Raw genomic sequence first — 288358 nt, 5'->3', positions numbered from 1 at the left:
CTGGGTCAGGCAAGTGGCCCAACTTACCCAACATCCTGTTCTCAAGGTAGCCAACATTCTAGGAATCCACATAGACTGCTTCTGGGTCTGGAGGTTCCATGCAAGCACCGGAAGAGCCCCGACGGATCAGGTCAATGGTCCATCTAGCCCAACATCCTTTTCTCCCACAGAGGCCAGCCAAATGACCCCATGGGGATACCCCAACCTGAGCACAAGATCACTCTTTGCCTCACGTGGCTGTTGTGGGGATTAAATGAGGAGGCCAAGAACCATGTGTGCCAGTTGTCCTTGTGAGGGTGGCGAGACTGAGGGTGGCAGTGTGGTGTAGTGGTTAGAGTGTTGGGCTAGGACAACTCCACTTGGCCACTGCATCTCGGCCTAGCCTACCTCACAGGGTTGTTGTGGGGGTTAACTGAGGAGAAGGGGAGAGCAACACTTGGAGCGACTTGAAGGAAAGGTGGTATATAAATGAGAACGAATGGGTGGATGGATGGATAATATAACCTCATTTAAAAAAAGAAAGAAAGTGTGGGGGAGAATAACACATGATGAACCTATGCTCATCTTTGCTTGCCTTTGTCTTCCAGAGTGCTGAACAGGAATAAGATTGAGTGGATCCAGGCAGGGACTTTTTCCGACCTCAACAGCCTGGTGGAACTGTAAGTGTATCCGGCAAGCCTTCACGATAACCGGTCAGGCCAGCCTAGCCAGGATGGTTTGTCGCTGGAGGGAGAATATCCAAGTGGTGCCTCCCACTGACACCTGCTCCACGTTACCTAACCTGAAAAGGTTGATCTGGATTCATTTATCTTGACATTTCTACATTGCCCTCTCTCTGCTGCCCACTTACATCTTCTGGCTGAGAGTTGTTAGGAGATTCCCTAGTCCCATTGCAGAATTACAGTTCCCAGAGTTCCCTGGGAAGAGAGGCAGGGCAGTGTAGTGCTTAGAGTGTCAGACTAGAACCTGGGAGAACATGGTTCAAATGTCTGCTTAACCATAAAGCTCATGGGGTGTAATCTTGTGGGCTGGTTTCTGCTGATATTCGCCCGACCTACGCAAGGTTGTTGTGGAGATTAAATGAGGGGCAGAACAACCAAGGTCACCACACTCTATCCCAGAGAGAAAACTGGGATAGAAATGCAATCCATCCATGGGATTGCTAAACCTCTAGAAATGCAATCCATCCATGGGATTGCTAAACCTCTCTAGAAGGGGAATGGGGTGGGACTCTTTACAACTCCCAGCACACTTAACAAACTACAGCTCCCAGAATTCTTTGGGGGGGAAGCCATAACTGTTTAAAGTGGTATCGCAGCGCTTTAAATGGATGGTGTAAACATGGTCTTTGTCTCCAGCCCTGCTGCTCTCAATGACCCTTTATGTCTGAGTGGGGAATCTGTCCTTCCTGCAGCGGTCAGCCTCTGCTGAGCTGCCTTTTCCAAAACTGAAATGACGGCAACCAAAGTCTCCATCCTTTCAAATCTGGAACCTCCAGGCCGTTCCACTTCTCGGGAAATAAAGTACTGAATGCAACAGACCTTACCTCCAAGATGCATGCTGCTTACCATGGAGATAAAATATTGGTTTCCCTGGAGCCACCACCAAGAAGCCCCAGTATGACCGGCCCCAGGTCACCCAGTGAGCTTCATGTCTGAGTGGGGATTTGAACTTGGGTCTCCCTAGTCATAGCCCAGCTCTCTAACTACTACACCGTACTGACCTATATATTAGTATCAGGTGCAGCAGTAAAAAAATGTGGTACGCTGACTGGCTTTCCATGAATCAGCACTTCTCAAACTTTCCTTTCTTCTCTTCCAACAGTGACTTGTCCTCCAACAGGCTGAAGGATCTCCTGCCGTCATCTTTCAAGGGTCTGCATGAATTGCAGCAGCTGTATGTATCTTGAAGATTTTTAAGTGGAGGTTGGGGAGCTGCTCCCAGGGATCCTTTAGCTGTGATTCCTGCATTGCAAGGGGTTGGCCTTGATGACCCATGGGGTCCCTTCCAGCTCTGCAGCGCGATGCTTCTATATGAAAACAATGTAAAAAAACAAAGGTTTGATGATGGACAGGGCAGTAGCATCATAGAACAGTAGAGCTGGAAGGGTCATCTAGCCGAACTCCTTGGAATGTAGGAATCACAGCTCGATTGACTGTAATAAAACCTCAAAGCAGTTTGCAAAACCATCTGTCTGTAAGGCATCAGATGCTTAATGTTACTGCCTTCAAATTCATTAGCAAGAATAACTTAAAGGTGCACAGAAACGAAACGTCAAAGTTTTCAAAATATCAAATGCAACTTCTGAAATTTGTGCTTTTATAAATTATGTTTATTAAGCAGATTCCTTTCAAAGGCATCACCCACCAATCTATGCCTTTCCCCTCCTTGCAGGAATATTTCAAATAACCCTCTGCACCAGATCTATCCAGATGAATTTGACGATGTCCCTCTCCTGCGCTCTCTGTAAGTGTCCCAAGCAGCAAAACCCTGATTGGTTGGTTTTCCTGCTGATGCAAACCTCCTTAAATCCAATATTCTTGAATTTGTGAACCTATGGAAAGAAACGCAATAAAAAATATTTATAAAAAAAAAAAAAATCCTTCCTTGCAAGAGCCAGCTCACCTTTGTTATTGCTGTTCATTTTGTAGGAGCTTGGAAGGACTGGAGATCCCCAACATTCACAGCCGCATGTTTGAGAAGCTCACCGATCTGCATCACATGTAAGCCACCCTTTCAGGGCTTCAAAACGCAGTGTGGGGCAGCCCCCTGACACAGGGCAAGCACTCCCTACAAAACAAGCTAGTAGCAGTTGCAATTTTCTGAGTGGGGCAGACTGCAGGACTGCAGGGCTTACCCAATTTCACTTCACTTCAGAGTAGGGGAGCCCTCCACATCACCCCCATTTTGCTTGTTATTTACTGCTGGCACCGTCCCTAACAGGGGTGAAAATGTAAACTTTGGGGCCCAATGACCTGGACGTACAAGTAAACTAAAAAATAAAACATACAGTGACTCCATGGCAATTCCCTGTGAAGTTCCATGACAATCTTCCTATATGCATAGAAACACAAGGTGTCATCAAGAGCTTCAGTTCACGGTGGCCATGCCACCTGCAGCATAGGGAACAGCAAGCATTCCTAGTGGGTGGAGCTTAGGCAAGAAGGTTTTTTTTGCCACTTATTTTTCATGCAAACTTAACCCTAGGGTTTAGGGAGAGGGTATGTGTGTGTGTGTGTGTCTTCTTCCATTGTGCACCAAGAGATAGAAGAAACTTGAGTCATGCGATACTTTGCTCCACCCCTCATATCATTAGGAGAAGGAAAGTAATGTGTATAGGTAGGAATGAGGCAGGGGTTAGTTACCCCAAACTTCATCAGAAACCAGGAAGTTTTCTCAAAGAATTGTGGTTGGAAGGTACCCCCAGGGAATCGCAGCTTCTCATCATTAAGTGCTGATCAGCAAGGGAATTCTCACGAAAGTGTTTCTTGCATGGTTGAGGCCAGGTGAATTCAATCTTCTAGCTGCAATTAATAAATGCAATTAGTAACACCACCACCACCACCAATAATAATATTTGCATTGGGTGAGAAGACTACCTCCCACCCTCTCAACTCTAAATCTCCTCCTCCGCGGCAGCTACTTCAAGAAGTTCCAGTATTGCAGTTTTGCACCCCACGTCCGTAGCTGCAAGCCCAACACCGACGGCATCTCCTCCTTTGAGAACCTCCTGGCCAGCGGCGTCCTCCGAGTCTTTGTCTGGGTCGTCGCCTTCATCACCTGCTTGGGGAACCTCTTCGTCATCCTCACCAGGTCCTTCATCACCACGGAAAACAGCAACCACGCCTTGGCCATCAAATCTCTCTGCTGTAAGCTTGGAAGGGCTGGAGAGGGGAAGTCAAGTGTTGAAGTGTCATCTAGTCCAGCTGGCTGCAACTCTGTGAGCTAAGATCAGGCTGAAGAAGAGCAGGGCAGGGGTAGTTTGACAGGCACCCGACTGTCTCCTCCTTGCCTCTCCCGCAGGTGCCGACTGCCTGATGGGCATCTACCTCTTCTTCCTCGGAGCTTTTGACCTCAGGTTCTCGGGAGAGTACAACCAGCACGCCCAAGCCTGGATGGCGAGCACAGCGTGCCAGCTGGTGGGCAGCCTGGCCATGCTCTCCTCCGAAGTCTCGGTGTTCCAGCTGACCTACATGACCCTGGAGAAATCCTTCTCCGTCGTCTTCCCCTTCAGCCACCACAGGGCCAGCAAGAAGCGGACTCTCTCCACCCTGGCGGTCATCTGGCTCCTGGGCTTCTCCCTGACTCTGGTGCCCTTTCTGTGCAAGGAGTCCTTCGGGACGTATTACGGGAGGAACGGTGTGTGCTTTCCGCTCCAATCCGACGGGACAGAGCGCCACGGGGCTCGGGTTTATTCCACGGGGATATTCCTGGGTAAGCACCTCTCACTCAGCTGGAGAGCTTTACAGATTTGGAGGGAGGGGTGGGGGGTGCCTATGCTGCTGTGTTGGATGCCAGTTTTGTTAAGGATAATGGTTGAATTTCCTGAAATGGGGATGTTTACTTACGTTAAATTTCCTTTGGCAGTAGCTCTCATGTGATTGGCTGGCTGTGAGTCATGTGAGAGAGCTATTCCATTCTGTTGTGACTGTTATTCAAGTAACTCTCGTTTTTAACTGTCTTCTCTCTCTACCCGTGTGAGGGAGAATGGTTGCTGAGAGAAGTTTCTCTGGATACTGCTGAGGACAATGTGTGTTTCAGTGTGATCTGTCTGACGTGAAACAGACAGAGGAAGATCCCTAAACGTTAACAGGGAAAAACCTGTGCAGGAGCTCTTTATAAGGAACAAAGTGAATAAGAATGAGAATATTGTAAATATGTTCTTCACAGTTACATGTTTATGAAAGCAAAGGGGTTTTTTTACAAGTCAGATGTCAGTCAACGTACTCCCAGATTTAAAACATGTTTCAGCTTTAGCAGCCCTGAGTGGCGTCTGCAGAATTCAGAGCTCTTTGAGCAATCTGTCTCCCAAAAGCAGTGGTTCCACACTGTGCTCCTATTAAGGCTTCTCTTATCCCTTCCGCCCAACAGGTCTGAACCTGGTTGCCTTTGCCATCATTGTGCTGGCCTACGCGAGCATGTTCTACTCCATCCACACCACAGCAGCCAGGACAGGCGAGCGCAGCGCTGTCTCTGTGGAGGTGGCCCTAGCCAAGAGATTCTTCTTCATTGTTTTCACCAATGCTCTTTGCTGGATCCCCATCTTCCTCCTCAAGCTGCTTTCGTTGCTGGACCTGGACATTCCAGGTAGATGCCTTGACCTTACTCATCTTAGAAGCATAGAGTTGTAAGTGGGAAGGGACCCCATGGGTCATCTAGCCCAGCCCCCTGCAATGCAAGAACTGCAGCTATAGAATCCCTGAAAGATGGCCACCCAGCCTCTGCTTAAAAACTTCCAATGAAAGAGTCCATCAACTTCCAAGGGGGTCTGTTCCACATCTCGGTCAGGAAGTTCTTCCTAATGTTTAGTCGGAGGACAGTTAAGTGTTCAAAGCCCTAAACGACTCAAGCCCCAAATACCTGAAAGGCCACATCCTTCCCTACAGATCCTCTCGGGTGCTGAGATCAGCAGAGGAGGCTCTCTTGCTAGCTTCTCCACCCTTAAAGGCTCAGGAGGTGGCAGTCCAGGAGAGAGTCTTCTTTGTGGCAGCCCCTAAGCTGTGCAGTTCCCTCCTCCCAGAGGTGCACCTGGCACCTTCATCGTACAGCTTTTGGAGGATGCTGAAAACACACCTCTTTACCCTGGACTTTGACATTTGAGGCACACATTTTAAGGCCCACCTTCTGTTTGAAAGCTGTTTTTAATGTTGTGTTGTAATGTTGTAAGACTCCCTGGGACCACAGGGTGCAAGGCGGGTGATTATATTAATATAAACTCCTCTTTCTGGACAGGCACTGTGACCTCTTGGGTGGTCATCTTCATCCTCCCCATCAACAGCGCTCTGAACCCGATCCTCTACACCATCACCACCACCTCCTTCCAGGAGAAGCTCAAGCAGTGTCTTCAGAAGAACACACCATCTCTGCAGGATACGCAAGGGAAGAGCTTTGTCTTGTTAACCGTCCACAGCAGCACCTGACATTTAGGCCTTGGGGGGGGGGTTCTTAAAAGATGTACAAGGACACTTGAGCAGGCTTCCCGTTTGTCCAAAGTGGCAGGGACTAGAAACTTTGACTGCAAGCAAAAGGGTCCACGTTCATGCTCTCTTGCACCCCCTTCTTTTTTGCCCTAGAACAATTCGGAGGCCTTCCTTGATTTCGCCAGGGGATTTGCAGTCAATATTGCCAGCGGTGATATGCAGAAGAAAGTGCTCCAGGAGTCAGATGAATGGGACAGCATCTGCCCAGTTTATTGAAGAGATCAGATTCTGTGGGGATTCCTTTGCCCTCCAGAGTGGAAAGCACATTCGTCATATGACAAAATGGTGGTGGGTGGACTCTCCTCCGTTGGAGGTTTTTAAAGAGGCTGGATAATAATCTGTCAGGGATTCTTTAGCAGTGATCCCTGCTTTGCAGGGAGTTGGACTAGATGACCCTTGGGTACCTTCCAACTTTACGATTCTGTGAAAGGGGAGGTATTTGCTCTTAAGGAAAAAGAAAAATTAGGAATCCGCTTTAGGCCAGTATCTTCCTGTTCACCATTCAGTGTCAGGACAGGGCGAATTGATGGAGCACCTCTGGATTTAATTCCACATATGGAGGGGGGAAATTCAAATTACTTTGGACTTTGTGTGTGTAGGTTTCAGGACTCTTTGATTGTGAGAGACCTTTGGCTGGTACTATAGCCTTCCTCTTATCTCCTGCAAGCACCACTTCTAAGCAGGCTTAGAAAGCACCATCACTGCAAAAAAGGCAATTGTCCATCATTTGTCAGCTCACAGAAACTCCATCTTCCATGTGACAACCCTTTGGATCTTTGAATATAGCTATCATCTCTCTTCTCAGTCTCCTCTTTGCCAGGGCAGACATACCCAATTCTCTCAACCATACCTCACAAGGCTTGGTTTCCAGACCCCTGATCATCTTGGTCTCCCTCCTCTGCACACATTCCATCTTGTCAACATCCTTCTAAAATGCTGGTGTTAATAAGGTAATTCTCATTGTCTGTATTATTATTTTTTGCATTTCATTTCCACTTGACCTCACTTGACAATTCCATCCCACCGTGACTCATAACTGCGCTTCACACACCCAACAAAGTGATTCCTGCACTGCAGAGGGTTGGACTAGATGACTTTTTGGACTTATTCCAACTCTATAATTCTATGAAGTGGACCATAATCCGCAAACACTTATTGCAAAATATGTTTCTTAAGACTTTAAGGCAACATAATACTCTTATTTGGTTTTGCTAATTATTACATTTATATTTACGTAGATACGCATCTTTACGTAAATATGTAAAGATTATATACCACCGTTATCTTCCCAGGACCTCAAAGTTCTTCTTCAGGCAGCAGTTAAAACCATGGCACTCACTCCACCAGGAGGCAATGATGGCCATCAACCTAGATGGCTTTAGAAGAGGATTAGACAAATTCATGGAGGAGAGGGCTATTGATGGCTATTAGCCACTATTTTGGAGGCAGCGATGCTTCTTTATACCAGTTCTGGGAAGCCTCAGGAGGAGAGTTTCGCTCTTGTGCTCAGGGCCTGCTTGTGTGCTTCCCATTGGGGAATCTGGCCACTATGAGAACAGGATACAGGACTGCATGGGCTCCATATACTAGCGCTATTTTTATGTTCTTAAAACACGGAGGGGCAGGGAAGAGAGCAAGACAGGAACTGGATACGAGTGCATTTATTCCAAAAGCTGCAAAAGCAGTTCTGTGAAGTGTCACGATCTGAGCAGCCTGGGAAAGTGGGGGTGGGGTGCGTGAAGACAAGGCATGGCTGGACTCTTTCTTCCTTTCTGAGCTCCTTGTGAGCTCCCGGTGTGTGTGGCGCCTTCTGCACATGCTCTACGGTACCCGAGGAGCTAGAGTTTGCCTCGTCCGCAGCTGCCACTTGGGGAGAGGCTCTGCAGGGCGAAAGGCAGATAGGGGAGATGTAAGGGCGGAAGCAGCGCCATCTTGAGAGAGGCTGTGCGGGCGAAGAGGAGGCCGGACTAGGAGGAAGGGCGGAAGCAGCGCCATCTGGATGAGGTGCCAGTCGCGAGGGGCTTCTTTGGAGAGGCAATGTGAGCCAGTGGGAGTGGCGCCATATTGACGCTGAAGGCGTAGACGCCATCTTCGGAGAGGCTCTGGGACCGGAAGCGGGGAGCAGAAAGGGCGGAAGCAGCGCTATCTGGATGCTGAAGTCGGCGCCGACATCCTAAATGAGGGTTGGCCGACTGCCCGCGCCCGCCATCTTGTTTGGGGCCTTCTTCCTTGACAATCTCCCACGCTTCAGGACGGGGGGAGGTGGGAGGGAAATAGCCTAAACCTGACCAGCAAAGTGGTCTAAAACCTGCCCCCCCGGGGCTGAGGTCCTTGCACTGGAGGCAGGCCGATGTCCCCATATTCAGAAAGGGGGAAAAGGAGAACCTACCATTCAGCTTGATGTTGATGCCAGAAAAGGTCCTAAAACAGATCATTAAACAGTGATCTTATGAGCACTTAGAAAAGGATGCTGTGATTACAGTGGTACCTCAGGTTACAGAAGCTTCAGGTTACAGACGCTTCAGGTTACAGACTCTGCTAACCCAGAAATAGTACCTCGAGTTAAGAAAATTGCTTCAGGATGAGAACAGAAATAGTGCAGCAGCAACGCGGCGGCAGCGGGAAGCCCCATTAGCTAAAGTGGTGCTTCAGGTTAAGAACGGACCTCCAGAACGAATAAAGTGCTTAACCCGAGGTACCACTGTACTAAGAGCCAGCATGGGTTTCCCAAAAACAAGTCATACTAGACCAATTTTTTCTTTTCTTTTCTTAAAAAAGTTACAAGGTTGGTGGATCTGGCGAATGCTGTGGGCGTACTGTTTCTTGATTTCAGTAAGGATGTCAAAAAAGCCCCCCATTATATTCTTGCAGAGAAGCTGGTAAAATGTGGGCTACACAATGTTATTATTAGGTGGATTTGTACCGTATATAGTTGACTGACCAAACCCGAAGAGTTCTTCATCATCCTGGAAAAAAAGGGGCAAGTGGGGTGCCACAGGGTTCTGTCCTGGGTCCATGGTTGTTCAATGTCTTTATAAATGACTTGGATGAAGGTATTGATGGCATGCTCATCAAATTTGCAGATGACACCAAACGAGGAGGTTTACCACAGCACCATTAAGACTCCATTAAAAAAATGTATGCGTTGAACACTGTTGCATTGCATAGATATTCCACTAGATGGCAGCTAAGCTTTTCTAAAGAATATCCCCAGGAAAAGTAAAAAGGTTCCAAGTTTTGAGGGTGGAGGAAAAACCTTCATTTTCTACTGGCTAGACAATTTATGCCTGTGGATATTAAGGCATTGACTATGTCCTATATCTTGTAAGATTTCAAGGCCTGTTCTCCCTCTTTTAGAAATTATAGCTCCCTGAGGGTTGGTCGTACCAATGACTGTTCCGGCACAAAACCCCAAGTTGCAGATATGTTACCCTTCAGGCAGATTGCACCAATGGAAATTTGTAAGGTTATCAGGCTGTTGGTGGCCTAAGTACTGCAGTGTCTCATCACACAAGGTCAAAGTCAACAGGAGAGACGTTTGGATTGCAGGCAGAGCAATTGACCCCCAGTAAGCCAGATTGCCCCCTTCTGTAAAATATTATGCCAATGGGGCAGAAAGAAAACCATTGCACATATGCAATGTCCACATGTGTGCTTATGACACAGAATTTATTGCCACACCTGTGTTCTCCCCTCTCCAGCTTGCTTCTCTTTCTCCCCCTCACCATTTCTCTGCTTTTGTTCTTCTGGGTCTCATTTGCACCTTCTCTTTTCTTTCCCGACGCATCAATCATGGGCAGATTACAATGTGGAAAAGCAGATGGGAACCTGGGTGACATTTCAGCACATTGCCCCTGCACTCACAGGCAGGTGGGAGTTGTTTGCTTCCAAGCCAGCCATTCCAGAGGCCACTTAAATGGCCAACAGATTGTCTCCAATGTGAGTTGACGAGGAGCTGCATCCAACTGCCCAAATGTAGCTAGCAAAGGGTCACCGGAATCTTAAAACACAACTGAAGCAGCAACATCTTGCACTCCTAGCCAGCCCTATCATTTGTGGGCCACAGGCAGCCGATTAGTTGCATGTTAGCTGGGTTTGGCCTAATTACATTCTGTCCTTTTTTTCAACAGGCTGTTGGGCAATGAGTGGAGACGGAGGACAAATTTGCTTTGCTTTGCATTTTAATGAAAAGAAACCCTTCTGAATTTGCATTTCTCAAGCCAATATACCAACACCAAAAGAGAAACATCTTTAAAAGTTGCACTTGTACAAGTTTTAAGATGCAATTCTCCAAGCAAACAATATATACAAAAATGCATCTGTTAGGGGGAAATATGCATAAAAATGTGTGTATTAGTAAAAATAACATACAAAAATAACATACAAAAATGCACTATATTAGGGAAATTGTTTGCAAAAATGTATATCAATCAAAATTAATACAATGCAATAAAATTAAATATAATAGAAAATGTATTTATGAGGAGAAATCAATTCATGAATTTTAATGATTTTTTAAAAAATGCAGGTACCTTCAGAAATGTGGAAAACTGAATTTAAGATTGGAAAAATGAGAAAATTTGAGCACCAAAATTGACAGATCTGCCTAGCTCCCTCATAGACAGCAAATGACCCCTCTAACACACCCCATCCCTGGTTACCCACCCTTGCTCTGTGCCAGCAATGGGTGCCTGCAGCCTTCCAGTTGTTGTTGATCTGCAACTCCCATCATCCCTGCCTGTTGCCTCCACAGTGGAACTTCAGCTTCTGCCTACTGCACTCCAGCTCCATCACTGAAGGCAGCCCTGTATAGGAAAGTTTTTAATGTTTAATGTTTAATTATGTTATTGTATATGCTGGAAGCTGCCCAGAGTGGCTGGGACAACCCAGTCAGATGGACAGGGTACAAATAATAAAATTATTATTATCACCATCACAGGCACTGGCTTAAATACCCTGCTCTCTCTAGAAGGCTGAGATTTGTGCACTTCCAATGAGGGCCCAATGAAAGTTATCCAAAATTCTGCAGTGCACTTTGGTGGAGTGCAGAGAATTTCATTAGAATGGTAAAACGAGAAAACTGAGGTCAGTGGCGGCAGTGTCACCAGGTGCAGCACAATTGGATGAGGTCCGTGGAAAATGGCCTCCTGGGCCAAATTAGGACCTGTTCCAGATCTAACTAGTCAGTAGACCACAGTTCTAAAGGAAGGCAGGGGACCATCTTGGAATGGGGCTTAACTTAGAGCAAAACCATTCCATTACCTTCTATTCTACCTAACCCAGAGAACTCTTTGTGCTGTATTTCTTCTGTTTTGTGCTACCACATCAGAAGACACATGTCATTTCTTAACGCTGTGTTACAAGCCGCAGCCACTATAAATCTCTCCCTGCCCCACCCTCCAGAGGTACCATTCTCCACCTGAAAATATTATTAACTGCAAACATCGGGCTTCCTTTCTGTGAATGTCATTTTCCAGCCATGTTATTTCTCTCTCTCTCTCTCTCTCTCTCTCTCTCTCTCTCTCTCTCTCTCCTCTTCTGCATTGGGAAAGGGGGAATTCGCTTGACTTTATTAAAACAAATAAGTCCCCTTCCTCATACAACTTCCGACTCAAATACCCCTTTCTTCCTGAAACACTGCAAGCATGCTTCACATTCTCTCCACCTCGCAGGTCTGTTTCCCAAGAAAAGGAGAAGGGGGGCGGGGAGCCAGCTTCCTCCTTTCATTAAAAGGTATAAAAATGTCAGTGCCACTGAAAATACAATATCTTTATTCTCATCGTCTAGGAGACAGGATGTGGAGAGGGTGTTAAGTGTCAGCGATGTCAAGTTTTACTTCCTGCCCCCTAATCAATCCCGCATGAGGCCTGTCCTTCCAGGTAGGCTTTGCTCAGGCCCCGAACCTGACCTGTTCTGGGCCCCTTCGACTTCAGTCGCCTGGAGGCTCAGGGGAAAGGGACCTGGGCAGGTATTAGTCCCAGGCTGTCTCACCCCAACTCCAGGGTTAGAAATATGGAGGAAATTTGTCACGATCTGTTCAAATGGCTCAGGGATTATTTTCTGGATGATTTCATAGTCTGGCTATTAGCAGCTCTGAAACATAACGCCAGCGCTTGGGTTTGGCTCTCAGGAAAGGGGAACGTAGGACGGGGCTCAAGGTGAAGGAGCAGAGGTGCGGAAAGAACGGCGGCAAACTGAGGGCAAACTGTTTAGGAGCATAGGAGGCTGACCCAGTCACACCCTTTGTCCCTCTCGTTCCATATTGTGTACACTGACTGGCAGCAGCTCTCCAGAGTTTCAAGCAAGCGATAATTCCCAGTCCTACTGGAGATTGAAACTGGAACTTTTTGTGTGCAAAGCAGATGCTCCACCTTTGGCTCAGCTCTGGTTATGGTCTGGGCCTTCAAAAAGGGTTATATCACAGTTTTATCAGTTACAACATGTCGCATTCTCTCTGCCTCTCCTTGCCCCAATAGGAGTGAAGATACCATGAGTTGTTGGGGTTCAAACAAACTAATCCACTCTTTCTCCCCACCCTGCGTTTTCTGATTCTTTATTTTGCAGCAGACGCTCAGCACATTACAGCTTCTGGAAAGAACTGAACAGGCTGAGTTATTACTGGATTGTGCTTATGTATTTTTTTTGGGGGGGGGGCTGGACCTCCCCCCTTTTGCTTCTGCATATCTCAAGATTGACCCGAGCATTCGCACACCTCGCTTTCGTTTTCTCGATTGTCCCAGTCCTGAATCCACAATTAGGGGGAATGAGATGGTTCAGAAATGCACCATTGTTGCTAATGAAATGTTACATCTGCAGTTGCACTTGTTGCCATGCTATAGTTTGTATGCACAATGCAAAGCTAAAAACAACAACCCGCCTGCCATCACTTGCCACCTGCCTGCCACCCACTGCCAACCCCCCTGCCCTGGGATTTTCACACAACAAATCAAACTGCTTACTCTGAAGATTTCAGCAATGTACACTGTTGACAAACTCTATCTGTTGTAATGCAGTGGTACCTTGGTTCTCAAACTCAATCTGTTCTGGAAGTCCGTTCGACATCCAAAACGTTCACAAACCAAGGCGCTGCTTCTGATTGGCCCCACAAACAATGCCGACAGCCGAAACAGACACCCGGCTTCCAAAAAACGTTTGCAAACCAGAACACTTCCGGGTTTGTGGCATTCGGGAGCCGATTTGTTTGGGAACCAAGGTACCACTGTATATGTGAAAGGTTGGTATCTCCCCCCCCTTTTTTTTTTACTTATAGCTTGTCAAAGTTCCTTAACAAATCAAACAAGAAACAACTGTTTATTTCTGTACAGCCACATTCATATCTCCGAAATGAATACGACTGGCTGCAGGCACATTATAAGGTGCAATATTTATTGTGCTGTTTTCTGTGTCATAAATATCTCCCTCATTAGTGCTGAGGTTTGGAGCAGGGAAAGAGGGTGCAGCAGGGGCAGAGTATGCTATAGCAGGCAGGAGGGCGCATGTCAAAGCCCAGAGGGTCAAAGCAGGTCACAAGCCAGGTCCTTGTTAAATGTTTCCGTGTGTTTGCACAAGAGGCGAACTGGCCACATTGGGCTGCAAAATGAGAATCGGGTTTCACGGTGGCAGAGGAGAAATGTTCAAGAAGGAAACTTATAGTTCCACAGCCATGAGAAAAGCGTGATGTAATGCGAGCGGCATGTTGATGCATCGCTGTCCTTTGGGAGTTTGAGAAAACAAGGTCTGCAGCCGCCCGACCTCATATTCTTCTGCATCCGTGGCCTGTCAGCAGCTAAGGTCCTTCAAGATCAATGCCTCAGCTCTGTGACGAAGAACTTGCATTTCTCTGTATGTAGGCCTTAATTTGAACCAGGCCCAGAACTTCTTTTTTTAAAGGTGGGACTCTGTGGTGGAATATATAAGCAAAATGAAGAAGAGCGGGACAGGAAGGCTAGCTCACCTATTCATGATATGTGTTGCTTAGGGACATGAGAAGCTAACTTAAAGCAGGCAAGACTCTTTGTCCACCTCTGGCCTGTTAACATCTACTCTCAACGGCACCAGATTTCTGGGGTGGGATCCTCCAGGGCAATGGAAGCTGGTTCACTAGGGTGCTTTAGGAGCCAACTCCTAGGGGCCAAGGTCCCTTCGGCTCCCCAATAAAATATTAGAGGGGGCTGGGCCCCCAAAGTTGACAGGCATTACCATTTAAATGGTGGGTGTGTGCGCGCCATGTATTGTGATGGATTATGCGGGGTGGGGCTTACCTCCCCCTCCTTATTTTATTTACATTGGCACCCATGTTGGGTGCATTGAGCAGTGCTTCACAAACACAGCTTTAAGGTGCTGTGATCCTTGCGGCACATGTTGAAGGATTCAGCTACGTATATGGTGACCTATTTTATGTCTGTGGGAAATGAGAAAAGATAGGAACCCCCCACTCCCAAGTGGATGTGTGAAATGCCCCTTATCTTGTTAAGTTGCATTGCGAGTTGAAGCCCTAAGTCGAGCCAACACAAATAAGTAGCAAGATATGCTGTTAAGACCCTGGGATTTTCTCTGGAGATTATGCAGGCAGCCATACATTCAGTGGAAGTGTAAGACTATCTGCTGGGGGAAAGCCCAGATCCTGCTTTGCGTTCAGACCACATTCCACTTGTGAGGTCTGATATTCCTGCACTCAGAAGCCATATGAATCGGTGGATATTGTTACCTAACGTTCTCAGTTCCTGCGGCACACCTATCTGATAAAAATATTATATGTGCACCTAAGGGCCAAAGTTAATACCTCACGACGGCGTCCTTTGCTGTACAAAGAAGGTGAAAATGATTGACTAGGCTCACTTGGCCTAAGAAACCAAAACAGGATACAGTCAAGGAAGCCTGCTAAGAAGAACAAGAATTTTTACAACTTTGCAGGGCCTGGAACGAGGGGGAGGAATTAGCAAAGACCTTTAAGCAGTGCTTTTGAAAATGTGCTCCAGGATACCGTGCAGTTCCGCCCACAATTATTAAGCATTCCTCAATGAGAAGATCAGGAATTCAGGAAAGACCGCCTCATTCCTACAGTTCCTCCCCTGCGGTATACATCTGTGGTCAAGTGATTTGCACTTTCTAGGGTGTACTTGCCTTTCATGCCACCTGAGGGTGGATCTCAACATACGTAAGAACACAAGCAGAGCCTGCTGGATCAGGCAAGTTGCCCATCTATTCCAGCATCCTGTTCTCACAGGGGCCAAACAGATGCCCCCGATGCGAAACCCACGAGCAGGACCTGAGTGCAACAGCGCTTTCCCTTCTTGCAGTTTTCCAACAACTGGCGTTAAGCAGCATTGCTGCCTCCGACTAGAGGCAGAGCATAGCCATCTTGGCTAGTAGCCGTCAGTAGCCCTCTCCTCCTCCTCCTCAAATTTGCCCAATCCTCCTTTAAAGCCATCCAAGTTGGTCTCCACCTCTGCCCCCTGTGGGAGAGAGTTCCATAGTTTAACTACGCGCTGTGTGAAGGAATTATTTTGTCTGTCCTGAATCTTCCAACATTCAGCTTTATTGGATGTCCATGAGTTCTAATGTTATATGAAAGGGAGAAAAACAAAAAAAAACCCTCTGCCTTCTTTCTCCATGCTCAGCATCCTTTAATGCACTTTTATCACATCCCCTTTTACTTGCCTTTTCTGTAAGCTAAAAAGCCCAGAAAGGGACGTGGGTGGTGCTGTGGGTTAAAGCACAGAGCCTAGGGCTTGCCGATCAGAAGGTCTGCAGTTCGAATCCCCGCGACGGGGTGAGCTCCCGTTGCTCGGTCCCTGCTCCTGACAACCTAGCAGTTTGAAAGCATGTCAAAGTGCAAGTAGATAAATAGGTACCACTCTGGCGGGAAGGTAAACGGCTTTTTCGTGCGCTGCTCTGGTTCGCCAGAAGCGGCTTAGTCATGCTGGCCACATGACCCGGAAGCTGTACGCCGGCTCCCTTGGCCAATAAAGCGAGATGAGCGCTGCAACCCCAGAGTCGGCCACGACTAGACCTAATGGTCAGGGGTCCCTTTACCTCTACCTTTAAAAAGCCCAGATCCTGTAAATGCAAGCCGCAAAGGCGGCTGCATCCTGCTCCTTTGGGCTAAATGCTAGCCAAGCCCCTTCTCCATAGCCCTGTGCCAGATTGCTGCAGCGTGGAGCACATTCTCACAAGGAAGTGGCGCTTTCAGAGTTGTGACCCAAAGGCTGCCTAGATGCAAAGGAAACGTGAAGAGCACCCGACATTTGTTCACTAAATCAAGGCCAATCAAAAAGCTACAATTTCATAGCTCATTATTCACAGGCTTGTGTGGGCTGCAGCACTAGCATTTGGATTTATTTTTTAAAAAGCCAATCATATGGAAGCAATTAGTCAAAACTTTGTTAAGAAAGAAAAGCGGGGGAAAGCATTAAGGTGCTTGTAGCATTAAAGCTCAAGTGATCCATAAGCTGGGACCATAATTCACCAACACTTAATGGCAGTTACCCTGCAGATGTGCTTTTTATACAGAAATATCAGCTTACCGCTTTGAAAAATTAGCCCACTGAAGGCTATCGGGCTTGAAGCTGGCTCTGGGGGATATTAGATGTTGGCTGAGCAGCCGTCTCACTCCAAAGGGACAGCAAGCAGAGGTGGAAATTTGGCTTCGGGTGGTTGTTAGGAAGGGAGTTTTGCTCCTCACAGGTCTGTGACTTCCTTGCATTTCAAAACGGTAACTGAAATACCAAAATATATATCCCATCAGTTGCTTTGCATGCTGGATCCTTGAATTCCCCAGCTCAGCCTTTCTCGTTCATCATTCGCCCCTGGGAGATTTGCCCCAGCTCCCGCAGCAGAAGTAAATGCTAAATGCTGTAGCTAAGATTACAGTGGTACCTCTGGTTATGTACTTAATTCGTTCCGGAGGTCCGTACTTAACCTGAAACTGTTCTTAACCTGAAGCACCACTTTAGCTAATGGGGCCTCCCGCTGCTGCTGCGACGTCATCACGCGATTTCTGTTCTCATCCTGAAGCAAAGTTCTTAACCTGAGGTAATATTTCTGGGTTAGGGGAGTCTGTAACCTGAAGCATATGTAACCTGAAGCGTATGTAACCCGAGGTACCACTGTACAAAAGTGTTTCTCCACCAACATGATAAGAAGGGAAATTCACATACCCCTCCACCCTTCCTCATCCAAGTAAAATACACCAGTTGTAGTTGAAAAACCTTAATTTGGCTTGGACTCTCCCATTTGTTTGGGTGCTTACATGTTCAACAATGCTCCGTGGGGTTCGGCCCCTCCATCCTTCTGCTCCACCATCGCTGAAGAGGAGGGAGGGTAAAGAAGTCCAGAGATTCAGTTCAGTTTGCTTCTATAGTGGAATTTATCCAATTCACACTTTCTGAAACAGTATGAGAATGGAACACACACAGGAAGAGGACATGGTTCTGTTGGGCTTTGGATGGGTTGATTGACACAGAAGGTTATGAGTATCTCACCCCTCCTTATAAATCTTTGTGCACACACCCTCTCCATGGCTTCTTACAGAGTTAAAAGGGGTGTGTGTGGGTGTGTGAATGAGCAAAAGAATCCCCCCACAAGCCATTTTTTCTGTGGGAGAGAGATGCTGGAGACAGGGGTGGGACCTGTTGGTTGTGATTATTGTGATTGGCTGAGCTGAGAAGATGAGCAGAAGCATCCAAGAAGCCTCTCAATCAGTGTATTAATTAGGATTGTGGGTGATGGGGGACAAACTGGACTGTGGCTTTGGAGGTGGGCTTTTTTTTGAGGGGGGGGTTCAGAATCTTGGGAGAGCTCTGCCCTACTTTGGCCTTAGGGATACGAGTGGGAAAACCAAGGATTGCCAATAGTCTGCAATTTGGAGGAAGTGGCCACTAAAACCAGGTCCATGGAAATAATGGAAAATATAATTGGAATCAGAATTGCTGGAGAGGATGTACCTTTCAGTTCGAGACTGATTTATTTCATGTATGAATAGCTTCCCAGAGGCATCCAGAAGTGGATTAACAATAAAAAACATATATAAAAACAAGGGCTTTCCTTGTTGTGTCCAGGGCTTTTCATATTCACTTAAGCTCCAAAATGCTAGGAAATTGCAGCTGCTGAGAGCCAATCCCTTAACAGATGGATAAGGTATAGTGTCCTGTTAGTTGCAGCTTCACCACCACCTGGGAGACGAATGGCCATCCATGGCAAAGTGGGGTAGGCAAGCCTAGGCCCCAGAGTTGTCTGTTGACACATGGAGTCTACACAACTAATGCAATTATGCAACTGAAGCTACCATTCCACATTGCAAGTGCCCAACTTGGCTGCTGATGCTATCCACTTAGGACAATAATAGTTGGAAGGGACCAGGAAGTGACAGGGTAGAAATGAACTAAAGGGGAGTTTTTCCTGAGAGGGAGGAATTAGTATTTCCGATCCAAAATGACCTCGCACACAACAGTTGGCATGTCAAGTTGTTCATGGATGTGTGTGTGGAGTTCAAAAGCTATGCGTTGAATACGACAAAGTCATTGCACCAGTGGAATATGCTTTCTGCTCAGATCTGAGGACCTGCAGGATGAGTAGATGGAGGAGAAGTTCAGTTACACAAACGAAAATAATCCCACTTGCGCAGTGAGATTGTTGGATACATTCTTGTATCTGTACCAGGTGTTCACCGACTGGCAGATTTCACGGGCTGGTGAGCTCCTATCTGGACTACTGCAATGTGCTGTCAGTAAGCCTACCCTTGAAGACAGTCTGGGGGCTGGAGTCAGTGCAGAAGGCAGCTGCTTGAGTGGTAAGGGGGCAGTCCAGTGGGACCATGGGTCATTGATCCTAAAAGCACTGCATGGGCTGCCAGTGAGCTATCGGGACAATTCAGAGTCTTAGTACCAGTGTATAAAGTCCTAAATAGCTTGGAACCCAGGGATATAAAAGAACACATCCCCCAGTATCAACCATCTCAGACCCCACTACCGGCAGGTAAGGTTATGCCATCCCCGGAGGCTGCCAGGTTGATGTTGACCCATAAACAGGGCCTTTTCAGTGGTGGTTCTCTGCTTGTGGAATGCCCTTCCTTGGTGAGGGGTGTCTGTCTCCATCATTATTGACTTTTGGGAAGAATGTGAAAACATTCCTATTTACTCATACATTTGGTGGCTAAACCACAGTACTGTTCCCAGCAACCCTGAGATCACCGGACGAGAGAATGTTTCCAATTGTTTTTATATTTATTTATTTATGTGCTTGCTTGTTTATTTTAAACACATTTTAATAGTGATGTGTTTGCCACCCTGGGCTTCTTGGGGGGCGGGCGGGGGAATGGCAGGAGAGAAATGGAATAAATAGGGCATTTTTTAAAGCTGGAACTTGCTGGAACTCAGTTCCTGCACCTCTCAGGTGAGCACCATTGCCATCTTAAGAGAATGAGGGAGGCGTTCATGGTGAGTCCTGGCACCTCCTTTTCTAGAAACATATCACTGAAAATTAACAATATTGTATTGAAAACGCGGGTGGCGCTGTGGGTAAAAGCCTCAGCGCCTAGGGCTTGCCGATCGAAAGGTCGGCGGTTCGAATCCCCGCGGCAGGGTGCGCTCCCGTTGTTCGGTCCCAGCGCCTGCCAACCTAGCAGTTCGAAAGCACCCCCAAAAGTGCAAGTAGATAAATAGGGACCGCTTACTAGCGGGAAGGTAAACGGCATTTCCGTGTGCGGCTCTGGCTCGCCAGAGCAGCGATGTCACGCTGGCCACGTGACCCGGAAGTGTCTCCGGACAGCGCTGGCCCCCGGCCTCTTAAGTGAGATGGGCGCACAACCCTAGAGTCTGTCAAGACTGGCCCGTACGGGCAGGGGTACCTTTACCTTTACCTTTATTGAAAACCCAAAGCACCTCCATCCTCTTGGAGGTGAGTGTTTTCTAAACTCAGACATACTTTCCCCTTACAGGGAAATGCAACAAAATGGAACCCCAGGAGTTGCCATAAACTTTTGGCCTCACTGGAATCCAAAGATGTTTTAGATCAAATAGGGACCAGGCTGCCTGCGGATCTCTGGTCCAATGTGGTGGTGTGTGAGAGTGGACGAAGCCAAAGAAAGACCCAAAGTTTATCTCCTCATGCCTTTCAGTTATGGGGCACAGTTATGGGCCTTCCAGTCCCAGGCACTGTGTGGAGGCCCTTGGTTATTTATTTGTTCCTGTAATTTGTAGCTTTTCCTCAGCAAGAGCTGAGATCACGCTCTTGTCTTGCAAATCCCTTTGAAGAACAATAAAGCCCAATATATATCTATAATGCACACACACACATAGTTTTGAAGGGGGACAGATGTAATCTTATCTGGTGCTGGCCTCACAATAACAGGAAAAGGCAGGGAGGCCTGGAATCTGAGGGTGGAGAAGGGTTAAGAGCGAAGGCTTGTAATGGTCCCTGAGAGAGATCTTTAATCAGAGGCCGGCTGCTGAGTTGGCACATAGCATTCTGGTTTGGAAGTTCTCTTTGAAGATGGAGGAGGAAAGGAAGCCCATGGCGGATGGTCAGGTTAGGAGCAACAAGGGGAGGAACCAAAAGCTGAAGGTTGCTTGGCCTTTGCTAAACGAAGGAGGTAGGCCTAACTTGCAACTCTTGCGAAGTCATCTTCTTCTTGGTATTTGCTCCCACAAGGGCAACTTGGATGGCAATGAAACAGGTTTGGGCAAATTCAGGGAGGATAACACTGTCATTGACTACTTCTTTTAGCCAAATGTTTTTTTATTAATTTTCCAAGTTTTAGCAAAAACATTGTCATTGACTGCTATTCATCATGGTTATGCTCTGCCTCTGCTGTTGAACGTAGTATGCCTCTAAAACCAGACAGAGGGCCTTCTCGGTAGTGGCGCCCGCCCTGTGGAACGCCCTCCCATCAGATGTCAAAGAGATAAATAATTACCTGACATTCAGAAGACATCTTAAGGCAGCCCTGTTCAGGGAAGTTTTTAACATGTAACGCTGTACTGTTTTTAACACTGATTGGGAGCCGCCCAGAGTGGCTGGGGAAACTCAGCCAGATGGGCGGGGTATAAATAATAAATTATTATTATTATTATTAAACCCTGTCTTTTCAGCTTTAGGAGTCAGTGTGGTATAGTGGTTAGAGTGTTGGACTAGGACCTGGGAGACCAGCGTTCATATCTCCCCACACTTGGCCACAAAGCTCACATTTGTTGCTTTAGATTTTGATTAAAAAGCAATCTTTAGTGACTCATCTGCGATCGTATAAAGGTTGCTTTTTAATCAAAATCTAAAGCAACCAAGAGATTTTGGTTAAAAAGCAATCTTCATTACGATCACTAGGTCAGTAAGTTACAGTGACTTTGCAATCAGAGTTTGCAAGTAGCAAGGCAGCAGCAGACTTTTAGGAATTAACAGCGCAGCAAAGGACTAGGGGTATAGGTGTGTGCACTAGGGACGCGGGTGGCACTGTGGGTAAAACCTCAGTGTCTAGGAGTTGCTGATCGCATGGTCGGCGGTTCGAATCCCTGCGGTGGGGTGCGCTCCCGTCGTTCGGTCCCAGCGCCTGCCAACCTAGCAGTTCGAAAGCACCCCCTGGGTGCAAGTAGATAAATAGGGACTGCTTACAAGCGGGAAGGTAAACGGCGCTCCGTGTGCTGCGCTGGCTCGCCAGATGCAGCTTGTCACGCTGGCCACGTGACCCGGAAGTGTCTGCGGACAGTGCTGGCTCCCGGCCTATAGAGTGAGATGAGCGCACAACCCTAGAGTCTGGCAAGACTGGCCCGTACGGGCAGGGGTACCTTTACCTTTTATAGGTGTGTGCATTGCTACACATTCACTGCCCTGTTTAGACTGGATTGCTGAGTACAGTCGTCAAGGACGTGTAGCCACCCATGATCAGCTGGAGCAAAGTTTTTGCCACAATGATAGAGCTTGGCAAACAAGAATTTCTTCACCTAGGGTGCAAAATACCACCATTTAGGGGTCGGGTGAGCCTCTTGAGGTAAGTGGGGCACCATCACCTTAAAGATCCCCTGGTAGCCACCCAACACACTTCATTGGTGAGGCAACTCAGAGAAGGACTTCCGAAGAAGACCTCAAGTCCAGGCAGGTATATATGAGAGAATGTGATTCTTCATTTAGTTTTGGTTCGAATCATTTATGGTTTATCCATGGCATGGTAGGGAAGCAGCACTTACCTGACCTCCCAGAAGCTGAGTTACTGCTTCTTACCAGGAGGGCGGGAGGTGCAAGGCGGTGGGGAGGTTGGCATGGCACAAACACACTAGCAGAAGCCCCCCGTTGCCTCAATCTGACTCTCTTCCTTCAGGTATGTAGCAGTGACTTACCTGTTGGGAGGTCAGGTTGGCGCAGTTGCCTTACCATGCCATCCGCTGCTGGGTTTACTGGTCTTCTCTTTGAGGACTCCCTGTATTTGAGCTGAGTTGTGCTGACTCGTTCTGAGAAATAATTGATCACCACCAAGACCAGAGCTGGGAAGAATCTGAGTGGTTGCAAGGACGGAGGCTGAGTGTTAGTAGAGGAGAGAGAATGTGAGGCAGCAGGCTGTGTGTGTGTGTGTGTGTGTGTGTGTGTGTGTGTGTTTGTCTGTTTGTCTGTCTTCCCAGCTCATGTTAGGACTTAGGAGGCTGAATGCTTACAAGGCGATGATCCCACCGCAATTCAGAGCAGCCATGTCTGAGGTTCTGAGTTCCACTTCCTGATATAAGCAAGGGAGAAAGTGTCAAAGCGAATGAAGCCTGGCTGAGGCAGCCTGGCTCTGAGATGCTTTGCAGGTGCTCCTTTTCGCAGAGGAGGACAGATAATGAATAAAACGTGGTTGCTGCTTTTCATGGCAAGAAATGTGACAAGCTCAAAACCTTATGACTTGGAGAAGCAAGTGAAATATGACTTTGAGCTCATCCGAAAAGTGCCTAACTAATCCAAGATGTTGCTCTGTGTATTCCTGCTGATGCGGGTTATTGGTTGGAACAGTTTTACAAGTAACTGGGATGGGGGGGGGAGGAGAGAGAGAAAGCTTGAGAAGTGGGGGGGGGGGGTGCAATGATTTTTTCTTTTAAAAGGACAACAAGATGTGGACTTTGAGCAAGGATGTTATAATATCAGGCATTAAAGGTGGAGTCTCTCCCTCCCTCCCCTTTTCTTTTTACATGGTCATAACCCCATTGCCTGTGAGCCCAGCGGGAAACCATAAGATAAAGACACAATCTATATAAAATTGTTTTACGTATGGAAATCACAAAGCAGAGGCCTTCCAAAAATAGACATAACAGGGACCCACAAAGTCTCTGTATTCTCAGAAGTTGCTCTATTCTCCAAGCAGGGGCCAGGAGTGTGTTCAGCTGCCAACCTGAGTGCTTTGCACATGAGCACAAGATGCCTCTAGATGGCTTGTTGATGGAACATTCACCCTGACTTGCTCCTGCATAAAGCTTCCAGAAGTTAGACGATGCTTTGACTTTCTTGAGCGTTGGTTCTGATTTGTTTGCAGGGAAGCTGATGTGACAACAAGCTTTTGCCCTGATTCCCTTGTGCTGTGATTCAGCACCTTCCCATTAATCATCCCTTCACCCAACACTCCTTCGTGCATTTCCCTTTCCTAATCTCAAAAAAGTGGATTTATTGTGCCAGCGTGAAATAATGCTATAATCTACTTCAGTTGCCCAAACCTACATTTCTAGCATGTGTGTGAATCCCCTTTGCAAAATGAACAGAACTGGACAGGCAGTTCAACTGGGTCTGCTTATGTTTCCATGTATTTGTTCCTGGCATTGCTCACAGATAAAGAAAGACGTAACAGTTTAAAATGTGCAATATATCCATGCGCTATACATTTATTTATTGATTGCATTAATATCCCACTTTTTCCTCCAAGTTGCTCAAAGGTGGCATACAAGGTTCTTCCAATCCTCATGCAATCCTTACAACAATCTTGCGAGGTAGGTTGAGCTTCCTGGCCAAGTGGGGATTTAAACCCTGGTCTCCCAGATCCTAGTATGATACCCTACACCACACTGGTTCACTAGCATCATACCACTTCAAACAATAATGGATTCCCCCCAAAGAATCCTGGGAACTGTAGTTTGTGAAGGGTGCTGAGGGTTCTTAGGAAACCCCTCCATTCCCCTCCCAGAGTTACAGTTGCCAGAGTGGCTCAAGAATCAATCCTTCTTTCCAGGGAACTCTTGTTCCTGGTCCACCCTCCTTTTTCAAGAGCAGCCTGTGCTTTGAGAAGATCCTATACATCACTATAGTTTTTCACAGCAGTGGCTTCCATTTCTCCTTTTTAAACGTGTTCCCCTTTTGTCAGCATAGTAATAACATCTCTCATGCTTTCCTTGGGGACCGTCTGCTCCAGTTCTCCTGGACACTGTTTATCATCTGGCGCGTTATTAATAGCAATTCTGCCTGTTGGGTCAACTGAGTTCTCCTCACAGAATGCTTTGGGTTATTCTAAATTGCTCTGGCTGTGTTGCTTTAAGAGCAGGGCTCATTCATAACCGCATTCCCTGGTGGACTGAAGCCCTGACCTTTTGAGTATTTTTCAGTTTGATTCTTAAACAAACCTAGGCCACTATACGAAATCATTTTCTTCCAATCTGCCTCAAAACCCTTCTCTGTACTTTTTAAACCCAGATGGCCTTTCTCCTGTCAAAAGTATTAACTGTCAGGCTAGTAAATGCAGCTGCTACATGAGGTTTTGGATTCTCTGCACTTAGAAGGAACCTTTAGCCCCCTTGAACTGGGAGGGAAAAATATATATGTCTTGTTACCAGTTTGTGAGGTGCCTGGACTCCCCTTTCTAATTCTGGACCCCCGCTTTCTAATTCCAGGGTGCCTGATATTGAATTTAGCATGTTAAAATGTTTAAAAGAAACAAGCTGGGCTGGAATCTTGATAAAGTAATTGCCTGGAGAGATGAACCATTAAAAGAGACCAACAAATGGGGGAATGGCCCAGGAAAAAGGCCCTTGACAGAGACTCTCTGGGTTGGACAGCAAAGGGGGAAAGTTTCTCCCTGAGGCGAGATATAGCAGAGAGAAAGGGCCAGAGTTTCAGGAGGGAGAGGCAGAATTGTAGTGGCCGATGAGGTAGGCGGAAGAAAAAATAGTTGCATTTTTTTGCAAGCAAGGAAAGGTGGGGTGGGGGGCAAAGCAGAATGACTGCTGGAAGTTTTTGGATCAAGGGCGCCGACTTGCCCCACACATGGGGGGGGTGCATCACGTGACGCATCATGTTACACATCACATATCCCGTACCCACCTAGCGTGTGAGTGATCGTGCGCCGGGCTGGGACTTGCAGGTGTCCCGCCATCCTGATGCCGGCACTCACGCGTTGGGTGGGGAAAGGGGCTCAGCAGCCGCTTCCCTGCACGACATCAGGTGGGCAGGGGGAGGTGGAGTGGGACCACAGGATTTTGGGAGAGCCCAGCTCCCTCCTTGAAAAATTTGGGGGGACTAAAGAGCCCTCAGCCCCCTTCCGGCGTGCCTGTTTTGGATTCAACATGGCAGCCTTGAGAACGACAAGAGAGCTGTTGCTGTGCCTATAAGAGAAACAATAGACCCTCTTGGAGTGTAATCCTGGGCATCCCTTCCATCTAGACCTGGGTTTCCCAAACATAGGTCCCCAGCTGTTGCTGGACTACAACTCCCATCATCCCTAGCTAGCAGGACCAGTGGTCAGGGATGATGGGAACTATAGTCCAAAAGCAGCTGGAGACCCAGGTTGGGAAACCCTGATCTAGATTCAGGTTGGATATATGTGTAAATAAACCATATATCATAAAGACACCGCAGTCTCCGCTGTGCCTCATTTCCAAAAGGAAACACAGACCTTGAGTAAGCACTCCCGAATCCCCTGGAATCCTGCACCACTCAAAGGTTAGGGTGCCATGCAACAGTTTAAACAAAATAAGCAAAGTTATTTCTGATGAGGCTTTTTGTGGTGAAAGAGCCACCCCATTCCTATCAAAATCATCTTCACTTTACTGTGTCATATTCAGAGAAATTTGCTGATGAAATTTCATGAGGACTTTGCAAACGTTTGAGAAAATGTGGCAAATGGAACTTGAATAACTGGAAAAAGTGATACAGAGACAGAAATTGAAATGATCAGATTTATCTGCCCTGCCCTAGCTCATTGCACCTGTGGCCTGGTGGCAGATCCTGGTGGGTTTGTGTTATCTAGTTTCATCTAGCAGAGGCTGTTCCCCCGCACTCATGGCAAGGAGTCTGTGTACCAGGCCTTTTGGCCTTTTCTGGCTTTCTCCTGAAACCCTCCAGTGACGAGAAGCAGAAACGAGATCTCTGAGGGGGAAAATCTACTTGCCGGCTTCATTTTTCACATGCAGGAAGCCACAAGATGGGAAGCAAAAGCCAGCTGCACAGAGAGAGAGAGAGAGGGAAAGAGAAAGAGAGAGAGATGCACAAGGAGGAGAAACTTCCCGAGTCAACACAGGTCTGACTCCAGCCAATAAGGAGCCCTTTCTGGGCTCCCAACAGAAACCACGATACTCATGAGCAAGTCAAGAAATTGTAAGCACCACAGAAAGCTAATTCCTCGCCCGCCTGCCCCTCCAGCTCCAGCTGCTGTGCCCGAGATGCCTGGCTGTAACCTGTGCATTTGTTTCCCTTCCCAATGCGCAAACCCCAAGGCCTTCCAGACGTGCTTCCAAGAGTCCAAAATAGAAAGTGGAAGGAAGTGACCTCCACGCAGACAGGCACTCTCACACAGGCTTTTCCCACCGCAAACCGTGCCTGGAACTTGGCAAAGCTTCCTCACCTCTAATTGATTCCAAGTGCCTCAGGCCGGCTGCTAGGAAAATTTCCTGCTCTCAGCTGAAGGGAAAATGGGGAGTGGGAGAAGCTGTGTCCCCCCCACTCTCCGCTCCCAGTCTCAAATTATTAAAATATGTTCCTCATTTGCCCCTGATCACATCTAGTTAGTTTTCAAAGGGTGTTTGTGTGTGGGGGGGAGAGTTTTATAGTTGGCGATGCTGCTCTAGCTCGGAGCCAAGAGGAAGGCTGGCCCTTGCATTTCACAGGGGCTGAGAGGGGACTGAAGGGGAATAAGTCTGCCCCATAGACATCCTGCTAGTTGTGGCAATGTTTGGTGACATAGGGAACAGTGGTTTCAGATTTCCAACCCCTAGAAACCTCTTTCCACACCAGCGTATCTGTCAAAGTAGCTCCGTCTGCCATGAATCTTGTGCATGTTGCAAAGGATTCTGGGATATGCTCAAGGCCACTGTGAGTTGCAGAGCCAGGAAGTAGGGACTCAGCTATACAACTGCAAATATGATGTTTTCAGTGTGCTTTAAGTGCGTTACACAAATGTGACACTAGATGGCGATGGTGAGCTGATGGCAAATTCAATGTACCCTTGTACATGTACATGTACCCAGTGTAACCTTGGCTTAAGAACTTATTTTGTTCTGGAGGTCCGTTCTTAACCTGAAACTGTTCCTAACCTGAATCACCACTTTAGCTAATGGGGCCTCCTGCTGCTGCTGCGCCACTGCCGCACAATTTCAGTTCTCATCCTGAAGCAAAGTTCTTTACCCGAGGTACTATTTCTGGGTTAGCGGAGTCTGTAACCTGAAGTTTCTGTAACCCGAGGTACCACTGTATTTTCCAAAACGCTTTAAATAAAAGCATTTTTGCAGCGTTTTTTTATATGTGGAGTCCAAAGGAACTGGACGCAGTGGAGGCGGCTGTTGACTAGTCAAATCCCAGCCTGATCTTCATTCATTATAGTCTTTCTGGCTCAGAGGGGAATCACTCCAACTGCTAGCCCATGTGTCTCACCACTAGGGGGCAGCAACTAGGACCAGGGCTGGCTCACCCATGAGGCAAGGTGAGGCGACTGCCTCTGGTGGCAGGATTCACAGGGGCAGCAGATCTGGCCTCCAAGGAATGCATCACCCATTGCTGCTCCTACGGCGACAGCAACGGTTGTGGTGTGTTCCTTGGAGGCCGGATCCTTCACTGCCTTGGCAGCCCACCCCCAAGGGCAGCCTCTGGGCAAATAGGAATCACTGCTGGTCTCTTCCTAAACTTGTTTCTGATGTAGAACTTTATTCCACTCTTGTTCCTAAAGCAGATCTTCACTCATTCCTTTTTCCCTGGTGTGGGAGGCAGCGGCCATTTTGTGGATTCCCTCAGGGGCCAGCCCTGACAAGGACAGCTGCCTGTTTCATCAAACTGAATTGCTTTGGCAATGGCCGCATTCACACCCTGCATTTAAAGCACTCTGATGCCCCTGTAAGCAGTCATGGCTTCTACCACAGAATTCTGGGAACTGTAGCTAGTTGGGTCCCAGTTTACGTATGAAGCTCCGCACAATGAAGGCATTAAACTGGGCCTTCACAATTGGGCTATGGCGTGCCCAGTACTTGGTAGTCCTTGTTATGTACTGAAGTTCTCACCCTGGGCCAGCAGGGGGATACTGTAGATAGTTATGCAAATAAGGGATCGAAAGTGACGTTCAGTGATTGGATAGTTTTAGAAAGTTGTTACAGTAACGTTGTACTGGAGCTCTATATAAGCAGGCTGACTGAACCCTTCAGTTCAGTTCTGTTCTGGCCTGTGAATAAACAAGAGCTGTTTGAAGAATCGCTGTGTCATCTGATATGTTCACCCACAACTTAACAGTCCATGCCTTTGTGATCTTAAGGAGAGAAATATTAACCAAAACACCACCAACACCGTTGGTTTATTGAGCCACTGTTGGGTCCCCTACGAAGTTGAGAGTTGGCATTTGGCTTGGCGAGTCCCAGACTGTGCAGGACTGTGTCAAATGTACATGGAAAACACTACACCTGCGTCACACCACTAGTAATGGGAAAGATATTCAGTTGGAGTCCGATTTTAATGCAAACCTACGTAATTCACACTTCCCACAATCAGTGCTTTTCTTCTAGAAAAAAAAGATGTCGGTGCTGCCTGAAACAATATGCCTGAACTAGCTACCTTTGGAAAAGCACAGGATTCTCCTATTGCCGGGCCTGGACTGCCCCCTTCCCCAACCAACTGATTTCGCTACTTGATGGCTTTTGATCTAATTTCATTCTAATTTACATTATGAACTACTGCTCCCTATTTATTTCTTAATATGGCAAATGAAGATGATGTAAACAACCTATGCACTTCACTCAGTCACTGTCACGGTTATGGCTATGTCCCTCCCCCTTTGATTAATTTGTACATCTTATTGATTTTTTACAATTACATTCTCAAAAATTAATAAACACATCTCTGAATTTTGCAGTGCCGTGCTCCAACCAAAATATATTTAAAAGTGCATACTTTTAGGAAAGTATGCATACAAATGGAAAGAATGTGCAAAAATATATTATATTAGGCGGCATTCCTTGCAAAAATAAGTATATTAGGAAAGACGCATACTAAAATGCTGATGAGGACTTTAAAAACTGGTGCACAAACTGGTGCAGATATGTAGCGAACTGAGTTTAAGATTGGAAACAGAGAGAGGCAAAAATTGGCAAATTCACCCTCCCCTCCAACACAACACATCAAGGATGCTCTGTGGCACTGCAGACTGGTAGAGTGGAACTGGCCACAGTAAGTGACTACATTACCCAGAAGGCCTTGATGCTGCTTCCTTCCTCTCATACTTCCATTGAGCAAATAGCTGTTCACTGCTGCTCTGGAGAGAAGGAAAAAGTGTCATAAGCATTTGGATCAGATTGGCTCTTTCGAGCATTCCAGGACATCTCACATATCTTGTTACAGGCAAAGAAGAAGGGGGTGGGGAAAACATTTTTAAAGAAATCCCAAGAGGGCCCTGAACAATGATCTAAATTTTGATTCTGCTGCCAGGATTCAGGCTTGAAATCTGAGGTGTCGGGAGTGGAAAGAAAACAGAAAAATTGTCCAAGGAAAGCAAAGGCTGAGAAAATTTCCCCAACACTTTCAACAGCAATTCCTTCCCCCACTGGGACTTCTCATAAATGTAGTTCTTATTTCCTAGGGAAAACAAGCAGTGCTCTCAACCAGCGACAAGTTCCAGGGTTCTTTGAAGTTAGAAGGCGTATAAAACTGCATGTTTGCAGTGGGGGGAAAAACATGCCTTCAGAAGGCTCATCAAAAGTGTTTTCAGTCCAAACCCATACAGTGATATCCCAGCAAATAAGGAAGTAAGATTATTGGATTGCAGGGGGTTTGACTAAATGACCCTTGGGGTCCCTTCTGCCTCTATGCAGTGGCGTAGCGTGGGGGGTGCAGGGGGGGCCGGCCGCACCGGGCGCAACATCTGGGGTAAGGGCAAATCCACAGGTTAGGGGGCGCAAATCCACGGGTTAGGGGGCGCAAATTACTTGCCTTGCCCTGGGTGCTGACAACCCACGCTACGCCACTGCCTCTATGATTCTCAGAACCAGTTTGTTGCATTGTAAAGGTAAAGGGACCCCTGACCATTAGGTCCAGTCGTGGCCGACTCTGGGGTTGCGACGCTCATCTCGTTTATTGGCCGAGGGAGCCAGCGTACAGCTTCCGGGTCATGTGGCCAGCATGACTAAGCCGCTTCTGGCGAACCAGAGCAGTGCACGGAAACACCATTTACCTTCCCGCTGGAGCGGTACCTATTTATCTACTTGCACTTTGACGTGCTTTCGAACTGCTAGGTTGGCAGGAGCTGGGACCGAGCAACAGGAGCCCACCCCATCGAGGGGATTCAAACCGCCGACCTTCTGATCGGCAAGTCCTAGGCTCTGTGGTTTGTATTGTAGTGGCATGCATAGCTGTGGCCTAATGCTGGTGAAATGTGGGCAGGTGCTGTTTTGACACACCCACCCCTCTCAACCCTCCATCCACACTTAAGCAAGAGGCAACATCCAAGTCCAAAGTCACATCTCAGCCAGGAAAAGCTACCTGGGGTATCCAGCAGAACCAATGAGAGGTGTGGCCTGGGGTCAGTCTCAAGGACCAGAAAGAGACCTGGGGGCCGGATTCATCCCTTGAGCAGAGGACCACCATCCCCACCTCTGTGCTGGACCATGATGCCCAACTCATTGATGCTTGCAATGTAGAAATGCACCACTCCAGACCCTCCAAGTGTCCCTATTTTCATTCATGGATTTACAGAAGCCATCCCAGTTTCTGATTTGATTCAAGGATGTCCTGCTTTTCCTTAGGATGTCCCTATTTTCATCAGTGAAATGTTGGAGGGTATGGAATTATGTGACCCCCCCCCCCAAGCCAAGGAGATAAGTCACTATACAACCTTTAGAAGACATCTGAAGGCAGTCCTGTATAGGGAAGTTTTCTTAATGTTTAATGTTTTGTTATGTTTTTATATATTGTATATTGGAAGCTCCCCAGAGTGGCTAGGGCAGCCTAGTCAGATGGGTGGGGTATAATAATAATAATAATAATAATAATAATAATAATGGGACGTCCCTTTGTTGATCAGAGAATTGTTGGAGGGACGCGGGTGGCGCTGTGGGTAAAAGCCTAAGCGCCTAGGGCTTGCCGATCGAAAGGTCGGCGGTTCGAATCCCCGCGGCGGGGTGCGCTCCCGTTTCTCGGTCCCAGCGCCTGCCAACCTAGCAGTTCGAAAGCACCCCCGGGTGCAAGTAGATAAATAGGGACCGTACTAGCGGGAAGGTAAACCGTGTTTCCGTGTGCGGCTCTGGCTCGCCAGAGCAGCGATGTCACGCTGGCCACGTGACCCGGAAGTGTCTCCGGACAGCGCTGGCCCCCGGCCTCTTGAGTGAGATGGGCGCACAACCCTAGAGTCTGTCAAGACTGGCCCGTACGGGCAGGGGGTACCTTTACCTTTTTATAGCACTTTTGCTACTCTTTACCTTTTCGGACTATATGCCACAGTTATTAAACGCAGTCCCGCAGTTGCATTCCTGATGAATCTTCTTGCATCTCTGGTGGGCTATACTTTGCTTTTATCTTATCAGCAGGAGATACTTTTCTCAAACAGTGAAAGGGCAGGAAATGGAGAAGACTTTTTATTCATAGGCAAAATCACTCACCAGGTTGCTGTGGTGGGATGGGGGTGGGAGACAGACATGAACAGAAAGGGGATTTAAAAAAATAAATAAATTAAAACCCACCCCACCAGCTTTCCTCTTGATTCACAAGACATGACCACCTAGAGGTTGGTGTTGCTGCAGGAAGTCAAGGAGGTCAGAAGGAGCCAAATTAACCAAGCCGTTCTGAAGGTGCTGATAGATACCAATAAAGACCAAGCAGGTTAAAAATGTTCCAGGGCAAGAAGAGGTTCTTCTGCCAGCGACAGATGCATCTGGGCTGTATTCCTGGCTGGATCATATATCTGACAATATCCTCCCCTTAATGCTTTGCAGACCGAAGGTATATTATCATACCCCAAACATGAACTCTACGGGGAAATTATGTCAAGGAATAACCAAGGAAGCTGGCTCATATAAAATGGGGAGGAGGGTGTCTCAGAGACTCATCAGAGGAGGCTGGCTGTAGCTCATGATAAGGACCAAGAGATGGTGCTCTTTGACTGCAGGACTGTGGGAAGGAAACCACACAGGGTTGCTGGCACATGGGGTGGGGATGGCGAGAATGTGTGCTTCTACAGGACAGAAAGGAAGAAGCACATGCATGGCAGCCTGGGCTATCTACAGCCCTTATCTCTGTGCACTCAAAACTGGCTTTGAATCCTCATATGCGATAATCCCCTCAAGTTTTCTTTTCTTCCGGCACAGACAACCGATTCCCTAAAGAGACAGGAAACCAGCCCCTTCTTGTAACATATGGCGGCGCATGGCACATGACTTCTAATTCTCTCTGCCATGTGCTGAGCTGTCTTAACTCAATTATGTTAAATCAACGCAGCACTTGTTTTTTCTCCTGCTAAAGCTGCTGTAATGTCTGTGCTAAGCCGGAGAATCAATAGCGTGTGATTTTGGAGGCTGGGGCTGGATTTTGCCTGTTGTGTGTGCGTATGTGCGCGTGCATGCATTATTATTATTTTTTTAAAATGCATTGTTTTACCTTCACGTTATTTTGGCTGAAGCAGACTGGGCTCAGGAAATGAGCCAGAACGGCAGACATTTACTCTCAGAAAGAAAGAAAAAAATCGGGAAAGGGAAGCAGTGGCTGGGGACAAAGTGGAGTTTCTCAGACTTTGCGGAGTCCAGCTGTCTAATGGAATTCACGTGAAGTTATGAAATCAGTGAGTGCCGTGCCGATAATTTCTTCTGCATTTCCCCCCTTCCGGCCGGACTCCATCAGTTAATGAGAAAAGAAATTGTGTTCCAAAAATTTCAAAGAGGACGGAAAGTTTTGGCAAAATTCTCATGGGTGGGAAGGAGGTGAGGTTTTAGTTGCACTTATTTTCCTGTTGAGGTGCTCAAGGGCTTTTGTGAGCCCTTCCTTCCGTTCTATGAACCATCCCTCTGGCACACAGCATTCTGCCACTTTCCTGGGTACCTGTGGTTCCTAAGACCTCACATGTCCTTGTCTGGGGTTTCCTGCAAGCAGGGGAGTGTGAGAGACTGCCCCACATGGTCCAGGCAGCCAACTGTATATTTTTTTAAAGTGCTTTTACTTTTTTATCATCATCATCATTTTTAATTTTTATACCGCCTTTCTATCTTACAATACTCAAGGCGGTTTACAAGCTGAAGAAACAAAAAATGTACATCTTATAACAATCTAAAGCAATACAAAAATGTGATAATAAAACATAACTTTAAAATAGGCAACCTCCATCAAAGAAGTAACATTCAACAATCGTTAAAGGTAAAAGGGGCCCCTGACCATTAGGTCCAGTCATGACTGACTCTGGGGTTGCGGCGCTCATTTTGCTTTATTGGCCGAGGGAGCCGGCATACAGCTTCTGGGTCATGTGGCCAGCATGACTAAGCCCCTTCTGGCGAACCAGAGCAGTGCACGGAAACGCCGTTTACCTTTCCGCTGGAGTGGTACCTATTTATCTACTTGCACTTTGACGTGCTTTCGAACTGCTAGGTTGGCAGGAGCAGGGACCGAGCAACGGGAGCTCACACCGTCGTGGGGATTTGAACTGCCGACCTTCTGATTGGCAAGTCCTAGGCTCTGTGGTTTAACCCACAGCGCCACCCACATCCTTACAATCATTAGAATAGTATAAAATAATAATATCAGCATAGAAAAGTTAAACAGAAATCCACTCAACAGTTACAATAATATCTAAACTATAATCAATAAACAACGGCAAGCCACAGTACATAAAACAATACAATACACATTGAGAAGCAGAGAGTGGGGCAAGGCAGGTGGAAGGCAGCCTTGCCTGATGGAGTCTCTCCATCAGTGCAGAAATATTTATTTTAAGATAAGAGGAAAGATGCTCCTTAAAAACAAAATCAGGGTGCATGAGGGATGGGGGAGAATTTATATTCCATTTGCATTTAACTCACACTTTCTGAAACACTCTGCAAACCAAAGCACTGCCACCCTCCAGAGTTTGCACTTCTCTGAATTTTGCAAAGCAGTTGTCCAACTAAAAATTCTTGTAAAAATGCCTATTTTAGAGGGAAATGTGCCTAAAAATGAATATGTTAGTGAACAGAATGTACAAAAATGCATCAGAACAGGGGGAATTGCTTGCACAAATATGTACATTAGCCAAAACTGCATCCAAAAATGTGTTAAGAAAAATTTGCACTGAGATGCTGATGGATTTCCATGGGGATTTTTGTTCTAAGAATTGCAAATTGCTCTCATGATCATAGTGTCTCTCCTGGCCCAGGAGGGAAAAGAGACGGTGGAGAATGATTGGAAGAAATTTAAAATGTATCTTAAGAATTGTTGTAAAATTAATGAGTGCTAAAATGTCAAGGGTACAGGAAAAGGAGGATTACAGCTGTAAATGACTTTTATGTAAGAGAGAAGGAGGTAAAAAATGAGTAATCAGTTAAATTAAGTGAGGACTTGCTGAAGAAAGGCTGAAACAGGGATGCAGAAAGGGGAGGTATGGGGAAGTCGAAGAAGCAACATTTATGAAAAGAAGGTTTTGAAATTATATGTGTTTATGTGTTTGTTTGTTTGTGTATTGTGTATTGTATTGTCTTTATTATGTGTTGGAAAATTAATAAAAATATTAAAAAAAAAAAGAATTGCAAATTGCTGCTGAAATGTGGTGAAATGAATTTAAGACTGGAAAAATGGTAAACCAAGAGAACCAAAAATTGACAGACCCATCCATCCATCCCTCCCTCCCTCCCTTGTGAGCACAATGTTCTCAGGCACTGAGTCTCCAGCCTCCCTGGCTCCCCACATTTCAATTTAAGCCAAGGAGAAGATGTCATTTAGTAATTCCTCATGCAGAACTTTTTCAGATCCAGAAATGTGGGCAGCGAGGGAGACTGCACAACACTGCCAGAAAAACACGCAACCCTCAGCCACTCTTCTCTGTTAAGATGTGCTCAATCCTGCATGCCCTGAAATCCTAAGTAAATCTGGAATTTCCCTGCAAATGAAGCAGTGAAAGAGAAGCCCTTTTCATGGGTGAAAGCAACATTCGAAGCCAGCTTCCTTTACTGGATCTCCCTTCTCAACTGCTGAAGGGGCAAGAAATGATTGTGTGTCCGATCCCCTGGCATACTCAGAGGCAGGGTGGGGCAGGGAACAATAGTGTTGGGTTTCAATGTATGGAATCCAGTTTGCAAATATTATCAGGCTATGATGAAGATGCCAAACATTCAGCAATTATCTGGCAAGCATCCTGAGTTTATTTGAGGAATATTCAATGTCAGCCTTTTATTTTATTTTAATGCTTTATTGATTTTAAAAACAACAACACAAAACAGTCAACACAAAGGGCTGTCAGATTGCTTTGGAGTGACCCAAAGTTTTTTGGCACCAGAGGCGAAACGCCTTGATTCTGCCCCCACGAAGGGGGTGCAAATTCTGCAAGGCGTTTTCCCTCCTGGGCCAGGCAGGAGGGAGGAGATCCTTTCCAGATCCCCTCCTGCTTGGCCCAGCAGGGGCTTTGCCCAAGCTCCTCCCTTCGTGCTGACTCACCAGGAGGAAAGGCGATCCGCAGATCCTTGTTGCGAATCCCTCTCTGCCCCTAGAGGCCGAGGAAACCGGCAGTAGAGATGGACGATGGAATGGGCACCCCACCCCTTGAGGAGTGCCGCCTGAAGCAGTTGTTTCACCCAGCCTCATGGGTGGGCCAGCTCTGGAGTGCTTTAAATGTATAGTTTGGATGTGACACCAGTAAGCTGTGTGGCTGATAAGGTATCTGATCCTGGCGTAAGTTCAACATTCTAACTGCTACCACACCGCATGGTGTCTGTCTGTCTGTGTTGTTGTTGTTGTTTTAAATTATTGGTTGACTGTGTTAAATGATACATTTTTTAAAAAAATAAATTTTATTAAGGTTTTATCAGAAGGTGGTGTGGTTGCTTGTGAGTAAACAGGCAAGACTCCGACCTGTCATTTCCAGACTTTATTCTTGGTGCAACCTATTTACAGTAAAGAGTGTCGTAAGTTCATGTCTGGCTCAATCGCTAGCAGAATCTGGGAGTAGTTGGTCTTTGTTTGGATTTGGATTTGATATCCCGCTTTATCACTACCCTAAGGAGTCTCAAAGCGGCTAACAATCTCCTTTCCCTTCCTCCCCCACAACAAACACTCTGTGAGGTGAGTGGGGCTGAGAGACTTCAGAGAAGTGTGACTAGCCCAAGGTCACCCAGCAGCTGCATGTGGAGGAGCGGAGATGCAAACCTGGTTCACCAGATTACGAGTCTACCGCTCTTAACCACTAGACCACACTGGCTCTCTTTGTACCTCCCCCAGCATAAAAGTTGTGTGACCCCCCCCAGCCTTTTCCACCCCTCCCTGCGCCGAAGCCTACTGTGCAGAATGGGTGCTGGCAAGGGCATACTTCCCGCCTCTCCGGTTTGCTCAGGGTCGGTGTCGAGGCTCTCCCTGGCATCCCCTGGTCCCTGCACCTCTTCTCCACTGGAGGTGGGGCTTCCCTCCTCGCCGGAAGAGGAACTGCTTCGCAAGATTTTCGGAGGCTCCCTATAACACAACTGCCCTTCCATCTCTCGCCTCTGAGCTGATGGCAGTTCCCCGACAGGTTTATAGAGAAAAATACAAAACTTGATATATTTCCCCATTTTAAAACCAAACCAAGACTTTTCAATAGATACAATAAAAACACAGAAAGTGGGGATGGGAGAAATAGAGGAAATTAAATAGAAAATAAAAATAGAAAAGAGGTTAAAATAGAAAGATAAAATTCAGAAAGTAAAGAACTTCTGATTCTTCATCTGTCCGCTATACAAAAACAATATTCACTTTGTCCAATCCAGTATAACACCCCACAAAACCACATTCTATAAACAAACATTATCTTCAGTCCTCAAATCCAGATGTCATGGTTTCATTTTCTTTTTCACGCAAAAAGTCTACCAGAGGTTTCCAGCCTTTAACAAATGTTAGCAATGACTTTTCTCTGGTTAAACATGTCAATTTCGCCGTCTCAGTGAAGTATTTTAAACACTGGCTATTACTGAAATTTGCACTATGAAATCCAGATTGTTCATGGAATCGTAGGATTGCAGAGTTAGATGGTACAACAAGGAGACAAAGCCCAACCACCTGAAATGCAGGAATCTTTTGCCCAATGTGGGGCTTGAACCCATGAGCCTGAGATTAAGAGTCTCAAGCTCTGCCAACTGAGCTTCACACACACACACACACACACACAGAGAGAGAGAGAGAGAGAGAGAGAGAGAGAGAGAGAGAGATCTCCCCATATTGGTAATACACTGCACTGTTTCTTCATCTGACTCTTGTATGCTTATGATGCAACAAATAGACTCTGAATAATGTCTCATCCACCAGCTATTTTTGGCCATCTGCATAAGACAAGAGCGTTTCAATGTCTGCGCATGATGATAGTGTTGGCTGGGAAAGCCCATCTCACGCGGAGCGGCTAGCTCAATCGAGCCAATATTTCTGGGCCTCGCTCTTTGGGGTCTGAATAACGTCCTGCCCTCTGGAGCAGCGATAAGACCGAGAGGCAGAAACGATGACAGAAGTACAATTGATAAAATGCCAGGCGACGCTGGATCGGTGCCAAAGACAATTCCGACAGCCACATACCTTCATTTCATTCATTAGCCGAGCAATTCTTGAGAAATGATATAATTTCCTCCCTTCAGAGGGACTTGTGTGTGTGTCAGAACTGGGAGACAAGCAAAGCTTCTATCTGAGAACTATCGAGGGCTTGTAGGCTGGGGTCAAGGCAGGGTGGGTTCCTTCAGGATTGGCAGGACCCTCAACCAGGTGCCTCCCTCCAGGAGCACCCCACTTGCCACACGAGAGGGGTGGTGGGCTAAGGGGCTGATCTCATTCTACTGTATGAGGGAGCCGGATGTTTGCATGTGTGTCTTTATTTTTCTTTAAATGCTGTGCAGTCAAAGGGCTTGGTTTGCCCACAGCAGTGCAAAACTCTCATGCCCACATCCAGCTCAGCAGCACTTCCAGGGAGACCCACATGACATGGCAGTGTAGTCGCTTGGGCACCCTGGAATGTGCTGCTGGGTGGTGGCTGCTGGCCTGCCAAGAACTTTGCTGTGAGGGCCTGTGAGGCTGTAACGAAGTCTGGCCCTGTGCATGCTCTTAGCATCCCAGGACTACATGCATGCTTTTGCTCTGTTGCACGGCACCCCAATCTCTGAGCAGTGCAAGATTCTGGGGGTTCTACGTGCTTACCCAAGCTTTGTGTTACCTTTCAGAATTTAGGCACAGCAGAGGCTGTGGTGTCCTTAGGATATATGGTTTATTTAACATACAGTCATACCTTGGGTTACAGATGCTTCGGGTTGTGCGATTTTGGTTTGCGCACCATGCCGAACCCGGAAGTACTGGAATGGGTTACTTCTGTGTTTCAGCGCTTGCGCATGCGCAGAAGCGCCAAATTGCGACCCGCAGGTGCGCAGACGCGGCACTGCGGGTAGCGGACACTGCGGGTTGCGAACGTGCTTCCCACATGGATCACGTTTGCAACCTGAGCGTCCACTGTATATGCAACCTGAGTCTGCGATGGAGGGGTTCACAGCATTAACATTAAAGGGTCTTGTTTCTTCCCAGAGCCACAACCTTGGAGGCAAAAAATATATATCAAACATTGCTCTCAAACCCTGCTTGCCGCTTTACTTCTAGGTCCCTCTACTGCAAACTCAACTCTGGCTTTGTCTTCAAACTAACTCTGAATTGAGTGACCCATTTGCTGTCTGGCACAGAGCCCCCTTTCCTTTGTTCCCTTAATGGCCCATCACCTCCAGGGATTATCTTACCTGGAAGCTAGCCTGGTCTATATTTTAACTCTTTCTGGACCTAGGGACTCAGAAGGCTTGATTAAATTTTGACTCTTGCTGGATCCAGGAGTTTGAAGGGGTCCGGCCAGTGGCGTAACATGAGGGGGATAACAGGGGCAGTTTCGCCTGACACAAAATTGTTAGCAGAGCAAAATTTCAACACCCGGTGCTGCCTCAATACAGCAATAATAATAATAATAATAATAATAATAATAATAATAATAATGGCTACACACTACCATCGCTGGACACGATTGAAAATGGCTTCTCCAAGAGAACCAGGAAGTGACCTCACCAGACAACGGAACTCCTCTTCTTTTCTCATCTCTGTGGCTGTGATGTCCTGGATGACGAGGATGCCATTAGGCAGTTGAATGCGCATGTGTACTCAGATGTTTCCCTCTCTCCCACCCCTGCCCTCCACTTGGCCCTGGGTGCTGGCAACCCACACTACACCACTGGGTCTGGCACCCCCAAACTCATCACAGCTTCCTAGTTTGCCCATTTCCGATTTGAGTGCAACCTTAATGCTGATGAGTTCAGGAAAGCTTCATCGGCCAAAGAACATGTTACCCAGGAGGCCTGTTGGATTTCCTAATGCTTTCAAAAGGCAATTAGTCCATATCTCCCATGCACCCTATACCCCTCCCTAGCCAATAACAGTTTGGCAGGTGCACTTTAGATGGGTAAAATAGAAGGATCAAGACACCCCCTATGTGTGTTCCTGTTCTGATCAAATGCAACGCTCACTGCAGCTGTCTCGAAATACAAAGCAGGAGGCAATCCAGCCATGGGTCTACCATCCAAAGTCCTGTTTGGAGACCTCACTCCCTTTGTGCACGACCCAAATTTATGTGTGTTGACTTGGAAGTTCAGTAGGATGTACTTCCAAGTTAGTCTGTATCAGAATACAGGCTGGGTGACATTAAACAAGCTGTCTCCCCTGCGGCTCCCACCATTGCCAGAAGTTGCCCATTATTTTGTTGACATGCCATTGTTATCTCTCGCTGCAGGAGCTGGAAAATCTCTCGTGAATATTTTTAGGAGTAATTTAGAGAAACATTCCATCAGCTAAATACTCGCAGATGATCGGGAGCCCAGGAATACTTGAATATTTGCTGCTCTTTGCAGAAAACAAAAACAACAACAAAAATCAAGAGAAAATATTTTGTTTATTTAATAGTATTATTTACAAGTCAGGCTAGCAGATGAGTCACAGTTCTTTCATGCTGGAGATGGGTTTAATGGGAAGATTTGCCCCTTTTTTTTTACCCATTCCCAGCCAGGCAAAGGCAAAAGCACTCACGGAGGATGCCAAGCAGGGCTGGAGAATGGTGTAATGCAGGAAGAGTCCCGAGGGCCAGACAGAGCCGCAGTTGTTCCCTGGGGCTGAGGTTCTTCACCCCTGGATTATACTCCCACACAGATTAGAACCTTGAACCATGTGGGTTCTAGATTGAATGGGGAAAGTCTCCACAAACACAGACTCCCTTCCCGCTGTGGACGTTTCCCTGCAACACATGGGAAATGACAGGGCCGGTGAGAAGATGCCAGAGAGGGGTTGGCGGTAGCAAGCGCATAGCTGTCAACTTACAGATTTGAAAATAAGGGACCAGCAGCCTTGAAAATAAGGGATCAGCAGCCAAAATAAGGGATTTTCCAAGGAGCACAGGTATGTTCACCTTCTGAGCCCCTCCGAGCCAAAGGCAGAAAGCCCAGCCAGCAGCCAAATGAAGCCTCAAGCGGTGGTTCCCACAGCGCAGCAACCCAGCAAAGGGGATGCAGCAAGGAAAACCACCGTCACCTCTCTGCTGGGAAGTGCTGAGCAAAGACGAGTCCCCAGGCAATGCGGCCGATTTGATCGGCACAAGGCATGCAAGCTCCACCCCCCTTAGACTCCTTATTGGGTGAGCAACGCAGCCAAGCAAAACAGTTGGAGCCTCCCTCCTCCCTGGCCAGCAGGGAGGGAGGGAGAGGAGCTGCTTCCTTTGAAACCCAGGAAATTTAAGGGACATCATCAATAAGGGACAGCAGCGGGACACGGCGCTGGGATAAGGGATTTTCCCGCCAAATAAGGGACGGTTGACAGCTATGAGCAAGCGCCTCTTCAAACTCCCCAAATTGGGGGGGGGGGAGGTCTGGCTGGGGCTAACTCAACATCCACAGGCACTCCCAGTTCATTTCTCTTCTCCAGCTGTGTTCCCTTTGCTGGCTAACAGAAACATTCATCCCGACATCCTTCACCCAGGCCTTAAACAAAGGCATGTCAGCTTGGGGTGAAGTCTGCAAAATCATTCTCAGTGGAGGGAGACATGGCGATCAGAAGTGTTAGGTATGACTGAAGTTCAGCCATACCTTGTTTGTGTGTCTTTAGAAAGAAAAATGGAAAATGAAAGGTGTTACTTGACTCTGTCTCCCTTGCCAGCTCCTTTGGGGATTCCCATAGACCCTGGGAGGGGAGATTATTGGTTTGTTTTGGCTCTTGTTTTTATTACGTATTTTGTGTTTTCTATATTGTAATTTTATGTTATGAACCACCCTGAGATCTGCGGACGAAGGGTGGTATATAAATTTAATAAATAAAATAAAATAAATTATATGTAAGGCACACACAAAAGGGTGTTTGTTTTTTGGCGAGTGTGTGTTTCTCTCTTGGTCAGCATTTGCCCATGTTTGTTATGGAGAGAGACCCTTCTGTGAGTTGTCACCATCACTTGGGCAGAATTCATTAGCTGAGGCATTCCATTGGCTTACAGATAAGGGCGAATTCTGGATCTGAGTTTCTGCCCCCAGCTGGAATAAATTTCAGCTCCTGCCTTTGCGAGTGGGAGGGAAGGAAGCTGGGAGAGAAAGAGAGAGAGACTCTGCACACTCCACAAATCTGTAGGCTGGAGCAATTTATCGTGCGCCGGCTCTCTGTATGTATAACGGTCTTGGCAATCGAAGGGAAGCCTGCCTGCCAGCAGAAAGCCGGTCATGCTCTACCCAGGTGTAAAGTGAAACAGGCGAGTGAAATTGTGGCTCTATGATGCGATGGGAAATTCTTACGGATGCAGCATCCACCTCTCTCTTTAATTCCCCAAATACTTGACCCCTCTGGAAGCTAGCCTCAGAGATGCGCCGAGGTGATAAAACTCTTGCCAAACCCTCGCGCCGCTGTTGTCTGGTTCCAGCTGGGCTCACGGGATGCTCAGGCCAGTCAGACTCATCCTTGACTAGTCCAAAACGGCCCAGCTGTTCCCATTAACTGTTGTTTGCATCTTCGAATGGCAGGCATGCCAGAGGCCGCTCTGGAGATTACACCCAGCAGCCTCTGACACAGACCAGGTACTTGTTAAAGATGTAGAGTTGGGGGAGAGAAATGTCCCGCTGAATGGGATGCCAAAGAACTTGGATTAACCGCTGCGGAGGCCAAAGTTATCATGACTAATGGGCGCAGATAGGCCAAAAAGGAATTAGGAAAACTTCATAGAGGGCTGGATAGTTGGAGCTTCTTGTCTTACCTAGGACTGTGTCTCAGTCTACCTCCCTATTCCCTCCACCCATCACAGGAGCAGATGAGGCAGATGGGAGCCAGGATGACACCACAGTCACTGAAAGATGATGTGGGTGGGAGATTGCTAAAGGTAGAAAAAGGTAAAGGACCCCTGGATTGTTAAGGCCAGTCAAAGGTGACTACGGGGTTGTGCCGCTTGTCTCGCTTTCAGGCTAAGGAAGTTGGCGTTTGTCCACAGACAGCTTTCTGGGTCATGTGGCCAGCATGACTAAACCGATTCTGGCTCAATGGAGCACCGTGACAGAAGCCAGAGCGCACGGAATCACTGTTTACCTTCCCGCCGGAGCAGTACCTATTTATCTACTTGCACTGGTGTGCTTTCGAACTGTTAGGTGGGCAGGAGCTGGGACAGAGCAATGGGAGCTCACCCCGTTGCGGGGATTCAAACCGCTGACCTTCCGATCAGCAAGCCCAAGAGGCTCGGTGGTTTAGACCACAGCGCCACCTGCACCCCTTTGGGGGCTTGCTAATGGGCATCTGGATGGCCACTGTGAGGACAGGATGCCAGACTAGGTGGGCTCCCTTCGGCCTGAGCTAGCTACAGGGCTCTTATTATGATATCAGATCATAATATGCAAAAAGATTCAGCCACTGGGGCTGGGAAAGTCCCCTGCCCAGGGTTGGCCCAAGGAATTTTGGTATCTAAGGCTGGTATCCCACCATTGCACACACAGCATCTGACCAGGTAGGAGGCTGAATGGGTGGCACTGGGTGGGAGAAAGCCCTCTACTGTACCTGTGGGCAGGGGGCAAGCCGAGGGGCACAGAGCAGGCGATCAAGGGGGAATGGTGGGAGCTGCTGTCATCTCCAGCATCTGCCTTAATCTGCCTAATGGTAGGGCAGGCCCTACTGAATTCAATGGGACTTACTTCTGAGTAGACACATGCAGGGTTGTGCTGTGCTGTGTCTTCTTTGCTCGTCCCCAAGACTGAAGAAGCTGGATTGCCCAAAATGAACAAGATGTTCAAAATGAACAAAAAATGAACTTAGTTTGTCTAATTCCTCCAAGCCACCCAATAGTCCTGACAAGGTGGGTTGGGGAAGTGTTTTTCCTGGAACAGCGGGGCAAGCAAGGGGAAAATGATGGAGAATGAGACAACGCGATCAGTTCACAGGGTTCCTCCTGTGTTCTAAAGAACATGGGCAGCCTCTTCTCTCTGGGAATTAGTCTGAGTGGGTGAACTTGGCTCCAGCTAATTCCCAGACAGAACTTTACATCACAGATATACAAAACCATCATGTATTGTTTAACACAGTGACAACCTCCAACCCACCCCCAACAGGGAGCCCAGAAATGTCTACGGGAACATTCCCCACCCTCCACCCACAGGCTTTGGAAATGACCTTCATGTGGGGCTCCAGCCTTCATGGAATTATAGCTGTGGGAATCTGCACAAGATTCCTGCTGGCTTATGTCCATCAGGAATCCTGTGTGTGCTGACTCAATGCCGATATGACAGGGGCGGGGAGCCTCACACATGGTTTCCTTTTTCTTTTGGCAAATGTGGCCTTCCGGGGCTTGCTCTCTTGCCCCCAGGACCACTCCCAGTGGTCGGAGGCAGCCTAGTCAACAAAGCCAAGTGTCACATCTGATCCCTGGGACATTGCACATAGGGGAAAGCAGCATTTAGGCCCCCTACCCTTGCATTATGACATCCAGCCTCTCAAGGCAAATACCTCTCGAGGCAGATATTTGCAATCAGTTTGCTAGGAAATTCATTGCCATGGGCTTCCAGTGGGGAGGGTGCAGTGAGGTGCTACTGCTCACCTCATCCCAGTCGGCCCCTTCGCTGCTGCTTACCAGGAGGTAGAGGAAGGAGGGAGGCAGTGACACCCCACCGCCATGCCATCTGCCACAGTCTACAGGCTTGCATTGTAAGTTCCTTACTTGTCTTCCACCTATGGCATGACTATTCCCACCAGTTGCTTTTCAAAGATGGTTGTCTTGAAGGCGCTGCTGTCATCTGTAGAGGCTTTGGGATCCTCTGCATTGCCTTCTTCTGCCCTGGGCAAGATGTGGACAATACTGAGTACATTTACTCAGAAATAAGTCCCACTGATTTATAGAAAGAATGTACAGGAAAACCCATTAAACCTGAAATAGCTCACCTGTTGTCTGCTGCAGAATTTCATCATTCCCATCTGCCTTCATTCATATTCCTTCCACACATGGGGAACTTCTAATGCACCCCAATGCCTGGCTGAAGAGGCAGGCTGTTGTTCTCTTTCACAGAATCATAGAATTGTAGAGTTGGAAGGGACCCCAAGAGTCATCCAATCCACCCCTCTGCAATGCAGGAATCTCAGCTAAAGCATCCATGACTGATGCAGACCCTCCAAGTGTCCCTATTTTCCAGAGACATCCCTGACTTCCCTTGATCTGGACACTGTACTTCTGTCCAGTGCTATTTTTCTAGAAAAAGAGGTTCTCTTGTAATGCAATGGTGCCCACACGAGAGGCGCTGGAATTGAGTTCTGAATGAAAAAATGCCATGCTTCTGTTGATGACGAAACTTTCCTCTTTTGGAAGAAGCTTCCAAGGTAGCAATCCAGGGCCAGCTTACCTGAGGAATATGCCCAAATGAACTTAGTGGGGACTTACTTTTGAGTTGACATGTATAGGATTGCACAGTTCTTCAGTATTCTCTTCATAAGGGTCTCAGGGTCCCATAAGATATTGAACCACAACTGAAGAACCATTGACCTCCCGGCATTATTGAAGGCAACCATGAACCATAGAAACTGCAAGGATTGTTTCGAGTGACCCTGGGGAGCATTTGAGCTAAGCGGCCTCTGATGGGTGGCATTTGCCAGCCCATAAGTTCTTAGAGAAAGGGAACGTATTCCCGCCCCAACCTCTTAACAAATAACAGAAGGCAATTCTTAGGAAGACTTGCTAAGCTGTTGGCTGCGAGTCAGGGAGCATTAAAAAAACATAAAAAAACATTTATTTTATCCAATTTCTCTCCAGAGCTTTGTTTGACATAATTACAAATGGAAGAGCTTATTGTTAGTCTCCATCTTACACTGTACAGGCGCAGGACTCTCAGAGCTGCGCTTAGCTCTTAGATTACTTTAGAGACTTTGCGTTAAAGAGACTTGATAAAGCCAGGGTCAAATTTGGGCTTTGGGGAGATTTAAGCTATTAATAATGTGGAGGGAGTTGTTAAGATAAGGCTCACTGGAAACTGATATACAACCATTTTGCATGGTGGATAAAAAAAAATACGAATTGGGAAGTTTCAAGTGCAAAGAGTGTCAGGCTGGTGTCAGGGCCAAATGTAGCCTCTGTCTGGCCCCTGGGACTCTCCCCAGGCTGTAACCTCCCCCTCTTATTCCCAGGCAATGCCCCTCAAAAGTGAGCCCCACTTCACACCCTCCAGGCTTGGCTCTCTCCTTGAACTCTGACCACGCATCTTGCTTGCCTGGGTGTTCTCTAAGCCATGCGCAGAAAACTGTGCAACCAGGGCAAGGACACTGAGAGAAATGTAATGTGTGAACCAGCAGGCCGTGGACAGAGTCAGCAGGAATCCTTGGGCTTGTGGCTGCTGGATAAATGGTTGCCGGCCAAATCCAGGACCCACCCGTTCACGTTGCTCCTGCCTTCCCTTGAATCACAAATCCAAAGCTGGTGCTGGGACACGGTGTTTGGAGCTGTAGAAGGGGGGCCTAAAATGAAATGAAATGAAATATGCTGCCAAGGGGGTGGGTAAAGGTAGCTTCTTTTCACTGTTCCATTCCATTCCATTTATGTCTTCGTTCTCACAGCCAGAAGCAGTCCCTGAGGCGATTTGCAGGGACAACCTGCAACATGTATAATAGGTAAAGGTAAAGGGACTCCTGACCATTAGGTCCAGTCGTGACCGACTCTGGGGTTGCGGCGCTCATCTCGCTTTATTGACCGAGGGAGCCGGCGTACAGCTTCCGGGTCAGGTGGCCAGCAGGACTAAGCCGCTTCTGGCGAACCAGAGCAGCGCATGGAAATGCCGTTTACCTTCCCACCGGAGCGGTACCTATTTATCTACTTGCGCTTTGACGTGCTTTTGAACTGCTAGGTTGGCAGGAGCTGGGACCGAGCAACGGGAGCTCACTCTGTTGCGGGGATTCGAACCGCCGACCTTCTGATCGGCAAGTCCTAGGCTCAGTAAATTTTACTGTTCTTGTCATTGTTTTCAAGATGTATAATACAAACCCATGAAAACAATGACAAGAACAGTAAAATTTATGAATTGCTTCCTATGAGACATCTCATATATCAAACAATGGGGTACATAGAAACAGCTAAAACAATATTTCACATACTTTTTCTTTATACATTGAATGTTCATAATAACAATAAATGTCCATCTACCAACACCACCCAATGAGATAAAGCACCCCCCTGCCGCTCAGGGATGGACAAAACAGTCTGTTTTCATTTCCATGCAGTTATCATTTTTCTAGTCTCAAATTCAGTTCTCCACATTTCTGCATTTTCCCCCTCAGGAAAATTTGTTAGCATTTTATTGCAAACTTTCCCCAGACACATTTGCTTATGTGATTTTCTCTGACAGAAATCCTTTGGCAAGCAATTTCCTCTAATATAATGCAAGTTTCCCCCCACTTATTTGCATTTTTCATGTACACTTTCCTGTAATACACACATTTTCACACACATTGTCAGTTTGGAGAAACTGCACCACAAAATTTAGAGAAGCACGAATTTCAAAGGCAGGCTGGATTTTGCTTTGCATATTGTTTCAGAAAATGTGAATCAGGTAGGTTTGCGCTAAAATCCCAGCATAACTCAATCTCTCTCCGGCATCTCCACATGTCACCTGGTTCCTCCTTCAAGAATAGCAATGACACGTCATACACAACAGTTCCTCTGCAACTGGATTCAACCTTTTCATCGTTTTGTTGTATAAATACAAACAAGGCATTACATTGTCAAATGGTTTCCTTCTTGAGACTCTATGGGTAACACTTGTGCATTAAATTACACTTTCTTTTCAAAATGTGGGAAGTCCACCCAGGGCTGGAAGAAAAATGTGAGAACAGCTGGTCAGGGATGAGATCTTTAAATCCCCAGGTGCTCTGTGAAAAATAAATGGTCCGCCTCAAAAGCTGTTGTTGTAACCAGCAAGGCAATCAACCCTTTGGTGATAGAAGACTGTTTAGTATGAAGATTTGATTCCAGCTTCTGGTCTGATATCCAGGCTTCTGTTTGAGAGCTTTTAGCCTGAGCACATTGCGCTCGGAATCACTTTGGGGACACGGAGGCTGATAAATTATCTGGGAATTTCTCATGTTAATCCCATTCTCCCATTCCACCGTGGTCTCTCTCTTCCTCCCTGAGAGCCTCCCCAATCTAATGGGATAATGCTTCTGATCAATTCCCTCTGACTCAAAGGCCATGTGGACTTTCTCAGAAGTCCTAACCAGGTTGAGACTCTAGCCCTATGAGCATGTTTATTTATAATTTCCCCACTCGCTGTTAGTCTTGGCTGCAGCCTCTGCTTTGGAAGGAATTTCCAGAGAGGATGAGGCCAGAGTGACTGGCCTGGGTCCCAGCACCCTCTCGGCTTGTTTTCGTTAGAGGGAAAAGGCTCAGGGTAAAGGATTCATTGGCTCTGAAAGATCATTCTTGACATTATTATTATTATTATTATTATTATTATTAAATTTATATACCACCCTATACCTGGGGATCTCAGGGTGGTTCACAGAATAAAATCAAGATATAAAACCACAAAATACATAAAAATAAAAACAACAACCCAATAGCCCCCCCCCCAAAAAACACATTTTAAAAGGGTATAGGATGTAAATCAGATCAACCAAAGGGCTGGTTAAAAAGGAACGTTTTTGCCTGGTGCTTAAAGGTGTCTAATGAAGGCACCAGGCGAACTTTCCTGGGGAGAGCATTCTACAGATGGGGAGTCACTGCAGAGAAGGCTCCGTTCTCGTGTTGCCACCCTCTGGATCTCTTGAGGAGGAGGCACACGAAGGAGGGCCTCAGAAGATGATCTCAGGGTCCGGGTAGATTCATATGGAAAGAGGTGGTCCTAGAGGTATTGCAGTCCTGAGCCATTTATAGGTCAAAACCAGCACTTTGAATTGGGCCCGGAAGCTAATTGGTAGCCATTGGTAAACCCCATTGAGTTCAGCAGATCGTACTCCCCAGCTAAATGGACATTAAAGTTACCGAACAGTGATGCAGTTTCTGGGATCAAATTCGTTTCCACCTAACTTGAAACGGGGTGCAAAAATGCCCAACCAAATTGTGAAATTAGGCAGATGGCAAGAGAGCTTTGCACCCCGATTTCTGGGTCGACCGGCAGGTGAGTCCCAAATACGGGTTCTGTCGGTGGTTCCTGCCAATCAAAGCTTTGGAAAGGGCTCCCCCCGCAGCCCAGCCTTTCTCATAATAAAATAATAAATCTGGGAAAGAAAGGGGAGAGTGGGATTATTCAAGAGGGCTCCATCTGTGACACTGCTAATGATTTCCAACTGTCTCGCAGCCGAGCAAGAGCCGCTATCAATCACAGGGCCAGGGAAGCTGTGTAACGGATACTACACAAACACCACATTTTTCTGGGTCACCACAATGCTAATACTTCCATAAACATCAGGTTATGACACGTCTGACTTCATCTCCATCAACACAGGGTGCTTGGGATTGAACGCAGCCTTGGTGGGAAGAGCCTGAGGCCAGCGTTCCTGGGGCGAGGGTGGCTCAGGAGCAAAGCACCCGTGGATCCTGAAGCCAGGTCCCTCAGCACCTCGTTCAGCTCTGCGCCCACTAAGCCACACTGTCTCTTGCATACCAATTTTCAAATGATGTGTCAGGAGAATTGCTAGTGTTGAGGAGGAGGGGGTCCCCCTGCCCCTTTCAATCCTCTTGTCTTTTCTCTGGTTACTTTGTGCTGCCTTTGACTCCCCCCAGATTCCAGTTTTAGGTAGAAGATGGAGCGTTAACTCCTCACAGGGGTGTTAGGTATGGAGGAAAAAAATGATTTGGTTTATGTGTTAATGTGCACCCACCAAGTTTGCACTTCCTGAAACAATACACAAAACGGAACGTATCCAACCTTCAAAATTAAAACTTCTCTGAATTTTGCAACGCAGTTCTTCCGCCACAAAATGCATCTATCAGCGAAAATGACACACAAAATACATGATATCAAATGGCTTCCAAATAAATGTATATGAGGAGAAATGAATATTAAAATGCTGACCGAGACTCGCAAACTGATGTAGAAATAAAGCGAACTGAACTGAACTTTGCAAAGAGTGATCATAGGGAATTATAAGGGAGTTTTCAGAAGCACTATTCTAAGAGAAACAATTTGCAGTTTGGGCACCATGTTTCCCAAGCTCCATAGGAATCCACTCTAGAATTCAGTTCCCATGGAAGAAAACTAACATGTCTGAATTGTCCCTCTTCCGTTCCTATATCACTTTCTTAACCCAAGCAAGCTAAAGGCAAAAGAGGAGTGAACTGCTGGGCAATGAGTCCACACAATTAACTGGTGAAGCAACCCTTGGAAATGGATAGCGCTGGCTTATTAGCAGATGACCCAGAGCCATTTTCCAGCTTAGCTGGAGCCCATGAAGGGCGCCAATTTTTGTTTTATTGTGTTTATTTTAAACATTAAGAGAATCGAATGAAAGCCCAAGCTGAGGAGGACTCAGATGTCATATGTGCAAATGTCTCAAGGTGCTGGGAAAACAAGCCACAGAAAGTTGGTCTTCTATATCTCACCTTCGTGCATAAGCAGTTTTCTGTGTGTGGATGGACGAAATGTCTGGGAGGGTTTGTTTTCTGAGAATTCAAGAAGGTCTTGGCATTCTTTACATTTTTATTTTATCTCTCCTTAAAACTGAATGACAATTGTTCTCAAGGTTTCAACAGGGTTAAAATTTGCACTTGGTTGCATTGGAAATTGAGGCAGAGCGTTGTAGTGGTTAGAGCACTGGACTAGGACCAGGGAGGGGGATGATGGCCAGAGAGAAACACAGGTTCAAATCCCCTCTCAGCTGTGATGTTGACTGAATAATCTGGCAAATCCCTCTGAGAGAATGCACTGTAGATCACCAGGTGACAGCAACAGGTCAAACTGGGAGCCAGAAACCTCCATCAATCTGTTTAAAATCCCCAGAGAACTACAGCAGATCCCAAATCCACCTTCAGCCCACCCCCTATTCTGGAGCAACCAAAGGAATCAAAACAATTTCATGAATATATTAAGGAATATATAGAAATCACTGTGGATAATGTTGGGACAACCTTGCCTGCCTCTCAACTATTTAACAACAGCAACACCACCGTTTTAATCTAATTTGGGCTGCTGAAATGAAAACTTGCTGGGAATAGCCTTTAGTGTGAAATGACTTTGAACTCAGTTCTGATGAGGTGGCCATGTGCCCTACTTTATAAAGGGCAAACATCCTTTTAAAGCAGTGGTGGCCAAACATGGCCCTCCAGCTGTTTCAGGACTACAATTCCCATCATCCCTGGCCACTGGTCCTGTTAGCTAGGGATGATGGGAGTTGTAGTCTAAAAACTGCTGGAGGGCCAAGCTTGGTCACCATTGTGTTAAAGGGTCATTGAAGAATAGCCCCCTATTTAAATGTGTCCTCTGTTTGAAGGCATCCAAGTGCTTTTTAGAGATAAAGAAGAACTATAAGAATGGAGAAGGAGGGGGATTGCCAAGGTGCCCATCAACAGTTAGCAAATTGGCAGCAGACTAAGCAGGGAGATGCAGAAATCACCCAGTCGCTCTTTCCGTCTATGGTGAGATGTATTATATTTCTGCTTAAATGACAACAAGAATTTTGAAATGTGCATATAAACACATACACATATACATGTGAGGCAATCCTCTAATTAAGGAACAGCTTCTCTGTGTGATGGACCACACCTACGGAGGCCAAATTTCAGCAGTGGATTTGTATCATTTGTAAAACATTTTACAAATGGAGACAATGGCAATATAAAATATTATGCTAAAACCCTTAAGCCTCACAGCTATTGCAGGAATGTTGCCAGGGGGTGGTGGGAAATAGAAGCCCTTCAAAGTTATGTTTGTTTTGAAAGGATCAAGGCCACTTAGGTGACAAGGGGATGGGGCAACCCAGGAGGAATTGGATTCTCATCTCAGTTTCATGTGCTCAACAGAGTTACAGCAGTAGGAAATCTCTAGGGGTATCGGAGTGGTGGTGTAGGCTTTTTCTGCAAGGCAAAAAGATCCAAGGAGATGTGTAAAGCAGAACCAGTTAGGGGAGGGGCCTGGGGAGAGGGGTTGGGGGTCAGGCAGGGACAGACCTGAGGGCCAGGTTGAGAGGCTTGGAGGATTACATTTGGCCCACAGGCCTCAGTTTCCCACCCTTGTTCATGGACTGGAGTTGAAGTCAATGTCAGTGCTGGCTACAGTTTTTTTGTGGGAGAGAATCGGGCAAAATTCTCTCAGTGGTCCCTCTGTAAGTTGCTCCCTCCTCTCTGCTGCCCATCTGCCTGTCCTCTCCCACCTTGGACCCCGTCTCCAGGACAGAGGAGGGCACCAGGCAAATGTCCTCCATCGTCAGTCTTGCCACTGCTTCATATTCCAAAAGGGCAAGAGAGGAGGCAGAAACATCCACGAGGCAGAGATGGCACAGAGGAGCTCACTCCTCCTGGCCGAAGACTCCTTCTATCTCAGCTGGGGGAAGGAAGAGGTCCCCTCCCTCCCTCCCTTCCTTGCCTTAGCTTCATGTCCAGGTATTAAAGGTTCAAGATCCTTCTCTGATGTTGCCATTGGTTAACTGCTCCAAACACACCTTTCCCCACCTCCACTCCAGGTTTTCCCTGAATACAAAAGCTGGATTGTGTCCTTTGCACGTCACAGTGCTTTCTTGCATTCCTGTACTTTTTGTTGCTTCTCTTCCTAGTTTGTGCTGATGGTTTTATTATATATATATATATATGCAATATTTGGGGGGGGGGCATTTTCATTTGCTTAGAAAGTGGGATAAAAATGGTCTTACATAGGTTTAATTAGAGGAGGAGGAGGAGCGGCAGGCTTTGGGGAGTCAGCAATCGGCCCCTTGCCTCTGTGTAGCCTTGGTTGGGGGCCCTTTGATGCTGACCCCCAATTCTGACTCCGGTTGACAGCTCTGGACTCAGTGGTGAAGAAGACGAAGACGAAGACGAAGACGAAGAAGAAGACGAAGAAGAAGAAGAAGAAGAAGAAGAAGAAGAAGAAGAAGAAGAGGAGGAGGAGTTTGGATTTGATATCCAGCTTTATCACTACCCTAAGGAGTCTCAAAGCGGCTAACATTCTCCTTTCCCTTCCTCCCCCACAACAAACACTCTGTGAGGTGAGTGGGGCTGAGAGACTTCAGAGAAGTGTGACTGGCCCAAGGTCACCCAGCAGCTGCATGTGGAGGAGCGGGGAAGCGAACCTGGTTCACCAGATTACAAGTCCGCCGCTCTTAACCACTACACCACACTGGTTCTCACTGGTGAACCTTGTGTTTAGAGTTGGATGGCCCTGGCGAATTGAGGAGGGCTAATTAAGGACCAGCCCAACAGAACCACTTTGCCAATGAATGAATGGGAATGTTTGCACAGTGTAGTGTGTGTTGCCAAAATAACAATATCCCTCTTCTTCTGCATACATTGAAGACGTGATCCCATTTGGAAAGCCCATCTCTTTCCCTCGAATTGTTTATCAAGAATTGGATACCATCTCGCCTTGCATGAGGAAAAGAATATTTCTGAGCTCTCCTCGTGATTGAACCTGACACTCAGCAAACTCCCAGGCTGCATGCATATGAAAATTCCCTAGATCACTGGCAGGTCAAGGCAAGCCTCACAAAGAGCGTTCAGTGTAAAAGTTGCATTTCACACGGTTCACCTGGAATTCAATCCTCCAAACTGGAAGAGATGATAATCTTTGTTTTCGTTTGGAATCACCACAAAGAATCCATTGCCTTAAAAAAAATAAATGTTAACCCTCCCAGCTGAGGCCTACAGAAGCACCATATTTCCACAGAGGAAAAATGGTAAGGCCTGAACAACTTGTGAGTCTCGATCCAGCAGGCTGCAAGCAGCCCACCTAACCAGAAGTGGTGGCCTGCAAACCTATCCTGCCAGGGCGCTTAGGCCCTGGCAACTGCCTGAGTAAGGCTTGTGAGAGTGCTAGGCCAGACAGTCTGCCGTTTCGCATATTGCAGCCACTGAAGTAATGTGAAATGTTGGGCAATGTATTGAATAATGAATATACAGTCGTACCTTGGTTCTCAAACGCCCCGGAAATCATACGTTTCACCGGAAGTGAGTGTTCCAGTTTTCAAATGTTCTTTTGGAAGCCAAATGTCTGACAGGGCTTCTGTGCCTTCTGATTGGCTGCAGGAACTTCCTGCAGCCAATCAGAAGCCGCGCTTTGGAAGTCAAACGTTTTGGAAGTCAAACGGATTTCCAGAACGGATTCCGTTCTACTTCCGAGGTACAAGGCCAAATGTATATGAAGAGGCCAAATGTAGACAGGTAGCCTACCACCTGTGGAATACTTTCTGCAAAAAAGCTCACCTAGCATCCATTTTACAATTGTTATAGGAGGAGGGTGTTGCTTTGAATGATGCCCATGGGTTCCAATCAAGCCTGTGATTTTGTAACTATAGTTTTGTAACTATAGTTTGAAGCAGAAAGGACTGTTGACCTAGGACTCAGCTACATTTGTAAAGATAAAGCACTTTATATGAGTCATAACACCATGACACCAGATGGTGCTGTGGAGTCCCATCTCTCGCCAACGGGATTTCCCTGTATGAAGTTTACAGTGCGTTTAACTGATGTGTCTAGGCCACAGGACAGATGCAGGGGGAGGGCTGTGCACAGCCCTAGTTTATATAGGATATTTTAATGTAAGTTCCCTCAAGGCTTCAGCATAGGTGACGGTGCTGGGCTATGGAGATCCTTCAGCAATGTGTCCTGATGGAAGGTTGGTTGGATGTGGCAGTGATCCATGTTTAGAAAACCAAATGGTTGGGGTGGTATTCGCTGAGGAAAGGAGAGGAGCTTATGCGATGCAGTTGAGCCAGGGAGCAACGTTACTCGCTGTGGCGCTGTGTGCAGTCTTCTCACTAGTGCTGCGCATGGAAGGGAAACGGAAGCTCCAGATTGGGGTCAAGAAGCGGGTGGACAACTGCCCCATCAAGTCCCGCAAGGTCTGCCAAAAAAGCTGAAAAACATCTTCATGTATGCGACAACGGCTGCGAGAGTTTTAGTAGCACAAGGATGGAAGACAGAAGAAACCCCAACTAAAGAATTAGGGGAAGAAAAATGGATGGACTGTGCAGAACTGGCAAAACTGACATACAAGCTATGGGACAAGGATAACCGTGACTTTAAAGATGAATGGGAACCCTTTACAAAGTATTTGAAGACGCAACAAAGCGAACTGGACTCCTTAGCTGGTTTTGAATAAACATTCACAAACTTTTTATTGATAATTATTACTTAAATAGTTTGAGGATCAATACAACTGTGTAACATGCAGAAAATAGCATTTTTAGAGAAATCAAAGACTGCAACTGAGGGAAGTCGGGGGGTGGGGGGTGGGTTCTGTGGGGGGAGGGAGGGAGAGGGAGGAAAAAAGGGGGGGAAATAAGGATGATATGTTTCTAGATAATATGTTTTGTCTTTATTTTGAATAAAAAAGTAATTAAAAAAAAAGTCCCGCAAGGGTGATGTGCTCCACATGCATTATACGGGCAAGTTGGAGGATGGGACAGAGTTCGACAGCAGCCTGACTTGTCATCAGCCATTTATCTTCTCCTTGCGGACTGGACAAGTCATTAAAGGCTGGGATCAGGGCCTGCTTGGGGTGTGTGAGGATGAGAAGAGAAAGCTGGCCATTCCCTCTGAGCTGGGTTGTGGGGACTGGGGAGCACCACCCAAAATCCCAGGTGGCGCAACCTTAATCTTTGAAGCTGAGCTGCTGAACATTTAGCGAAGGCAGGAATTGTAACGACCTCTCTTCGGGGGAGAGGGCACGTGGGCAGGGGAGGTAATCTCGAGACGCGCCTCAGGATTTGTAGATACCGATGGGCCAAATAAAAGCACAGACCAGAAAAAAAACCCCAAACGGTTATAACTATGTCCTGACATTGCTTTTCTTAATTTGTGGGATGTCGGAGAGTTTAGACATGGGGCGCTCTGACTCTATGGGCCTGCTTTTACCCAAAGAGAAGAAAAACTTCCCACCCAAAAGAAAAGAGGGGCGCATTTTTTATTTTGCTGGTGGGAACCCTGCCGTGTCTTCACTGCCACCCTTCGCCTGAAGAAATGTGCCAGACATGATGCTCTCCTCCCTCCCTGCTGTCTCATAAATGGACTTGGCCTACAGACGGGGGCTGATCCGTCTGGGCAGGAGGGAGGGCGAAGCGGACCTGATAACAGGGCCGGAAACCCATCAGAGACACCCGGCGGCTCTCGCCCTCTGCGCCTCGTCAAAATTACCTGCCAGAGGAGCCTCCGCTCCAGGCCTGCACCTTGTCAGCCCTTCTGGGGAACAGGAAACAGCTGCTGGGCGGGGAGGGGGGGGAGTCTGGAAACATCAGTGGAAAGCAGGGTGGTGGTGCTGAGGGAAGAAAGCCATTCATAATTTTTCCTCATTACCCAGCGTGTTCGGGAGAGGATGGGGCATTTTGAAGGGACAGCGGTTGTTGAAAAATCCTCTGGCACCGAGGAGAGAAGCCGTATCTGGTTGCTATTAGCTCAGCCAGGGATTCTCTCTGTGTGCATGTGTGTTAATTGGGCAATTCGTTTTTGCTTTTATTTTAAAAATGTGCCCTTTATGTGGATAACTCAGTGATAGTTGGTTCCCCTTGTCTGACAGGTAACCAGTCTTTTGGCACCTCAGGCTCTGCTGTTGGCCAGGGCCACAATCGCAAGGCAACGGGAGTGACAAGAAAAACAGAGAGAGAGAGACAGACAGACAGAGAGATTGGGCAGATCACAGAATTGGAGAGTTGGAAGGGACCACTAGTCCAACCCTTCAATGCAGGAACCTTTCGGCCAACATGGGGCTCGAACCCATGAGCCCGAGATTAAGAGTTTCATGCTCTACCAGCTGAGCTATCTATTCAGCACTTGAGTTGTTTTTTTGAGCTAGATTTTTGCTGCCCCTAGGCATTATGGGCTCCATGATCACTGCAGATGGTGATAGCAGCCACGAAATTAAAAGATGCCTACTTCTTGGGAGAAAAGCAATGACAAACCTAGACAGCATCTTAAAAAGTAGAGACATCACCTTGCCAACAACGGTCCATATACTAAAAGCTATGGTTTTCCCAGTAGTGATGTATGGAAGTGAAAGCTGGACCATAAAGAAGGCTGATCGCCGAAGAATTGATGCTTTTGAATTATGGTGCTGGAGAGTCCCATGGACAGCAAGAAGATCAAACCTCTCCATTCTTAAGGAAATCAGCCCTGAGTGCTCACTGGAAGGACAGATCCTGAAGCTGAGACTCCAATACTTTGGCCACCTCATGAGAAGAGAAGACTCCCTGGAAAAGAACCTGATGTTGGGAAAGATGGAGGACACAAGGAGAAGGGGACGACAGAGGACAAGATGGTTGGATAGTCTTCTCAAAGCTACCAGCATGAGTTTGACCAAAGTGCCTGGCGTGCTCTGGTCCATGGGGTCACAAAGAGTCAGACACGACTAAACGACTAAACAACAACAAGGCATCATGGCCAATGTTCAGGAAAGACGGGAGATGTAGTCCATAGAACATCCAGAGGACACCACTTGAAAGAAATAATAGCCAGCTTTTGCAAGATTTTCTTTTGTTTAAGCAAACAAAAATCTGCTCTAGAAGCTTTTGTTCAACCAAAACAACAGATGGTCATGTGTTGTTGTTTTTTTGCAAGCGTGGCATAAAGTGGGGTGAATTCAGACCCGAGGTTCAAATGTGGCACTCCAGGTCTCTCTACTTGGCCTTGGGAACTTCTCCAACCATGAGGCCACACTGTGGGCCCATAAAAACACAGAGCCCTCCCTGACGAAGGTGGAGATGCTGTAATTCCTTTTCCCACAATGCTCATGTTTCCAGGTTTTCACTGTGAATCCTTCCAAAGAAAGAGAGGGAGACAGAGAGAGATGTTCCTCACATCCTCTCTTGAGCACAGCGCTGCTCTGATTTCACAGCCTTCCTCTGGCCAAATTCTAAATACATCTTGAATGTTTTAGACAAGATACTTTTACAAAAAACTGGTTCCAGATTTTAAATCCCTGTATGTAGCCCAAGTTCAAGGTCCTTCTGCTCCACTAAGGACCAGTTCTCCAAATCTCAGTATTATCCTCTTTTGAGGAGGATTTATAGCTCAGTGCCAGACAGAGAATGACCCCGGATGCCGCTTGGCTTCCATTCCATCAGTTACGCAGTTTGTCAGTGTGGGTGATGCTGCCTTGTCCAATTCTTTCTCTCCTGATTTTAATTACACAGTGTGGGCAGTTCTAGGATATAGTCGCTGTGAACTGCTTGCCTCACGGTCCGTTTTAAACTCCTTTTCTGTTATGGTAGACGTGGTTTGCACTTGTGAAATCCACATTGCAACCAGCCACTGCACCAACATCGCAGAGTAGGGAACCGTTTCCCGTTTGAGGGCCACATTTCTTACTGGGAGATCTTCTGAGGGCCACGTGCCATTGATGGGCAAGGCAAATGCAAGAGTAGGGACTCAGCTAGACTGGGAATGAAAAAGCAATGTACTGTACGTGCGTTGTAGGTGTGATATAACATTGTGCCGCCAGATGGCGATGTGGAGTCCTGTTTTTCCCTACCTGTTTTCCCTGTTTAAATTTACAATGCTTTAAACTGAAACGCTTCTTTGGTGTGTCTAGATCCAGCCTAGGTGTGGAAATGAATGTGCATTTTAGCATTGCCCATTACACACACACACACACACACACACACACACACAGAATTGTAGGGGAATGTTTAAAGTTTTTTTTAGAAACAGTCACAGATGTTCTATGTGTGCACCCTTTGTCACATGACACACATCAAACCGGTAATCCATTTCTGCCCAAACACGACTCACCCTACGCGTTGATTTTCCTGGGCTTCATTGAATGGCAGTGCAAACACTATAGACTTTTTCCGCTTCATATGGTCATCCAGGACTTCTAAGTTTGCACAAACAGCCTGTAGTTTCAGGGTTTTTTTTACGCCAATTGTAGATACATTTTCTGCTTGGAGTTTTTTCCCCCCAAATCGCGACTGAAATGCCATCGCACAACAGTTACAGATTCTATTTTGCTCAATTCAAGAACACAAAACGCCTTCTCCATTGCAGACGCAGCCATTTTGTCTGACTAGTCACGTGACACGCACGCTATCGCCTATGTCACTTCCCTCAGTAGCAGAACACAAACTTTATGAGGACATCTACCTCAAGGTTAACAGTTGTGGTCCATGTCATCTCCTGTTACTGTCTTATAGCATCTGGAAACTGTATGAATTATGAACCACCCTGTATATTTAAAGCACCATAATACCACTTTAAACAGTCATGACTCAGACCTTCCAAGTGTCCCCTGTTGCAAAAGCTAGGTTCCTGCCCCTCTCTCTGCCAAGCTGTGGTGAGAGCCCATGGGGTCCAAGGCACCCACACAGGGTCTGTGTTCCTTTGGAGAATAGAAGACTGCCATGCTTTAAGAAATATGGTTTATTTACCTATTTACACCTTCAGTCCGCATGGAGGGAGTCCAGATCTTACAGCAGTGCAGGGAATCTTTTGTCTCCCTCTCCAAGACGGATCTCAGCCTTTCCTCCTCCTCCTCTCTCCCAGAAAACCCCTTGCTTGAAAACTCCCTTTTCCTGTCCCCTCAAACATATACCTTGGTATAACATCTCACCCCCTAGGCTAAAGGATTCCTCTCCTCAATGGTCCATCAACTCCTTGTGTCATGTTAGGTTTTGCTCTTCACTAAACCAGCCTAGGTTTGCATAAGCTAGCCTAGGAATTCCTTTGTAGCTTGCATTCTCCTTTCATATCACAAATGATCCAAACCCTACCTAGCATTTATTAACTTCTAGGGTTTACCCTAACTCTGTAACACCCTATTTTCCAGTGAAAGTCCCAGATTTACAGAAGCCATCCCAGTTTCTAATTTGATCCTGGAATGTCCTGCTTTTCCTTAGGATGTCCCTATTCTCATCGAAGAAATACTGGAGGGTATGGAGTTATGCGACCCCTGAGCCAAGCAGATAAGTAACTACCCAACCTTTAGAAGACATCTGAAGGTAGCCCTGTAAAAGGGAAGCGGTTTTTTGTGTGTGTTTGCTAGGAGACCCCTATTCCCCACCCCTAAGAGCTACAATTCCCAGAGTTCCCTGAGAAGAAGGATTGGTTGTTAAACCACTCTGAAAATTGTAGCTCTGTGCAGCACGAGGGGATGTTTTTAAGAGGGAGAACTCTTGTTTTAAAGTGAGAGAAAAAGACAAAACAAAAGCAACGGGCATCTTAAGAACATCAACAAAAACCCATTGCTTATTTTGGTGTTCTTTTTACATCAAATCACAATATTAAAAAAGAGAGAGAGAAAGAAATGGTCTTGACATGGGATTTCTAGCCAGGAACCCAAAATAGGAGATTTCTTTCATCTTGAAAAATGGAGATTTGTCCCACATAATAGCGTGTCAACAACAGAAAAGTTCCTGGAATTCCTCCCACACAAACACCCCCCAAAAAGGGCCTGTGCTGCAGTGGATGCTCCCATTTCCCAGCCCTGGTCAAATGAGCACATCAATTAAAAGCAGATGGACCGAGGATGTTCTTATTGTGCAGAGAGGTGATGGTGGAGGAGGGGCACAGACAAGGGGCTTATTATGGCAGGAGGGAAGCTGTGCACCATGTCACTGGGGCCAAATGGCGACCTCGTCCCTCGTGGGGGGCTCGGACTTATAAAGGACTCTGGGAATAAACTCCTAACCAAAACCAGATTGGGGCTGGAGGTGGTTTGCTGGGAGAAGGGAAACTGCGTAGAGACACCGAGTGAAGTTGATGAAATATATATATGTGCATTCATGGTTGAGGAGGAAGAGGAGGAGTGGAGAGGGGTGAACTACTGGGGAAAGGAGAGCTGATCAGAAGCTGTGCTATTTATTATGCCTCTGTTCACAGCTTCCTAAAAGATCCCTGTGGCTAACCTTGGCTCTAACAGAAGAAGTTAGCGGAACAGAATCCCAAGGGTCCCTGCAATCTTACAGGACCGGTTCATTGTCGTTTTTTTTTTGCCAGGGGCCAGAGGAATAATCAGATCTCCATCTCAAAGTGCAGAGAGGTTGCTTAGACTTTGGATAGGGGGATCAGATGTCAAATGCCTGCTTCGGGCAGAGCCGGCCCAACCAGTGGATAGGGTGACATAGCTGCTTCAGGCAGCAAAGCCCCCCCCCCCCCCCAAGCAGGTTGTCCTGCTGCCTTTGCTAGGCAGAGAAGCGGCACCACTGTTGGCACTGATTTTCAGCAGAGCTGGAAGGAACCATGGGGGTCATCTAGTCCAACCCCCTGCAATGCAGGAATTTCAACTAAAACATCAATGACAGATGGCAATCCAACCTCTGGTTAAAAACCTGCAAGAAAGGAGAGTCCTGTGGGATTGGTTTTAATAGGTAGAAGAGGATATATTAATTGCAATTTCTCCCTCCAGGTGCCCACATGTGTGAGCTGAACAGAGTTTCAAAATCCCATCCTTGGCAGCAAAACTGAGAACATGGGAATTAGGCTGTAAAGCTTTGTTTTGAGCAACTCTAGCTATGAAATAAGCTGGCTCTCTCTTTCTTACCTTGCTTAGTAAGCAGGCAACAACCTGGGAAGTAAGTTGAAAAATATAATTTTACTTATGATCTTGCATTGGTTCACGGCAATGCCAGCAGTAAAAATTATGCAGGCAAAATGCTTATATTTACAGGTGAAGCTGCTTTCCAGACCAGGGTCTTTGGGACAGGACTCATTGAGAAATTTCAGACAGACACAAACACACACACACACACACACACACACACACACACACACACACACACAGAGAGAGAGAGAGAGAGAGAGAGGTAGGTGTGTGTGTGTGTGTGTGTGTGTGTGTGTGTGTGTGTTTGTGCATCTGGCCCCTTCAATGCACATCTTTCAGCAAATGCTGAATACACCCCTATTTCCCCGGGATTTTGACACCTGAGGCATTTATTTTTGGGATCCACCCTATTTCTGTGTTTGTAAGTTGTTTTAAACTTTCCAATTTCGTGTTTTAACTCTTGCAACTTACCACAGGACAAAGAGCAGGTAATAAATAAACAATTGCAAATTACATATTGTACCCTCCTGCAAAACACACACACATTTTGTTAATGGTGCCTCTGAGTCTGCAGCCTGGCATTCATAAACACTGCAGATCCCTTCCCAGCTGATCTTGGAAGAGGGAAAATTGGGGGATTAGCCCAACTAATCAGGTGAGCATCTTGATGCACCTAATTTGTCTTCCTTTCAAGGCTGGGTGAGGGAGACCCCAAGTGGGATTAACTGCAATGATAAGCAGAGGAGGCTGCCGAGAGATTTGTAGATCCCCTCCCCTGTTCTGAACTCTAGAGTGTGTACGGTTCCACATTTGTTTCTTATTTTACAATCCAAGCAGTAATTACGGTTATCCTTTATTTTCTTAAATGGCCTCTTCAGTTCAAATTTGCCAGCTTGTTCTGAGGAGAAAAATGATTAGAACTTTTGGGAAATCTTCTAGGGTCATCCTTAGGCGACTGCTGATGGCCAGCTATTCTCCTGCTCTACAGCAATGATTTTCATGTTGTCTTCCTGGGTCCCCTGAAAGCTTGGCAGAGGTTCTTAAAGGACGGACAAATTGCATGTGGCATTAAATGTGGCATTGCCCCGCCAGGGAGTCCTTGGCAGCAGTGGCATAGCACGGGGGCTGAGGGGCCGTGGCCCCAGGTGCATTTTTTAAAGGGGTGCAGCCAGGCTCCCTCATCACAGCTTGGCTAGTCAAAACATCTGGTCACCAAATTGGATGGCTTTAGAAGAGGATTATACAAATTCATGGAGGGGTAAGTCGATCAATGACTATTAGCCCAGATGATTATGCTCTGCCTCCACAGTCAGCTATGCTATCAGGAGCTGATGGGAGTTGGAGTCCAACAACACTAGAGGACCACAAGTTCTATAGACAATACTAAGGTAGAGATGAACCATTGATCTGTCCCTCCTATGACAAAGCGCATCCATCGGGGTGACCAAGGCTATGTTAAGTATAATTGTTTAATTCCACTCTGAAATGGACAATGCTTGTATGTGTATTGCAGTTAAAAGTGGAAAATTCCACTAAAGCTTACTGAAACTCTCTGAGCTCTAACAGGTTGGTAATTAACCACTGTTGTTCTCTGCTCTTTCACGTGAGTGTTTAACCTTAGATCATGTGACTAAGGTATTCAGTTGCAAATCTCCATCTTGAAGGGAGTTGCCTGTCCAGTCTTTCTCTGAAAGCCACAGAGAACAAAAGGATGTGATAATGATTCCTCTTGAGGAGTGCATAGCTCCTGTTTTGAAGACATCCTGGTTAGTAAAGCTTTGAATGATATTTATGGGAGTGGACAATTTTTATTCCAAAAGGATTCGGTTTTAAGCATCCAACTGCTTCAAGCTGCGCAATATTAATATCTGCAATAGACTGATTCAGTTCTGAAACTGAGTCTGAACCCAGATTGTAGTGGATCTGGACAATCAGTCTCATCAGGGAATATCTGCAATTACTCCACATCCCCCCTCTACCCCACTTTGGCCCAGAAAGAGGTGTTGGCAACTGGTCTACAGTTATAGTCAGCTGGGTCTGGAGTAAGCTTTTTGAGGAGTGGACACACTACGGCATCTTTAAGGGCAAGAGACACCACTTGTGGTTATACAGAATTGTGAACCATGGGAGACAGAGAGGAAGAGAAGGAGAGATTTCTCTGAAAGCCCTGGAAGGTATCCTTAAGTGACAGCAGCCGGAAAGGAGGCGAATTTCATTGTCATGAAGGGGACGGCCCACTCCTGCTAAATGCTAAGTACCTTCCTCTCCTGCAGGTGGCCCTCGAGATTTGGAATTCATGCAGCCAGCACATTTCCACCAGGTGTGATTATATTGAACCCATATTTCACTTTAATAGAGAAGGGGGTGGGGTGGAGAGAGAGAAACAGAGACCTCCAATAAAAGGGCACTTAGCAAAGCAGGCTCATTAGAAAGAGATTATCTCTGCCAGCTTCCTTCCCAGGGACTTTTTTTTTTTTTTAGGGGGGCGGGGTTGTTGCTGAAGCAGCTCAGGCCCAGCAAGGGATCCTTGCTGCTCACTTAGAGACAGGGGAGAGGGAGAGAAAGAATGACAGACAGGCCTAAGGAGCAGGTTGACACCTGCTTTGTTCTTCTGTGTGCAAGAGAGGGTGTGTGTGTGTGTGTCCCAGATAAGCAGGCCTTCATGCACCCACAAAATGCACTTTCCATTTTTGGAGAGTAAACCCGGGAACAAATGGGATCTGGCCATCAAATGGAGAACCAGTGCTGCCAATGAGCTCAAACACATACCCAACCTCATGTATTCATGTCTACAGTGGATTGCAATCTACACAGTGATGACAGAAACCCAGGCAGAGTTGCTCTTCTCAGGGGCATACGGGACGCCCCAGGTGCCACCCTGACGGGATGTGTGTAACAAAATGGCGGGCGGCACACTGCGGGGCCTGCAGTGCTCATAAGCTACATGCCTTGGCACCCGCAGGCTCCACACTTTCCGCCTGCTGCCTCCCCCCCCCCCAGCTGTAGGGTGGCTGAGGCCCCGTGGTGCATCCTGTCCCTAAGGGCCCTGTGCGCCCTGCCCCACCCCTCTCTAAGGGCACCGCGTGCCCCATCCTGTCCCTATGGGCACTGCACCCCACCTCTATGGGCTGTTCACCCCATCTCCGCTGCGCCAGGTGCCTAAGAGGCTTCCTCCACCGCTGGCTCTTCTCCTTCCCTGCCCCCTTCTCCTGTGGGAGAGACAGACAGACAGACAGACAGACAGACAGACAGACAGACAGACAGACAGCTAGTAAATGCAGCTGCTTCTGCTGCTTCCCAGGACTGGCAAAAGCCTCCTTCTGCATGACCCTGACTTTGCCATCCCAGTCCTGACTCTGCTCCAGAGAACTGCTGCCTTCTCAGTTCTGAACGTTCCTTTTGCAGAACTCTTGTGGGTGGACCCACAGCTGAACCCAAAAAGCCAGAAATGAAGCTGCTGTTCATTAAAGAGGAAAAGAAGAAAAACCTCAGCAGTCTTGCACACATGCAACACAAAAGTCAGATTCTATCTTGGGTGATTGTGAAGATCTGTCAACAGATAAGAGCTCCCTGAAGCAGAGCTGGGTGTGAAACAGTTTGAGGCTAAATAAACTCTCACCTTCACCTGAAAGTTGGACGGATTTCTGTATGTTTATTTATTTGTTAATTTGTTTGCTGATAAAGCACAAGGTCCCTGGAATAGGTGGAGCCTCTCAGGCCTCTGCTCCAGAAAAAATTGCAAAGCCAGGTGTGAGCCTGGTCATGTGGTGTCCAGGGTCTCAGCTACATTAATAAAGAAACAGTGATTTGAATGCGCTATAAGCATGCAACACCAGATGGCGCCAGAGAGCAGGAGATTTTTAAAACGTGGTTTTCCATAGGGATTTCTTTCTTTTGTTATGACGATCTAATTTCTGACTTATTTATAGTGGTTTCTCCCCTGTGTCTGGATTCACCCCCGGAGGAGAGTCAATCATAACATCTCTGTATTGACCCTGGCAGAAGAAGCTGTTGGAGTATAACACGGCCAACAGCTCTTGCTTGGGGTTCTCTTGGTATAAGAGCAGGAGAGAGGTATGTATTTTACTTTCCAGAGGGCTCTTTGAAGGAGCCTCCTATCTTAGGTCCAAATATGCCTTAAAGTAGCTTCTTGAGGGAGGGCTTCCCTAACCAGACTTGGCCCCCGGACAGCAGGGTCAGCAGACACACAGATACTTGGTCACAGCCTTTCCCATTCTGGTGTTGTAAATTTATTTAAATGATGCTACTTATTTCTAAATTAGCACCTATACATATTGTAACCTTGCTGGGGCATTTGTCACAATATACATTCACACATGTGATTTTTATCCAAATCTGTATCCTCTTGTTTTGGCGATGTATTTCAACTTTTAAACAGTAAGTAGCCATTCTACCAGCTATAGGTAAAGGTAAAGGTACCCCTGCCCGTACGGGCCAGTCTTGCCAGACTCTAGGGTTGTGCGCTCATCTCACTCTATAGGCCGGGAGCCAGCGCTGTCTGCAGACACTTCCGGGTCACGTGGCCAGCGTGACAAGCTGCATCTGGCGAGCCAGCGCAGCACACGGAACGCCGTTTACCTTCCCGCTAGTAAGCGGTCCCTATTTATCTACTTGCACTTTGACATGCTTTCGAACTGCTAGGTTGGCAGGCGCTGGGACCGAGCGACGCGAGCGCACCCCGCCGCGGGGATTCGAACCGCTGACCTGATGATCGGCAAGTCCTAGGCGCTGAGGCTTTAACCCACAGCGCCACCCGCGTCCCTTCTACCAGCTATACCTGACCATAAAAAAGGTAAAGGTACCCCTGCCCGTACGGGCCAGTCTTGACAGACTCTAGGGTTGTGTGCTCATCTCACTCTATAGGCCGGGAGCCAGCGCTGTCTGCAGACACTTCCGGGTCACGTGGCCAGCGTGACAAAGCTGCTCTGGCGAGCCAGAGCCGCACACGGAACACCGTTTACCTTCCCGCTGGTAAGCGGTCCCTATTTATCTACTTGCACCCGGGGGTGCTTTCGAACTGCTAGGTTGGCAGGCGCTGGGACCGAGCGACGGGAGCGCACCCCGCCGCGGGGATTCGAACCGCCGACTTTTTGATCAGCAAGTCCTAGGCGCTGAGGCTTTTACCCACAGCGCCACCCGCGTCCCATACCTGACCATACCTGACTCCAAAATGCCCCGTGGCATTTGAGGGGGACCCTTGTATCTGATAAGGGTGAGGTCCTCACGTCACCATTTCTTTTCTCATCCAAGAAACTTTCACGGTTTTTCTGCCTTGGAACAACACCCATTTCAGCCATGCTATGGGCTTTTTCGCTCTTGCAAAACAGCCACTTGCCAGACGAAAAAAAACAAGGCAGGCTATGAAATCGGAGCCGCACAAGGTGTGGAGCGAGAGCACGGCCGGGTGTTTCACGTATGCAGAATCACACCCATCTCTGCCAGCGCTAAAGTGTTGTTTTGCTTCTGCTGCCTGTGGTTTCACTGAAGCGGCACTTTTGCTAACCAGGGTGACGCTCGCTGCTGGCAAGATCCTGCGGCAGAAGGAAAAGCTCACTGAGCCCTGACTGAGGCCGCATCCAGCACGACATATTGAAAGCGCAATGATGCCACTTCCCAGAAGAACCCTGGGAAATGTCATTTGTTAAGAGTGCTGAGACTTCTTAAAGGAACCCTTATTCCCCTTAAGGAGCTACAATTCTCAGAGTGGTTTAACAATCAACCCCTTTCCCCAGGGAACTTTGGGAACTGTAGTTCTGGGAGGGGAAAAAGGAGGTCTCCTAAGAACTCACAGCACCCTTAACAAACCACACATCCCAGAATTTGTCTGGGGAAGCCATGGCTATTGTTATGTACTGAGTTGAATAGGATCCAAATTGCAGCAGTCTGATTGGTCCTAGAACAATAGGATTCAGAATGCAGCAGTCTGATTGGCCCTAGAACAATAGGATTCAGAATGCAGCAGTCTGATTGGCCCTAGAACAATAGGATCCAGAATGCAGCCGTCTGATTGGTCCGCAGGAGCCACCCGATCCAACTCCAGGTGGAAGTGAATCCGCAACCTGATTGGCCTACAGGAGAATCCCGGAATTAGCCAATCATGTGGGGCCCATTGTGTAAATAATGTATATAAAGCAGACATTTTGGGGGAACTTCCTTTCCTCCTCACTACTATGTTCTGAATAAAGAGCATGAAATCCACACTCGACTCCAAGTATATTTCAGCTATTTAAACCGGTAGGATGCTGCTTTAAATGTGCAGCATGGGCTGTTACACTATACTGTTAGTTTTGTGACCTACGAACAGGGTCTACAAAGCACAGTGTCCTCCTAGAATGGCAGAGTGTGTCAGGTGGATTGGAAGGGACCATTGCGGAGAGGAATCAAGGAATGCTGGGGTGGGAATTTGCACTGCAGAGAAGGGAATTCAGCAGAGCTCAGTGGCGGCAGAGCAGTGAAACAAATAAAATCAGACTAGAACTGACAGCGCTGTTTTCAAAATTCCCCAGTCATCCCACCTCATTCTCAGGAACCACCTGCCCCCTGGTTCCTGCATATTTCATTGGGCAACGATATTGTCTGCTTGTTTCCAGTGCACATGCAATTCCTAGAAGGAGCCCCATTCCTCGAAACTGCTTGCTATGATGTCAACCCCTGAGAGATCCAGAGAGATTCTTTTGAAACGAGACGGGTGGGGAAGAAAGCACAAACACAGAAAAAAACTTTGTTGGGATTTTTTTTTTTTTTAATATACATTTTGCAACACTTGTGATTGTTTTTCTGTGCCAGGCTTTGCAAATCCATCTTCTACCCCCTTCACATCTACAATTGACTTCTGCTTTTGAAAGCAACTCACTTCCCATTGTATAAGGAGGTCCTAGACTTTTCCTTTCTTGCACAAGGAAGGCATTAAAATGACACTCTAGGTGCCTTGCTCTTCCGATAAATGACACACGAGGTGTGTGTGTGTGTGTGTGTGTGTGTGTGTGTGTGTGTGTGTGTCTGCAATGATTCTGGTCATCTCTCAGGGCAGTGATGGGGAGCCCATGGCTCTTCAGGTCTTGCTGAACTCCAGCTTCTTTTTTTTAAAAAATATTTTTCATTGCGTTTCTTTTCATAGTTTTGTACATTCCAAATGGTACAGAAGAAACCAAATACAAGAAACACTTTTTTTGATTTTTTTTTTTTAACAAAAGAAAAAGAAAAAACCTTAATAAAGTTATAGATATATAAACATTCCACTTTCCGTATATCCCCATTGGACTTCCCCACACCTTCCAAATCTGCGTTCTTTGTAATAACAATATCAGCAATTTGTTACCTTATTTCAAACCTTGTTACAACTTTCAGTTATTATGTCTCCGTATTCAATATGTTGTATCTCAATTTTAATACCTTTAAAATAAACATAATATGTTTGGTTCACTTATCTTCTTTTCTCATTTGTGACTTATTTTACCATTTGCTTAATCATATTTGCTAAAGCATAACATTTCCAATAACATGCACTATCTTAAGCTGAACTCCAGCTTCCATTGGCTCCATCCAGCAGACCCAGTAGCCAGAGGAGATGAAACATAATAATAATAATTAATAATTTATTTATACCCCGCACATCTGTCTGGGTTTCCCCAGCCACTCTGGGCGGCTCCCAACAGAATATTAAAAAACATCAAACATTAAAAACTTCCCTAAACAGGGCTGCCTTCAAATGTCTTCTAAAAGTCAGACAGTTGTTTATTTCCTTGACATCTGATGGGAGGGCGTTCCATAGGGCGGGCGCCACTGCCAAGAAGGCCCTTTGCCTGGTTCCCTTAACTTTACTTCTCACAGTGAGGGAACCTCCAGAAGGCCCTTGGAGCTGGACCTCAGTGTCCAGGCTGAACGACGGGGGTGGAGACGCTCCTTTAGGTATACTGGGCCAAGGCTGTTTAGGGCTTTAAAGGTCAGCACCAACACTTGTGTGGCAGACAGCCCAAATCAACAGTTCTGGGCTAGATGGACAAATGGTCTGAGCCCCTGGCAGATGTGAAAGTAGAGTCAGGCAGGCTGTCTTTCATTTGAAGTTTTTAAACAGATTCCTTAGCAGTGATTCCTGTATTGAAGGGGGTTGGACTAGATGACCCAAGTGGTCCCTTCCAACTCTACAATTTTATGATTCTGTCTTCCTGGCAGTGAAATAATTTCAGGTTCTGGGCTAGGCCTGCCCACCCAGGTTGGCTATTGGACCCTTCTAGACAGGAAGGGCTGTAAAGAGCTTCCTGGTTGGGCTGGGTCTTTGATAGACCAACATTTGGAAGGTACCATGTGAGGAAATGCTGCCTGATGAGTGAGTTCATGGCCACAGGATCTGCGGAATTTTGTTACGGAAATTCACTTTGGGGTGGTAGTATTACATGTGTTAAAGCTCACCCACACTTCTGTGGTTTAGCACTGAGTTTCTGCATATTGCTATTTGTTCTGATATATCACTGAAGGGCAGGTTTTCTGGGGCAAGGGGAAAACCACTTGGACCATTGCTTTCTGGGCACAGGACAAGCTGAAATGTGGATGAGACTCTAGTTACGCACACATTAAACACATACATATTGAATTCTTCCACTTGATGTTTCCCGTCAAGAGGGGAAGAGGCTCAGTGGTGGAGCATCTCCTTCACATGCAGAAGGTCTCAGGCTCAGTTTCCAGCATCTCCAGGAAGAGTTGGGAATGTCTCCAGTCTGAAATGCCTACTGCCTGCCAGTGTAGGCAGAACTGAGCTTCCTATGACCCATTTCTCAGCGTATTCTTAATTCTACAACACTTTCCTCTTCCAAGTCTCAGCGTTTCCTAGACCGTTATATTTTGGCTTTGCATTTCAGCTCCACAAGAGGGCGTCTGATCTCATGAAACAATCACAGTTTGGCCAGGAGACCAGCTAATTGTGTTCTACGATAAATTATTATATGAAATACTCGAGGAATGAAACAAAACGAACATCCATTCGGGACACGTGTCTGTACTCTGTAAAGATGTGTGAAAGAGCATCAGCCTCTGAATAGATAACTTTTTTTGCAGCTCGTTTCTGTTTCTTAACATGCATCTCTTTCATAGGAGCCAACTCCTGGGGGGTCCCTTTGCCTCTCCCATAAAAAATTGAGGGGGTGAGCCCCCCAGTTGATGGGCATTGCCATTCAAATGGCATGGGTGTGCCCCATCCTGCGATCAATTATGTGGATCGGGGCTTATCTGCCCCCCCATATTTTATTCAAGCTGGTACCCCCATCTTTCCTAACCATTGGCCATGTTGGCTGCAGCGAATGGGATTTGGAGTCCAATGGAAGGCTGGGAATGGAGAGGCTGCCTGAGAGCAGGGTGGCCCACTCTCCCCCTTAACTGTGTTCCAACCTATGAGAGCCAGTGTGGTGTAGTGGTTAAGAGCGGTGGACTCGTAATCTGGTGAACTGGGTTCGATTCCCCGCTCCTCCACATGGAGCTGCTGGGTGACTTTGGGCTAGTCATACTCCTCTGAAGTCTCTCAGCCTCACTCACCTCACAGAGTGTTTGTTGTGGGGGAGGAAGGGAAAGGAGAATGTTAGCTGCTTTGAGACTCCCTAGGGTAGTGATAAAGCGGGATATCAAATCCAAACCCAAACTCCTCCTCCAACTACTCTTCTTCTTCTTCTTCTTCTTCTTCTTCTTCTTCTTCTTCTTCTTCTTCTTCTTCGACAGCAGGAGAGGGGCTTAGGGGTTGCACAGCCCAGTGATGTATGAGGACCAGAGGAAGCCTTCAGGTCCCTCCTTCTGTTGCAATTCATCCCAGAATCCTTGCAGCAGAACCTAGGATGCCATCGTTAGTTGGGGAAGCCTTTTTTCTCTCTCTCCTCCCTTCCCTACCTTAAGGCTCAGGCAGCTCACACCTTATGAAGGGCCCGCCTGACAGGGAACACACGGTCTCCGCTGCCTCCCTCCCGCTCCCCCCAGCTTCTGCCTTCCCCCTCTGCGTCTCCATCCTTGGGAACCAGCTGCAGCGTGTAGGATGGAAACGACCCTGTCACAGCTGTCTCCCGTGTGTTATTGTTAGCGTTACATTACAAATCCCGTTTCCATACCGAGGTCTCGTGAGGGTCATAAACAGGAGAGGTCACGGCCCTGCCAATAAACAGAACCCCGATCCCGAGCACGACTCCAGCCCTGCACGTTTACATGCTGACATGACTGGAGGGCTGGCCTCTCCGTTGAGAACCAAGAGCTTGGAGATGGCGCTCGCTCCTCAAGCCCCCGGATCCCTGGCCAAGGCATCAGGGGCCTGTTTCACGCCATCATTTCTGACTAAGGAGGCTCAAAGGTTTCGCTCGGTCCACATTTTTGAGCAAACTTAAATGTGTCCGGAATGGAAATCAGACCAGCAAACCAAATTGGCATTTGCTGCTGCTGTTGTTTTCAGTCCACAAATAATTGATGGAACCCACCCCCCTTTGGCACTGTAATAATAATAATTTATAATAATAATAATTTATTATTTATACCCCGCCCATCTGGCTGGGCCTCCCCAGCCACTCTTTGTGTTTCCTTTGCAATGAATAGGGTGGGGTAATACAGTGGTACCTTGGGTTAAGAACTTAATTCGTTCTGGAGGTCCGTTCTTAACCTGAAACTGTCCTTAACCTGAAGCACCACTTTAGCTAATGGGGTCTCCCGCTGTTGCCGCACAATTTCTGTTCTCATCCTGAAGCAAAGTTCTTAACCTGAGGTACTATTTCTGGGTTAGCGGAGTCTGTAATCTGAAGCATCTGTAGCCTGGAGCGTCTGTAACCCGAGGTACCACTGTAATTATAATAGACTCCTAAAATCCCAGAGCTGGAAGGGACCACGAGAGTCACCTGGTCCAACTCCTTGCAATGCAGGAATCTTTTTGACCAATGTGGGGCTTGAACCCATGGCCCTCAGATTATGAGTCTCATGCTGTACCGACTGCACTATCCCACAGGCCCCAATGGACAGGGAGAGATTGCAGGACTACCAGCCCCAGCCAGCATGACCAATAGCCAGAGATGGTAGGAGCTGGAACTCAGCAACATCTGCAAGGCCATCTGGGTACTGCGCCCCTGCCTTAACGACCCCACAAAAGCTGCTTATGAATCTTTGTGGCTTGAAAGGAAAAGTTTACCCCTAATTCAGGTCTGTGAGGTTGTCTCTCCATGATGAGGATGGCTGCACCCCACTCTAAAGGCCTGACAGGGAAGGGAGTAGTCAGGGGACAGGTGAATTTGCTTCTTTTGTTTTGGTAAGAACATTTGTAAGAACTCGATTTTTCAGCGAGGCAGCACCACACTTTGGAACTCTCTGCCTATTGATATCAGGCAGCTGCTTTCACTGTATTGTTTTCGGAGCCTGCTAAAAACATTTTTTGTTTAGACGAGCCTACTCAGGTGTTTAGAAGGTTGATGGGAGCTTTAATCTGTCCTTAGTCTGTTGCTATTTTTTACTTTTTGATAGTCTTAAGTTTTGTTGCTAATTTTTCTCAAGGGTGATTTTATTGTTTTATCTTTTTTTTTGCAAACCTATGTTTGTTTTTTTAACAAACAAATAATAATAAATGCAGAAATCGCACAATAGCAACACATGCAGTTGGGTGCCACATTCTTCACTACTATGTGCTAGTTTGTAGCAGTTGATTCTGTAAGTGGATGGGGAATTTTTTTTTGGGGGGGGATGAAAAAATTATTTATTGAAATTCATTAATGTCATTACAGATTTAACTTCACACATACACATACTATATATATATATATATATATATATATATATATATATGCAGGTTTTGGTGTCCTCGGGTATCTTCCCGTGTAAAAGCGAGGACACCAAAACCTGCATTCCTGTACCCGTGAAAATCTACGAAAGCATATATATATATATATATATATTCTTAAATTACTTTAACTTAGAATGTTAATTTGACCTTCTAATTCCACTTAGATATCAGCTAAGCTAAAATAATATAATGGTACATAAAATAAAACAAAACAACGAAACAAACTAAAGTAAAATAAATATAGACTTCCCATCATTTCCCGATATAGTTGACATTTATGATTTTGAATGTACTTATAATTATTACCTTACATTTAATATACTTTCTAATACTTTCTTACAACCTAGCGTACCGATTTTCCTTTTTTCTTAATATTTCATGGATGGGGAAATAAGTGGATAGGGAAGACGGCATCCTGCTCCTCTGCTCTGTCCTGAATCTACGGCCAACCAGCTTCATTGTGTGGCTCCAAATTCTAGCATAAGCTCGAGGGCAATGAGGAAGAGGCAAAGATTGCAGTATTTCTTTTATCAATTATCTACACAGGGTGGGCGGGTCTCTAGTCCTTCAGATGTTGTTGCGCTCCATCAGTCAGCGTGGCTGAAACTCAGGGGTAATGGAAGTTGAGGTCCAGCAACATTTGGAGGTCCAAAGATCCCTCCCTCCTTGATCCACCCAGTGTGCCATACCAGCACTTGAGGGGGGTGGAGTGCTGTTTTGCTTTGAGTCATGTTGTGCTGCTCTTGCGTGGGCAGCTTGCAGAGCGCACCTGTCGCTGTGGTTTGGGAGCTTGCAGGTTTGATCATTGTGCAGTGAGTGGGTGGAGAGGTGCAGCCGTTGAGGGTTGGGGGTGGGGAGGAATGGAGAGGGTTGGACTAGGTGGCAACTTGCTCCTCTCCATTGCTTATTTAGCTGGGAAAGCAATTAAAAGCACAAGCATCTGGTTAGTTCGTCTCTACCGGTATTTCCCAAACTTGGGTTTCCAGCTATTTTTGGACTACAACTCCCATCATCCCTAGCTGGCAAGACCAGTGGTCAGGAATGATGAGAACTGTAGTCCAAAAAACAGCTGGAGACCCAAGTTTGGGAAACCCTGGTCTATATTCACCTCTTTGCCCTACTCCCTGCTGCAGGGATGTGGACCTGGTGGCCCTCCTTATGGATTTGGATTCCTATCAGCCCCTGCCAAGATGGCCAGGGAGGATGGCAGCTGTAGTCCAGAGGCATGTATGCCCTGTAGTTGTTGTTTAGTCGTTTAGTCGTGTCCAACTCTTCGTGACCCCATGGACCAGAGCATGCCAGGCACTTCTGTCTTCCACTGCCTCCCACAGTTTGGTCAAACTCATGCTGGTAGCTTCCAGAACACTGTCCAACCATCTCGTCCTCTGTCATCCCCTTCTCCTTGTGCCCTCCATCTTTCCCAACATCAGGGTCTTTTCCAGGGAGTTTTCTCTTCTCATGAGGTGGCCAAAGTACTGGAGCCTCAGCTTCAGGATCTGTCCTTCCAGTGAGCACTCAGGGCTGATTTCCTTAAGAATGGAGAGGTTTGATCTTCTTGCAGTCCATGGGACTCTCAAGAGTCTCCTCCAGCACCATAATTCAAAAGCATCAATTCTTTGGCCAACAGCCTTCTTTATGGTCCAGCTCTCACTTCCATACATCACTACTGGGAAAACCATCACTTTAACTATATGGACCTTTGTTGGCAAGGTAAAGTCTTTGTTGGCAAGATGTACGCCCTACATCTGCCCTATTGCCTAGGGGGTACAGGTGCAAGAGGGTAGGGCTCATTTGCCTTGGGGAAGGAGGTGTAGCTCACCGGCCAGAGCATTTGCCTTGCATGCAGGCTGTCCTGTCTGAAACCCTGAAGAGCTGCAGCTGCCAGTCAGTGCAGACAATACTGAGCTAGATGAGCCAATGGTCTGACTTGGTGGCAGGGAGCTTCCTAGGTTCCTAGTAGTTGTGCAGAAGAGGTAATTTCAGCATAGACAGCTATAGTTTCTTCTTCTCTTCTGCACCAGACAAATCTTCTAAAGGAGACAGTAATGACCTGTCTCCTGCTATTATGCCTGGAAAACTGGGTCACAAAACCACTACCATTTACCCGCACAGCAACCCTGCAAGGTGCATACAGGGGCTGAACTATTCATATTTTAATTGTGTGAATCCATATCTATCCATCCATCTAGCAGCATTGGGATCATGGAGAGTGCTGGGGGTTTATTAAACCCTCCCAGTTCCCTGCAATAGCCCTGAAAGATGTCATGGCCCCCTTGCATCAGGACAAAAGCCTCCACCCAAAGCGAAGGGAGGGACAAATGGCAACTCTGGCAGCGGGGTGCAATTTTCATCAGGACCACAGCAGATGGGAAAGGGTTAAGCTCCTCCCTCCACTATCTCCTTGGCCTGATGCTCTGCCACCCCAAGGGACATTCAGAGGGTTCTGTTTGGCTGAGCTGTGAGGTCAGGTCAAGTCCTCTTCTAGGCCTGCTTTTCCTCCTGAAGTTTGCGTGTGTGAAAGCTCCTCAAGCTAAACCACTTCATAACTCCTGAGGTTTTGACAGGGTTTAATAACTCAAGGAAGTTCTAACGGTTAAAGGTCCGAAAGTGCAAAAAATATTCTCTCTCCCTCTCTTTTTAGCATGAGTAAACAAAGGTGCCCCCTTTGCCCAGGCCGCAAATACACCGCCCATGACCCTCTCCTGCTCTGCCCCCGCCTGTCCTCATGAAATAGATGTTGCCAGCCATCATTCTAACAGCCTCGGTATAAATGGGGCTATTTACGGGTGGAAACGAGCTTGCGGACATGGGAACTGACAGAGTGGAGTGTTTTAGACTAAATATTGGTTTAGAACCAAGTCCCACTGCAATTAATCCGTACACCCTTTTTATAAACAGTCTTTCTCTCTCTCCCCCGTGCTTCAACCAGCATTTGAGTGGGAAACATCGTCCTGTTTCCACCTCTGTTCAAAAAGTTGTGTCATCGTTCTAGTAAATGCCTAGCACTGCACTTTAAAAATAGACACTTTTAGGGCGCATTGGCTGTGGGTCAATTGAAGAAGATGGCAGGAAAAATGAAGGCAGAGGCGTAGCTTTCTGCTGCTGCATCGTTAAACAAGTAGCGCCAAGTACATCGAAGAGGGTCCAGAACAACAACAAAGCCTCCTTCTGTGAAAATGTTCAGGTTTTTGCATGAGCTCACGTTGGACAAAGCAACAGCCATGCACCATCCTCTGCACGCTGATAAATAATAATAGTAATAAGGATAATAAGGATAATAAGGATAACAACAACAATAATATAATAATATAATATAATATAATATAATATAATATAATATAATAATAATTATATAATATTTATAGCCCGCTCATCTGGCTGGATTTCCCCAGCCGCTCTGGGCGGCACCCAACAGAATATTAAAAAACACAATAAAACATCAAACATTAAAAACTTCCCTAAACAGAACTGCCTTCAAATGTCTTCTAAAAGTCAGATAGTTGTTTATTTCCTTGACATCTGATGGGAGGGCGTTCCACAGGGCGGGCGCCACTACTGAGAAGGCCCTTTGCCTGGTTCCCTGTAACCTCATTTCTCGCAGTGAGGGAACTGCCAGAAGGCCCTCGGTGCTGGACCTCAGTGTCTGGGTAGAATGATGGGGGTGGAGACGCTGCTTCAGATATACTGGACCGAAGCCGTTTAGGGCTTCAAAGGTCAGCACCAACACTTTGAAATGTGCTCGGAAACGTACTGGGAGCCAATGTAGATATTTCAAGACCGGTGTTATGTGGTCTCGGCGGCTGCTTCCAGTCACCAGTCTGGCTGCCGCGTTCTGGATTAGTTGTAGTTTCCGGGTCACCTTCAAAGGTAGCCCCACATAGAGTGCATTGCGGTAGTCCAAGCAAGAGATAACCAGAGCTTGCACCACTCTGGCGAGACAGTCTGAGGCAGGTAGATGTGAACAGGATCTGTGCATGACATTCAGTGATATTTAAATATTGGGTATTTATTTGACAACATTTGACAACTGGCATGCAGTGGGTTTCAGTTATTAGCGGTGGTGGCTGGTAGCCCTTGGACCTGGTGGGACAGCTATCAGTGGCCTACCTGTGCCCTATATCCCTTAGCTTGTCCTCCATCCCCGCCATGGCCTCTTACAGAGAAAAGGGGGAGGGGAATGAGTAAAAGAACCCACCGCCCCACAGAAGACATTTCTGTGGAAGAGAGATGCTGGAGGCAGGCATGGGAACTGCTGGTAGTGATTATTTTGATTGGCTAAGCAGAGGACATGGGCTGGTGGATGCCAGACCCTCCAAGTGTCCCTATTTTCCAGGGACAGTCCTGGATTTACAGAAGCCGACCTGGTTTCTGATTTGATCCTGGAATGTCCCGCTTTCCCTTAGGACGTCCCTATTTTCATCAGAGAAATGTTGGAGGGTATGGAGTTATGCGACCCCCCGAGCCAAGGAGATAAGTCACTACACAACCTTTAGAAGACATCTAAAGGCAGCTCTGCATAGGGAAGTTTTAAAATGCTTAATGTTTTATTATGTTTTAATATATGTTGGAAGCCACCAAGAGTGGCTGGGGCAACCCAGCCAGATGGGTGGGTTATAAATAATAAAAATATTTCTTTTATCATTATGGAATAGGACGTCCCTTTTTTCATTGGAGAAATGTTGGAGGGTATGGGAGGCTGTTTTAGAGCACCTGAACTAAATACAAACCATAATGAAAGTTCAGCTGACCATACAATTTTATTTTGACCTTCCATCTTCCTGATCTGGAAACTGGTTAGGAGAAAAACGTTCAGTTCTGGATAGTTGGCAACTCTAAATACAGTGGTACCTCAGGTTAAGTACTTAATTCGTTCCGGAGGTCCATTCTTAACCTGATACTGTTCTTAACCTGAAGCACCACTTTAGCTAATGGGGCCTCCCGCTGCTGCTGCGCTGCTGGAGCATGATTTCTGTTCTCATCCTGAAGCAAAGTTGTTAACCCGAGGTAATATTTCTGGGTTAGCGGAGTCCGTAACCTGAAGCGTATGTAACCAGAGGTACCACTATATGTTGGAAGCTGCCCAGAGGCTGAACTGGGGCTTTGCCACTACACGTACTTGGCAACTCCTACATCCACGATGTTGGCTGCTCACTCCCAGTGCCACCTTCCTTTTGTCAAAACCTTCCCCTTTCAGGCCTTGAGAAAGGCTTTCCCTCGGAGGGACACAGTAACCACCATCCTGAAAAGGTTGTGACCTTTCTTTTCTTCTCTCGATTGCTCCCCGGGGAGCAGAGATTTTCCATGGGGCGAGAGATTTGTAACAGAATCCAAAAATAACAGTGTCCCATCACACAGAGACTTGTCACTCAGTATGTTCTAAGTCATGCGACTCTAAATATTGCAGCCAGTCAAAAAAAAAAAAAAAAAGGAGCTGTGAAATTAAAGGGAATGGCAGCTCCTGGGAATTATACCCCAGAAGTTTATCACCGATGGCAGTAATGGTTTAACTGCTGAAGCTGTAATAAAGAGAGTGGATGATGCCAGGATTATGAAGGAAAGCCTTTGGTGCTTTGGTTACAAATAGGGACAGGAGAGAATTTGATTCCACTTGCATCGAAAGGCAAACGTCCCCAATTCACACTTCCCAAAACAGGACACAAACTCACTCAGCCAGCCTTCTCTGGATTTTGCAGTGAAGCTCCGCAGCCAAGTGCATGCAAAAAATGCATTTGCTAGGGTAAAGGTTGCAGAAAAATGCATGCATTCATGAAGACATCATTAAAAAGTGCATTATATTAGGGGGAATCGTGTTGCAAAAATGTGCACATTCAGGACAGAGGAAAGAAAGCCCTTCTTCATGCAGTGCACAGTTAAACTGTGGAACTCGCTGCCACAGGAGGCAGGGATGGCCACCCATCTGGATAGCTTTAAAAGAGGATTAGACATATTCATGGAGGAGAGGGGGCTTGAGGGCTTCTAGCAGCGCTGTTTCCAAATGGAAAGCACAGGAGGGGAGAGATCCTGCTTGCAGGTTTCTCACAGGCATCTGGTTGGCCATTGTGAGAGCAGGATGCTGGACTAGATGGGCCATTGGCCTGACCCAGCAGGGCTCTTCTTATGTTCTTCTTGCTCCAGACCTGCAAGGGTTAACTGACCATGGCTTTACTGCAGATAAGTATTATTCAAGGCACAAACCAAGCCCCTTCCAGCCTGTCAGGACTAATTGATGCATCCTCCCCTGTGGCCCTGAGCTCCTCCCTCCAGTCCCCTGGTGCCCTCTTGGAAATTAACCCCATCACTCTGCTCATTCCCCAAAGGTGAGAGGCGTTTACAGCTGGCAACTTGTTGTCAGGGACACCATTAGGCAAATGTGATGGGAAATGCAATATTTAATAGGGGCAGTAATGAGAAAAGACCTTTAGAGAGGAAGGACAATGGGAGCTTCAGGGAGAGAGGGAGATTTCTGCAATTTCGTATCAATCTCCTCCACTCCTCATGCTGGTCGTAGGAAGCAAATTCCCTCTTGCAATCTAGATACAAAGAGAAGAGAAAATAAGAGAAGAATTTCCTTAGGCTGTGAAATGGCAAATGGGGGAAACGCTGGTAATATTCCATAATCTTGGGGAGGTATGGTTTTGGAGATTCCCATGGTTCCCACACAAAAGTCATTTGGCCACTGAAGTCCTTGGTATTTTGATTTTGGAAAGAGGTTTAGAATCCACCCAAAGCCCCAGAAACAAAGCATCTACAACCCCCACAGCCCAGCTGAAGAATCTTGATGTGCACAAAAAGGAGGGGAAAGACCAGCAGAACCCCAAAGTGTTTTTGCCCTATATTAGACCTGGAGAAGTCTCCTTTTAGGGTGCTGCTGTCAATATACTACATCTAGGACTGCACAGAAACAAATCCCCAATCCTCCTCTGTCAATACAGCATGGACAGTGGTGTAGTGGCGGGGGCACAGGGGTGGTTGCCCCAGGCACAAAATTGTTAGGGGTGCAAAATTTCAACTCACGGTGCTGCCTCAATACAGCTGCATGCTTCTGTTGCAAGGCTCCATTGAAAATGGCTTCTCCGTGCGAACCAGGAAGTGACCTCTCCAGACAATGGAACAACTGTTCTTATCCCTGTGGCTGTGATCTCCTGGGTGATGTGGGACACCAGTAGGCAGCTGAATGGTCATGTGTACTCTGACCATTTCCCTCCTACCCATCCACCCCTTCCATGCGACCTTGGACACTGGCAACCCATGCTACACCACCGACCATGGGTGAAGAATAGTCAGTAAACATTGAAAGCCAGCATTTCAAATCTGGAGTTTTTAACATAACAACCAATATTTGACTAGGGCCACATTCATGCCATGCATTAAAGCACTGTGATAAACCACTTTAAACAGCCATGGCTTCCCCCAAAGAATTCTGGGATTCTTCAGTTCCCAGAGTGGTTTAACATTCAATTCTTGCCCCATGAGAACTCTGGAAATCTTAGCTCTGTGAGGGGAATAGGGGCCTTCTAATGAATGAATGTATCAGCCATAAGGAAGGCTGATCGCCGAAGAATTGATGCTTTTGAATTATGGTGCTGGAGGAGCAGTGGCGTAGCGTGGGGGGTGCAGGGGGGGCCAGCCGCACCGGGCGCAACATCTGGGGTTAGGGCAAATCCACAGGTTAGGGGGCGCAAATCCACGGGTTAGGGGGCGCAAATTACTTGCCTTGCCCCGGGTGCTGACAACCCACGCTACGCCACTGTGGAGGAGACTCTTGAGAGTCCCATGGACTGCAAGAATATCAAACCTCTCCATTCTTAAGGAAATCAGCCCTGAGAGCTCACTGGAAATACAGATCATGAAGCTGAGGCTCCAATACTTTGGCCACCTCATGAGAAGAGAAGACTCCCTGGAATAGACCCTGATGTTGGGAAAGATGGAGGGCACAAGGAGAAGGGGACGACAGAGGACGAGATGGTTGGATAGTGTTCTCGAAGCTACCAGCATGAGTTTGGCCAAACTGCGGGAGGCAGTGGAAGACAGAAGTGCCTGGCGTGCTCTGGTCCATGGGGTCACGAAGAGTCGGACACGACTAAACGACTAAACAACAACAATGAATGAACCATAGCTCCCACAGTTCTTTGGAGAAAAGCCATGGCTATTCAAAGTGGTATCAGAGCGCTTTAAATGTATAGCCTGAATGTGGCTTACACCTGCAGCTACTATGCAACAGTTTGCAGTATCTGACAGTGCCTGACAGGTGACTTGCAACAGAATTGAGTTAACTCCTGCATTCATTTCATGCTTTCATTTAAACCAACCAAATGGGACCACTTTTGAATTTTTTGATACCTGGTTTCAGTTCTGAAATACAATGTGTAACTTTTCCAGAAACGTCATTAGAGTTCTCACTCACGCCTCTACCTAGAAAGGTGGTCTAAGCACTTGATCCAAATCACTCAGCAGTGGTTGCTTTAGCCAGGCATTCCTCTGCCAAAACAGCAGCAGATCAGGACCACAAAAGAGAGGCGAGCCTCCGCTGCTCCAGATGTTGGACAACAAATTAAAGCAATTCAGCAGGACAGAAATAATCGGTTCCACATACACGAGACAATGACATTATCACAAGACAATAAAATGATAAAAAATGATATTCTAATATAATTTTGGGGGCGAAACATATTAAAATGTCTTTTTAAAAAATATTCTTAGAAGGCAAAAGGGAAGAGAAGAGTCCTTCCTTTCTTCAACTTTAGAATTAATGGTGGAGTCCTGATTTTTTGCATGGAGTCCTGCATACATCCGCCACCCTCTGCTGGGAGAAACAGCTGCTGATGTATTAACATGGCGTATGCAATGAAGCCAGTGGCGTAGCGTGGGGGGTGCAGGGGGGGCCGGCCGCACCGGGCGCAACATCTGGGGTTAGGGCAAATCCACAGGTTAGGGGGCGCAAATCCACGGGTTAGGGGGCGCAAATCCACGGGTTAGGGGGCGCAAATTACTTGCCTTGCCCCGGGTGCTGACAACCCACGCTACACCACTGAATGAAGCCCACACCTTACACCAGAGCTTTCCAAACTGTGCTGTGACTCGTTTGTGTGTCGGTTGCAGTGTGTAGGTGTGTTGTGGGAACGCACCCCGCACTCTTCCCAGGACTGGAAAGGGGTTGGTTTAAGCTCTGGTTTGCTAGTAAAACTGAGATACCGTGTCACGAAATGCAGTGGCGTAGCGTGGGTTGTCAGCACCCGGGGCAAGGCAAGTAATTTGCGCCCCCTAACCCGTGGATTTGCGCCCCCTAACCCGTGGATTTGCGCCCCCTAACCTGTGGATTTGCCCTAACCCCAGATGTTGCGCCCGGTGCAGCCGGCCCCCCCTGCACCCCCCACGCTACGCCACTGACGAAATGGTGCATGAAAAGTTTGGAAAGCTTAATTCACAATTACTTAGTTTCTCCGCATGACTTCCAACCTCCTCTTACCCCCCTTTTATTATCACTGCTTCAATATTCCTTATCTCCATTTCTTTCTTTGTTTTATCTCATGTATTATTTATCTAATTTACAGATTGCAGAGTTTAATCAAAGCACATCCAGGTTTTCACTTATGGACAATGTTTAATTAAATATTCTTTATAAATTCCCCATTCTTTTTTATCCCTTTGGGTTGGCTGTCTCCTAGTTGTCTCAGTCATTTTTGCTAATTCAAGATATTCTAACAGTTTCTCCTGCAACTCCTCTTTTGATGGTGTCATTTCACCTTTAAGAAAAATATTTTAAAAATACAAGTCTTCTTTAGGAATTTAAGGATTTATACCTCTTTGTTTATTTGGTAATCTGTTGTTTCCTTTGTACTTTATTTGGAATGTATAATTTTTACCATGTAAGAAAATCAATAAAAAGCATAAAAAAGAGAAAAGTTTGGAAAGCTCTGCTTTAGACTGTAAGCTTTCTTAACCATCACCTGGTACATTGATGGTACTGAATAAATACCTTAGCAGACAGGTGGTATCAGTACTCTTGCTCCAGAAAGTCCTGACCGGCTGGATCTCTGGGGCACATGAGTCACAAACTGCTGCAGAATTTGCAGCCTTGGCAATACTTTATTAATATACAGTGGTACCTCTGGTTACATACACTTCAGGTTACAGACTCCGCTAACCCAGAAATAGTACCTTGGGTTAAGAACTTTGCTTCAGGATGAGAACAGAAATCGTGCTCCAGCGGCACAGCAGCAGCAGGAGGCCCCATTAACTAAAGTGGTGCTTCAGGTTAAGAACAGTTTCAGGTTAAGAACAGCCCTCTGGAACGAATTAAGTACTTAACCCGAGGTACCACTGGATAAGGGTGCGTGTGTTTGTTTTGTTCCTGTACAAAGGCTCAACTGTGGGTCAGGCATCGTAATTGTCTTCTTGAGGACCTTTCCCCAAGTAAACAAGCTTCCCAAGGTTTCTCTTGTCAGCTTCTAAAATATGTGCTTACAAATCAAATCCATTCACCAGGACAATGCTGACAGCGACGGGGATTTCTTCGAGGATTCTGACACCCATCTGTCTTGGAACTGTGTTCTCAGAAAACTTTTCAGGAAGGAGGTCTCCTTCCTTCTCCTTGCCCCCACCCTGCCCTCGGCTGCCCCAGCTCTGCCCCTTGAAACCAGCTCCTTTAAAGAGCCACACACTGAGGAAGAGGCTTCCTGCAATTCTTCGGCAGAGGGTGACTGATTTGACCTCATTTGCCATATCAAGAGAGCGGCTGGCAGCCGGGATGCCTCTTGCGATGTGTGTACAACTTGTTTCTGACCTCGCAAGTGCAAATCATCCTGAGCCAGCCTAGGCAGCAGCCTTTCGTCTTCCTCCTCTATCTCCTTGAGTCAAGTTTGCTTCCTTTGACGTCACTGAAAGGCAGCTTTGAGAGGTCCGTGCAGCTTCCTAGCTGCTGTGTCAAAAACAACGCAAATTGATGGCGAACTCAAAGGTCCATTAGTGGTTTTTTTTGTTTTGTTTTTTTTATAAGATAACTTTAAAATAAAATCCCTAGTTTGCTACATTCCCAGAGTCTCAGGATGGATAACACCTATTTTCCCCCCTTCCAATTTTAAAAGTGCAACATCAGTCCTCCTTGGGTGTTCAGATTATTTCTTAAATTCAAATGTTTCGGGGGGAGCAGGAAAATGGGGGTTCAAGGTCCTCTGTTCCATTGCAACCTTGTGCAATAATGTGTGTCCCCCCCCCACCAATAATCACTATGGAGGTTCCCTGCACATTTCAGAACCCTGGAAAATTTATTTTTCACATTGGATAAAGAAGCACTCTTGTCTGAGAAGCCACAGGCCACAAAGCTCTATTTATTTATCTGTTGCTCTTTGTTTACTGTATTTAGATATGATATCACTATAGATAATATCTATTAAAATGAGATGGGCATCTGTCAGATGTGGTTGAAATCTGGGCATCTTGACGTGACAGTGGCAAGGATGGATCCGGTGAGCCTGTTGCTCTGTCACCAAGAACCTGGACACCTCTTGGGAGAGGATAAAGGACATGTTTCCTTTGCCACCTCCCCAATGAATGTCCCCTGAATCACAACCAGCTGGAGCAAAGGATCGATCGCTGCAGTTCTGCAGCTCTTCCCTGCAGCTCCAACCATTGTCTGCTCACATTGTCCTTCCCAACACCCGCCTTCCTTGTTTCCCTCATTGTTCACCAAGCCTGTCCTTGACCCTGGTGTATTTATAAAAGCCATTTCCCGCTGTATCATTGTGTGCTTAGCCGTCACACGACGTGAGCTCCGCTTCCTGATGGGCATCAGCCTGGGCTTGACTCCTCACTTCCTCTGCTTCCTGTTTACACAGCTTTGGGAGGGGCTTGCGGTGGCCCCTCCTCAGGGGGTTCCATCAGAGATTTCCAAGAGGGAACAATGGAATTGTCCTTGGCGGCCTTTGGCTTGCTTTTACATTCACCGCTTTGAACATCCTTTGGCTGCATTCCCTATAATTTTGCGTGTGTGGTTGGACGGACAGAAATATTCATGTTGAGCCACCTTGGATTTTTGGGGAGGGAACCAACTCCCTCCCCTTAGTATGGAAAAGATAGCTACACTATATACATATATTTAACCTCTCTATTGTGTGAAGGCATTGCTTGTGTGGCTGCCAGCTTCAATGCCATGTATGGAACACACATCTTACACCAGGGAAGGAGCAACTTCAGGGTCAGCTTCACCCATGCCACTCTGAGCTCTAATGTAGCCTTCCAGGCCTCTTTATCCAGCTCTTGGGAATCTCTCCAGGCTACACCTGACAATGATCCTGCTCTGAACTTTCCTTGAGCACAGGTGTCAGTAGGAGGTTGCTTACAGGAAAGTCCATTGGAGGACATCATTGGGCTTTCAGGAAACATGGACACCCAAAAGGCATGAGAGGGCAGAACAGTGGAGAGAGGGTTTGTAGAACGAAAGAGAGTACAGTGGTACCTCAGGTTACAAACACCTCGGGTTACAGACTCCGCTAACCTGGAAGTAGTACCTCGGGTTAAGAACTTTACCTCAGGATGAGAACAGAAATCATGTGCTGGTGGTGTGGTGGCAGCGGTAGGCCCCATTAGCTAAAGTGGTACTTCAAGTTAAGAGCAGTTTCAGGTTAAGAATGGACCTCTGGAATGAATTATGTTTGTAACCAGAAGTACCACTGTACACCCTCAAAAGCAGCATTACAAAACAAACAAAACAAAACAAAACAAAACAAAACAAAACAAAACAAAAAACAAAACAAAACAAAACAAAACAACACCACACCCAAGGGAAATTAATCCAAAAATTCCTTCCTTTTTGATATTTGTCCAAGTGCAATTTCTCCTCTCATTGATTGACAGTGGGGGCAAAAGTCCAGCCTGCTGTTCATCTGCATACACAGCCTGATCCTTCCCCATAACGTTGCCAGGAATCTGATGAGCTTCCGATGGATCTCAGCATTCAACATAATCTGGAAGCATTGCCTCCTACAGACTTGATGCCGCCGTACAGATGTCATTGGAAGTTTGGTCTTTTTAAATCACATCTGAAGTTTCAGTTGCTTTCTTGACAGATGCTGCGTGAGTCGGCTGCTTGTCTTGGCAAAAGCTGGAGCCCTTTCCTGCCCAGTGCCTCGTTCGTCTGCTAGTCAATGTTCTCTCTCCTCTCAGTCTCAACAAGCCACACTGTCATGTTTCCTGCAGGCTACACTTGTCCAGTTTCATCCTTGGGCCCCTGAGAGAAGGAAACATCATTGGATCTTTGGTGACTGAGGATGAAGGTGAAGGGAGATTCCAGGCACGCAGTTTTCCTGGCATAGTTGAAAATGGGTTTTTACCAAACACAGCCCTCACAGAAGACATAAAAAGAGCCATGATGGATTGGGCCAAAGCGTAGGCCAACACATGTTTTGGGGTGCAGCACAAGATCAAGGACCCCCCAAAATGCCTTTTTCAGGGAAAGACCTTGGCCTGAAATCGTGTGAGATCAAGGCGCCCAAAATGGCTGCCGTGCTCTTTCAGGAAAATTGAGATGTCCCAGCTTTTCTGAGGCTGTTGTTATATATGCAATTTCCATGCGGGGCTTGCACATTATCCCTCAGGTGAAAATTTCCCCATCACATTTCTAGATGAAGATGCACAAACTTTTCTTTTTCTTTTTTTAAAAAAAATCAGACCTATTATAAATTACAGCCAATAATTATTATTTTTTATTTTTTTAAATCCTTCCCTCAGACTCTTCCCTCCACACCCCATGCGCAGCAGTCTTCTGGCAAACAGCAGGAAGTGCCCCCTCTCAAGTTATTCGTTAGTCAAACACTGTTCAAATAATAATTCGCTTTGTCCTTGGATGGTGTCCCTACAGAATACAGCCCATCAGTCCAGGTGGGGGCATCCACTTTTACGCCCAGGCATCACTAGAAAGACATCTCTGCCCCCACTCAGATCAAAACACCCGGGTAGCAAACAATAGCCTTACGTCAAATGTGAGCCAGCTGGGAGAGGCCGGTGGCCCCCCCTCCCTGGTGACTTGCAAAACCAAATGTTTGTTTCCCCCCACCAAACTGCTGATAGAAAGCCATGGGCCAAAAGCCCCACCTGGAGCCTTCAGATGTTTTCAGGGCTGCGGCCTCTGGGGCTGTCAGTTGACACGTATTCTTTATCTTGCTACGGCAGCCGACACAAACGCATTTCCAGATGTTTCCTAATCCATATTAGGCTCCTTTTGAGGCCTACTACAGTTCTTGGTATAAATAAAGCACACCAGGGGGGAGGGGAGTTGGGGATATATTTCTGCTGAGTCTGATAGAACAAGAAATTTGTCAACGGTTTCGGACAACAACCTGCCATTCCAGGGACACAGAAGTGAAAACTGTTTTGCTCAGGCAGAAAATTAAAGGAAAGCGTCAAAGAGAGATTCGGTTTCCCTTTCAAATGTTTTCAGTGAGGACATGTTTCACAAAGGATCAGATTTACATTTAAGGATGTCCAAGGGTCGGATGGCAATCTTTCACTGCTCAACTCTGAATATGTAGATACAGTGGTACCTCTGGATGCGAACGGGATCCGTTCTGGAGCCCCGTTCGCATCCAGAACCGAACGCAACCTGTGTCTGCGCGTCTGCACGTGCGTGGGTTGCAATTCGCCGCTTCTGCGCATGCGCGTGACGTCATTTCGACTGTCTGTGCATGCGCGAGCAGCGAAAACCGGAAGTAACGCACTCCGTTACTTCTGGGTCACTGCAGCACGCAACCTGAAAATACTTATCCCGAAGTTACTTCAACCTGAGTTATGACTGTACTGTCAATTGCTAAAGGTATGCATGTTTCCTCTGTCAAAAGGCAGGAGTTTGGGGTCAAGGGCTTCACTACTATGTCTCTCCTCTTCTTTCCTGCTCATCTCTCCCCCTCACTGAGATTAGCCTCTTCCCCTTCCAGTGAGCAGCAACAACATTTGGCATCAGGCAGAGGCATAGCAAGGTCAGGTCGTACCTGGTGCGGAATTTTTTTTGTGTCACATCCCCCCCAGTGGAGCTGGCCCAGTCTCCAAAGGCATCTTTGCACCTTGCCAGCAATGTCCAGCCAAGCGAGCAACAGCTGTGGCCGCGGGACCTTGGGAGTTCCCTTAGTCCTGTGCCCTGGGTGCATCCAGCGCTTTCCCCACCTGTCTGGGCTGGGTGGTCAGGCTGGTTCCGGAGGGGCAAGTGAGCTCCCTATGGAGTGCCTTGGCTGCTAGAGGTTGCCAATTTCCGAAAAGCCATGGGGGCAAGGGCGGGGGTAGGAGTTGGCCAATGGCAGCGCAGTTCCCCCCTTTCCCCAACAGCTTGGGATAGGCTTGGGAAGTTGAGAGTCGTGGACAGGTGGCGTGCTGAATGTCACCCCCCCTGAGGATGACACCTGGGGCGGACCGGCCCACCACACCCCCTTCCTCCATCACTGGCATCAGGTAGCCAGAATGTGCCACCACCCTGCCCAGAGGTGCCAACTTGAATAAAATATTGGGGGGGCCCAGGTAAGCCCTGTCTTGTTCTACATAATCAATCACATGATGCAGTGCATGCACAGCATTTGAATGGCAATGCCCAGCAACTTGGGGGGGGGGTCTGGCCCCCTTAAATATTTTGGGAAGGCTGAAGACCCCTTGTCCTCTGGGAGTTGGCTCCTATGACCCTACCCGAAGCACCCCACCAACTGCTGCCATATGTCCAGACATAGGTGTTGGAAACAGTGCCGGAAGTGTAGTTTTTCTTGCAAAATTCATAAAAAATTGCTGGAAAACCATTTTTTGAGTTATTGGGGGAAAAGCTCAACAATTTCGGGCAGAACAAAACAAAACAAGCTCAACACCTTTTGTGTCTGGATTTTCACTCTTTGAAATATGGCAACCTTAACTGCCCTCACGAGAGAGAGCGAGAGAGAGCTGGAGTCTAGCAACATCTGAAGGGCCTCAGCGTTCAGTTTAATCCACTCAAATTTCACAAAAAAGCTACAAAAGAAAGGATGCCATCCAAACAGGATCCAAAGGTGACTATAACAGGTCTTCTGGTAATGCATATTTCACCAAGATACATGGAAAATTCAGCACATTTCAAGTTCTATTTTGACACTGAGTGTACTCTAACAGAGGCAGCTCTACCTTCAATTCAAAACCGATTTCATCAACTTGTTTTGTGTCAGGCATCAATTTTCTATGCACCTATCTCTGCTGCCCTTGACTCAAACAATATGAGTCAGATTCTCAGAAATCATCTCAATACAAGTTAGAGATGAGCTTGCAGTATCTCCAAATCTGGGAGAATTGTGTACAGCTATTAACCAAATGAAAAACAACAAAGCCAGTGGACCTGCCGAAATCTTCAAAGTGGGCGGAATTGAACTTATACAACAACTTCACAAGCTCATCGAAAAAATCTGGGAAAGAGAAGAGATCCAGCAGACTTTAGGGATGCCAAAATTATCAATCTCTTTTAAAAAGGTGATAGTACTGATTGTGGAAACTATCGAAGCATCTCTCTATTAGCTGCGACCAGCAAAATTCTTGAAGGATCTTGGCAAACCGTCTCTTAACAATATCCAAGGTGACCCTTCCTGAATCCCAAAATGGTTTTCGGCCTTCTAGGGGGACAGTGGACATGATTTTCACTGCTCGACAGCTTCAAGAAAAATGCAGAGAGCAAAACCAACCCCTGTATATGGTGTTTATTGACCTGACGAAGGCTTTCAACACTGTAAATCATAATGCCTTGTGGACTGTCCTTCTGAAAATTGGCTGCGCAGATAAATATGTAAACATCATTCGGCTCCTCCATGATAATATGACAGCAATAATCGCAGATAACAATGGCTCTCAAAGTGAACCATTCACAGTGGAATCAGGTGTGAAACAGGGTTGTGTTATTGCCCCAATTCTATTCATTATTTTCATTGCCACGATCCTACACTTTGTCGAAGGGAAACTCCCCACCGGAGTAGAAATCATATATCGAACAGATGGAAAGCTCTTCAATCTGAGCAGGCTGAAAGCAAAGAGTAAGGTTACTGTAACTTCCATCATAGAGCTTCAGTATGCTGATGACAATGTAGTGTGTGCACACTCAGAGGATGACCTCCAAACCATCCTAAATATCTTTGCAGAAACTTACAAAAAGCTTGGCCTATCACTCAACATCCAAAAAACCAAAGTGCTGCACCAACAAGTACAAAATAACCCCTCTGCAGTGCCACAAATCCAACTCAATGGTGTAACATTGGAAAATGTCGATCATTTCTCCTACCTAGGCAGTTATCTTTCCACAAGGGGCAACAATGATGCCAAAATCCGACACCACCTGAGCTCTGTGAGTGCGGCTTTCTCCCAGTTGAAGTGCAGAGTGTTTGAGGACCTGGACATTCACAGGGAAACCAAAATGCTTGTTTACAAACCTATTGTACTACCAACCTTACTGTATGCTTTTGAAACTTGGACCACTTATAAACGCCATCTCCAACTCTTCGAAAGATTCCATCAACGGTGTCTCCAAAAATTTTTACACATCACTTGGGAAGACAGGCGAACTAATATTAGTGTACTGGAAGAAGCAAAGATCACCAGTGTTCAAGCAATGATTCTTCAACATCAACTTCGTTGGACTGGTCATGTTGTGCGGATGTCTGATGATCGTCCTCCAAAGCAACTACTCAATTCCAAACTTAAAAATGGAAAGCGTAATGCTGGTCAACAAAAGAGGTTTAAAGACTGTCTCCAGGCAAATCTTAAAAAATGTAGTATAAACACTGACAACTGGGAAACACTGGCCTGTGAGCGCTCCAGTTGGAGAACAGCCTTTACCAAAGATGTCATGGGCTTTGAAGACACTCGAACTCAGGATGCGAGGGAGAAATGTGCTAAGAGGAAGGCATGCTTGGCAAATCCACACCGTGATCAACTCCTGCCCAGAAACCAATGTCCCCACTGTGGAAGGACATGTGGATCCAGAACTGTCTTCCTCAGTCACTTATGGACTCATTGTTAAAACCGTGTTTATGGAAGACAATCTTACTCGGCTACGAGTGATTGCCAAAGAAGAAGTGGAAAATCACCCTAACAGAGGCAGGTCTGCCTTCAATTCAAAACTGACTTCAGCAACTCATTTTGTGTCAGGCATCAATTTTCTATGCACCTTTCTCTGCTGCTCTTGACTCAAACAATATGAGTCAGATTCTCAGAAATCACAACTCTAACTGGTATTTAACCCCGCCACCCCAAAGAAACCAAAGTTAAACGCCCTCCCAAATTGTGTTTTCTTTTTTCTATTAAATGCAGAACATGTTTTCAAGCTTCTGACAAGAATTGTGAAGGGCAGACCCGAAACTTTAAACTATCGGCTGTATCAGGTGATGTGAAACTGAGGTCTCTGTGGTGAGATAGATTCAACTCTGCACATTAAGCCAAAAGTAGGTGGTAGACTGAGCTAGCATTTCAGAATTGAAATTGAATTGAAATTGAAATACTTTATTGTCTCTTGTACAACTTGTATACAGTGAGATTACATGAGCACCCCCCACTCAGCTCTCTTAGTCTTAATTCCCCTCTTTTACTGACGCACACCCACCAAACCCTAAAGTCAGTTGCCCTGTTGTTGTCTTTTCATTCAGCAGCCTAACAGCCCATGGATAGAAGCTGTTCTTTACCCTGTTGGTGCGACAAATCATGCTTCTATATCTTCTGCCTGAGGGCAGGAGATCAAGAAAGTGCCGGCTAGGTTGTGAATCATCACCGAGAATTTTCCTCACTCTCCTGAGGCAACGTTCTTCCACTATTTCATCCAGTGGATTCACGGGACAGCCCATAATATCTTGTGCTGCATTCACCACCCTCTGTAGGCACCTCCTATCAGATGATGTCAAACCAGCATACAACACCGTGATGCAGTATGAAAGGACACTTTCTATTGTTGACCGGCAGAAGGAGATCATCAAATCAAAGAATGCTGGTGGGGCAGAATTTGTGATGCCCTCATCCACCCAAACAGCTCCCCAGGCGCAATAAGTTAGCACAACAAGGAGAGGGCTGAGTGAAACCTTTTTCTGTGATTGCTAGCTTTCTACATGGAGGGAACTTTTAAAAACAGTATCAGGAAATGTTAAAACATTACCTCTCATCTGCAGTCCAAACTTCCAGCCAGCCATCTGCCTCCTCATCCTACATCATGTCTAGAATATCTCTGATCTGTGATTGTGCATATATTTGGCACATCACCATTTGGTATTGCATTTATCCTGTGACAGACCTGCATGTTCTGTCTTTTCGGACCCTCAGGCTGCAATCAGATATCCACTTACCTGGGCGCAAGCCCCATTGAACTTAAGGGATGTGTTTCTGAGTAGACATGTATAGGATCACATTGTAAGTCAATTGGGTTTAACCAAGAGGAGGCCATGGATAGGGTTGGCCCTACCATTGGGCAGAATGGGGAACATGCCTGAAGGAGCCGATGTCGAACTGGTGGGTGGTAAGACCCTGCTATTTATTTGTTTGTTGAAATTCTTAGTCACACTTCATCCTGGTGTGCAGTAATACTACACTTTCCATACAACAACAAAACGGAGTTCAAATAATTACAAGGCGATAATAATAATAATAATAATAATAATAATAATAATAATAATAATAATAATAATTTATTATTTGTACCCTGCCCATCTGGCTGGGTTTCCCCAGCCTCTCTGGGCGGCTTCCAACAAAGACCCAAAACACACTAAAATGTCACACATTAAAAACTTCCCTGAACAGGGCTGCCTTCAGATGTCTTCTGAATGTCAGTTAGCTGTTTATCTCTTTGACATCTGATGGGAGGGTGTTCCACAGGGCGGGCGCCACTACTGAGAAGGCCCTCTGCCTGGTTCCCTGTAGCTTTGCTTCTCGCAATGAGGGAACTGCCAGAAGGCCCTCGGCGCTGGACCGCAGGGTCCACAAGACAGATAAAGGCCACGAAGCCAGCTTCAACAGAAATGGGATTATATCCTGCATTGGCTGTGAATGCCTATTCCCTGCTAGGAACAGGGGGGTGCGCCCCCAAACTGCAGGGGTTAAATCCTGCTCTGCTTGGCTGTGTGCACTAGCGCTGGGTGATGTATTGATATATTGTCCAAAACCGGTTTGAAGTCCATATCGTGATATCGGTTTCATAATTTTTGACCTGGCAATATATTGTGAATCATGATGTGTGTGTTTGTGTGTGTGTTATGCAAAAATCGCAATGTAGGGGAAATCGTGAAGCCAGCCTATGCCTCTACATAACTCCATCCTTATTTCAGACATCGTGATCGATTGATATATTGCGATGTTTAGCTGGTGATACGTTGCGATGTTGAAAACCAGATATCACCCAGCCCTAGTGTGCAGCACCTTGCAAAGTGCTTTGGAGTCACCTGATGTCAGGTAACTGACCAGGGGGTAGCCCTGCTGACCTGTCAAATTTGGCCCTTGAGGATCTGCCCAGTGAAGCCAAAACATGCCTCACTCCTGCCCCCATTATACAGCACTTTGGAACAGTGCTTTGCGTAAGGAGTCAGCAATCAGCTGATAACCAGTGCTGCACAAGGGAGCACTTTGAAAGGGGCTTAGCAAGACTTGACAATTGCTTGATGGCTAGGACTTACCAAGTCCCTTTGCTGTTATAGAGTGTTTTCAAAGGAGCTTCTCAAGAGGAACTTCTCTAGCGATGAGGCAGAGTCTGCTGCACTGGTTAAAAAAAATAACTATTTATAAAACCTTTCCCTTTTTTCCCTTTAAGGATTCTTCCTCACAATTGGTTCCTTGGTTGCTTTTACCCAATGAGGTTTTCGTCGTGTCCCACCCCTGCCCTTTGTTTTGTTTGCTTTTTGACATTGCACAGTTATTTCATCTCGGTGTAAGTGACCTCCGGCTAGGTCTTGGCTCGAGAAAGTCAACACAGAAACGCTGCAATAAGCGAGCGCAAATGAAACGAGTGCTCTGAAGTCTGCTGGTTTACCTAAAACGGCACCGCAGGCCTCAGAATCAGCCTGGTGACCCCTCCCAAACTGCGTCAGCGGCCTCTTTGCCGCCCACGTGCTCCCTCCAGAAGCCTCCTTTGCACTTCTGAGTCAGGAAACCAAAAGCTCGCAAGAGGACGTGCCAGCAGACACAGCTGGGCCTGCGAGCTCAGCGCCTTCCAGAGCAGAATGCCGCTCTCAGCATATTGAGAGAGGGGCTCTTTCTCAGGACGCAAAGGAGACAAGGAGACTGGGAAGAGAGAAATGCTTTCTGCGTTCCGAAACGGCATCTCGGGGGGGGGAGGGGGGAGTTCAACCCCCTCTCCACCCCTACACCTGATGTTCTGAGGTGTTTCAGAGCTGTACCACCAGAAGTCCTGTCAGGCCCCCAGATATCTGAAAGGCAGCATCCTTCCCTGCAAGTTAAAAGGGTGGGCAAATTTCTCATTTTCCACTTCTCTCAGTTCCTCATTTTTCCCACCTTAAGTTCCGTTTTCTGCATTTCCAAAAAAGCTTGCCATTTTTTAATTTACATATATTTTTAAAAGTCCTCAAGAGAATTTCATCAGCATCATAGTGCAAATTTCTCCTGATATACAGTGTTACCTCAGGTTACAGATGCTTCAGGTTACAGACTCCACTAACCCAGAAATAGTACCTCAGGTTAAGAACTTTGCTTCAGGATGAGAACAGAAATTGTGCTCTGGTGGCGCGGTGACAGCGGGAGGCCCCATTAGCTAAAGTGGTGCTTCAGGTTAAGAACAGTTTCAGGTTAAGAACGGACTTCCAGAACGAATTAAGTTCTTAACCCAAGGTACCACTGTACACAATTTTTGTATGCAATTTTCCTTAATACGCACATTATTGCAAAGATGTTTCCCCAAAGATAACGCATGTTCGTATACAATTTTCACAAAAATAAGCACTTTTATGGACTCTTGACCCCAATATATGCATTTTCGGGCTCCTTTCTTGGCCGGAGAACTGCATTGCAAAATCTGGGGAAGTGTGAATTTTGGAAGACGGTTCTGTGTTCCAGTTCTCATCTTGTTCTAGAAAGAATTAGGTCGGCTCACCTTTAAATGTGAACTGAATCCAATCTCTCCTCCATCCCTGCTACAGGCCTTCTTTGAGCACTGAGATAAGCAGAGTGGCCTGGTACAATGGATGCTTGGGTTGCGAACGTGATGTGCACGCGATGCACGTTCGCAACCCACAGTGTTTGCAACCAGCAGCGGTGCGTCTGCACATGCGCGGGTTGCGATTCGACACTTTGAGCATGCACAAAGTGCAATTTAGTGCTTTTGCGCATGCACGGCCGCGAAACCCGGAAGTAACCTATTCCAGTACTTCCGGGTTTCGGCGGTCCGTAACCTGAAAAAACACAACCTGAAGCGTCTGCAACCCGAGGTATGGCTGTACTTCTGCTGCCTTCAGAGGCTTGGCTGCTGGTGGCCTGGACAAGGGCATTCTCTGGGAAATCTTTCCAGATTCTGGAAAGCCTTCCCTAGAGTGGTGTGTTGGGCTCCTTCACGGCAGAGCTTTCCATCATATGCTTTGAAACATTTTTAGGACTCAGGACTTGTAGCTGTAAATTATTTAAATTGATTTTAATATTGCATTTTTATATCATTGTAATCTGGCCTCGGACCTTATGATGAAGAGTGGGTTAGATATTTGATGATGACAATATCCATCAATCCATGCAAGGGGACACACCAAACCTGAGGGGCCAACACAGAGAAGGTCCTTGCTCCTGCCTTAGTGAGGTAATCCCAAGAAGGGCCTCTTACTGCTGTCATCCAGCTGACAAATTGATGCAGGAGAGCTGAGCTGAGCTTATTTTTCTCTTCCCATTAAGAGTTCCTTGAGAAAAGGTCAGCCACTTGGAAGCGGCTTCCAAGCTTTAACAGATACAAGGCACTAATCCCTTGTCTAATTTTCCATCTAGGTAGCTGCTGCTGGATCTTTCCTATTATTATGATTATTTAATCCAGCCTGGAACCAGGCCTTCTTCACCCACATGCTGGTCGGGGGAAAAAAAAGCAGCCAGCACAATTTATCTTCAGCCAAACAAACCCAAATCCAGCTGGGAGGCATCAAGTCTGTCAATGCTGATAAGTTATTAATAACGGTGAATGATGACCGGAGAAATAAAAGGTTATCAGCTCCTCTTTTTCTTTACGTAGCCTCTTTCCAGTGTCTTTGATTAATGCCAGATTTCCTGGCAAAGAACAGAAGCGCTCCTCTCTCTCTCTCTTTCTCTCTTTCTTTTTCAGTTGGCTTTATATCTAAGAGCTTTCTGTTTCTTTTCTTTTTTTAAAAAAAACCATTTCTGCCCTTGTAACCTTTATAAATATTTAAGAGAATGGAAAGCATGAATGGGATCATGTGGGTCTATGGAAACCCATCAAAGCCATATAGAGTTTCTATATATAGATAGTGCTAGAGAGAACACCAGCCTCTTCCAAAACAGGGCCCATCTTGGGAAACAGGGGGAGGGGGGAGCAGCTTCAAAGGACAGAGGAAGCCAATCTGAATAAGGTGCCTCCTTGACTTGTCCTCGTCCTCTCTGTCTTCTTCAGACAGCTGTTTCTCTTCACTGGATCGCTCTCCCGAAGCGTTCAGGCTCTTCCCCAATAAATGCAATATGCCCAGAGTCAATAAATAAATAAATGAATAAATAATTTTTTTTCTCCCCAGCCAAAGCCAGGCTCAGAGCGGCTAACATCATATAAATAAGACAATATGCATAATACAATATACAATATGCAAATAAAATAACATTCAACATTCATTAAAGCAATATAGAATAATATTAAATATCAGCATTTCAAAATTAAACAGAAATCCACTCAACAGTTACAATAAGTAATTTCTAAACTCCAATCAATAAAGCAACAGCAAACCACAGTGCACAACATAATACAATGCAAAATGAGAAGCAGAGATAAGAGCAAGTGATCTTAGTCTCAGCCACTTTGGGAAGTTTTTCAGGGATTCGCCATCTATAGGGCTAGCAGCCTCGTTACTCAGCTCTGCTTGGGAATTCAAAGAAAGCCCAAAACAAATGGGTTCAGTGGTTGAAAGTGTTTTGAAAAGTTCAGTTCGCCATCTGGATTCAAAATGGCGCCCCAGTTTGGCAAAAAGCTGCTCCTTGATTTCAGGAACCATCAAGCAAAATTTGGTTGTGCTATCTTAAGAGGTGTTCAAATACACTGCAGCCAAGCAACTTTCCAAAATATAGATACAGACAAGCTATCAGTACTTGGTACTGGCAGTTCCATCCTTGCAAGAAGTGAGGTTACAGGGAACTAGGCAAAGGGCCTTCTCGGTAGTGGCACCTGCCTTGTGGAACACCCTCCCATCAGTTGGAAATAAACAACTATCTGACTTTTAGAAGACATCTGAAAGCAGCCCTGTTTAGGGAAATTTTTAATGTTTGATGTTTTATTGTGCTTTTACTATTCTGTTGGGAGCTGCCCAGAGTGGCAGGGGAAACCCAGCTAGATGGGCGGGGTGTAAATAAATGATGATGATGATGCTCTGAAAATTAAGAAGCCCCCAAATACTATGATTTATAAATGGGCAATGAAACATGTTGGTTTCTTGGGCTGGGTATGTCCCTCCCCCTAACACAAACCAATCCTTGAGGTATATGGTTGGCCACTGTGAGAACAGGATGCTGGGCCAGATGGGTCCTGGGCCTGATCCAGCAAAGGCTCTTCTTATATTTTTAGGCTTAACATCAGGAAGGATATAGATCTATAAGTTTGCCTTCTTAGAAGGCATCAGTATTTGACTTGATGTCTTTATTTCTGCTTTCCCAATGAGCTTTTCATGTCGCCTGCACAGTGCACCTCTGCAGTGTTTCCAGTAGTAAGTTTCATTGCCATTGAGTCCTTTGCAGAACCATCAAATCCATTGGACTTCAAGCACCACGGACAGTTCCCTATTTCACCTCCATTTGCAGCTGCTAGACTTGCTCACCAGAAGGGCCATACCTTGAAAGTTTTTTTAAAAAAATAAATAAATTTTATTTAACATAATTGTTACAAAATATAAGCAGAACACTGCAAATACATACACACATATACACTTCAAATAAGCGCATATACATGAAAAAAGGAACAAAAGAGAAAAAAGAAGAAAAGAAAAAAAATGAAGAGAAAAGAAGAAGAAAAGTTGGAAGAATTTCTTCCAAATTTATTCTACAAATATCTCAATATGAAAATAATAATAAAATTTCATTGATTGACTTCCATTGCTTACACTGCACTTCCCATATACATTTTAAGCAAGATTGTATCTGTTATTCCGTATTTTTCCCATACAATCTCACACAAATATTCTAATCAATAAGTTTTCTAAATCTTTCATAAATCTGTTCTAAACACAACCAATACCTTACATTTAATCCTTGTCTACATAAATAATCATTTAGACATTTCCATTGTTTCTGGATTATACTTTTTGGTTTTTGTCTTATCAAATCAGTCAACTTTGCTAATTCCAAGTATTCGCATAATTTATTCAACCATTCTTTGGTTGGAACAAAATTTCCTTTCCAATTACTGGCTATCAACATTCTCGCTGCTGTTGTCACGTTCAAGAAAATATTAATTTTGTCATTGAATGTTAAGATGCTATGCAGCCTTCAAAGAGATAAAAGAGTTCCAAAATAAAAGAGCAGAGAAGGCAGAATCCAGACTTTTAGTGGGTCCATTTTGTGCTGATCTACAACCCACATATCCACCAACTGGAGCCAGATGGGTGCAAAAGATGTCGCAAGTCTGGTGTGCCTGAGATGAGGGTAAGCAAAGAGACTTGTTTGGAGTCATTTCACACAAAGACCCATTTCTGCTGACCCACAAATATTTCTTCAGCTTAGCTGTCTAAATTAAGACGAGGGAGTTTTATTTATTTTAAAAGATATTTATAAACCACCCGTACATATAAAATATCACAAGGCTAAACCACAGTATTACAATGAAAACAATGAAAACATCAAACACATCAGCAAGAATCTCCATCCTGGAAGGCCTGTCTGAATCACACACTTTTTAGACGACGTCTAAAAATGAGCAGGGATGGTTCCTGCCAAACTTCTATTGGCAAGGAGTTCCACAGGGCCGGGTCTACCACACTAAACGCCAGCTGGTAAAGGCCAACTGAACCTCAAAAGTGCCCCATCAGAAGACCTCAGTTAGACCGCTTGGGATTAGAAATCCTTTGCTGATCTACTGCACATTGCTCGGGGATCTTCCAGTAGACTCAGCTCATTTCTGAGCTGCAGGATCACTCTCTCTGCTCACAACCCCACGGCAACATTTAAAGCCTATTTGCTATGTAAGAGATTCTGGCATTTCTGCCATTTCTTCACACATTGCTCACACACAAGTGTGCCAAAAGGTGCGTTGAGGCCATGTATTTAGTCCTGCGTCCAAAATATTGTGTCCCCTACTGCCCCCCTCCCTCACCATTGTACTGAGAATGATGTCTGCAGTGGGGAGACATCTCTGTTCATGGAGCCTTCCTGCGTGGTTGAGAGCCTTGAGCACCCAGCATTTTGAATTGCACAGCAAACCTCCATTGCATACTGAATTCTCCCTGCTGTGGACGTTACATAATTCAATCTTCAGTAAGATCATTTTCATGTGCCTGATGCTTGAGTAATAATAATAATAATAATAATAATAATAATAATAATAATAATTTATACCCCACCCTCCCCAGCCAAGCTCAGGGCGGCTAACAAGCAATAATAAAAACAAGTTTACAACTTAAAAACAATATTAAAATATAACATTAAAATATTGAAACATTAAATATTAAAATGCAGCCTCATCACAGGAGGAGAAAGGAAAAATAAAGAGGGGGAGGGAATCAAACTGGCTCCAAGCCAAAGGCCAGGCGGAACAACTCTGTCTTACAGGCCCTGCAGAAAGAAATCAGATCCTGCAGGGCCCAGGTCTCATGAGGCAGAGCGTTCCACCAGGCCGGAGCCAGTGTTGAAAAGGCCCTGGCTGTGGTTGAAGCCAATCTAACTTCCTTAGGGCCCGGGACCACTAGGGTGTTGCTATTTATGGACCTTAAGGTCCTCCATGGGGCATACTGGGAGAGGCGGTCCCGTAGGTACGAGGGTCCTAGGCCGTGAAGGGTACAATGTTGAGAACTTTCAAGACCACTTAGGTGAACATCTTATGAACACAAAGTGTTCTGGTGATTTACTTGGGATTCATTGGGCTGTGCAGCCTTAAACCACATCTGTCTCTGGAAAGAAACAACAGGGGCAGCACTTCTAACTCTCAAAGTGTGAGATTTGGATGTGAAGATAAGAAAACTCGCCGGACACGGCAGGCTATGTTACCTGGGCAGATTTGTTCACTAGCCTAGCAAACAGATGAATCTCTTATGTTGAACACATGCCCCCTGCTCCCTCCGTGCCCTCTCCTTCCTATCTCTGTGTCTTTGCCTCTCCCTCTTGGGGTCTGATAGGTACCACATTGTACTTTTCTTTCCTTGCCTGCTCTGAACTGGAAACCGTTCATCAATTGCTTGTGAAATTATTTTTCTAAGCTTTGCTCAGTGGCTGGACCAAATCAGATTGTGGTTTCTCAAAAATGTCGACATTCGCATCTGCCCTCTTCCCCTCCCCATCTACCCTCCTCCATCCATTCAAACCATGACAGCCCTTGAAATATTTGCAGCTGGGTGGGGGTGGGGTCTTATGAGGATGCTCCCCACCTGAGTCTTTTGAGGCAGCTGCTTTGTGTTCGGAGCCCACTTTGCAAAAATGTAATTTCTGGATTTGCAAGATGGATTAATGAAAAAAGAAACACCTAATTATCACTACCGTTGGTTCTTCATCTAGTGGGGGACACTTGCTGTTCAGATTCTTCCTCCCCACCCCCATCCCTTGTGGTTTTCAGAGAAAACTCAGGATGCAGAAGAAGGAACATCACTAGAGGAATATTTTCACGGTCGTTTTTTGCGCATTAGATGGAATCGAGAGCTTTCTCGTCTCCTTGATCAATGGCTAATCGCTTGCTCCAATGATGGGCCACCTGGGGCTGCTGTTAAAGTGTCCCTCTCAGCAGGGTTAATTCAAAGCTTAGCCTTGACTTCAGGATGATTTCACCCCCATTAAGGACTCTGCACCTTTTTCTTTCTTTCTTCATTAAGTTTAGGAAATGGAAGGAAGAGCCGTAGGTATAGGGGGGCTAGCTGGTTGTTGGTTTTTTGCCCCAGAGGGACACCATTGAGGCTCACAGCTATGTTTGGGTGATCATGCAAATGCCGAACTGGGTCTTTGACCCAGGTGAAATAAAGCCTAGTTTCACTCTGCAGGAGGTCACTGAGAGTCACTTCTGTGGTGTTTTTGTAGTGCTGCAGAAGCAGCTCTGGTGAGGCAATATGGTAGCAGATTGTCAAAGCTAGACAAATGGAAGCCGACAGTCGTACAGGGGAGACCAGGAGGCCCCCACAGATCAGGCGAAAGGCGCACCTAGTCCTGTAGTCCCTTCCCATGGGGGGGGGGGCAACCAGATGCCTCCCCTGGGAACCCCACCACCAGCAGGGAATGGGGTGCAAGAGCCCTCCTGCGGCAGCCAAGGGAAAGCTGGAGACCAGGGTGAATCTAGCACGTTTGTGAACAACTTCAGACTTTATCAGTTCCTGAAGCCTGATTTGGAACTTGGGATGAGCAAATATGTCCATTTCGGTTTCTCTCACTTTTCCATTTTTCTAGTCTCAAATTCAGCCCTCCACATTTCCACATCGGTTTGTGATTTTTTAAAGTCCTCAGCCACCAGCTCTTCAGTGCAAATTTGCCCTAATATACATATTTCTGCAGGCAATTTCTCCTAATGTACACATTTTTGCCAAGCAGTTTCCCCTACTGTAATGCACTTTTGTATGCAATTTTTAGTAATACATGCCTTTTTATGGACACTTTCTTCTAGGAAAATAATGCCCTTTTGTATACATTGTCTAGGCTTTCCCAGAGGCTTTTCAGAATGGCCTCTTGGCTGTTTCAGTTCACCTCAGAGAACAAAGACGAATGTCAACAAAAGCTGTGCGTACAGCATACATTTAAAGCCCATGGCTCCCCCCAGAGACTCCTGGAAACTGTAGTTTACCAATGAGCTGCAATTTCCAGCAGCCTTGCCAAACTACAGTTCCCAGGAGTGTGTGTGTGTGTGTGTGTGTGTGTGTGTGTGTGTGTGTGTGTGTGTGAAGACATTGTGTGCTTTAGAGGTATGGCAGCCAAAGTCCATATAGAGCTGCAGGGCGTCCTCCTTCCTTTAACCGAAATCTGAATTACTGCAATAATCTAAGGCTTCCAAGGCCAGGGACGCAGAAGGGGAGACGTCAAAAGAAGATGAGAGTCAAGCCTGGCAGACAGAAGCAAAGGGGGCTTATTCCAGGGGCTTCAGACAGCAAAATCCCCAAATGAATCTCCGGTTCCAGCCGGAGAGGTTAATGTGTCCATTTATAGATCACATCGTGAGATTGCGCATGTTGAAAGAGGGAGGGCGAGGACCGAGCCCGGCTTTTGATCAGGCTCTGGCACTCCCCAAGAGCTGCCACCACGTGCCCAACACCTGATAAATGCTACACATAAACTGCATGTGGAGGAGATGTGGAAGCCATAAATCTCCCTTCCTTTTCTCCTGTTCTGCTTTATGGATCTGAGAGGAAAATTAAAACCATGTTCCTGATCTGAAAGCAATGTCTCATCTGCCTTTCAGAAACCAGCAAAGTGAACTCCAGGGCACAGTCGGCTCTAAAAGATGCACTGCGCCCATGAGGATTATGGAGAGCCCAGATGCTGTGGAAATGGGCATGGGGCGGCGGTGGTGGTCAGGTGGGGTTAGGGTTTTCCAATTCCGTCCACCTGGCCTTTGCCAGGTGCTATAGAACAGGGCACTTTGTTAATATTTTGCATATTTTTTAAAAAAGAGAAATGAAGGCATCCAAGAGAGATCATAGAATCACAGAATTGTAGAGCTGGAAGGGACCCTGAGGACCATCTAGTCCAACCCCCCGAAATGCAGGAATATGTGGCTGTCCCATATAGGGTTATCAGCACCAAGCTCTAACCAATTGAGCTATCCATTGGGTAGCCAGGACCCACAGACCTCAAGACCCAACTGTTTAGTGCCTTGCCTTGGAAAAGCTGCCCTTGGATTGAGGCCTCCAGTCAGGGCTGGGCAATGGTCTGGCTCCCCATCACGGGCATGGCACTCGGACTCTCAGCACAATGATTCCCAAAGACTTGATTCCCAAATTCACTACAATGCCTGAACATTAATCAGGTTGCAGGGCGCACAGTTCAGCTGTGAAGTCAGAGCGCTAAGGTTCATGGCTAGGCATAAGCTAAGAGGTTGCCTCAACACCTGACATGCCTCCTGAGCTCTGGGGGATTGAACCTTCTGCATGCAAAGCTCTGTCACTCAGCTGCGGTCCCTCCTTCCTTCAGGCAATTCATTGACCAGTCATTTGTTTCAATGGAGATACTGCCTGCATACAGACCATATGTTCAAATCACCTTCCAAAAAAGTCCTGGGAACTGTAGTTCACCTCTCATTAGGGTTGGGTGATGTACTAATACACCCAAAATCAGTTTGAAGTCCACATCGTGGTAACACTTTCAAAATATTCAACATGGTGATATATCGCGAATCATGATGTGTTTGCGTGCTATGTAAAAAATCACAACTCAGGAAAAACTGTGAAGCCAGTCATCACTTCTCTCACGATTCCTGCCTCCCCTGTTGCTCTGCCCTATTAAAAAAACAGTTGTAACAATATGTTGATGGTAAGTAAAAATGTATCAGTTTTAGACCCCTAAGTAGTAACAGTGGCCAGGACATTAGGTAAAGGTAAAGGGAAAGGGAAAGGTACCCCTTACTGTTAGGTCCAGTCATGGACGACTCTGGGGTTGTGGCTCTCATCTCGCTCTATAGTCCGAGGGAGCCGGTGTTTTGTCCGCAGACAGCTTCCGGGTCATGTGGCCAGCATGACTAAGCTGTTTCTGGTGAACCAGAGCAGCGCACGGAAACACCGTTTACCTTCCCGCCGGAGTGGTACCTATTCATCTACTTGCACTTGACGTGCTTTCGAACTGCTAGGTGGGCAGGAGCAGGGACCGAGCAACAGGAACTCACCCCATCGCAGGGATCTGAACCGCCGACCTTCTGATCAGCAAGCCCTAGGCTCTGTGGTTTAGACCACAGTGCCACCCATGTCTCTAATGGCCAGGACATTACCCCATCCTTATTTCCATCATCAGTTGGTGCTCCCCCCTAAGAAGAGCAAGCAAGTTCTGGCACCTCTTTTTCTAGGGGAGGGGGAACCCTGGTGATACATCATGTCGAAAACCAGACCTTGCTCTGTCCTGCCCCTTACAAAGCTACAGTTCCCTGCACCCTTAACAAACTATGGCTCCCAGGATTCTTTATGGGTGGGGGGGATGTGCTTTAGAATGCATTGTGTGTCTGCTGCCACACCCAGGGCTGTATCCTTTGTTCCCAAAGACTGGGTTGGTTGGTTTTCTTGCTGGGCTTATCTGGACATTGTTGGGGGCCCGGTGGTATCAAAGATCAGCATGAGTAGAAAGCGAGATGTAGGAATAATGTCTCCATGAAACTGGAGGAGGGGGCTGTTTGAAGGAAATATGGGTGTTGCCCATGGAAGAAAACGGTGGACTGAGTGGAATCCAAGGCGTTTCTGAATGCTGCAAAAGGACAGAGGCAGGGAGGAGGAGAAGGAGGAGGGTGGCTTCCCCCTGACCTTTCCGAGGGGCTCAAAGGGGAGGTGACCGGGCAGAGGCAGTGACCCAGGAGGCCTCTGAAGAAACAAGAGCAGATGTGAAACAGAAGCTCTCAGTGTTGCTGTGGCCGGCAGGAGTCTGCCCTGAAGGAAATGAGCCCGCAAGAGAGACCTTGTCACTGGGAAAGATCTTCACGTGGCTTGAGGGCATCTCCATGGTCAGAAGGGACTGGCAAGGGGAGCTGGAGAGACCCCAAGTAGCCAAAAGCCACCTTCTAAGTTTCAGGGTATGGCCAGGGATAGCCCCATTTAGAAGAAGGGGTAAATTTTCCGATTGTCCCCATCTCGAAAAGGGTAGGGCAGTGCTGGTAAGTAAAAGGAAAGGAAGAATATGATTCTGGAAGGATGCATGTGGCATTACCAGAACTCAAGCCCATAGAACAGTCCTGAACCTGAGACCTGAAATATATCAACAGAAGATTGAGCCTGTGTGGCCCCACCAAAGTGGTGGTTGAAGGAACAAACTCCTGGAGGACCAGTTTCTTAACAGCAATGGGCCAGAGCAGGTCAGTGATCCCTCCTCACCCTTATGAGGCTTCTCATCAGGCTTGCCCCAGGTCTAAGTCAGGGGTAGCCAACATGACCTCCAGATGTTTAGGCCTACAAATGCCATCAAGCCCAGCATTGGCATTGGCCAGGGATGATGGGATTTGTAGTTCAGGTTTATACACAATGATGGTCACTATGATGGTCGTCTTTTTAACACTGTGTGTGATGGCAACATGAGTGCTGCATTGTCCAGGAAGGTGCTAGGTGCCAACAGATTGTGAAGCAGCACTTCACACGTTGTGGTAAACACCACCTATGGGACAAAGAACTTGGTGTGGGGGACTTGTAGTCTCCAGGCTGATTTGCAGCCATGTTGATACCTCTGCAGTGCTTAATCTTAATTACAGTGGACCCTACGGATATGAACTTAATTCATTCTGGGGGTCCGTACATGCCCCGAAAAGTCCGCATCTAGAGGCGCCGCTTCTGTGTATGCACGCAGTGCGATAGAGCGCTTCTGCGCATGTGCGCACGGCGAAACCCAGAAGTATACATTTCCGGGTTTGCCGTGTTCGCAACCCGAAAGTTAAGTTACTTGAAGGTAACGTAATCCAAGGCTCCACTGTAAATGTTTAAAGCAATACTGGGAATTCCCACTCTGATAACTTTCTTGGCCCTCTTTGTGAAAACATTTGCTCGTTCTTTTAAATAGCCGTTATCTGATACGATGTCACACAGCCAGGCCTGACTGGCTAGGTACTTATTGGAAACTTCTCCCGTTCACTATGGGATCCCTGATTGAGTGGGATTTCCCCACGCAATTAATCCTAGAAGGTGCAGGAGCCAGGGGGGAAATGGCACCAGAGGAGGAGCAGGAAAGGGAAACAAAGGCACAGAATGGAACTAGGAAAAACAATCAGTGTCCACACACATTCATGGTGCTCTTTTTCAGGGGGAAATGTCGACCCCGCCAAAAAGGGCTGGAAAATGGTACGTGGCAAATATTCAGGAGAAGACCAAGCTCTGAGGCATTTCACCTACGAAGGGGGAAGAGCGAGTCTGACTCCCCAAAGGGAGGGCTGTAAGCCACCCTGCCGTGATTTATGAACCACAAGGGGATAATCAATCTGAGAGCTGGATAGATGTTATCTAAACTTCTCCTGCCGCTGTGATCATAGGCTCTGATGGGAGGGAGGGAAGGGATTTACGCAACCAGGCAATCTGGGCAAGCAATGCCGTTTTCCAATTTCCCCTGGTTAGGCAGCAAAACAAGAGGAGGAACAGAATGGCCACCATAATGTTACCAAAGCATTTCCATTGGGATCAGGATGAGTGCAGGGCCCATGCAGGATCCAAACAGACAGAGAGAGAGAAACGGCTTCCTTGGTCTTTGTCCCATCTTGGAAGGGGATTGGCAGGAGGTGGCGGCGGCTGTTGTTTTCAAAGTTACTTTGAGAAAAGCAAAAAATAAAAAAGAGGGGGGAAAGGAAAAAAAGAGGAAAATGTAGTGACAGCCAGCAGCTGAAATCTCATGGAAACCAGTTTAGTCAGTGTGAAAACGTCCAAGGCAGGAAGGTGTCTGTGTCTGTTGCCTCTGTTCATAGCTGTTTCTGGAGGCATCAGCTCTGAGGGCCAAAAGCCTCCGTGAAGCCCCTGTTAGGAACCAACTAGTGGAAATATATCAGTCTATTAGGCCTGGGATTATCCTCCACCTCAAAGAATTCATTCAGATTTTGAGGGAGCTGGTGGCCCATCAGATTTTGCTGGACCCCCAACCCTGCACCTCCTTGACAACTGGTCCGACAACAAGTTCCCCTCCTTTGTATTAAACAATAACAAGTGGAGCCCATTTGTCACTAAGGCTGTGTCCATCCACATTGGTTCCACTCTGCAGCCCCAATATGTGGCCCCTGGATTAGGCCAGTTCACCCGGTGCCCCCAGTCTTGGGTTTAGACTGAGGGCAATGAGAAGAACTACAAAGGGGTGGGTCTCAGGTGCTTGTCCTGCTGCCCTCACACACATGTGTGACTTATCAGGTACTGGTAATGTCTGAAGAGGGCTTCAGTGATTGGTGGGGTCTGGGGAGAAGAAAGAGGGCTGGATAAATAGAGTGGCATAATTCATTTATTGTGTTTGTACCCCACCTTTTTCTCCAAAGAGCTCCCCTTCCCCATTTAATCCCCACAACAACCCTGTGAAGTAGGTTAGGTGAGAGGCAGGTACTACTCCTCAGGGTCACCCAGTGGAGATTTGAACCCTGGTCTCCTGGGTCCTGGTCCATCACTCTAACCACCACACCACACTGGCTGAGTATGCTGCATGCAGCTTTCAGGATGACCAGAATCACTGCCAAACTTGTGCCAAGGAATCATGTGGAACCTAATACTCTTCTGTTCCCGCTGCTCCCATAGGAGGATCAGAAGTGGATCATGCCATTTCTTTCCTGTATCCAGCAGAAGAACCCTAAAATTTGCTTGGAGGAGCAACCAATATGAGTTGCTTACAAGTGATCCGAGAAGCTCAGGCCCCCAGCACAGACCAGCACTATTCAGGGACTTCCTCAAGACATCACAACAAGGTGACAAGATGATGATGCAGAACCAGTAAGAACAGGGGACCTCCCTCACTACCTCTTGCTCGGAGCTGTGGCTGGCTTATATCATCATTACAGAACCTGCAGCTGTTCTGATATCTGCAATGGATGACTGAGTTTGAGTTAGGTCAAATGGAAATTGCAAGAGAAGCCAGCGCACAAGTCCTTTCTCACGCAAACCTGCTCTTTGTTCCCAGCCCCTCCAAGTGTCATTTTTCAGCACCCCAGTTTGAGGAAGGGGGAAGCCTTTTAACTGTCACAATTATTAGACAACTGGGAGCAAAAATAAAACCTTGCCAATCTCCTGCAAATCATCCAGAGACCCGATGGTAAATCTTGAAAAGTGTCACTCCCAGCCTGTCAGTATTTTGCAGGAGGGATTCAAGCCCTTACCAGTAATTCAGGTGTGTATTGTTGAAATAGATTCAAGTGCTCTGTCACCCCAATGCAACAAATCCACTTTTTAAACACGACTTCTTGCAGTTAGGAAAGTGTTGGGGAAATGCATTGAAAAGTGTGGAGGAATAAATGATGAACAGGAAGACATGTAACCATCAGATAGGCAAATCAGGATGAATGCAGGAAGCAGATTGGAAGGAATGCTCAGTAAGACCAGACATAGTCTAACCTCCAGGTAAACTGTGTGCAAACAGATCAGGATGGATGCTAAATAAGCAGGTCATATGTGGTGGGATTGTAAGGTAATTAATTTTTTTGGGGAAATGATATACAACGAATTGAAGAAAATGTTCCATTTAACATTTGTTAAAAAACCTGAAGCATTTTTATTAGGGATTGTAGGGAAAGATCTGCCAAAAAAACTGAAAAACATCTTCATGTATGTGACAATGGCGGCGAGAGTTTTAATAGCACAAGGATGGAAGACTGAAGAAACCCCAACTAAAGAATCATGGCAAGAAAAATTGATGGACTATGCAGAACTGGCAAAACTGACATACAAGCTATGGGACAAGGATAACTGTGACTTTAAAGATGAATGGGAACCCTTTACAAAGTATTTGAAGACGCAACAAAGCGAACTGGACTCCTTGGCTGGTTTTGAATAAACATTCACAAACTTTTTATTGATAATAATCAGCTAAATAGTTTGAGGATCTATACAACTGTGTAACATGCAGAAAACAGCATTTTTAGAGAAATCAAAGACTGGAACTGAGGGAAGTCGGGGGGGTGGGTTTTGTGTGGGAGGGTGGGGGGAGGGAGGAAAATGGGGGGGGGAATAAGGATGATATGTTTCTGGATAATATGTTTTGTTTAAATTTTGAATAAAAAAAGTTATTTAAAAAATAAATAAATAAGCAGGTCACCTAAAGGAGCCTCTCTAACTTCTGGCCACCCCCAAAGTAGAACATTCACAGGTAGAACTTGCAGGAATCTTGCGCCGCAACATCTCCCAGTACTGAATGAAAGATGTGCCACAACAGGGCTGGATGCATCCCTGAAGCGTCCCTGCTGTGGACCTCCTGAACTGCCTGCCCCTGAGGATGCCAACAGTGAAGAGGCTGCTTGCTTTGCATGCTCCCTCTCAGTGCTTGTGCATAAGGGCATAAGGGGAACCCATGTCATTCTGCAGTCTGTAGTTCTTACAGTGGCCAGCCTGTGGGAGTCCCCCAAGCAGGAGCTGTGTGCCACAGTGCTCTCCTCGCTTGCCATTCCTGGGAACTGGTGCACAGAGGTATCCTGGCTCAGACAGTGGATGTATAGCGTAGCCATCACAGCTAGCACTGGATAGCCTGATCTTCCATGAATTTGCTTAATTGTCTTTAAAAGTCACCCAGATTGGGAAAGGCCAAGTGGGACTGGGGCAGTGGCCACAATGAGAAGGGACCCACTCAGAGATGGGAATGGGTATTATGACGCAACACCCCCCCTCAAAAAACTAAAAAACTACTGGAACTTCCATTGTGACTCTTTGATAAGCCAGATATGATGATGTCCAGTTCAAGCTGATCCCCTGCCATGACCTTCCCTGCTGGTTCAAAACCGGCCTCCACCCTCATCTGCTGTTATCCTCCACTGCCATTCACAAAAATGTTTCCTATGACAGCAGCTCTTCTCAGCCTTGCCTGTTGGCAGCGGCCCAAGAGGAGAGGCCTGGGTGGGAAAGAGGGGGAGCGCCATTCTCATGGAAAAGACTGGCCTTTCCCCTCCTGCTTATTATTTCCAGGAGGTTAATTCCCAGCTCGTTCGTGTCACATTACTCCAGCGGCCGGCATTCAGACATCACAGGGCCGAGCCATTAATGCAGCTATTGAGGCTCGTTAATGAACAGGGCAACCTGAGCCACCAACACCCGCCCTCCTGGGGTTTCATGTTTAAGGTGTTGGGGTGGCAGGGAGAGAAAGAGGGCAACGCTTCCCCATAGCTGAGCTGGAGCGGCCCAGTTGTCACAGTCCGCTTGATGCTGGGCTGTTGTTGCTGTTTTTAACATTCTTTGCATATGATGTGAGCCACTCTGAGGAGTGTTTGCAGTGGGAGCTGCTTGTTTTCAAGTATTTGCAGCCCACTCTTCATTGTGGGGAGTAATGGGATAAAATAACAATAAAAATGTACCGGGGTCGGGGGGAAGATATTAATATACAAACACGACAGAATTCACACGAAGAAGTCCAATAAATAACAAAAATTGGTTGCTGTTCATTGTTATCAAATGTTCTCCATGACAGACCTTCTTCTTGTGATTTTTTATCTTTAAAGCAGACAGGGGTTGGACTACATGACCTCCCTTCCCACTCAAACTTTGTGATGCCAGGTGCATGGGGACGAGATGTGCCCACTCTGAGATTTTGGTTCTTTGAGGAGGACCCTGAAGATTCTCGCCCTTTGTCACCAATGGAAGCTAAGGAGGTGAAAAAACTTAATATGGAATCTAAATGGCCAAAATATTGGGACATTTTAGAGCAAGATGGTGAAAAAGTTAAATTACAGAGTTATGAGAAATTGAAGTTTAAAGTACGAGATTGGCTTCATTATCATCAAATAATGGAGGTGTTTAAACAAGACAGGAAAATTGGCTTCCAGATGGAGAGGTCAAAGCTAGAAACTGAATTGTTAGAACCCAATACTAAGAATTTGTCAAGAATGTATAACCTGCTGTTGAAGTGGAATACACAAGATGAAACAGTTAAATCAGCAATGATTAAGTGGGCACAAGACTTTGGTCGTGATATTATGTTTGCTGACTGGGAACAGTTATGGACCACCGGTATAAAGTTCACGGCATGTAATGCCTTAAGAGAGAATATTATGAAAATGATTTACAGGTGGTACATGACCCCAGTCAAGCTTGCAAAAATTTATCACTTGCCCAATAATAAATGCTGGAAATGTAATGAGACTGAAGGTACTTTCTACCACCTTTGGTGGACATGCCCGAGGATTAAGGCCTTCTGGGAAATGATCTATAATGAAATTAAGAAGGTCCTTAAATGTACCTTTCATAAGAAACCAGAGGCTTTTCTCCTGGGCATGGTCGGCCAATTGGTGTCAGGGAAGGATAGGACGTTTTTTATGTATGCTACTACAGCAGCAAGGATTCTCTTAGCAAAGTATTGGAAGACACAAGAACTACCCACGCTGGAAGAATGGCAGACGAAGGTGATCGACTATATGGGACTGGCGGAGATGACTGGCAGAATCCGTGACCAAGGAAAAGAGACGGTGGAAGAAGATTGGAAGAAATTTAAAGTATATCTTAAGAACTGTTGTAAAATTAATGAGTGCTAAAATGTCAAGGGAAAGGAAAAAAACAGAATTACAGCTGTAATTGATTAAGTAAGAGAAGAAGGGGAAAAAGAAAATGAGTAATCAGTTAATTGATGCGAGGGGTTGCTGAAGAAATTTTAAAACAGGGATGCAGAAAAGGGGAGGCATGGGGAAGTCAGGGAAGTAGGGTTTATGAAAAAGAGGTTTTGAAATTATACGTGTTTATATGTATTGTTTGTTTATGTATTGTGTATTGTTTTGTTTTTAATCTATGTTGGAAAATTAATTTTTTTTTTTTTTAAAAAAAGAAGATTCTCGCCCTTGATTGGAAGTTGGAGCTGTCAAGCAGCAAAGTCCAGCCCCACTCCTTCCACTCTCCTTATATGGTGTTGAAATTAATAATTGCAGCACTTTGGGGGCAGGCTGTCTGGCTTTCTTCACAGAGCATTTTGAGCCATCAAAGTGGCATGAAGCAGGCAGGGACTGTAGAAGCGAAGGGAAGCCCTGTTCATCAGGTCCCCCAGACTTGCCTGTGAACTCTTTTCCTGGGCCAGAAACATTTGGGGATAGTTGGGAGAAGCTCTAGAGTAGAATAGCTCTCCAGGGAGAATTGTGGCTAGAAGGACATGGCTGGGATTGTCATCACATTCTTGGCATTTTTTATTTTTTTTAAATCACACTCCAACTCTTGCTCTGATGGGAAAAATCCTGTGGTGTGAGAAGAGCGTTCCTCTTCCTTCCCACTCACCATGCCCCATTGCAGACTCATCTCTCCCCAGTTCAGCTGTGCTGTGTGCTTTGAAACAGCCCAGTCCTTTGTTCCTATGGCAAAGATCTGCAAAATGGATGCATCAGAGCAAGTGGAGGCAAACTTTTTTATTTTATTTTGAGGGCCACATCCCATTATGGATAATTGGTTGAAGGCCACATACTGTTAGGAGGCATAGCCAGAGCTGTTGATGGACAGAGTCAGCAGGTTGGACTACAGTACATGGCCTCTTAGGTCCCTTCCATCTCTATAATACTGTGATTTTATGAAAAGGGTTCTGAATTAACGTATCAGGAATAAAGTTGGTTCTTGTGTCCCACATCCTATTGCTCGACAAGCAAGTCTAGAAGGCAACAGCCTCAGTCATTGGTTTTCTGAGGCATGATGCATAGATTAGATGTGTAAAACTCTTACAGAGAGACTACACCCCCTGGGGTTTCCATGTGGGACCTCTTTCTCTCAATCTTGGGAGCTGTCGCAGTTGGAGGTGTGGTTTGCAAGGACTCAGGGCAGGCGGGGCCTTCTCAGTAACAGCACCAGAGCAGTGGAACTCCCTCCTATTGGATATTCCTGCAGACCCTTCGCTAACAGGCTGCCCACTTAGTGGTGAATAGCCTCTTCAAGAACACAGGAATCCGCCTTAAATTTAGTCTGACATCTTGACCCATCTGCCTCAGTTCTGCATGCACTGACTGGCAGCGACTTTCTGGGTCTTCAGGCAAAGGTCATTCTCATCTGGATCCCCCAGGGACGGAACTGGGCAACTTTAGCATGCCAAGCAGATGTTGCAACCACTGGGCCACGGAAAGACCCTATTGGTGTCTTCGCCAGCCTCACTGCTCTTTGTCAGCTGAGATGTTTTGCTTCTCGATGTCCATTAAAAAAAAATATCCATGGCATTTCACTGTTGCTATTTTGGATTTCATGTTTTTATGCCACTTTGAAGGAAAAGTGGTTTGTGGGCAAACGAAACAGTGGGAAGCCGCTTGTTCTGAAGGCGTCGCATCTTGGGAGAAGGGTTGATATCAAGTCGATTTTATGGCTGTGCCATAACATCTTGGGTGCCTGCCTGCCCGCCCCCGTCCCCACCCCCCCCAGTTCAGACTGCCAGTCTTGGGTTTTGAACAACAGACTGGAAAAGTTGCATTTTGTTTTTCCTTGGAGATTATCATCGCTCCTATTTTTGCTCTCTTTATGTTTTTCCAGTTACATTAAAGAGAGAGAGAAAGCGAGGGGGAGAGAGTGAGCGAGAGCGCTAATTCTTTCAAAGTAGCCTGACTGGAATTTCTTTCATGCACCATTTCCAGGCTTATGTGTATATTTTCCAAAGTGTGCGAGTGTATTTTCTTCTCCTTCTTTAAAAGTCGCCTTGACTCAGCCGGGGCTGAGAGCCAGTTCTGGTTTCTATTACGGGTGATTAATGCCAGGGGCAGTGCTTAGGCTCCCAGGGTTTACATGCTGGTTAGGGACCGAGGGAATCTGGGGACCCACTCCGATAAAATGGTTTGGGGGCTGGGGGCGGAGGCGAGGGCACGGGGGTTCAAGTTACAGGGCAGGGGTTTGAAGCCCACGCACACCAGGAGGGTGAGAGCAAATCTCTCTTGGAAGACCGTCTTGAAAAGCAACCACAGCCTCCATGCCTGGGAGGGACTGGCCGACTGGCTGCTGCCGCCGCTTTAATTCACAACCCCTCCCCTTCCACCCCGTTCTCATTAGATTTTAATTTAGCGGCAAAGCCTTCTGGTTCTTCCACCCTCAAATGCTGTCCTAGAACATGCAGAGGAGAAGTGGGACTTTGTCCCAAAAAGCTAATCTTAGGAACAATAAACAAAATGGAATTAATAATGCCTCCCCACCCCCACCCACAGTCACTGCTACTGTCAGCATCCTGTGTGGTCCATTGGCTGGAGAGTGACAAGGCAAGGCAGGATCAGTGTGCTTCATCTGTAAAATGGGATGTCAGCTTCCCGCAAGGCCAGAAGGAAAGAGCTTCTGCTGGCAACTGTACTGGAGGCTGGTCCATTAAGGAGAAAGGGGCACTGCCTCACCAACCTCAGTCAGCCCTCAGCCGGCCCCCACCTGCCTCCCTTCCTACTTACAGCTGTGATTTCTGCATTGCAGGGGGTTGGACTAGATAACTCTTGTGGTCCTTTACACCTGTACAGTTCTATGATTGCAATCAGCCCAGGAGGTGTCAGGTGTGCACGCAGGAGCCAGGCCCTGTGACCAATAGGACTTTGCAGGACTGGGGCCTTCCTAAATTTCTTCTGAAGAGGCAAGGCGCAGCTTCACAGGTGAGGCCGATTGGTAACTCACAGCACCTGGTGGCAAGAGCTGGGAAGGGTTATGTGCTGGTCCTGGGGGGAGGTTACTGTGGGGTGAGGTCCAGGACCTGAGTCGAGGGTCGGCAGACAGTCCTCCACGGGCGAAGCGGGGTCCACAGCGAGGAGCCGGGCAAGGACAGGAACACTGGAGGAACAGGACTGGATGCTGGCCGAAACAGCTCTACAATGACGACGTTGCTCCCGCAACCTGGAACCGGGCTGACTGGCCTTTATCTTCTCTGAGGCCAGGGGCAGTCCCAGCCCCCAGGAGACCCGCCTCTCCTGGCCTTAAGGCGAGCACTCCTCCTGGGAGAAACCAGTTCCCTTCGCCTCTCTGCCCTGAGCCTCTGCAGTTCAGGAGAGGCTGAAGGGTTACTGGGCCCAGGGGGAGGCTCACCTGTAGGCACTGAGTCCTCAACCACCTCTGGAGCCAGAATGGGTTCACCTGGTGCCTGCTCCTGAGGATCCAGCACAGGTGCAGGTGCCTCAGAATCAAGGCCCTGCCCCAGTTCAGCCGGCCCTGGAGGCGGGGACTCCTGTGCAGGCTGGGATTCCTCCGGTTCATCCTCTGAATCGGATTCCCAGATCATCACAGGTTATAAGGTCAAAACACGCTTCCTGCCTTGCTGCATTTGGCTTCTTGTTTCCTGATCCTTGAACCTCGGCTTCTTGACTCCCTGCTTCTTGATCCTCGGACCCCTGACTTTGAGACTCCTTGCTTCCTGACCCTCAGACCCTTGGCTTCCTGAATCCTGGCTTCTGGACCCCCGTTCCTGCTCCCACCCCGCCATCTTGCCCCCGGTCCTGACATCCCCTGTCGGGACTTCGATCGCCCATGAACTGGGCCGTGACAGGAGGTGCCAGCACTGCCTGCCAGTTCCCTGCTTTCTAATGTCCCTGTTGACCTTGTAGAATTCAGCAGGGGATGGGGGAGAGGAAGATGAGGAGGCAGGCAACCCTAGAAAATAGTTGGATCCACCTATTTCTGGCTCTGGCTTTGGCTCCGCCTCCTGTTAGCCTCCCTGCCTTCTACCCCACCAGTCTCAATGGGCAATATTATTACTCATCCTCGATCATCGTGATAATTTATAAAGCACTCCACTCTCTTTACCTCCAGGAGGTACCTGCAAGAAGGAGGTTGGAGATTTTTACTTCCAAAAGCTTATCATTATGACCAACTCAGACAAACTGTGTGTGGTCTTAACTTTTTTTTTTTACTGGGCAGAGCTAACTTCACTCCATGGTTTATGAAGTTGACTTCTTTCAATAAACCATGGTTCAGTTCAACCACAGTTTAGGGTTTGGATGTTTCACTAAACTGTGGTTCATGGAATACTCTTGATCTCCTCCTCACTGTCTTTTTTGGGGGAAGGGGGAGCACATGAACCTGAGACTTGTGTGAATAATAATAATAATAATAATAATAATAATAATAATAATAATAATTTATATACCACCCATCGGACTGGGTTGCCCCAGCCCCTCTGGGCAGCTTCCAACAAATTATAAAACAACAGTAAAACACCAACCATTAAAAACTTCCCTATACAGGGCTGCATTCAGATGTCTTCTAGAAGTCAGATAGTTGTTACACTAATCTAGGGTTTCCCAGACTTGGGTCTCAAGTAGTTTTTGGATGACAACTCCCATCATCCCTAGCTAGTAAGACCAGTGGTCAGGGATGATGGGAATTGTAGTCCAATAACAGCTGGAGACCTAAGTTTGGGAAGCTGCAGTAAACCATAGTTGGGCATTGCATCCAAACCATCGCCTGCCATTAATTAACCCCTCACAGACCACAAGGTCGAGTCTTGGCACTGTCAACAAACTTGGGCTTAAGGAAGTCCAGAGAGAGATAAAGAAACTGAGACATCTTGGGAGCAGACCAAAGCACAGATTTTAACTGGGAGACAATGGGAGTTTGATAGGATGGGATGCCAGCCAGGCCAACAACAGGAACCCGCCTGCTTATGAGCCTGGTGAATTACGGCCTGCTTCTCCCTCACACCTTGCTGTGGGCCAGGGGAGCCTCGGTTCCCACGATAAATAGCACTTGCTTTCCCACTGCTTCGCTCCCCTCTGCCCCCCGCCCAGCACTGGCCAGATGGGGGACTGTTTTATCTCACTGCGTGATGCTCTCCAAAGCTCCGGCTCCCTGGGCCTGGCTGTGGAGATGGTCTGGGACACACGAGGCTTCTCATCTGCTGCTCCCAGGCAGGTCTAATCCCACCACTTCCTTCAATGGCTCTGCTCTCAGCCAGCACAACAGCAAGATTTGCGTTCAGGGTTTCCCGAAGACAAGCCATGAATCAATGTGGTTTTTCCAGGCCTGTTTGGGATACTCCATTAATCAGCTAAGAACGAAATAAGAGTCTGAGGTCCTGATTTCGGCTATGAATTCACCCCCCTTCAGCATAGCTGCCCCTCTTGAAGAAACACAAAGTTCCAGACCCTCCAAGTGTCCCTATTTTCCAGGAACAGTCCCAGATTTACAGAAGCTGTCCCTATTTCTGATTTGATCCCAGAATGTCCTGCTTTCCCCTACAGTGGTACCTCGGGTTAAGTACTTAATTCGTTCCGGAGGTCCGTTCTTAACATGAAACTGTTCTTAACCTGAAGCACCACTTTAGCTAATGGGGCCTCCTGCTGCTGCCGCGCCGCTGGAGCACGATTTCTGTTCTCATCCTGAAGCAAAGTTCTTAACCCGAGGTACTATTTCTGGGTTAGAGGAGTCTGTAACCACTGTAACCTGAGGTACCACTGTATTTTCATCAGAGAAATATCAGAGGGTGTGGAGTTCTGCAGCCCCTCCTCTTGGGTCGTGTGTGTAGGCCTGCTCACGTGTAGGCGGAGGGGACTTGACATTTTAATTAAGGGAATCATTTTGCACGGCTGAAACTAGTTCCATAAATCATCCCAGCAGGCACTTCTCAGAACAGGGCAAGGGGACCTCGATGGGCCATGGCAGCTTCAGAAAAAAGGGAAGCACGACGGGTGGTCATGGAGGGGACAGGCAAGAGCAAGGCTGGAGCCCAGGAGTGGACACATAATTTCCCGTCATACGAAAGGGAGTTATTTTTGGCAGCCATCCCCTCTGATTTGCCAGGGGAGGGACCTCCCATGATGCCTGGTGGAATTCTGGAAAGTTCAGAGGAGAGGAGGAGGCCTGGGAACAGCACTCCATGTTATTGTGTTATGATGTCTTTGGGAGGAACGAGTAAGCCGTGTGCCAACAGATGCAGATTGCTTAGGTACCCAAAAGCAGAATGGGAACTTTGCTGAGTAAGGAGGGGGGTCAACAGGGGCAGAGTGCCGCAAAAAGGGTATTGGTTTCTTGAGAGGGGAAGAAATGCTGACCGACTCCTTTTTCCAGTCTGAGAAGGGAAAGGGAGAAAAAAACAAGCCCACACTTTTTGTAACATCCCCGGTAGCTCAAAAATGGGCAAAAGCAGCTCCTGGTCATCTTTTTCTGGGTCTGGCTCCCAAATGTGTTGGAAGAAGTTTGCTCTGTGGGTGAAGACAGATATAATGGCCTGGTTTTCGCATAACACTAAACCGTGTCTAATGTTAACCATAGTTAATAAACCCAAACCCTCCAAGTGTCCTGATTTTCCAAGGTAAGTCCTAGAATTATGAAAGCCATCCTGGCTTCTGATTTAATCCCAGAATGTCCCTGTTTCCTCTGCCAGAGCTGCTTCCGCTGAGCTCAGGGAGGAGGATGCGCCAGAGCTTGTCCTGAGTGATGGCAGTTGTGGCTGCAAGGGAGCGTCTCGTTGTCTCTCCATGGCTGCTGCTGACGGCACTGCTACCCACTATAGAGGAATGGCTGATAAAACTATTGGACTTGGCTGAGATGGCAAAGTCAACACGTTTAATTAGAGAAAAATCATTATTGACATTTGTTAAGAATTGGAAATTTCTTACGGACTTTTTGCGTGAAACAGAAAATGAACTTGTAATATCTGGATTTGAGGATTGAAAAAATTCTGCTTTATAGAAGATAGAATGGTTGGATCTTATGGAATGAATACTATGTGTCGCTACAGGACAGAGAGCCGGAAGTCCTTTTATTTTCATTTTCTTCTTTATCTTTAGTTTTCCTTTCTTTTCCATTTTTCCTTACTTTCTCTTTTTCTTTCTCCTTTCCTTGTTTTTTCTTCCTTCTGACTTTATTCTCTTTTAGACTAAAGTTGTTGTTTTACCTCAGTATATTATAAAAAGATACTTTGTAATGGGTATTTATATATATATCTTTGAATAAGTATACAGTGGTACCTCGGAAGTCGAACAGAATCCGTTCCGGAAGTCCGTTCGACTTCCAAAATGTTTGGAAACCAAGGCGCAGCTTCCGATTGGCTGCAGGAAACTGCTGCAGCCAATCGGAAGCTGCGGAAGCCACATCGGACATTCGGGTTCCAAAGAACATTTGCAAACTGGAGCAGTCACTTCTGGGTTTGCGGCGTTTGGGAGCCAAAACGTTCAACTCACAAGGCGTTCAGGTTCCAAGGTACGACTGTACAGTGGTACCTCAGGTTACATACACTTCAGGTGACATACGCTTCAGGTTACAGTCTCCGCTAACCCAGAAATATTACCTCAGGTTAAGAACTTTGCTTCAGGATGAGAACAGAAATCGTGCAGTGGCGGTGCGGCAGCAGCAGGAGGCCCCATTAGCTAAAGTGGTGCTTCAGGTTAAGAACAGTTTCAGGTTAAGAATGGACCTCCAGAACGAATTAAATACTTAACCCAAGGTGCCACTGTATAAAAGGGACGTGGATGGCGCTGTGGATTAAACCACAGAGCCTAGAAGGTCAGCGGTTCGAATCCCCAAGACGGGGTGAGCTCCCATTGATCGGTCCCTGCTCCTGCCCACCTAGCAGTTTGAAAGCACGTCAAAGTGCAAGTAGATAAATAGGTACTGCTCCGGCGGGAGGTCCGTGCGCTGCTCTGCTTCGCCAGAAGCGGCTTTGTCATGCTGCCCACATGACCCAGAAGCTGTATGCCAGCTCCCTCGGCCAATAAATCGACATGAGTGCCGCAATCCCAGAGTCGGTCTGGACCTAATGGTCAGGGGTCCCTTTACCTTTACCACTGTAGAAAGAATATACATATGAAGAATCCCTGATGGACAGCTAAGTGGCAACAGAGCTGCCAATGGGTTTCCCCTTTCCTTCCATTCGTGCACTGACTCCTAGTTGATCTTCTGGGGTGCGGACCCCCTTGCCATGAAAGGGGCCTCGTGGGGCCAGCCCTGCTTGTCAGTGAAGGAGGGGGAATGACCTGCAACTCCACCAGTGTTTGTCACGGCAAAGCCAAGCCTTGGCCTGTGCAGAATCCTGTGCCAGCGTCTCTGAGTGAGGCACTTTTCCCAGGGGCTGGGCGTTGGCAGGGGGCAGCTGGGATTTCTTGCTGAGCGCAGCAAGTTCCCCCACTGCCCACTGTTTGCTTTCAGAGCTTTCCTATGAAAAATGAGCCTCCAGCGATGCCGGCCGCTGCAGCCGTCCCGGTGATTTACCGAGAACTTTGCTCCTACAAAATCTTTCCGCTCGAGCAGACCAGGAGGAGGGGGAGAGGCCAGAGAGCTGCAAGCGGGCAGCCCGATTAGAACCAGATGTCCCAGGCCTTTGCTGCAAGGACTAGGCTGAGCCTTCTGCCAAGGCCTGTGCAGTGGCCGGATGGCAGATTGGCGGGATAGACGGGGCTGCCTTGGCTACCTGTGAGACTTGGAAGTTCACCCTGCTGGAGGGATACTGGCAATAGTTTGCCGGAGTCAGACCTGGAGGTAACAGCATCTGAGGGCTCCAGAAACCTGCAGCATGCCGAGGTGATGGAGCCAAGTGGTCCAGGGAGGGTGGTCAGAAATGCCCTCTGTCTGGGGATGGGAAAGGATCCTCATTGAGTCTGTACCAGGCATGTTTCCAGGAGGTTGCCTGGCTCCCTGCCTGCCTCCTGCCTCCATCATTCAAACCCAGAAACCTTCACTGTGGAAATGGAACTCAATGTACACATTCCGGTTAAGCAATTCCCCCTAATAGAATGCCTATTTGCATATTCCTTTCACTAATAGGTCATGGGTGGTGCTGTGGGTTAAACCACAGAACCTAGGACTTGCCGATCAGAAGGTCAGCGGTTCGAATCCCCGCGACGGGGTGAGCTCCCGTTGCTTGGTCCCTGCTCCTGCCAACTTAGCAGTTCAAAAGCACGTCAAAGTGCAAGTAGATAAATAGGTACCGCTCCAGCGGGAAGGTAAACGGTGTTTCCGTGTGCTGCTCTGGTTTGCCAGAAGCGGCTTAGTCATGCTGGCCACATGACCCGGAAGCTGTACGCCGGCTCCCTCGGCCAATAAAGCGAGATGAACACCGCAACCCCAGAGTCGGCCACGACTAGACCTAATGGTCCACTTTATTCTAATATATGATGTGCTTGTTTTTTTGACTTTGGTTGGAAAGCCAAGATTTGGAAAGGTGTGAGTTTTGAGGTGTCGCTGCATCTCACTTTGTGCACTGTCTCAGGAAGGGCGAATTAGCTGGGCTCCCATTAAGATGCAGAGCAATCTTGTCCCTCATTCCTCCTTCCCCAGGTCTGTCGCAGCACAATTCTCCCTTGAGGGAGAAGCTTCTTTGCAATTGCTTTGTGAGGGGTTGGCAGATGCCTTGGGACAGAAGGTCTGGTTTCCCCTCCCGAAGTTCTGTTTATTATACTTGTTTATCATAATATTTGCACTTCTAACTCCCAGCTCCTGTTTTTAAGCAGCAATCCAAAAAAAAAAAAAAAAAAAAAAAAAAGGCACTGTTTGTGTGTGTGTGTTTCTGTGTGAAAAGCCAACCTCGCTGCCACTAATTCCTCATTACCGGGGAAGATCGAAGCCAACTGGAGGAGCTTGAGAGCTACACAAATAATTCTGCAGCTGAAGGGGCTGATTAAGAGAGAGTCACAGGGACAAAGTTCAGGAATGATTAAGGAAGGGCCTGGGAAGGCCTTATAAATATTCTTGGAGCAAAACAGCACTCCAGGGGGGACGAGAGGCACTGAATGTGATGCAGGGCAACAGAGGGCCTCTTTACCAGTTTTTCTTTTTAAAGTGCACACATTCCAATAGATAAATTCATGGAGGACACATGGCATTAGCAACTGGATGTGAATGAAACCTCCATCTGTAAGAGCAGTGGAAATGTTGCAAGTCAAACATTTTGGCTCCTGAACACCGCAGACCCGGAAGTGAGCGTTCCGGTTTGCGAACATTCTTTGGAACCGTAATGCCCGACGCAGGTTCTTCAACTTCCAATTGGCTGCAGGAGCTTTTGACACCCCCTTGGCAGATCTAGCCAGGCAGTGCTTTCCATCCATCTCTCAAGCTGTTTGCCAAGGAATCTGCCAATTTACCACTGCTTGTCTCACCCACTTCTGGTGCTAGTGAGATCAGTGAGCAAGACAATCGTGGCCGCAGCAGCCCCTTCAAGGAGCCTTCAGTGAACCAGCAGCAGCTTAATGACCACACAACACATGGTGATGCCCACGGGATGCCTCACAAGGTTGATGGATCCCCACAGGATGCCAATGTTCCCCGGAACATTATTTATGGCCCATACAAATTAAGGGCGGGACAATCTGTCAATTTCCTTTCCTCTCAGTTTCTCATGTTTCCAACCTTAAGGTCAGTTCTGCACATTTTCATAAACCTAAAAAATGTGAAACATCCTCATCAGCATTTTAGGGTGAATTTTTCCTAATAATACAGTGGTACTCGGGTTACAGACTCCGCAAACCCATAAATAGTGCCTTGGGTTAAGAACTTTGCTTCAGGATAAGAACAGAAATCGCACTATTGTGTGTGCAGTTTTGCCTAACAAGCAGTTTTGCAAAGCCCCTTGTGTGACAATTCTATTATTCTATGATGCACCTTGGCGTATTGTTTTCATTCATCTTGATGCACACTTTGCCCTGGCAAATACATTTCTGCACACCTTACTTGGCTTTAGAACTGCACTGCAAAATCCAGGGAATTTCGGATGCCATGGAATACTTCTGTGTTTTGGTCCACATCTCGTTTTGGAATGTGAACTTTAGGTCGCTGTGTCTTTAAATGCAAACTGAATTGAATTCCCACCTTCACAGTGGGTTTCCCATACTCAGATGTGGCTTATGGGCCAGACATTTTGCCCGCTAGTGATGTATAGAGCAAGAGTGGCAAGAATCCTGCTGGCGTTGTGATGGATAAAAGTGAAAAGAGAGAGAGAGAGAGAGAGAGAGAGAGAGAGAGAGAGAGAGACAGACCCCAAGTGCAGAGGGAAGAGCCTGTCCGCTCGGCTTTCCTGTTTCCTAATTCCAGCTGCAGCTGCTTCCCCTAGTTGTAGGCCAGTCAATGGAGTGGCAAAATTACAAGTTGCCGGCCTCCCATCCCAGCTGCATGAGGGTTGGCTGCCCTTACTGAGTGGTGAGAGAAATACGCAGTGTTCAAAGTGAAAGCTCCTCTTTTCTCTTTCCCTGATCATGATCCCTCCACATTTTCCAGAGTCCTGGCTCGGAAAATCACCTCTCAACAGGCAGTTTTGGCCAACCAACACGCTCTGGGGCTAACATGCTTGGAGGGGCCTTGAAGGGAGGTGGGGCTTCTGCAGCAGGCCCCTGATCTCCTGCAACTTTCCCCCACCTTAACCTTCCCCCCCCCATTACTATGCTTATAAGGCACCTGGGTGCATTGCAGAGCATGGTGCATGTGAGATCTCCTCCCCTCCCCCGGCCAGTCTTCATTTGCTATAAATGAGCCTTTGCCTGTTTTATGTCAATTCACGTCATGATCCTGGGCACCAAACTCTTGGAATTATCAAGTGGCTTGTCTGGGGTCCCTGCTCCAAGGAAGGCAGCGCCAACCCAAGACATTTTGCTGCGTTTTTATTTATATTCTCTATTGAAAAATTAAAAGTACAAAATTAAAAAGCGCACACAATATGAAAAGACATGAGAAAGAAGAAGAAACAAGAAATAGTACCCATGTTGAAAACAAAACACGTTGCAAAAAAAGGGGGAGAATTTGTCGCTGTAGTTAACCAGACCTTAATCTAAGATGGTCTTTATAAAAATGAATTCCGTGAAGACATATTGCTGTGTGAGGTGCATCCCTCCTACATATAGAAGCTGTATGGCTGCTGTTGTCATGATAACACCAGCGACCACAGTACAGTGGTACCTCGGGTTACATATGCTTCAGGTTACATACACTTCAGGTTACAGACTCCACTAACCCAGAAATAGTGCTTCAGGCTAAGAACTTTGCTTCAGGTTGAGAACAGAAATCGTACTCCAGCGGCACAGCGGCAGCAGGAGTCCCCACTCGCTAAAGTGGTGCTTCAGGTTAAGAACAGTTGCAGGTTAAGAACAGACCTCCGGAACGAATTAAGTACTTAACCTGAGGTACCACTGTAGTCATAATAACTGTATAAAACTAATCCAGGAATAGCTAACACAGTGCCTTCCAAATTTTATTGGATACCAGCCTCCACCAGCCCCAGCCAGCAGTCAGGGATGATGGGAGTTGTAGTCCAACAGCATCTTGAGCACTGCAGGTTCCCCATTCCTGTGCAAAGAAGTCTGCAAAACAGTTGCAGGTTAAGAACAGACCTCTGGAACGAATTAAGTACTTAACCCAAGGTACCACTGTACAACATCCACAACTGATTCGGTTACACAAGGTTATGCATCCATGACCAGGGTACAGACATTCCAAAACATGTCAATCTTTTAACTGGTGTTTTTCATTTGCACCTTGAATAATCTACTCTGACTTCCCCTTGACCACCAGAGGAACATTTGTTTCCTCTGTTTGTTACTCATTTTCTATCACTCTCTGCGAGACACAGGCAATCTGTTGGTTTCTTCTTCTTCTGCATACCTACAACTTTATGAATGAGATAGGGGGGTGGTGGTAAAGCCCCCTGCCTGTGCCTTGGGGAAGGGGTGGGGTGGGGTGGGGAGCAGCACAACCCAAAGCCATGTGGCTTCATTTCCCAGCTGTGGAACTGAAGTCTGGCAGAGATTGAGACAAGTTGGAAACCCAGGCGCCAATCCGATCGGAACCCGCATCCCACAACCTCACAAATGTTCAACGTGGGGTTGAGGTCCGGCGGGTCTTACTCATGAGTAAGTGCATTCAGGGTCACTGCCTCAGTGACGTGGCTCTCTCTGCTCTTCCCACTGTTCAATTCCACCCCACCCCCCTAGCTTGGTGGTGGTGCTGCTGCTACGAGGGGCTGCGTTAGATGACTCACAGTTTCCATGATGGCTTTTTCGGCTCATCCCACTCAGTCCTTGTTGGGTGGGTGGGTGATCTAAAACAGCTGTCCCCAAATGCCCTTGCGAGTGTGTGTCTGTGTGACTGTTTCTTATCACCTGCCCTGGATTTATCGGGAAAATATTTATGGCTAAAAAAACAGGGAGGGGTGGCCACATGCCAGTCCCTGTGGCCTCGTCTTGAGGGTGGCAGTGGGGCCTGGGCCAGGGATTCAGAAATGCTCTGGCACTTTGCCTGGGGAGATGGGGGATTTTGCCAGAGCCTTTCAGGGCTGCCGACAATTCAGCTTGTCAATCCTGTAGATTAGGGCTATCAGTGCCTACAAACCATGATGGCTATGCTCTCTGTCTCCGTAGCTGGAGGAAGCCATGCTTCTGAATAGCAGTTGTTGGAAACCACAGGAGGGGAGAGGGCGCTTGTGCTCAAATCCTGCTTGTGGGTTTCCCACAGGCAATTCGGCCACTGTGAGAGCAGGATGCTGGACTAGACGGGCCATGGGTCTGATCCAGCAGACTCTTCTTAACCTTGAGGCTACATCCATTCCCCCACCCACTTTTGCTTATAGTCCCGCCCATCACTGTCATGTGCCCCCCCAAGACATGCCCCCTGAGCAGATGCAGCCCTTGAGCTGGAAAAGTGTCCCCTGAAGCTCAGTGTGCAAAGCCACATTTCCTGCCATTCCACCCCACCCCTTGGTCCATCTACCCCACCCCGCTCTCCCACTGGACTTCAAGCAGGAGGAAGAACCAGGTTTTAGCTGCTCCAGAAAAAAGTTTGCCCTCTTTATTATACCTAGCCAGTGCTCCCCCCCCCAAAAAAAAATGTTTAGGGGTGCTCTCATTTTGACTCAAGAAAACCACCATTTTATAGTTCAAATCTGGAAAAATGAATACAGTAAATGGACAAAAGTACAAATATTCACAAAATGTTTAGGGGTATGCGTCCCCCCAGGGAAAAGCGCTGTACCTAGCAAAAAAAAGGGGGGGCCTTCAGAAGGAGCCGCCAGGCACAAGCACCCATTGTGTGGACGGCTTTCATGGCAGGCCAGCTCCTTTGCAGGAGAGTCGGCCAGAGCCCAGAGGACGGAGGGAAAGAAAGAAAGAAAGAAAGAAAGAAAGAAAGAAAGAAAGAAAGAAAGAAAGAAGGGACTGGAAAGTTTCTGTTGGACACCGTTCAGAAGCCTTCGCCCAGCAGGAGAAAACCCAGCGTGGAAAGAAAACAGTGCGAGGCGTGGAAAGTGCTGACTCTGAAAGCCAGCCTGGGCATCGGCCGCCAGCCAACCAGTCGGCCGGTCACTGAGGCCACCTGCAGCTGGAAGAGGAGCCGGGCTGTTTTCCACAGGGCAGGCCCTGGGCAGGCTGCTCCCTCCCCAGAGCTGACGCACTCCAAGGGCTGCGACTCCCACCTTAGGAAGAAAGAGAGTTTCCACTGGAAGAAACAGCAGCAGCAGCAGCAGCACTCTGTGCTGTTTCTCCCCTGGTTGCATGGAGACATTTTGTCTGTTTCTGTTTAAACAGAACTTGGCTTAGAATCATGAGGACTGGAGTCTTGGGAAAGGAATAGAGGCACTCGGCATTGTTCTGCCACTGTTGAATCCCTAATGCTGGCTTACTGTTCATTATTATACTGTTTCAGTGCTTTTATGTTGATTTTGTATACAGCTTTAGGATATTAAAATAAGCAGTCCGGGGAATCAGTGTGGCATAGCAGACCAGGACCTGGGAGAGACCAGGGTTCAAATCCCCCCCTCAGCCATGAAACCCACTGGGTGACCTTGGGCAAGCCACTGCCTCTCAGCACAACCTACCTCACAGGGTTGTTGTGTGGACTGAGTGGGAAGAGGGAGAACCATGTACACCAACTTGAGCTCCTTGGAGAAACAGACAGGACAAATGCAATGATAAATAAATGAAATAAATGCTTTTACAGAAATTAATCATCTTCATGGACATTCACTAAAAGCTTGAGCCTGAGCCTCAGGGCCAAGTGAGGATTTATTTGTAATTGTGGTTTTATCATTTGACACATTTTTGCCCACCCTTAAAACCTCAGGGGTAAGAGTGGGCTAGAGAAGAAATGGAACAAGCGTCTGTTGTGCAACCATCCCACTCTTGAACACAACGCCTGCAACTTCAGCAGAGAGGTTGGCTGGATCCCACAGGAATGAAGAAATGGTGCTCCGTGTTCCATTAAAAGGTAAAGGGACCCCTGACCACTAGGTCCAGTTGTGACCGACTCTGGGGTTGCGGCGCTCATCTCACTTTATTGGCCGAGGGAGCTGGCATACAGCTTCCGGGTCATGTGGCCAGCATGACTAAGCCGCTTCTGGCAAACCAGAGCAGAGCACAGAAACGCCATTTATCTTCCCTCCGGAGCGGTACCTATTTATCTACTTGCACTTTGACATGCTTTCGAACTGCTAGGTTGGCAGGAGCAGGGACTGAGCAACGGGAGCTCACCCCGTTGTGGGGATTCAAACCACCGACCTTCTGATTGGTAAGTCCTAGGCTCTGTGGTTTAACCCACAGCGCCAACCCCCCATTAAACTCCGTGTTCCATTGAGCTCCGTTAAATGTCAGGCTCAAGAGACCCACTTAAGGAGACTGCCTGCCGTTCCTCTCAGTGACGCTCAGTCGACACATGGCCTGACACCATTCCTGTTGCAGTTAGGATGACCTAAACATTAACCAGATCCTGAGGCCTCTCCATCTAGTGGGGCTTGCTCAGAAGCAGCTGCTAACAGGCAAGCTCCCCTAGAGGACCTTATCAGATGAAGCTGCCATGTTTGAGTTCTTTGGAGGGCTGAGGCTTTGTGTCCAGAACTTGTTAACAAGCCAAGAGAGAGATAAAGACAGGGCTGGAATTCAGGTGAAGACAGAGGGTAAGGACTCCTAATTGGCATACCTTCACTCAACATGGCCATTTTCTCTTTCCATCTCTCTCTCTGGCCAGGTAGGATTGATGAGCTGGAAGCTCCCAACATGTCTCAATAGAAGAAACAGTCTTATACAGAGTCAGACCACTGGCCCATCTAGCTCAGTGTTTTCTTCAGCAGCAGTGGGACACTTGCTGCAACTCACTTGATGACTTTGGTGTAGCCCACCTGGACGCGATAGTTAAGATGGTCCCCAAATCAAGAATATTAGAAGAGGCCTTCTGGATCAGGCCAATGGACCATCTCATTCAGCACCCTGTTCTCACCCAGTGGCCACCCAAATCCTTCAGTGGGAAGCCAACAAGCAGTAGTCAAGCACAAGAGCCCTCTCCCCTCCTATAGCTTCCTTCCAGCAACTGGTATTCAGAAGCAAATGAATGGAGACTGGGTCCCCAGAGTGGACAATCCCACTTCCGCTTGTAAATTGTTAACTGATTGCAGAGTTTAATTGGTGAAGCAGGAACCCTTGAAGCCAGGGGCCTAGCTTGGGCAGGGCCAAAGGGATGGTTGCCCTGGAGCAAAATTCTCAGGGGCAGAAAATTTCAAAAGAAAAAAAGAAAGGAAGTTGTAATAATAATATTATTATTAATAATAAAATCCGCCTTCCCTAACCACCTTATCTCCCATGCAATAGTTTCCTTGCTGTGGGTGCTGGCAACCCATGCTATGCTACTGCTTGAAGCTGACCCTTCACTGTAATTTTTTTCTTGGTTTTATTGCTTTATCTTTTTGAAAACCGCTTTGAGTTTTGTTTGCTTTTCAATGAAGCAGCGTATAAATTGTATAGGGACGCGGGTGGCGCTGTGGGTTAAACCACAGAGCCTAGGACTTGCCGATCAGAAGGTTGGCGGTTTGAATCCCCGCGACGGGGTGAGCTCCCATTCCTCGGTCCCTGCTCCTACCAACCTAGCAGTTCGAAAGTACGTCAAAGTGCAAGTAGATAAATAGGTACCGCTCCGGCGGGAAGGTAAACGGTGTTTCTGTGTGCTGCTCTGGTTCGCCAGAAGCGGCTTAGTCATGCTGGCCACATGACCTGGAAGCTGTACGCCGGCTCCCTTGGCCAATAAAGCGAGATGAACGCTGCAACCCTAGAGTCGGTCACAACTGGACCTAATGGTCAGGGGTCCCTTTACCTTTACCTATAAATTTTATAAGCTGCTGCCTTAGACTGATCCAGGAGCCCACTGAGCCACACCACTTTCCAACTGGCAGTACCAACTGGAAGAGCTCGCCTGATCTCCTGGCAGCTGAGTCTTGGCTGTTTACTGGGTGTTTGTGGGTGGGGGGTTGTTGCATTTCCAGCAAAGTCCCCGGCATTGCACAAACAGGACTTCCAAGCCCCCACAGAGGCTGGGCAGAGCAGCGCGGCTGAGTCAGCTAAATCATTTTCATTCCTGGATGAGAAACAAAGATCAGCATCCAGGAGGTGTGGAGAAACAGTCTGTGTTGTAGGCACAAGCCAGCCTTTTAAAATTCTTATTCTCCATTTACAGGCATCAGACTGTAATATGTCGCAACTAATTTTGTTTATGAGACCCACTTACCGTTTGGGGGAAGGCGAGCTCATTTTGCAAATTTCGTGGCACTCACAACCAAGCAAACCGCCCCCCCAAGCCCCACACTTTGTAAAATAGGAAGAAAGGTTTGCACAATTAGGGACAGTCCTAGAACTTTCAAGAAGTGGTTGCAACATACCGTACTTTTCTGTGTATAAGATTATGTTCTTTTCTTTTGAAATCATGCTAAAAAGTAGGGGTCGTCTTATACATGGGTAATGCATAGGGTGGACGTTTCATTGGTTGCTGCCAAGGCTGTCAGCGGCTATTGTGTGTGCTATTGGTTGCTGCGTCAATGGGTGCTGTTGATTGGCTGATGCTCCAGCAGTTGGGCGGGCGACTTGCAGCTTCTGCTGGCGATGGGACAGATGGGAGGCAGATTTAGAGAAGCATGTATTGAGTGTTTTTTTGGCAATTCCCCCTAAAAAAAGCTCAACAACCCTGGGTAATCTCCTCCAAAAAGCTCAATATCTCTGGGCAATTCTCCACAAAGGTGGGTGTTTTTAATGTATTTCAATGTATATGTTTGTTTGTTCTAATATATCTATTTGAATTTTCGTTTTTTTGGCTTTTGAGTTGCCTTTGGCAAGAAAAAGAGACCCATAAATTTAATAAACAACAGCAACAACAATAATAATATAATTATAATAAAACCTCTAAGCGGTTTAAGAAGAAACATTCGGGACAGATCAAGAAAGAACTTCTTCACCTGGTGCATAGTTAAACTATGGAACTCACTCCCACTGGAGGCCGTGATGGTTGCCAGTTTGGTTTTAAAATAGGGTTAGACGAATTCATGGAGTAGAGGGCTGTCTTTGGCTACCTGTCATGATGGAGGCTGTGCTCTGCTTCCACAGCTGGAGGCAGCTATTTTTGTTATTGATATCCATCTGTCTCGAGAGACAATTGAGCGCAGAGGCAGCAATGCTCGGATCCTGTTTGTGGATTTCCCATTGGACCATCTGGTTGGATGTTGCAAGAACAGGATGCTGAGCTAGATAGATCGTTGGCTTGATCCGACACGGCTTTTACTTACCTTACTGAGTGAAGAAGAAGAAGAAGAGTTAGGATTTGATATCCCGCTTTATCACTACCCTAAGGAGTCTCAAAGCGGCTAACATTCTCCTTTCCCTTCCTCCCCCACAACATACACTCTGTGAGGTGAGTGGGGCTGAGAGACTTCAAAGAAGTGTGACTAGCCCAAGGTCACCCAGCAGCTGCATGTGGAGGAGCGGGGAAGCGAACCCAGTCCCCCAGATTACGAGTCTATCGCTCTTAACCACTACACCACACCGGCTCTCCAGTGAATGTTGGAACACAGACTGGATACATAATCAAACATCTATGTAAGTTTCGTGCAAGCAAATGGGGATGACTGCTCCGTAAGCAGGTTGCCTACGTGCCTTTTGGCACTCTGTACGTGTTTCTCTTTCCACCCCGATGTGACCTGTGGTCTTCAGCGAAAGACAAGGCCAAGCACGCTGACAACCATGACCAGGGCAAGGGACAGCTTTGTGATTTATTTATTTTTTTAAATTTCAAATGGTTTAAAATACAATATGAAATAAGGCTACAGTATATAAAAGACTCTCCAGAAGAATGATGTGCCAGCATCAGCAATTAAAACAAAACCAACTCCGCTCCCTATTAAGTCTTCAGTGTGGGAGGGAATTGCATTTTGGAATTCTTTTTTTTTAAAAAACACACACACACACATACAGACATCGCTACATCTCTAAGCTACCTCAGATGAGTTTGGTTTTCTTTTTCCTAAAAAGCACCTGCTTTTTTTCTCCTTTTTTTAATTAAAAAAAATCTTGCTTTTTAAGGTTTTTTTTCTTCTCCCTTTCAGTTCTATAAAATATAAATTATATGAAAATACAAGTTGGAAAATAGTTGAACAGCATAATATAACAATCTTTTTCTTCTTCTAAAATTATCAGCTTAAAAAAACCAAAACAAAAACCAGGTATAAAAACAAAGACCAAAAAATAGTAATTGTACAAACAACATACATTTTTTCTTCTTCTCAAATAATAACTTGTTTCACTGAGGCAGTTAATTCCTGGAGATATTTCTGTCATAAACATATATGTATACATCAGTTATCATCTATTCAAACTTCTTTGGAATGGAGTGCACAGTTCACTGGTGCTACAGAGACCCCGTCAGAAACAGAACAGAGCGAGGAAGGAAGGAAGGAAGGAAGGAAGGAAGGAAGGAAGGAAGGAAGGAAGGAAGGAAGGAAGGAGGTGAATCTCCAGGCACATGAATGCAGAAGGAGGCACATTGGCACATCAACACAGCGCCACAGAGAGATGCTCCACACTCAACACTTTTTAGGCGTAGGTCTTCTGAACAACGTACACTGAAATAGGCCATGTGAGAATGAGACAACAATGTTTACCAACATGCAGACACACATAGCAGGAAGCCACAATGAACAGCAGTTCCTGGTCCAACGATCCAAACCTTGTCATGTGTGGATTGGTCCACAGATATATTCTCTAAAGACAGTGAGGTTCAAAAGTCACCCAAAATGTAGAGAGGTGTCCTCAGCGCTTTTTTCCCTTAAAAAAAAAGTTTAGGGGTACTCTCATTTTCCTACTGATATTTAAATACTGCCCCTCAATGAGGCCAGACTTAGATTCACAAAATGTTTAGGGGTATGCAGAAAAAAAGCATTTCAGATATTAATTAAAAGCTATCCTTGGCAAAGGCGTCTTCCAAGTTCCCTCTGCGTATCTGTTAGAGCAAGTTGTTTAACTATCAGATCAGAATTTTCAATGGTAATTCAGAAGCAGGTTGCAATACAATACAGTGGTACCTCGGGTTAAGAACTTAACTCGTTCTGAAGGTCCGTTCTTAACCTGAAACTGTTCTTAACTTGAAGTTCCACTTTAGCTAATGGGACCTCCCGCTGCCGCTGCGCCGCCACCACACGATTTCTGTTCTCATCCTGAAGCAAAGTTCTTAACCCGAGGCACTATTTCTGGGTTAGCGGAGTCTGTAACCTGAAGCGTCTGTAACCCGAGGTACCACTGTACTATACTGTCTAAAGAGACAATCCTGTGGCCCTGAGAAGGTGCCCTGGGGGCTAGAGGGTACTGAGGAGGTCCACCCATGGAGACCTCTTCACTGTGGCCACAGGAACCTCTGCAGTCATCGTTCCCCATCACTGCTCTGTTGTCAGGAAAGAGGGAAAACGGGCATGTTGGGGTGGATCTAGATAGAGGCCTTGCACCCCCAGGACCCAAAGTTCTATTGTTCCCCCAACAAGGGAGGACAATATCCCAGCCCTGGATTTGCCATATTCATTTCCCTCCAGCTGCTGCCTTAGATTGCATCCAGGCCAGTGGCAGGACTCTGGACTGGGCAATTCTACTCTTTATTAATCTGCCTCTCCAGTGAAGGAATTGCTTTTTCAAAGAAAACCCAACAACTTATGTCATTGGGCTGTAAAATGGCTGTTTGTTGTTTTTCTGAACTGAATTTCCTGGAGTTCCTGAATTAATCACTTGCAAGACACAGTTGAGCACTGCAAGGATGAGCCACTCCCACCCCCTTTCCTTCTTTCCAATTGGCCGCAAAGAGCTCAGAAGGCTCTACTTGGTTTTTGTTCAACCACAGTGAAGGGCTTAGTCTGATACCTAAACTGTGGTTTGTTGAAACAAGCCAGCTTCTTAAAATATGGTTTGTAATGGGCTTGTTTCAACATACCACAGCTAATCTTAAGCCACATCAAGTCTGGACAACATGGTGAGCTGTGCTTAATCGAAAACAGAAACAGAAGTTTCCAAAGTCTACCTCACAGATGGGACAACTCAGTGCTCAAAAGCTCTCAGATGAGCACTCCAGAGGTTCTGGTGTAGCTTCACATGGGTAGTGTAACTTCCAGCTGACACCTTAGTAGCTCATCAGGTGAATTGGTCATTTTGGGACTATGCTTTTCAGACCAGTGGAACTGTCTCTGTTGTGTGCTTAACTAGAAACAGGAACAGGCTTCAGTAGTTCTGGGACACAGAAATGCCACCTGCAATACTGGCTGTTTCCTATAGCTTCATGTCAGCTTCTCTTCTCTCTCCTGTTGGCTGGTGTGTGGCCACAGGTGTTCCCCCTCTTTGCCTACATTTAAAGCAGTGTTCCCCAAACTTGGGTTTCCAGATGTTTTCAGACTACAATTCCCATCACCCCTGACTGCTGGTCCCGCTTGTTAGGGATTATGGGAGTTGTAATTCCAACAACAGTTAGAGACCCAAGTTTGGGAAACTCTGAAGCTTGGATGGGGAACCTCTGGCCCTCCAGATGTTGCCAAACTCTGGCTCCATGACTCTGGCAAACAGGCAGTGGCCAGAGTTGATGGGAATTGTAGTTGAGCCACATCTGGACAGCCAAAGGCTCCCTAATGCCTGGCTGAAAGGCACCATTTTTTGGCTTTATGGATACAACCTTTCCCCCCCCCCCACTACCCCCTCTTTCCTCTCATCTTCTACTCTGGCTCTTCTTCCTCTCTACTGGAATCAAATCTAGCTGAACTGGAGATTCAGTCATCATTACACCCATTCCAGGAACACCCACCATCAATATCCTTGACTCAGAAACTATGTCCTATGTTGTCCCGAGAAATGCCGAGGTTTATCTCCCACCAATCAAAACCAAGATCTCCAATCAGCCATGGCTAAATACATTCCTTGTTCCCAGCCAGGTGGTCAGAGGCATGAAGTATCAAGTGCTCCTCCAACCCAGCCAGTCCACGTGAAAGACTGGCATGCTAAGGAGAGGGGTGTAATGTTTGGGGCAACTGTGGGGGAACCTTTGCCTGCTGAACTACACTTCCCATCACTCCTGGCCATTGGGCCACGTTTTTGGGGGATGATAGGAGTTCAGCTCTGCCTGGAGAACCAAATGTTTCCCATCTCTAGTTTGGTGGTTCTTTCCAATGTTCTACTCAGAGCAGTTAGGTATGTTTTTGTTGTTGATGTGCTTTCTACTCTTTATCAATTCAGGATATCTCATGGGAAGCAATTCATAAATTACATTTTAATACATAAAACAAAAATGACTAACTTAGGTTCATTACTTCCAATGGGTATGTACTCTGAGTAGAACCTAGTTGGACACAACCTTGAATTTGGTTTTTCAATTAATTACAGTTCTACTCCTTCCTTCTCTCTGCCTTTTTGTGTGTGCAGGGAACTGTTCTGGACTGACTTCCATCTTGCCAGCTGCAGCCTGCAACTTGAAATAGATTTACCACCTCCTCTGACGTTCGTGAGAAAGGGACCTCAGCAACAACAGTGTTTGCTCTTTTTTTCTTATAGCCCTGCCAACCTGAGATGTTATTATCTCAAGTCCTGATCTGCTTCAAATTCCGGTGGCCCGTCATTGACCCAGGAGTTCCCCCTCTTTTAATTCTGCATGATTGAAATGATTCAGCGTGAAGCAAAAATTAAAATACATTCAACTATTTGCCGCTTTAAGGTCACAGATTTAAGTTATCCAGTTTTGTTCTAAAGGGAACTCTGGCCAATTCACACAATACATTTCCGCAGTGATGTGGATCTAGGATCCATTAAGGGCTGGTGTAAAAATTATTAAGTGCGAATTTAACAAACACGTAGTTACAAACATGCAGTTATACTCAGGGAGGTGGGGTTGGTGTGGCTCCTTTGCCAAGGATACATCCAGGCCTGTAAACCAAGGTGTCGTCACTGTAAATCACAGCCTGGGAGGGGCGGTGTGGAGGGTGCTGACACCCACAATGGCTCAATGGCATCAGCATTCCATCAGCTAAATCATGAACATTAAAAAGGAGCAAGGAAGGCAAATAAATCAGTAGATTTCGCTTCACCACCTCAACTGCCTTCTTCTGTAATAAAAAAGGAACTTAAAAAGCCACTTTTAGGAAGGAAATGTTCCCATTTGCTTCTTTGGGACTGCCTGAGTTTGGAGCTCAAGGCTTTGCAAACACAGCAGAGCATCAGGACTGGAGGAGAAACAAAATGGTATCTATCCCACTTCCAGGAGCCCACATTCCCCCCTACCTAAGCCATAGTTTGGCATGGAGATTACTTGGAAACTGCAAATAGGTGTGCGTGTCTATGAATTAGGCTCACGGCTGCTGGCCCTGACTTGATGCTTAATGAGCTGACTTTGTGGAAAGGTTCTACACACCAGGAGTGGATCCAGCAGGCAGATTCCTCCACGATACTCCTACATGTACGCTGGTGACCTGAGAACGGTTAGGGGACCTTCGCGGGAAGAGCTATTCTGTTTACAAAGTACCCCATTCTAAGCACAACCTGAGATATTGAGGAACTGGGGCCTGTAAGCTGAAGAACCAGCGACCAATTAGACATGGAGGGCTGGGTCCTCCCACCAATTAGAGGATTGGAAACAATCCTAAAGTTCAACGCTGGAAGAAAAACCTTTCTTTAATATATCTTGAAAAGGCATAGGGAAAGTGGAGGAAAGTCCAGATAAAACTATTGATCGAAAGAGCCCCTCTCCCCCTCCCAAAGACACAAAACTGATTCACCAATTGGAATGGGAGAGCAGAAACAGAGTAAGGTGTGGGAGACCCAGTGTGAAGGCAAAAGAGTCATTCACCCACAAATCTCTCCCCACCCACCACTCCTAGGGTGTATCTGGATTTTCTACTGAACAGTTAAATGCTTCTGTTTCTGGAGGGGTCTACACAGCCTCTGTATTTCCCCACCACCACCAAAAAAATGCTGATAGAATCCGCAGCTGGCATAACAAAAATAAAAACACCAACGACAACACAATATTGCAATACCGAGACCATCTTAGAGCTTAAGACTATTTTAGAGAAAAATACTGGCACAAAATTTTTAATAAAATAACATTCTTTTTACAAATTCCAAAAAAAAGGTATTGGTCCCTCTTAAGAAGCAAGCTTGCTCTTTGAAATGCAAAATTATTTAGGACCACCAATGTGACTTCCCTGCAGAAGAGGATGCTCTGCTCCCACCCCCCAAAGGCCACTCCTCACTCTTAAAATCAAAAGGGAGCCTTATGAGCTTATGGATTGTCAGTTTATGGCACCTCGGGGGGCGGGGGGCGGGGAGTTCTTTATTTATCATGTGATTGTAACAGGGTGGTTAACTTTTACGCTCTTCCCCCCACTGACTTTTAAAATATCAGCCCCCAATAAAACTCTCCAAGGACATTCAAATCTTTTTTTTCCCATTTCTCCTCCCAGCCAAAATATGTCACAGTTTCATCCAAAAGCATGATGTGTCCCCCCTCCCCTTTTACAACCAGTGGAAATTCTTGTTTCTTTCTCTCTCTCTCTCTCTTTTAAAAGGAAAACCATGACAGTAAAAAAAATACAAACGACAGAAGTTCAATTGAACGCCTAGATGGATGCCCTGAATCCATCTACAAGGACTTCTGCTCTTGCCTGCTCTTGCCCTTCACTCATCGGCATCTGGCTTCACATCCAACATGGCGTGTAGCTCTTCGGGCGTGTATCCCAGCAAGCTTTGCAGGTCACACACAAAACGGTAGACGTAGCGCTTCCCGGCCGTCTTGTGGATGATGTTCTTGTCATAGTAGTAACGCAGCCCGCGACTCAACTTCTCATAGTTCATTTTGGGCTTGTTTTTCCTCTTGCCCCACCTCCTTGCAACCTGGGAATGGCAAGGACACCAGAAACATCACGGAAAGTCCTAGGGGAGCTCGGAAGGGAAATAAATGCATCAATGCCAATCGCGCAAAATACCCTCGGGCAGCTTTAGCGGTCATGGAGAATCCCGGGAACTGTAGTTCGCTAAGGGTGCTGACTTTGCAGAGCTACAGTTCCTAGCATCCTTCACAAAGTAGAGTTCCCAGGATACTCTGTTATATACTGAAGTTCTCACCTTGGGCCAGCAGGGGGATACTGTAGATAGTTATGCAAATAAGGGATCGAAAGTGACGTTCAGTGATTGGATAGTTTTAGAAAATTGTTACAGTTACGTTGTACTGGAGCTCTATATAAGCAGGCTGACTGAACCCTTCAGTTCAGTTCTGTTCTGTGAATAAACAAGAGCTGTTTGAAGAATCGCTGTGTCGTCTGATATGTTCACCCACAACTTAACATACTCTACGGTTCTTAGACCTTTAGCAGTGGTGTAAATATCTGGTGTGGATGCAGAAGGGACAGAAAGGCGATGAAGAGAGACAGGAGGTGGACTTTTTAAATACGTCAATTTGGGTATTAGATTGCCATTCACTCCAATTGAGCTTTAAAGAGCAGGTTTTCATGGAGCAACAACCCCCCCCCCCGCCTTCTTACTCAAGCATGGACCATGTCTGGATAAGAGCAGAAGAGAGGTAAGTACGGATAAACCCTTAGTTTAATTAATTCAACACAAAATATAAATTTGATCCAGTGATACCAGCTTTTCAAAGTTTCGTAGTCATTTCCATCTCCAAAGTCCACCTGCTGTCCCCTTACCTCTTAGTGCCCCCCTAGGGATTCATGCTGCCCCCCAGGAGCAGTACCACTCACTTTTGAGAACCACTGCTCTAGGTCCTTATTTATTTATTCCTTCCCTTATAGCACGAGTGTCTCTCCAGGCCTGATTCAGGCCCATACGTACCTCATCCGGATCAGATAGCTTGAACTCCCAGCCGTCGCCTGTCCAGCTGATGAAGGACTGGCAGGACTTGTCTGTGAGGAGCTCCAGCAGGAACTGCCACAGTTGGATCGGTCCACTACCTAAGACAGCAAAGGGAAAGGACCCCAACAGCATTAAGAACGGAATCCATAGCAAGGTGCCTTGTCCACTAGGACCAACCAAGTTTTCAACCCTTCACGGCTGAGTGGCCTGCTACCTGCCAGGCCAGTGACCCAAAGGACTCTGCTTGCCGTTTTTGAAAGACCCTCACCATGGGGAGACTTGGCCGGCTCAATTTGGCCTACAGATTGAAGGTCCTCCACCCACCCTGGGTTTAAGCCACCTCTGGATATTGTGGCTATTAATAAACACAGGTATTATGCAATATTGGAGGGTTCATGAAATATACTTGGAGTCGAGAGTCGATTTCATGCTCTTTATTCAGCTCATAGGGGTGAGGAAGAATGGAAGTTCCCCCAGAATGTCTGCTTTATATACATTATTTACACAATGGGCCCCACGTGATTGGCTAATTCCGGGATTCTCCTGTAGGCCAATCAGGTTGCGGATTCACTTCCACCTGGAGCTGGATTGGGTGGCTCCTGTGGACCAATCAGACTGCTGCATTCTGGGTTCTATTGTTCTAGGACCAATCAGACTGCTGCATTTTGAATCCTATTGTTCTAGGACCAATCAGACGGCTGCATTTTGGATCCTATTAAACTCAGTACTTAACACCTCAGCTAGATGTTACAAAAGGCACACCCAGCTGGTGCCATTTTGGTTCTCCTTGTGTGGCAAGGTGTCCCCCCTGCCCTTCAGACCACCCCACTCTCAAGAACAAGATGCATGACAACTAGCATTTTGGGTAAAATCAAGCCACAATTTTATTGAATACATATTAAGAGGTTTGGCTCAGGCATTGGGTAGAAGCCACCACTTTTGGCCCACCCAAAATGGGCTAAAAATAAGCTGGAAGGGCTTGTGTTTGGGGTCAGCCGGAAATGAGGGAGTCCCTGACCTACATGAAGGAATAACCCCCCTGCTGGATTGCATCTGGGGGGTGCTGTGGCCCCTTGCCTCCACCTGGGCATCTGGACAGAAGCATCTCCTCTGGATCCCTTTAACGGGATACTCCATTCTCAGAGGGGCAGGCAGAGGCCATAACCTCCCCTCCGTCCAAGTCTACACCTACTCAAAGCCTAAACCGCCAAAGTTGTGATGAGTACTATGAGGATGGGGAAAACCAGAATGCTGGAATTAGGGGAAATTCCAACTTGGCGCCAAATACGGCAGCCGACTATGCTACTGCAAAGTCCAGCAGAGCCACATGTGACAGCAATATGGGGAGGGAGGGAGAAGTGGCTCCAGTGCAAGCTATATGCCTTCATTATATACCAGAGGGGCGGGCTGGACCCGCTTCTCAAGAGCGGCCCGCCCGCATGCCTGCTCAAGATTCGTCAATTGAACGAGTGGGTAGGATCAGCTTCCCTGGCAGTAGGATCGATCCAAGAACCCCCTTTGCTGCCCGGGAAACAGTCCAAGGGGCTTCTCCTGTCAGATCGCAGAGGGCAATGCAATGGCGTCCACTGAGAAGGGTGAGCTGTCTTTTGAGCAATCTCTGATCCAAACAGTGCAAGCCGCGATGCCCCTGGGCTGTGGGGTCTCCAGTCCGTGATGTGGGTGAGCGTGTGGCTGGGGGGCAGCAGCAGGGAGGTGCCACACTTGGTGATGCCGTGCCACATGGCACATCTCTTGCAAAAGCCTTTGCCTGGCGCCAAGGGCATCAGTAGAGGAAGAGGCAAACCTGGCAGGTTCAGTGTTGCCACTGAATGTGAAAATCTGCAGGATGATTCCCGGGCAAAGATTCAGCCCCGGTTCCCCAGTTGCTTAAGCAATATGACATTTATTTATTTATTTGCATCTGGGCAAAGGAGGCACCATTTCCCTGATGCACGGGCCTCCTCCCCTCCCACCTGCCGAAAAAAGGGCCCTTGGCCGAGACCTGACCTCTGGCACCCTGCTGCCCCCGCGTCTTGCCAGCCGCCTCCCCTGACCTTGACTTTTTGTTCCCTGGCAGTGTTTACCAAGATGTGATAAAGAGGAGGCAGGTATGGAAATTATTTGGCCTCCATCCAAGGCGTGTTGATGCAGGAGCAAGCTGCAAAGACTCCCCGGGCAAGAATGCTCGGAGCCAGTGAGTCAGAGCCGTGGCTATTCAGGTGAGAGGAGGCAGACCCCAGAAATAGGCCAGCAGGAGTGGCTGGCTCTCGCCTCTCTTCCACGGGGGTTGTGCTTTATATATCCCCCACCTCCGGGCACCCGGCGTCAGCTGCACCCCCAGTTTCCAGTCTCCAGCCACACACAAACACACCGAGGGGCTGACAGTCTGTCTACTTTGGTTGACTGGGTTAGACACACTGAATCATGGGTGGGGAACCTCAGGTTCAGGGAGGAGTTGAATGCGGCCCTCTATGTCCGGCCCTCATAACTCTCTCTAGACCACACCCCTCACCCGCACTCATCTCTTTGACTCAGCAGCACTCAAGAGCAGACGGGCAACTTCTCCTGAGGTCTGCTGTGGTTTCCGGGTTGTCAGGGAATGCTGCTATTATTTGCCATTCCCCTCCAGCATCATGGAATCGTAGAGTTGGAAGGGATCTTGAGGGACATCTAGTCCAACCCCCTGCAATGCAGGAACCTCAGCTAAAGCATCCAGGACAATTGACCATCCAACTTCTGCTTAAAAAACTCCAATGAAGGATAGCCCACCTTCCGAGGGGGTCTGCTCAACTGTTGAACAGCTCTTACTGCCAGAAAGTTCTTCCTGATGTTCAATATCCAGGCACCTCAAACACTTTACCTTCTTCCTTTTTTCCTGCCTCTTAAGGGACACCATAGCTCAGGGGCAGAACATCTGCTTGGAGTGCAGAAAGTTCTAGGTTCGGTCCCTGGAATCTCTTGGTAAGGGCTGGGAGAGATTCCTTGCTCAAAGCCCTGGAGAGCCATTGCTGCCAGTCCGTGAAGGCACTGCTGAGCCAGATGGACCTTGGGTCCAATTCAGTATAAGGAAACAGCTTCCTAAACTTAATGTGACCCTCCTCTGCAACGGCCCTTCAACGCCGGTCTCAGCCTGCCAAGTTCTTTGTGGCCATGTGGACCACATCTAAACCAGCCTGGCAAAGCCAGCCAGGAAAACTTTCCAAGTTCCCATGAGCTGGGTTTCCAAGATGCTGAGAAATTCACAGCTAGCTTGGATATGCAATTCCAAAAAAACAGCAACGACCTTGGTTTTTCCCCACAGTCCTGGGGAACATGTTGGCCTCCTGAAGATCCCGCCTTTCCATGCCATGGATCTACTCCTGATAAGAACATCAGAAGAGCCTGCTGGATCAGGCCAATGGCCCATCTTGTCCCAGCATCCTGTTCTCACAGTGGATGATCATATGACCTTGGGAAGCCCACAAGCAGGACTCGAGAGCAAGAACACTCACCCCTCTTGTGGGTGAACGATGAATCAATGACCTTCCATTCATAATTTTTAAAAGCTATTTTGCAAAGCAAGCAATGAAACAAGGAAGGGCAGGAATCAGCCCTGCTCAACAACACCAGCAACCGCAGTAACAGCACATGCTTCTAATTTACCACCAACAAATCCACAGTGAAGGTACAAAGTTGGTGCGAAATGTTGAGGCAAGCGCAAAACTAAAGTAAAAACAAAACCGGCACTAATTCAGACAGTCCTGTCGAGCAAAGTCCTCACTGGCTGCCCCGAATTTCCATCGCTTCCTAGGACAAAAGCAAGAAGCCCCAGGCCTAGGAGTGTAATGTGGCCCTTGAGGCCTCACCAACTGGCCCTCGGAACTCATTTCAGGCCCTGATTCTCTCCTGTTTTCACCTTCACCTGGGTGGAAATATGTCCTTGAACTCTGATCAGGCCTCTTTATTGGCTTGACTGAATGGAGGGCGGGGAGGGCTGTGTGTGTAGGAACTAGCCGATTCTAAGATGGTAAAATCTGCACCTGTTGTTCCTTGGCCCTGCCTACCACTGCCCTGTGGCCCTCAGAAGACTGCCCAGAAGGAAAAAAGCGTTCAGCCTGCATCTCAAGCTACAGGGCATTTCCATCCTAACAAGTCAAGGTTTAGCGAATGCTGCCTGATCTGTGTTTGCACCTCTCTTATGCCAAGCGAAGCTAGAGCAGAAGCCAAGATTTCATGGCTTAGCCAAGGCTGGATGAGGACCACACCTGCCTCCTGCTCTTCCTGAAAGCTAACAGCAAACACAAGGAGGACTAGCAAACACAACACCAGGAAAAGGAGAAAGGAAAAGATATCAACCATCACTGTGTGCCTCTGACCACCTTTATACTCAGCCCTGGACTTGCAGAAGAAGTCTTTCCTGGCCTAGAGATCCCAGTTCAGTTGCACCTTGTTATAATATGCTGCTTACATACCCTCCAAGTGTCCCTACTTTCTAGGGACAGTGTCAGAATTATGAAAACCATTCCAGCTTCTGATTTGATCCTGGAATGTCCCTATTTCCCCTGCCAGTACCGCTGCCATCGAGCTTGGAGAGGAGGATGAGCTGTTGCTTGTCTTGAGCAGCAGTGGCAGCTGCAAAGGAGCATCTTGTTGCCTCTCCATGACAGCCACTGCTGGCCTCCTCCCTTGGGCAACTTGTAGTGGCTGCTGGACAGCAGGCAAGGAGGTGGAGGAGAGGCTGCCACCACTGAGGCCCTGCTGGTTCAGAGAGGCAGGCAGAGGGCAAGGCTGTTCTGGGCAGGAAGAAAGCGAGAGTGGAGCTCAAAACGTCTTGATATTTTTTTTTTTAATGCAATGCAGGAATCATCGCTCAATAGTTCCTGACAGATGGCCACCTAACCTCTGCTTCAACACCTCCAACGAAGGAGAGCCCACCACCTTCTGGTTCAGACTTCAATTTCTACAGGAACTCAAAGATCCTTGGGCTTTCCTCCATGCCATTTAGAGACACAGAGTCCGCGCACTACAAACAGGAGGACCCCTCCGACACGGACGCTGCGGGAGCAGACGACAAGCTGCCTTTTGTGACGTGATCCTCAAAGCCTTTGGAAGGAAGCCGGAGGCTGGCAAGCTCAACCCATTGCAGGATCCACCAAGCCCAGTCAGTTGCACGGGCAAGACCTGCCCCCCCCCCACTGCCCGCCACAAAAGGCATCACCCCCTCCCCACCCACCAGGAAGAGGGAGAAAGTTCCGGCCTGCCCCTTGACAGCGGCCTGCTGACCTCTGTCCTGGAGAAGGAGCCCCACGCGCTAAGAATAGAGGCAGCCAGAGGGGGCTCACATGCTAAATGCAACTCACAAAGGAGGGCCTTGTCTCGCCCCCAGAGGAGTGAAGGGAGCCCTTGAGCAGCAGCCGTCGGGAGACAGTCACACGCTAGGAATTCTCTGGCATCACCGGGAAAATATGACTCGTCAAACGGATTATGAAATGAGGACTACAGTGGGAACCCTGTTTGAGGAGAAAGTCCCTCTGGGTGTGGGTGTGCGGCAAATGTACATCTACAGGCACCACTTCCAGATGCTCCCATTGCCAGAGTTTACTATGCACAGACTCCGTATAGCGCTGCTGCCCCACCTCCCGCTAAGACACTGGCTCTATTTTTGCCTTCTGGGAATGCCTTGTTAAAGTTGTGTTGGGAGCTGGTAACTATGTCATTCCTGAGTGACCCATTCCCGCGTCTCCTAGAAGTGACATTTCCGAGCGACGGGGTGGGGCACCTCAACTCCAGCATGCGCAGGTGAGAGGGAAGATACCTGAATGCCAAAGGGGCACCTGTGCTGCTGCAGCTCCTGCAGAATATTTTAGACCATGAAGCCTGTTGTTGGGCAGCTATGCTTTTCTATTGCATCTCAAAGGGCTGTATTCAATGCCAATTCTACTCACTGCAGACCCAATGGATTTAATAGGCATGGACAATGTAGGTCTGTTATTTTCAATAGGTCTACTTTGAGTAGAGGTTAGTGGGCTATGAAGCAGTATCTTCAAGGGATGTTGCAGAATCAATTTATGCAATGCCTTGCAGGCCTTTGGGTCTGTGTCATGAGGCAGGATGGGGAGTGGGGCAGGGGCTTTGGGCATGAAAATAAGGGTGTTAGGTTTGTGCCCCTATTTTATCTGCCTGACATTCCACAGTTACATCACATGGGTCTGAGGGTCCCCTTGGTTCTACTAACTATTAGCTAGTCTGGTCAGAAGAACCCTGTTCCATCATGCAACCAATACTGGGGTTTAAGGAAACGCAATGAGCTGGCTCTAGATTCTGCCAACCTCAACCAAGACCTACCTGACTCCCCCAATCAATACCTCTAGCCTGTCACATTCTGCCCTGGAAAACAACATTGAAAACAACCACACTCAAAAGATTACCACCCTATAATTGCAAGACACATTGGGATGCAACCATCTCAACCAAACCATATAGTTAGCATTGAACTCTAGTAAATATCAACCATATCTAAAATGTAGCTTTTCTGTACATCTGGGGTTTAGGGGAAGTTTACTTGCTTGCGGTTTTTATCTGGCCTCAACATGCTTTTTGTCGTTCTCCCAGTGACGCTTTGCAAAGCAGCTGTAAAAATGAGAGCCGCCCACATTTTATTGGGCTCTGATTTCAATGGGACAAAATACTAGGGAATAGAGTGTGCGGCATCCCTGTCACGTGACAAACTGCTTGCAAAGGTTGTGAAGCTACGAGGCAGAAAATAAATAAGCAAACTAGCTGCCTGCCTGTCTAAACATACCTGCTTATTTGTTGCACATCAGTGGCTTGAAAGAAGAGGAAAAGGACCCACCTTTATAACTGAGAAGCAACCATGTTAGTAACAAGTAAATATTTGCTTATCTGTTCTCTCCCATTCCTGCTTTTGGGTATGACACCCCTCCCCTTCTGAAAGATGTGTTCAGGTATTCTTTGGGGTACAAAGTAATGTGTTTTTTGGGGGGTGGGGGTTATTTGAAGGTCTCATCTGCCCAGGGACTTTGCATGCCCACCCATGACAGCACCCACAGGGTGTGGCAGAGCATGCCATGGCTATGATCTGCAGCCCCATTCACCTACCCCCGACCAACAGTCAAGGCTGAGGTGTGTGATGTATAATGTTTCATTATGTTTTATGTATGTTGGAAGCCACATACATCTCTTCTCTTCTCTTCTCTTCTATTCTTTTCTGTTGATTTTTGGGGAGGAGGATAGGGAGATCTCACCCATATGTTATTGTGGCAGCTGTTACCAAGCTTACGGGAGCCGTGCTTACATCAGAAGCATTTTTATGTTTAATGTTTTATTATGTTTTTTTTATATGTTGGAAGCCACCTAGAGTGGCTGGGGCAACCAAGTCAGATGGGTGGGGTATAAATAATAAAATTATTATTGTTATAATTATTAGTATTATTATCAGACAAAGAGACCCATGTGGGAATTGTACAGTCGGCAGGACTATTCTTGTTGCAATTTTCATCACCTAAGGGACAAGACGGTAAAATGACAGCCTGTAAAACAAAATTGCAACACCGGCCAACCATGAATGCAAAGAGCTAATTTTGTTCTCATTTGCAAACTTCAAGCAGGTGGAACCCGAGTTACTGAAGCAGGGCGAGGACTCGCCTTCTGGGTTCCTCTGTCGGCTCAAAGGCAACCTCATGCTAGGAACTGTGAGCCTTCCTTATGACACACCTCGTTCTTTGCAGTATGTGAATGATGGCAATTCTGTCTTTAACGTCAAAGGAATAGGTGGTTGCTCACAACCTCCTGGGAAATTCAATGCAGTTTGAGTTGACCCAGGTGATGGCGAGTTTGGATCTTGCCAAGTCTCTGTTCCTAAATATGGGCACCATGCTGGGAGGAGAACAAAACCAGTAGGGCCTTTTGGTGGTGGCCCTGTATCCAAAGGAGAGCTCTTAAACCAGGCACCCCTTCAAGGAAAGGCACCCTAAACAGTCCTCCTCCATCCCGTGAGCAGAAGCAGACTTCTGGCTTTGAAGGTGCGTTCACATGACTGCTTACTCTGCACCCAGTCCGCTCCCACTGTTAGGTTTTGTTAGGTTCGCACTATGTTAGCTATAATCCATAGCGATCCTGTACTTCCTTGACAAATACTGCTGTTGGAGGTGTTGTGGTCTCAAACCCGCTTCAGTCCAACTAGAATACTGGATGAGTGAGTGGTAACGTGTACATGTGCAGAGGATGGTTTTGTGAATAGACGTTTGGGTGGTTATGGAGAGGGGCGAACCCCAAAGGCCATAGGTGTTGGGTGAAGACATCCCCACCCCCTTCTGACCTGAACAACCCCATGCAAACATGACTTGAAATGCAGTGTGTGTGTGTGACCTTGCTGCATTTTAAGCTGCTAATGTGAACTGCCCCTTCCTTTAACCCTGGCAATGGGGCAGCTCCCGCTGTTGAACGTGCAGGCAGCAGGCCAGCTTAGGGGCCCACAAGGCAGCTGCACAGCACATTCAGCTCCCTGTCCCTGCTGCATCTTTCTGTCTAATGGTAGAGCCTGTAAAATGGGCACGTCCCCTTTCCACCAACAACCTTGGCCTCTTTCGATGGAGTCGGGCCACCCTGACTTAAGCAGCTCTGCTTGAAGGGTGGCATTCTCTCTCGCCTCTGTTTTTCCAAGCCAACCAGCGCAGTCACCAGAGGGTGTGTGTGTGTCTTTTCAGTCACCCAATCTAACAAGACCACCCGAGCGAGTGCGGCAAACTAGTAGTCAGGGGCCACGGAGCTTTTCTGTGAATTCTCTCGTTTCAGAAGAAAGCCAAGGGCAGGATCGTTGTGAACTTGTGAAAGGAGGCAACTTGTGAAATGAGGTCAAGATGTGGAGGGCAGATAAGGGAGCTCAAGGAGGCTGACTGTTTGCCACAGGAGACATCAAAAGCCACGTGGGCCAGGCTTCCGCCGAGCCTCATCACCTCTGCAGCTCGGAGGCAGATACCATCGGAGGGTTGGGGCCCCTGGCGATAAAAAGGAAAGTTCCTCTCTGCCAGCCAAGCAAGCAGCCAAACAGGAGCAGCACAGCCAGGGCCCCATCTCTTAGCTTATTGCAGAGATAAATAAATGCCGTGTGCTTTTCATCCATGTTCACTCAGAGGATTCTCACATACTGACTTCGCTTTTCCCTGCGATGTTTCGTGTCTTCAGAGTGATTCGCACACAGAAGCATAGAAAAGTTGGAAGGGACCACAAGGGTCATCGAGTCCAACCCCCTGCAATGCAGGAATCTTTTGCCCAAGGTGGGGCTTGAACCCGCAACCCCGAGATTAAAAATCTCATGCTCTTGGTCGTTTTCACAACAGTCCTGTAAGACAAGACAATGCGGCAACCGTCTCCCCACCTTACAGGAAGGAACTCTGGCCTTGTGCCTTGTTTACACTCAGTTGGTGAGCTCATAAGGGAGGTGATTTGAACACAGCTCCCAGCTCCCATTCTTAACTACTACACTTAAGCCAGCTTCCAGCTTTGGTGCCAGCAGCTCCTGGCAATTCATACCAGCAAGTTTATTTCGATCAGGCTCAGAATCTGAATAAGGCCCTGCTCTCCACAGGCCATACTGCTCCCTGGCCTGACCCTGCACCCTCTGGGACTGTTTTTGTCTGGCTGGGATGCCTTTGGCTTGGCTTGATGGAGGACAGAGAGGGGTGTGCGGAGAAATTAGCCCACCGTGCAAAGGTGAGAGTCACATTCACTTGGGCCAAAAATGTTTTCCCGCCCCTACAATATAACTGAATGTAATTGTTTTGACGCTCACACCATGTGGGGTGTGGACTAATCTCCCAAAGTCTCCAGCAGCTTTGCAACGATTGAAGATTTCCTCTCCCTTGGCTCAGATCATCATACTCCCACTGCTGAAGGGAGCCAGTCTCCAGAACCCCACTCCCAGCCCAGTTTTCTTATCAGCACCTATTCCTGCAAACAGAAAGCACTCATCACAGCTTGAAGCTGGAGCATCCAACCACTTCCTTCTGTGCACAGCTCCTCAAAATGATCTCCCGACCCCACAAACACACATTGGTTCCCAGCCCCAGTAGAGGCGCTGCACTTGGGGAGGAAGAATCTTGCATGAGAGCTTGTCAAAAGCGCAAATCTTTCCTCTCGTCCCACCTGACTCACGAAATCAAGGGTTGCTACTGAGGCATTGCGGTTCTAGCAAAAAAGGACAACGCTGAAAACCTGAAATTTGCTCTCCTCTGATTTAGTGCGCAAAAATATATCTGTGTGAGAGATGCCCCATCAGTCAAGAGACAGACAAGCAGCCTCTCATCCCATCTGCAGGCTGATTTTAGCGAGTTTATAGGTGCTTGTAAACGGTTAGATTTTCTTTCAAGCTGAAAAGGTGCTTCCGCACGCTCGATTCAAAGTCACATATCTGTTCATATCTGGATCTGAAGTATCACTTTCGCATCGGGAGTCAAAGGCGGCAAGTTAACCTAGCGATCTGTTTCAAGCTGGCTCCCCAGGGTTGAGTCACAGGGTTTCGATTCATTTTCATTTGTTACTCAGTTATGTGTAAACGTCCATAAATACACATGTTCCTGCATGCATCTCCCACCCTTCCTCTGGCACAGCCTATTTACAGACACAAGAGCACGAGCCAGGAAGGCTCCAGTTCATGGCTGGCTCACTTGTGGCCTCCAGATGTGGCTGGACTCCAACTCCCAGCAGCCCTTGCAGCCAGCATGCCCAATGGCCAGGGGATTCTGGGAATTGCAGTCCTGCAGTGTCTGGAGAGCCCTGACAAGGTCCCCATCCCTGCCTTATCTTGGAATCAGACCACTGGTCCACCCGCATAGCTCAGTACTGCCTACACTGACTGGCAGCAGCTCTCCAGGGTTTCAGATACCTGCCCATTCCAGCCCTGCCTGAAGATGCTGTGGACTGCACCTTCTGCATACAAGGCAGCCCCTGAACTGCAGCTTCCCGAGTTCAAATCTCACTTGTGCCACTAGGCAACTAAGGCAAACTGCTGTCTCCAAGCCTTCACCCTCATTTCACTTGGAATATGGGGGAAACAACAGCAGTCTGCCTTGTAGGACTATTTGTCAGGATTACCAGGGATTTTTTAAAGCAGGAACTCAGGGGAACTCAGTTCCCTTAGCGGAGCCAAAATATCCACCTATAATCAATGAAGATGTGGCCATTTCTAATTCAGATCATTGTCTGCTTGAGTTTATTAATCACATCTTACATTTAGCCACTGCCTGGGGTTCAGGGGTTGGCACTGCGATTGGGCCCACAATAGACAGACAGACAGACAGACAAACTTCACAGTGATTTTCCGCACCTTTCCCCCCAGAAAAAACATACTGGGGAGCATAGATATGGTGCAGGCAAAGCACTTTGTACATCTGACATTACTACAGACATGCTAAACATAACTAAGGGCACTAAGCAGAGATCAACATTTGTATTTTGGGAAAGGGCCTGCATTCTGTCTGCCCAGCTACCCCCAGGGCCTCACCTGTGTAGCCAGCCAAGGCGGCCGCAGGAATGACGGGCTTGTCCTTGTTCATGTCCGCCCGGTCTCGAACATAGTCCTTGAAGGTGCCTTTGGGCTTGTGGCTGGGCAGGGCCGCTGGGTAGTCCTCAGAGTCGAAGCTGTCATAGGAAGGGACACGTTGGAGACTCTGGAAGGAAGACTGGCTGCTCCACGACTGGGTCAGGCGGTCGCAGCTGTCGTAGCTCTCGATGCTCTCAAAGGAATCCTGGCCCCCGAGTTTCCCTGCGAGGCGAGAAGGAAACGAGGTTGGCGGAGAGGCAGTGGGGCCTAGTGGTCAGATTGCTGGACTAGGGCCTCAGGGAGGACAGGGTTCAGGTCCCCACTTGGCCCACTTGGGTGACCCTAGGCTGGATGCAGCCTCTCAGCCTAGCCTACATTGCAGGGTTGTTGTGAGGATAAAATGAAGGGGAACCGCGCACACCACCCTGAGCTCCTCAAACGAGGTGCTATATAAAGGCAAAAAATAAACAACAAAGCAGAAAGCTTGCATGCAGGTTAAAGGATTCCCCATATTAAAGGGGAGTGAAGGTTGAGGAAGATGCTGGTTCAGAGACCAATAGAAGCCCTGCTTGGTTTGGGGCAGGCCCTGCGGATCCAACCCCATACAATCAAAGCCCACCCCAATGTACACTGGAAGCACTCGACTTTGCCCAGGGAGTCCTGGGGGCTGCATCTTCCACCCCACAAGGAGACGCAGTTCCCAGCCCCCTCAATGAACTGCAGAGGAGGCGAAGCAGCACAGAGGCAGATCGCATGCCTTGCATGCAGAAGGCCTCAGGGTTGCCTCCTCTTTGGATGGTGAAGCAGCAGGTGATGCGAGAGCCCTCTGCTCTTTTGCAAAGCTAGAGATTCATTGGGGGAAATGGGCAAATCCTGAGGTTCATCTGCGGAGGCGTCCTATGTTTCCATTGCAACAAAGGCCGTTTTGTTTAATTGCTTATATAATTTATATCCCGCATCTTCAGAACAGATGTTATGTTCTCCAACGGGATGTTTTGTGACTACAGAGCAGTAAAAAGAAGATCCATTCAAAATAAATAAACGCAGCAGGCAATATGACAAATTAAAAAAAGAAATAAAAACAGCACGTCAGTTTAAACACACTGGGAAATCAAACAACTAAATCTAACTTCTCAGAACCTGACACGCACTCACCATCTCCAGTGGCTTTTAAACTCTGTCTTCACGATTTGCTGGTCAGGTTTACTCTAGCATGTTTTCACATGTTAAGTATATGCCCAAAGCCTTTTGGTGCACCAGAATGTGGACAGGAAGCACAGAGCACCTCTACCTTTTCTTCCTGCTAACGACTGTTCTGTGCTTCCCAAGGAAGCATAATAATTATTTAGTCTTGTCTTTCGAGGGATCACTTGATCAGATGCCAAACCTGCCAACTGTGGACTCCCTGTGCAGATTATGACTTTTTATACCAGTCAAAGACGTGAGCCCCTATTTAACCAGACGCATTCAGAAGAGTTTTGTTTTTTGTTTGTTTGTTTTTTTTAAAGGGAGAGACGCGGAGAATTCTCCAGAATTCCTCAGCTTGACTGTTGCTCAATCATTTCTTCTTTACTGACAACCTCGGAGCATAAGAGGATCACTCAAGTTCATTAATTTCCCAAGCCGGACTGAAAGCAGCTGCTGGGATTGTGTAAGATCTCTTAAGAGCAAATTCCGCTGGCAGAGATGCTGGCAGTGAAGACCCAGCTACTAAATCTAAAGAGGCGAGGAGGCCGAACAGCTGGCAAGCCTGCCCACATATTTGCTGTGTCCTATTTCAACATCTCTAATTCAGGTGTGGTAGGGATCACCTGCGCAAGGTAGCTGGAGGGCCAGGTTTTAGAAGTCTTTCTAGACAATGCAACTTTGGGAAGCTTAAGGGGCCTAAAACTCAACCAGAGAGCCCAGGTTTTGCATTCTCTACATGCTGGTGGACTACAACTCCCATCAGCCCCAGCCATAGCTGTCAACTTTCCCCTTTTCCTTGGGAAAATCTCATTCCTTCTTATATGTGGGGTAGGGTTGCCGACTTGTGATTTTTAAAGGGTTCCATTACCTCGGCTAGTGCGCCCCATGCACATATTATCCGGCGTTACGACCTCCTGCTTGATTGTGAAGTAGTCGGTAGGCAGGGACTCCATCTGCACGGGGTCCCGGAGGATGACGGAGGAGGGGTACTCGTTCTCGTACTTGAGAGACAGGAGCTCCTCGGAGCTGATGGGATGGAGGGTCTGGTAGGACTCTGTGATGAAGCTGGGCTCAGAGAATTCCGAGGGAGGAACACACTGAGCATGCTCAATGCCATAACCTGAGAGCGGAAAGAAGACCCCAAACTGAATATGATCACCCAGGGCAGCATTATTATTATTATTATTATTTAGCTGGAACTCTCTGGAGCTCTGTTCTGGCACCTTCTAAGGGAGGCATTTATGGAGAGTTCCAGCACCTCTTTTTCTAGAAAAATAGCATCGTTGTTGTTGTTGTTGTTAACTGAATTTATATACCACCCTATACCCGGAGGTCTCAGGGCAGTTCACAGAACCATTGCAGTTCTTGCTGTTATCCATAATGATAATAGTAACAATATCATCACCATTAATTAAGAGAAAGAAGCCATAAGATTCACATTTCTTTAATAATAATAATAATAATAATAATTGTACCCCGCCCATCTGACTGGGTTCCCCCAGCCACTTTGGGTGGCCACCAACAGATATAAAAACATAATAAAACATTCGAACATGAAAAACCTCCCTATACAGGGCTGCCTCCAGATGTCTTCTAAAAACCAAATCGTTGTTTGTTTCCTTGACATCTGACGGGAGGGCTTCCACAGGGCGAGTGCCACTATCGATAAGGCACTCTCTGCCTGGTTCTCTGTAACCTCACTTCTCACAGTGAGGGAACTGCCAAGAAGGCTCTTGGTATTTTGCTCCTCGTATGCTGCCTTAACATTGAAAGGATTCCCGGTGCTAAATCTTGTACTCAACAGGGGGAAAACAAAGGAGACTTACTAATGAAGTAGTCTGATGTATAGCGGGATTCTGGGTAGGCTGCGTTCACTCCGTTTGCTGGATATGGCTTTATCTCTTCTACACAGAGGATGGGAGGAATGAAAGGGAAGGTGCCCAGTTAAGTAGCAGTAGTAGCAGTAGCCTTCATTCATTCATTCATTCATTCATAAAAAATATTTGTATTGTAATAAAGGGTTTTCTCAGGATGGTGGAGGGTGCATGTGCCATGTCCCATTGGTTAGGTGGCACTCGCCCTTCTTCTGATAGGAAATGCCCTACACGGGGGGGGGGGCAGGAACGAAAATAGAAGGTCAAGGACGGTCATTTTTTTTGGGGGGGGTGAGAAATGTCCCTATTTTCACCTGAGGAATGTTGGCAGGTATGCTCCTAGGTAAACATGCACAGGCTGGCACCACCAGTTTCTCACACCCAAACCCAACATGACATTCCATGGACCTGTAGCAAAATCTTTTATACTGTAGCTCCACACACCAAACACTGAAAGTCTCAAGGTTTTTACTCAGAACTGCACAACCACATTCCACTTCCATCAAGCCTGACAATGTCCATCATCTGAGACGTTCTTGATCTGTTTGGTGGACTGGGTCATGCCAGGATACATGACCCCCCCCCCCCCGGGGCACTGAGAACTGTGGGGAGGGCCCTCTAACCCCATCAGCAATTACAAAACCTTGCAGTCAAGAGGTGACTCACCTACCGCAGGCCATATGACTGGAATAAAAACAGCAGTATGCTGGCTGCGATTGCTTCATTCATTTGGGCACATTCCACTTTTATTTTGTCTCCCCCTTCCAAAATAGCCTCCACTTCCCCGCAGTCAGCAGTGCCCTCTGTCTGACTGCAACCCCCATGCAAAGTTGACCGCGGCAACCTGGCCCTGCCTTCCCCTGTGGTCACACACACCGCATAGCTTGGCAAGCCTTGCCAGGAGGGGAGGGGGCACAAAGGCTGTGGAGATGCAGTTCACACAGGCCTTGGTTTGTTCAGCCCACCCCCCTTCTTCGCTGCCGTCCCCAGGAGGACGGCCAAAATTAGTCCCTTTTGAATGAAGGCACATTATCTCTGGCGAGTCTCTGTCTGGGCTCAGCAGAAACAAACCAGAGCCGCAGCCAGGCCCTGTTTGGGTTTTTCTCCTCCTTGCTGGCCAATACGTGAGGTCATAGCCTCACAGGATCATAGCACTGGAAGGGATGCAATGGGTCATCTAGTCCAACCCTTTGCAATGCAGGAATCACACGTAAAGAACCAATGAAAAATGGCCATCCAACGTCTGCTAAAAACACACCAACAAATGAGGGTCCACCACCTTCTGAGAGAGTCCATTCCACAGTCGAATGGCTCTTACTGCCGGAAAGTTCTTCCTACGGCTTAGTAAGAATCTCCTATCTTGTCATCTGAACCCGTTGTTTTGGGTCCTACCTTCTGGAGCAGGAGAAAACAAGCTTGCTCCATCTTCCGTGTGACAGCCCTTCAGATGTTTGAAGATGGCTATCCCCTCACCTCTCAGACTTCTCTTCTCCATACCCAGCTCCCTCAACCGTTCCTCACAAGGCTGAGTTTCCAGACCCTTGATCATCTCGATCACCCTCCTCTGCATATCTACCAGCTTACTAATGTCCTTCTTAAATTGTGGTGCCCAGAACTGGACACAGGACTCCAGGTGGGGTCTGACCAAGGCAGGCTAGAGCAGCACTATTAATGCAGACGTGAAAGGCCACAGCAGAAGAAAAGAGGCCTTTCCTTCAAAAGTCAGGAAGCAAGGTCACCACCTTCTTGCAAAAACGTCCATGCCAGTTGGACTGTCCCATTGGTCCTGTGGTTAGGGCAGTTGTGTCACGTAGACTTGGGACTTAATGGCACTTAATAACACAGAGCATAGTTAAACAGTGGTGCTCATGCAAACCCTATTCTCAGTGTCCTGGTTTTAGCTTCTTCTTGTTCAAAAGCATTTACCAGAACCAATGAGGCAAAATATGGAAATAATTGGGAATGTCAGCTGCCGCCCCATGAGATCCTACAACTGAGCATGTTTACCTTCAGAAAGCCACAGGTATGTGCGTCTGGGGTGCGCACGTGTGGGTGTACCAGAATCCATGTTCCCCAGTGGCTTTTGTGGAAGGGAAAAAAACGCCCCCTCCCTCTCCTGACACCCAAAACAGCACAATGAGCACCTGTCTCCACCTATCGCAGAAGGTCCCCAAATGATCTGCAAACATCTCAGTGGGCAACACTCTGTTTACAATTGGTTTCGTCTCGCCTGTTTGCATTGTTCAGGCATGAATGCGGGTCTGTTTCTCAATGCTGGTCCAGCATGACCCAGGACTAGCTGAAGGTCCTCCCATGTCTTTGGGTAAATGAGGAATGAATCCTACAGCCCCCCACACCAAAACACTCACAGGTTGGCAGCAATAAACTTCAGGACTTTGTATGGGACACACGAGCTCCCTTGGGCTGTATTTAACATGAAACTTTCCTGCTTTTGGCAAATAGGTAAATGACGAGAGTATGGCTGTATGTGGGAGATCTCACAGCAGGGCTGGCCTTTAGTATTTTGCTGCCTGAGGTGGAGGACATAAAGGCAGCCCCTTCTCACTATTCGTCTAGAACAGCGGTTCTCAACCTGTGGGTCCCCAGATGTTGATGGACTACAACTCCCATCATCCCTGAGCTCTGGCCTTGTTGGAGTTGGAGTTCAACAACATCTGGGGACCCACAGGTTGAGAAAGGCTGATCTAGAAGCTGGCTGGCTGGGTGGTTGAATGTGCTTTCAGCACTGGGGGGTGGAACAGGTCCTCCGTGCATCAGAAGCAGCAGACTAATTTAGGACCCCCGGTCAACGCTGTGTGGCAAACCCCAATGGATGCTTCTGTCAGGGAGCAACCACTGCTGTCCCTCAGCATCTGCTGCCTGAGGCACTTGCCTCCTTCTGCCTAATGGTAGGGCCATCCCCATCCCACAGGGAACAGACAAGCCATTAAGACATTGCTAAAAGGTGCAAAACTCTTCTAGTGCTGTGGCTTTGTTGTCATTCAGCTTCTACTTTTCTTAAGAGATCCTCTCAGCCCATTGATTGAAAAGCTGCGGAAGAGCTCTCTCGAGAGACTGTGTGCAGCGTCACTCAGCTAGGCAGCAGGGAAGGCATGTGAACAGTGGCGAAGCTCAGAAGATCTCCAGGGAGATCTGGGGGAGATCCCGGTCTGAAAGCCTGGAGTTGAGAGCAGACGGGGACACAGCCAGGCAAAAGTGATGGAGTGCAGAGGACAGAGTTTGGGAATCTAGGGAATCTCACGCGGTGGCACCTTGTCCCTGAGATTGTTTGCAATTGCTATAGCTCATTTGATTTACTAGTTGCTCACAACAACAAAAAAGTCTCTAGCCAACTTCCAAAAAAATTAAGAGCCTAATGCATGACATAAAAATGAAAACAATACATGACAATAAAACCATTATGACAGCCCACAGCAAATGTCAACAGCAGAAAAGTGTTAGCAATAAACAGCAGGACGCTGATCACAATCTGTCAGATGCCTGGGGGAAGAGGGAGGTTTTTACCTGGCACCAAAAGGGGGTTAATGGTGGCACCTGGCAGACCTTCCTGGGAAGAGCATTCCCCGCAGTGGTGAGCCACAACCGTAAAGGCCATGCTCTTGCCGAAGTCTATCATAGCGTTACCTTTCTGCAGGATCTCCAGATGTTCCCAGAGGATGTCTCCTACAAAATCCGGTGCCAGCTCCAGGAAGCAGTCCTTGCCCAGAGCACAGAGGGCAGCTCCATTCATACAAAACTTCTGGAAGTCCACGCCCTTCAGGCTGAACTCATTCACCGCCCACATCACCCAGTCCCGGACATGGGTTTCCGTCCATTGCTGAGGGTCTGCGCAAAGAAGTCACAGGAGAAAGGAATTGAAAGGCAGCTGCTCTGCGCACCATCTCATAAGGCAGGTGGGGGGAACCTCTGGCCTTCCAGATGTTGCTGAATCAGAACTCCCATCAGCCCCAGCAAGCATGGGATGATGATGGGAGTTGTAGCTCAGGGTCCTCACACCTAATCTAATATATGGTGGAAACATCATCACACTGGGAAAGGAGAGATTAAAGGCCATGAAGGGACCATATTAAACTTTGGAGCCTTTTATCTTTCTCCCCTTTAGCTGAATTTTCTCTCTCTTGCGGTCTGCATTTCTACTTCTACTGGGTGCTGTGGATTTTTTCATGTGGACTTTAACTGTTTAGAGTGATTTCACTTTGTTCAGGCACATTTCCCGAAAAGTGGTCTATGAACCCATAGAGCAGCCACCACTGTTTATTCTGAGCTACAGGGGAGCTCAAAGGAATCTTAGGCAAATGATCACCACACTGGGGAAACTGTTATTTTCCTCCATGTGCAACTTGAATGGACTGATTAATGGACCACCTTACGCCTCCCATTAATGGACTAAAGCGCCTATGGTTAATTTTCTAAGATTTCCTTGATCAAGTGCCAGTCCTGCATGCATGTGACATTTACACCTTTTTGCTCCCCAGGAATGGTGGAGATGTTCAGCAGCCACGTTACAAAAGCTTTAGGGGACGTCGCTGCTGCAAGAGGTTTTGACCCTGATCCGCACAACCAAATGACCGAGAAGCGGATGTGAGAGCTCATTCAGCAAAACAGCCGATGTTCATTCAGAGCTGGATTCATGGCGAGCTCATTGTACCTTTGGGGATTCCCAGCCGCTGCTGCTCTTTCGTGAAACCGCTGAAGGTGGCCTTCAGTGCCTGTGACATCATTTCTTTGCTGCTTGGAGTTAACAAAGGCACGTCGGCACATTCCATATCTGGAAGAGAGAGAAAGGAGGGAAATGAGGATGGTTCAGTTCCAAAACTCAGGAAAATGGGAGAGACAGCAATCGTGACCCAGGTGCTGAATCCTGAGTGGTCATCGCAAGTCACCTGCCTCGGCGTGACCTTTTTCTCCCAGCCTGAAAGTTCATCAACGGGCAGTTTTATATTTGCTACACATTTAAATGAGTCAACACATCTTAAAAGAAGAGGCAAAGAGACAACAGGAGGAGGTTGAATAAGATTTCCCAAACTCCACTATTGCTGTGCTGCTCTTTGGTTCTGGAAAGAAAGGTGGGATTCAATGGGATGCTTTTTGTGGGCTGATTGTTTCTGCAGGACATTCCCTACTCCACCAATGCAGTCTAGCAGATCCATCTGTGATTTTGTGCGACTGCTTAGGAAATCAATCCTGAGGTTGCTGTTGGATTGTGATTCTAGACAAGCTCCTTTAGACGGCACAACGGCACTTTTTTCCTTTGGGCAGGCCCTCACTTAAATATAGTGCACACACCTCACAGTACACCAATTACACAAATTTCTATAAATTACCCCAGATTATCTTGTGGGAGGGAAAATTAATGATTTGGAGTCTCAGGCAGGATTTGATCAAATAAACAAGAAATGTTTTATTAAACAAAGGAAGTTTATGACACAAAGTGGGTAAAACAAAGGATACTTCAGGTTATAATATTATTTCAGGTAGCCGTTCACCTAATAATATTTATACTAAATCTAACTAATGTTATGGACTTCTAATCAAGCACACCTTCCTTTAAACTTCAGTTGCTTATGTTCAGCTAGTTTATGTTTACTTTGCTTCAGCTAGATGTCACAGGTTTTAAGATTAAAGGGTAAATGCTCAGCTTATTTCCAGTTATTTCCCTTCAGTTCTTTCTCAGTTGTTGCACAGCTGTTGCCGCTTAATACTTTGGTTCTTAAACAAGGTGGTACTTCCTGTCAGTTACACACCCCTTAGACAACCCTACTCCTGAGGTACTCCAAGTAACAGACCCAAAGGGATCACTACACCCCTCTTAACTGGTTTGGGAGTCTTCTCTTTTTGTAGAAGAATCTCTCCCCTCCTGACCTAAGTGAGACCTAAGTAGACTGTATCTTTCCAGCTTCTACTTCTCCTAATAATAATAATAATATATTTATACCCCTCCCACATCTGGCTGGGTTTCCGTAGCCACTCTGGGTGGCTTGCAGCAAAATATTAAAAATACAATAAAACATCAAACTTTAAAAGCTTCCCTAAAGAGGACTGCCTTCAGATGTCTTCTAAAAGTCAGACAGTTGTTTATTTCCTTGACATTTGACGGGAGGGCGTTCCACAGGGCGGGCGCCACTACCGAGAAGGCCCTCTTTCCTCCATGATTACCAGGCATATTATTAATCTCTCGTTGTAGTTTGATAAGAACTGTCTACAGATGAAGGGGAAGGACAGTTTGGACCCCATGTGAGAGGTGGGCAAGGAGAAATGTCACAGGTTGAGAGGCTGTGAGAAGAGAAGGGTGAGCCCAGGTGAGAGCTGGCAGAGAACAACATCCCCTCTGTAGATGATGAAAGTTAAGATATAGTGATGAGGGAGGATCTTGTCGTTTCTTTTTTCTGTCCCCCCTCTCTCACCGATGTTCAGAACAGTCAAGGTTGGCCACTCTCTAAGCGAAACTGAAGACATAAACCACAGGTTTTGCTGCAATGGTCAGAAGAGCTAACGTTTTCAGATGCAACTGGTCGGCAGACATTCACCAGTTAAAGAGTTTGGTGTGGGAAAAGATAATCAGGCCATTGGATAATAAGTAACAGATTCCACGCATTGTTTAAATAATGTCGTTTGGATATTTAGAAGGTTTTATTAGCCAAGGCTCTGGAGAAATAAACACACACCCCAGCACTCTCTGCCATCCGTCTTCCGCTCTGAGATAACACCGAGAGAAAGTGTCCAGGACACTTTTCCCTGACCCTCGAGAGCCGCTTGTTTTTAATGATGGGTTTGAGAGAGCTCGGAGGTTACAAGAGACCACCCAGAAACTGCTCCATCACCTTTGCAGCCTGGTTTGGAGGGCAGCTGTGTTGCTCTCCCGGCTATGGGAGAATGATTCAGAGGCAACCTGGGGGAAGAGGGAGGAGGAGACTAACCCTCTTCAAGCAGAGAGAAAAACAGATGGACCAGAAATAGGTGTGCAGCCGGAGGCCATGCACACTTACTCAAAAGGAAGCCCGCTAAGCTTTATGCTGTCAACCATCCTGTGATCTTTAGATGAAGGGCGGTAAAGTTCAGCGAGGCTCTCTAGAGAGTAAGTGTGATCACATGGGATCAGAGCCTTCAGAGACATAACATAGTACGCATCAGGTCACTGAACAGCCAATCTCAATGCCAGCCTTATTGAGCTGGAGAAAACCAGGTAACTCAACCGTACGTTTGTTTCATGGGAGTTAAGGTAAAGATAAAGGGACCCCTGACCATTAGGTCCAGTCATGACCGACTCTGGGGCTGCGCCGCTCATCTCGCTTTATTGGCCGAGGGAGCCGGCGTACAGCTTCCGGGTCATGTGGCCAGCATGACTAAGCTGCTTCTGGCAAACCAGAGCAGCGCACGGAAATGCCGTTTACCTTCCCGCCGGAGTGGTACTTACTTATCTACTTGCACTTTGATGTGCTTTCGAATTGCTAGGTTGGCAGGAGCAGGGACTGAGCAATGGGAGCTCACCCCATCGCGGGGATTCGAACTGCCAACCTTCTGATCGGCAAGTCCTAGGCTCTGTTGTTCAACCCACAGTGCCACCCGCGTCCCTTTTCATGGGAGTTACTTTCAAGTAAATATGCGCAGGATGAAGTTTTTCAGCCTCAACATGTAGCAGTGTGCATTGTCTTACACCCAAAACCTATGAATGCTCAAAAGTAAACCTTGCTGATTTCAAAGACGTGTACAGTGGTATCTCGGGTTACATACGCTTCAGGTTACATACTCTGCTAACCCAGAAATAGTGCTTCAGGTTAAGAACTTTGCTTCAGGATGAGAACAGAAATCGTGCTCTGGCAGCGTGGCGGCAGCAGGAGGCCCCATTAGCTAAAGTGGTGCTTCAGGTTAAGAACAGTTTCAGGTTAGGTACGGACCTCCAGAACGAATTAAGTACTTAACCCAAGGTACCACTGTACTTCCAAGTAAGTCTGTTTGGGTCTGCAGCCTTTAAGGAGTGTGGGGAGCAACACTGTTGCTTCAGTCAGGCATTTGAGGAAACTGAACAGGATGGAAGGCCTGTTAAAACATCTCTGCTAATATCACAGGGGCACAAGGAGAGCCAACAGATTCCAGCTCCTCCTGGTTGCATCCAAGTTCCAGTTATACATGGATAATCTTGAGTTTTACAAGAGTGCAATGCTAGATCTCGAGGAGCAGATACCGAAACCCGACTCCGCCCCGCAAAGCGTTTGGATTTCACAATGGCATTTTCACCCACAACCATCAGCAAAATGCAGGGTTGCTATTGCAACATCAGCCTTGCAGCAGATAACGGATGGTAACTAACTTGAGATAAAGCAAAGCTCCAGGACAAGCTGAAGAAGTTTAGATACCGGCCTTGAGAGTGCAAGCAAAGGTCAAGCACCCCTTGTGAAATCAAGGGGCCAGGTTTGCTACCCTGGAGGGCCGCTGCACATGTGATGTGGTGGGCCATTCAGTGTCATCCCACCGGGCAGGCTGATTTCACAGCCACTCCCTGTGGCACTCAGGGATACCTGTAGGATGTGGTTGTGCTGGACTCAGGGGTGGAGCATCTGCTTTGCATGCAGAAGGTTGCAGGATGAGTCCCCAGCAGCATCTCCAGGTAAGGCTGGGATAGACATCTGCTTGAAATCTTGGACAGCTGCTGCCTGTCAGTGCAGGCAGTGCTGAGTTAAATGGACCAATGGTCATTCTCAGCATAAGACAGCTCACTGCGTTGCTGCATTCACAACCATGTTTGTCACATCCACATGCTGTTTCTTAAGTGTGTGTTTAATAGCCTTAGCTGCACGCCTAAAATTATCGTGTGTGAAGTGGTCCCAAAACACACCTTTCAATAAGCGTAGGGGAGGAAAAGTTATCTATGGAAATGCATCTCCTCCCCAATTTCCTTATGGACAAGAATTCCAAAATGTAATTTGGCATGTGGGGCAACGTACATTGCCATCCCACTTGCATCTAGTAAAATAACTCCTCGTTGGGTTTGCACATCTGAAGTAGCAAAGAAAAGAAAGAACTTTGTCATCATCCAAGAATTGGACCTTAAAATGATATTGGCTCTGTTGGGATCCAAACCAGGGTAGGTCTCTCCTTTTTTTGCCGCAAATCTAATTATGTTTAAAACCCAGGCCACGCAGGGAGAGGGAGAAACTGGAATGGCAAGAAAGAGCACCCATGTTCCTCCCTGGGGTCTATAAGATAAAGGGCGTCACCCGCTCCTATTGCTCTACTATGAGTGTCCCAATCTGTGTGGTTCTCCATCAGAGGCTTCCTTGCTCCTCTAACTCACACAGTAGCCAAGCTGAAATCAATGTCCGGTTGGTCACAGCAGGAGTAGCCTGACCTGGTCAGCCGTTCTGCTGCCCCTCCTGTCTCAGGATCTGATGGATGGAGCCAGAGGTCAGGGACCAAGCTCACTGCTGTCTTCTGCAGGAGCAAAACATCTTTCTTCCCCACCACTCCCCATCCTCGTCTTCTTACTCAAACTAGACAGGGAAAGATACCCGATGCATCATTGTCACGAGGGCAAAGAGCAACTCCAGCTGTTCTGCAGACCCCGAAACTGAAGGAGGCGGCAGCAGCAGAGGCTGGCCCATTCGAGTGAAAGGCACACTGCTCCACCAACCTCAATCTGCCCCCAGCCACCCCAGCCACCAGATATGGGAGGCAGCGCTGCCTAACAGCTTCTTCCTCCTGAGTCTCAGAGTTGCCCCTTGTAGAACTCAGCAGGGAGGAGGACCAAACTGGAATGAGTTGGCTCTGCCCATCATTGGCTCTGGTGCCACCTACTGTTAGCCTCCCAGTTCCCAATGGGACCCAGCCAGCACTGGGCAGCAGAGAAGAACAAGAAGCAGGAAGCCCAGATTGGCCTTGAGAAGATCACCATGCAAGGGTTCTGGTGCAGGTGGTAGAACAACAAATATTGCCTTGCTGAAAAAAATAATCCAAAGAACGCAATGACAATATTCAAACTTGAACTAAACGAAGTCAAGTCGTGGTGGAGGGAAGTCACAGGGTGGTGGGGGTGGTGTAGAGCTTATGTTTGTAGTGTAGGGTGTATATTCTTTTTCTTTTGGTCGATTTTGTATCAGTATTTGTTTATTTTACTTTTATTTTCTGTATCATTTATCAATAAATAAATAAAATTTAAAAATTAAAAACAAAAACAAAAAATAAACATTGCCTTGCTGGATCCATCTATTTCACTGCTCTGCTTCCGTCCTTGCAGCTGCCAGCTGGAGATTTAATAAGGATGGACTGCATCCCCCCCCCCACCCCCCAGGAATAGGTGAATCATGGTGCCAATGGCATTGTTTAGACGCTGGGAAGAATCAGCATGTGCGAGGACTTCCTGCCCCACCATAAATCAATAGAAACCCTGCCCTGGTGCAACCTACGCCTGAGAACAAGGTAAGATTCTTAGAGGTAGAAGCGGCTGTAAGGTGGGATGGGGACCCCTCTCTCACTTCCTGACAGGCGGTCAGCTGCTGCTTCCCCTGGGAGGGAGGGCAAATGCCCCAGCAGGTATGCCAGGCAAGCTCTGTTGATGCGTTTGCACCGCACTGGACTCCCTGCTCCTTTGCCACTCCCAATAAACAACAACAGCAAGATGCTTCTGCTTAAAGGAATTATTTAAAGTCACCTAGAAAGATGTACACTAAGGTACTTCTTCCCTCTTTTCAGTGCCTGGTCTCAGGACTTTTTTCACCCGGAACTCGCTGGAATTCAGTTCCAGCACCTCTCAGGTGGGCGCCATTGCCATTCTAAGACAAGGAGGGAGGCATCCATCATGAGTTCCAGCACCTCTCTTTCTAGATAAATAGCACTAGCTGGTCCTCATCACATTCACCACGGCTGAGACTGCAATCCCATGCACACCCATCTGGGACTTAGGACTGCACTGCCAAAGGGGGACTTTCCTTCCAGGATTACTCGAGAGTTGCAAAGAGCTACAATTCAAACACAAGCACATGGGGGCAACCCACTCCACCCCCCCCCCCCAATTGCACATATAACCAGTGGCGTAGCGTGGGTTGTCAGAACCCGGGGCAAGGCAAGTAATTTGCACCCCTAACCCGTGGATTTGCGCCCCCTAACCCTAACCCCCAGATGTTGCGCCCGGTGCGGCCAGCCCCCCCTGCACCCCCCACGCTACGTCACTGCATATAACTTTCATCCCTTACCACCAACACACAGAGAGATAACTCATCCTGTCTATATAAGGTATTTCAGTATTTATGGAAGGTACGTAAAACACCCAGGATTTAAAAATAACTGCCCTTATTCAACTTAGAGATGTCTGACGTTCATTCATAAACACCAAATACATATAAACAACCATGTGTTGTTTACGTAGCTCTAGAAGGTTCTGTTGACTATTAGCTGCTGATTCCCTGCCTCTTCGTTTTTAAAAGTTTCTATTTAAAGTAAAGTAATAATTTCTAAATCTGCATTAGATTTTTAATGGAAGCGAATAACAACGAAGTGAGCACTAAATTTGTGCTATATTCTGCTATATTTCAGGAAGTGGTTTTTACGTCATGTGAACGCTTGAATATAATGAGGAGGTTAACAGTTTGGGAATCATCAGGGGAAACAGAAGGAAGTGCTATGTGACAGCAGCATATGGCTCTCCCCTCCTGTGACCATTGGGCAACGCTGCCTGGGTTCGATGAGAGTTGCAACCCAAGAACACCTGGAGGGCACCATAAAGAAACAGGGTGGCACCTCTCACTGAGGACCTTTATCCACATTATGCGTAACTTGCATAACTACAAACCTCCAAACCTGATATTCCCTTGAAATTGGTGTAAAGGTTTAAGTGCCGGTTTTGTACCACAAACCCTGAGTTTTGTGCCACCACCTCTCAGTGCGTATTGACATACAATCACACACACACACACACACACACACACACACACACACACACACCTGCAAACAGCATGCTCATGTCCCCTCAAAGTCTATGCTGAAGTATTGTGCTACTTTGGTTATAAATTTACAGGAGATGCCAGTTTTCGGAGTTTGTAGTTAACACAAAGTATGTATTCTCTCTCTCTCTCTCTCTCTCTCTCTCTCTCTCTCTCTCTCTCTCTCTCACACACACACACACACACACACACACACACACACACACACACAAAAAACATACACATAGAGGGAGACACTATAAAGAGATTTCCACAGGCACTTTCTCCTTCAAAATCTACTTTGTTCAACAATCCATCTACAAGGATTGATAAACTCAGGACCCAAAGACCTTGGCCAAGCCTTTGAGCAAGTCCATCTCTCATGGCCTGACCTCCATTGGGGAGACCAACACAAAGGACCACATGCTATGGAAATATTCCACTGGATTTCCAGAGATAAAAAATTATGTATACGGTAATGGTCTCCACACAGAAATCCTACCACAAACACAAGAACAATAAATTATATTTCACGTGCACAATTAACATAATTTTGGGCCATTGTATTTTCCAGGCACCATTTCCCACAAAGAGGTGATCAAATGTCAAATAACTACCATTATAGACAGCAGATTTTTTTGTTTGTTTCCAGGGTCACATGATTAAAAGAGCACACCAAAAGCCTCCCAGCAGAAAAGAAGTCATAGTATCATAGACTTGAAGAGTTGGAAGGGGGAATGAGAATCATCTAGTCCAACCCACTGCAATGCAGGCATCTTTTGCCCAACATGAGGCTCAAATCCACAACTCTGAGATGAATTCTCTCATTCTCTACTGACTGAGCTGTTCTAGGTCCAGACTTCCCATTGCCACACTAGTTTTCCACGTGCAGGAAGCCAGAGTCTTACCAGACCTGACCCTGGGAAACTCCTCCACTGCTCCCCATTCTGATAGCTAAATGCGTGAGTCCTGCCCCTCTTTTGAGTTTTGCTTCTTTGCACCCCAATAACCTGTTGCCTTGAGAAGTGCAAAGCAAATCTGGGTGCACAGGAAGTCTCTGCTGCTTCCTGGAGCCATTCGTGGTCCCTTCAGGCTTGCCAAGACGCATATGGGCAAACACACACCCCAGGCAGAAAGCCCCCCCAATAATGATCAGTTAAGAAACAGGCCAAATTGTCAGCATTTTGTAGCACTCTAAACCAGACACACTCTGTAACTAACCCTGGAAGCAACACCCCCACATTTTCTTCTGCAATAAGACTTGTTGGTTGGTGCAAGGGGAGAGAAGACATCTGTCAAGTGTGTATGAATATTGCAAAGAGAGAGAGAGAGAGAGAGAGAGAGAGAGAGAGAGAGAGAGAGAGAGAGAGAGAGAAAGAAAGAAAGAAAGAAAGAAAGAAAGAAAGAAAGAAAGAAAGAATGCTAAATTTCAAGATTTCTCAGAATTTGGGCAGGTTTTCTTAGAAACCCTTGCAGCTCTACATCAAGGAATTCCCCTCCATACCAATGCCAGGCCCTCTACCCCCCCCCTTTCAAAGCAGCCAGCCTCCCCTGAGATAATCACCTCTAATCCCACTAACCACTTTGCTAAATAGCTCTAATCCTTCCCCAAAGGATCAAGTGAAGAGGACAAGGGGGGAAAGGGTCAGCTCAACTTGTAATAGACGCCAAGGCTGGGAATGAATGAGAGAAGGCAAGCGGGTGGCAGGGCGACCCACACAGTCCTTGGAAGTGGGAGAATCGCTCATTCATTTGATGGCCATTTACCCACAGCCAAAGCCCAGAAGCGATTTAATTGCTAGGATGCCTTAAAAAAGAAAAAGAAAAAAGGCTGGATTTGTTTCACCAGCAACTAGAGAGAAACCACTGCAGGAATGGAGCCTTCCAGTTGAACGGACTCACAGGAAGGCTGCTGGCAGCTTGGAGCGCTCAAAGGTCTCCCACAGTAGCCAGAAACCTCTCCAGGAAGAGATGCTTCGGGGTGCCAGGACACCAGCTTCTGTGGCCTCCAGGCACTTGTGGTTGAGGGAAAAGCAAGGAGCCAACCTGTGCAAGACCAAAGCCAAGGCAGTGCTGGCCAAAGGGTTGCAGACTTGAGTGCCCAACAGGCAAGGCAAGCTCTGCATTGAGATACACTCACATTCTGGGTTGCTGCCCAAACTTCCCATATTTCCTCAACCCGCAGAATCATACACACTTAATTGCCTTCTCATTCACATTTCTCACAACAGTAACAATACTGATCTCTCTTATAAGACACTAATGGTAGAGATAATGGGCTGGTTCACAAGTTGCACGGACAACGGCGGAGGAAGCCACTCAGGCACTGGGGGCGGCATGCCCAGGGGCACAGCAAGCCACGCATAGGGGCAGGGCACACTGCGGGGCCTCCAGAGTCTGCCTGCCTCCTCCCACTCAGCCGCCCTACAGCTTGGGGAAAGGCAGCGGGTGGACCGTTTGGGCAGCATGGTGCCTGTGCATGCCCAAGCCACCACAAGACACGTGGCTCGGGCGCACTGCAGGCCCCACAGTGAGTGCCGCCCAGCATTTTGTCACCTCCCCTTTGTCAGTGGTGACACCTGGGGTGGCCCGCACCCAGCACATCCCCCTTCCTCCGCCCCGTGCAGGGCTCTGGCGTTTCACAAACAAAGGCTTCATCCATATGGCTGGCTGAACAAGGAGGGTGGTGCAGTGCACAGGCGGCAGCAGGAACATCAGATTGGCTCTGCCAGGGCATTTGTACTCAACTCTCTTGCCTCTGCCACCCGGTCCCCCTATGCAGCAGCGACTCACCAGCCGTTTTCTTTAGACTTGGCACCTTCCACCACTGCAGCCTCCCTGACTATGGATGTGCATCTCCTGGTTCCAGTCACCTGATAGGTCTGCAATTGCAAACCATCTCCATTTCTGTTGCAGTGCCGGCATTTATGGATGTCAATGGGTGGCAAAGCCACAAGCCTTCAAAGCACCACTGTTCAAATCGCAGATGTGGAAGGACTCCCAAACAGCACAGCACGGTGCTGTGGCCTTGATGCAACGATATGGATGAATCCGATGCACCAGCAGTCATGTGACACAACCAGCTCCCCATTTAAATGTTGCCTTCACACAATGTGGTTGCCAGATTTCACCATGCACGCCAGCAAAAACCAACGAGCGCCAAGCCACTTGTTTCCAGGGGCTCCTCATTTCCTGGATGTTGCTCACCAAGTTGGATGACAATAAAATAGGAAGCGACTCTGCCACCCTTAATGGGACCAGATGTTACTGGGAGAGATAGAGCCACAAAGTAGTAACACCCACTCAGCCACTGACAAACGTAAAAATGGAGTCCATAAGCATGCCCCAAAGTGGTCAAGGGTTCCATGAGATTGGCAACAAGCAATGGGAGCCTAAGGTACCCCCCTCCACACACAAAAGCTAACCAGATTGCTTGATAAATTCACGGAGGACAAGGGTATTAATGGCTAGTAGCCAGGATGGCCTATATTGTAGTTGCTACGACTCCGAATACCAGGAGGGGAAAGGCTTCTTGTGCTTGGGTGTCCTGCTTGAGGATTCCCCATAATGGGCATCTGGTTGGTCACTGTGAGACTAGGTGGGTCACTGGCCAATGGAGCAGGACTCTTATTATGTTATTCCTGGGCCTCCCCTACACACCCACATGCATGCATGGAACAATAAGCATTTACGAAGCCATTCATTCATCCACCCTAGGCTGGAAATTCCCACTACTGGCCTGACCACAAGTCAAGTTCTCTCCATCAAGTTCTTGCCCCCTCATTTATGCAAATCACCGTGTAACGCAAGACAGATGGAAGCCGCATGGCAAAGGACAAAGATGACACTGATCCCAGTCACTCTCTGGCATCTTCCCTCCCCTTTAGCTCCTCCAAATTTCAGGCGGGCTTTCCCCTCCTATGAAAAGATTCCAGTTGGCCGGCTGTTCCCTGGCTAGAAACCAGAGGCCTGTGACTAAGACCCAAAAGCAAGTGGGTGATGCCCACCACGAAGGTTGGTTCAGATGCACACAGGGCGGGGAACCTGTGACCCTGCGGATGTCACTGGACTCAGACTCCCACCCACGCCAGTCTACCGGACCAATGGCCATGAATGATGGGAGTTGTAGTCCACAATATCTCTACTTTAGATTCTGGTCAGTGACTAGTGGTAGGGGGGCTCTTTGGGGAAGTTTTCAGGCCTGGGCTCTGTATCTCAAAGTGGGCTGTCAGCAAGTACTGTGGTCATAGAATCATCATAGCTGGAAGGGAAACCAAGGGTCATCTAGTCCAACCCCCTTCATTGCAGGAATCTCAACTAAAGCATCCAGGACAGATGGACATCCAAGCTCTGGTAAAAAACCTCCAAGGAAGGAGAGTCCATCATCTCCCGAGGGAGTCATAACCACCACTCACTCCCCATGTGAGGGCTGGCAGAGGGTGGAGAAAAGAGATATTTATATAACTATTTGTGGCATTTTTATCCAGCCTTTCTGCTGAAGCTGCTCAGGGCTATGTGGCTGCTTTCAGTTTGGTCCTCACAACATCCCTGTGAGGAAGGTCTTGACTGAGAGATGATGTGGATCTTAGCCCATTAATCAGACCATCAGCACATCACACGAGCTCTGCAAAACTGGAGTTTGCTCTGGGAATATGAATCCCTATTTTAGACTTGCCGCATTGGAATATTGTGCTAGACAACTAGGCAGATTTGCTTATCTGGAGACCTCAGGTCACCCAGGCAAGACTCTGCAATGCAAGAGGCAATTGCCTGCCTCAGTTATCTATGCTTAATTATTAGCAAGTCCACTAAGAACAGAAGAAAATTGTCTGGTGGGTGTAAGGGGAGAGAGGGAGGGTTCAAAGAGGGGCAAAGTGGTCTCCGCCTACAAGTGAGGGGGGGTAAAAAAAGAAGCGGAGGCTAAAAGTACAGTTTGCAAAGGTGTCCCAAGAGTGCAAAACCAACCCCCCCCCACAAGCATGAAGGATGCATTTCAGACCACAGGACAATGACAATAACGGCAGGTTTCTTATCACCAGGAAAACCAGCATCTCTAGTTGGCTCTAAAACAGGATTAGACAAATTTGTGGAGATGAAAGGCTATCAGTGGTTACCAGCCACAATGGCTCTGCTCTGCCTCCACAGCTGGAGGCAGCAATGCTTCTGAACGCCAGTTGCTGGAAACCACAGGAGGGGAGAGGGCTCCTGTGCTTGAAACCTGCTTGTGGCATCTACATGGCCACCATGAGCCAAGGATGCTGGACTAAAAGAGCTAATGGCCAGATGCTCTAGAGCTCCTCTTGCGCTCTTTGGTTCTTATCTCCTTTCCAAGAGGCAGAGAGCGACCGCAAAGCCCAACTCTGTGTTGCCACTTGGATCACCCACCCCTTGGACATCCGACCTGCCCTCTGGAGGCCCTGCCAAGCTGCAGGCGGCTGGTCCAAGAGGCCTCCTAGCAGCCTGGGCTGGCTTCGTTCCCTCGTGGTTGAGAAACAGAGAGGGGGGGGGGGCTCGTAAAAGATGGCTCTGACGAAGGCAAAGGAGTGGAGGAGGTGGAAGTGAGGGGGGGGGGCCTTCATGACCACAAAGAAAACATCTCCTTGAAGCACAGACTTTTCCCAAGATATGTCATGAGATTCCCTCCCTCCCTCCTCCTCCTGTTCCCTTCCTCCCTTTCCATCTCTCCAGCCTGGCTCCTGCCTGCTGGCTGGCTGGGGCTGACTCCAGAGCCAGCCCAGATGAGTAAGGCAACTGACATGGGGAGTGGAGTCTGAGCAGGAGGAGATGAAAGGGAGGAGAGCCCAGCCTGCCTCCTCCGCTGCTGCCTAGTCAGAGAGGAGGGGAGAGCCAGGACTGGGCCAGACCCTCCCAGCTGCTGCCTCTTATTAGGCCCGCCAGATTAGCAAGCACGCATTTACACACGCTGGCATGCAGCCACACCGGTGCAAAAGCAGCCTGGCCTCTTCCCTCTGCAACTGAGTCCCTGTTTCAAGCAGGGCTAGAGACAGGCCTAGCTGCAGGCAACGTGGCCCAGGAATGACAACCAAGTAAAACGGGTGGGGAGAGATGGCTCGGGTTCAAATCCTAGTTCAGCTATGATGTTGCAATCTTTTAAACTAGCCTACCTCACAGGGTTGTTGGGAGGGTAACAGAAGAAAGAGAACCTCATACAATGCCCACAGCTCCTTGGAGGAAGACTGCAAGATAAATGCTGCCTATTTAAAGCACCCCCCAAAAAAACTCCTGGGACCTGCAGTTTACCCCTCACAAAGCTACAATTCTCAGCATCCATAACAAACTACAGTTCCTGCCAAAACACTGCCAAAATATATATCATCATCATGAGAAACCATCTCCATCCTATGCATGGGGTTGTTTTGGTTTCCTTCATTCGCAGGCTGGAAGTAATAATGTATTCAATCTATAATCATATTACTCAGCATCGATACACGACATGTGAAGAATTCAAGGCATGTCAGGCTGTCTGCACAACCCTGCATTCTTTTCCTAAGCTAATGGATGGAGGCCTGGGCAGAGTGGCTTGCCCAAGGCTAGCTAGTGAATTCAAGGTTGGGGTGAGATTTGACCCAGGAACTTCTCATTTTACATGCTTCGATCCTGCTGCTTTGGGTTCACACATGCAGCCAACACAGAACTGAACCCCACCCAGCAGCTGATGTCAGCCCCCCATCAGAGTGACCTCAGCTGATTGACGGGTGGCCATGGTTTTGGAGAAATGGACCACTGGCAGGCCAAGATGGCGAACGTTCCTCACCTCTGGTATAGATAGCACTAAGTCAGATGGAGCAAGAGGCTGACGTGGTGAAAGGCACCTTGTCAAGTACTTAACCTCTGGACCTGTCAAAGAGGCACAAAAATGTCTACAGTATCAGTTCTAGGCTTTGCGGGGTTCTTGGGCAAGATGGCCTCATGGAGAGTTATGATCATACTGCATTAACCTATCTCAACCTCTCTGCAGTGGGCCCCCTCCCAAGGCAAAGGCAGCCAGACACCCAGCGATGCCAACCACCAATGCCTGCCATGACCACAGCCTGCGACATAGAGTCTGTCCCGTACATTTCTCTCCTCGCCCCCCTTTTAGTGAGAAGATTGCTGTGTGCCAAAATTAACCCCCCCCCCAACAGTTTGGGGCACACTAAGGGACACCAGACTAGAAGCAGAAATGACGCGATGAGCATCAAAGGCTGCATCTCTTGGGACTCTTCCAGGATGTAACTGGAGAAGATTTCACTGAAATACATCAAGGAACTCCTGGGTCCTCCCTCCCTCCCCAATTCCTCCCTAGGTGTTGTCTCTGTCCTCCTATGTTATTATTTACTCACAGTTGGATCCCAGCCTTCCTTTGAGGATCTGGGGAAAGCTTAAGACAGAGCATCTCCTTCCTTTATCCTCCCAAAAACCCTGCAAGGTCCATTAAGGCTGAGAGATACAGGCAGGCACAAAATGAGCATGGATTCAATTTTCCATGACACCATCCATGCGCCATATTTGCCACACCACACTTTATTATACTTCCGTTTTGCTAATGCAAAAGAGTTCTTAGGAGACCCTCTTGTTCCCTTCTCAGAGCTGCAATTCCCAGAATGGCTTAGCAGTCAATCCCTCTTCCCAGAGAACTCTGGGAAATGTAGCTCTCAGAGGAGAAGAGGAGAGGGGTCTCCTACTAACTCTCACCCCACCACTTAACAAACTACAGTTCCCAGGATTCTTTGGGGGGGAAACCATCACTATTCAAAGAAGTACCGTGGCACTTTAAATGCATGGCATGCGTATGTGGCCTGAATATATACTGCATTTGTAACCATATAGGTTGATTAGATATGCACATGTCAATGGCTACCCAAGCAGAAAAAGGCCTTCAAGACTGACCATTTTGTGGGAAGGATGCAAGCACATCCTAGAACTTCAGAGTTGCACATTTAAAGTAATTTAAAGCATGCTGTAGGCCCAGAGCAACAATGATACTTTTGTAAAAAAAAAAAGACTTTTTGCAGTTTGGAAAGTGATGGGGAAATGCCTTGAAAAGTGTGGGGTGGGCAAATGATTTTCCTATTAATCCAGGGGTCAGCAAACTTTTTCAGCAGGGGGCCAGTCCACTGTCCCTCAGACCATTTGGTGGGCCGGACTATATTTTGAAGGGGGAAAATGAATGAATTCCTATGCCCCGCAAATAACCTAGAGATGCATTTTAAATAAAAGGACACATTCTACTCATGTAAAAACATGCTGATTCCCAGACCGTCCGCAGGCCAGATTAAGAAGGCAATTGGGCTGGATCCTCCCCCTGGGCCTTAGTTTGCCTACCTATGTATTAATCCCTGGCTCATTTTGAGCCTGCCCCGTGAGCAAATCAGGATGAACGCAGGATTGTTATATAACCTCACCGCAAACGAATCAGAGCAAATGCTCGATGGAGACTGGGCATAGTCAAACCAGCACATATACCTCGTGTGAGCAAATCAGGATAAATGTGGACTCGGCATGGAGGATCCATACAGCAGATTTAATCACTGATTCCTGTCTTTTGTTACAAACGCTCAGGGACCACCAGGAGTTTGACCAAACTGCAGGAGGCAGTAGAAGACAGGAGTGCCTGGCGTGCTCTGGTCCATGGGGTCACGAAGAGCTGAACACGACTAAACAACAACAAAATATGGCTGGCTCCTTAATAGCTGCAATGCAGATACAAAAGTTGCAAAACCAAAAAGCTGAAGCAAGTGATAGTTGGAAACATCGCTTGCCCTTTCCCCTGAAGCCCTCGACAGCCACAACATTTCCCCTCAAAGCACAATGGTTGTTCCTTGGCAAGAGAATCTCTTCCTGGCTTTCATTCCCCATGGGGTGATTGTGGCAAGAACTGTAGATACAGGCTTCTGTATGGGAAGGGAGGCCAGCGTGGTCTCCTCCATGCAATGTCAAACTACAACTCCCATCATCCCCAAGAGCTGGCCAGTGCTGACTGGGGCTGATGGGAGTTGTAGTCTCTGAGAAGCCAAGAGTGGCATAAATTGGAGTGGCACCCCATTTTATCCACACAGCAGCCCTGTGAGGTAGACTAGGCTCAGAAGACATCCCTCCTTTAATCCAGATCCTACACTACACAAGCAGTTTCACCCAACTTTTGGTGAATATTTCACAAAATCTGTAGAAGACAGGGTTGCAGTGTTATAAATGTTTAAATCAGTGAAAAGGGTTCTTTCATTTGATCAGGTGAGTGAAATAACAAGTGTGAGAACCCTGAAGACACTTACCAGCAGTCAAATTAACTTCAGACACTTCCTTCCAGTTACAAAATTGCATATCTGAAGGAGGGAGGGGCAGCTTCTGAGGGACGCAAATAAGCCTTAAGGACAGGGCAGGTGGGAGAAACCAACATAGCGATGCTGTTGGACTACAAGTCCCATCGGCCCCAGTCAGCAGAGCCAATTGTCTGAGGGATGATGGGAGATGTAGTCCAACATCTGGAGGACAACATGTTGGCTCCCCCTGCCTTAAAGCTAGTAAGGAAACCCCACAAAGCAGACCAGGGACAATTTGAGAAAAGAGAGGGTGCATCTGACAACTTCACACTCTATTTCTCATTTTTCCCAACCTTAAATACACATCTCCAGATTTCCTATCAGTTTGTGCTTTGTTTTTAATAAAAACGAATCCTCGTGAAAATTCGTCAGTATTTGAGTGCAAATTTCGCCTAATGGAGGCATTGAGGGTTTTTTGTTTTTGTTTTTACAATCAAGCAGTGTCTAAATTTTATGAACAAAATATATACACTACAAACCAATTTTCCATAATATAATGCCTTTCCTATGTTCCTTTCACTGATATACACATTTCTATGCACATCTTATCCTAGTACAGTGGTACCTCGGGTTACATACACTTCAGGTTACATAAGCTTCAGGTTACAGACTCCGCTAACCCAGAAATAGTACCTCGGGTTAAGAATTTTGCTTCAGGATGAGAACAGAGATTGTGCTCCGGCGGTGCAGCAGCAGCAGCAGCAGGAGGAGGCCCCATTAGTGGTGCTTCAGGTTAAGAACAGTTTCAGGTTAAGAACGGACCTCCAGAATTAAGTACTTAACCCAAGGTATCACTGTATATTCATTTGTGCACAAGTTAATTGGATGAAGAGCTGCATTGCAAAATTTAGAGAGTTTAGAATTCTGTGTTTTAGTTTGTGTATTCTTTCAGAAAGTGTGGATTAGGGAGGTCTGCCTTTAAATGTGAAACTGAACAGATTTTCTCTCCCTATCCCTGCTCCCTGCCCCCACCTTATTTGAGCATGCCCAGTGGCCATGGAAAGCTGATTGGCTGTTGGGAAGGTGGGGGCGGAGAGAGAAGACCAAGGAGAGGTGAATGGAATGGCATATCCTGGAAAGGGGCGCGGCTGGCAGGAATGCTGAATGCAAGCACTCCACACTGCAACACTTTAGCTGCAGTACATAATACTTGGTTTTGCCTTCTCCACTCTGAAAACCAAAACAGTAAAGAGACTAAGGGGCGGTAATAATTTTTTATCCGTTCACATTTCTGCCGAAAAACAATTGCAGCGATGCTATCTAAAACATTCCAATGATAAAATGATGAAAGAAGCGTACCAATATAAATGGCACAACAATGCCATTTACCCAAACTAGCTCAGAGTATGCTGGAAAACACAGGAGAATTGATATGCACACAGCCCAGAAGTTTGGGTAAAAGAATTCTAAACATTTACTATTAGTGACCTGTTTTCCAACTCCATACTTGAATAACTGAAACAATGCCAAGGTTTCCTTATAACCCTCTGACGGCGAACACACTGTTTACCGTACTGATGAGGTGAATGGCTGAAAAGTCTGCAATCCAGCAGGTAAAGAGAGGGGAATTTTAGGTTGCCTTCATTAGCAGTCCCTGGGCTGTGATTGGCTCCTCCAGGAAGCTACACCCTCGGCAGAGCAACAAATACATTTAGCAATTGCTCTTTGCGGGTGGGTAAAAATAACCCTAGGGGGGAAACCAAAAAAACTCCCTAGAACTGTGCGATCAGATCTGCTCCTCTCTGGGTCCCCTCCGTCGAAGCTTGTGCTGATAAGGCAGCTGCCTTGACCGCAAGTTAAAAAAGAGGCCCTAATGGCAAGAGTCTTGATAGCACAAGGATGGAAGAATGAGGAAATCCCAAAGAAAGAACAGTGGCAAGAAACATTGATGAGTTATGCAGAGTTGGCTAAATTGACATATAAACTGCGTGATAAGGACAACTGTGACTTTAAGGAAGAATGGGAACTTTTTACAAATTATCTAAAAAATCAACAAAATGAACTGGACTCCTTGGCAGGTTTTGAATAAACATTTACAAATTTATTGGTTTACATGATAGATAAGGCAAGGATATGTATAATTTTATAACATGCAGAGAATAATATGTGCAGAGAAATCAGAGAGGGGAGCTGGGGGGGGGAGGGAGGGATTGAAGGGGGGAAGGGGGGAAATAACGTATGTGATTATATGGTCTGCTAATTTGTTATGTTGAAATTGCTTATTAAAAATATTTTTAAAAAAGAGAGAGGCCCAAACAGCTCCCAGGGTAGCCAAATAGAGGGAGTGGTTCCTCCAGGCAGTTCCTTCTCCAGCAGGGTGACCTGAGGTAAAAGAGGACAGGGCTCCTGCGCCTTTAAGAGTGTAAAACAACCTTAAGAAGACATCTGAAGGCAGCCCTGTATATATATTTTTTAATGTTTAATGCTTTTTTGTTTTTATATATGTTGGAAGCCGCCCAGAGTGGCTGGGGAAACCCAGTCAGATGGGTGTGTGTTATAAATAATAAAAATATTACTACTACAGTGGTACCTCGGGTTAAGAACTTAATTCGTTCTGGAGGTCCATTCTTAACCTGAAACTGTCCTTAACCTGAAGCACCACTTTAGCTAATAGGGCCTCCTGCTGCAGCTGCGCCACCGCCGCACGATTTCTGTTCTCATCCTGAAGCAAAGTTCTTAACCCAAGGTAATATTTCTGGGTTAGCAGAGTCCGTAACCTGAAGCGTCTGTAACCAGAGGTACCACTGTACTACTACTGAATAGGATGTCCCTATTTCCATCAGAGAAATGTTGGTGGGTATGCGAGGGCCATCTCACCCAACCCCCTGCAATGAAAGGAATCTTTTGCCCAACATGGGGCTCAAACCCACAGCCCTGAGATCAAGAGTCTCACGCTCTACCACCTGAGCTAACCCAGTTGGGAACACGGTGCCTGGGCTGGAAAAGTCCTCTTCTTCCTTTCAGCAGGTGAAGCTGCTCTTTTGGGAGCAAATGGAAACAGCTGGTCCCTCTCTAGCTGGGAAACGCAGCAACCTCGACTCATGCAAAAGCTGTGAGCCTTGGGGTCGAGCGCTGAGTCACCGACGGAGCCAAAAAACTGGAAGCCAAACAACAGATTCCAGCCAGATGGGTCATCTGCAACTCAACCTAACCGGGGGATGACGTGGTTTGCCCCCACCCTGGAGAAACATCCAGCACACCTGGGAAAAATGTGGGAAATGATGGAATCAATAAATATTTATTACCGAGTCCACAATATTTGGACGGAGAATGTAAGCATGGCCAAAGGCCAGCGGAGGGAGAGAGCTCTTGGCCGGCAAGGCAGGCCTGTTTAATTTGATATCTGCTTGGAAAAGGGGAAGCGAAGCAAGGCAGGGAAGGAGTAGCCGGCGAGAAGCAGCCTTGTTGCCAAGACGAAGGACAGAAGCAGCGGCAGGAACTGGCTCTGTGTCTGTACTTTGCAACTGAAGGGCCACCCCAACACTTTGCCAGTGGGCAATTCCATTTGAAAACTGCACATTGTTTGCCGGATGAATGAGATTTATTCTCGATTCAAAGGAATAATACAGGGTTGGCTAGTCAGGCTCAAAGATGGAGCTGTTAACACCAATGGAAACAGCTAACGTGAAAATGCGATGAAACTATTTTTTTCTAAATCTTATTTATTGATTTATTATTGATTGATTTTTCACCAAAGAAGACTTTACACATTTTTACGTAAACTGTGCAGTGCAATGAAACTAACTCAGCAGCACTTGACAGCCATGAATCAAGACCGTGGGGCGGCAAAACAAAATGGTAGCCGGGTAGTCATGACTGCCAACTACTAGACCATGAAGGTCTTAATCTCAGGGTTGTGGGTTCGAGCCCCATGTTAGGCAAAAGATTCTTGCAATGCATGGGGTTGGACCAGATGACTCTCATGGTCCAACAATTCTATGATTCTATGAACTGATCAAGGGACGTGGGTGGCGCTGTGGGTTAAACCACAGAGCCTAGGACTTGCCGATCATGAGGTTGGCAGTTCAAATCCCTGCGACGGGGTGAGCTCCCATTGCTCGGACCCTGCTCCTACCAACCTAGCAGTTCGAAAGCACGTCAAAGTGCAAGTAGATAAATAGGTACCACTCTGGCGGGAAGGTAAACGGTGTTTCCGTGCGCTGCTCTCGTTCGCCAAAAGCGGCTTAGTCATGCTGGCCACATGACCCGGAAGCTGTACGCCGGCTCCCTTGGCCAATAAAGTGAGATGAGCACCGCAGTCCCAGAGTCGGCCACGACTGGACCTTATGGTCATGGAGTCCCTTTACCTTTTATGAACTGATCAGGATGAAAACAGCGTGGCCTGCTTGTATGCCTTTAAAAGCTAGCTGGTCAGCAGGGATCAAGAAGAGAAGCTTTTCACAAGAAAGTCAGGATCAAGCTACTGCCGCCGCTGCCCTGATCACATCTGCAGAGTGAGCTGCTGTTAACTAAGGCTGCAGAGGAGCAGAGGCCAACCGAAAGAGTGAAGCTGGCCACCCAGCGCGGATCTCGAGCACTGCAGGCCTGATGTGGAGCAAAGCAAATATAGGAGCTTCTGTGCATCTGAGCGGCTTTAGTCAAAGCCCTGAAAGCAACATGCGGCAGGCGAAACCACATCTTCTGAAGTCTACCTGCTTTTCATGTGAAACTGCTATTTAAATTGCACTTGGTTGATTTTGTTTGTCGAGTCGAGAGCAGATGCCTGCCCACGCAGTTCCAAGAGTTCAGTTACAAATTCAAGAAACCTGCTGGGTTTTTTTCGAAAGAAAAAAAGGGGGGGGGGAGAGAGAACAAAGCAGACAATCTCAAGATTGCAGCAAGGTCTGGGTCCAAAACGCCCAGCTCCATGTAGAGAAGGTATGGGGAAGCTCAGGCCTAGAGTTAAATGTGGCCATTCAAGCCTTTCTATCTGTTCCTTGGGACTCTCCGGTCATACCACACTCCCCCCCCCCCCCCACAACGCTGCTCCAGGGTACAAGTGCAGGCAGACACCAGCAACATGCCCCAACATTATTGGCATTAAAAGGGGCAGTGATTTTATCTAGGGCGGAAACCAACAGAACACTCAGAACTCCATCAATAAAGATGAGAGAAAACTCTGAATACATAAACTAGGGGGGTGAAGTCCATGCTTGCTCTTCTAACCCTCCCCATGCACTCTGCAGTTGAAGCGTGGTGGAATTTGAGAGCCAGTATGGTGTAGCAGTTGGACTAGGACCAGGGAAAGACCCGGGTTTGAATCCCCACCCGAGCACGAATCTTGGGCCGGTCACTGCCTTCTCCGAGCCTTGCCTACCTCACAGGGTTGTTGTGGGGTGGGTGGGAGAACCACATGCACCACAACGTCTGACTACAATGTTTTGGTTTAGTTGCAGGAATGCTCATGGCAGTTCTATGGCCCCAGGCACAAATGATGGGCTGGATGCAAGTGGCAGATCCTGTGTGGTCCATCCCACGTGGGGAGATGCTGCAGGGGGGGGGGAAGTGGCCATTGCAGCAGGTAAGACGTGGTCTTGGTGTCTGTGCCTGCCTGGGTTGGGAGACCAAACACCATGGAACTCCCTGCCTATTGATATCCAGCAGGCGCCTTAAACTGTACTCTTTTCTGCGCCTGCTAAGAACCTTCTGCCGAAATGCTCAGAAAGTTGATGCAAATTTTAACCTGTTGTAGTATTTTAACATTTCATATGCTTTAAAGTTTTGACCAAACTGAGGGAGGTGATGGAAGACAGGAGTGCCTGGCATGCTCTGGTCCATGGTGTCACGAAGAGTCAGACATGACTAAACGACTAAACAACAACAACAAATGCTTTAAAGTATGGTTGCAAATTCCTTCCGATTTTATTGTTTTATCTTTCCCCACATTTCCGAAACAGACCACTTTTTAAAAAGAAGTTCTCATGAAAATTCACCAGCATTTTAGCATGCACCTCTTCTGATGTACAGATTTTTTTTGCACATAATTTTGTCTAATACGGACATCTTTGCAGAGCAATTTTCTTTAATATTTTGTATGCTATTTTCACAAATGTGTGTCTTTTTGGGCACACCTTTCCCACAATATTTGCACTTTTGTGCACGTTACTTGGCTGGAGAACTGTACTGGAGAATTGGGGGAAGTGGGATTTCGGAAGGATGCCCATTTTGGTTCTCCTATTCACACTTGAAAAGTGCAAACTAGGTAGGTTCACCTTTAAAACATGGGATGAATCGAATTTCTCCCCATCCCTAGTGCCAGATAATAATAAAAAGACAGTGGCCTTGGTGGAGCTGAAATAAACAGAGGAGTTGGCTTTGTGGCACTCAGTTTATCAAATCTCCTATTAGTTTTCTCCCAATTAGTTCTTTTCTTTGCCTCCTGGTAGCAAAGAGAAGCAGAGTGCGGCAGCTGAGGTTGAAAATCTGCATTGATCAAATACAGGAAATCTATTAATATATTACACACACAAAGCCACCAATATTGTAACTCGAAGCTACCTATCTCCAAGCGTGAAATTATTCCCTTAATGCTGGGCTGCAGAAATGCTTTGAGATTCCCATTTCAAACACAACACAGATAAGGAGATAGTTTATATTGGGTCTCCCATTAGGAGGAATTAGAAAGGAAACTCAGAAGAAGAAAACTTTTGCACACCTCTACCACAAACATCAGTCTAAGGTGGGGGGACTTCTCTCTCTCTCTCTCTCTCTCTCTCTCTCTCTCTCTCTCTCTCTCTCTCTCTCTCTCAGTGTAATAGCCCTCCTCAACTCCTGCTGTTTTTAAACTCAACCAGGATGCTCTGAGTTTGAACCAAAGAAATAAGGGAAAGCTTTTGAGTCCTTTCTGCTGATTCCTCTCCCCCTCCAACACTTCCCACTTGAAATCACCTCCTGCAGCTGCCTTTCAATCTGGGTATCTTTTCCTCACTGGGGGAAAATAAGCTTAGGGTGGGGGCTGAGAATTTTTAGCTGAGAATTGTCAGGAGGAATGCAATAATTTGCCTTTTTCAGGTCATTTTAGGTGCCAGCCTTCCCCAACCTAGTTCCCTCCAGGTGTTTTGGCCAATGGTCAGCTATTAAGGGGATTAAGGTATAATCTAAAACATCTCAGGTACAGGTAGGGCCCAGATTGGGAAAGATTACTGTGTCCTCTTTTAACCCACCATGACTAACAGCAGTGCTCCGCAAAGGTATTTCTTCTGCTATCTAATATTTTTTCAGTGGGACGGGGGGGGGCCCTTTTGCATACAGAAGAGATGCTCTCCCACTGAGACACAGCCCTAGAAACTGAGATATGAAAGTTAGGAGCTAAATGGCACCTTAAACCGAGGTTATGGGCGCAACAACGGAATGTTTAGGCACACTTTTTTTATAACAAGAATACAAAGCTGAAAAAGAATGAGCTGCAGCTAAAATCTTACACTCATTTTTCACATGGTCTAGTCCTCATCTGAAGACTGCAAAAAACAAAGCCATGCTTCGCTTGCCCGCCCCCCTAATATTCTTAAGAGGGTCTCTTCTCTCGTCTTCAGAGAGTGGCAGGAAGTGGGGAGGCTGAAAAGGGTCCTCCTCTCCTTCCTCTCTTCAGTTTTAAACTGAAACCGGGTGCAGTACTGAGCCCAGAGCTCAGAAACTGCTCCCGCTAATGAAATTCCTTGTCGCAAAACACGCCTAGAGCAATGGGAGTTTCGAACGCTGCATGGACTCTCCCTTAAGAGGTTAAACAGCCCCCTGCTATCTGCAACTCCTCTGCTCAAAAGTTAGCAGCTTTTGGTCGAAAGCAAAACTCTCTGGGGGAAGATGTTCGTGACTGCATGTCACACCTGGTTGCGGCCTGAGATCAACACAGCAGCAAAACATATGTCAGTTCAGACACGAACAATCAATGCCCCCCTCCCCCACCAAAGCTCATTCCACACATGAAGAAAGGCCAGCTTTTGTGTAGACTCGTCTTTTTTTCTGGGTGAATTTTTTTATTAAACTTTAAAATCTTTCCAGCTTTTAAGTTTGCTATGCATTTCTCTTTAAACTTCCCGCCTTCCCTTCCGAGCTGTTCTTAATCTCATGTCATCTGCATACCGCATTCTAATAAGCATTCCACCTAAGACACATTCTTCTAATTCAAATATTATCATTTTGCTTCTCCTTCTCATGCTTCAAATCCTGTTTGCGATTTAACCTGATTGTGATGTTTTTTTCCAGGTATTCTTTTTCACACTGCTGTCTCTTTTGCACAACAGCCTTATAGGCAGGGAAACCCGTTAAATTCCTTCACTGCCTGCCTTTCCTCTACTTAGGTTTATAGCATTATTTTAATTAACATTATATATATATATATATATATATATATATATATATATATATATAACCAGAATATGTTCCAAGTGATTTACCTGCACAGCTTTTTTCAAGGTGGGAATGAATAAATGTCAGAACAAAATTTTTTTTGAGGGGGGAGGGTGGACTTCACATCAAGCCCCATCAATCCACTGTCAAGTGCTTACAGAGAAACGCAAACAGATTGTGGAGCATCTGCTTGGCATGCAGAAGGTCATGGGTTCAATCCCTGGCAACTCTAGGCAGTGGCGTAGCGTGGGGGGTGCAGGAGGTGCCGGCCGCACCGGGCGCAACATCTGGGGTTAGGGCAAATCCACGGGTTAGGGGGTGCAAATCCACAGGTTAGGGGGCGCAAATCCACGGGTTAGGGGGCGCAAATTACTTGCCTTGCCCCGGGTGCTGACAACCCACGCTACGCCGCTGACTCTAGGTAAGGCTGAAACCCCGGAGAGTCGCTGTCATTCAGTGTAGGCAATACAGAGCTGGATAGACCAGCAGCCTGATTCAGAAGAAGGCAGATTCCTAATGTTCTCCCTATAGCATGGGGGAGGAAAGTTCCCAATCCATGGCCTAACCTTTTTGCCAGCAAACATCTTTCTCTGGCACTGCAGGAAAAAGCCAGGTAGGACTCAGTTCTGCTTCTTAGCATACCCTCCAACATTTCTCTGATGGATGTTTTGTTCCATAATAACAATAATTTTATTATTTATACCCCACCCATTTGACTGGGTTGCCCCAGCTACTCTGGGCTGCTTCCAAGATGTATAAAAACATAATAAAACATTACACATTAAACAACTTTCCTTTATAGGGCTGCCTTCAGATGTCTTCCAAAGGTTGTATAGTTACTTATCTCCTTGGCTCGGGAGATGTCCTACCATACCCTCCAACATTTCTCCGAAGAAAATAAGGACATCCAAGGGGAAAGCGGGACATTCAAATCAGAAACCTGGACAGCCTCTGTAAGTCAGGGACTGTCGCTGGGAAATAGGGACACTTGGAGGGTCTGTTTTAGGAATATATCCTAAGTCATGTTGATATTTAATAGAGGCCAACTGTTTGCCTTTGGAAAGGGCCTCTTTTGGGCTGCATGGTTTGAACCTGCACTGATGCCTGGAGATGGATGAAGTTTGCAGAGGTGGGCAACCCAGGATGCTTGAGGAATACGAAGCCTAAAGCCTTGGTCCATCAGGGCTTTCCATGCCTTGCCTGGATGATGGGGATTTCATCAGGAGCCTTTTGGAGGCAAAGCCCTGTCAATGTGTTCCCCCAGCTTGGCTGTTGCCTGCAGAACACCATCAGTCCTGAAACCCATTACGGGATTCTTTCAGAAGTGAATGGTGGGGAGGGATTAAACTGGATGATTTAACAGCCTGGTTCTCCTCCTTGGCTTCTAACATGGCTACATGTACCAAGACAGAAGCTGCTGGGATGAGTGTCCTCACTAGGAGATCGTTTTTTGGTTTCTGTCATTTTTTGCTGCCCAAGTTTGAACTTTGCCTCAACTTTAAAATGCCCCCAGTCTTCCAAGGCACAGGAAGAATCAGATTTAGGCTTTAATGGGCTTGTTAACGTGCTGGAGAGAAGAGGGGTCCCTTCTGCATGAATGGGGGTGGGGGGAGTTAATTCTCTCTTCCAATTCACAAAGTCCTTGATTCCCAGCCACAACTGCACACGCAACCGGTCCCTGCAGCTCCACCATCTACAAATAGGCTAGGCAGCTCACGACTGCCGCAAGAAGTTAAAGTTTAAACGGAGAGGCCCGGCTTGGTCTGAAAGACAAAACAACCTCCCTCAGGCTCAGCCACCCCTTTCAAGGAATCCACCTTCTGCGTAGGCTCATTTGAGTGCATCTGGGAGAGATACCATCACCTGGCCCAATCTAGGCTCAGGAATCCCTGCTAAAAAGCCTCTTTGCTGGAAGCAATTCTACAAAGGAAGGAGTTGCCACTTTGAACAGCCCTGATTCCCAGATCTCTATACCTCTGACACCAGTGGGGAGTTTGCCATTTCATTGCTACTTAATGGTTTTCTGATTCTCTAGCTTAGAACGTGGTCTGGATCATTACAAACAAGGAGCAATTCTTTAAGAACAACAGAACCACCGGTGGGAAATGTGGCCCTCAAAACCTCTTTCTCTGGTCATTGGATCTCTCCAATGGGGCCACCTCCTCACAGGCCCTGCTTCATAGCCTTGAGGGTTTTTTGGCCTGCCTAGGATATGTCCTTGAACTCTGCCCATGCCTCTTGACTGTCCTGATGGAGGATAGAGAGAGGGAAGTGCGATTGTGTGTGTAGAAACTAGCCTCCTGCATATAAAGGCAACATTTACATCAGTTGCTCCACCCACTTTTGTCTGTGACCCCGCCCACCGCTGGCATGTGGCCCTTGGAAGGTTGCCAAGAAGAAGAGAATGTGGCCCTTGAGTTAAAAAAATAACCATCCCCACCCTTGAACTAAGCCTTTAAGTTCTAAACTGATCCAGTGCCAACAAGAGCGATCCTGGCTGCCCATTACTAAGCAGGGGGCTTGGTTCCTAAAGCCTGGCAGAACAGAAATGGTACCAAGTTGCTGGGCTCCTACTTGTCCCCAAAAGCAGGCTGATGTCTGTGCCAAACAAGCCTCCTGGAAGAGTTCGTTCCACAGGACAGAAAGGCCGGCAAAAGATGGCGCCTGGAAGAGGGCCTTACCAGAGATTTCTGCATACTGAGCAGTGTTAGAAACTCAGATATATAATCTAATTTGCAAATGGCACCTTGAACATAGGCTGCAGTTGCCACAATGGAATGTCTAGGCATGGTTCCCCCCCCCCCCATGAGATGATGATGATATTATTATTATTATTATTATTATTATTATTATTATTATTATTATTTCCATTTCAATACCGCTTCATAATTGAAAGGACAAATCTCAAAGTGGTTTACAACATATTAAAACACCAAATAAAACAAGCCAGAATAAATCTAATTCAAGCTCCAAGGGAAATATTTCAGATCCTTCTCTAGGTGACATTTTGCTTTCCCCAGCCACCAACCCAACATGCAGAGATCTCCATGTGGTTGCAACTGGACCCACGCCAGTCACAAAAGACACCTGGCACCTGGCTAATTTCAAACACTGGTATGGAGGGGAGCGAGAGGGGTTTCAAACAGGAGGCAACGCTCCCCGAGACCATGCTGAGCAATTCTGGTGGCTTTCCAGAAGTTATTGAGTTTCAGCTCCCTATATTTCTGGCCACTGACCATACTTGTGGAAAGGACCAAAGTCCCAGGATGCTCCAAAAGGACTCCCAAATCTGTGGGACGGGGCACTAGGAGCCTTCCCCCAGAGGCTGTTGGGTTCTGGTTCTCATCAGCCCCGACCCACAGGGCCAGAGGCCAAGGGAAAGTGAGAGCTGTAGTCCAGCAACCTTGGAGGGCTACAGGTTGCCCAACCCTCATGCAAAGAGACAGAACTCCTACAGAGAGAGATTCATGCGCCATACACACTAGTCTGTGCTAGTGAACCATCCCCTGTACTCATTGATAAATTATAAGCCCTAAAGCCATGTTCACCTGGCGTGGCTCCTGGTTTCATGATGTTGCTTGAGGAATCCCTAGGAAAGGATGGATGTTTCCATGTGCACAAGGAATGCCTAGAATATGGATTGTTCCCAGTCCAGTATGGGATCTCATCCCTGGATGTGTAGAAGCTAAGCAGAGTCTGAAGCATGGGATATGGGAGTACCATGAGGACTGGGAGCATGAACACAGTTGACTTGGAGGGCAGCTCCTGGGTAGGCAGTCCAAAACACATTATTTGTATTTTGTTCTCTTCTATTGCATTATTGGGACATGGGCGGCACTGCGGGTTAAACCACAGAGCCTAGGACTTGCTGAGCAGAAGGTTGGTGGTTCGAATCCCCGCAACGGGGTGAGCTCCCATTGCTCGGTCCCTGCTGCTGCCAACCTAGCAGTTTGAAAGCACGTCAAAAGTGCAAGTAGATCAATAGGTACCGCTCCGGTGGGAAGGTAAATGGCATTTCTGTGCACTGCTCTGGTTCGCCAGAAGCAGCTTAGTCATGCTGGCCACATGACCGGAAGCTGTACGCCGGCTCCCTCAGCCAATAAAGCAAGATGAGCGCCACAACCCCAGAGTCGGCCACAACTGGACCTAATGGTCAGGGGTCCCTTTACCTTTATTGTATTATTATTAACATTTGTATCCCACCTGTCCTCCAAGGAGCTCAGGGTGGCTTATATAGTTCTGTTCCTTCCCATTTTATCATCACGAAAACCCTGCGAAGGAGGTTAAACTGAGAGGCAGTGACTGGCCCCCAAGCTCACCCAGTGAGCTTCATGGCTGAGTAGGGATTTGAACCCTGGTCTCTCAGGTCCTAGTCCAATGCTCTAACCACTGCACCACACTGGTTCTTATTAAATTTGTGCCTCACCCTTTCAGCCAAGGCTTATGGCGAACCGCGAGGGTTGAGCCATGGAGAGGGAGCCAGTCATAAAGTCAAGAGTGATTCAGATCAGCAAATGGCCCCTTGAAAACAAGAGTAAAAGAGTCAGTCCCAAAGGTGTAGAAATAAATAGAAATGCTTTTATTGAAAGGAAGAAGTTTGCATACCAGCTCAGCACAACTGATGACCCCTCAAGACAAATGCAGTTTCTAAATCACATATCGGGGTAGCCTGGTTCTTGGAAATCTCTCCCCATTTTTGTATTCCCAGGTGGGCAGAAAAAAACAGAGGTTTATTGAGCCCTGGCTGTGCCAACATACACACAGATGGTTTGCCTTCAACTTTGTGGGTGGGGCTACCATATGCAGATGAGCTTGCTTAGACGTGGATTTCCACTGCGCCAGAGCCACAACTAAGAAGACCCTGCTATGCCCCTGACTGGCACAGCCATAGTAACAGATTTAACAACACCTAAAAGGTACTTTCCTGAGAGTACTTGCTTGGAGAAAGAGCTGCCATTCCCTGGAATATGCTGTACAAAATCATAAGGAACACAGGAAACTTTCTTAAACGTTCAGGCAATGAGAGCTGCTATTGACACAGATTCATACATTTCCATATGAATAAGTACCAAACTTTCATAAAACTGTAGAGTTGGATGGAGCACCATCTAGTTCAACCCCGTGCAATGCAAGAGCTCAATTTTAAACTGAGCAAGACCACATTGAGGATTTGGTTGCTTTCTGCTCCACTGTTTTAGACCTAAATGGACCTCTGGTGTGACGAGAACACAAGCAGGGTCCTGCTTGGTCAGAGCAAATGTCCACCTAGGACCCCCCCCCCCATTTCCACCAGCCAGATGCCCCTGGGAAGCCCACAGGGAGCAGCTGAGGGCAGTGGGCCACCCCTGCTGTTGCTTCACCACTGTCGCAATTGAAATTGCTGCATCTGAACACACAACTATCGTCACTAACAGCCGCTGGTAGACTTCTCCTCTGTGAATCTGGCAAATCCTCTTTTAGCCAGGAGCCATCTCCAGCTTGATGTAATTCAACAGCCTCTTGCTTGATCACCTATGGCGAATAGGACTTCTCTCCAGGTGAACAGGAAGCTTTTGGAAACTGAAATAATGTTGTGGGAAGGGTTCTCTTCTCTACCACATCTTTCTCAGGAGGCTGCTGTGCCATAAATGACTAACACAGATAAGGACAGGCAAGCAGAGTAGTGGGAAAGCAAGCTAGCCACAATTATTGTGGACTAGTAGCTTTTGTTTAGAAGATTTGGTTTAACAGTTGCTTAGCACTGATGTGGTGCTTTAGCGTTCTCAAAGCCCTTCACACACATTGTCTCAGTTATCCTCCCAAGGATGATACATTATCTCAGTTATCCTTACGACAACCCTGAAAGGTAGGGCTGGGACTGAGAGGAGAGCACCTAGTAAGTTTAAGGCAGGATTTGAACGGAGGTCTTCATTCCATCGTTCAGTTGTTCAGCTCAACACACCCAACACCCTGGTAATTTTCTGGATGCAAAATAGTGTGGATGAAAAGCAATCAGAAATTTGGGTAGTGAGGATTCTGCATTGACAAAAACTGGAGTCGCTGATCCTTCTTCATGAATGGAAAATTCTGCAATTCCCCATTCAGAAATGAAGCAAAAAAACAAAACGAAAACACCCTCTTACAATGAAAGATGATACTTTTTCCTTTCTTTCTTTTAGGCGGCGTGACCTTTTTGCAAACTGATAGGATGAATTTCTGAACTTAAGTTTAGGAATCAGCAGGGCGGGCTGGATTTTGGTTGCCAGCTGTCACCTCTTTCTTCCCGTTCACCAGGCGTTTCCACCAGCAGAAACCTGGGCCTGCTTTTCCCAGAAACTCAGGAACAAGGCTCAGAAATGGCTGGGGGAAAGCGAGAAGTTTAACATCCGTAAATACAGATGCCAGGAGTGTACAGATGCGGAGGGTCAGCCAAGAGGAGGGTCCAGCTGTGGGTGATCGTCAGACTGAGCTTAACCCTTTCCCCATGTTGCAGATTCAGTTTTGCTACCCGCGCAAAAGAGCATCTCGGCCACATATCCACCCTTTGCAAGAACCCAGCGGCTGCATCGTTAGCAAGCTACCTAGTCATACGAGGTTACTTAGCAAGCCTTTGCATTTTGCATCCAAGACTGGGCCTAAGTGTTAACCGCAAACAAGAAGAGCTAAAATTATTGATGGTCACACAGTAACTTAGCAACTAGGGCTGAAACCATCTCTCCAGATAACATCGGACACCCCTGCCCCCGCCCTTCCATCAGAAAGTTTCCCCAGCATCTCTTGTAGTGTGTGCGTGGGGGGGGGGGGGGAGGCAGAGGTGCAAACGGCCCTGAAGCAGCTGTCTAGCACAGCTCCTCTCAACCTGGCGCCCTCCAGGTGCTACAATTCTCACCATGGCTGTAGGACACAAGAGCTGATAGGACGTTGGCTGTGCTGGCCCCTGGGGCTGAGGATGGGATTTGTAGTCCAGCAGCAAGTGCAGGGCTCTGGGTTGGCAGAGGTTGGTTTAACATATTGATAAATATGTCACTGAGATGTCACTAGAATTTAAAACACAGCATTTTTTTTAAAAAAAAAGGCTTGGAGGATGCAGAACTGCTATTAGCAGATTATCATAAGGCAAAAGCATCCAAATCAATGTGTTTTTTGTCTGTTTTTTGGTAATCTGCAACTGATGGATTTATAAAACCAAAGGAACAAAACTCTAAATTTCTGGATGGGGAAAATGTGTTTGTGTGCGTTTAAGAATATTATTTTTAAAGAGTATTTTTTTTTAAAGTCACAAAAGGGACCTCCATTTAATTTTCTCTCAACAAGAGATTATAGGTTGTTTTTGTCTTCTGCGTCCATATATTTATGGATTACATTCCAAGCCCTGCTTCAGGCCACGGTCCTAGGTGCACTTTACCTGGGAGTAAGTCCCATGGAACTCAGTGGGACTTACGTTTGAGCAGGCACGCACAGGCTTGCACTGTCAGTGTGATTCCTGTGTAAATAGGGGTTTGAACCCAGGTTCGCCCCATCTGAGTTTTACGCCCTGTCAATTTACACTGCCCTTTTCCTCCAGCGGAACCCCCAGAAGGATGAGTTAAAAGAAAGAAGCATTTTAATAATAATAATAATAATAATAATAATAATAATAATAATAATAATATCAACCCTCCCCAAAACCTGACTTCTTAATTTAAAGAGAAAGAAGAATGAAAGAAAGCCTTCCCTCTGATAGGGGATTGGAATGCCTTATTTTTGCCCGCTTTCCCCCAACGTGCCCCCCCCCCTTGCCATCTCCAGCTGATCATACAAGGGAGGTAGGAGAATGTGCTACTTTCAGCAAATCTCACTTGTAAAAATGGTGTGTGATTCGTGCGCTGGTGCGGGTGGGAAGGGACGGGACATTTCAGCCCACACAGGCGCTCCGAGCCAGACCTATTAGCTCTCCTGGAGTACAGTACAGCCGCGCTCAAAACACATACAGAGAGAGAGGGAGGGAAAAGGGGAAGAGAGAGAGAAAGGCAGAGGGAGGAGGGAGAGATAGGAGAAGAGAAGAGTCAATTGCACCCAAAGGGGGGGAAAACGATTCCCTGGAGCTTCCAGGCAAGAGCTCCCAGACTGTGGTCCAACTGTCAGGAAGATGCTCCTGCCCTAACCCAAGAAACAGCCGGAAAGCCGGCCAGAGCTCTCTCTCGACTTGAGATGGGAAGCCAAACCACTCGCTTGCACCATACAGCGTCCCCACGACCTCCAATTCAGGGGGAGAAAAGAAACACCGGGAGATGGGACCCCGGGCACAAACCAGACAATCTAGGGGTGGAAGAAAGCCGGTGGTATCGGAGAGGAAGCGGGGGGGGGGGTCCCCAGAAGAGGCGTCGCCAAAGACCGTGGAAACAGGATAGCCCATCCCAGGAAGGCGCAGTTACCGAGGAGCGAAGTTGAGCGCAGCCGTCGCCCGGGGACCCTTCGGCCCTGACCCAGGGAGAGCGGGGCCGGCCAGTAACCCCGCGCGCCGTCGGGGCACGCGAAGGACCGAGAGCGCGGCGCAGCGGCCCACTTACCCGGCGAAGGGAACATCTCGGCGTCGACCTTCTCGGTCTTGATGATGGTCAGGGTGGGCTTGAGGTCCACGGCCGCCTTCATGGTCCACGAGGGGGAGGGGGACCTTCCGGGTCGGATCCTTCGGCCCCTCTGGCCAGGAAAGCGCCCCGCGCCCCCGAAGTTGGAGACTCCGAGCTGCGCCCTCCGAGTCTGGCGCCGTGCGCCCCGCGCCCGCTTCTCCGCCTGCGGGGCAGCCCGACGGGCTCCGTCCGTGGCGCGCTCGCTGGCTGGCTCTGGCGCTGCCTTCCGCCTTCCCCGTGCCTCGTCTCCGGGGCGTTCCTGCTCCGGCCAGCCCCGCCGCTGCCTCCTGCCTGCCCGTGGGTTTCTCTCCCAGCCCAGGAGCGGCTGTAGGCGCGGAGCTCTCTGGGCTGCCGCCGACGGGAGGAGGGAGCAGGGGCCGGGCTCCGCTCCGTGACAGCGGCCGGGGTGGGACCCGCCTGCCTCCGCCCCTTCGCCGCCGCCCAGACCCTCCGCGAAGCGCCTTCGCCTCTGGACCGCGCTCTGGAGAGGGGTTCCTCTCTCTCTTTCTCTCTCCTTACTCCGCATTAGTTAATCCGGAATAAGGCTCCCTTCAGGACCAGAGCTGTAATCAAGTACTGAAAGGGGAAGGCGGGAAGGGCGATGGGACTTCACGCTTTACTTGGTCCCTTGGGAGCAAAAAATAAGGGTGCTGGTCTTGCTTTCTTCTTCATCGTCAAAGAGTCATGGGATTGTAGAGTGGGAGGGCACCCCCAAGGGCCATCTAGTCCAGCCCCCTGCAATGCAGAAATGACAGCTAAAGAATCCCTGACAGGTGGCCACCCTGCCTCTGCTTCAAACCTTCCCATGAAGGAGAGTCCACCACCTTCTGAGGAATCACCATCACCATTGGCATCGCCAAACCACTTAATATGCCAAATCCCTAAGCAGTTTACTGGTATATAGCACACAGTAAGACAACGGAAAGGAAAAGCTCTATGTGACATTTAGAACCGAAAACACAAAGAAATGCATCGGTAAAAGCAGAGGTGCCATCAATAAAATATTAAGTTAAATATCAACAACAAAGCAGTGTGATGAATCTCATGAGCCCAGGAATGCTTGCTTAAATAGAGGGGTCTTTAGGAAGCCCTTCATGCAGCCTGAACAGCACAGGAATCCCTGTTTTTATGAATACCACACAGTCTATAAAGTGGAAAAGAAGAACTCAGCCTCTTCATAAAGTGGGAGGTGGTGGTTCTGTAGGGGGGTGAGTTTCCTCTCTCTCTTGCACACACAAAACTGAATTTTAAAAAAAAATCTTGCTAGTTTAATACAACACACAGAGAGACATACATACATACAGTGGTAGGAATTTGGGGCAGGTTGCTGGGAACTGTAGCTCTGTTGGGGGAAAGCTACAGTTCCCTAGGATTGTCTGGAGGGGAAAAGAGTGTTTTCAGTGCGTGGGGGTTTAAGGAAGGCCCCCTCCCCTTAATGCCCCCTTTTCATGATTTCCTTTGCCGCTAGGGTGACCAGCAATGCTACAGAAGGACGATTCTCCCTCTGTTACATATCCATTAATCATGATGAATCACAATAACTCACATTTACAGCGTCCAAAGCTCTTCACATCCATTATAGCTGTACAATTCGATACATTTTTATGGACTGAGTGTGACTTGAGAGGGCATGCATTTGACTACGAGGACAGAGCAAGAAGTCAGCTATTACAGATCTTGCACATCTACTTTCCTGGGGGATGCTACCCCAATACAGTGGTACCTCGGGTTACAGACGCTTCAGGTTACAGACTCCACTAACCCAGAATTAGTACCTCGGGTTAAGAACTTTGCTTCAGGATGAGAACAGAAATCGTGCGGTGGCATGGCAGCAGCAGCAGGAGGCCCCATTAGCTAAAGTGGTACCTCAGGTTAAGTACAGTTTCAGGTTAAGAACAGACTTCCAGAACGAATGAAGTTCTTAACCCGAGGTACCACTGTAACTGGAGCAGGGATGAGGGAACCTGGGAGGTCCCCTCCAGATGTTGCTGGACTACAACTCCTATCACCCCCAGCCAGCATGGCCAATGGTCAAGGCTGATGGGAGGAGTTGGAGCCCAGCCATACATGAATGGCCACAGGCTCCACAGTCCCGCATTACAGAATGCAAAAGGAAATTTGACGGGCTGAGAGAGCAAGTGGCGCAATGCAGGGGTGGGAGACCTGTGCACATGTTCTGCTTATCAATATCCGGCTTAATAGACTAGGGTGCCCAGAACTGGACCCAGGTTCATATTAGTTCTCTTGAGTGGGTGTGGACTGGAAGGATGCTGCTGAGCAAGTTAATATGGTTTGGTCCCTGATGCTGCCCTTCTTTTATGACCATCTTATTCTGAGTCACAACCTTGAAAAAGCTCCCAAACTCTCCCAAGAAAAAGCCCAAACTCTCCCACACTTGTAGCAGAGGATGGAAGACATTTTGAATTTGGGCAAGATGGAGAATCTTGCTTACAGAAGATGGGTTGCCTTGGAGAAGTCCAGTTCCACGAGGCAAACATGGTCTACGGCTATACTACCAAATTAGCTAGTGGGTGCAGGAACATCAAAAGAGTCCTGCTGGATCAAACCAAAGGTCCATACATTCCTGCAACCTTTCCTTCAGTGGCCAACCAGATGCCGCTGGGAGACACCCACCTCCCCAAGCAGGGCTTGAAGGAAACAGCCCACTCTGGATGGACCAGAGTGGCTGGGGCAACCCAGTCAGATAGGCGGGTACAAATAATAAAAATGTTGTTGTTGTTGTTTACCCAGAGCCAGATTGCCCTTGATCCTGGAGGTAGCAAGGAGCCATGGATAGCTTTATCCTCCAACAATTTGTCTAACCTCCTTTTAGAGCCTTCTAAGTTTGGTGGGCATCTAAACTTGAATTCCATAGTTCAACTCTGCCCTGTGTGAAGGAGTCAGCTGCCCACCTCTCAGCATCACCAGATGAAGTGCTGGCACTTTTTCTCCTTGTCCATCATTCTGTAAACCTTGACCATTCCTGTTCACCTTTCCCTCCCCAGCTAAAAAGCCTCAGACACTGTCACCTTTCCTTGTAAGGGAGCTTTCCAGCTCTTTGATATCTTTTTTTGACATGTGACGATCAAAACTGTACATGGCAGCATTTTAACTGCCTTGTGTTTCACCCACACGCAAGGCCGCAACCCCCCTGCCTTTAATACTTGGTTCAGTGTAGTTAAAACGTTGAAGGTGGAAGAGGTTTTGTTTTGTACACGGAAAGGCGGACGCGATGCTATTTTCTGTTTGTACAACCTCTTTGTTTTATATTTGCAGGGTTGGTTTTTTAAAAGAAGAAGAAGAAAGAACAGAGGAGGGCTTTTAGTAACAAATGTGTTTTCTGAAAACAAGGGGACATTGATGAGAGACAGCCTGGAGGAATCCACAGTGGGTCCACCTTTCAGAAAATTAAGCATGTGTGAAGTTGCATGTCAAATCAGTGAGAAGTAAAAAAAAATAAAAGGGGGGGGGGGACTAAGACCCAAAAGTGCTGACTTCTTATTTCCCCCACCAATTTCACCTGAAACCAAGGATCCTTCCTTTGCAAGGCGGGGTTGGGACCGCTCCTGCCACAAAATATGCCGAGATCTCTATCACCCCAGGAGCTCGTGAGCCTAAATGAAGTTCTGGGGGGAAGGGCGTCTTGGTTTGCACATAAAGTATTTTATTGCAACTTCTGTAGCAAAAACACCCGACCACAAACGGCAGAGCACAGATAGGCGTGTATGACTCACAGAGGTCCATTTACCGGTATATACATATACATATACATCTATATATTTATAAGGTTTTTTTATTACAAAAAAAAGAGAGTATGAACGTCATTAGCAACCTGTTTCTTGTGGTTCTTTCTGTGAGAAAACCTAACAGTCTTAGTTGCGTGCTGAGCAACTGCAATGTATTTCTTGAGACGCGCTTGGTTCACACGCAGACACATCCACACTGACTTGCCGCATCAAGTGGTGAGTCACTCATGTGAACAAGTCAACCCAGATTTAGCAGGCAGCCTTTTCGTATTGGCCGATGCCAGCTAAAATGCTGGGCTTTTCGATGGATCAGTTCATATGCTCAGCTGCAGGGATCAAATGCATAACGTTGGTTTGCAGAGAAATAGCAGGGTTTACCAAACTTGGGTCTCCATCCGTTTTTGTTTTTTTTTGGACTACAACTCCCATCATCCCTAGCTAGCAAGACCAGTGGTCAGGATGATGGGAATTGTAGTCCAAAAAACCAGATGGAGGACTAAGGTTGGGAAGCACTGTGGTGCATATGTGTGATGTGCAGAAAAGGTGTTGCATCTTCTCCAGACCCTAATCCAAATTTCATGATCATCCACCATCGTTGTGTGAAATCCTACAGCCCAGAAGTTATTGAATATATATAAGGGGACAGAAACCCACAAATGTCACAGAACCTCCCCAAGCGTACATCATGAGGCATGTGGGGAATGGGTGAGCGATATCGTTCAAGAATGCTTGCTGCAAAGGGAGGTGGGGACCTTACCCAGCCTGGGGCTGCAGTTTCTTGTGGGAGCCTTCCAGGGGCAGCCTGCTAGTGGAAAGAGGTGCTGGGGCTCATGCTTCTGGAATGAGGAGTGCTGTGTCCTGTTATGTCGATCATTACTATCAAATCTTCCAGCAAATGGGACTGCTCCTTTCCTCTGGAAGTCCCTGTAGCTTCTCAACCCTTTGCTTCCAGAACTACTAAGTGTGGCTGTATTTGCCTTACTATGTGGTACGTTGGTTGCTAGGCATGCAAATAGGTCTGACATGTGGGTGGGGATTGGTCTAATAATGGTTAACGATACAAAGGCTCAGGCAGTTCCCTGTGGCAGGAGAAAGCAGTCATATTCTGCTCTATGGGGACATTTAGGGGGCTGCCCCCAGCTGAAAGGTTCCAGTTTTCCCACGTCTCTTTTCCCATATATTTTTAATATATACAGTATCAAACATTAGGGGAAGAAGGTAGGCAGAGGAACTCATGAATGAGTGGAACATCATGAGAGAAGAAGATTCTCCGCAAGTCCATCTTGAGATGAATCATTACAAAGGGAGGGAATTTGGGCAAGGTTGCCAACTGCCTGAACCAGGCCCTGCTCCTATGCTTCTAATGGCAGCTTGAACTCCAGGCCTGCCTCCTTGTTGTGACAAACTTCGCCTCCTGTTTCCTGCAGATTGAACTCGATGGCCAAGGTGCTCCAGGGAACGGCAGGGCAGCTTCATCACAAGCACAGACGTCACCCCCCCACCCCCAAGTCAGTTGGCAACCCTAGCCATGCAAGAAAGAGTTTGAAATCGAGCATAAAAGAAGCAGCTGGCTTTGGAAACGACTCATTGCAGGCTCAGATGGAGAGAGAGATGATGCAATTTTCACAAGCCCATAATCTCTTCTTTTTTTCTGCATTGCATTGGAATGTTGTAACTTCCAGAGGCACGGAGGAGCAAAAGCACACACACACACACACACACACACACACACACACACCCCACAGGGTAATTCACAAGGGGGGAGGGGGAGGCCTCGCACGATGGATATGGATGAGGAAAAGAGGCAGGGCCTGTTCACACATAGCACCTGCAGCTTCGATGCTGGGAGGACAAGGCTGTTCAAATGCATCTGTGGTCCCCGGAGTGTGAAAGCGGGCCTGACTGTTCCTCGGTTTCCTTTCCGCAGCGTTCAAGGCTCCATGCGGTTCTCAGGACGAGCCTCTTCCTCCTCCCACAGCAAAACCACAAAACCTCCTGGAACGGAGCACAAAGCAGAGAGAGAGAGAGAGAGAGAGAGAGAGAGAGAGAGAGAGAGAGAGAGAGGCCTGCCCTGAACAGCTGAGCGGCCGGCCTGGGCTGTCAGCATCACTCCCTCCCCACCAAAAAAGAGGAAAAGGTTCCCACGGAAGTGATGGCCAGTAAATCCCAGACGCCAAGCCTGAAGGGAGAACGCGAGAAGGCGGAGTGGCAGGAAGGAGCAAAGATCAGCGCGGAGAAGGCCAAATCCCACATTTCTCTTGGTTGGGAAAGCTGCCTCAAACTCCTGCTTGGCTTTGTTTTGGCAAAATGACACCTCTCCATCCATTGGCTGAGAGCCTGCACACCTGAGCGGAACAGAGACGTGAAGGATTCCTCCAAGGGACCCAGTTATTGAGTTTCCTCCTTGGTTTGCTTGCAGAAAAATCTTTTCATAATAGTTGATCGCCTCTGAATTCAAAATGTTGTGTGGTTTCTTTCCCTTGTACGTAGATATTCTTTTTCTAAAGCACTTTGGTATCTTGTATGCTATAGTGGCATGAAAGTATTTTTTTTGTAGATAGGTGACTATGAAATCCTTGAGAGCTGTCAGTGTAGGCAGCGCTAAGGCAGATGGATCCATGATCTGACTGGGTGCAAGGCAGTTTCCTGCATCCATCCATTAAGGACCATTAAGAGTGCTGCCTTCTGACTCGGGAAGCCCGCCTCCTGGCCCATCTGCTCTCCTGGCGAAGCGAAGCAGCCCTCCTCCCTCCACACGTGTTTGGGTTTGTTGGGGTGGTTTCCTTGGACGGAGATCCTGGCTGCCCAACAATGCAACTCTTGTTTTTCTCTTGTTACGCTGCAAAGCGGCCCTGAATAGATCCATCAAAAATTATAAGCAGGGGCAGCCCCCTGAGGCTCTGAAAGATCACAGACCGCATGCAGGGCCTGAACAAAGACCCCGCTCTTTCCGAACAATTAGCCCAGCTAAAAGGACATCTATCTCCTTCCATTAGGGCCACCACGTGCCTCCGAGTCATTGCATTGTACGGCTAATTAAATAACATGCCTCTCTCCCCATGCCAGTCTCCTGATTAGCTTTTCTCGGTCAGCCAGACACAGCCACGCCAGGCCCAGTGGAAGCAGAACTCTTGGTGATGCTCTGTTTGTGTTGAAAGCTATTTTCGTATTTCGAAACTCATTGTTGGACATCTGCTGAGCGACGATCTCCGAGACTTTGGTGTGTGTTTTTATTGCTACAAGGGAATTTTAATTTCTCCATCAGGACTCAGCTCATTCACAGCCATTGATAAATCCATTCATTCATTCCTGGCATCCAGTAAGCATCAGTAGAGAAGAGGTTAGCTCTCCCAGTCTTGAATCCCAGAGCAACCCAGGAAACTGCCTTATATTGAATGAGGCCATTGGCCCATCTAGCTGAGCACTGTTCACACAGACAGTGGTTCTCAGTCCTACCTGGAGATGCCATTGGGTATTGAACCTGGGGTCTTGTGCACGTATGATCACAGAAGCATATAGAATCACAGAACTGTACAGTTGGAAGGGACCCCAAGGGTCTAGTCCAACCGCCAGTGATGCAGGAATCACAGCTCAAGAATCCCTAAGAGAGACCATTCAACCTCTGCTTGAAAACATCCAAGGAAGGAGAGGTCACCACCTTTGGAGGGAATTTGTTCCACTGCCGAACAGCTCTTACTGCCAGAAAGTTCTTCCTAAGGTTTAGTTGGAATCTCCTGTCTTGTCATTTCAATCCATTGGTTAGGGCCTCTGGAGCAGCAGAAAACAAGCTTGCTCCATCTTCCATGTGGCAACCCTTCAGATATTTGATGATGGTTCTCATCTCACTTCTCAGTCTTCTCTTCTCCAGGCTAAACATACCCAGCTGCCTCAACCATTCCTCATAAGGCTTGATCTCCAGACCCTTGATCATATTGGTTGCCCTCCTCTGCACACATTCCAGCTTGTCAATATCCTTCTTAAATTGTGGTGCCCAGAACTGGACACAGGACTTCAGGTCTGACCAAGGCAGAATTGAAGGTACAATTACTTTCCTTGACCTGGACACTAGACTTCTGTTGATGCAGCCTAGAATAAAATTAGCTGGGTTTTTGCTTCTGTTTCTGCTGCAGCAGCACCACACTGCTGACTCATGTTAAGATTGTGGCCTACAAAGACTCCTAGATCCTTCACACAAAGTTTATCTAGTCAAATTCTGGTTTAAAAATAAAAGCATATTCAGAAGGATGGGCAGGGGCTTGACCTGAGGTAATGCTACTTTTGATAGATAAAGCTTTTCTACACCTGGATTACACTTTTCAGAAAGTGATAGATATCAAGATGAAATTTAGTTACTTATCAAGGTTTAATGGTATATGTAAGAATTTTCCAGGAAATGATATCTGCCATTCACCTCTTGAAAATGTAGTGACTACTGATAAATATACCCAGAGCACATCCTAAAAGAACCAGTAAAAATATTTTTAATAGTCCTGGATTTTGGAAGAGCGAGATATTCCTCAGCCAACAGACAGCCATCACTGAGATGCCTTTGCATGGGGGGGAGGGAGCGTCCGTCAGCACCAAACACGTAACAGCAGCAGCCTCTTTCAGAAATGAAATCCTAAGCGAATGTGTTACACCTTTTCATCTCAACATCTTGGCTTCCAGAGACGAATGTGGTAAACGTGTGGGATGGAAGGTCTGACCCTGGGTCAGGGTGCATCAGTTGCTGGCCATGTTGACAGTTTAATCTGCCTTTTCTCTGCAGCAATGACCTATGACCCCAACACATTTTACGGTCCCCTCCTCTCTGCGCTCTCTCTCTCTCTCTCTCTCTCTCTCTCTCTCTCTCTCTCTCATCACCATCATCTTCTAAGCCAAGGAGGCAGAAATTTATTTAGCCTGAAGACCACATTACCTCTTGGGTGACCTACAAGCACACAGCAGTGGTGGACATGGTCAGATGCAAAATCTGGCAGAGCAACAGACATGACGCTTACCCCTCCGAAATAATAGTCTTCATGCAAAAGTCAAGGTTTCCTGCATGCACAAGCCCATGTCTCCATCCAGACAAGCCAAGAGGCATTGCCACAGTTCAAGGACAATTCCAAGCAAGTTCTGAAGGAGGGCATGGGAAAAGCTGGGCAGGCATGGAGTGAAGGGGAAATAAGGAAAGGAGCATGGTTTGAGGAGAGTTCTGGTGGGGCACAGTTGCTCCCCAGGTCTCAGGACCCTCATTCTTATCTAAGCCATTGTCTTGGCCAAGAACTCATTGCATTATGTAAGTACAGAAGAAGCCAGCTGTCTAGCTTGTCCATTAGTCGGGACAGGTAGGGCATTCGCTACTGCGACCAACATGTCCAAAATGTACCATGAGCCAGAAGAGCTTGGCTAGGTAGCCTGCTTTGCTGCATGAATTCAACAGTGTGGTGTATTAGTTAGAGCACTGGACTAGGACCTTGGAAAGACCAGGGTACTCGGCCATGGTGCTTACTGGGTGACCTTGGGGGGCCAATTGCTGCCTCTCAGCCTCACCTACCTCACAGGGTTGTTGTAGGAATTAAATGGGGGGGAGAGCCATGTACGCCACCTTGGAATATTAAACAGACAGACAGACAGACAGACAGACAGACAGACAGACAGACAGAATAAATCTCATAAGCTTGCTTAACATCATGCCACTTGGTGGAAATATTGCTCTTATTCCAAAATAGTTTGGGATTGCCCAGAAACGTGTATGCGAATGTTGAGGGAATGAGACGACTCTCAGACCTTAAAGGGCTGTGGTGCTAAAACAGCGCAGCTAACAGGATTTCTTTCCATAAACCCTTAATGGGATTATCTCTGGCTGGACACATCAATGCCTAGGCCAGTGGTTTTCAACCAGTGTGCCGTGGCACCCTGGGGTGCCTTGAATGATGGTCAGGAGTGCCGCAGGCAACCCTGGCCTCTGTCCCTCTTTCCCTTCCTCTCTCCCTCCTCAGATGCCCCCTCACATCTCTGCCTCCCAAAGGTTCCTGTGGCTGTTTGTTGCTCCACAAGCTCCACAGGCGAATGGTGCCTCTGGGGCTGACCAGGGGGTGCTGGTTGCCAGGAGCTGAGGTGGTCCAAGGCTGCACTGAGCCACAGTCATCCCTTGGCCAGGCTGCATGTCAAATAAATAATAATAATAATAATAATAATAATTTATTATTTCTACCCCGCTGAAATGTTTTGCTTTTAAAGAGCCGTGAGCCTGTAATCCAGGTACAGGCAAGCTTTGTTTGGCTCGCTTGGGGGACCTGCCCCAAATTTATTGGGAAATGACGAGAATTGGGAGACAGCATCCTCCCCCATAGGGTTCCTCTCTGCCAAGCTGACATACTTTACCCTGAGACAGTTATGGGAACAAATTCCACAGCCAACTGTTCAGCAGAAGCACGGGAGAGGGGAGGAAAGATCATCGTTTATATAGGGCTACTTTTCCCCAAACTTCCTAAGTGCTTTAGAGAGCGTCTCCCCTGGAGACCCAAACTGGAAACTAAGCAGATCATTGCTCTCATTTATAAACATCTGAAACATTAATGAAGTGAGAGGCAGGGAAACTGGGGAGGGGGAAGATAGACTTCCTCGCGTGAAGGACTGGGCTATCAGAAACTGCTCTCTATGCCTCTGTAGACAAGGGCGGCTGTCAGATGTTCCACCTCCAAACAGGAGCGGAAAGTGCTGTCTTCTATTTGCCCATAATATATACGTTTCTCTAGATATTGTTTGGCTGGAGAACTGCATCGCAAACTTCAGAGAGATTTTGAAAAACAGCAATGTTTCGGTTCATGCATTGGTTTGAGAAATGCAAGTTAGGCAGTTTCCATAACAAACTCTTTCTGTCTCAGCTCCTTCGCTCAAGAACCTCAAAGCATCTACTTCAGCATTCTCTACATGCTGCAGAGGATTCTGGGTATGCCTTCAGTTAATGTAATAATAATAATAATAATAATAATAATAATAATAATAATAATAATTTATTATTTATACCCCGCCCATCTGGCTGAGTTTCCCCAGCCACTCTGGGTGGCTCCCAATCAAGTGTTAAAAACAGTACAGCATTAAATATTAAAAACTTCCCTGAACAGGGCTGCCTTCAGATGTCTTTTAAAGATAAGATAGCTGTTTATTTCCTTCACATCTGCTGGGAGGGCGTTCCACAGGGCAGGCGCCACTACCGAGAAGGCCCTCTGTCTGGTTCCCTGTAACCTCACTTTTCACAATGAGGGAACCGTTAGAAGGCCCTCAGCGCTGGATCTCAGTGTCTGGGCAGAATGATGGGGGTGGAGACGCTCCTTCAGGTATACTGGACTGAGGCCATTTAGGGCTTTAAAGGTCAACACCAACACTTTGAATTGTGCTCGGAAACGTACTGGGAGCCAATGCAGATCTCTCAGGACCGGTGTTATGAGGTCCCGGCGTCCGCTCCCAGTCACCAGTCTAGCTGCCGCATTCTGGATTAATTGCAGTTTCTGGGTCACCTTCAAAGGTAGCCCCACGTAGAGCGCATTGCAGTAGTTGTAGAGCACCGGGCAGGTCTTTGTGGCCCTCACCTGAACTACTGCAGAACCCAAGCATCATTTCTCCAGCTCTTCCTTCCCTGTGTCCCTGGTTTGTTTCCACTTTGAGAGGGGGAAATGGAAGATGGTCTAGCACCTGCTGGTCTTTTCTAGTCCCTCCCTGTTAAAGTGCCTTGCATTTCTGGCTAACTGACCTGCAACCTGCTCCTCTCATTGACAGCGCTCTATTTAAGAGTGTCCTGGTGCCCATTGGGATGGTTAGTGCGGAAGGCAGGGAGGCCACAGGAGGCGGAGCCAGAGCCAAAGAGAGGCGGAGTCAACTCAGTCTCATTGTATCCCCACCCCCCCACTTCCTGCTGAGCTCCACAAGAGCAAAACCAATGGGCAGTGCCACCCCCAGACTGGTTGTTTGCAAGGTTGTATGCTATTCTTGCACTACTAGAAAACTCTTTGGATAACTTCCAACTCTACAATGCTATAATTATGCTATGAGTTTGTGGGTGCTACACTGCCCTTAATTCCTTGGTCCCATAGGTACTAGAATTTAATTAAGTCTTGGGTGTTAAAACTGGATGCCAGACCCATGTGTATTAAGTTGTGTGCTGGATACTTCTAATCCCCTGGAATCAGCATGTCTTAAATGTTAATTAAGCTAGACTGAGCTTGCTGTGTTGAGGTGATAGCCTGGGTATCATAGAATCATAGAAATGTACAGTTGGAAGGGACCCGATGGCCATCTAGTCCAGCCCCTTGAAATGCAGAAATCCTGCCCACAACTGTCTTTGGGTGGACTTGAAGTAATGGGCCATTAAGAGAACAAAACATCCAAGTACAGTGGACACTCGGGTTGCGAATGTGATCCGTGCGGGATGCACCACAACCCGCAGCGTCCGCAACCTGCAGCAGTGCGTCTGAGCACATGCAGGTTGCGATTCAGTGCTTCTGCGCATGCACAAAGCGCAATTTAGCGCTTCTGCACATGCACGACCCCTGAAACCCGAACGTAACCCGTTCCGGTACTTCCGGGTTTTGGCGGGTCCATAACCTGAAAAAAAACAACCTGAAGCGTTGTAACCCGAGGTATGATTGTAATTCAGTTTGGGGCCTCTCCTTCAAGAGAGAAAGCCAGAGCTTAGAGTAGGACACAAAGCAGCAGGCAGAATACCATGCCTGAATCCAGGGCTGCAGGCAGCTATGAGAGAAGCAAGACCCTTCTGGGGTGATTATGCTTTGATCCCCTCCATCATATGCTCAGGTTGTATGTATGCGTAAACAAACCCTTTATCATAAAGACACCAGAGTCCCCGTGCCTCATTTACAAAAGGAAACATGGACCCTGAGTAAGTGCACCTGGAAACCCTGGGATCTTGCTCCACTCGGAGATTGGGGAGCCATGCTATGAAGAAGGGAGGCATGGGGCAGGCTGAGCCTGGTGGGGCAGGGTGTGCCATTTGTCTTCATGGGCTGGCCTCTACGGATCTGAGGTCCAAGCCCACTTCGAAGGTAAGGAGGCACAAGAAAGGGGAGCAATGGGTGCCTTGAAACTGCCCATTCACAGCACCTGGGCACCAGAATGAGCACCTGGGCCCTGTCCCATTTGCCACCCTGGGGAGAGGGAGTGCATTCCTACTGCCATTATACTCACCCTTTCTAGATTTGCATCCATACATGAAACTTGGCAACATCTTCCTTTCTGGTGCTGCATTTGGCAAAGCATGAGGATTCGCTCTGCCCCCCCTGCCCCCACCCCCTGCTGCCCAAGGATGGTCCCAGAACCAAATAAAGCCTCTTCTGTGGCTCCCCGATGGCAGAGCAGCCAAGACGTGTCCCATTCACTTTCCAATAAAGTAACGCTTTTTCCAAAGGTAGAGGCACAATCCCACTCTCTCAGCTCCGCCGCCGGAGAGGGGTGCCCTCCACGCTCGTCTGGCACAGCTGCCTGCTTTGGGAAAAATCTTTAATTCACTGAGAAATGCATCACAATTGCGCCAGGCAGCCGAAGCCTTCTAAAGCCCACAGGAAAGAGGTTGTCCCTGTAACGGTGAAAGGCAACGAGGGAACCACTGGGAATGTTTGAACGTGTTTTAGTGGATGGTGAGCATCTCCTCTTTCAGAAATGCATTCGTAGATGATGACCCAGGTCTCAGCTATATTGGCAAAGGAAAAGCGCTTTACAGTGTTACCTTGGTTGTCAAACAGCTTGGCTCTGGAACAAATCGGCTCCCGAACAGCTCAAACCAGGAAATAAGTGTTCCGGTTTGCGAACATTTTTTGGAAGCCGAACATCCGAGGTGGCTTCCATGGCTTCTGATTGAGTGCAGGAAGCTCAAGCAGCCAACTGGAAGCTGCACCTTGTTTTCTGAACAGGAGTCAAATGGATTCCCAGAATGGGTTAAGTTTGACAACCAAGGTACCACTGCATATGTCTTGTTTATGCATTCTAACACTGTGAAACGAGATGGAGCTGTGGAGTTCCATTTTTGCCAACCCGATTTCCATACAATGTTTACAACGAGTTTAACAGAAACGCTTCTTTGATGTGTGCCAGGGAACTGCAATCGGCTCAGGGGTGGGGGTGGGGGGGGCAGAGGAAGGCGGATGGATTACAGAGAGCCCCCAAAGATCGTGGGAAGCAGCACCTCCTCAGCGGAGGAAGGAAGCCACACCTCTAGTGGGGAGGAGATGCAGGGCTCAGAGGATGCAAGGTGGTGCCAGGACACCTTGCCTGAGCAAAGCGGGGAGGAGGGACGTCCCTCTTTACCCAGGCCTTCCTTGCGCAGTAGGCTTTCGCGCAGAGAGGGGAGGCGTAGGCTGGGGGTCAAGAGACTACTCTGCTGGGGAAGATTTAAGGACCGCCCACTCTCAGATTCTGCTAGTGAATGAGCAAGACGTGGAATAGAGGCGCTCTGCATTGTAAAGGTTTTTAGCACTAATAATAAAGCTTTAGAACAGACCAGTGAGGCACCTTGCCTGATTGCTCTCGAGCAACCACCGATAGCCATAACAATGTGTCTAGATCGAGCCCCGGTGTAGAAAAAGAACTTTGTCCTCTCCGAGAAGAAAGATGCCTTTCCAACTTGAAAGAGTGTGAGACACTCCTGTGCATCCATCTCATGCCCTCCAGATGTTCTTGACTAAAGCTCCCACCAGCCGCAGGGAGAATGGCCAAGCTGACAGAGAGCTGGAACTGGAGTCTAGCACATCTGTACAGCACCAGAAAGGTGAAGGTTGATGGATGCTAACAAAACACCTATATGTGGGCTTGCGTATATGGAAGTGGGTCCTTCAAAGGTCTATAGCTGAGTTGCCTCTTTGCTGTTTTCCACCATTACACATCCAACCTACATTCTTTACTGGCCACTCGTTTCCAAGTCCGTTAAGACTGGATATTTTTGCTGCTTTCTTTCATAGGAAGGTGCCCCTTTTGTTAGAAGCGATGTCAGAAAATTCCCACAGAAACAGGAGTAGAAATTGCAGGGGTTGACTTATTCATCCCGCATCTGGAATGGAAATCCACCCAATGAATACAAGTGGTACTCACTGCCTTTGTTTTCAGTCCACAAATGGTATGTACATTATGACTCCTCTCCCCGTTCACATTGTGTTTCCTTTACATGGAAATGAATGGGGTGGAATAGCATCATCATCACCTCAATAACTACTTAATTAATTGTGCAAAATTCCGCTACTGCAGACACTGAGATGAATGGCATCGCTTTTGGCCAGAAGCTAAACTGCAGCAGAATGGCAACAGCACTGCAGGTAGCAATGAAAGGGTGGACCAGAAATTGACGCCTTCTTGCATCCCTCCTTGCCAGGCAGGCAAACAGGTAAGAGACAAAGGTGGGGACTGGTGTGGTGGCTGGGGTGTCACCAAAGCAGCCAATACAGTTCCCACGTGGAAGAGGCACTGGGAGGTAATCTCTCTCTCCCGGATTAAAGGTTGTGAATTCCCCAAACGCAGGCCACATAGGGCATGATCCACCAAAAGTTTTTCCTGTGTGAGCCCCACTAAAACAAATGGGGGGTGTGCAACAGCTTTAATGCATGCTGTCCATGCACAAGCCACAGTGGGTGACAGTTCAGAAGCCCTGGGTTCAGATCCTTGCCACTGCAACAACAGCCTTATGCAAGCCATTATCACTCAACCTCAGTCCCTATTCCCTATCTGCAATGTGCGGATAATAATACTGGCCTTCCTTACAGGGTTGTCAAAAAGACTTATTGATATAACGTATGGAAAGCATTCAAAATGCTGCAGCAGTGATCAGCTTCAATAACACCCCTCAGCTGTGCCGCCTTCAAGAGCACTTGCAGGCCAAGCTTAAACTGTTGGTTTTAACCTTTAAAGTATTAAATGGTTTAGGCTCAAACTACTTGCCTAGACCTGCCTGCTCACATAACGCAATCTCAATTGGAGGCCCTCTGGGTCTGCCCGATCCCTAGACCAGTGAGGTGGATGGCTATTCAAGGCAGGGTCTTTGCTGGGATGGCTCCACGGTTCCGGAACTCCCTTCCACTAGATGTATGTAGGCAACTACACTTTTGAGGGTTTGGAAAGCCTTAAGGACCTGCTTGTTTATTTGAATGGGTTTCATTCTTTGGGAATAAGCCCCTCGTTTACATGCATTCAATATTTGTGCGACCGTGTATATGTGCATTGGAAGCGACCCAGAAATGTCATAAAGACTTCACTGAAATGTCACTAAATGTAGGGCTGCCATATTTCAAAAAGTGAAAATCTGGATACAAAAGTTGTTGATCTTTCTTTGGCAAAGTTGTTGAATTTTTTAGTTCTACCAAATTTGTTGAGCTTGGGTTGCCATACATCCAGATTTTCCTGGAAATGTCAGCAATTGCCCCCAGACAATGTTTCCAACAGACATATTGCAACCCTACGAAATGGGTGGGATGGAGGGGAGCAAGGTGTTTGCAGGTTTTTTCAATGGGTTTCAATTATATGTGACTGTAGCGACACACACGGTGCCTCGCAACGTAACCACCACGTAAATGGTGGGCTGCCTGTATATAATTGCTGGAAGTAGCTTTGGACAAGCTTTACCGGGAAAAGTGGCATAGAAATATTTTAAAATATAATAAAAAGCGCTGCTAAGCATTAGGATCAGTGGTGCTCTGATCTTGCGCTTGGGGTCTTAAGCTGACTCCTCTTAGTACCGTAGCGAGCCTAGTTTCGCAGGCACAAATAATTCACATAGTTCAGATAAGTTCCAGATAAAAGGGCTGATCTGCTATCTGGGTCAAAAAGCAACTTCAAACTGTTCCCAAATTGCCCACTGCATGCACTTTGGCTCACCATGCAATCCTCATTTAAGTTTCAAAATCTTTCGGTCTGCAGAGGCTGATCGGAGCCGCAGTCTTGAGACATCTAAAGAGGTCTGCAACACTGCTGCTGATCTCTTAAAGTACCGCAAGCAGAGGCCCAGCACTGGAAGAGTCTTTCTAGAGACCTTCTCTGGATATCTTGGTCGAAGAAGAGAACGTAAGAACAGCCTGCTGGATCAGGACCAAGGGGCCCCATTTAGTCCAGCCTCCTGTCTCCACAATGGCCAATCAGGTGTTACAAAGGTTGGGAAGCTCGCAAGCAGGACCTGAATGCAACAACTGCCCTCTCCACCAGTGGGTAGAGACTGGGACTGGGACCCAGGAGAGAACAGAGCTCAAATCATGAAGCTGGCCAGGTGACCTTGGGGGGCAACCGTTGCCGCTCAACCTAACCTACCTCGCAGGGTTGTTGTGAGGATTAAATGTGGATGGGGAGAACCATATACAGTGGTACCTCGGGTTAAGTACTTAATTCGTTCTGTTCTTAACCTGAAACTGTTCTTAACCTGAAGCACCACTTTAGCTAATGGGGGCCTCCTGCTGCTGCCGCGCCGCTGGAGCACGATTTCTGTTCTCATCCTGAAGCAAAGTTCTTAAGCCGAGGTACTATTTCTGGGTTAGCAGGAGTCTGTAACCTGAAGCGTCTGTAGCCTGAAGCGTCTGTAACTCGAGTTATCACTGTACAACACTTTGAGATCTTTGGTGGGAAAGGTGCAACAAATTAATGGGTAATAAATTAGCCACTGATTCAGCATTCCCTAGGGATACAGGCAAGGACTGTAAGGTGGCAGTTTCTCTCTCTCCCCCCCCCCCAAAAAAAATCTCTGCAATCCCAGCAGAAAACCAGCAGCGAAAGCATCTCCCATCGCCACACCTTTCTGCCTGTCATGAAGACCTTCAAAGCGCAGAGCCTCCAGCCATAAAAAGTGGCATTGGGATGAGTGTGGGGTGGGAGTCAGAGGGTGCATGTAGACAAAGAACCAGAGGACTTCCTCCGCCGCACCACAGTCTTGTCCGTGGCTCAGCATTGTTGGCAAGCGCAGGGTTAAGCACAGAGGAGGAGGAGGAAGGCGGCTGTGAAGGCCACGATTTCTGGTTTATTTCAAGAAGGGAAGTGTGTGGCTGCCCGATTAGGCCGATGGCTTCCTCTTTTCCCATAACCTCCAGACCCCCGTGGCCCCAGTGTTTACTTTCTGAAATGAAAAAATCTGCTGCTGTTTTTCTTTCTCCTTTCTTGTCCTCCCCCCCACTGCCTATTTTTGCATTTGTGCATGCGGCACATGATGGGGGGGTTGTCTTCGCATGCCAGGGGGGCAGGAGTGGGTGTGGTGATGAGACTGGCTGAATAGGGCAGACACCTCTCCTCCTCCTCCTCCTGCCCCCCCAAGTCTTGCTCCCTTCCTCTCCGCCCCACAGGCCTTTTCCAGCTGCAGCCTCTGAGTTCTGACATCTCCAGCACCAGGTTAAGAGAGAGAGATATATTAATGGGAGAGTTTTGTCTCCTGCTCCAGCAGCTATAAACACAACGAACATCTGGCAAGAGAAGGCTTCCCTTCTGCCAAGCAGCACAGGGGGGGTTCGGGGTGGGTGGAGAGAAAGCCCAAGCTATTTTCAGGGTCTCAGACCCACCCCCCTCTGTTCCCACCCGCTCCCCCCTTTTTTTTCTTCTTGGCTGGGATTGGCACGCAGCACTGCCCCCCCTCCCAGCGATTCCCATTCATAGATAAACCCCAGAGAGGAAGTCACTTCAGCTTACAAAGCGATGGTTGGGAAAGAAAAATAAAGATGGGATAAGGCAGGAGGTGGAGGAACTTTTCCCTGTGGCTCCAGCTCCCACCTCCAGCCACAGTTGAGTTTTCCTGGGTTGCCTGTGGGGGGCGCTGCTGAGTGTTGGGCTGAGGGCAACTGCAACTGGCTCCCCCCCCCCCCCCCCCGCACACCCCAGTCGGTGGCGGCTGTGTTCAATCAAGGGGTCTGTGTGCGATTCCTGCACTGCAGGGGTTGGGCTAGATAATAATAATAATAAATTTTATTTATATCCCGCCCTCCCCAGCCGAAGCCGGGTTCAGGGCGGCTAACAACAATAAAACAGTACGTACAAAAGTACAGCATAAACAACACTCCAAAATCATTCATTATAAAATTAATTCATTCAAGCCACTGGCAACCATTGGGCCAGAGCTCCGCGAAGATTGCCGAGGGAGGGAGTCAGGCTGTGCCCTGGCCAAAGGCCTGGTGGAACAGCTCTGTCTTGCAGGCCCTGCGGAAAGATGTCAAGTCCCGCAGGGCCCTGGTCTCTTGTGACAGAGTGTTCCACCAGATCGGAGCCACGGCCGAAAAAGCCCTGGCTCTAGTTGAGGCCAGCCTAACTTCTCTGTGGCCTGGGACCTTCAAGATGTTTTTATTTGAAGACCGTAAGTTTCTCTGTGGGGCATACCAGGAGAGGCGGTCCCGTAGGATGACCCTCAAGGTCCCTTCCAACACTATAATTCACCGTTTCTACGATGAAAGTTGCTGCTTAGGTTGCACCTTGTGAGCAGCCAGCAAACCTCATGGAAGGCAGCAGGACTCGAGTCAAGGCACAGCAAAACATGCAGGTCCCAGTTGTCTGCACTCAATTGCCTCTAGGCCTGAAGGCATGTTTGTGTTTGTTTGTGTGTGTGTGTGTGTGTGTGTGTGCAAAGTTGAACCAAGACTGCATCCAGGCTGCAGTAGTGTGGCAAGACACAAGACTGGCGAGCTTTCACACAGAAGCAGCGTCCTGAATAGGGAATGGGCGAATCTCCCACAGAATCCTAGAACTGTAGAGTTGGAAGGGACCCCGAGGATCATCTAGTCCAACCCCCCGCAACGCAGGAATCACAGCTCAAGAATCACTGACAGGTGGCTATTCAACGACCCCCCGGCAAATGATGGAGAGTCCACCACCTTCTGAGATTGTGCGTTCCACTATCTAATGGCTCTGACTATTTCCATTTCCCTCATTTTTCCAACCACTAAGCTCATTTCTCCACATTCCCACATCAGTTTACAAATTTTAAACAAAGCAAAACATTAACACCAGCGTTTTTAGCATGACTCTCTCCTCAGGTATGCCTATCTGCAAAGCCCTTTCCCCTGAACATGATGCACTTGTGTGCGTTTTTGTACGTGTCACTCGGTGGGAGAACTGCATTGCAAAATTCGGAGAAATGCAAATTTCCATGGCTGGCGCTGTGCTTGGTTCATGTATTATTGCTCCGGAAAGGGCAGATTAGGCCAGTTTGCCCATCAATGTGAAATGGAACTGAATAGTGGCTGAATCGTGAAGGCCTGTATTGACGCACCAAAGCACAAAGCATCCTTTACTTCACACTGAGCTCCTGGGCATCATCCTGACATGCTCCTGCTCAGGATTCCAGACTGCAACTGCTGAGCAGGAGGCATGAAAAGACAGCGAGGGAGAAAGGAAGTGAAGGACCCCGGATTGGACAACTGCAAGGACCACAGGATGCAACTGCCCTTCCATTATTTTGCCTTCCTGTGGACCAGCACCATGAGATGCCTAGGGATTTCCTTGGCACCAAAGGCAGGACACCTGGTAAGAACCAATGTGGTGTAGTAGTTTTAAGGCCAGAAAAGGACCTGGGAGAGACCCAGGTTCAAATCCCCACTCAGCCACGAAGCTTGCTGTTTCTCAGCCTTGCCTACCTCACAGGGTTGTTGCGAGGATTAAATGGGGAAAGGGAGAACCTGTGTATGCCAAGTTGAGCTCCTTGGGATAAAAATGTAATGAAATACAGTGGTACCTCGGGTTAAGTACTTAATTCGTTCCGGAGGTCCATTCTTAACCTGAAATTGTACTTAACGTGAAGCACCACTTTAGCTAATGGGGCCTCCTGCTGCCGCTGCGCTGCCAGAGCACGATTTCTGTTCTCATCCTGAAGCAAAGTTCTTAACCTGAAGCACTATTTCTGGATTAGCAGAGTCTGTAACCTGAAGCGTATGTAACCCGAGGTACCACTGTAAATGAATAATTAAGCAGGCAAATTTGTGGCCTTCCAGATATTGTTGGACTCTTACTCCCATCAGCCCCAGCCAGAAGGCCAGTGGTCAGAGATGTTGGGAACCATGGTTCCTCAATATTGGGAGGCTCCCCAAATAATAATAATAATAATAATAATAGATTATTTATACCCCTCCCATCTGGCTGGGTTTCCCCAGCCACTCTGGGCAGCTTCCACCCGAATATTAAAAACAATATAGCGCCAGACATTAAAAACTTCCCTAAACAGGGCTGCCTTTGATAGCGGAATGAACTACCTTGGAAGTTGGTGGACTTCCCTTCACTGTAGGTTTTTCAGAAGAGGTTGGAGGGCCGTCTTGTTGAAGTTCTTGAGCTGTGATTCCTGCATTGCGGGGGGGGGGGGGGGTGGACTAGATGACCCTGGGGAGACCCTCCCAACTCTACAATTCTAGGATTCTATGAATCTGGCCTCTTTTCTTTCCCTCTTCTCTCATGTTTCTTATCTTTCCTCTGTTGTCCTGCTACATCACCCTGCCAACTGTGTCTCCCCGTCCACCGCCACTTTGTGGAAATATAACAGGGGTGTGTGTGGATCGGGTGTGTGTGTGTGGATCGGGGGGGGGGAGAGGGCCCCCAGTGTGCCCGCAGACCCCTTGCCAGCATCCCCCTCCATCCCTACCCAAATCTCTTGGGGTCTCCCTCCCAGCCCGTCTCACGCAGATGTGCCTTCTTTGAGAAAAGGAGTCCATTCATCTCCTCCAGAGAGGCAGTGCGGGGGAGGCGGCAGTCAAGAGGACGTCCGTGAATGGGGGGGGGGGGGGGAGTGTGAGTGGGATGTCAGAAGGGGCTGAGAAAGGAGGGGGGGAGGCTGCAGTTAAAAATAGGATAAAAGAATGTGAAAAAAAATGCAGCGCCTTCTCTTTTAAGCGTGGCTCTGAAAATGCGCTGCAGCTGGAGAAGCCATCGGCTGCTGAGCCGTCTTGGCCTTCACACACACAACACAGCACACACACACACACACACACACACACACACACACACACACACACACACACTCCCCTCCCAGAAAGGGTCTGGAATTGGGCCCAGAAGCTGCACACAAAGAGAACTTTCCTCCAGGGAACTCCATGAGGGAGGAAGAAGTATGAATGGGGGAAGTGCAGGGGGTTATAGACCACTTCCAGGGGGGGGGGGAGAGTGGGGTGGGGAGTGGGAGAGAGAGAAAAGGGGTCTTCTTGCCCCTCCACCACCCCTCAAGTCAAGCCACCCACCACTGAAAGCATCTCTCTCTCTCTTTGAAAGTGTTTTTTATTGAATTGTATCTATACAGCCCAAATAACAAAACAGAACTTCACAAGACAAACACAGAAAACCTAAAGAGAACCAAATCCATGTTACATTCACAGGGAGAAATGACAGAGCTGGCTTTCTGGATATTTGTGATGAGATATAGGCAGGTAAGAGGAAAGTGATTAGCTATGATTCCTGCATTGCAGGGTCTTGGATTGGAGGGCCCTCGAGAGTCCCTTCCGACTCTACAATGTTATGATTTTATGAAAGGACTGCCGTAAGATCAAACAGGTGTGGTCACACAACTTGCACAGTACACAGAAACAAAAACCTATGACTGAAACCATCAAAGGCACAAGGAGTACCAAGAATGTTACATCCAGAAAAAAACTTCCAACCCATTGGATGTTACGTATCCAATATTTCTTGAGAGGCTTGTGGAAGAGAGCATCTCTGAAATGCGGTCCATGCGCCTCTGAGCTAGTCAACCTTCCCCTAGCGCTCAATGGGAAAAGAGATGACTGAAGGACTCCGTTTGGTTTGGCTCTGAGGGGAGGCAGGCAGATGTCAGCGACTTCCACATTCCCTGCCAGATGATATTCTTGGTGTCTCTCTCTGTGTGTGTGTGCTTAAAACGGATTAGACCATTTCATGGAGCACAGGTCTATCAGGGGCAAGCAACTGCGATAATCCAGGGGCAGCATGCCTCTCTGAAAACCACACACTGGGAGGTTTTCAAGCAGAGGTTGGATGGCCATCTGTCATGGATGCTTTAGCTGAGATTCCTGCATTGCAGGGGGTTGGACTAGATGACCCTCAGGGTCCCTTCCAATTCTATGATTCTACGTAATGACAGGGGAGGACTGCTCATGCTTCTCTGTGCTCTTCCCAGGATGTCTCCCCACTCCAATTCCTTGTGTGACTTTTAAGGTGGAGGTGAAACTTTAGCGAGGCAACCTTGGTTTTTAAACTCTACTATTCTATGATGCTATCATCCAAGCAAATGGTCCGCCTGGTTCAGCACTCCTTACAACAAAGGTAGGGAACCCAGGGGCCGAAGGTGGCCCTTGGCATTCTCCTCAGACCACACACCCCTCACCAGCCCAACTTTAAGCCCTCCTGGAGGGCTTTCGCCTGGGTCCTGGAGCTCTTCTGATGCCTCTTGCAGGTTGCGAACGTGAGAGTGTATGGTACCCCTTGCTCCGCCCACTCTTGCCTTTGGCCCCGCCCTCCACAGCCACAGAAAGGAAATCAGCCCTCCAGCTGAAAGGAACAAACACCCCACCCTCGCCTGCGGCGTAGATGCTCTGCCAGGTGCAATCTGTGGTTGGAAACAGGAAGTGGTGCTCGCCACACTGCAGCAAAGGCGGCAGAAGCAGCACTGAGGCAGCCAAACCTTTTGCAGGGCAAGCTTGGCATCAGGCAATCCAGGGTGCAAAGTGAGGGGTGCCCAGGGGGCCATGCAGGGCACCCACAAGGGCCAGGGGTTGCCCACATTTGACCTAGGCCCTTCCCAGCCCACCCTGTCAAATGTCCCTTCTGCGTGCAGGGTGCTTGTTCCGCAACTGAACGACTGCCCTTTCTCTGTCTGCCGCCCCCCAAAAAAGTTTGCTTTGCGGGTACAGTATTGAAGCTCATTTCAGTAAGGTTACCTCCAGACATGTGAGTATTTTTGGCATAATGAAAAACCCTTATACCACACTAACAGTTGCAGCCTCCCTCCAAGAACCTTGGGAACTTCAGCTTGCTAGGGGCGCTGAAAGTTGTTAGGAGGCCTCATCACCCTTCACAAACTACAGTTCCCAGAATTCTTTGGGGGAAATCCGCAGCCGCTGAAGTGGCGTGACAGTGCTTTGAATGCAGATGGTTCCAACTCTTACACACAGCAAAATCAGATCTATTGGTATTGACTTGGAACTCTTGTAGCAATATATTTATTGTAATATTCAAATCAGATTAAGGCACACTGAAAAACAAAATATTGAGTCAGCTGTAAATAAAATTTGCTCCCCCAAGTTTTATGGTTTAAATCCAACAGATAACAGGGTCACTTATATTTCAAAACTAATAATTCCAGTCCAACGCAGGGCTTTTATATTACCCCGACTGAATGTTTCCCCCCTCAGCTTTTGTCAAGGGCAGATACTTAAACATCCCCAGAAATGATAGACATTGCGGATGTTTTTTGAATGTGCCAGACACAGTAGAACATATTATTTTCTACTGTCCATTGTACAACCAGCTATGCAAATGCATGCTATATGCTTTTCTGGGTAGTCTAACATCAAAGCACAATGAAGGTATCAGATACCCAGTAGTAACTGCAAGGGTGGCGGAGTTTTTAATCAACAGTACCTCTCAGAGAAGCGAATGGCACTATTTGGTGGGAAGAAACTCCAATGAAAACCCTAGTTATTAAATATTTTTACATGGCTGTTTATCTGTATATATTTTAAAATATTATATATGGATGTTTTATGATGGCCTATATTTGTAATGCCCAGTAAAGGTTTGAAGAAGAAGAGTTTGGATTTGATATCCCACTTTATCACTACCTGAAGGAGTCTCAAAGTGGCTCACAACCTCCTTCCTTTCTTCCCTCACAACAAACACTCTGTGAGATGAGTGAGGCTGAGGGACTTCAGAGAAGTGTGACTAGTCCAAGGTCACCCAGCAGCTGCATGTGGAGGAGCGGAGACGCAAACCTGGTTCACCAGATTACAAGACTACCGCTCTTAACCACTACACCACACTGGCTCTCTTTGGCGAAGCAAGCTTTGAATGCCACGGTGTGGATGTGACCGAAGTGGAATAAAATGCTCTGCTGTCCCAGCACAACAACAACGAAAAAGAAAACAACATTTTGCAGCTAGGAAAGTGAAGGGGAAATGTCCTGAACAGCATAGGATGAAGGAGTGATGGGCAGGAAGACACAGAAACCTCCCTCAAGCAAAGCGGGATGGCAAGGTCATTGACATATAACTTCCCCACAGACAATCAGAAGGGAGGAGCAATAAACAGAAGAGCTGTAAGTCTCAGAAGACATTTGACAACAACTCCCCAACGTACAACTTCAAAGTGGGGCTCACCCCCACCAAAAATGCAGCTGAGCAGGACTGTGTGGAAAGAAGAACCTATTTCTGGTAAGTTGTGGCTTTCAGCCTCAGGTTGCAAAAATGTGAGATGTTGTCAGATGCTGATCTCTTTGCAACATGCTCTCCCTGCCTTGTTGCCTCCAGGGCACAGGAGTACCAGAAAGGAAGGCTTTTTTTTATTGCCTCAGGCCTCATGCAGAGAGGCAGAATGATCCTAAGCACTGCATATACAAGACCGTCAAGCTGAGACTAGGGTTGCCATATTTCAAAAAAGTAAAATTCTTCATACCCCCAAATGGTTGAGCTTTTTGGGGGGCAACCTCCTCTGAAAATTGCTTTCGGAGCTGTTTTTGCTGCTTTTACCATCGTGTTGCCATATATCCGTGTATTCCCTGACATTTTGCCAGTTCACCAAAATCCCCCCATGCCATTTTTACACCTGAAAACCAGGATGTGTCAGGAATTTTCCTGACATATGGCAAGCCTACCTGAGGCCCACCTTTCCACAAAATGAACTCAGACTGAAAAATCACCCCAGAGTCGAGTCTGAGGGGCAGACAAGCATGTGGTTGTCTCTGAAAGCTGCCACTCTGAGACAAATGCAATGCAAGTTCAGAAGAGCTTTGGGGGAAATGAGGACTACCCAAGCCAACCTCTCCCTACACTATTACCATCACCACCACCATCAGCATATAAATTTATATACCCCCTTCATCCGAAGATCTCAGAGCAGTTCATAAGACTCTTCAGTAGCTCCATCAGCTTTTGTCCCACTCATTTTTTTTTGTTTCTCATCCAGCTGACTGCTGGCAGGTGGCCCTTGGAAGGCTGCACACAAGGTAATGTGGCCCTTGAGCTGACAAAGGTTCCCCACCCCTGCTGTACACAGTACTGACTGGCTAGTGCCCACAATGTTACTAAGAAACCTCTCTACCTCCATAATCCTTGCAGCAGCTTTCCTTTTAAAGTAAAATTTCAATAATATAGTGAATGGGCCGATCAATGTGTGAATATTTATGCAGCACTTTAAAACATTTAAAAATTGGGCAGTCTGCCTAAATGTGTGTGTGTGTGGGGGGGGAGACAGGCTCACATAAAACTTGGGAGTTTACAGTGGGCTCATGTGACAGCTGCCTTCCATTTATTTATTTCTTGCAGGTTTCTAGTCCTTATGATTAAGGAAAGGACATGTCCGCACAAAACCTGGAAGCCAGAAGAGGACTTATGTCAGTAAATAATGGGTTTATAATCCTTATTCATTCCCCAGGCCTATGAATAAATTTAGCAAATGAGGAAAAATAATGTGGAAATACATTTGATTTGCTTAGTTGATTCGGGATGTGGGTTCTTTTGGTAGTGCCTTGTTCCACCAGATGCATCTAGCAACCTGGCAGCCTCAGCTGGTCTTAATTTTGCCTCTCCTGAAAGGATCAAAGCAATTGGTGATGGACTGCCCTGCCACTATCAGTTGTGGCTCCAAGGGCTTCTGAAATGGGACTCTTCCTCCAAGTTTTGCAACAGTGGCTCATCCCCTGCTCCCTTTATGCCATTTGTACTGAAGATTCTCTCCCAGCGTCAGCAGCAAAAAAAATGATAGCTCCTTAGAAACATCTTTGGAACTCCAGGAGAGTGATAACATTCTTGCACAGATTCTTGCATCAAAACCACCTCTCTTTCAAAAGTCCGAAAGCCTAGGATTTATGGCCCGGCGACAGCACCGTATAAGCTTATCTCATCTATCTAAAAAAAACCATGGAAGATTTTCCTTTCTGGGAGTTGTGCTGCCTGCTTCACTGAGCGAAGAAGCAGCCTCTTCCCTGAGAGAGGGTCTCACCTAACACAAGAGCTGGCACTCAGCAGCTCTTTCCAATATTTTGAATGACTATGACTTTATTGAATGGCATTGATGGTTTCGAAGGAATTTGCTGCTATACGCTACTGTGCTTTTGATGTCAGAGACATTGCAACGCTTGTTGTGTTTTTAATGGCACTGTGGTTACTGGGAGCTGCTTTGAGCTCGACGTCTGCTGTTGGAAAAGGGGAATACAAATAGTGAATCGAGCACGTGAATAATCTTGCTTTGGGCACCAAAGGCCCAAATTCTTCTGAGGAAGGTAAAACGACTCCCCACACCAAAGATGTTCGCATTTGGTTACAGGGTGGCATTTTAAAAAAAACATTCGAAATTAGACTCTGTGAGCTGCAGTAGGTGCTTCCAGGTAGGCCCTAAACTGTGCAGTCAGCCATCTTGTTCATTCAGGAAGGTTTTCCCCCCATGAGTGATTTTTGTCCTGCATTGCACTTATCTTGGGCTGCTTTATTCCCCACCACAGGATATCCAAATAGGGAGCAAAAGGGCCCTTCCATGCTCTGTGGATGGAGATATGGGAAGATATAAAGCCATAAGAATAGCCAACTGGATCAGGCCAAAGGCCCTTCTAGTCCAGCATTCTGTACTCACAGCGGCCAACCAGATCCCCGTGGTGGAAAATGACAAGGGGGTGCCTCAGGGTTCTGTCCTGGGCCCGTTGTTGTTCAACATCTTTATAGATAACTTGAATGGAGGTACTGAGGGTTTGCTCATCAAAACTGCAGATGACACCAAACTGGGAGGGGTAGCTAATGCCACAGAAGACGTGAAAAAAGTACCGTATTTTTTGCTCTATAAGACTCACTTTTTCCCTCCTAAAAAGTAAGGGGAAATGTGTGTGCGACTTATGGAGCAAATGCAGGCTGCGCAGCTATCCCAGAAGCCAGCACAGCAAGAGGGATTGCTGCTTTCACTGCGCAGCGATCCCTCTTGCTGTTCTGGCTTCTGGGATTCAGAATTTTTTCTCTCTTGTTTTGCTCCTCCAAAAACGAGGTGCGTCTTGTGGTCTGGTGCGTCTCATAGAGTGAAAAATATGGTACTTTCTTTTATCTGTCCTGAATCTCCCAGCCATAAAAACAACCGAAAAGGATGGAGATGCTTTCAACAGCCTGAATAATCCTTTGCCACCCCAATTTCTTGAACTTCTGTCAAACCCCCGATTAATACCCTCCCCCCCCCCATGGTTCCCATCTGGAAGTGCCGGGGTCTTTTTTGACAGCCAGAGCCAAATCCTGAGAGTGGCCCCCACAAATTGCACACACATGTGCAGTCAGAGCAGAAGTGAAACTGAGCACCTAGAGATACACCCAAATATAGGACTTCCTTGCCTATGTGAAGCCGTAAGACAGACAGAAAAAACCCCCCACATTAAACCCCACTAAAATAAAAAAAGGAAAAGAACAAAGAGGGGAAAATCCTTGCAGGTTACTGGTAGGAGTCAATACTGTCTAAGTAAACACTACTAGTGTTATGTGAGATCTCAGAATGGGCCCTGGACAGAAATGGTCTTGATTAAAATTTTAGCTCAGCCCCAAACACCTGAGGCAACTGTCCTTTCTCCCAGCTTTCTCTGTCAGCTTGAAACAAGAGAACACTGTAATAATGGCCAACTTTGCCGGGTTGTAGTGAGAATTGTTGGGATAGCGTGCATAAATCTCTTAAAGCACAAATGAAAGGTCAACTAACTAAATAATATGGATTAAAATAGCCTGCTCCCAGATGAGCCTATTTGGCCCTTGAGACTGACATTGCAGGCCTGGGTCTCTGCACCCTCATTGCATGAGATCAGGCCAATGGGGACTAGAGGCGGGGCCTTTTCTGTGGTGGCACCAAGAGAGTGGAATATCTTCCCGACGTTTAGTCAGAATCTGATTTCTTGTAGCTTGAAGCCATTTGTTTGAGTCCTGCCCTCTGGAGCAGGAAAAAACAAGCTTGTTCCCTCTTCCATGCAACAGCCCTTGAGATATTTGAAGATGGCTATTGTAACTCCTCTCAGTCTCCTCTTTTCCAGGTTAAACATGCCCAGCTCCTTCAACTGTTCCGCATAAAGGCTTGGCTTCCAGACCCTTGATCATCTTGGTTGCCCTCATCTACACACATTCTAGCTGGTCAACATCCTTCTTAAATTGTGGTGCCCAGAACTGAACACAGGACTCCAGGTGTGCTCTGACCAGTACAAAGAGGTTCCTACAGACACATCTTCTATCCAGGCAACCAAGAGGGATTATCATAATGCAATGACACCCTGCAGCAAGGCAAAAGCATGTAAGGAGGGGGCGGGGTCAGAGCAGTGAGGGGCGGGGCCTGGAAGAGGAGGCATGGCCTTGGAGAGGCATGACCTGAGGAGACTGCTGAGGACTAGGAACAGGTGCACCAACCCCTGAGATCCCCTACTCCTGGTCCAGAGAAATCCTTGTCCTGCTTCATGGTAAGGCTGAAGAAGAAAACAGTTGTGTCCAGCATAATAATAATAATAATAATAATAATAATAATAATAATAATAATTTTATTATTTATACCCCACTCATCTGGCTGGGTTTCCCCAGCCACTCTGGGTGGCTCCCAACAGAATATTAAAAGCACGATATGCAGTGGTACCTCTAGTTATGAACTTAATTCATTCCGGAGGTCCGTTCTTAACCTGAAACTGTTCTTAACTAGAGGCCTGCTTTTGCTAATGGGGCCTCTTGCTACCGCTGCACCACCGTCACACGATTTCCATTCTCATCCTGGGGCAAAGTTCTCAACGTAACTCTTCCAGGTTAGCGGAGTTTGTAACCTGAAGCTTTTGTAACCTGGGGCATTTGTGACTCGAGGTACCACTGTGTTTTGATATAACTAGAATCCTCATAAACCTTTAATACGGTGAAGAAGGTGAAGAAGATGATGTAAACAATCTCTGCACTTCACTCAGTCACAGCCATGTTTTTTTTTTGTTTGCCTTTGATTGGTTTGTACATCCCATTGAGTTTCTGAAGTTGCATTTTCAAAAAGATAGGAGCAAAGAACAAATGGACCCCCAACAAGAAAAGTTGCAACCTGCAAAAGCTTTGCAGCATGAAAAGGGCGGGTGGATGCATGCAGAGGAAGTGGTGATGACGAGAGGAGGCTTTTGACAGTCAACAACAGTCGTTGCACAGAGGAAGCCGCGGAAGAAACCCCTGCACTTGTTACAACATTTTACCTTAAGAAACAGAAGGGTGTTGGAAGAAGAGCATCTGCTGCATCATAAGAACGTAAGATGAGCTATCTGGATCAGGCCAAAGGGGGGCCCACCTAGTCCAGCATCCTGTTCTCGCTGTGGCCAACCAGATGCCCCAATAGGAAACACACAGGCAGGATTTGAACACAAGAGCCCACTCCCCTCCTGTGGTTTCCCGGAGCTGGAATTCAGAAGCATCACTGCCTCTGACCTTAGAGGCAGAACACACTCATCCTGGCTAGTAGCCATCAATACCCTTCTCCTCCATGAATTTCTCTAATCCTCTTTTAAAGCTATCTAGGTTGGGGGCCATCACTGCCTCCGGAGGCAGCAAGTTCCACCATTTAACTCTACACTGTGTGAAGAAGGACTTTCTTCTATCTGTCCCGAATCTTCCAGCATTCGGCTTCTTTGGAAGCCCATGACTTCTTGTGTTATGAGAGAGGGAGAAAAGCTTTTCTCTGTCCACATTCAGCACGCCATGCATAATTTTACAGACCTTTATCATGTCTCCTCTTATTCACTTTTCCTCTAAACTAAAAAACAAAACAAAACCCAAATGATGCAACTTTTCATCAAAGGGAAGTCACTCCATGCCCTCGATCCTTTTGGTCATCCTTTTCTGAACCTTTTCCAAGTCCACAGTCTCCTTTTTGAGGTGAGGCAGCCAGAACTGTACACAGGATCAGGCAGGCCCTGGTTCTACCTAGTCCAGCTGAGATGGCCAAAGCAGGGCACTCTGAAGATTTGGTGGACTCAAGCTGCCATAGCTAGGGATGATGGGAGTTGTAGTCAACAACAGCACAGGGCGAGGGGAGCTGCACAGCGCATTGGCTGTTCCTGACTTGCCAGCAGCCTGCTTCCCTAGTTAATTGTCCTCAGCATCAGGACCATTTAGGAACCAGATTTACACTGAGCTAGACCATTGGTCCATTCTAGCTCAATACTCTTGACACTGACAGGCAGCAGCTGTCCGGGGTTTTAGGCAGGGGACAGTCCCAGCCCTACCGGAAGATGCTGGGGCTTGAACCTGAGGCCTTCTACATGCAAAGCAGGTGTTCTGAGCTAATTCCCTTCCCTGATGCAACAGGAGAACGTGGAGTTTCCTTCTGCCTCACCATCACAAGCAGGAGCCATCGCTAGGCTCGTCCCCTGTAAAATCAACCCCACATATGCCGGCAGCCATGATTATTCTTAGCATCATATATTTATGTACCTACTTGACCACATTGGCGAAACTCGAACGGTTACATGTGCCACATAACACCTGAAAGAATTCATTAGTGGCACAACTTGCACCTTGGAACTCCCTGCCACTTGAAACCAGGCAGGAACCTTTGCTGTACCCTTTTTGGCACCTGCCGAAAAACACACTCTTGTTTCGTCAAGCCTGTCCAGGTGCTTAGAAAGTTGGGGGGGGGGCGGGTTTCATCTGGTTCAATCTATTAACTTTCTGAAAGTCTTAAATTGCTGCTATTCTTTCCCTGTTGATTATTTTACTGTTTCACTTTTTTTGTAAACCTTTCTTTTTAAAAAACAAACAAACAAGCAATGTGTCAATTTCACAAAAAGAATAAATGAATGTTCCCATTTTGCAGACAGATAGGGTAGATAACTGAGGCTGAATGAGAGAGACCACGTGACGGCATTAAGAACCGAAGCTGGGCTTCCAGAATCAACATTCCCTCTAGAATGTGTGACATGATGGCAGGGGGAAAAAGATTCTGAGGTGGGGAAATAGGAAAATGCCTTTCCAGAACCAAGAGGAGACTTACCTGTGCTGTGATATTCAAGCCCCGTGGGCACTTCCTGGATGGCAGCTTCATCCCAGAGTGGGTAGAATGCCCTCTGCTGGTAGCAGGTGGACTGGAACCCACAGGTCGCCCACGGGTCTTCGTAAGGGTTGACATCCCCCTGCCTCTGTGGGAAAGAGAAGCACACCTGGCTGAGCAAAGGTTTCCAGAGGAATGACGCCGAAGGCAGTCACCACAAAGTGTGCAAGCTGGGAAGCGTGCAGAGGACCACGATGATCAAGGGTCCAAGCTTTGTGAGGACCAGTTGAGGGAGTTAGGGATGCTTAGCCCGGAAAAGTGGAGTCCAAGAGGAGATACAAGAGCCATCTTTTCAAATATCTGAAGGGCCCCCAAATGGAGCAAGCTTGTTTTCTCCTGCTCAAAGAGAGCCAGTGTGGTGTAGTGGTTAAGAGCGATAGTCACGTAATCTGGGGAACCGGGTTCGCGTCTCCGCTCCTCCACATGCAGCTGCTGGGTGACCTTGGGCTAGTCACACTTCTCTGAAGTCTCTCAGCCCCACTCACCTCACAGAGTGTTTGTTGTGGGGGAGGAAGGGAAAGGAGATTGTTAGCCGCTTTGAGACTCCTGAAGGGGAGTGAAAGGCGGGATATCAAATCCAAACTCTTCTTCTTCTTCTTCTTCTTCTTCCAGAAGGTAGGATCTGAACAAGGGACTCAAATTACAAGAAAGGAGACCCGGACTAGACATTAGGAAGAACTTTCTGGCAGTCAGGGTTGTTTTACAGTGGAATGGACTCCCTCAAAAGGTGGTGGACTCTGATTCATTGGAGGATTTGAAGTAGAGGTTAGATGACCACCTGTCAGGGATGCTTTGGTTGTGATTTCTACATTGCAAGGGATTGGACGAGATGAACGTTGGGGTCCCTTCCAACTCTACCATTCTATGGTTCTTTGAGTCTGGATACAGTGGTACCTTGGGTTACAGGTTACAGACTCCACTAACCCAGAAATAGTACCTCGGGTTAAGAACTTTGCTTCAGGATGAGAACAGAAATTGTGTGGCAGCGGCAGCGGGAGGCCCCATTAGCTAAAGTGCTGCTTCAGGTGAAGAACAGTTTCAGGTTAAGAACGGACCTCCGGAACGAATTAAGTTCTTAACCCGAGGTACCAGTGTAGCTTTGTTTGTTAGAGCATGCTGCTGATAACACCAAGGTTGCAGGTTCGATCCTTGTATGGGACAGCTGCCTATTTCTGCATTGCAGGGGGCTGGAGAAGATGGTCCTCAGGCTCCCTTCCCATTCTACAGTTCATTGATTCTTTGAAAGAGACTGGTGCCTTGGCAAATGCTTCTACAAAGTGCACCCTGCTCCACAGGTGCATTTGATGGGCGTTTGGTGCACTCAGTGCATCCAACTGCAGAGCAGGGATAGGGAGCCCCTAGGGCTGAATAGGACACATGTGGTTCTCCAGCTTTTTCTGCCCAGCCTTTGGGATTCTTCCTTAGCCATCCCTTCCCCAGGTTAATACAGGTCCTCCTTGAGTACTCTTGTCCGGCTGGACTGGGCCCCTGAATGGAAAGATGCTCCATCTGGAGATGAGGAGAACCGGGGGTGCACAAACCTCCTATCTGGACTGTACAATGGGAAAACCCACTACTGAATGTGGCTCCCAGGAGGTTCCACACCAAGAAAGGACAACACACATACCCCAGCTCTTTGCAGTGTTTGTGTGATTCTCCATCTCTTTCCCACACAAGTCAAGAGAGACAGAAAGGGCTGAACATGCTGCAAATCATTAGATTCTGAAAAGAAAACAGTTTCAACATAAATGTTGGCAATGCTGCCACAGGGCCTTTTCAGTGGTGGCTCCCTGATTGCGGAATCACCTCCCCAGTGAGGTGCGCCTTTCTCCTTCCTTATTAACTTTCAGGATGAATTTGAAAACATCCCTGTTTACATTTGGTGGCTGAGGAAAGACCATTCCCGGCAACCTTGAGATCACTGGACGGAAGAATATTTTTAATCGGAATTGCCTTTAGAATGTTTTTCAATTGAAACTGTGCAAAGTGGAACTTTAGATGTTTTTAACTAAAATTGTTTTTAGAATGCTTTGCCGTGCTTTTGTTTTGAAGCTGGGCGTGTGTTTGCTGTCCGGGGCTCCTTTGGGAGGAAGGGAGGAATATAAATTCAATGAATAAAAACAGTCAAACGTTAATCTATGAGCAGATAAAAACATATAGTCAGTAATAACAAGGTCAAGTCTCATGGGTCAGAGAACGCCTGGGCAAAAAGAGATGTCTTTAGAAGACATTAGAAACATGCCCTGACTCCGGTGGTGCGATCGGGGCAGGACTTTAGGGCAGATATCCAGGGGCCACTCCACTCAGCAGAATGAGCTGGAGGAGCCCCCAAAGTACAGTGGGGAGTGGTCCAGCTTCCTACAGGTTGAAGAAAGGGAAGTGATGCACATGCGGTTTTACACTGAGATCCAGCGCGGAGGGCCTTCTGGCAGTTCCCTCATTGCGAGAAGTAAGGTTACAGGGAACCAGACAGAGGGCCTTCTCGGTAGTGGCACCCGCCTTGTGGAATGCCCTCCCTTCAGATGTGAAAGAAATAAGTAGCTATCCTATCTTTAAAAGCCCTGTTCAGGGAAGTTTTTAATATTTAACGCTGTATTATTTTTAATACTTGATTGGGAGCCGCCCAGAGTGGCTGGGGAAACTCAGCCAGATGGGCGGGGTATAAATAAATTGTTGTTGTTGTTGTTGTTGTTGTTGTTGTTGTTGTTGTTGTTATTCAATGTTAGTCCTACTCAGAATAAACCCTGCGAAATCAATGGACACAACTCCATTGTCACCATTGTCCTTCCTTGGAGGTTTTTAAGCAGAGTTTGGATGGCCGTTTGTCAGGGATGCTTTAGCTGAGATTCTTGCATTGCAGGGGGGTTGGACTAGCTGTCGCTTGAGGGTCCTTTGCAATGCTATGATTCTATAAAGCAGGGATTTTTTGCAGGGTGTCTGCAGATGTCCAGATGTTGCAGGACTCCCAGTATAACCAATGGGTGGTGCAGTCCAACAACATCTGGAGTGCCACAGATTCTGCATCACTGACTTGAAAAGATGGAGCCATGTAAGAACTATTATAGCCTTATCAAACTATTGGTCCATCTAGCTCAGTACTGTCTACACTGACTGGCAGCATCTCTCCTGGATTTTCAGCAAGGGAGACATTACCAGGGACCAAACCTGCACTCTTCTGCATGCAAAGCTATGGCATTTCCCCTAAATCCAGCATCTGAAACTGCCCCATCTCTGTTTGGGCATCTCTGCCTTCCAATACTCTGGAAGCAACCCAACGTTGACGCTCTGGCCCGACTCTTGCAGCCTGTTTCAAAACGGAGGGCGGCTTTCTGCAGCCCTTGCTGCCCCACCCATATCCTTCCACCAGCACAGCGGCGGCACTGTCACACGTCCCTGTCCCCAAGGGAGCTGGGGGAGGCTCAGCAATAGGAAGCAACAGGAAGGCAGGAATAATTTTAGACAAACAACGCCAGGAACTCTGTTTCTTTTTTAAAGTAAAAGACAAGAAAACTCCCTGGAAGTTGCTGCCACACGAGACTGCCCTTTAGAACAGATTTTAGGTCACAAAGAAAAGCTGCTTTTTTGGGGGGGGGAGGGGTGGCTTAACTGGTGAAGGAGCAACCTTTGAGCCCAGGCTTGGAATTGGCCATTTGCTGCATCTACCTTGAGTAGGACCGTAGCTCAGTGATGGAGAACTTGCCTTGCATACAGAAGGTTCCAGGTTCAATCCCTGGTGTCTCCATGTAGGGCAGGCAGAGAAATTTGCTTGAAACCCTGGAGAACCACTGGCTTCCACAGTGGGGACACTGGTTTCTGGGTGGGAGTTGATCACAGTGTGGATTTGCCAAGCGTGCCTTCCTCTTAGCACGTTTCTCCCTTGCGTCCTGAGTTCGAGTGTCTTCAAAGCCCATGACATCTTTGGTAAAGGCTGTTCTCCAACTGGAGCGCTCGCAGGCCAGTGTTTCCCAGTTGTCAGTGTTTATCCCTGACCACTGGTCCTGTTAGCTAGGGATGATGGGAATTGTAGTCCCAAACATCTGGAGGGCTGGAGTTTGCCTATGCCTGGGGTAGATCTCAGGTCAAGTGCGGGGAGGCAGCCAGGGCTGTGACAGAGACGCCTGGGTGCAATCCCACCATCACACTCCCTCACTGCCATGCATTGATTTCCCACATTTGCATTGCTCCAAAATCTTCTGATATTTCTTTGGCTCCATATGTATATTCACGGCTATACGTTTCAGGAAAGAGTACATGCGAGCCATGTCTCTGAGCGCTTTATGGGCCCAGAATGCCAAGCAGGATTAATCCAGAAACTGACTAATGCTTCTGGAGAGGATTCCCACGCAGGCTCAGCTTCCACCGATATCAGAAGTTATTAGGATCAAGCCCTGCAAGGGCGAAATGCGAAATTCTGACTCCGTCAGAGCAACCACAACATTCCCCAGGCTCGGAAATAACACTGACTGTCTACAGCTCACCACGGAGTCAGAATCCTCAAGCAACAAAACTGCCCAAGCTGGCCTTGGAAGAATTCCACCGTGGAGCATGGCTACCAGTAACTGGATACCATCACAAATGTCAAGATGATCCAGGAGGGTCAACGCAAGCAAACCGGGGAGATTTACGGACATGTGCATTGTTGGGAACCCTTCGGCCAAGTTGCCCTTAGTAGCCCCAAGTGCACGAGAGGCAACTTTGAGGCACTCAGGGGAGGGAGATGGGCACTGCAGGGTTGCCTCCAGCACTCGCCCTACTCAGAGTAGAATCATAGAAGTGTAGGGCTGGAAGGGACCCTGAGGATCATCTGGTAGTTCAACCCCCTGCAATGCAGGAACATGCAGCTGCCCCATATGGGAATCGAACCCGCAACCTTGGCGTTATCAGCCCTAACCAACTGAGCTATATGGTGCTGTATGAGCTGCAATGCTCCCCCCCCCCTTAGAAAAACAGGCGCCAGTACTCACCATGAAGTTGTTGCACTACCCTTGAGCACCCCCTTAAAAAGAGCATTGGCTATATGAGTTATATGAGGCATCATTTAGCCCTCATAATGCAGGTATCACTGCTTAAGAATCCCTGACAGACAACTCCCTGGGGTGGGGGGTGATTATCGTTTTGTATGTTACTACGCTACGTGTTTTTGTATTTTTATATTGTAAACTGACCTGTGATCCTCGGTTGAAGGGCAGTATATAGGTTCATTTATTTCAATGGGTCTACTCTAAGTAGAACTTAATTGGATGGGTCTACTCCCATGTTAGGGACGCGGGTGGCACTGTGGGTTAAACCACAGAGCCTAGGGCTTGACGATCAGAAGGTCAGCAGTTCGAATCCCTGTGACGGGGTGAGCTCCCGTTGCTCGGTGTCTGCTCCGGCCAACCTAGCAGTTCGAAAGCACATCAAAGTGCAAGTAGATAAGTAGGTACCGCTCTGGCGGGAAGGTAAACGGTGTTTCCGTGCGCTGCTCTGGTTCGCCAGAAGTGGCTTAGTCGTGCTGGCCACATGACCTGGAAGCTGTACGCTGGCTCCCTCAGCCAATAAAGCGAGATGAGCGCCGCAACCCCAGAGTCGGCCACGACTGGACCTAATGGTCAGGGGTCCCTTTACCTTTACCTTTACTCCCATGTTGCAGAAGGTTTGTGGGGTTGTTTTTTTGCACCCGTTGCCTGGCTACAGAAATTCAGAGAAGTGCAAATCTCAAAGGAGGACTGGGTTTCGACGCACGGATTGTGTCAGAAAACGACAATGAGGCAACCCTATGGTGTGTGTGCAAAAACCATCAACCACAGCCCTTAAAAAACACCACAATGTATTTCCCCCACCCCACTGCTAACCCCAAAAGCAAGCAGGACAATGTCACCACTGGCTTAAACAAGCAGGTCTTTCAGAAATAATATGACACACATGGGCGTAGCTGGGGGGAGGGCAGCTGCCCCCCAGATCAATAAAATTAAATAAAGATACATAGCAAACTGAGGTTATGCCCCCTCTAACAAAAGGCCTATCCTGTCCCGTCCCCCGCAACAAAAATCCTGGCTACAACTCCTGTTTGCCATCTATGGAAAGAAAAGGTGTAACAAGGAAACAGCTTGTGGGGGGTGATAATGGGGGAGGCCAGTTGCCTAGATGGGGCCAGACCTTGGGACAGCTGAGTTCAGGGGAAGGAAACTCTTTTTCCTGTTATCCCAAAATAATAGCAGGCTCAGCAGACCTTCTGCCAATGACGTGTTCTGCATTCTCTCCTGGCTTCTGAGGCTCTTCTGCCTCACACGAGAAACACCTCAATACAAACAGGACCTTATTTTCTTTGAGGGCCATCTCACAGTGAGACCGCAGCTCTAGGCTCTGCAAAGTCCACCGGGGCATTCAGGAATCTACCAGGTTCCAACTAGTTTCCCAGGACCCTTCTTTTGTATTTAGACTCAGGGCTGTATCTAGTGTTCTCCATCCACTAGCTCAGGGGCTGTTGAGCCGGCAGACAAGGGAGGTTTTAATACCTTCTGCAGCGTAGAAATCTGGTGTGACCATTGTGCTAGCGTGAAATTGTGCTACAAATTGTGCAATCTATCGTGCGGCGAGGTTACCAGCAAACTGCTCGTCCATCCTCTTGCACAACTGGCGCAAAACATTTCACTGGCGGAAAGAGGATCCCACTAAGGACCTTTAACAGGCACAGGCAAACTTGGCCCTCCAGATGTTTTGGGACTACAATTTCCATCATCCCCTGACCACTGGTCCTGCTAGCTAGGGATCATGGGAGTTGTAGGCTAAAAACATCTGGAGAGCTGAGTTTGCCCATGCCTGGCCTTTAGCCTTGGGTGCAACTCCATGTAAATTGGCAGAGGCAACATTTGTACAAATTTGTCTCCTCTCCTGCACTCTTTGTTTCATGACCCATTTCCTCTTCCTTGGCAAGGGCCACTTGATTGCTAACTCTTGAACTGCAAAGGTGGTGTTTGTGGGAAAAGCCAATGCCAGGTCTGGGGGCACATCGATGGGTAAATGACAGAGCCTGGAGGTGATGCCCAGTGGCTGGGGGCAGATTGGGAGTGAAGCCCAATGTTTTTGCATATGTCTGGGGACAGACCCCAGCACAAAAGCACTCTGTGCATTGAATACACCCTTTTCTGAGAGGAGGCAGAAAGGCTTTCTTTTTATTGGCAGCTGGCCCCAAAGGAAAGGAATCAGAAAACCATCCCCTCACCCTGGTTGACTGGCAGCTCCCAGTGTAAGGGTCACACCCTGCAGAGATCTCATGTTCCTCAGAATTGCTCCTTGACGGAGGCTGCTCACATCTTCAGATGTGAGTCACCGGTCTGAGCAGCCTGTGCTCACAATGGAAGGCAGCAGGGGATGTGAAACTCACAGCATCCCTTGCCTTTCACATGAATCAAGACCGACACCCCGAGATCCTTCCTGCCTGAGCACCAATAAAAAGGGGGAGGTTACCCTGAATGCCTATCCCCACACCAAGTCATGTGTGAAGTGGACTATCAGGTGCTGAGATATCAAGGGGTGAAATGCGCGCATGAACCAAGCCCAACCTCCAAATCCATTTCTTTAAGAAAACTTAGAAAACCAGGAAGTTTGACTTATCGAAGGATGCTTTGTGATCCGCCTTGCATCTTGTTTCATAGAATTGCGGGGTTGAAAGGGTCATCCAGTCCAACCCCTTGCAATGCAGATTTGGAAAGTACAGATTATGTAGGTTTGCCTTCAAATACACACTGAATTAAATTTCTCTCCCATCTCCAGCCTGTAAAGAAGTCTGCTTAGTCCAAAGTCTGAGTGAGCTCAGTGGAACTTCTTCATAGAATCACAGAACTGTAGAGTTGGAAGGGACCCTGAGGAGGATCATCTAGTCAACACCCCCCCCCCCGCAATGCAGGAATATGCAGCTGTCCCATGCAGGGATTGAACCTGCAGCCTTGGCGTTATCAGAGCCACACTCTAACCACCCAAGCAAGCGCTCACAGAATTGAATCCTCTGTTTATTCTGAATGTTTAAATTCAGTTGATTTGAACCCTGCCTGAGATCAGTCCATTCCCTGCCTTCTGTTGCCTCCCCACCCAAATATTGTGCCCAGCAGAGCCTTCCTTACCATCACAGCAGGGCGGGCCAGAGGATAGGGGGCTGGGCTTCCAATGGTCGTATCCATATAGTAACTCATCATCTTTGAGGCACCTGCAGAAATGGGAAAGGACCTGTTAAACGAATTCCCAAGAGGTGGACATGATGCAGAAGGTGGATTCTCTTGTCTGTGTTGCCTTTAGACTGTAGCCAATGTTCTCTGTCTGCTGGTCCAAAGACCTTTATGTAGAGTGGGTGGTTGGGTTGTAATGTTGTCAACAGAGGAACTGAGCACAACAGTCTGTTGTGCAACAAAATTACCAGCAACCTGCTTATCCATTCTCTTGTGCAACAGCATCCCACTAGTGCAAAACCTTTCACCAGCAGAACAAGGATCCCGCTACATGACTTTAACTTAGCGCTAAATTAGAGACAACCCTCTGTTCATTGGACTCAGGCTTCTGAAAAGATGAGGTTGCTGGTACTATTATTATTTAATTGCTTTTTACAGACTGCCTCAAATCAACTTACAAAATATTCAAATGCATAGCAACTGAAGAATTTAAAATTCCTAACGTGGAGTAAAATATAAAAACAATAAAAGTGTACATCAACGATATTAAAATGAATCTGATTCTATCAAGAGCTGAACTCCAAACCAGGCCATACTACATTATGATTAAATGGATATCCAGACACCTGAAGGTTTTGGCCTGGGAGATAATGTTGGCGATGTTGAGCCCAGATAAGTTTCCCTGGAAAGAGTGTTCTGTAATTGGGGAGCTACCACTGAAAAGGCCCTTTCTTTCATCGCTCCCTAACCAGAGACACACAGACAATGGCTTCTGGTGACACATGTAGGGTTCAGGTAAGTTCGTAAGGAAAGAGGTTTGGGGGCGCCAAGCTGCAGAATCAAGATGGCGGACTGAACCTTAAAAAACTTCCCTGGTTTCTTAGAATACTAAATAATCCAGGGAATGAGTGCAGTGTCAACTTGATATTTTGTGAACATACAAAACACGGTCATTTTTCATCATTTCAAAGCCGCATCCCCAGCAATATTTGAGACTCTTAGCTCTGAAGGAAACTGGTGAGTTCTTTAAAGCTCAAAGGGAAAGCAGATTTCAATTTATTAGGATGATGGGAGCAGTTCAAAAAAGAAAACAAATCCTTATGGTTGATTGTGACATGAAACAGCTGGCAAGAAAGGCAGAAACTGGTAGTTTCATTTCTTTCTCTGAAGGGCTAGAAATATCTCAATTTAAGCATCTTGGACTCCTCTCACTGATGGATGGATGGATATTCCTGAGATTATACAAGCAATAAAGAAAGCAGTGAGACATGCGATAGTATAGAACCAACGCAGAGCTCTGGCAAAATGTGCACCGTCTACGTAAGTAACAAATATTTCAATTACGAAAGAAGAACACACAAACAAAATATCCCAGTGCTAAGCCCTGGTCATTGAAAGCCACTTTAACTAGTTCCTCGGTTACAGAGAAGACTGAAGTTGGCTGCTTGGAAGAACCAGCAGGAGGAAGATCCAGCGCTGAGGTCAATCCAACCACCAGGGAAGGTATCTCTCTGGTCCTCGCTGTTCTTTGGTGGTTTGGGGTGAATTCCAGGCTATGATAGTCTGACAGGGAGAGTGGTGATGTGTCTGGACGACAACTCCCATGATCCCTGACCAGTGGCCGCATGGGCTAGGGCTGATGGGAGTTGAAGTCCAACAACATCTGGAAGGCTACATGTTCTCCATCCCAGATTTAACATCTTTGCCCTCCCCTGAAACACAGGAAACAGCTGAGTTCAATGAGACTGCAGCCCAGATAGGTTTTTGGATTTACATCCGAACCAACATGCCCAGGATTGTATTCAACTGACTTTTATTCAGGGTAGACCCACAGAAATTAATGGTCATGACTAACTTCAGTCTATTAATTTAAATAGGTCTACTCTGAATAAGTCTGTTGAGTACAATTCTTAATTACTTGGAGCTTTATAGAAAACATTTGGATGGTCTGAAGCTTTAATACTGAATCCTGTCTACCAGTAGAGCTCCCATATTTGCATGGTGGACTAAATGTGGGCAGCTCCACCAAGACCTTGGTCTCTAAACATTTTGCTGATACTGACCATAACTAGTAGGCTTTCTACCATTCTATGATTCAAACTACTAGAACAGGCTTCCTCAACCTCGGCCCTCCAGATGTTTCTGGCCTACAACTCCAATGATCCCTAGCTAGCAGGACCAGTGGTCAGTGGGAATTGTAGTCTCAAAACATCTGGAGGGCCGAGGTTGAGGAAGCCTGTACTAGAACAACAAGCCAGCTGCTTTAGCAAAGAATGAGGATTGCTCTGCAGCCGACCTTTGTCAAAACTCTTTGGCCTTTCGGTGTCTCAGTGCAAGTAAACAAATACACAGTTACAATTACAAACGAGCTGGTGACTGCGCAAAAAGTGAAGTGGAGCATGTGAAGCGAAATCCTTATAAATGAGCTAACATGATCACCCACATCCCTGGGATTTAGACAAGCTAATCAGATATAGTGGTAGTGATAATCCTAATATAGTATAGAACAAAGTTGTACTCAAAACTAATGAACTTAAAACAAAAAAAATTCCTTCCAGTAGCACCTTAAAGACCAACTAAGTTAGTTCTTGGTATGAGCTTTCGTGTGCATGCACACGAAAGCTCATACCAAGAACTAACTTAGTTGGTCTTTAAGGTGCTACTGGAAGGAATTTTTTTTGTTTTGACTATGGCAGACCAACACGGCTACCTATCTGTAATGAACTTAAGTTAGTCAGATCCATTAACTTCAGTGGACCTTCTCTGAGCAGGACTAGCATTGGCTACAACCTTTTTATTCTTACTATTTGCAGCAGCAGCATTTCACGGTGTTCAAAGCACATTACCTTTTAAACCTCCAAGAAAGGTAGATTAATATTATTATCCCCACATATTATCTTTATGTTGCAGGTGGGAACATGGCTTGTCATGAGCTCATAGGGGTGGCCTTAAATGAGCCCGTAGAAGTGGCAAGATTTGAATCTGGGACTTCCCAATTATCACATTAGCCTCACAACCAGACAACATAGGCTCCTGCCCTTTGGAATACACAACCCCAAATTGGCATCATTCCATAAGCCCACAGTGGCCAGTTTTCACTCTGCATCTCCAACAAGCAAGCCATCTATCCTGGCCAGTGAATTTGGGGAGTTACTACAGGTACAGACTCCAGTTGAGCTATACACATGCTAACGAGTCCTGGCTTTCTTCAATTTGGTCCGGGCGGGGCGGGAGGGGTGACTTCTGCTTATAAAATCCCATATCCTGCCTTCCTCTGCTCACCATTAGCCTCTGAGAACATGAGAGGCAGGGGCTATGAAGGCGTAATTAGTTTTGGCGAACATCACAATCAACAGCAAGGAAGAGGCGGTTGGTAAAACTGACAAGGCAGGAGGTCAAGGCAAGGGCACTTGCGAGGAACCCAGCAGATTGCAGGTTGTGGGTGACCATTAAAGCCACAGAGGGCTGCTCCATTTTAGGTCTCAGTCCCAGAGCGCAGGAGCCGCTGATAATTAAAGGAAGATGTGGATGGCTGAAAAGGTGCAATGGATAGCAGGGCTCTCAAGCAATTAAACCTTCTTGGCTTCTTGTTCGTTAACGGCTTGCCATTTACCCAACTAATTAACTCAGCTTAAATGAATCACAGAATCATGGAGTTGGAAGGGACATCCAGGGTCATCTAGTCCAACCCCTTACAACGCAGGAATCGTGAATGCATATCACTCAAATAGGTGCCTTTTTAAAGGCACTTAACATATGGTCTAAAACAGGGGTCAGCAAACTTTTTCAGCAGGGGGCCGGTCCACTGTCCCTCAGACCTTGTGGGGGGCCAGACTATATTTTGAAAAGGAAAAAAAAGAACGAATTCCTATGCCCCACAAATAACCCAGAGATGCATTTTAAATAACAGCACACATTCTACTCATGTAAAAACACGCTGATTCCTAGATCGTCCGCGGGCCGGATTGAGAAGGCGATTGGGCTGGATCCGGCCCCCGGGCCTTAGTTTGCCTGTTGATTGTTGTTTAGTCGTGTCCGACTCTTCATGACCCCATGGACCAGAGCACGCCAGGCACCTCTGTCCTCCACTACCTCCTGCAGTTTGGTCAAACTCATGCTGGTAACCTCGAAAACACTATCCAACCATCTCGTCCTCTGTCGCCCCCTTCTCCTTGTGCCCTCCATCTTTCCCAGCATCAGTGTCTTCTCCAGGGAGTCTTCTCTTCTCATGAGGTGGCCAAAGTACTGGAGCCTCAGCTTCACGATCTGTCCTTCCAGTGAGCACTCAGGGCTGACTTCCTTAAGAATGGATGCGTTTGATCTTCTTGCAGTCCATGGGACTCTCAAGAGTCTTCTCCAGCACCATAATTCAAAAGCATCAATTCTTCGGCGATAGGTAGTTTGCCTACCCATGGTCTAAAACCCCACCTCTCATCGCTAGGCAAAGGAAGTCCAACTTTAAGATTCTATTTTCCACACCTTCTTACAGTAACATACCAGAACCAAAGACAGACTCATAGAATTAGACAAGTGCACATCTTGAACCCTTGGCAATTAATTGATTAAAGGTTTAGCTGCTGATTCTACCCATTAATTGGAGTGGGAAGGGGAAGACCTGTTAGGCTACAGGCAGGAATAAATGGGATGCCAAGGAAGGAGTGCCAGCTTCCCAAAGGGCAACCCCAGCTCAAGCTCTCCAGTTTGCCATGGAAGCACATCCCATGATGCCCTTGATACCCTTCCCTTCCCCAACTCCACACAGCTGGCTGCCGTGAGGAAGGAAACACCCCAGTGATTGCATCATTTACTATGCAGTTGTATAACATGACTGGGGAGAGAAAAGAGAAGAGCTTTTGTGGGGTGCTGCACTTGGTGTGCTGGACATAACTCAGATTCACATTGTTGCTCCTGGGCTGACTTTCAGCCAGTCACCATCTTTCTGCCTAACCTACCTTGCAGGGTTGTTCTGAGGATAAATTGGAGAAGGCGGCAGCGGAGGGGGGGAAGATCCCTGCAGGAAAGGGAGCATTTTTTTAAAAAAGTGACTTGCTGTTTTCAATGACAGCCCCTGTGACCAGCATGGTATCTGCTTCCAGTCTTCGCCTTTGGCAAATTATATATATATAAATTTAAAACTTATTAAATTTTAGATTAAATTTTTCAAACGTTTTCACAATAACCATCCAATCAAACACATTGTTTCATACGTTACCTTCCCACCCTTACTTCAACAGTGTTTTTACTCAGACCTTTTCTCCTGCGGGTTAAGAACTTAATTCATTCTGGAGGTCCGTTCTTAACCTGAAACTGTTCTTAACCTGAAGCACCACTTTAGCTAATGGGGCCTCCTGTTGCCGTTGTGCTGCCAGAGCATGATTTCTGTTCTCATCCTGAAGCAAAGTTCTTAACCCAAGGTACTATTTCTGGGTTAGCGGAGTCTGTAACCTGAAGCGTCTGTAACCTGAGGTACCACTGTATTACAAAGTGTTTCTCTATTAGAATTATTTTTATCATTTTTCTTCTGCTTTTATCTCAAATCCTGCCTTCAGTTTCATTTGACTGTAATTGTTTCTTGTTTTTTTTTTTTAAGTCCACGAAAGGCCTCCATTCTTTTGCCTTTGGTATTCATTTCTGAACTTGTTGAATTGAAAATAATTGTGGTCTATATAACATCATTTGCAGACCAGGGGCAATGCATATCTTCAGTCAGGTCAAAGGGGCCAGCCAGGCCCAGAGCCAATGGAGAGGTTAGACCCAGTTATGGCTATGATCCTCATCAGTTTCCTACCTTTAATTACCCGCACAAGTCATCTGTCTGCAGACACCTATAAGATGAAAGTGGCAGGCCTTCAGAGGCATTGCTCCTTAAGAGCCATTAAGCAAGGGGAGAGGGATTCCTGCATGATATTCAAAGCCTCCATGGAATTGCTGGCTTTGACAGTATTGCCCAATGCTTTTAAAAGCGTGGTAGAATCGCACATTATGTCTCAATTAGGAACTTGTGGTGGGGAAGGTAAGAACTGTTTGCCTGGGCGTAATTTTCTCTCTCTCTTTTTGGACGAATCACATTATCTCATGCTTCCATGTTGTAGGACGAAGCTGTTCTTGTTATTAACTCTCCAGTGGGTACTTTAAAAACAAAGGACAGCTTGATTCTTCAAGCAGTCATGCTGAAATATACATTGCTCGCTCTCAGGTTAGCCCACCCCACAGGGTTGTTGGGAAGGTAAAATGGGGAGGGGGAAAACCACGTGCACTACAGGAGCTCATTGAAGAAAAGGGAGACTATAAGTGCAATAAATACATACATAAACTGGGAATTATTTAGCCTCGAAGACTTTGAGGACTAGTTGCGTACAATGCACCAGGTTAGAAAACAAAATGGAAAGCATAAGCTGCAGCTAAAAATTCCCACAATGCTTCCTAGAAATACTGGTCATGCTGGGAGACCGTTCTTCGTAATGCACTATTTTCTTCCTGCAGAAATGATGTGCTGGTCCATTTCAGACCGACAGCTTTGCTCTTCTTCATTCAAGTTCCATTTTCCTGCTACTACTCTTGTCAATTGTAAGAGAAGGAGTGGAAATGGGAAGTGGGGGGGGGGAGGGCGTGGAGAGAATGAGGATGCTTCAAAACAGACACCAAATATATCTGCACAAGAATCCTAAAGCATGCCATCCAATGTTGATGATTGATAAGATTAATGTTAATATTGTATAATGCAGCAATTAAGGATAAGAATAAAAACATCAGGGCTGGAAGGACAGGAAGTCAAAACGAAAAAATATAAGTGCATGTGAAGTAAATTTGTTAAAACCTTTGAAAGAGCTAATAAAAGTTAATATTAAAAAGGTAATATTTTATTATTATCACTACTGCGAATCAATAGGGTTGTCTCGAAAGTTCTTCCCTGGGGAGACTCATTGAAACTAATTCATCATATCCATTAACTTCAACGGGTCTACTCTGAGTAGGGACACAAACCATAGCAACTAGCACCCCAACTCTGGACACCCTGCGGAATATCCGCCTACCGAGCAATGTCAAAGCTTGAGAAATTAGATCCAGCCACTGAGCCCAGAAAGAAACGTCTTCCCCCTCTGCTTTATTCGTCACCTGTACAAAGCACCTTTCCACTGCGGGAGTTGGAATGGGTGCCTGACTCCAGATTGGAACGTTCCCTCCCTTACCTTCTCTACAACCCCTTCCCCACGGAGTGCTGGAAGAAAAAGCGAGTCATAGGTCAGAAAGCATCGTGGACTATCAGTGCTCCCAACCTCCAAACGGGGAGGGGGGAAGAGCAAGAAATAGGAAGAAATTACCAAGAAGTAAAGTTTTATACTGGCTTCCTTTGCAACTTGCCTGGGCAGAGAGGAGAGAAAAATGCTGCGCGCGGCTGGAGGAGGTTTTCTTGCTTTCCACGCCTGGCTCAGGACTCTGATCCAACTACCTGGCAGAGTCCTCTTGGCTGGGGCTAAAGAGGATGGAGCTACCACAATGCTCCTAGCAGAGGCGCCTCTTCAAATGGAAAGAGGGGTGTGGCCAGGGGCGCAGCAGGCAAAGGGGCAGCTGGATAAAGCCATCTTTCTCTCCCCCGCCCTCGCCCGCGCACCGCCAGCAGCAGCGCAGCAAGGGAAACCTGGCGCGGTGCCACCGACAAATGCAATTATGCAAGCCAGGAGCCCATCCAAATGAAACTGTCTTTCCGATAGAAGCCATATTGGGCGGCGAGGGGTGGGGGCAGAACAAAATAGCTCATTCGCCTGCCCTTTCCCCCTTGCCCAGGTGGACAGAGTCATGGAAACACAGAACTGTCGAGTTGGAAAGTATCCCAGGGTCATCTAGTCCAACCCCCTGCAATACAGGGTCCCTCCTCTATTCTGAGTTTTGCCAACTATTGGCCCATAGCTGCTTTGCTGAACGGTTTTTGGTTTCTGTGTTTCCAGCTCTCAAGTCCCAAAGGGTGTTATTTACAGAGATCTGTCGTTTCCCAATCACAATGAGGATTTGGATGTGGTTTGGTCCAGCCAGCCAGGTCAGATTGGGTCTGATCTAGATTTACAAACTGAAGCCACAAATTGGCTTGGGGGTCTATCCACAGATATATTGAGCGGTTTGGTATCATTCATAATCCTGGCTACCTCAGGAAACACCCTGACTCAAGATTATTTGGGAATAAAGGGAGACCTCCCTGCTGCTCACTTCCGTCCATTGTGAAAACCGTTCATTCATGTCCCGCTGCCTTCAGCTTCCTGTTCCTTAACTCGTTACCCATCTATAAAATGACTTGTCCTCTTGTGCCTGCTCCCACTACTAAGTTTTATCAAGGTACTTAGATGCGCTTTAAAAACAAAAGCAAACAAACCAGGTTACCAGATCACTTTTGGCTATGAGCCTGTTGACCCCCACAAAGAACTCTAAAAGTTTGATGGGAGGAGGATTTCCCTTCACAGATGCCATGCTAATTTTGCCTCAGTAAGTCTTCATTTTTGTTTCCTCTTTGTTTTATTTTATTTCATCCATAAAATTTATACGTTGCTTGATTTGTTAAAAAGCCCATCAAAGTGGTTGACAAAAAGATCAAACAAGAAAAACAAACGTTTTGGCAAAATACATGGATCGGACCATAAAGAAAAATATACACACTACAAAACCACTGACTTTCTGGATCAGGGCCCCACAGCTGCTTTTTCTTCACAATGGAATTATAGATTCATGGAGTTGGAAGGGTCCCAAATGGTCATCTAATCCAACCCCTCTGCAATGCAGAAATCACAGCTAAATAAATTGTGACCTTAAGCACCCCTTTTTTGAATAGCGTGCTCCCCACCCCAATTTCAACCTAAGTGACAGACTAGAGAGATTGGTGAAGCATGATTATTTGTATGTTAATCAACCCAGACCTGCAAGCTTCACATGCCATCCTGAGGCAGGTGCCAGGGACTAGAACATGGGTAGGCAAACTAAGGTCCGGGGGCCCAATCACCTTCCAATCCGGCCTGTGGACGGTCTGGGAATCAGCGTGTTTTTACATGAGTAGAATGTGTGCTTTAAATTAAAATGCATCTCTGGGTTATTTGTGGGGCATAGGAATTCGTTCATATATTTTTTTCCAAAATATAGTCCGGGCCCCCACAAGGTCTGAGGGACAGTGGACTGGCCCCCTGCTGAAAAAGTTTGCTGACCCCTGGGCTAGAGCATGGGTAGGCAAACTAAGGCCCAGGTATTGGATCCGGCCCAATCACCTTCTCAATCCGGCCTCCCGGAAGGTTCGGGAATCAGCGTGTTTTTACATGAGTAGAATGTGTCCTTTTATTTAAAATGCATCTCTGGGTTATTTGTGGGGCATAGGAATTCGTTCATTCCCCCCCCCCCCAAAAAAAATAGTCTGGCCCCCCACAAGGTCTGAGGGACAGTGGACCAGCCCCCTGCTGGAAAAGTTTGCTGACCCCTGAACTAGAATCCTAGCAGGCCCTCCTTTAACAGCGCTCTGAGCTGGTAAGCGCTAGGCATCTGCGTCCCTCAGCATCCCCAAAGTGTGTCATTGCAGGAAAGCAGAGTGTCAGCCCCCAACCCGTGCCCTGCGGAGGTCTGAGAGCCAATCATTTTAATTCCCCATTGCATTCTAGAATGGTGCTATCCTTGGGGCTGTTATGTACTGAGTTGAATAGGATCCAAACTGCAGCAGTCTGATTGGTCCTAGAACAATAGGATCCAAAAGGCAGCAGTCTGATTGGTCCTAGAACAATAGGATTCAGAATGCAGCAGTCTGATTGGTCCTAGAACAATGCAGCAGTATGATTGGTTGGCAGGAACTACCCAATCATGCTCCAGATAGAAGTGAATCCACAACCTGATTGGCTTACAGTAGAATTCCGGAACTAGCCAATCATGTGCAGCCCATTGTGTAAATAATGTATATAAAGCAGATACTTTGAGGGGACTTTCATTCATTCCTCCTCACCACTATGAGCTGAATAAAGAGCATGAAATCACTTTGCGACTCTGAGTATATTTCACTGGCGACGAAGGTGGGATCCCGCTGAGCTGACTGCCACACACAGCACCGCAGCACCGCCACCTGCCGCACCGCTGCCTCGCACCGTGTATCCAGGCTTCAGCTCCGGGACACAAGGAACTCAGAATGGCAACCGACAACAGCTTCTCGCCGTTCAACCCAGCATCTGGAGACTGGGAAGCGTACGCCTCCCGTTTCACCTTCCTCCTAGAAGCCAAAGGGGTCACCGACGAAGAAGACGCCAAGAAGAGGGCGATATTCTTCAGCGTCTGCGGAGAGGAGACGTTTGAAATCGCCCGGGCTCTCCTTGCGCCTGAAGACGTCGCTACTGTTCCATACAAAACAATAATGGAACAGCTGAAGGGGCACTTTTCGCCACAGCCCTCAGTGGTGGCTCGTCGAAATGCCTTCTACGCAAAGCGGTAAGCCCCTGGGGAAACCATAACTGGGTTTGTGACCTCTCTCCGCCAAGCCGCCCGGTTCTGCAACTTCTCAGAGCTGGAGAACATGCTTCGTGACCGCCTCGTCGGTGGCCTGAAGGATGAGAAGCTGCAACGACGCCTCTACGCTAAGAAGGACCTAACGTTCCAGGTCGCTCTGGAGGAGGCCCTGGCAACGGAAGCTGCCGAGAGGTCGACGCAAGAGGCACGGCCGAGCCTGTCATCCCAACCGAGGGTCCACCACGAAGACCTCACCGACGACTCAGGATCCGACAGGGAGGAGGTGCACCGAGTACAGCAGCGCACTCAAGCAGCCCACATACCACAGCTGCCTCGACGAGAAGGAGGGAACTGCGCAAGCTGTGGAGAAAGTCGCGAGAGGAGGACCTGCCGTTTCCGCAACGCAGAGTGCAGACAGTGCAGAAAATTGGGACACATCGCCCGGGTGTGTCGGGCTCGGCCCACCCGACGCCAGGCATCAGATGACCAATCCAAGAGCCCCAGGTCCCGGGGCCCAACACACCAAGGCAACTCGACGGAGCTCACGGACTTCCAGGTATACCAGTTGCCCCACCCCAACGTAGAGAAAATATATGTCGAGGTACAGATAGAGGGGGCCCCATGCCGCATGGAGCTTGACACGGGTTCAACTCTATCCATAATCTCGGCAAAGACCTTAAGAAAACTGTGTCCTACCGGGGGTCCCAAACTCAGGCCGGCCCCATTCACCCTCCGGGACTTCCAGAAACGTAAGGTCCCCACAATGGGGGTGGGGACCTTCAGGGTGCAATACCGAGGGCGGACGCGGCAACTGGACTTGCTTGTGGTCAAGGGCCCCTACATTAGCTTACTGGGATTGGCATGGTTTGGACCACTGGGGCTAGCCGTCACCGGGGTGAACCACACTAGCTTACAAGTAGACGTGGACGCCATATGCAAGGAATTTCCGGGGGTTTTCGATGGGAAATTGGGACAGTATACGGGCCCCCCCATTGCTCTACAGCTTGACCCCGCAGTACGACCGGTCAGGCTCAAGGCCCGCCGGGTCCCGTTCGCCCTGAAACCCCGTATAGACGAGGAATTGGACCGGCTTGTGGAGCAAGGGGTGCTGGAGCCGGTGCCTAATGCCCCCTGGGAAACCCCAATTGTCACACCCGTCAAGCCTAATGGTTCGGTCCGCATCTGCGCAGACTACAAATGTACCATAAACAAGGCCCTCACGGCCCATGCATACCCAGTGCCAGTGGTCAGCCATGTTCTTGCCACCCTGGCTGGGTCGAAAATTTTTGGCAAGCTGGACTTGGCCCAAGCATATCAACAGCTGCCAGTAGATGAGGCTACAGCAGAGGCACAGACGATTGTGACGCACAGAGGAGCATTCAGGGTAAAGCGGCTGCAATTCGGTGTCAGCGTGGCACCAGGCATATTCCAGAATCTAATGGACTCTCTCCTTAAAGGGATTCCTGGCGTCACCCCCTTCTTCGATGATGTGTTGATTGCCGGGCCCACACCAGAGGAGTTTGAGGACCGCCTCCGCACCGTTCTGCACCGTTTCCAGACGGCGGGTCTCAAGGTGAAGCGGGAAAAATGTCTACTAGGAGTGCCTCAGGTGGACTTTCTGGGATTTATGGTGGACGCAGAAGGGGTCCACCCGACTGGGGACAAGGTACGGGCCATTTGTGATGCCCCAGCGCCCAAGAACAAGACTGAACTTCAGGCCTTCTTGGGACTATTGAACTTTTACCATTCCTTCCTTCCCCACAAGGCGGCGGTAGCGGAGCCCCTACACAGACTCCTGGACAAGCGGGCCCCTTGGGTGTGGGGCCAGCGCCAGGAGGCCGCATTCCAGGCAGTCAAGGACTTGCTTGTCTCAAACTCGGTCTTGGCACACTTCGATGAGGGGCTGCCGGTGGTGCTAGCATGCGACGCCTCGCCCTATGGAATCGGCGCTGTCCTGGGACACCAACTCCCGGATGGAAGAGAGGTACCAGTGGCATACTTTTCCCAGACACTCAACGCAACCGAGCGGAACTACTCGCAAATCGACAAGGAGGGTCTGGCAATCGTGAAGGGAGTAAAAAAATTCCATGATTTCTTGTACGGGCGGCCCTTCACTGTGGTGACTGACCACAAGCCGTTGCTTGGCTTGTTTGCCCCTGAAAAGCAGACCCCCCAAGTGCTGTCTCCTCGCGTCCTCAGGTGGTCAATTTTCCTTGCCAGCTACCAGTATGCACTGATTTACCGTCCTGGGAAGGCAATGGGCCATGCGGATGCCCTCAGCAGGCTACCACTACCAGAAACAGGCCCCGACCCAGCACCTGCACAAGAGGTTATGAGCCTGGAAATGCTTCCCGACCGCCCCATTCAGGCACAAGAAGTTGCACACCATTCCAAGAAAGATAGGGTCATCTCCCGGGTCCTGGACTGGGTGTGGAGGGGATGGCCCAGCAGCAGCCCCGGGCCAGAATTCGCCAGCTACACAACCCGCAAGCATGAACTGTCGGCCCACAAGGGGTGCCTGTTATGGGGAAGCAGGGTCGTTGTTCCCCAGCCCCTCCGCAAAAGGGTCCTCACAGCCCTACACGAGACACACCCAGGGGTAGTAAGAATGAAGGCCCTTGCCAGGAGTTATGTGTGGTGGCCGGGGATCGACGGAGAGATAGAGGCCTGGGTCAAACACTGCCAGGCCTGCCAAGAATCCCGCCCAGATCCCCCAAGGGCCCCAGTCCAGTCCTGGGAGTCCGCCCGAGCACCATGGTCACGCCTGCATGTGGATTTTGCGGGCCCCTTTCAGGGGAAAACATTCTTCATAGTGGTGGACTCCTACACCAAATGGCTGGAAGTCGCACTGGTACCGTCCACTTCTACGTCCGCAGCCATCCGGGTACTACGCAGGCTGTTTGCAACCCACGGGCTCCCTGACACTCTCGTCTCAGACAACGGGACTGCATTTACGTCAGGAGAATTCCAAACCTTCACAGCACAGAACGCCATCCGCCACATCCGTTCGGCGCCATTCCACCCTGCCACCAATGGCCAAGCAGAACGCATGGTGCGGACCACCAAGGACACCCTTCGCCGCATGACGCAAGGGGATTGGGAGTACCGCCTTGCCACATTCCTTCTAGCACAGCACAGCACCCCCAGCTCAACGACTGGCCGGAGCCCCGCTGAACTACTAATGGGTCGGCGCCTTGCAATCAGATTGGACCGCCTTCACCCCGATAGAGCTCAGGATGAGGCAGTGGTGGGGGAAGACAGGAACCCCCGGACCTTCGAGGCCCAGGACCCAGTGTACGCAAAGAATTTTGGGGCAGGCCCAGCATGGGTACCTGCCACAGTCACCAGGGTCACTGGCCCCGTGTCGTACGAGGTGCTAACAGATGGGGGGCAATGCTGGTGCCGCCACTGCGACCAGATACGGCGACGATTCCCGGGAGAAAACCAGGAGGAGGAAAGGGCAGAGGAGTCCCAAGGGAACAGAGGGGCAGTGAGGCCCATAGAGCACGAGGGGCCAGCAGGAGAGGCAGAATCAGTCAATACAGAGAGGACCTGTGAGGCCGAAAGGACACCGGAACCAGAACCACGACTGAGCGAGCCGGTTGCGCCAGACCAGACAGCCCCATCACAGCCAGCATCCTTGGAACACGAGCCAGAACCTGAACCTCGGACCAGGGAACACCCCAGGCCGCAACGCACACGTAGGCCGCCGGCGTACCTCAAGGACTATGAATGCGACCTCCCGGGCAGGACTGGAACTTAGAGGGGAGGGGTGTTATGTACTGAGTTGAATAGGATCCAAACTGCAGCAGTCTGATTGGTCCTAGAACAATAGGATCCAAAAGGCAGCAGTCTGATTGGTCCTAGAACAATAGGATTCAGAATGCAGCAGTCTGATTGGTCCTAGAACAATGCAGCAGTATGATTGGTTGGCAGGAACTACCCAATCATGCTCCAGATAGAAGTGAATCCACAACCTGATTGGCTTACAGTAGAATTCCGGAACTAGCCAATCATGTGCAGCCCATTGTGTAAATAATGTATATAAAGCAGATACTTTGAGGGGACTTTCATTCATTCCTCCTCACCACTATGAGCTGAATAAAGAGCATGAAATCACTTTGTGACTCTGAGTATATTTCAGGGCACTGCATTGTGGGAAACATCAATGGCTTCTTCACTGGTACACTTGCATTCTGCCACTGCCACTGCCACTACCGGGCGGGTGGGGAGGCAGCACTGATGGCCCTGATGGTAACGGGCTCTGGTACCTGGAATGGATGTCTGTGGGTCAAGTGGCCTTTCAAAGGCAGCAACCTCCATGGTCGATGCAAAAAGGTTTGCAGGATCCAGCCTGACAACTCTCCCCTCAAACCCACATCAAGTACTGTGTCAACCTCAGCCTGCCTTGGAAGAAGGGCAGGACTAAAATTTGAATGCTTGTTTTAGTTTTAAGGGCTGCAGCAATTAAGCTCCAGAATTTTGTATCAAAAACTCACCCCTTTCCTTCCAGATTTCCACATTTACCCATATATGGTGAAATATGCCCACGCCAGGTGGGGGTGCATACACCTTCTAAGCTAACCCTGCGGATATAAAGAGCTCATCGTTCCTTGCAGCTATTTTAACTCAGGAAATTATTCAAAGGGTTCTATATTCTGCCCGGCCTTTGATGCAAAGGATATTTCAGATCTGAACACCATAAGAATGGAACTTATCCAACGCTGGATATATAATCTGGACATTCCTTTTCCATTTCAGGGAGATAACCCTGCCAGCAGCTGGGATCAAAATGCCTTTGAGGTGTCCTGCCGCAGCTTCTGTGAGATGGAGGCCCTGAGCAACCTTTTTGACAGGATATTTTTCTGAAAAAAAATTACAGCCCAAATCCTACACTCAGCTTACTTCAGAGTCAATCATCATTAAACGAACAGGGTTCCTTCTGGAGAAATGTGTGTGGGATCATGAGTGGCATTGTTCAAATTACGAGGGCTGTACTGGAAGTAATGAACCGCGTTTAATGAGTCTGCAGAGAATTCAGATTCATTACTTTCAGTAAGTCCTTTGTAATAAGTACTGCGTTTTGTTTTGTTTTTTAAAAATGTGTATTTATATGCCGATGCACTACAGCTGTTACTCATGCAAATCACTCTATTAACATTAAAGGGAGAGTTAAATGAACTGTGAAGGAAGGGGGTCTTTTGTGTGTGATTGGCTGTGGTTAAGCCCGGAACACAGCCAATGGGGTGGTGCATGAGGCTTTGCCTCTACCCACTCTGCAAGTGTGTGTGTGTGTGTGTGTGTGCGCGCGCACACACACACACACACACACACACACACACACACACACACACAATGTTAGCCATAAGGGACCTTGGCCCTTGAAATGAAAAAGGATCTGAGCATCTCTGAGCTAGGGACTCTGGATATTTAACCAGGATCAAGAGGAGTGTCAGGCTACATGAGACAGCTCCTTTTGTCTGGGTAATCTGGCCAAGGATGATCTGGAAATGTGTTACACAAATGTTGATTACTACTATTGCTCTTGAGAGTCCCATGGACTGCAAGAAGATCAAACCAATCCATTCTTAAGGAAATCAGCCCTGAGTGCTCACTGGAAGGACAGATCGTGAAGCTGAGACTCCAGTACTTTGGCCACCTCATGAGAAGAGAAGACTCCCTGGGAAAGACCCTGATGTTGGGAAAGATGGAGGGCACAAGGAGAAGGGGAGGACAGAGGACGAGATGATTGGACAGTGTTCTGGAAGCTACCAGCATGAGTTTGACCAAACTGCAGGAGACAGTGGAAGTCAGGAGTGCCTGGCGTGCTCTGGTCCACGGGGTCACGAAGAGTCGGACACAACTAAACAACAACAACAACTATTGCTATTAGTATTGCTGTTATTATTAGAGGAAGTCTGTTGGGGGGTAGGAGTATCCTTTGTCCCATAGAAACTTTTCCACATACACATAGCCTGAAGGGACTCAAGGCTCCTACAAGGCTCCACACTGGAGCCCTGAAATTTTATAAATAAATTTATTTGCTTGGTGCGGATTAATGCTAAGGTTGCAGGTTCGATCCCCACATGAGACAGCTGCATATTCCTGCATTGCAGGGGGTTGGACTAGATGGTCCTCAGGGTCCCTTCTAACTCTACAGTTCTGCGATTCTATTATTTATATCCCACATTTCCCCCCGACAGGGACTCAAGGCAGTTTACAGCTAAAACAGAACCAGCCAAAAACATGCCTGGATGTGGGGTGAGGGAGGCAGAAGCAATCATTTAAAAAAACAACAATTAAGTATTAACAGAATTAAAAGATATAAAGATAAATTGAACTATCTATTTGATCAGGTCCTCTGGAATAGCTCAGTGGGTAGAGCGTGAGACTCTTAATCTCAGGGACATGGGTTCGAGTGCTACATCGGCCAAATATCCCTGCATTGGAGGGGGTTGGAGTGGTGACCCTCTCTGATTCTTTGAAAACATACAGCTTTTTACAATGAAAACATTGACTCCTATTAACGGGTGGGAGACATTGCAACTCTCCCCCCCCCCCCAAAGCTTCCTCTTGGTTAAACGCAAACCCACCTATGGGGTGGGGAGGTCAGAGAGATGGTTAGGCAACAATTAACAGTTGTGCATTGCTTCCCCAAAGCTAGTGGAACTTCAAAGTTCACCAGAGATTTGAATCCTGCTGCGACAGAAAGGCTCAAGGAAGGAAGATTGTTCTTCCTGTTGAAGCCAGCCCTCAGCTCCGTTTCATGGTTGGGCTGTCCCTGAAATGAATCAAAGAGGTCAGTGCCAGGGGAAACGTCAATACACCAGGTTCCTCTGTGCTCGTATCTGGACTTTAATGGCTCCTCCTCCCTATCCTGTGTTGGCATGTGACATGTGGTACAGATGTTCGTCCTCTGTGCTGCCTGGCTCCACATCTGGGTGACAGGTGTTTCTGCATCCCTGTTTGCCAGCAGATTCAAGGAAGTTGATGGCAGTGAATCCTCCCTTTCTTCCTCCTCCTGCCTTGAAATATCAAAGAGCGGGGCGTTTGCTTTTTTATTTATTAAATTTCTATCCCACTCTTCCTCCTAAAGGAGCCCAGAGCAGCAATCATTAAATCAAGGCTGTTTACAATAAAATAAAAACCATATTTAAGAGCAATTTCAAAACCCGACTAAACAAACACACATTTCAGACCCATTTAAAAGCCATTTGGAACATCTGGTGTTTTTTTTAAATCTCTAATAACTGTCATGATGACTGTTTCCCTGGAAGGTGTGCTATTGTCCACACACACACCCTGGGTCCAAGTCTTACCCATCCAGGTCAAAAGGAGTCACATGCTAAGAAACATGGGAGATTTCAAGGGGTTAAAAAAAAAAGATGTACCGTGCTATATTAGAAGCAAACCCCCCCCCCCTTGTTTTGTTGAATTGGAAGAGCCGCAAAAAGATTCCATTGAGCACATGGATTGATAATATGGACAGATTAGCTACATACGAACGAATTGCATGTCGACGCAAATTAAGAATGGATAAATATGAAGAAATCTGGAATGAATATTTAAGTGATAAGGCAGATAGTGGGGGGAAGTGGGGGGAGGAGAGAGAGGTGGGAAAATATTGTTTAAAAGGTGCATATCAGTGTATTTAAATCTGAATTGTCAAATTGTGTTATTATTGTTATTATGGTTTTTGTTGTAGTGTCTTTTGCGGTTGTTGTTTGTATTGAAAAAATGGTTAAATAATTTTTTCAAAACAAGAAAAAGAAGATGAGTCCATTTGGATCAGCCCAAAGATCCACACAGTCTTTCTTCCAAAAGTGTCCAACTGAACGCTTCTGGGAAGCAGAGTGCAAAGGCAACAGCTTTCCCTCCGCTGTTGTCTTTCCTGCCAGATGCTTTAGACTACAACTCCCAAGCAACCCAACAGGACCAATGGTCAGTGATAATGGGAATTGTAGTTCAATGCTTCTGTGAGGAACCAGGTTGGGGAAGGCGGCAGTAGCCCGAAAGCTCACTCCCTTCTTCAAGGGGGCACAGGAACCTAAGACAAGTCTGTTGGATCAGGCCCATCTACTCCAGCATCCTGTTCTCACAGCAGCTGTGGGAAACCCACAAGCAGGATCTGATCACAAGAGCCCTCTCCCCTCCTGCTGTTCCCAACAACTGGTATTCAGAAGCCTTCAGCTGTGGAGGGCAGAGCATAGCCGTCCTGGCTGGTAGCCATCAATAGCCCTCCCCTCCCTGAATTTGTCTAGCCCTCTTTTAAAGCCATCCAGGTTGGCGGCCGTCACTGACTCCTGTGGCAGTGAGTTCCATAGTTTAACTATGCGCTGCATGACGGAGGACTTTATCTGTCCTGAATCTTCCAACGGGATTCTTAGGCTGCCAGTTTGGCATGATCCAAACATGAAGCACTAGCAGGCTCAGGGGAATGCCAAGGTTTGCAGAAGCAGAAAAACTATTTGAGGGGTGTCTGGGCAGGGGAGTGCCCCCCGCAAAAAACAAACCTGTTGAGGACTGGGCGTGCCGAGTGGACATGGAAGGCTATCTCCGTCTGTTTTAGTGGGGTGGGGAGAATGGAAAACTGGGAGGAGGGGAAAGGAATGGAATATATTGAAAGGGGCCATGGCTGGCAATTGGCCGGCACCCAGAACAGAAGGACTCCATTACAGCAACATTTCATTGCAGATCCCATTTGTACTGCTTGAGCAGAAGGTTCAAAGAGCCCAATAAGCTTACCATCTTCTGTAAATGTGTCTCATAATCCCACTTAAAATGCTCTAGGTCACATATTTTGGCAGCAAAATCCACTGATTCTCTCTGCTGTGTGAAGAAGTGGTGGGTTTTTTTGGTTCTGTAATAAAGCAATCTGTATTGAGCTCCGAAGTTTTGTCAGAGATGCAAAGGAGCCATTCATTTTGCTGGAGTGCCCTGGCCAGGGAGAGACTGGCTAGCCTACCATGTGGAATGAAGTAAATTGAATAATTAAAGACTCCTGTGACCCCTAAGGCACTATACACAAAGGAGGAGGCAGCTCGCTGCATCTCTGCAAGAGTCCCTGTTCTGGGCTTGCCTCTAGCTTTTGCTCTGGGCAGACAGCTGCATCAGCTGTCTGACTGGGGCTCCCCCAGACGATTGCTATTTGGAGGCACAATTTGATCACATACTGGCAAATGCCGATTGCCCAGCTGAAACGGGTTTGGTGTTCTGGTGCAACAGAGCCAGACTTTTCTCAATAAGGAAAGTGCTGGGAAAATCCATCAGAATGTGTAGCATAACCATGCAAGGTCTTATAAAATCTGCACACACAAATCAGAACAAATGCCGATTCCCCACAGGCTTTGAGTGTGGGAGGAGGGAATCGGGACGAAAGCTCAGTGAAGCTCCCACCACCATTCATTCCCTCTGCCAAATCACCTTCCTGCTGAAGGCCAATCGCTTTCTTCATAACCTATCTGCAAACTTGCACTCTTCCTACATCTACCGCTCAGGTCTGTTGTGGTGCCCGAATTCACATATAATTGGAAGATGCCATCTAAAGAGCGGCAACCCAGTTTGAAGCCGTGGGTGGAGTGGGGATTTTGCTGGGAAGCCAGTCTCTTGCCAGGCCTGCCGACGAGCTGATGATAAGGGAGGTGGCTTAATTATGGTTTGCATTATTAATCTGAAGAACTGAGTCTTGAGTAGGAAATGGAGACATGGGGGATGAAGTGTGGGGAACTGACGGCGGCCGGTACTCATCACAACTGGGGGAATGCGCACAAATACAGCCATCAAGACCCTGCTCAGGGAAGGCCTGCATTAAAGCCAGGCGGGCATTGATCACACCACCTCTCCAGAGACGGTTTCTCTCTGTGGCCACTTAGGCTTCATCTGTGTGCACCGGAACACCATGCATTATTCAGCAAAGGGCACTCTATGCTATGTGCGCACACAGACACAGAGGATCTGTTGAAAATTGCCTCCTCGTGGTGCTAAACGCTGTGAGAGAAAACGAGATGGTGGAACACATAAACAACCCCCCAGTCGCCTCTCCTTGCCGAGGGTTCCGTTACAAGGAAATTCATCGGATCGGGGAAACGCCAGAAGCGCTTTTGGCTCACTCCTTGTGTGGGTGGGCAGAGCATCCCTCTCACAGGAGAGACCTTCAGTGGACTTAGGCCAGATTCACACCATACTTTTAAAGTGCTATGATACCACGTTGACGGCCATGGTTTCCCCTAAGAATTCTGGGAGCTGTAGTTTGTTAACGGTGCCGAGAGTGGCTAAAATGTGGGAATGTTGGAGATACTAGGAGAGGATATATTGATTAAATTGTCTCCTTCCTAACTCACACTTGTGAGTCAGCAGCAGAGTGCATTCTCCAATATATAGCAGGAAGCTATTGGTAGATTCGTTTGAATCTCTTTACTTAAGCAATCCAATCTGGCTTTGTTCAGATTGGGTTTGGTTCCTGGCAAGTCCCCTTTTATCCCTCCTAAAAAGAATAAAGACACAAGAAACTTCTTTTAAAAGTAATAAGAAATTTACTCACATTCAGTTCACAGTTGGATCCCTGGAGGCAGGTTTTAGCATAGAGTTATAGAAAAGGGTTTGAGTTCATCCCATATGGGAATGAGCCCATGTCCTGGTGGCTGAGAGCCAGCAGACAGCAAAATACATCAGTATCAAGAGAGCATGGCATCAAGAGGAAGGAAAAGGGAGATGGCTGCATGACTGGACCTTTTGAGGGGTCTGCAAGGGTCACGCCCACCTACCTGGTCACACACAGGGGAGAATGCTCCAAACCAGGTGTAACAGGAAGTTCAATTGTTTGAATCAACATTCCCCGTCTGTGTCCACTCTAGGCAAACAAGGAATGTTGTACTTGACTGCTCCAATGAATTACACCCTACATAGAAGACACCTATTTCCACTCCCTGGGTTCAAATTCACAGAGTGGTTTAACCATCAATCCCTCTTCACAGGAAACTCTGCAAAGTTGCATATGAGAGTTACTATATTGGCTACATTGTTAAGATCCAGTCCCAGCAAATAGTTAAGTACAGTGGTACCTCGGGTTACATACACTTCAGGTTACAGACTCTGCTAACCCAGAAATAGTACCTTGGGTTAAGAACTTTGCTTCAGGATGAGAACAGAAATCGTGCTCCGGCAGCATGGCAGCAGCAAGAGGCCCCATTAGCTAAAGTGGTGCTTCAGGTTAAGAACAGTTTCAGGTTAAGAACAGACCTCCGGAACGAATTAAGTACGTAACCCGAGGTACCACTGTATTTAGTATTCTTAATCATCCCACCAATGGTCCATTAGATAGTAGGTTAGAGCCTCTCATATTGAGCAGACAGAAATCTGTCCATTTCAATTCCTCTCATTTTACCAATCTTATACTGTATCCAGTTCTCATAACGTCCTCATCCCTTTGAGAATCTCTTTTCAGCCCTCCTGACAATCCCCCCCACACACTTTTTAGGGTGCCTTTCTCTCAACATGCACACTTTTTTTTTGTATGTGTGCATTTTTATGGACACTTTCCCCTTAGTCTCACATTTCCATGCACATGATGTGGTTGGAAAACTGCAACGTGCAATTCAGGGAGGTTTGAGTCCCACCACAGGTTGCACAATTCAAGTTCACACACACACACACACACACACACGAGAGAGAGAGAGAGAGAGAGAGAGAGAGAGAGAGAGAGAGAGAGAAACTGGACATGTGGTGTTCTGATAAGGGATAGGGAAATGCATGAGAAAGGGTGGGGTAACAATTGTTTTGAGTGACATTATATAGCCTCCTATCAAATACACCGAAACCAGTGCTCAGCTGGCAGCAGGCATTGCAGAACCCGTGTGCAAATTTTGCACAAAGCCGTCAGAATAAATCCTGCATGAACAGGTTGTCCTGCAATGGCTGGAGATGAGGAGCCTCTCAAAGACGGGGTCAGGCTTGGGTGAAGGGATGGCGTGCAAAGCCACTGTGCCCGGAAATGCTTGTGTCACTGCCTTGCACTACTGGGATGAAGGACTCCCCTATAAAGGGGTCACAGAGATGCCTGTGAATCAGATGCTTCACTCTGCAGCCACCCCAGATGGAATCCGAGGGGTTTCCCCTCCTTTTTAAAACTGTCACTTTAAAGCTGGCTATTTAAAAAGCTGTCTGCTTGAGGAGAACAATCATCTCTTAGGAAGGAAACAAGTCCCTCGACTCAGGATTTCCCCCCCCTTGCCATCTCCAGCCCAGCCCTTGGACAATAAACAAGCTGTTGGTGCCTGGAAAGGGGTGCGGAGGCTTTGACTGCAACCGAGGGACCCGAGCAGATAATTCTCCTAATGGGGCCAAAGTGATACATTTCTAGCTTGGACAGTGGAATGGACTCTTTCAGAAGGTGGTAGACTGTCCTTCGTTGGAGGTTTTCAAGCAGAGCTTGGATGGCCATCTGTCATGGATGCTTTAGTTGTGATTCCTGCATTGCAAAGGCATACCCTCCAACATTTTTCTGATGAGAATAGGTATGTCCTATTTAATAATAATAATAATAATAATAATAATAATAATAATAATAATTTATTTTACTACAGTGGTACCTCGGGTTAAGTACTTAATTCGTTCTGGAGGTCCGTACTTAACCTGAAACTGTTCTTAACCTGAAGCACCACTTTCTCTAATGGGGCCTCCTGCTGCCGCCGTGCCGCCGGAGCACAATTTCTGTTCTCATCCTGAAGCAAAGTTCTTAACCTGAAGCACTTTTTCTGGGTTAGGGAAGTCTGTAAGCTGAAGCGTATGTCACCTGAAGCGTATGTAACCCGAGGTACCACTGTATTTATACTCCACCCAACTGACTGAGTTGTTATAGCCACTCTGGGCAGCTTCCAACATATAGGAAAACATAATCAAACATTAAACATAACAAAACTTCCCCATACAGGGTTGTCTTCAGATGGCTCAGAAGTTGGATAACTCCATACGCTCCAGCATTTCTCCGTTGAAAATAGGGATGCGCTAAGGCAAGGTGAGACATTCTGGGATCAAAGCAGAAATCTGTAAATCCAGGACTGTCCCTGGAAAATAGGGACATGGAGGGTCTGCAAGGGGTTGGACTAGATGACCCTGGGGGTCCCTTCCAGCTCTATAGTTCTATGATTCTATTATTATCCCGACTTTCCTTGCTGGGCAAAGAACTGGAACGTCAGTTTCTGCCGATGGCTTCAGTGCACCTATCAAGCCGGTGCATAAGCAAAGCTCAGGGTTCACAGAGACTCCCTGAGGGCAGAAAGAAAGGCCTGGAGGGCTGGATTTGGCACCCAGGCCAGAAATTCCCCACTGCTAGCCTGTTATGCTGTATCTCTGCCTCTGGTGACCCCTTCACCGGCATCCAGGTAATCCCAGGATGCTGTAGGCCAGCCTTTCTCAACCTGTGGGTCCCCAGATGCTGTTGAACTACAACTCCCATCACCCCTAGCTAGCAAGGCCAGAGCTCAGGGATGATGGGAGTTGCAGTCCAACAACATCTGGGGACCCACAGGTTGAGAACCGCTGCAGTAGGCACTGACTGCAGGTGTAAACCAGGCCTGGAAGTTATCAGGATGCGTCCAAGTGAGAGGACTCATGAACTGTGTACAGAGGCCCAGAAGTGCAATTCATCATAGTTATCATCCATGTAGTTTTCATTGAGTTAGCACCTAATATGGTTAAGAGGGGAATGTAATTTTTAAAACCATCATTCATAAGGGTGTTGCTAAACCACCGACTCGCTCAAAAATGACAACGTCACAGCGGCCTACAGTCAAACAATCTGAGATGCTGGAGATCAACAGGGATGAGACATCAGAGGAGAAATACGTAGGGAGATCTCATGAGATCTTGATGGAAATCAGTGCCAATTCTGGTGCTGCTTCTCTGTTGGTGGGAGAGGCAGTGGGGCTGGTGGGACAACCACAAGAACACCATCTCAGGGATTTCTGCTGCCTGAGGCAGCTGCCTCTCTGTGCCTCTGAGCCTCATCATTATGCCAGCCTTGCTGAGAGGTGACATGAGAGCCATCTTTGAGTATCTGAAGGGCTGTCCCATGGAAGATGGAGCAAGCTTGTTTTCTGCTGCTCCAGGCAGGGCCTGGCAAATGACATTCTGACGAAAGGTTAGGAAGAGCTTCCTGATAATAAGAGCTCTTCAGCAGTGGAATGGACCACCTGGGAAAGTGGTGGACTCTCCTTCACTGGAGGTTTTTAAACAGAGGTTGGATGGCCACCTGACAAGAATTCTTGAGCTGTGATTCCTTCATTGCAGTGGACAGAACTAGATTACTCTTTGGGTCCCTTCCCAACGACAGGATTCTGTGATTTGAAAGTTATCCTTCACACATCCTTGGGATCAGCTGATGGGGAAATGACAAGTCAACCTGGTAAGTCAACAGGGCCTTCCTTCCAGGCCAATGCACAACTTCTTCCATGGCTGGCGTGGCTACGTCTGCAGCACCAAAAAGAAGAAGAAGAAAAGGTGTGTGTGTCTCAGGAGGGGAATCCCAGCAGGCCATGGAAATACCAGTTCCAAACTAGACTTCTAGGCAGGTTCAAGACACTGAGCAGGTCCTATTCCAGGAACCGGTGACTAAGAGGAGTCCGGTAGAGCATCATGAAACACGTACCTCGGTGACTGATGCTTTCCCCAGCTTTGGTTCTCCTCAACTCCACCAGGAAACGTCTCCATTATCAGCCTGGCATTTGAAAGATTGCCAGGATAGTTGCCCAAGGCCTGTCATGGAGATGAGCCATGGTTAAACCCAGCCCTAAACATCAAATCCTGCAGCATCCTAGGTCAACCTTCCTTAGCATCAGTATTTAGTATATCCAGTGAGCTATAGAAAATGGTGACAAAGGGGATGTTTCTTTTGGTTGTCGTTATTATTATTGTTGTTATTTTAAATGCATTGGCTGCCCTGTGTCCATGGGCAAATGCTCTCTCTGCCCAGCAACTTGAAAACAATGGGGAAAGGGATTGTTTCCCCATCCCCCTTTGCTTGGCATCTGTGAAATTGTGCAACAATGTTTTGCGCGACCCGGTAATTCCCAATCCCTCCCTTAGGAATCGGCCTTATTAACTCGTGCAGTCAGACTGTTTAATGTATTGGCCAACTGAGGAAGGACGTGTGTGTGTGTGTGTGTGTGTGTGTGTGTGTGTGTGTAACAGAAAACAAATATTACAATCAGAATGTTGAATTCCCCTGTCACTCCTTTGCCAGAACAAACCTTCAATCAGAGGAAGCATTTGGTCTAAATATAGATGCTCCAACAAAAATCCAGACGCTCTCCCCCCCCCCCCCCCCGCACACCGAATTTCATGCTGTAAAACATCTGCTGAACAGTTTCCTATAACTGTTTTTGGACCTTAAATCAAAGAGAGGCAAAACAATGCCCCGTTGTTTTTTTTTAAGTGCAGGGGGGAGGATAAATGTGCCTTCCTCTGAGAGTAGGAGGACAATAGGAATGGAAATAGCAAAGGAGAAATGTGGTATCATCTTGAGTACAGAGAAGTCTGAAGGCAAGTCCAGGTAGTTCTGCTTCACCTGGGCATTTCCTCTGCTGAGATGTCCACTTTGGGGAACGAAGTTGAATTTTGCAAGATTCAGGACGGGGGGGGAGAGTCCTTCTTGATGTGGCGCATAGTTAAACTGTGGAACTCGTTCCTGCAGGAGGCAAGCTCTTATATTCTGGTCTTCATGTGTGAAATGGCCCCTTGGTTACTCTTGATCCCTCGTGGCTGAGTGTGGCTTCGAACCCCACCCACAAGCACCACATCTTGGGCAGTGTGAAAATCCTGCCTGCATTGTTCCCACCATGATGGCAGATCGCTTCCTCACCCGCAACTCACCTGTGGAGCTACAGCCATGAAACCATTGCGGGAGCCAGGCTGGCGGTTCCAAGATAAGCTCATAAGAACATCATAAGAGCCTGCTGGGTCAGGCCAGTGGCCCACCTGGTTTAGCATCCTGCCCTCACAGTGGCCAACCAGGTGTTTGTGGGAAACCTGCAAGCAGGACCCCTGAGCACAAGAGCCCTCTCCTGTCCTGTGGTTTCCAGCAACTGGTATTCAGAAGCACGGCTGCCTCCAACTGTGGAGGACTCTGCATATAGCCAGCATGGCTAGTAGCCATTGATGGTGCTCTCCTCCTCCATGAATTGGTCCAATCCTCTTTTCAAGCCATCCACATGGGTGGCCAAAACGGCCTCCTATGGGTGGGAGTTCTGTCGTTTAACTATGTGCTATGTGGCAAGTCCCTTGCGCAGTTGTGTCACCCCTGGAATGCCTACTGTCAGCAAGGCCCTGTGGCTGGCATGAGCCCAGCTGGCCTGACCCACATCTGCGCAGCGCCAGGGGCGGCCAGAGCACATCTGGCCCCATTCCCCTATTCAATTCCAGGCACCATCGTTCGAGAGCCACGTCGATTATTATAATTTGGAGGCTCCCTGCCAGCATCTGCAGGGAAACAATCGAGCCCTTCACTCGGATTTTGGCAGGGCCCTTTCCTCCACTCCAGCCCGTGGCGGGGGGCAGTTTTCATTTCGGATGGCTCTGCCCTCTCCTGGGGACGGTGCTGCGGTCACACCTCTTTGGCTTCTTGGAACCCAGTACCTCCCTGTGTCTGTTTCCTGCCAAGTCACAGGATGCCGTGACGGTGCGGCTGGGAAGACTTCAAACCAGCAAACACAATCAAAGGTTGTCTGCCGAGCAGAGGCTAAAAATGGCTTCTTGGATGGACGCCCGCCTGCTCTCCTGGGGCCGTTGTCAGGGGCATTCAGGTTCTGGATCTGTGACGAAGGAGACTGATCTAATCTCGCTTCCTGTTCGTCATCAAGCGGGTTGCATTTGGCCCAGTCCCGCTGACCCCACAAAGTCCAGGACCCACCAGTTTATATGCTAAAGCACCAGCCTGGCTTTCCTGGCAAAGAGGCAATGGATAACAGACAAGTGGAGGTGATGGGGAGAAAAAGAGTCCTGAAGGACTGAAACCATCAGCAATACACCACTGACCAAAGTCTGGAGGGTTTTATGGGATACATATTGTTACAAAAGGGACGCAGGTGGTGCTGTGGGTTAAACCATGGAGCCTAGGACTTGCCGATCAGAAGGCTGGCGGTTCGAATCCCCGCAATGGGGTGAGCTCCCGTTGCTCGGTCCCTGCTCCTGCCAACCTAGCAGTTCGAAAGCACTTCAAAGTGCAAGTAGATAAATAGGTACGACTCCGGCGGGAAGGTAAACAGTGTTTCCGTGTGCTGCTCTGGTTTGCCAGAAGCGGCTTAGTCATGCTGGTCACATGACCCGGAAGCTGTACGCCGGCTCCCTCAGCCAATAAAGCGAGATGAGCGCCGCAACCCCACAGTCGGCCACAACTGGACCTAATGGTCAGGGGTCCCTTTACCTTACCTTTTATTGTTACAAAAGTTGGGTGCCTCCCCCACTCTCTGCAGAGTGATAGCAAGATCCCAAGGGGTAACAGTCACGCACCCAGGGTCTGTGTCCCTTTGGAGAATTGAGACACGGCAGAGATTGTTGTAGCTTTAAGATATATGGTTTATTCACCTATTTACACCTTCAATCTGGAGGGAGTCCAGATCTTACAGTACGGTCATTTCAAGAGGGAATGAAATTTCCTGTTGCCACAGAAGGTCTGTTGCTGGGATTCTTCCGGTGGTGGGGCATAGCAGTCACCCCCTTGGGTCACCCCTTTGGGGTGTGATGGGACACTCCCTGTAGGTCATTGGCTGTGGATGGGCTTGTTCCTAGGTGAGAGAGTCGAGCAGCTGGTGTACAGTGGTACCTTGAGTTAAGAACTTAATTCGTTCTGGAGGTCCATTCTTAACCTGAAACTGTTTTTAACCTGAAGCACCACTTTAGCTAATGGGGCCTCCCGCTGCCGCCACGCAGCCGCTCCACAATTTCTGTCCTCATCTTGAAGCAAAGTTCTTAACCTGAGGTACTATTTCTGAGTTAGTGGCGTCTGTAACCTGAAGCATCTGTAACTTGAGGTACCACTGTATGTGCAAGAGAGTTAACCCAGATTCCAAGTGGGGAGGGGGGTTGAATTTAATGCCACAACACTTAAAAACGAGGGCCTCCTGCATGACAATTGTCCCATTGCCTTCACACACATTAGAGCATCAGAAGGCAAGAGCAACTTGACTTGTAAGCACATTTTGCAAAGCATTCCCCCCCTAGTACAATGCATTTTTGCCTGGACTTTTCATTAATCTGTGCATTCACATGCGCCCTTTACCCGAGCAGACACGTTCTTGTGCACATTCCTTGACTGGAAAACTTGACTGGAGAAGTGTGAATATTGAAGGACGGCTGTATTTTGCTTTGCATGTTGTTTGGGGAAGGATGGATTGGGGAAGTTTGCCCTTAAATATGAACTGAAATGAGCTGCTCTCCCATTTCTGCTGCGAAGGCGTAATTCAGTGGCCCAAGGAAACATCGGTTTGGTCTTGGGTCCTGCCCACCTGTGCCCGCTTGCACTCTTCCTCGTCCCATTTCTAGGAGTCTGTGAGAGATCTCTTCCTGCTCCTTCTTGTCCTTCCCCGCAACTGTGGAGGCTCCATTCATCGATTCCTCTTTCCGCCTCCCTCCCACCCACCTCTCTCCTAGCCCAGCTGTATTTTTAGCAGCCTGGCCATTCTGAAGATGTGAGCATCTTTATCTCCGAAGAGGAAGCAGGCGGAGGAGTCTCCCATTGCAGCTTGCGAATGCCCCTTATCAGCCCACAGCCAGGCTTTGGGGGGGGGGGGCTTTATCTTGGAGCTCCTCTCCTGGAGTCATACCTTCCAGGCCCCTCTGTCTCTAGCTTCCTCATTCCCCATCCTCACCTCTGAGCAGCTGCTTCCTAAGTTCATTACCCCGGAAGCTTCCCCTTCTGGAGGGATGAAGAGGGTGTCCCCAGCCAAGATGGATTCTTGACCACCCTGCATCTCATCTGTATGGATATCTGGAGGGAGGGTAGAGAAGGTGTGTTAAAAATGTAGCCTACAAAGGTAAAAAAAAATTACATCTATTGCTCTGCCTACATTTGTGAAATATACTCGGAGTCCTGTACTGATTTCATGCTCTTTAATTGCAGCTTGTAAAACAGGGATTTAATTGCCCCCCAAACCTCAGGCTTTTATATACATTATTTACACAATGAGTCCCGTCTGATTGGCTGATTCTGCTTCCCTCCTGGAGCCTGATTGGTCTTTTCCTGCAGGCCAATCAGTTGTTGCATTCTACGATCCTACCAGCCTAATAGGCTGATTAACTTCCTCCTGGAGCCTGATTGGTCTTCTCCTGCAAGCCAAGCAGTTGTTGCATTCTAGGATCCTACTTGCCTATTGTTCTAGGATCCAGGCTTAGTACATAACAATTTGTCTCTGGCCCTTCCTGCCACTAGGATATGGCCCTCAGACATTTGCCCAGCAAGGAATGACTCCACACCCCTGCTCTAACCACTACACCGCCCTGTCTTTAAATCCTGGATACACTCAAACAGAGCTGGTCCTTGAAAAGTGGCAATGCTACCACCTCAACGCCAACAAAATCTGGGCTTGCATAGCGGCTAGACTGTTGGACTGTCAGGATCCGGGGCATACCAGGTCCAAATCTCCACACATCCATGAAGCTGTCTGGGTGACCTTGGGCTGGTCACTGGCTCTCAGCCTAACCTACCTCACAGGGTTGTTGTGGTGGTTAAATGGGAAGTGGAAGAGCCATGTTACACCACCTGGAGCTCCACGGAGAGAGAGAGATGTGGGATATACATGTAATAAATAAAAATGACTTGGTCAAGCTGTGCAACTCTCTTAGAAAGCTGTCTTGGAAAGGTCCTCTCATCAGAAGCCGCCCGCAAGTCCACATTTGGGTCTCTTGCTGTGCAGTGTGTGGCATGAGGTTGATCTGGAGGGTGCGGCCTTGCGGGTCTCTCTCACCCGTCTGGCAGCTTCTCCAACATAAAAGCAGCAGAATCCATTGTGCTCACAGACAAGAGCAGGGAGGGGGTCCCCGAGTGGACTGTGTTTGTCCAAGAAATCAGAGAGTTTACAATTCCAGAGTCAAAACACTGGAGGCCTGGAAGCCAAGGTTTCCTGGGCAGAGCCTGCTCGCTAAATAAAAGACAAAGGAAAGAGCAATTAGATGCCATTAATTGTTGTTAATGAAGGTGCTGTTTGCTGCCAGCCCCCCCCCCCCCAGCGGATGCAGCCCTGGAGTTACCCAGCAAAGCTGCAATAACACTGGTCTGGGGATGGTGTTTGTTTTAAGCCTAGATGTAAGGTCCCCCCCCCCCCCAATCCATCCAAGCTTTCTCCCCTCCTCTGCTCCCTCCCTGCCAGGCTCCTTTGTCCCCCACAGTTGCTATCCAGAGGAATTAACAGGGGGAGAAATTGATCAGTTGGTACCCATTTGTCTCAGGAGACACTGGAGGACTGCACCTTTGCGGGTGAAGTCAAATTCATTTAAGACTGTTGAAAGGTTACAGTACTGTTGGTGTTGGTGTTGACCTTTAAAGCCCTAAACGGCCTTGGCCCAGTATACCTGAAGGAGCGTCTCCACCCCCCCATCGTTCCAGCACCGAGGGCCTTCTGGCGGTTCCCTCATTGTGAGAAGCAAAGCTAAGCTGCAGGGAACCAGGCAGAGGGCCTTCTCGGTAGTGGCGCCCGCCCTGTGGAATGCCCTCCCATCAGATGTCAAAGAGATAAACAACTACCTGACATTCAGAAGACATCTTAAGGCAGCCCTGTTCAGGGAAGTTTTTAATGTGTGACATCTTAGTGTATTTTTGGTCTTTGTGGAAGCCACCCAGAGTGGCTGGGGAAACCCAGCCAGATGGGCGGGGTACAAATAAATTATTATTATTATTATTATTATTATTATTATTATTATTATTATTACTGTACCCAATATGGCTGTAGAGACCAATGCATGAGGGACATGCTTTGTTGCAGCTGGGGCAGATGAAGGAGTCCAGTCTTGCTGCTGCAGATGCCCCATGGCGTTTCTTCTCTCTGCGTTCCTCCCAACGGTCATTCCTCTTCTGGTCACTGCTAGGGGAACACAGAGTTGTCTCTTTGTAACACAGAGTTGGTCTGGTGCCAGAAGCCAGTTTACCCATAGAGCACATCCTTGGGGATCCTGCCCTCTTCCATTCCATGGTCATGACTAAGCCGGCGTAGACATGGCTGAGACAGGAGTGCGAATGTGCTGGGAATGTGGGCTTGGGAGAGCACATCTTTGTTTGGAATTCTGTCCTGCCACGTGATACCCAAAATCCTCCTGGCACAGCTCATATGATGCAATCGGAATCACCAACAGGAGCAGGATTGCCAGCTTGGCCCTGCGATGGTGGGTGCCCGGGGCCATGGGTGCCATGCTGTTGACATTTCCATTCCACCTTAAGGAACAGGCATGAGATTGTTGCGTGTCACATGTCTGTTTACATTCCAGCACAGCTTGCTGGGAACTTCTGTTTGTGTATAGCTTTTGCTTTTCTCTCTGAGACGACATGAGAGAAAGACGACATGTTTCTTTGTTCTGATTTATGTTTCATAAATCTGTAGCTGTAGTATGACTTCACAAGCCTCATGTCTATTCTGTGTGTGCAGTACACTCTGCTAATAGCGTGCCCTGGCTTTTGAAGTCCGGGTTGCTGAATTACGTCGGAGCACGGGCTGATGGAAGGAGATGGCACAGCTGGGGTTTATCAGCTGGCCTCCCGGCCCTCTGCATGTCAACATGGCCCTGAAATTTGTGGGTGCCTGGCCCCTTCATGGGGAATATTGTGGGTACTTGGGCACCTGGGGCCCCAGAGAGTTGGCAGCTATGACCAGGAGGATTTCTGAGCAACTTCTCTGCTTCAGCTCAGGCAAGCAACTGGCTGTGTACTTCAGTTGATGGACAAATTTGACAATTTCACTTTCTCTCTCAGTTTTCTCCTTTTTCAAAGCTCTGTTCTCACACATCCACATCAGTTTGTGATTTTTAAAAAGGTCCTTATGAAAACCTGCCAGCATTTTAGTGTAAAACTTTGCACTGAAATGCAATCTGAACTGAATTCCTTCCTCCATGCCTCCTAAAAAGTGGGTGCTATAAGACCAGGCAGCCTCGCAGGTCCACCCCCTCAGTGCACCGTCCTTTGGTTCAACCCATCCCATGTCCCTACCTCCTCAATTCTGTCTCCATCCAAGGTAGACTTTCCTATCAGCCCAGACTGGTCTCTAGTGGAGCCAATCTTGGCTGCTGGGGGCAGGGACTGGTTTGCATTGGAGCTGATGAGAGCAGGCCAGTGGTTCCATTTGCACATAGTGGGAGGTACCTAACCCAAACTCTCTACACCCAGCAACATAATTTCTGTACTTATTGTTTACATACTCAACTCTTTATAATCCACACCATCATAAAATCCACCAAGGTGGTTTACAATATAAAAACACAATCAAATCAGTCTATAAATATCTATAAAATGAAATCAAAACATCAGCCCATCCTGGTTGGCTAAAAGGAAGAAGTCATGTTGTGTTAATGCCCATCTAAACAGTACAGTTCTCAGAAGACGTCTGGAAGAAGGGAGGGTTTCTGCTGAACCTCAACTGGCAGGGAGTTCCACAGGGCAGGTCCTGCCATATCAAAGGCTATGACCTTAGTGAAGGGCAGCAAAAAGCAAAAACCTCAGGGCTAAAGTGCACCACCAGGGGATCTTGGTGACCCTCTGACACGAACATAAATGACATGGCCCCATATGCTAAATCTGAGAAGTGCCCACACCACAAGGAAGCTGGAGCTGCAATCCTTACTGGGTCTTTCATAAATTGCAAGATGTTGAGAGGGGGATCTCGGATCAGGACCTCTAGCAGTGCCTTACCTCCTATGCCACCAACAGACTGAGACTTAGGGCAAGGATAGCCTACCTGGTGACTTGCAGATCCTGCTGAACTTCAACTCCCATCAGTCCCAGTAGGCATGAGGGTGATGGGAGTTGTAGTTCAGCAATATCTGAAAGGCACCACACTGGCAACTCTTGCCGTATGCACAGATACAGCCACAAGAAGGTACGTGTATGACCCAGATCTCCGCCAACGGGGCTCCCAACCTGGGTGTCAACCTTCAAGTTAACCATCTCGTTGTGCTGCCGATCTGAGACTATTGTTTCTGCAGCTGCAAAACCTCTGAGCTTTTCTAGGTCACCTTTGAAGTGCATCATTCTTTTATTTCTTTTTCGCAACAGCAGCAGCTTCCTAGAAACCAACGTCGCCTGCTGCAAACCCGTGCTTTCAAAAGCTTTTTCTTCTTTTCTTGCAAATAAACTGGAGGGATCTGTTAGGTGTTTTCGATTGTCATTTTTTTCGAGGTCTCCCATCGTTAGAGCTTTGGCCAAGGCAGCTCGACGGCACCCCCTAGAGGAAGACTTCCGCCTGCCGTTCCCCAATGTGGGCTGCACGTTTGTATCACATGCCAGGCTGGAGGTGAAGGGTTCACAGAGCAGGCTGGAGGCCAACAGCAGAGTTTAATCAGTGCGCCTTGTGCGATAAGCAGAGCAGCAGCTGGGAAAACCAGCAACCCGCTTCCATAAAATTAAAAAAATCTTCCCATTTCCCGTCGTAGGCTACACAAGCCTCCCATGTTGCAGCTGGATTGGGGAGTGGCTCAGCAAAATGTGCCCTGATATGGCACCATATAATGCCAGCATCTTGCCAACAAAGGTCCATATAGTTAAAGCTATGGTTTTCCCAGTAGTGATGTATGGAAGTGAAAGCTGGATCATAAAGAAGGCTGATCGCCGAAGAATTGATGCTTTTGAATTATGGTGCAGGAGGAGACTCTTGAGAGTCCCATGGACTGCAAGAAGATCAAACCGATCCATTCTGAAGGAAATCAGCCCTGAGTGCTCACTGGAAGGACAGATCCTGAAGCTGAGGCTCCAATACCAGTGCTCTGGTCCATGGGGTCAGGAAGAGTCGGACACGACTAAACGACTAAACAACAACAAATGCCAGCATCATAAGAACCTAGTCCTGCATCCTGTTCTCTCACTGGCCAACCAGATGCCTCTACTTGGAAACCCGCAATATGTATTTCTGAACACACTTTATCAACAACAACAACAACAACAACAACAACAACAACAACAACCTGTCCTTCACTCTGAGGACCTAGGGTGGGTTACAACATTAAAACACAGTATTAAAAATAAGGGGGTCCTAAAAATATTTTTGTTTAGTCGTTTAGTCATATCCGACTCTTCCTCATGGACCAGAGCATGCCAGGCACTCCTGTCTTCCACTGCCTCTCGCAGTTTGGTCAAACTCATGCTGGTAGCTTCGAGAACACTGTCCAGCCATCTCGTCCTCTGCTGTCCCCTTCTCCTTGTGCCCTCCATCTTCCCAACATCAGGGTCTTTTCCAGGGAGTCTTCTCTTCTCATGAGGTGGCCAAAGGATTGGAGCCTCAGCTTCAGGATCTGTCCTTCCTAAAAATATATACCTCAAGAATCAAATACCAGGGTACAGAGATGTATCTTCATTTTTCTTATATTAAAAAAAAATCATTTTTTTTTATTATTTTCTTGAGCCACGAGCTGCTCCGTAAAATTAAAGAAAATGCAAAATCCGAGCCATAGCTGCACATTCTGTTCTACACATTTTCCCGAGAGGTGCAGATGACGTCTGTCCATTCCATTTATACAGAAATTTGCATTCATTGCCCCACCCACTTACCCCTCTGGCTCCACCCACTAGTGGGATGTGGCTCCTCTCCCCTTCCCCCTCCCCCCCGCCAAGGTTGCAGAGAAAGGAATGTGGCCTGTGGTGTGAAAAACATTTCACTTTGCTGCTGCAGGTGGAACCCTTTTTTCCATCGCCTCAGGCAGCAAAAGGTCTCAGGTCAGCCCAGGTTGCAGCTTGGGTGAGACTAGCATGGCCGCCCTACAACCTTCTGGGTCTGAAAGCACAATGCATCACTAAGGAGGGATGCAGTGCGGGCTGAGAACTTGCACCCTTTGGGCACGCAAGGAAACTGCTACCAATGCGCCGCCACCAGGCCATCTGTGGAACTGCGGCTTCTCCATTCTTAGCAGCATCCATGCAGCCCATCACAATATCAACCGACCACTTCCCACTCTGCCAGATTTCTTCTTCCTGTTTGCCTCAGGGTCTGAGCCATCCTCCACCCTTTGGGTGTTGCTGGACTGCAACTCTCATCATCTCTAGCCAGCCTGGGTCATGGGTTCGAGTTCCACATTGGACAACAGATTCCTGCATTGCAGGGGGTTGGTCTAGAATAGATAACACCCCGGAGTCCCTTCCAGCTATGATTCTACCCATTTATGAAGAGCATAGCTCAATCGGTAGAGCATGAGACTCTTAATCTCAGCCTGGGTGGCCTAAGCAGTGACTACACAGGGGATCAGAGTGACCTTGGCTTGCTTGGTTTGCCAGTTGCCCTGGGCTCCTGAAATGGGCTTTCTGCCTTCATCTTTCAACAGAGTAACAGGGGCTTTGAAAAGCCTCTTGATTTTTTCTCCAATGCTTCATGTTAACGTGGCATAGAGCCCTCTGATGGCCAGTGGCTGCCATTGCAATATCTGTGAATGGAGGAAGGAGGAGGGATGCAGGGCTCCTTTTAGCAAAGGGTTGAAGTGAGATGGCTCTCATTCAAGAAAGGTCTCCCCTCCCCAGAACAGGGCTTCTGATCGCTTCACACATGTCTGTAGCATAAAAAGAGAAAGGAGAACATCGTGCTGTCCTCAGTTCCCCTGTTTTCATGACCTACTTATTCAATGCACCAGAATGAGGAAGTGAATTTGCTTTAAAAAGAAAGTGTTGCATTCATAAGACTGAATTAATTCATTGATACTTACTTCTGAGGAGGGAGGGGGGAGGAATTTGTTTCAGTCCACGTTTGAAGGCAAACTCACCTAATTTGCACTTTGCAAAACAAGACACCAACCGGAAGTTAGCCCTCCTCAAAAATCTGCACATTTCTGAAACATAGAATCATAGATATGAGACAGATTGTACCTTTCATAGGCTTTTAAAAAAATCACACACACACACATACACCATCCCTAACACATATGCACGTATCTGCCAACAAGGATAAGTCTTCATGAAGATGGTTTTATAAAGTTGTTAAGTTTTGGGAGATTGGGCAGTTGAGAGTTAATGGAGCCTGGAGTGTGGCTGGTGATCATCTTAAGCATGGGTAGGCAAACTAAGGCCCGGAGGCCGGATCCGGCCCAATCGCTTTCTAAATCTGGCCCGTGGACGGTCCAGGAATCAGCGTGTTTTTACATGAGTAGAATGTGTCCTTTTATTTAAAATGCATCTCTGGGTTATTTGTGGGGCACAGGAATTTGTTCATTCTTTTTCTTCAAAATATAGTCCGGCCTGCCACAAGGTCTGAGGGACAGTGGACCGGCCCCCTGCTGAAAAAGTTTGCTGACCCCTGATAAGGGTCCTGGCAAAGTTGCCAGATTTTCTCTTCTCCAGCGGGACCTGGCAGATTGCCACAAACTGGGATTATGTATCCTTAGGAACTACTGTACCTGAAGGGGAGGAGAGGGCCTCTCACCAGGGGGTGCTGCCAGGTACTTAACAGCCTTTGGACACAGGGCCCTGACACAAATCTGCATAACATTCAGATATGGCAATGTGTTTGCATAGATACCTTGGGGACATTAAGGCAATAGGTGGGCGACTGGTGTCTTGCAGGAAGTGTACCCAGGCATCCTCTAGCGAAGCTGGGTTGTTGTTGTTTAAAAAAGTGTTTTGAAAAGGTGAAAGGGCTAGGAGATCAGGGACCAGCTGAAGAAGACCCCAGGTGTGGGAGGCTTGACAACACTTGCGTCTCTCCTTCCAACTCCTAGATAAGGATTATGTGATCCAGGAGGTATCTACATGTAAGGACAGCCTGCTGCCTGAGTACGCTAACCACATTTTGGGATGCTAGCTGTCATCCTAGAGGTCTGATGTGGAAACAGCAGGCTTTGACTGCCTTTTGGAGGGTTTAGGCCAGAGCTTTTCATGCTTTTCATGCTGGTGACACACTTTTTAGACGCGCATCATTTCGTGACACAATCATTCCATTATACTAGCAAACTGGAGGTTAAATTAACCCTTTTCCAGTTCCGTGAGGAGCACGAGGAGCATTGACGTGACACACCTACACATTGCAGCCCACGCACTAATGTGTAACGACACACAGCTTGTTTGCTGTTTTTTTTTCTTTAAAAAATTTGATTTTACAAGCATAAAATTATAACAGTACCAAATACATACCCATATTTAGAGATTTCTCTGAATCTCCAGACTTCCCACCATCCCCTCCATGGGTCCTATTGTCAACATTTTCAACTGCATATTATTTCATCATCCATATTTTATATCTCTCCATCTTGTCCATAGCATTTGTTACATTACAAGTGTTATTAGAATCCTGCTAATGTTTTCATCTGCTTATGGTGGTCTCCTAAATAAATTAGAAATCTTTCCCATTCTTTCTTGAAGTTTTTGTCAACACACAATTTGGAAAGCTCTGGTTTAGGTCATGGGCCTTCACTTACGCTCAAACTCTTTGTATTTGTAAATGAATGCAACAATATGAAACACCGGTAAGCCTCCAAAGACCCATTTTTTCATACCCGACCTGGTGAAATGCTTCACCCCTGGAACATCTCAGCACTCAGAGATAAGGTGTGGGCAGGCCATCGTGTTTGACTCAGAAGATCAGCACCTTCAGGGTGACCGTCTATGTCCACGGAATCAAAGGATAAAGATATTTTTTTGGGACTGTACCTTTTCAGGCTGCACATCTCAGTGAGGGTCCTGTTTGAATGTTCCTCCACTAGCTGCAATTCTTGCATCGCAGGGGGTTGTACCCTTTGGGTCCCTGTAGAATTGGCAAGTTTGCCGTGTAAAATTAGAGATCGAGAAGAGACTGATTTTAAAGAAAATTGGAAAATGTTTGCAGAATACTTAAAAACTCAGTGCAAATATGTTAAAATGCAAATAGGATTTGAATAAGAACAGCAGTGGGGTGAACTTTTTCTTTTTCTTTTGTGATAAGTAAAGATAAGTATAGCGTAACTATAATATGCAGCATAAAGTCATAGGTAGAATGATTGATTGCTAAATTTGAAATGTGTTGAACTGTTTGTTTAAAATATATTTATAAATAAATAGATGAACCTTTGGGTCCCTTCCAACTCTACAACTCTGTGATTTTATGGGGGGGCGGGCGAATTTTCTGCATGTAGACATGCTGGCTGTCAAGGAGAATGTTAGGCTGAGCTCTTCTCCCTTGTGTGCATGTTTTGGGGTACAGAGAACCCTCATCCGGACGAACCTTTGTGAAGCCAATAGTAGACAGAAAGGACAGTTTGAAAAAATAAGATAAAAAGAGACCAGCTTGGAATCCTTTCCCCGATGAAGTCCCTTTGAGGCACAAACTATAGGCCACCTTGCTTTCTCGGTAGAAACACGGACACAGAACACACTTCTCAAACTTAGGGTGGATGGTGGAACAGTGGATCAGGACAGATGGACATAGTCACTGTCAGCAGGAAGGGGGCGAGGAGACCCAACTCTGCTTTCCATTTGGTCTCAGTCTAAACGATTTCACTTACTCAGCGTCTGATGGAGATAGGATCTTGGATGAACTCCAGCTGGCTTTCAGCTCAGTACAGACAAGGGGAAAAAAGAGGTGATGTGGGCAGGAAGGTATTTTTAAGAAGTGCCACTGTCTTTGACTAATGGCCCACTCTTGCGGGTTTTTGTCCAGTCCCCTTTAAAATAGACACAAGGCTTTGCCATAAGTGACCAGAGGAATAGGCTTGATGGTGGCAAAAAGTGATGCCAGTGACCAGCATTGCTGCCAATTTATGGAATCTGGAATCTGAAGCAGAATAACCTACTGTCCTTTATTTTTGTGGCAGCCAAACTCATTGCAGTTAGGCACCAGAGATCATTTGAAATAAAATTCCTCAGATGAATGGTACCAAGGGGTTAAGAGCTGAGAATTGATGAGAAAATTCATGAGGGGCTGTAGCTCTGTAGAAGAGGGTCTGCTTTGCATGAGAAGCTCCCAGGTTCAATCCACAGGGACATCTCCAGGTAGGGCTTGGGGTGTCGTCGTCCCCGGAATTCCAGAGAGTTGCTGCTGGTCAATGTAGGCCATACAAGAACCGCTGGGGTCAGCAAACTTTTCCAGCAGGGGGCTGGTCCACTATCCCTCAGACCTTGTGGGAGGCTATAGCAAAACTATATTTTGAAGGGGGGGGGATGGATGAATTCCTATGCCCCACAAATAACCCAGAGATGCATTTTAAATAAAAGGACACATTCTACTCTCTAAAAACACGCTGATTTCCAGACCATCTGCGGGCCGGATTTAGAAGGTGATTGGGCCAGATCCGGACCCCGGGCCTTAGTTTGCCTACCCATGCGCTAGATGAACCAAAGGTCTCACTTGGAACACGGCAGTTTTCTGGGTTCCTTTCAAAGCAACTGAAAGCAAATCGCCCATGAATATGTTATTTGATAAGGTGTTACTTCGTTTTATAGTAATTGTTCTGAAGACCAGTAGCCTCAAACAGGGTTGGCGCCAAGAGTCAGAATGTCTGGGCTTGTGCCAAGAACCCAAACCACACCAGGGGATCTGCTCTGCCTCAACTGGGAAGCTTTTAAATTTGTTGTATCGCCTCCTAGACTCTGCATTGAGCGACTTCTCTCTGGAGATCTCACAGAATCATAAAACTGTAGAGTTGGATGGGACCTCCAAGGGTTCTCCAGTCCAACCCTCGGCAACGCAGGATCTCTCAGCAACTGACCAAGCCTTAAGAATCAATAGATTCATATGGACTTGCTCGAATGGTGGTGGACTCTCCTTCAACAGAGGTTTTCCAACAGAGGTTTCAGGGATTCTTGAGCCGTGGTTCCTGCATTGCAAGATGACCTTTGTGAGGGCCTTTCAATTCTACCATTCCACGATTCTATGGTATGTTGGTTGATAATTAGTTGCAGAATTTCAAGCAGATTGGAAGAAATTTAAAGACTATCTACAGAAATATTGTAAAATTAATGAATGTTAGAATGATGTTGGATAAAAAGTTAAGTGGTTTTTAGCTATAACGCTATAAGGAATATGAAAAAATGGATTATTAACAGGTAAAAATTTAATGTTATTATATTTTAAGATTAAAGACTAGGATAAATAAAGAGGGAAAGGATTTGCTGAACTAATAAACTGAATTGGAATACAAAAAAGGGAGGTGTGAGGAGGTCCGGGAAACAAGCATATGAAAAATAAGTGATGGAAAGATGGAATTGTTTTTTAACTATTTTTATTTTGTATTTTTCTTTTTTCTTTTTTCTTTTTTCATTTTGTAAAATCTTAATAAATATCTTTAAAAAAAGAGAGAGATAATTAGTTGGAGAATTTCTACTCCCCTTTAGAACAGTCTTCCTCAGAAAGAAAAGAAAAGTGTCCCCCCCCCCCCCCGGTGGCCTGGCCCTCTGCCACTCCGAACTGCAGCCTGGAGGGCCTGGCCTTGCTCTTCCTGGTCACCTTGTGTACCCCATCACCAGACTCAACCCTCTTCCTACAGCGAAGCAGGCGGCTGCTTTTCTAAGCTGTGTGTTGCTCAAGTTGCTCTCAAGTTCTTAGTGAAGCTGAAGTGTGGACAAACTGCATCAAGGAGGAATCTGTTGGCTCAGTTTGTCCCTGATGCTGACATGCACTCCACGTTCTGGATTTATTTTCTGCTTCTCAACCAACACGAGGTGGCAGTGTTTCAGAGCTTGGCTGCATCATAAGTCAGCAGACAACCAGATCCGAATGTGACTTGGGTGAGAAGGCGGCAGATCCTGGCAAAGGAGACTCCGGTTCAAAGAGGCGTCCGTTTCAGCGCTTGCACTAGACAGAAAGCCAAGGGCACATTTCAGCCTTTTCCACAAAGTTCCCAGTTCCTTCTTTGCTCGAAAGATCATTGACAATGAAAAAGAAGAAGTTGAGGGTTTTGCAGGCCCCAAACCAGACATCGGAACGAAACTGAGCTGGTTTCTTCAGCTTCAGGTTTGCATCAAGAGGATCTTGATTAAAAGAGTTCAGATGTTGACGTTTTGCTCCAATTCTGAACCTGCTGCTTAAATCTTTGGATCAGAATTAGTCCCACTGAATTGAATGAGGTGCATTACTATGAAAGACCTGCTTCATGTTTTTGCAACATCCCAACCCTGAATGCTTTATAGAACTGAGGGAGAACCTGGCTGCTGGATCAGACCAAAACCTCATCTACTCCAGCATCCTCTTCTCAAGAACCCTATCTTTCCTCGGTCTCTCTCTGCTGCTGGAGGTCATATATAGCCATTGTGACTAGAAGGAGCTATTGCTCAATAGCTGGGAAAGACTGAACGCCTGTGCATGTGAAACTGCTAATGCATCAAGCCCCACATTGGGCATAAGATTCCTGCATTGCAGAGAGTTGGACTAGAAGATGACCCTCGGGGTCCCTTCTGTGATTCCACCAATAAATGAACAGAGAGGAGGGCCACCTAAGATGTGATGCACATTGGCTAGCCTCACCCCTGCTGCCTGCACTGATTTCCTCCCCCTTCTGGTGTGAATATTTGCAAGGAGGCAGCCTTTGCGCATGCAGCCGGGCATGCAAAAGCTTCAGCACAGGAGGTCTGTTAATGAAAAGGATGGAAATGGTGGGAAAACTGGATCAAGTCTTCATTGAGGCCTTAGCCATTGGCAAGCCCTGGGGCAAAATCCTTCTGGTGCATTATCCAAAGCCCCCCCCCCCCCAGGCAGAAAAATAGCACCACTGGCATATGATTTTATTGACAGAACTCTCTGTTCTTTTGCACTCAGAATGAAAACGAAAGTTTGGCACCAAAGTTTGGTGACCTGATTTTTAAACCAAACGCAGGGAAATGTCATCAAATTTTCATACATCTATTTATCTTGGCTGCTCCTCTGATTTTACTATTTAGAAAGGTTTTAAAAATGCACTAATAGAGAACAGGGAGTAGTAATAGAGAATGGAGTAGTAAACTACAGGAGAATGCAAATGCATTTGTGTTACTTAGAACATTTTGATATTAATTTATTACATTTGATTTTGGTATGAAATTCTGTTCTTCTATGTTTAGATATCTCCTTTGACTCTACATTTGCTTTCTTTTGTTTGGCGTCTGTTATTATAATTTCTTATGCTTTGTTATAAATAAAAATATATACAGCAAGAAGTTACTTGGATGCAGCCCACAACTCTTAGGTTGCAATCCTCTGCAGGCTTACCTAGGAGGAATCAAGGTAGCTTGCTTCTAAGCGGACATATATATGGCTCTGTTAATCAACTCCCAATTTCTTCAGTCGTGGGATTGCCCTAGTTGTAGCTGTTGTCAGGAAGCCAGGAAAAGCTGTCGTGTACAGAAGGCTCAAGAGATTGAGGTGCTATCAGATCTAATTGCCTCCTTTCTCCTGGCTCCATCCACAGAAGGAAGGAAGGAGGATGCGATTACTGAGTCGTGCCGATATCCATCAGACCCCCTGCCATCTCCGCACAAGGAAGACAAGCCTGGGTAATTCCTCTAAGATCCTAATACTTCCCTGATCTCCCGATAGTGCCTAAATGGGGCTCTGCACTCGGCGAGGCTGAACCGGGAGAAGCGCCTCCTGGGATGCGAGGTTTAGCCTTTTGATTCATGGCTGCCGCTTTGACCCCTCCCCAAAAGGGAAACCACCCCAAACCCACCTTCTTAACTCTCTGAGGATTTGTCTAAAGAGGCAGGTGAGCTCCAAGGTTATTTGCCCTGGACCTCAGTCCGGATCAGACACTCAGTCCGGATCGTGTTAAATGCAGCAATTGGGATCCCAGCAGAAACTGATCCTTTTGATCAGAAGGATCCCTTGGAGCTTTTTCAGACACTGGGTCTATGAAAACATGTGTCTCAGCGGGGCATGGGAATTGTGGTTAGTATCCCAGAAAGTGACCACTCACATGCCTTCAGACTAGAGCTGAAATATTGGGGAGGGGGCAATAATTTAGACTGCAATCCTAATCCGCTGGGAATAAGGAGTGGATTCATGAGACATGACTAGGATTGCACTGATCATGGGTAAAGGTAAAGGGGCCCCTGACCATTAGGTCCAGTCGTGACCGACTCTGGGGTTGGAGATGATAAAGCTCATCTCGCTTTATTGGCCAAGGGAGCCGGAGTACAGCTTCCGGGTCATGTGGCCAGCATGACTAAGCTGCTTCTGGCGAACCAGAGCAGCGCATGGAAATGCCGTTTACCTTCCCGCCGGAGTGGTACCTATTTGTATACTTACACTTTGACATGCTTTCGAACTGCTGGGTTGGCAGGAGCAGGGACCGAGCAACGGGAGCTCACCCCGTCCCAGGTATTCGAATTGCCGACCTTCTGGTCGGCAAGTCCTAGGCTCTGTGGTTTAACCCACAGCGCCACCTGCGTCCCTGCACTGATCATAGTGAATTTCTAAATGTAGTGCCTGGCAAATATTCACTTAGCAACCTTCAGTTTTTGAACTTGGAATTTCTCTTTTAGTTCTAAGTGCAGATATTAAAAGTTATACCACCTGCATAGTTGTGAAAGCTGGCCTGCATTTCCTCTAGAAATACACGTAATAAATTTTACCTTCCAGGCAAATTTTGTGGATCTCTTGTGGGACTTTCAGGAGATGAAAACTCAGTTCCACCCAGAGGCAGTGAAGCTTCTGAATCCCAGTTGCTGGGAGTCACAAGTGGCGAGAGTTGCTGTTATGCTCAGGTCCTGCTTGCTTGGAGGCTTCCCATTGGGGCATTTGGTTGGCCATGGTGAGGACAGGATGCTAAAATAGATGGGTCATCGGCCTGATCCAGCAGAACTTTTTCTTATGATCATCTATTAGCAACAGCCCCCCCTCCTCCACACAAGAAGAGGCTACTTTGCAATAGTTTCCAAACCACATCTCACCATTGATAAGTATGAGAATCCCATTTTAGCTTCTGGTCTCCAGCAAGATGATGTTCCTTCCCCTCTCCAGCTAACTGAAGCTTCCCAAACAGATCATGTCCTGCTTTGCTGGCCCCTTCCAATCAGCCAGCGAAGCCCTCGTCCATATCAGACACCAGCTGGCTTGAAGGAAGGATTCTGGTATATCTGGATTCTTTCGATAAAATGTGCTACAAAAATAGAATTTCTCTCTTTGTGTTTTCATTGCTTTGGTGCTATAGAACCACAGGAGAACATGAAACAGAGACACACCATCTACAGATGTTCAGGACATCTGGCTGGGCCAGTTAACGCACCCCCCAAATTGCCACGGAAGCAATGGACAGTTTACAAAGGACCTGACCGTGGATTTCAAGAAGAGCTGCTGAGTTCATGGCTCAATTCTCCTTTATGAAGGCTATTGTCTCTCGGGGGTAGAGACTCTTCTTTGCATGCAGAAGGTCCCAGGTTCAATCACCACCATCTCCAGGTAGGGCTAAGACAGACACCTGGCTGAAATTCCAGAAAGCTGCTGCCAGTCGGAGTAGACAATACTGAGGCAGATGGACCATCGGCCTGGCTCAGTGTAAGGCAGTTTCCTATGTTCCAGACTTTTTAAAGATCTCAGATCTATGACCTAATTCGTTCTGAGAGCTAATCTGTACTGAAGGGTTTCCCAAACTTGGGTCTCCAGCTTTTGGACCACAGTTCCCACCAGCCCTGACCACTGGTCCTGCCAGCTAGGGTTGATGGGAGTTGTAGTCCAACAACAGCTGGAGACTCAAGTTTGGGAAGCTCTGCTCTACTGTATAGAGGGCCCATAGCTCAGTAAAAAAGCATGCTGTGCAGATAGAAGTTCCCAGATTCTGGGATTGCAGAGCTGAAGGGAGGTAGACTCTGGCTTCTGCCACCAGGACATCTCCAGCCTCCTAGGAAGAGCAAGTGGGAGACCAACCAGGCCCCAATAAATGAGCAGTTGCTCCAGTGTTTATATGCTAAGTACGACGCCACACTGATGCGTGTTTCCTTTGTCATTGCCCCAGAGACCTGAGGCTTCTGATAGAGCCTTCTGCTTCTTGGTGAATGGCCAGAGCTGACGATGCCAGATGAGGGTGTGTTTGCATCCCAGAAACTGCCATGGTGGGAAATTATTTATAATTCCAGCCCTCTGGCCAAGAGGAATAAATCGTGTGGGCTTAAGGTGGCACCCTGGGCTGCTGACAGATGCTGGGCTTGGAAGACGATTCCTTATGGGAGGCTGGAAAGCAAAGGCGGACATTTTAGAAAGGGGTGGAGGGATATTCTGTGGATGCATGGCAACTGAGAGCATCATGCATCTCTGGAGGTGTGTGTCGATGGCCAAAGAGCCGTCAGCATAGCTGTCCTGCTCTGGGAGTGCAGAAATGAGCTCAGTGGGCACCAGAAAGCAAAAACAGTGGACAGCTCCAAGTTAAATAAAGTGGGCTTGGCCGCCTCCAGCTCCTGCCTGAGGTTATTCTGAGGATTGTCAGCGGAGGTGGAGAGGAGGGTTTCAGGCCTAAGTTACATTACTGCAGACTTCCCTCTTGTTTCTTTCACCAAGCAATTAAACAGCAGAGAGTGGAAGTCCAATAATAGAATTGCATAAGGGACCCTAAGGGTCATCTATTCCAACCATAGCTGTCAACGTTTCCCTTTTTTTAAGGGAAATTCCCTTATTCCAGATAGGATTCCTCACAAAAAAAGGGAAAAGTTGACAGCTATGTTTCCAACCCACTACAAAGCAGGAATCACCGCTAAAGAATCACTGGCCAATGGACATCCAACCTCTGTTTTAAAATATCCATTGAAGGAGAGTCCACCGCCTTCTGAGGGAGTCCAGTTCACTGTTAAACAGCTCTTACAGACAGAAATTTCTTCTTAATGTTGAGCCAGAATCTCCTTTCTTATCAACTGAATCCATTGGTTTGGGTGCTCCCCTCGGAAGCAGCAGAAAACGAGTTTCTTCCATCATCCATGTGACAGCCCTTCAGATATTTGAAGATGGCTCTCGCATCCCCTTTCAGTCTTCACTGCTCCAAACAAACCATCCCCAACTCCCTCATAAGATTTGGTTTCTAGACCCTTTATCATATCAGTCACCCTCCTCTGTACATGTTCTGGCTGGGGACGTTTTGCATGCAGTGTATACTGCACCACTGAGCTACGGCTCAAGTTTTGATTCTCTTAATATAAATAAAAACAGCAGCCCCCCCCCCCAATCTGGATGAGTCTTGTCAGTCAAAACTGTGACAGACGTGTATATGGATCTTAGCCTTCCCAAAGGTTCCTCGCAGGAATCTTGCAAGGACAGCATCCTTGTTGGATGGGCAGCCACGCAGACTCTGCTTAAATGCCTCCAGCTTGGGTACATGCAGCAGACGAAGAAATCTTGTGAGCTACAGGTAGCTATTACCTTGAGTTGCCTCTAGCCAAAGAGAGCCACCCCCACCCTCTTTGTGAAGCAGTCTGCTGCCCTGCGAAGCAGAGGAAGCATCTCTTAATGTTTAGCTAAAATGTGCTTCCTTGCAATTTCCACCCTCCGGTCCCAGTCCTGTCCTCTGGAGCAACCGACCACAAGTCTGCTCCATCTTCTGCATGGCAGCCCTTCAGATATTCGGAGATACTTATCCTTATTGCCCCTTGATCTTTTCCTCTCCAGGCTAAACATCCCCCAGCTCTTTCAAGCATTCCTCATGCAACTGATTGCTCACCATCTGAATTTCTCATGACCTCGGAAGGTTGGGAGATCCAAAGAGCTGCTTTAGGCTCAGGCAAGTACTTGGGTATATCCCCTAAGGGGTTTTTCGACTCTCACTCCTATGCTGTCCTCCCACTTCAAACAAGAGACTTCCCATGATATACCACAGAGTTTTTGTATTTTGTATAATTATAATTCACGTTGCAATCTCTCCCTGAAGTTCGTTTGTTCAGGAGTAGCCAGTGTGCCATAGTGGTTAGAGTGTTGGACCCAGGTTCAAATCCTCCCACTCAGCCAGGAAACTCACTGAGTGACCTTGGGTTAGTCACTGCCTCTGAGACTAACCTACCTCGCAGGACTGTTGTGCGGATTAAATGAAGATGGGGAGAGCCCGGTTCATCACCTTGAGCTCCTGGGAGAAGAACAGGTGGGAAATAAATGCAATAAATAAATAAGCTCAGCTATAGAGTGTCCTGGGGATATGGATGGCCAAATCTGACCAGTTCAGTTTCTCATCTTTTCCTGTCCTAAATTCAGTTCCCCACATTTCCACATCAGCTTGTGATATATTAAAAGTCCTCATGAGAACTCATTAACTTTTTAATGCCAATTGCTCCTACAGTATACTTTTTTTGTATGGGATTTTGCCTAATATACTCATTTTTGCAAAGCAATTTCCTCTAACATACTGGATGCTCATCTGCTATTTTTACATGCAGGCACCCCATGCATAATTTACCCCAGTCTATGCACATTTCCACATATCACCTGGCTGGAGAACAGTCCTGCAATATTTGAAATAGGGGGCACTGGTTCCTGTGTCATTTTGAAAAGTGTGAATTATGCAGGTTGGCTGTTCAATGTGAACTGAATCAAATTTTCCACAGTCCTGACCCAGGAGGCTGAAATGTCCCCCTCCCCCCAGCTTTTCTAGCCTGCCTTTTCTGATGTCCAGTTTGGTGTCCATTTATTCTTCAGTATGGCAACTGGCCTCTTTGTCCAATGTTTGTAAGATAGAAGGGCATTGTTGGCAGATAATGGCATCTATCCCACCAGAAGATGAGCAAGTGAATGGACATCAACTATGCCAGCAGAGCAGAGATGGGGACGGAGTTGGCATCTGGGTCTGCCACAGGCTCTGGGGTCGCTGTGGGTATCCCTGCTGCGTGTGGCTTGTTGTACAGCTGTTGTGTTGTAAGGCTGGGTGGAGAGATCCTCTCTGTAAGCAAGGACATGTGGACGGAGAGAAGTTTTCCTTTCTCTCTCATAACACTAGAAATCATGGTGGACATCACATGAAGCTGAATGGTGGAAGATTCAGAAGAGACAAAATAAAGCTCTTCATGTAGCACATAGTCAAACTATGGAACTCTCTACCACAGGAGGCAGGGATGGCCACCAACTTGGACAGCTGTAGAAAAGGATTAGGCAAATTCATGGATGAGAGGACTATTGAGGGTTACTAGTCATGGTGGCTATGTTCTTCCTCTACAGTTGGAGGCAGCCATGCTTCTGAATTGCAGTTGCTGGAAGCCACAGGAGGGAAGAGTCCTCTTGTGGTCAAATCCTGCTTGCAGGTTCCCCACAGGCATCTGCCTGGCCGCTTTGAGGATAGGATCCTTGACTAGATGGGACATTTGCCAGATTCAGCATGATCTTAAGCCTGTCACCCAAGGCATGTGAGAGGGTAGTGTCATTGTCCATGATTCAGCTTTTCTTAACCTGTGGGTCCCCAGATGTTGTTGAACTACAACTCCCATCACCCCTAGCTAGCAAAGCCAGAGCTCAGGGATGATGGGAGATGTAGTCCAACAACATCTGGGGACCCACAGGTTGAGAACCACTGGGCTAGATCATTCAAGGGGTTTTATCTGGGAGCTGTAGGTGACAAGGTGGTGGTCTGACAATGAGTCATACATTCCTGGTAGGCTGGGTGGTTCAGTGGGACTCTTGCCCCAGTCTGCAGCTTGGTTTCCTGAACTTATCTTGCCCAACAGATTTCCCTTCACTGCTTGCAGACTCTCACTCCTGCAGGCTCACACACCTTTCCAATCCATCTGAAGAGCCCATCTGGGTTCACAGCTGGCTGTCAATGAAAGGAGCAGGAGATAAGAAGCTGGGCCATGTTTACGTTTCCTTAACTTATCCTGCTTGCTGGAATATATATATTTCCCCACTCTGAAAAAAATGCATTGCTTAAGGAAAGGAAAATGTGAGTGTCCTGTTGGAGCAGGAATGAAAGGCCGGGATGCCAAATATGCAAGCAGGAAAAGGCATTGGAGATGAGAAGGGATGAGAAATAAAATGAGGAAAGAGGAGACAGAAGAAGAATGGTTGAGAGAGATCTCAAGATAATAGCTACCTGTAGCTCACAAAATTTCTTCATCTGCCGCATGAACCCAGGTTGAGGCATTTAAGCAGAGTCTGAGTGGTTGTCCATCCAGCAATGATGCTCTCTTTGCAAGATTCCTTCATTGAGCAGGCAGGAACTTCAGAAGCTGCCTCCATTGGTCCAGCCAGCTCAATACGCCTATATAGACTGGCAGCAGCACTTTGGGGTTTCTAATGGGGTCTCTCCTAGTCCCACCTGGCAATGCCATGTAGGATTGACCCTGGAGCCTTCTGCATGAAAAGCAGGTACTTTCCCACTGAGCTGCGATGGCCCTCCCCCCAAAGGCAATTGGACTAGGAGACCCCAAGGAACCTTCCAGCTCTAAAATTCAATGGGTTGCATCCAGCGTAGCACTAGGCTAAGGGCACTTAGGAGGATGCTTGTTCTGCTGGTGAAATGTTTTGCGCAAGTGGGATGTTGCTGTGCAAGAAGAGGCATAAGCGCATTGCTGGTCACTTTGTTGTGTAATGGATGGCGCAATCTGTTGCGCAATGAGTTTCTGGTAGGACAACTGAATAATAATAATAATAATAATAATAATAATAATAATAATAATATTCCACCCATCTCTGGGCTGCTTGCAACACATATTAAAACATAATGTAACATCAAACATTAAAAACTTCCCAACACAGGGCTGCCCATTTGCTAGCTCAAGAGCCTTTGAGTCTGGGCACAGAGAACATAGTTAAACAACGGAACTCACTCCCCGAGGAGGCAGTGATGGCTTTCAAAGAGGATTAGACAACTTCATGGAGGAGAGGGCTATCGACAGTCCTTCCTGATACTGGTGGGTTCCAGAAATGACCTAAATTTTATCCCTTGCATCCAGAAAGCAGAATTTGCTTGTCTGGGGCTTGACGTTGGTCTTTATGGCTCTTGCTCAAGCCATACATTGTTAAGTTTATATTGACCTATTTGTGTTTGTAATTCATCCGAAAGCAACCCCAGGGTTGGGGTATCAAGTAACCTTTTGCCTCAGTAGCCCCCGTGATGGCTGTAATCAAACACAGCTGCAGCTCCTAGAGCAGACCCCAGCTTCTTACAATAGTGTGCAGTGCACAGAACTGGCATCGGCTAGGATCTTTTTTCTCATAAGGTAGCAAGTGATTTGGAAAAACCCTGCACCACTCTCCTTTTCCTTTCCATAACTTCCAAATGAATGGTTTGATTTGATAATTCTCCAGCGTGACAATAAGGCAGGGTGGGGGGAGCCTCAAGCCAATGTGGCCCTTGAGGACTCTCTGTCTGGCCTCTGAAATGCTCCCCAGGCAACAACCTTCCCTGGCCTTGCTTCACACTCGGAGCGTGCCTGTCTGGCTGGGATGTGTGCTTGATGCTTGATTGTGCCATTTGGATGGAGAACAGAGAAGGGTGTGGGAGTGGATGTATAAATGAGTCCGCTGGACAAAGGTGAAAATGGACATTTGTTGCTCCTATAACCTGCTTTAAACACGCACAGCCTCAACATTTCAACACAGGGTGGTTACTCCAAGTTGAAAGGGACCTTCCTAGAGTTGAAAGGGACCTTAAGAACCATCTAGTCCCTGCGATGCAGTAATCACATCAAAAGAATTGCTGACAGATGGCCACACAACCTCAGTTTAGAAATCTCCAATGAAGGAGAGTCCACCACCTTCTGAGCTAGTCTGGGCTACTGTTGAACACCTCTTCCAATCAGAAAGTTCTTCCTAATTTTTAGTTGGGGTGTAGCCTAGAATTCTGCAGTAACATGCACCAGAATCTTGGCATGTTCTGATGATGCCATTCATGTGAACCAGCATTTAGAAACCTTAGCGAGGCTAAGACCGGTGTGAGTGTATAGTGAGCTGGGAAAACCCAGCTCTGGTGTGTAAATAAGGACCGGGCCCCTCACTTTGCCTTGGATTTGCCCTATCTGAAACACAACATCCACCACCAAACTTTAGTGTGAAGTCTGTTGCAGCTCAGGATACGTTTTGATGTTTCACCCAGGACGGTGTTCTTCAACCTTGGGTTGTTGTTGTTGAAATCCAACTTCCCTCATCCCCCACCAGCTTAGCTGATGGTCAGGCATGATAGGAGTTGTAGTTCATCAGCATCCAGAGACGCAAGGAACTTACTTCCACCCAAGCACACTTGGGCTCCTCTCTCAGGTGTCTATGGGCATCTTCCAGTGACGCCTGCCTGGTGATGGGGATGTTGAAATGTTGCTTACATACCAGTCACTTACGGTTTGTCAATGAACCCTGGAGATGGCAGGTTGCATTTGGGAGTTGTTTGGGGTACACAAAGCTCCTGTGAACGTTTTCTGCTGCTCCAGGGTGATTTCCCCCCTCCTTCCCTCCTTCTTTGCTTTGTTTCTGGGCCTGCAGCTGTTTCCAATTTGCTTGCAATTTTCATCTGGGCTAGTAAAGCTCTGGGGATGACTTAAACTAGCCACATGGGGGATCTGGGCTCTGCTCAGAGGTTTGATTACAGAGACAGAAGAATTGTATACTTCAAGAAATGCATATATTCTTAAAATACTGCCCCACCCCCCACAAACTTTTTATGTATCCTAGACCTCCCTTCCTTTCAGAATTGTTCACTTGGGAGGGTTGGTTTTATTTAGTATTCCAGTTTTAACTTGGTTAGAAACCCTACAAATGAGAAAATTGGTGAGATAAAAATCTGGGGTTGTATTTAAAACACACACACACTTACCAATTAAAGGGGGTGATGTTTGTGTATATATATTTGCTTCTTGGGGTGGATGAAATGTTCAGTTCAGATAAATGGTTCTTTTCTGTTTGGTTTATCCAAGCTGCTGTCCTGTACCTAGAGAGAAGCTAAACTTAACTTAATGGGACTGCCTTCTGAGTGGACATTTATAGGACTGTGCTGTCAAGCCAGCCAATTTTGAGAAGCAACTGACTCCGACCTGGCGCCCTCCAGGTGTTGTTGGACTACAGCTACCATCATCCCTGAGCATTGAACATGCTGGCTGGAGCTGGTGGGAGTTGTAGTCTGAAACATTTGTGGCGGTGGGAGGGGATGGATTGGTGGAAGGCTTCCCTTAAGCAAAGGTTGGCATTCTTTAGGCTATTAAAATCAATGGACAAGTTTGCATTGGAACTTATGCATTTTGGTTTACACAGCAGTGAACTTGGCCCTGGATTAAAATGCAGTTACGCTCAGTGCAAAATTAAAAATCCAAGTACATGCACCATCCATCAGCATAGCTGTAAACTTTTCCCTTTTCTTGAGAGGAATCCTATTCAGAATAAGGGAATTTCCCTTTTAAAAAGGGGAACGTTGACAGCTATGTCCACCAGCAGCTTATTCCCAAGTCTTTTAGTCAGTGGCGTAGCGTGGGTTGTCAGCACCCGGGGCAAGGCAAGTAATTTGCGCCCCCTAACCCGTGGACTTTAGCACTCGAGTCTCTTCCGCGCCCCCCCAGATGTTGCGCCCGGTGCGGCCGGCCCCCCCTGCGCCCCCCACGCTACGCCACTGCTTTTAGCAGAGCTAAAAGGTAAAGGTAAAGGGACCCCTGACCATTAGGTCCAGTCGTCTCTAGAGTAAATGTGCTGGCTGAATTTGCTTTAATCTTGTTCCTTAAAAAAACAAAAAATACTCAGATGTAAGTACTGCGAAGTTCAAAGATTCGCATTCTCAGGTTAAGAAACTGTCACCGGCAAAATACTGAATCAAACCACTTCCTACATTTCAGTGAACAGAATTATGAAAATCTGTCATTTTAAGCTGCTGCTGTTGTTAAAACAGCAACAAACTCACAACGCAACCCTTCTAGGACTCTCTAAAGAGAAGATTTACTGCATTACTTTTCAGGCTGAGGCCTAAGAAATACAATTACTTGTGAGTCAATACAATTGAAATGGTGGTATATATGAGCTGTTCAAGGCTGCAAGTTACATGCCTTTGATATTCTTGGCTTTTTCATTCCTTTTCTATTCTTGCAAGCTTGCAATGTTTACCTTGCCTGCAAAAATGGGTTTTCACGACAATCAGCCCATAATCTCCCCCCCCCCCCAACAAAGAAGAATAATAATCTCAAGAATGCCGACATTCAAAAATGCCTTTGCTTGTTCCAGAATGCACATCGAGGCACCATTGTTTTCTTTAGGAATTGTCAGGAATTCTGTCTGGTGGGGAGAGTGAATTGTATATAGACATGACTCCTGGGTTGCCCTTTCACCCTGCCACATTATACATATATATTAAGGAGGAAAATGTTTCAATATGTTAGACTTAGGGGTAAACCTGAAAGGGAAGAGATTTGCTGCTGGGGGTATTCTAAATACTTGGGGCAGGAGGTATTGTTTACACTAAAGGAGGTCCCTTGCTACATAGTCTCTCTGTAGGCCTTATAAGAACATACATAAATAACTTTTTCTTTAAAAAAAATGCTGTCTTAAGTGACATTATTTAGAATTTAAACATGCAAATAAATCATGCTATCTTAGTCCATGTAAGGCTTTTGTTTTCCTTTACCACAGCAATCAGCCCAGGGTTGCCTTGATCAACCACTCTACTCCAAAGTAAACCTGCATTCAGTGGGACTTATTCCCACTTTTCTGGGCTTTTCTGACAATTTTAATTTTTCTCATTGTCTCTGTCCTCCCACCCTACCACCAATCTAAAGTTTGGTTCCCTACATTGCCACATCAGTTTGCATTTTTTTTTAAAAAAAAATCCTTAAAAATTGATCAGCATTTTGGTGCAAATGTCTTCTAACATACACATTTTGGAATGCCTTTTTGCCTAATATACACATTTTTGGGAAGGCCGCTTCCTCTGCTATAATGCCTGCTTGTCATTCATTTTTTTAGACACCCTTTATCCTTGGATGTGAATTTTGCTGAACGTTACCTGGCTGGAGAATCTCAGAGCAAAATCTGGAGAAGTTTGAATTTGAAAGGATGGCAGTTTTGATTCGTTTTGAATTTGAAAGGATGGCCGTTTGATTTGAAAGGGGAAATTATGTAGGTTGACCTTTATATGCACCCCGCCCCTTTCCTACTCTCAGGTAAGTGTGTCTAAGATTGCAGCCTTAACGCATATTTGAATAGATTACAGGCATATCCAAAGTCTGTTTCAAGGGCCTAATCCCCCAAAAAATCATTAAAAAACTCAACAACTTCAATCCTAAAAAAAGTTCAACAACTTTGGTCAGCCCTCACGCATGTTTACTTTGTTTGGGAACCCCTGATATAGAAGATCAGTGAACATTTTGGTGGCAAATGTGTTACCTTAATCTGAGGTCTTGAAGGATTCTCTTTTTTGTGGTGGGGGAGGGGAAAGGTCTCCAGTGGCTCTGCTTCATTGGGGAGGGGTTAAGCCTCTTTGCAAAGTAGATTGGCCTCCACTTCCCCATCCACACAAGTACATATCACTTGCTTGCACAATACCTGCCTGACAAGTGGCTGCCGTGTGTTTGACGAGGAGGTCAAGATGATGCTGCTGGATTCCTTCACAAATCATCGCTTGATATGACAGCTATCAAGTAATGAAGGCGTATGAGGGAAGCACGTCTCTCTGCTTCTCTCTCATGCACCCTCACTTGATGGCTCCAACCTCCAATGATGAGTTGCACCTCTGAAACAGCTAGCACCAAACATCACCTCAAAGCACACTTCTCTTGCCCACAATGGTTCATTTACCCCCCATTCCACTTTTGATTTGTATACCGCCTGTCTATTTTACTAAACCCAAGGCGGCTGACAAGCTGAACGGCAGAATTTGTCCCCACAGTTGTAATATACCAATGAAGGGCTCGTTCACACACAAACTGGTTTCGGGAACCAGGAGTGTATCTTCAGTTGGAACAATAATAATAATAATAATAATAATAATAATTTATTATTTATACCCCGCCCATCTGGCTGGGTTTCCCCAGCCACTCTGGGCGGCTTCCAACTGAATATTAAAAACAGTATAGCATCAAACATTAAAAACTTCCCTAAAGAGGGCTGCCTTCAGATGACTTTTAAAAGTAAAATAGTTGTTTATTGCTTTGACATCTGCTGGGAGGGCGTTCCACAGGGCAGGAGCCACTACCGAGAAGGCCCTCTGCCTGAAGGATTGAACCTGGAGGAAGTTGTATTTTAGTTTTGATTAACTTGTCCCCTTTATTTACTTCAATGGGAAAGAGGAGGTTGGCTTACACAGAGTCAGACCCCTTGAGGTTAGCATTCTCTGGACTAGCTAGCAGCAGTGGCTCTCGCCAGGTTTTCTGATGGAGCATGTTCCCAGCTGTGCAATTGAACATGAAACTTGCTGAACCTCCACTCACATAAGACTAAGACCAGTCTTCAAATCTCTGAGGGGCTGTCACATGACGGGGGGGGGGGATGAGATTTCAACTAAACATCAGGAAGAACTTTCTGATGGCATGAGCTGTTCAACAGTGGAATGAGCTACATTGGACGGTGATGGACTCTCCTTCGTTGGAGGTTTCTCAGCAGAGGTTGGATGGTCATCTGTCAGGGATTCTCTAGCCATGTTTCCTGCACTGTAGGGGACGGGACTAGATGTTCTTTGGGGATCCCTTCCAATTCTGCAATCCTATGATTCCTTTGGGTCCATTCAGTCCATAACAAAGAGGAGTGGAATCTCCTTTAACATGTCCAACCACTACCAACCCCTAGATTTTTTAGGAACCAGATGAGAAACAGTTCTCTTTACCTGTGCTAAAGTAGATTGCAAGTTGCTTTTGCTGCTTTTATTCCATCTGACTTTTCTGTGGTTTTATTCTGTATTTTAATGCAGTTGTAGTCTGCTTTTCCTGTTGCATATTCTGTTCAATAAGCTTCACTTTTGGCCATGTGGGTAAGTCATTTATGATTTGATTATATTTCTAATTCAGAAGATGTCTGGACGGTAGCCTTCTTAGATTAGCACTGAAAGTCATGTTTCAACCCCCTCCCCACACCCCTAAATAAACAAGAGACTTCTGAGCATGCACAGAGTTCTTTTACCTCCCCACCAAGTACGCAAAACTCACCCTCTCCCATCTAGAATTGGAGAGAAGGGCTTTCAGGTCACTCAGGTTACACATTACACAGAGGCTTGAGTTCCCAGCACATTTCC

At 47.3% G+C, this 288358-nt stretch overlaps 3 protein-coding genes across 5 annotated transcripts in view; 2 read left to right on the top strand and 1 right to left on the bottom strand.

Moving 5' to 3' along the window:
• Positions 1-7401, top strand: part of LOC114585774 (relaxin receptor 1-like) — a 23018-nt gene extending 15617 nt beyond the window's left edge. For both annotated transcript variants that reach the window (XM_077919391.1, XM_028708650.2), the window contains 8 exons: positions 588-659; positions 1825-1896; positions 2395-2466; positions 2652-2723; positions 3640-3869; positions 4024-4434; positions 5092-5307; positions 5953-7401. In XM_077919391.1, the coding sequence (XP_077775517.1) occupies positions 588-659; positions 1825-1896; positions 2395-2466; positions 2652-2723; positions 3640-3869; positions 4024-4434; positions 5092-5307; positions 5953-6140 (1333 nt within the window). In that variant the 3' untranslated portion in view covers positions 6141-7401. The remainder of the gene's footprint in view (positions 1-587; positions 660-1824; positions 1897-2394; positions 2467-2651; positions 2724-3639; positions 3870-4023; positions 4435-5091; positions 5308-5952) is intronic.
• Positions 7402-55117: 47716 nt separating this feature from the next.
• LOC114585616 (peptidyl-prolyl cis-trans isomerase FKBP2-like) lies at positions 55118-56084 on the top strand. Its single transcript, XM_028708442.2, has 2 exons — positions 55118-55274; positions 55793-56084. The coding sequence occupies exons 1-2, from the start codon at positions 55134-55136 to the stop codon at positions 56057-56059; spliced, it is 408 nt and encodes a 135-aa protein (XP_028564275.2). The 5' UTR covers positions 55118-55133; the 3' UTR covers positions 56060-56084.
• A 75636-nt stretch (positions 56085-131720) lies between these two features.
• ETS1 (ETS proto-oncogene 1, transcription factor) lies at positions 131721-239206 on the bottom strand. 2 transcript variants are annotated; one of them, XM_028707424.2, is made up of 10 exons: positions 239066-239206; positions 231662-231744; positions 223503-223647; positions 158114-158233; positions 157090-157290; positions 153397-153474; positions 152439-152690; positions 150344-150604; positions 138823-138941; positions 131721-137868 (listed from the first exon to the last, which is right to left on the bottom strand). In XM_028707424.2, the coding sequence occupies exons 2-10, from the start codon at positions 231731-231733 to the stop codon at positions 137653-137655; spliced, it is 1464 nt and encodes a 487-aa protein (XP_028563257.1). In that variant the 5' UTR covers positions 231734-231744; positions 239066-239206; the 3' UTR covers positions 131721-137652. The 2 variants fall into 2 exon arrangements, with proteins under 2 accessions (XP_028563257.1, XP_028563259.1); XM_028707426.2 differs by lacking the exons at positions 223503-223647; positions 231662-231744; positions 239066-239206 and adding an exon at positions 191572-191994.
• Positions 239207-288358: the final 49152 nt, after the last annotated feature.

Source organism: Podarcis muralis, chromosome 15 (assembly GCF_964188315.1).
Source record: "Podarcis muralis chromosome 15, rPodMur119.hap1.1, whole genome shotgun sequence".
In the NCBI taxonomy this organism is placed as follows: Eukaryota; Metazoa; Chordata; class Lepidosauria; order Squamata; family Lacertidae; genus Podarcis; species Podarcis muralis.
The sequence above is the reverse complement of the archived record's forward strand: the minus strand, read 5'-3'. Positions and strand labels throughout refer to the sequence as shown.

Bases quoted from the DNA above. Each gene is read 5' to 3' on its own strand.
- LOC114585616 (XM_028708442.2), top strand. From the start codon at position 55,134: ATGCAGTTGAGCCAGGGAGCAACGTTACTCGCTGTGGCGCTGTGTGCA. The intron at 55,275-55,792 runs GTCTGCCAAAAA...AAGTCCCGCAAG, and splicing joins GCCCCATCAAGTCCCGCAAG to GGTGATGTGCTCCACATGCA.
- ETS1 (XM_028707424.2), bottom strand. From the start codon at position 231,733: ATGATGAGTTACTATATGGATACGACCATTGGAAGCCCAGCCCCCTAT. The intron at 223,648-231,661 runs GTAAGGAAGGCT...TCTTTCCCACAG, and splicing joins TGGCCCGCCCTGCTGTGATG to AGGCAGGGGGATGTCAACCC. The intron at 153,475-157,089 runs GTAACGCTATGA...TCCTCTGTGTAG, and splicing joins TCTGGAGATCCTGCAGAAAG to AAGAGATAAAGCCATATCCA.